General features: G+C 41.0%; 10 protein-coding genes and 2 long non-coding RNA genes across 31 annotated transcripts in view; 4 read left to right on the top strand and 8 right to left on the bottom strand.

Annotated features, from left to right (window-relative positions):
* Positions 1–1726: 1726 nt before the first annotated feature.
* Positions 1727–4628, bottom strand: nkx1.2la (NK1 transcription factor related 2-like,a). The gene is made up of 2 exons (XM_080868899.1): positions 4226–4628; positions 1727–2767 (listed from the first exon to the last, which is right to left on the bottom strand). The coding sequence occupies exons 1-2, from the start codon at positions 4413–4415 to the stop codon at positions 2157–2159; spliced, it is 801 nt and encodes a 266-aa protein (XP_080725025.1). The 5' UTR covers positions 4416–4628; the 3' UTR covers positions 1727–2156.
* Positions 4629–16319: 11691 nt separating this feature from the next.
* On the top strand, positions 16320–19121 carry LOC308388053. 4 transcript variants are annotated; one of them, XR_013970034.1, is made up of 5 exons: positions 16322–16513; positions 16621–16733; positions 18366–18483; positions 18568–18626; positions 18792–19121. It is a non-coding gene; the product is annotated as an uncharacterized lncRNA (long non-coding RNA). The 4 variants fall into 4 exon arrangements; XR_013970033.1 differs by having other exon boundaries at positions 16320–16513; positions 18366–18626; XR_013970035.1 differs by having other exon boundaries at positions 16325–16513; positions 18568–19121.
* LOC308388052 lies at positions 19119–22696 on the bottom strand. 2 transcript variants are annotated; one of them, XR_013970032.1, is made up of 3 exons: positions 22369–22484; positions 21918–22271; positions 19119–19623 (listed from the first exon to the last, which is right to left on the bottom strand). It is a non-coding gene; the product is annotated as an uncharacterized lncRNA (long non-coding RNA). The 2 variants fall into 2 exon arrangements; XR_013970031.1 differs by having other exon boundaries at positions 21918–22696.
* Positions 22697–44587: 21891 nt separating this feature from the next.
* Positions 44588–70257, bottom strand: LOC308387927 (protein FAM53B-like). 2 transcript variants are annotated; one of them, XM_080868323.1, is made up of 6 exons: positions 70098–70237; positions 68825–68955; positions 58972–59230; positions 56212–56266; positions 53325–54157; positions 44588–45796 (listed from the first exon to the last, which is right to left on the bottom strand). In XM_080868323.1, exons 3-6 carry the CDS (start codon positions 59050–59052, stop codon positions 45458–45460), a joined length of 1308 nt encoding a protein of 435 aa, XP_080724449.1. In that variant the 5' UTR covers positions 59053–59230; positions 68825–68955; positions 70098–70237; the 3' UTR covers positions 44588–45457. The 2 variants fall into 2 exon arrangements, with proteins under 2 accessions (XP_080724449.1, XP_080724448.1); XM_080868322.1 differs by lacking the exon at positions 68825–68955 and having other exon boundaries at positions 70098–70257.
* A 2021-nt stretch (positions 70258–72278) lies between these two features.
* Positions 72279–78277, bottom strand: eef1akmt2 (EEF1A lysine methyltransferase 2). The gene is made up of 6 exons (XM_080868744.1): positions 78119–78277; positions 77657–77722; positions 77439–77553; positions 75945–76052; positions 74492–74708; positions 72279–72532 (listed from the first exon to the last, which is right to left on the bottom strand). The coding sequence occupies exons 1-6, from the start codon at positions 78226–78228 to the stop codon at positions 72435–72437; spliced, it is 714 nt and encodes a 237-aa protein (XP_080724870.1). The 5' UTR covers positions 78229–78277; the 3' UTR covers positions 72279–72434.
* abraxas2 (abraxas 2, BRISC complex subunit) lies at positions 78264–86298 on the top strand. Of its 4 annotated transcripts, none has more exons than XM_080868743.1 (9): positions 78264–78408; positions 81243–81333; positions 82428–82464; positions 82882–82948; positions 83259–83449; positions 83732–83851; positions 84446–84530; positions 84664–84781; positions 85086–86298. In XM_080868743.1, the coding sequence occupies exons 1-9, from the start codon at positions 78337–78339 to the stop codon at positions 85649–85651; spliced, it is 1347 nt and encodes a 448-aa protein (XP_080724869.1). In that variant the 5' UTR covers positions 78264–78336; the 3' UTR covers positions 85652–86298. The 4 variants fall into 4 exon arrangements, with proteins under 4 accessions (XP_080724869.1, XP_080724868.1, XP_080724867.1 ...); XM_080868742.1 differs by having other exon boundaries at positions 83729–83851; XM_080868741.1 differs by lacking the exon at positions 78264–78408 and adding an exon at positions 78419–78577.
* A 2836-nt stretch (positions 86299–89134) lies between these two features.
* Positions 89135–116331, top strand: zranb1b (zinc finger, RAN-binding domain containing 1b). 2 transcript variants are annotated; one of them, XM_080868738.1, is made up of 10 exons: positions 89135–89739; positions 90635–91708; positions 99102–99289; positions 103333–103486; positions 104291–104362; positions 105118–105316; positions 106383–106503; positions 106915–107044; positions 110572–110801; positions 111811–116331. In XM_080868738.1, exons 1-10 carry the CDS (start codon positions 89733–89735, stop codon positions 112030–112032), a joined length of 2397 nt encoding a protein of 798 aa, XP_080724864.1. In that variant the 5' UTR covers positions 89135–89732; the 3' UTR covers positions 112033–116331. The 2 variants fall into 2 exon arrangements, with proteins under 2 accessions (XP_080724864.1, XP_080724865.1); XM_080868739.1 differs by having other exon boundaries at positions 89138–89587.
* ctbp2a (C-terminal binding protein 2a) lies at positions 114811–197215 on the bottom strand. 4 transcript variants are annotated; one of them, XM_080868734.1, is made up of 11 exons: positions 156216–156227; positions 155335–155429; positions 152318–154627; positions 129067–129221; positions 124589–124733; positions 123726–123932; positions 122352–122566; positions 119899–120029; positions 119664–119794; positions 119447–119570; positions 114811–116403 (listed from the first exon to the last, which is right to left on the bottom strand). In XM_080868734.1, the coding sequence occupies exons 3-11, from the start codon at positions 154599–154601 to the stop codon at positions 116220–116222; spliced, it is 3576 nt and encodes a 1191-aa protein (XP_080724860.1). In that variant the 5' UTR covers positions 154602–154627; positions 155335–155429; positions 156216–156227; the 3' UTR covers positions 114811–116219. The 4 variants fall into 4 exon arrangements, with proteins under 4 accessions (XP_080724860.1, XP_080724863.1, XP_080724861.1 ...); XM_080868736.1 differs by lacking the exon at positions 156216–156227 and adding an exon at positions 119109–119186 and having other exon boundaries at positions 116267–116403; positions 155335–155653; XM_080868737.1 differs by lacking the exons at positions 152318–154627; positions 155335–155429; positions 156216–156227 and adding exons at positions 172893–173054; positions 196892–197215 and having other exon boundaries at positions 119664–119791.
* An 8191-nt stretch (positions 197216–205406) lies between these two features.
* Positions 205407–207121, bottom strand: tex36 (testis expressed 36). The gene is made up of 4 exons (XM_080869131.1): positions 207013–207121; positions 206784–206924; positions 206567–206641; positions 205407–206465 (listed from the first exon to the last, which is right to left on the bottom strand). Exons 1-4 carry the CDS (start codon positions 207061–207063, stop codon positions 206145–206147), a joined length of 588 nt encoding a protein of 195 aa, XP_080725257.1. The 5' UTR covers positions 207064–207121; the 3' UTR covers positions 205407–206144.
* Positions 207122–210202: 3081 nt separating this feature from the next.
* Positions 210203–225166, top strand: edrf1 (erythroid differentiation regulatory factor 1). Of its 5 annotated transcripts, none has more exons than XM_080869127.1 (25): positions 210203–210310; positions 211754–211853; positions 212690–212898; positions 213715–213781; positions 213868–213993; positions 214453–214577; positions 214686–214830; positions 214945–215046; positions 215176–215297; positions 215986–216097; positions 218043–218190; positions 218275–218386; positions 218798–218909; positions 219653–219934; positions 220058–220129; positions 220593–220740; positions 220838–221029; positions 221158–221358; positions 221513–222075; positions 222212–222370; positions 223083–223232; positions 223495–223648; positions 223790–223905; positions 224191–224363; positions 224803–225166. In XM_080869127.1, the coding sequence occupies exons 2-25, from the start codon at positions 211755–211757 to the stop codon at positions 224966–224968; spliced, it is 3855 nt and encodes a 1284-aa protein (XP_080725253.1). In that variant the 5' UTR covers positions 210203–210310; position 211754; the 3' UTR covers positions 224969–225166. The 5 variants fall into 5 exon arrangements, with proteins under 5 accessions (XP_080725253.1, XP_080725252.1, XP_080725251.1 ...); XM_080869126.1 differs by lacking the exon at positions 210203–210310 and adding an exon at positions 211308–211454; XM_080869128.1 differs by lacking the exon at positions 210203–210310 and having other exon boundaries at positions 211328–211853; positions 220835–221029; positions 221513–221731; positions 221849–222075.
* A 152-nt stretch (positions 225167–225318) lies between these two features.
* On the bottom strand, positions 225319–233326 carry dhx32b (DEAH (Asp-Glu-Ala-His) box polypeptide 32b). The gene is made up of 11 exons (XM_080869130.1): positions 232884–233326; positions 232557–232750; positions 231595–231970; positions 231244–231480; positions 230687–230780; positions 230453–230602; positions 229556–229747; positions 229317–229457; positions 228364–228554; positions 227151–227341; positions 225319–226567 (listed from the first exon to the last, which is right to left on the bottom strand). The coding sequence occupies exons 1-11, from the start codon at positions 233163–233165 to the stop codon at positions 226393–226395; spliced, it is 2223 nt and encodes a 740-aa protein (XP_080725256.1). The 5' UTR covers positions 233166–233326; the 3' UTR covers positions 225319–226392.
* A 15505-nt stretch (positions 233327–248831) lies between these two features.
* Positions 248832–288358, bottom strand: part of adam12b (ADAM metallopeptidase domain 12b) — a 91541-nt gene continuing 52014 nt past the window's right edge. For 2 of the 4 annotated variants that reach the window (XM_080869120.1, XM_080869122.1), the window contains 12 exons: positions 276567–276744; positions 271080–271169; positions 268516–268711; positions 268283–268391; positions 267639–267837; positions 265479–265556; positions 263581–263689; positions 263049–263235; positions 262204–262312; positions 259701–259955; positions 252985–253160; positions 248832–250636 (listed from right to left, as the gene is read on the bottom strand). In XM_080869120.1, coding sequence (XP_080725246.1) covers positions 250585–250636; positions 252985–253160; positions 259701–259955; positions 262204–262312; positions 263049–263235; positions 263581–263689; positions 265479–265556; positions 267639–267837; positions 268283–268391; positions 268516–268711; positions 271080–271169; positions 276567–276744 — 1738 coding nt within the window. In that variant the 3' untranslated portion in view covers positions 248832–250584. The remainder of the gene's footprint in view (positions 250637–252984; positions 253161–259700; positions 259956–262203; positions 262313–263048; positions 263236–263580; positions 263690–265478; positions 265557–267638; positions 267838–268282; positions 268392–268515; positions 268712–271079; positions 271170–276566; positions 276745–288358) is intronic. The other 2 variants (XM_080869121.1, XM_080869123.1) reach the window with 1 other exon arrangement.

Raw genomic sequence — 288358 nt, 5'->3', positions numbered from 1 at the left:
TTTTCTTTACTCATTTCAGGTAGGGGAGACCGGGGATAGTTGTAATGTGGGTCAGTTGTAACACTGCCAATTTCTCCAATCAGGGCTAAGTTTCAAATGATGTGACTCATCCTGTACATGCCCAATTCAGTTCTGCTATCACATGTGAAAAATCAGCACATTTTGTCAAACACAGACAATTTAACATGAAAAAAAGTAATTTGTATGCCAAAAAGTAAGTTTTTCTACTTTATTTCAATTTCTAATAGCATTGTCTGCTTTGCAGTTAAACTCATCAAACTTAAATTATGTTATTTGTATGTCTGTGGGGATATATTCTGTGTAGGTCTTTAGTGCTAATGTTTTAGCCGTTGGCTGTAATGCTAGCTAGTTCATGGCTATAGGAGTCTGGGTCAGTTGTAACAGCAACAGTCTGGGTTAGTTGTAACAATAATGCAGATGTTAAAACTTACCACACTATTACTTTAACTTATATTAAACAAGTTGGGGCAACGACATCAGCAGAGAGAGGTTCACTGGTCACATTTGTATATGTGGTTAATGCCATTGGCAACACAATTCCTCCACTGTTTGTGTTCCCACACATACATTATGCAGACCACTGTGTCAGAGATGGACCAGTAGGAAGTACTGGTAGTGGAAATAAGTCAGGATGGGTGCAAGAAACAGATTTCCTCATCTTTCTGAAGCACTTTGCAAACCACACCAAGGTATGATAAAAAGTAATTCAATTGCGATGCTGGTGAACAACTACATTTTTTCAGCTTCATTGTTATGTTCAAAATTGGTGCAAGAGTTGTAGGTTATAATGCCCACTGATCCAATGAGGCCAAACTCAAGGAAGACCAACCAAAATTAATAAAATATTCAGTTGCAGAAAATTCCAGAATTTGTCTTTTTTGGGGGGTTGGAATATGTTCAAAAGCTAGATTTCTGCATTCTGTCACACACACACACACACACACACACACAGGAAATGGCTCTAAGTGCATTCATGTGTTGAATAAACAAAGATTACATGTTAATATTTTGTTAGTACCCTTATTTCATTGTGTTACATTTCACCCCGGGATATGTTACAACTAACCCAGACTATGGGGTTAATTGTAACATTTCACTCTTTGTGTTTGAGACCATACCATGCAATGGGTAATTGTGCTGCAGAGAAAATAGCTGCACTATTTAATAGCAGAGACATGTAAATACTTTGCATTACATTTTGAATCCACTACCTTAAAAGAGCTCCAATTTACAGACAGAAATGTCAAAAATGTTACAACTATCCCCGGTCTCCCCTATTACCAGCGAAATAGTTGCATGTTTAATCATCTGGGAATTTACCCAGATTTATTTATTTATTTATTTAGACATCTTGATTCCCCCCCCCCCCCCCCCCCCCCCCCACACACACACACACACACACACACACACACACACAATGTTCAGCAAAAAGGCACGTCGATGATCAATAACAATCAATAATATCTGGAGACATTGTTAGTATGTGTATCTTGCCTGATCCTGGTGAGATTCCTAGTGATTTTTTTAACATAGGACAGCCCGTTTTTTAGGTGCATGTAGTTCATATTTAAATCATTAGTCATTTATTAATGAACTCTTAGTACAATCACTGTTTTGACTCATCAGGCGCTTAAAATTGGAAAGGTCTTAGTGAATATTCTGCAAATGTACTCTCATTTTAATGCTGATACAAGATACACACATACACGTTTCATGTTTTTTATTATCATAAGTTACACTGATAATTTTGTATAAATGGCAAGAGAAAAACATGTACATTCACTTGGGAGGTAGAAACAGTTTACCAATATGCCACAGGTTCAGGTGTAACACAATATGCTGATACAGAATATGAGCTGTCAAATCAACTGTTGAAGGGTGTGTCGGCAGATCCAGTCACAAGCTATTAGTGCAGAACTAAGAAACACTTAAATAATTGCTTAAATTATGGTTGAGCTCACAAGTTATGGGTCACTTATTTTGGAAATATGGCCTTTTATAGGGCATTGATAATTTTAAACTCTCATCGTGGTGAGTCAGTTTGACAACGTGAGCATTTATTTTGTCCCAAAGTGTTACAAAAATTCACTTTTCTCTGAGTATAACCAGCTTCAACATATCAGTCTTGGTTTGTTTTATAAATGTGGATTAAAGTAAGACGGCTGGACGAATCCGCTGGACATGAAGGGATGCAGGAGCCCTCCAGTGGTTGAAAGCGGAACACCACCCGCTGCGTGGAAGATCACATTTCCAGAGGTGAAGTTGGAGAAAGTTTGATGGAAGCTGGCAGAGCTCGACCCACACGTGGCTGGGTTCGGACTAACATTAATAAGGGAGTTAGAGCCGGGCTGCAAGGTGCTGTCCGCCCCGGGGTTCTGCTTTTTCCACTTGGTCCTCCGGTTCTGGAACCAGATTTTCACCTGGGTTTCGGTTAGACTTAGTGACAAGGCCAGGTTTAGTCTCTCGCACACAGACAAGTACCGAGTTGCGCGGAACTTGTTTTCCAGGGCCACAAGCTGTTCGTAAGTGAACGCTGTTCTGGCTCGCCGTGGTTTGGCACAGGCCTGGTCCGGGCGCCGGCGCTTGTGCGTTGACTGGTCCTGCAAGGTGACCGCTGACTCCCCGTCTCCACTGTCCTGTTGCCCGGTCAGACAGGGCTCCGTGTCCGCAGGTGGGGAGAGAAGATTGGGGTCTACAACAACTTCGGGGTGCCTGGAGAGTGCAGATTGTTCATCTCTTGCATCTTCTGTGGTAAAAAAAGAAAAAGAAAAGTCAGTTCTCATCCTGAAAGTCGCAGCAGCAAACCCAGTGGAGAATTGCCCAATTTAAATATTATTTATTTTCCTCTAAAATTGAGTTGAGCTGCAGTTGTGAGGTGTTAGTTGACAAAGTATGAGAAGAAACCGGAGTTTTCCTTGCTCGGGCAAAATTAGGTGACAAATTTTTGAGGTGATTCGCAAGACTGAGCTGTGTTTTTAAAGAGGTTCTTTATTTGATTTTAGAGGAAAACGGTGACATTTAAGTGAGTCTGTTATTTAAACAATTGGGACCAAACGCCAAGGAGTGAATTTAACTCCGTGGTGCTGAAGGACAGTTCCTGGCAGGACAGACATCACTTGTAACCTGATTAGGAAATGTGTGTTCCTTGTGGAGTGTTTTTCCTCTTTGTTCCGTGTGAACTGCAGTTTACCAAACATAGAAGGCCTAGGAGTTGACATCTGTAAAGCGTTTGATTAGGATCCTGGGGTCGCTGGAGCGGAACAAAGCATAGATTCTGAGGAGAGGAAGATTTGGTCACTAATCCTTAAATAATTTATAAACCACACAGAGCCTCAAATGTCATGTTGCGGAAAGAAATCCCGTCTAAATCCAGCTTCGCCACCTCAGCCATGACGTGCTAATGGAGTTTCATATTTGCGGGTGGATCGATAAATGTCATCTATTTAAAGGGAAGTTTTAATCGAACGATATTTAGGATCAGACATGGATGGGGTGTGAAGTTTGTACCTGCAAGGTGCTGGAGGGAGATATGCAGGATGCAGTAATGGGATATCGATCAAAGCGCGCAGAGGCATCCTCAATGGGACGATTTAAACAATTATCTAGCCTGCCTGTCCCAATGCCAATCACATACTGGGGCTCTGGGAGCAAGCCTTTGTGGCTTCCTTGAAAGGAAACGCAGCCTTGGAAATTAAGGGAAGGTCATACAGAGATGACAATAAATCTGAGAGATAGCGCCTCACTTTCTGCTATTTGGTCTCGGCTTGGAGAAAATAAAACTTTTCAAGTATTTCAAATATTTAACTTTTTTTATACGTCCTCATGTTACAGTGTTCAGACGTCTCATTTAGGCATTCAGTTATAAATATGCACAAGATATGCCTGTGTGTTTTTAAGGTAATTTACAGATCCAGGCACACAAACAATAATATATAGGGGTGGGATTTAATAAGTTTTCTTCGTCCCACTCCTTTTTCAGGCAAGTTTTGTTTTTTGTTTTGTGTATTTTATGTTCAATATAGGTATTTGTTGTGCCTGAAAATGAATAATAAAATATATATATATATATATATATATATATATATATATATATATATATATATATATATATATATATATATATATATATATATATATAATGAAAAGATTAGAGCCAAGCTATGAGGTGTGTTTTAAAATAATAAAATTGAGGCGTTTTCTCTACCTGCTTCTGTGCGCTCGAGTCTGGAGTCTCCACCTGCAGTGCTGTCCGACTCCAAAGTTGTTCTCTCCGCGTTTGGCGCAGGTAATAACTTCTCCTTGATGATGGAAAGTTCGTTTACCTTCTTACTGTTGAATTTGTTCGGATCCAATATGTCAACTATAGAAAAGGAAATCTTATGACTGGACGTCATTGTCACTTCTTCAGCTGAGGCATCCTTTACGCAGAAAGACTCTTGGAGATAGATGTGCTGATGTGCTCGATTACGCGCCCGGAGAGAAACTTCTCATAGCTTAGTCTGCTCCTTGTTTTCAAACTTCATCAGACCGGGTTCTGTGGCGGTGATCACCTCCTAGTGTTGTGTTCACTCCTCTGCTTCAGTCTGTCAGTCTCGCAGCGTGACCGGAGCGCAGTCTTTAAAGCGTCTATCCCCCCACCCGTCTCCAAACCAGACACGTGACACAAACACTATTAGCGTTTCACACGACCCCCTAATGGGCTCAAAGTATTCGCCGATAATCACCCATATCATTAAATTCCGCAATTCGCGACCTGAAAGTAAATTGTGCACAGATGGCAGTTGATCCATATCAGAGATCGCCCCGTCTCCCCAAATTGGACCCTCTCTCTCTCCCTTTTTTTGTAGACATCACTAGGACGGAGACTTTCGTATATCTTTTAGCAGAAATCAGGGGTTTTCAGAGTCTCCCTGTAAACAGATAGCTGTTTATTTGCTGCCACTGAAATTGTAGGCTTGTAAAGTAACCAGATTATATTTAGATGTTGACTAAATATTTAGGAGTACACTGATAATGATTATTTACAAGTATTGTGACAATATTGTCACTTCTAACACATTAGATTTGGCTTAAAATATTGCAAAAAGAAAAAAGAAAAAAGCATCTCTGATGGCAGTTTAAACCCTTCCCTCCAGAATGTTTGCCTATTTATAATGGCAGCCTTCTGATATAACTCTTTTATCTTATCTATCACGAAATTAGTCTTAATAGCCTTAGTCTCAGTGTTTTTAAGAGCCATGGACTGCAAGAAATGTATACATTTTAAGGATAGAAGATAAAGCCTCAAATGACTAGGTCTGTTCTTTATTGATAATTGAAGATGTAAAATTTACACGCATACTAGAGGAAATTAAACAAAGACATGGGAATTCATGAGGATTCACTAATCTATATGCTACATTCAAAGCTAAATTGCAGGCACGGTATAAATGCAGCTGATTGTTTTCTCACCTCATGCAATCAATTTATATTCACAGTCAATCGGATCCATAGTGCTTGCAATTAGTATTCAATAAAAAGTGACATGAGATTGTTTGGAGCTTCATGCCTGCTGATGGCTAAAATGGTGAAACCAGCACTGGATCAATATTCTCAGCAGGTGTCCAATAGAGATAAAACCTGATGGGTAACAGGCAGTTATTTTGGATACTGGGAAGCTAAACTAGTAAGTGAAACTGCACAGATCGTCTTGCTACAAACTTCTTTTAATCTTAGAATGATCTAAATTATTCTTAATACTTTATTTTGAGTTAATCCCCGCTCTTTTTCATGTTTTACTAGAAATAGACTTAAGAGTCATTGCCAAAATGTACTTGTGTAATAAAATTGTAATGTAAATTTTACTATCTAAGCCTGTGAGGTCCTTATGTTGTGAGTATGAGACAGAAGGCAGACAAGCAATATCTCTGTAATACAGGCTACCAGTGCTGTAATGATTGTTAATGTCTTTGTTCTTTATTCTTTTGCAAAGTACCTCTTAACATTGGTTTTGAAAGGTGCCATATAATTAAAAAAATTACTTACTTTCTTGCTCATGGGGGATCTACACGTGTTTGCACACTGTTAAAGGCCCCCCTACACAGTTTCCTGTGTTACTTACACAGGTCAAGATGATTACTGTGTTACATGGGAGTTTTATTACTTTCCAGTCATAGCCTTCTGGACTGGCACAGTCTGTAGTTACATAGTCAAACATTTGTTGAAGCCACCACTACAGGGTGTCCGCATGTCAGCATTTACATGTGTATGGCACCTTGCACGGCCATTACTGTAGTCCCTCCATATGAATAGAGCCCAGTGCACATTGGAGGTTTACAACTTCCTACGTGAAAGCCCAGTGGCTGGACATCTGTTTGAGTGGGACAAAAGGGACGAGCCTCGAGGACAAAGAGGCCCTCAGGTAGACTTCAGTGAGCGGGAACAGCAGCTGGTTCAGCTCCGAGTCTGTACGGGCCAGAAGGAGACTTCAAAGAGGAGGAGAATTCCTTGTCGAACACAGTGGGGAGCCAAAGAGACACACTTCCAGCCAAGACCCCCCTCCAGGGTCAGTAAAGTCGTCACTTCACAGGGAGGCTGCCCCCAGTCTGCTAAACATCAGATAATTTGTCTTAATGGCAGGAGCAACATTATGAGCTCCAGTTCTACTCACACACTGTAGTGTCTTTTGTTTTCTCAAAAGTCCACAGTCTCCCCAAATCTCCTGTAAAGTGGGACTCAAACAAAGGCTCAGCAAGTGTCTGGTTAACCTTTAAGGGCCCAGTATATCCTCTGTACCAGCTGCCAAAACTTTTCAAGACATATTACTGAAGAATATAGTCATGGGCTTTTATGCTTTAGCACTCATGTTAATGTTGAGGGAGACAGTGGAAAGATGACAGGAAAAGAGTGTGGAAGAGTAAATGAGAACGATCAGAAAAAAAAAAGAAATTAAAAAAAAGAAAGGAAACTAACACATGTGAAATTAAGAACATGAAAATTTGATTTGATATCGCCTCTGTCAGTGCGCCCCAGGGCAGCTGTGGCTACAATGTAGCTTGCCATCGCCACTGTGTGAATGTGTGTGTGAATGGGTGGATGACTGAATGTAGTGTAAAGCGCTTTGGGGTCCTTAAGGACTAGAAAAGCGCTATACAAACGCAGGCCATTTTACCATTTTAAATATAATATTGTTAGGAGTTTTTGTTACCATTCTTATGTTGACATTTAGCAAAATTCTACATTGTGCTTCTAAGTGCAGCTTCAAAAAGCTGTTAGCATAGAAACAGCAAAGAAAAGAGGTTGAATGCTCTTCTTCGTTGCTTCATTCCAGTGTTTCTGACATATAACCTTTCAGTTATATTTGTAACTTACTTTTGATGTTGAGCTTGTTTTTCCCACATCATGTAGGCCTTTTCTGAACTGAAATATTAAAGAGGATTCTTTCAAATCAAAATTAATGGAATTTCACATTTTATGAATGTTAACACAAAGGCTTTTCAGTAACTCTGTTCAACATTTTAGTGTAAAAAAGCACTCACCTTCTCAGGAGCTACTTAGTAAAGTTGAGTGCAATCACCATTTATATAAGATTTTTGAGTAAATCAAGTTTTTATAGTGCGCAGTGTTTCACTGAAATAACAACAATGACTCAGGGGAACTTAAAAAAAAAGTCTAATTTGATCCTTTAAAACCAACATAGTAGAGTGAAGTTTCATTGTTTTGGTTCTAAACTAAACTAAACTGACCAAACTGGCAGTTTTGTCTCTTAAATTAAGCACCCGATGGTCTGACAGTTTTATAAATAACAAAAAGTGTAAGAAGTCAACAGCTCTGAAACATAAAGAAAACCTGCCTGCTGTCAATCAATTTTTGAGTGCATTTAACATGCACATTAGTAGTTTTAATCATTTTTCTGGAGTTATCTCAACGCATTCTCTGTGTTGCAGGTCATTGGCACTGATGTGTGCCAGCGTAGCTCAATACAGTATAATATTCCTAAATGGGCATAAAACTTTTTCACCTTTTTTTGCCAGCTCTTCTGTGTTTACCAAATGCCTGTGGATGCTACAACCAGCCAGGCCTTCTTTCAGTTAGCCCTCTGTGTTTGTGTGACTCTCTGACAACAAGGTCAGTGGCATTGCCCAGTAATTGTCCTAACGGCCTGTATACCTGTTGGGTGGAGGCGAGTAATGAGAGTTTTTCATTACAGGCGGGACGGGTGAGTGCGCCTGGCAGATGCTGACAGGCAGCAGATGTGTAAAGTTGGGGGTGATTTGTAAAGGGGTCAACTGCCTCGCAGAGGAGATGGAGGGCGATGTGGGATGGGGGTAAATTATGCTGAGGGACACTGTCAGTCATACCACACTACTGTCACAACAAGGTAAAGGTCGGTTCATACATTGGTGTTGTCAGCTAGCGTCACAGGATAGTGTAGTCGGGTCAGGAAAGTGTGCAAACTTTGTACCAAATAATGACTGGAGGGTGGAGTTGAAAGGGTAGCCATTTTACCCAAGACTTGTTTTATCCACAGTCATGGAAAAACTGCCCTGAGTTAGATTTATGTGTGTTTTCTATTAGGTAGTTTTTGTGGTTTTTTTGGATGCACAAAGCTAAACGGGCCTGTTTCTGTTTGAATACCCAGTGTCTGAATCATGTACCTACGCTACAAGCATCTGGTGTACTACAATGGTCAGAGACTGAGCATGCAAAGCTGTAGCTTACCTTGAATGGATGGAGACAGATCACCATCGCCAGCCAACAGGGGACTGAGAGACACTGAGAGCATTACGGTCCTCACCATATCTGTGGCCCTTTTGTGTTTTTAGTTTTCCCTTTCCTCCTGTCTTCCATGTTTCTCTGCCTCTTTCTTCAACTTTAGTGTTAGTCCTAATGTTGCAGGTTAGTTATTTGTCTTTTGGTTACTTCTTATTTTACTTTGAAACGTTAGTTTTCACATGTGTCTTGTGATTTTACTTCCTCTGTTTGTTCCTTCTCTTGCTTTTATTCTTTTCTGCCCTACCTCGCTTGTTTCCACTTATGCCTTCTTCCCACCTGTGTCTCACTTACCAGTCAACCGCCTGTGCATATACACATAGTCTTGCATTTCCCTCTGTTTATCATCATATTAACCCTGTGCCTGCTCTCTTTGTTTGCTTTTTTATTTCTGCTGTCACTTTTGCTACAGAATGTGATGAGCAGCCTGTTTTTAAACTGTGTGAGGACACTGGAGCAACCAGAGGAAACCCACAAAGGCACAAAGACATCCACACACAAAGAGCGCGTCCAACCTAGAGATTGCAACCATGGACATTGTAAAACATGTGTTTTCCTGTTTTTTTTTCCTGTCTTATTTGCTCTGTACAGTGTCCTTGGGTGTTTTGAAAAGCACTTTTAATTGAAAATGTATTATTTTTTATTATTATTATAACTCTTAGATCTGCGAAGCCAATGTGGAAGTACCCTGAAGTGGCATTCTCTTTAAATGTCAGCAGGGGGCGGCTTCTCTAGTTGAAGAAAGTCTACCTGTTCTACTGAACTTAAAACACTTTCCTGGTGAGTTCGTGCACTCATGTTGAATAAAACATGAAGTTTTGTAAATTATGGTCATTATTTGAGGATTACAGACACTATGCTCACTTACAGACACCTTGTCAACAGCAAGTCGTTAGCCAGTGAGCATGGGGTGTTCCCAGTTTTGTGTTCAGATTCACTTCTTGCTCATCATGTCAGCTTTCAAACACCAAAATGATGACAGCGGAAATGTTCAGCTGGAGGCTTCATTTCATGACTTCGCCAATGGGTGGCATCACGATGGTTACGTCGATCGAATACTTGGAACTATATTTCCTGTAAAGTAGCAGTGCTGACCACTAGTGTTAGCCTGTTCTCTTCACTGTGGAAGAATTTAATCCCACGTTTGTGTCCAGAGCTTTACAAATTGAAAAGCTTCAGGAAATGCAGAATCTAGCCCACCAATCACAGTGAAAAGCTGCAATCAGCGCATAAAAGTGCACATGCAGTGTTCGATTTGAGACAAAATGAATTTATGAGTATATCTGAATTTATCTGAACTCATCCAAGTATCTGAGGACAGATTGTAGAGAAAGGTTTGTGTCCTTTATAGGTATAAATTTATCAAAATCATGATTGTGGCTCATGAGAAAGATGAGAGCGATTAGAGCTCTTGATCTCATTTCTATTCTTTAACCTCAGTCACACGGTAACTGGATAACAGCATTAAACACTGATGTCATACTGGTAAAAACACTTAGAAATGAAATACAAACAGCAACGACTGCTTGGTGTAAATGTGTTACATAGCAGCGTTTTGTCATTTGTACAAAGCCAGGTTGGCTTAATTTATTGTCCCTGCTGGACTATAGATTATATGGAGTGCAAATTAGTCTACATAGGTATTTTGGCCAGCATCTCTTGTCCACACAAAAAATGCAATTGCAGTCTAGGGAGGTGAATGTCGTGGTGAGCAGAGGAGAGTGTGCACAATTAGAAAGACCAAGAGGATACAGGCAGAAAGAGCTGCAGCTGCCTGTTTTCCACAAGGCTGAGGCCTGCTAGTAATGGCTCTGGCATCTGCACAGAGCGCACTGTCACTCAACACAAGCATTGATTAGCCATTGTTCTGAGAAGGTCACATCATAATTCATTAACAATAATTAGTCCCGCAGTGCCACCTGCACTCCTTCTCTCGATTGCCCTGTTAAATTACGAGCAACCATCACGGTTCACGCGTGGAACAATGAAGATATATCTGCAACGTAAAGGCAAGAGCTATTAGTTACATTATTTAAATGGACCCGTTTAAACCTGGGAAGCTGTCTTTATGAAGGGCAATTAGGCACTAACCATAATTGATAATTCACGCTAATTACAATTAGGAAATATAAATAGTGGGTGTAGGATTAATCATCATTGCAGTTAAGCAGGGAGCAGCCACGGTGCAGGGCGCGTAGGTGTGATGGAAGGCGGTGGATTACACTCCATTCATCTCCATCTAGGGCAGAAACAGATTGTGTTTGTCCCTTTATATTTTTCCATTGACCATTATCTCTGTTTTGTTTCTGTGCCCTTGCTAAATAGTTCATGAGGTCGTGAATTTGTGAGACTGTAGTTAGTGAACTGCAGAATGAGCGCAGTGGCTGTGTAATGGCAGATGTGATTGGAAGGACTGGTGTCGTGCCATGCCCAAAATGAGTTCTCAATTTCAGCCTAGTTTTAGCATTGTGTGTTTACAGAAAATGTAAATTCTCAACAGGCATTTCCCTCAATAACTCAAAAATGGAGTTGGCCATTGCTTGGGTTCCTTTATGAAGCCACTCGTGTTGTATTTGCAACAAACCAGGTCACTTCCTAGATTACATTTTCTTCAAATCCTCTAGTCAAATAAAGCTTTCCCAAGGTCACCTCATCTGACCTTTGAGCTTGATTCCTCAGCTGCAGTGATGAAGATGCAAGTTGTAAGCCACATTAACATAAACAGCTCTTGACCACAAACTCATAACACAGTTAGATCAAATCTATTTCCCCTTGTTAAGAAATTCAGGCTCTTGTCTTATTGATGTGCACTGGTAAGCTTAAACTACACTGCAATCTGTGAGTAGAGAAAACACTGGTTTGAAGATGGCAGCTTGTGTTTTGCAAATTAAACAACACTGATAATGCAGCGTACTCTTTGCCTTTGTCTTTGGTCTGAGAAGGCACAACAGTCTGATTTAAATACAAATACCAAGCTGTCTTAGCTGAGCAAACAAACGAACAGCAACTGGCCTCTCTGGTAGGTATGTAGGCATGTTGACTCAGATGTGCCCCCATTAGACTTTATTGCCTTATTCACAAGGGATTTGAATTAATCATTGGCGTTTGTATGTGTGTGAGAGAGAAAGAGAGAGAGAGGGGGAAAGAAAAGAGGAAGACGCTGCTTTATTCCGTGCAATTATATGCAGAATTTAGCCCGCTTCATGCATATGGACTACACAACGATGGGGGGGTTCTTTTGGTAAGTGATTTATGATAATGAAGAGCAAATTCTACATTGTAATCGTCTGCCATCTTTCATCTGTCCTGAGGTCAGAGATACTTTCCAATCAAGGTGTCTCTGTTATATATTAACAGTCTTTCTGAAGTGTTCTCTGATTTTTTTTTTTTTTTTTTTTTTTTTGACTGAACCGAGTGGAAAAAACTTGCATTTGGCCCTTATTTTTATAAAGAAATGTTCTGTTCAAAATCTTGCACAAAATAAGAATTCTTTTTTTTAGATCCACGGTCTTCAAATGGGGCCCCACATCGTGAGGCCCCCACTGTCGCTAGCAGCCGGTGGTAATTGCTACAGTGAGAGCTGGATCAGTGGAGCCGCTCTAATCAATAAAGTCTTCATCAACCATTTCCCCTGATGATTCTCCCTCATTTCTCCCTTAATTGTTCTTTTTCATCAAACAAGGTCTGTGCCGTGAGCATGTGTGTGCGTCTTTGTACGTTTGTGTGCTCCCAGGAGTTTGTGCTGCGGTCTTCCCTCTCAATGGACTGTGGCTAACAGATTGCTAATGGAAGCTGAGCTGCAAACAGCAAAGGGAACCTTTGCCTCTCATAACTAGACTGTGACCTCCATGGGAGGAGGATTAGTGTTGATCCAGCTTCCCTAGAGCAGCTTCACTGCTGACACTGAGCATGACCAATGACTCATACAAGGCCTTAAAAGTTTTGTGTTATATTTTAGCCATTCACATTAAACTCAAAGGTAGCCCTGATATATCTCGGATTTATTATAAGCCCATAAATGTAGTAATAAACTGCAGTCATAGGGTTTAATTAATGCTCTGGCACATATGAAATAGCAGTTAAGGACTGATTCCTACCTGCTAGAATGGATCTATTTACCCAGTGTGCATTTTACATAACCCTGATAATATACAGGAAAATACTTTACTGTATGCTTTCATTTTCAGTGTAGAATTACGGAGACTTCTAGATTTATTTTTCCACTTTAAGATACAAGCCTCTAATATCTCTGCTGCCAAATAACTGAAACAATCAATACTGCCTTTCCTCATTATTTTTTTTTACATACTATTTCTGTAACCTACAAAGAGTTAAAGATATTATTTTTGTATTTTGTACTGACCCTTTACAGAAGCAGTTTTTTGGCATAAAAACAAACAAACGTGTTTAGAGCCATTCTTGCTCATTGCATAGTTGATGATATTTTCATAGTAGATTGTTTTTTTAAAGGATGTAAAGCAAAAATATTGTCCGCTTTTTCTGTTTAGCTTTTAAGCATCTCCTGAAGATGTTTTCTTGTTGGTTTTCATAGCTGTGCCCTGTTCTAGTGCCCTGCAACCTTCATCCTCAGACGTTTTGGCCCATGGCTGCCAAAGAATCGGAAATGATTGGGGTGTAATTGTTTTCCTTTAGCGCTTATTGCCCTTCTGTGCTAATAAAACGGTTAGGGTCCAGGGGGAGGTTTGATTCCAGTGGGAGGAGTCCCTGGCTTTCATAAAGCGTCCCCCTTGGTTGTCTGGCTCTGCAGGCTCCACTGCCCATGTGGAGCATCCTGTAGTCAAAGGGCCGAGTGCAGAAGGGGGAAATTGTAGGATATTTGTTAAAGTTAAATTGGCACTTGTGTTTTTTTAGGGCCAAAACGGTCCAAAGCAGAGACACCAAACTGCACATTGTTGATTCCCATTCCAGCAAGGTTGATGTAATAAAACCTGTAGGTGTATGAAAACAGATTAAAGAGTTTACAGATTTTCAATGCACATTAAGAACTCTTCACTAAATACTTTAAATTATTTTGTGACTCACCAATAAATCTGGTCAGCTGATCAGAGTATTGTCTGTCAGAGGTGCAGTGGGTCATTAATTGTTCTTAATAAGATATGACTGGACAGTCCATGAAATTAAAACGAGTTGACTTCACTTTAACCCGATTGATTTCAAGAGCCACTTGCCAGATTTCTTTTTAAAGTCTTTGTATAAGCTCAGTATCATTAACTTCACAGTTTTCTATTTCAAACTTGGAGCAAACCACCAAGTGAGAAAGATATACTTAATCATGATTCAATATTTTCTGAAATCCATTTCCTATTTTGCAGAATCAGAATCTGAAACATTTAAAGCATCAAAGTATTTTATTTATGCTTCAAAATTAAGGGAATAATTGTGGCATTGCCCATAAAATATAATTCATTTCAATTTTTAAAAATCGCTGAGCTAGAGTAACTTTCTGCACATTAATGCTTTTTGACATAAAACAGCAAATTTTGCCATTAGAGCTCTTGTACTGATGCAATTAATGCTGCGTTGGCACGCCATCAAAACAGTAAATATGTTCTAGATGAATCTGTCCTATATTAAGATTTATGAAACCTTTAGGGTTGTTGACTTACAAGACTTGAGAAAATTAGGTTTGAGTTGTCTAACAGCCGGGCCACTCATCTCTTCAGTAAACTGCCATATATCGTGCCGCTGTGGGTTTTATCGACATATTCCATTTCTGAAGTCTTTACCTTTTATGACCATTTTCATAAATTTTGCCCGGGACAATCTCAGTTCTCTGTGGGGTGATAGAAAGATCATGTAGTTTGATGCTTCAGCACCCTCTCACATGCACATTTGTACACACACAGAAACACACACACACGTATATATTTATACTATGAGCTGTGTGGCTCACTCTCTTTCCTCTTTCTGTCTCCTGATCAGAGATGGCCCCTCCCCGCTCAGTGATGAAAATGATTCAGACTCTCCCAGACGTCAAGGGAGAGGACGGAGAGTGTTGAATGAGTTTACAGATGATGAGAGTCTTAGATCGGGACAGTCTGTATTTACAGCTCAATCACTTAACAGAGCAGGCCTCTCTATTAGACCCCGATCTATCTGGCTGGGTGACAGTTAGCAGCAAATAGGGGAGTATAAGGGACAAGGAGGGCAACTGATAAGACCTCTGGGACACTGAGAGATCTCTGAGGGAATAGCTTGAATTTCCTACCAGTAATCCATTTATGTTAGTTAAGATATTGGTCAATTACAGGCCATAGTCTATAATTTAAAAGTCTAATTTAAAAGGATGGTTGCAAGTGTATGAGTTAATAAGATTGCATTTCACCATCTGTTTTCTCTTAACTTTTATTTTTGATTCCAGATTGAAAAATCTCCAAATTTTAATCCCAGTACATAACAGAATCACAAATACATCCAGCGGTCCATCTTTGGCCACTTATGGAGGGCAGCAATTATGTGAGGGCAGCAATCTAAGCAAAGACACCCAGACCCCCGTCTCCTCAGCCACGTCCCCCAGTTCATCCAGGAGGACACCAAGGCATTCCCAAACCAGCTGAGAGACATAATCTCTCCAACGCGTCCTGGGTCAGTCCCAGGGCCTTCTCTCAATAGGATATGCCCAAAACCCCTCACCTAGTAGGTGTCCTATATGCCCAAACCAACTGCTTTTTCCCACATCTTATCCAAGCCTCATAAAAATCAGTGCACTGTGGGTAAACGAAATTTAAAACACTTAAAAATAAACACAAGAGGATAATTCAATGCAGGACTGTTAACCAAAATAAACAAAAAAACTAATTTTCTTTTGCCTTTTGTCATGTGTACACAGATAATTTAGTTTTTTAAATATAACACTCAAGATTTTAAACCCAAGTATGCTGGATGTGAATGTTGTTTAGTCATAAAGTGTTTTATCCAGGCAGACCTAATACATAGAGGCAGACAAACATTCCCACTCACACTGACACCTACAGCCAATTTAGAATCACTAATGTACCAAACGTGCATGTTATTGGACTGTGGGAGGAAGCTGGAGTACTTGGAGATGCCCCAGCTGGCCAGTGGATTCAAACCACTTATTGTGACGTGGCCTGTTGGTGCAACACTTACAAACTCAAGGGGAATTTCAAAACTATCTGTTTTAAGGGGCTTTTTAAAGTCTTGTTGATATGGAAGTTAGGTGGAAAGTAGCTCCAAGTTATCTTTTAGTATATTCCAGAAATATATATTCAGTTATAGAAACTGAATATATTGAAGACATTCTAAGGTTTAAGGTTAAAGTTTGGCTCAAATTACTGGTTTAAACTCTGGAACCAGAACATATGACTTCTTACGTTGGATTATTATGGAAGAAATATAGTATCATCAGAATTCAAGTATTTTTAGACATTGAATTTATGACACGGAATTTTTATCCTCCAAATTTCCCTGCAAAAATATTCACCTGCAAAAATTCACCTGCAAAAAATTCACCTGCAAAAATTCACCTGCAAAAAATTCACCTGAAAAAAATTCACCTGCAAAAATTCACCTGAAAAAATTCACCTGAAAAAAATTCACCTGCAAAAATTCAACTGCAAAAGTGATGAACTTTAATGACCCAAGCCAGAGCAATCAGCACCAGATCGAGTCGAGTGGCTCTCAGCCAATTAAATTACGCTGTTTGATCACATGACACCGTTAGCCAGCAGTGTGTCTCCTAAAAGAGAGCTGTTTAAAGGTGAGTGATTAAGTTTTTCTCCTAAATAGAGATCATTACAGAACGCCTAGTCCTACTTAAAATCCCATTTATTATTATTATTTTTTTTATCATCTACTCGAACTAAGGAAAACGTTTGACTAACTCAAAGACAATTTCCACGCCTCCCCTGCCTGACTGCAGAGGCAGTTTTGAATTTAGGAGCGCCAAGATGGCAGCGGCAAACCCTGGCGGCTCTCCGGTGAGTATATATATTTTTTTATCTTCAAGTTTGTCTTTTGAAACCTTAATTTTATTTAAATCCGTTGCTCACGTATAAAGTACACAGACGGGGTCTTTGCTCAACTCGTCTGAGGCGTGTCTCACTAAGCGCTACATGCTAGCATCCTGCTAACCGAGCTACCCTTTACATGCTGTGCTTTAGAAAATAGGATACTCGTTAAAAAAAATACTCCGCAGATATTGATAGATAGACGAACACTGCAAATATAATGTTGGAAACGAGAACGGCCTTTGGTGAAGGGGTAAAATACACCATGAATAAAGCCATAGAGTGAATGGCTGCCATGGTTGCAGAACAGCCTGATTTAATGACAAGAATGGGGAAGAGTGAGGTGAAGTGAACCACAGCCACAAAACACGGTCAGACAAGGCGGCAAAAGGGCAGTGATCTGTCCGTCAGTATGAAGTTGGTGTGTGCTTTGGTGAACAAAAACTCCAGACTGGTAGCAGGAAGATGGGAGACTCGTGTTTCACTGGAATAGTGGTGAATTAAAACATCCTTTGTTGGGGACATTTCGGTGTAAATGCATCCATACAGGCAAGACAGAGGCAGACTAGACAGTGAAGAAAACAAGGCAAACATTAGAAATATAAAAACGGAAATATAGGATGAGTCGGGGATAAGTTCCTGCCCCAAGTGGAGGAGTTCAAGTGTCTTGTTCGCGAGTGATGGGAGAAGGGAGCCGGAGATCGACAGACGGATTGGGGCTGCAGCTGCAGTAATGCGGACGCTGCACCGGTCCGTCGTGGTGAAGAGGGAGCTGAGTGTAAAAGCGAAGCTCTCAATTTACCGGTCGATCTACGTCCCTACCCTCACCTATGGCCACGAGCTGTGGGTAGTGACCGAAAGAACGAGATCGCGGATACAAGCGGCAGAAATGAGCTTCCTCCGAAGGGTGGCTGGCCTCTCCCTTAGAGATAGGGTGAGAAGGTCGGCCATCCGGGAGGGGCTCAGAGTAGAGCAGCTGCTGCTCCACATCGAAAGGAGCCAGCTGAGGTGGTTCGGGCATCTGACAAGGATGCCCCCTGGGCGCCTCCTGGGTGAGGTGTTCCAGGCATGTCCCACCGGGAGGAGGCCCCGGGGCAGACCCAGGACACGCTGGAGAGATTATATCTCTCGGCTGGCCTGGGAACGCCTTGGTATTCCCCCGGATAAGCTGGAGGAGGTGGCTGGGGAGAGGGAGGTCTGGGCCTCTTTGCTTAGGCTGCTGCCCCCGCGACCCGGCCTCGGATAAAGATGGATGGATGGAAATATAGGATTAATATAACATACAATTAGGGAAAATGTAAGGAACACAATGTAAATGATATTGTAAAGTCATTAAAACAGCATACTCTGATTAAAAGAAACACATAATTGGGTAGGATAATAACAATAATAATGTTAAAAAACATGTACAAGATGGGTATGTATACTTGTAGCCAGAATACTATAAAGTTGTAGCATGCCAGACCATCTTGATTGAATGTAACTTCGCTCCACACAAGTTTTATGGTAGACATATTCATATTGGTATCTAATAAATGATTAATTCTTAGATTTTATCGAACGTTAATTTATAAATTGTTTGTCTTTATGTGTTTGTTTCAGATTATGCAAGATGAAATTATTCAGTCAGCAAGACACTTGCTGCAGTTGCTGACATCATCCAACTGAACTGCTGCTGTGATGAATCAGAATACAAGATTTACTTTAGCAAGACTTATGAGTTAATGCTACATTTAACTAAATTGTTATATATTTTTGTGTCCAATATTGTCTCCATATGATTGTTTTTTGCAACATCTTGCAGAGAACAGAGTCAAGGTACCAGCTTGGGCAACCCTAAAAGACCATCTGTTCAATGACCAGGTGAAAAAGTCATAAACTAAACACTCTGCATGAGCATGGAATTTAGGATGCAACTTTATATCTTACCTGCTCTACACTCAGGGCTTGAATTACAACAACAGTCAATCACATAAAAAAATATACTTTTGGTAGTTCTGTGTCTCTGTCTCTCTCCTCCAAACCCAGATGGCTGCTGGTACTGAACCGGGTTCTGGTTCTGCTGGAGGTTTCTTCTTGTTAAAGGGGAGTTTTTCCACTGCACTGTCACTTCATGCTGCTCAGTGTGAGGGATTGTTGAGGTTGAGTCCATATGTCCTGCGAACAACTGCTGGGCAATGACACCATGCAATCTTCTGGGATTCCTTGGATAGAAAACCTGTGAACTGCACTTGTCCTTGGTCTTCACAGCTCACCTTTTTACTGTTTGAATCAAAATGCTCCAGTGACATGGATTCTACATTGTAACTGATGTGATGTTCTATAAAGTGGTTTTAATAAAAAAAAAGGCAAAAATTAGTTTGTTTCTTTATTCAATTTTTGAACAGTGATACTCATTCAGTAAATGCAAATTATTTACATGGCAGTGCACTATAGGCATAAATCTAGACCCCTAGATAAAACATGATGGCATTATAGCAGTGACAACTCCTCCACAGTAGCAGGTGGGATTTCTTTTTTGAGGACGGCTCCTTTTACCTGTCACTACAGATGGTCTGTTTGTTTTGATCAAGAGCCTTTTTTGGGCAGCTGAAGAGGAGAAGTCTATCTTATGGCCAACCTCTGACTGTATCTTGGTCACATTACCCAGCAAAACCCAGTATGCAGGTTCACCTGTAACAGTCCTTGTGCCACAGATCAACACTGTTGCTTCTACATTAAACAGAAGAGCAGTGACGTGGGTGCAGGTCTCCGTGACTCCGGCCTTACAGCTGGAGTGGGCGGCTTCAACCTTCCCTGTGATGCTCACAATGACCCATGGCTGCAATGCTGGTTCATTCAGTCTTTGAGAGTGCAGTACCTGAAACACACACAGTTCTTGTCTTTAAATGAACTATGAGCCAAGGCTGACATAAATGTTTTATCTACTTAATCATTAATGTAACAGTGTTTAGAAAGTTAGCATATACATGTAATTTTTCATTTCTTTATGTGTCCATCTATAGAACGCTGCATGTTATATTCTAAATCTGCCTGTTCTGTCAGAAACCTGCCTGCAGAAAATGAACCTAAAGGATGTAATGCAAGGATGTAATCACTTTCAAGATGGAGAAAGCATAAAGTGACAATTATGAATCACTTAATATGATAAGGAGATTCTGCAGGTCATTAATCAATGTATAAAATTAAAATAAAATGCATTTTTAGTGACACAAGATACAAATATGGAAGCAGGATGTATAATCGCTCAGTTTGGGGAAATTGTGGGTAGCCTGCAAGAGCCTCAACTTCTCCATACCCACAATGTGCAACAAATGGGCACAGCTGATCTTCAACAGTGGAACATCGGCCAGTTACTTCCAACTTTAACGCAGCTTGTAGTCTTGGAGAGCAGCACACCAAAACTGCATGCACAACTACTGCTAACAGTGGAAACGGATTAAGAAATCCATGCAAACAGATTCATAAACCGAAAGAATATTATTTTACAGGATTAATGATCATATCAGCCGCTGGCTGATCACAAACCCTGAGGGTGTATACGAGAAGCAGAAGAAGCAGAGGGAATATCCCGTTTAAGTTTAGATAGTATTTGTAAAGATATTGACCATATCCTTTTCTGAAAGTGTGGATACAATGGATGGGGTAAGGTACTGACATGCTACAACTTTATAGTTGTTAAATTCTGGCTACAAGTATACATACCCATCTTGTACATGTTTTTTTTTTAGTTTTTTTTTATTATTAATTATTATCCTACCCAATTATGTTTCTTTTAATCAGAGTATGCTGTTTTAATGACTTTACAATATCATTTACATTTTCCCTAATTGTATGTTATATTAATCCTATATTTCCATCCATCCATCTTTATCCGAGGCCGGGTCGCGGGGGCAGCAGCCTAAGCAAAGAGGCCCAGACCTCCCTCTCCCCAGCCACCTCCTCCAGCTTATCCGGGGGAATACCAAGGCGTTCCCAGGCCAGCCGAGAGATATAATCTCTCCAGCGTGTCCTGGGTCTGCCCCGGGGCCTCCTCCCGGTGGGACATGCCTGGAACACCTCACCCAGGAGGCGCCCAGGGGGCATCCTTGTCAGATGCCCGAACCACCTCAGCTGGCTCCTTTCGATGTGGAGCAGCAGCTGCTCTACTCTGAGCCCCTCCCGGATGGCCGACCTTCTCACCCTATCTCTAAGGGAGAGGCCAGCCACCCTTCGGAGGAAGCTCATTTCTGCCGCTTGTATCCGCGATCTCGTTCTTTCGGTCACTACCCACAGCTCGTGGCCATAGGTGAGGGTAGGGACGTAGATCGACCGGTAAATTGAGAGCTTCGCTTTTACACTCAGCTCCCTCTTCACCACGACGGACCGGTGCAGCGTCCGCATTACTGCAGCTGCAGCCCCAATCCGTCTGTCGATCTCCGGCTCCCTTCTCCCATCACTCGCGAACAAGACCCCGAGATACTTGAACTCCTCCACTTGGGGCAGGAACTCATCCCCGACTCATCCTATATTTCCGTTTTTATATTTCTAATGTTTGCCTTGTTTTCTTCACTGTCTAGTCTGCCTCTGTCTTGCCTGTATGGATGCATTTACACCGAAATGTCCCCAACAAAGGATGTTTTAATTCACCACTATTCCAGTGAAACACGAGTCTCCCATCTTCCTGCTACCAGTCTGGAGTTTTTGTTCACCAAAGCACACACCAACTTCATACTGACGGACAGATCACTGCCCTTTTGCCGCCTTGTCTGACCGTGTTTTGTGGCTGTGGTTCACTTCACCTCACTCTTCCCCATTCTTGTCATTAAATCAGGCTGTTCTGCAACCATGGCAGCCATTCACTCTATGGCTTTATTCATGGTGTATTTTACCCCTTCACCAAAGGCCGTTCTCGTTTCCAACATTATATTTGCAGTGTTCGTCTATCTATCAATATCTGCGGAGTATTTTTTTTAACGAGTATCCTATTTTCTAAAGCACAGCATGTAAAGGGTAGCTCGGTTAGCAGGATGCTAGCATGTAGCGCTTAGTGAGACACGCCTCAGACGAGTTGAGCAAAGACCCCGTCTGTGTACTTTATACGTGAGCAACGGATTTAAATAAAATTAAGGTTTCAAAAGACAAACTTGACGATAAAAAAATATATATACTCACCGGAGAGCCGCCAGGGTTTGCCGCTGCCATCTTGGCGCTCCTAAATTCAAAACTGCCTCTGCAGTCAGGCAGGGGAGGCGTGGAAATTGTCTTTGAGTTAGTCAAACGTTTTCCTTAGTTCGAGTAGATGATAAAAAAAAATAATAATAATGTTAGCAGAGCTGCTCTGGGCAGCGTTATGGCACGATAATCTTAAGGGAGAATAAAAAGTCGACACACATATCTCATTCCTGACGGAGGACTCTACCACTACACTTCTCCAGTGCATTCACAGAGTCGTTGCATGGTAAGACCTGGATGGGAAGTGGGCGGAGCCTTTTACCGTCATTTTATTACGGCGCAAAGTACAAACACCTGTGGACACACAATCCAACAAATAATAAATGGGATTTTAAGTAGGACTAGGCGTTCTGTAATGATCTCTATTTAGGAGAAAAACTTAATCACTCACCTTTAAACAGCTCTCTTTTAGGAGACACACTGCTGGCTAACGGTGTCATGTGATCAAACAGCGTAATTTAATTGGCTGAGAGCCACTCGACTCGATCTGGTGCTGATTGCTCTGGCTTGGGTCATTAAAGTTCATCACTTTTGCAGTTGAATTTTTGCAGGTGAATTTTTTTCAGGTGAATTTTTGCAGGTGAATTTTTTTTCAGGTGAATTTTTTTCAGGTGAATTTTTGCAGGTGAATTTTTTGCAGGTGAATTTTTTGCAGGTGAATTTTTTTCAGGTGAATTTTTGCAGGTGAATTTTTTGCAGGTGAATTTTTGCAGGTGAATTTTTGCAGGTGAATATTTTTGCAGGGAAATTTGGAGGATAAAAATTCAGTGTCATAAATTCAATGTCTAAAAATACTTGAATTCTGATGATACTATATTTCTTCCATAGATTATGAATCAGGGTAGTATCATGCTGCCTCATTCTGTGTATTATTTAAGCTGAAATCTCAGGTCATTAGTATTACATTATTGCTTATCTCACAAGTATCAACATCAGTTTACTTCATTATAAAATACTCAAACTTAAAAAGGCATTAGAAATAATTTTACATCATTCAGATTTTAAAGATTGTGTTTCCCACCATAAGTCATTCATTTTTTTTTAAAGTACAAACACTTTATATCTTATCCTAAACTTCTGATTGCCCTTCGTAGCATTATTTGCAATATGGTCATTCAGTATGGTCATTATTTTCCTCTCAGAGAGAGGAGTGAGCTGCTGCTTAATATTTTCTCTGTCAGAAGAGGGAGCTGTGACTTTAAAGATCTTACCTCAAACGTTCCCCAGCAGCCTCAGTTTATTCATCTGAACAGGTTATAATCAAACAAATGACACAAAATAACAAACAAAATGTGTTAGCGAGCTTGAAAGTGCAGAGGAGAGGGAAGGGAAAATGTCACATACTGACTTTTGCTAGAAAAACTGGAAATAAATGCAGTGATTTATCAGAACTTATCAGAACTTATCAGAACTTATCCAGTTTCCTCAAGTTGTTTTAAGGACTCTGCACGCTGAGATATGCCAGGCTTTCAACTAATAGCTCTTGGGAAATTTTCTGGAGGAGTATACAATCATTTTAGGTCAATTTTTTGTTAAACTGTAAAACATTTTTCTAATTTAGCTCCAGAAAACATAAAAACCAACTGAGTGAAAAAAGAGCGTATATCCGAAGAAGAACTTTGAAAGACCAGAAGGCTTCTACTTAAACCACCTTTAAAAAAATTCTTTGCTCCTTAGAGCAAAATATAAAGAAATGAGGAGCATCTAGAGACTTTTTCACACTGTTCAAAGATGTCATGACCTGAGAAAAGAAAGACAAACAGAATAACATTAATAACCTTTTATAATTAATTTTTATAATAAAGGCACAGCAAACTTGAAGACAAGTCAGCCCAGACTGGCTGTTCAGTTTCTAATCACCTCCATGCAAACAAGATGATATGCTGCCATCTGCTGGCTCTTCACAGTACTGTAATGAAGTCCTGTTGTCCAAGCTGGATTTCTTTCCTGGAGACTTTAATATTTTTATCACCAGATTTAGTCTTTACATGTTCCATCTACAGTAATAAAGTTCTCCAAGCCACATTATTCCTAAAACATACAGTTTCCTACATGCGTGTGTGCCTGTGCTTGTTTTGCACAGTGAGGCTGCTGGATAGGCTTTATTAAGTATGAGCGTCACCGGCAGCACAGCGTGTTCCTGGGGGAGAGTGAAATATGTTGTGTAACAGTCTGTGAAATGATTAGTGGCCCTAACAAGGACTATTAGAAGATGAGCCGGGTCAAGATGGGGTTATCAAAGGATATAAACACACAAACACACACAAACACACATATATACACCCTGTCACCTGTGTTTGTTAAACATTAGCAGTGTTATTCTGGGTCATCTCAGTTGGCAGTTGAAGGAAGGTTAACTGCTAGATTGTTGCCTAAGCTACACACACACACAGCTGCCATGCTGAAGTATCAGTGTAGCTCTCCACCCGGCATCATCTATCTATTGCCACAAAGACTCTGCTCAGGTTCAAAGACACTGGCTGTCTCTGACTACATATCTCTGACAGCTGCCTCTCTGCCAGGGTGCTGAATAATCATCAGCAGATTTATTGGTGTAGTTATGGCTTCTCGAATTTCCCAACTTTAGGCCAGATAGGCATTTAGTTGTCTTTTTCTCGGTGTGTAAACAACATTTCAGGAAAAGACCTTAGACTATGTGTATGGAGTTTACAGCTAATGTAAAGTTACATTTACTTAAAACTTGAGTATAATTTGTTCACATGTTGATTTTTTTGAAGGTCAGATGCACAAAGTTTGGTTCACTGCATAAATAGTTATCTGCTGCCCAACCCAAACCTGTTTATGTCCTGCTCCATGTTCCAACTCTAACTCTGTGCATGTGTTTATGTGCAGATGTGTGTGTGGGTTAACCTTTGCAGAGGAAGACATTAGTTACCATTATTTTGCCAATTCAAAACCAAGAACCAAAGCTACTTACTAACCAGTAATGGTTTTCTCTAATCCAGTATGCTCTTACTTCATGATTATATTTCTCTTAACTGTATCTATTATGTGGGCATGCACTTATGGCCACTTTATTAGGTACACCTAGCTTTCAGAACTCCTTTAATTTGACATGGGATACATTCAGCAAGATACTGGAAACATTCATCTGGCCTCTGACATTTTGGTCCATATAGACAAGACAACATCATGCAGTTCCTGCAGATTTGACAGCTGCACATCCATAATTTCCTGTTCCACCACATCCCAGAGGTGCCCTGTTGATCTGAGATGTGGTAAGGGTGGGGGCTGTTTGTGTACAGAAAATTCACTGAGATGTTTAAGAAACCATTTTGAGATGGTTTGTGCTTTGTTACATGGCATATTATCCTTCTGCAAGTAGTCTTCATAAGATGGGTACGCTATGGCGATACTCAGGTAGGCTGTGGCAATAAACAATGCTCAATTGGTACAAAGGAGCCCAAAGTGTACCAAGAAAATATCCCCCACACTATTATACCACCAGGACCCTGAATGACTCATAAAGGACAGGATGGAGCCATGTGCAAAATTGCTGCTCACTGGATGCTTTCTCTATTTCAGTTCCCTGTAAACCACAAAGATATTAAAGCAGTTTCTGAAATACTCAGTCCAGCTGATCCGTGCCATGAAAGTCACTGAAATCAGCTTTCTTGGTCTGTACTTCAGCAGGTTATCTTCACCGTGTGCCTAAATGTACTAAGAAATGAGCAGTTGCACAGTTCTACCTAAAAGTGGATAGCCCTGTGGCCACCGAGTGCTAAATGTCATCCTTCTGTATTATCTCATTGCCTTAGATCATTATGTCTCTTTAAAGAACATCAGCAAATTTAGTTCTTTGTCTTTGTTCATAATATCCGTGTTTATGTTTGTTATGAAATGGATTTGCTCACAATATTTCATGTGGATAGTAAGCATGACTCAATAGGAAAAACTAAAAGCAGAGAAATCAGGTTCCCAAACATTTCTACATTTCAGTGTCAGGGGTCACATTAACAGAATCTGTCTATTTTTCCAGACTAAACTTTAAATAATTGCACAAGAAAAACCACATCAACACATTTTTTCTTTATCTCAGGAGGATTTTTTTTTATCTTGCATAAGTTCAGATTTATTGATTCTCCAAAGGGAGTGCTGAACAAGATAGTGCCAGCATTCATCTGGTGCCGACACAACAAGCGAGGTTATGAACAGTCATAAAACTTTGTCACCAACATTTAAAAAAACAATACTCCCTGAATTGCACGACTAACAGGTTATTCCAATGATTAAAGCTCCCATTCATATGATTTATAGCATAATAAATCACTTCCACTAATGACTGCTTAAGTTTTGATTCATCATCTTTCACCATCTCTCTGGAGCTGACCTTGTGGTGCACAGCATAGAGGAGTTCTATTAATTACATCAGATCCATAAAATTAATCCATGGATGGTGTTGAAATCTTGTCCCAGAGTCACACCAGCTCTGTGACTGTGCAATACCAAATAAAATGTCACTGGAACTTTTAATAGTGTGGCAACTGTTTAAAGTCAGTTGTGTTAATATAACGACGTGCTGTTTACATTAAAAACAGTAATGCAATTTTAAACTTGTGCATGTCCTTTTCATTAAGTGCTTTTGCAGCAAGAAAGACGTAAATTTGGCTACTGAGAAATTTGTTATGTTGTATTTGGGGTATTTCAAGCACAGAGTGTCCTTTGATATCAGTGGTATTCTAGACTTTCTCCTTCTTCTTCTTCTACCTTGTTCCTTTAGGAGTCGCCACAGCTGATCCTCTGTCACACCAACCCTCTGCATGTCCTTCACCACATCCATAAATCTTCTCTGTGTTATTCCTCTCTTCATCCTGTCTGACAGGACCATAGTCAACATCTTTTGCCTAACATCTCCACCATCCCTCCCCTGCACATGTTCAAACTTTGTCTCCAAACCACTCAACTTGATCTCATAGTGTCTACTCTCAAATGACATCAGAGTATCTTCAGCTCTGCCTCCTGTCTTTTTATCAGTGTCACAGTCTCCAAACCATGCATCACAGCAGGACTCAAGACCGTCTCGTAAACTCTCTTCTTCACCTCTTTTGTGTACTGTCTATTGCTTTGGTTGGCGACTCCAGATATTTAAACTTGCATCTATTGACTTCTTCTCTCCCGGCTCACTTCCACCTGCCCCCTACTCTCACTGAAGATCACAGTGTCATCTGCAAACATCATAGTCCACAGAGACTCCTGCCTGACCTCATCTGTCAGCCCCTCCGCTACCGTTGCAAACAAGAAGGGGCTCAGAGCAGATCCCTAACATAATCCCCTCTCACCTTGAACCCATTTGTCACTCCGACCCCACACCTCTCCACGTACTCTCAGTCCTCATACACGTCCTGCACCACCCTCACATACTTCTCTGCCACTCCACTTCTGTCCTAGACATTTCAATACCTCCCACAGGTATGCCATCTGGGCCCATACCTCCCACAGGTATGTCAAGTGTACTTTAGACAACACACTCAAATCCATCAGTGTAATGGATGATAAACATCCATTGGGGCAGGGATAGCTCAGTAGGTAAAGTGGTCGCCCCATGATCGGAAGGTCGGCGGTTCGAATCCACTTAACGGCTACCCTGAGGTACCCCTGAGCAAGGTACCGTCCCTACACACTGCTCCCCGGGCGCCTGCTTAGTGGGCTGCCCACTGCTTCACTGAGTGAATGGGTCAAATGCAGAGAAAAACAAGTAATTTCCCCATGGGGATCAATAAAGTATCCATTATTATTATTAAACATCCTCTGGATTCTAAACCTCTACACTCAGGCATGAACTTCATCTTGATTTCCCACATGCTGCCCTCCTCTGTAAATATTGTTTTCATTCCTTTTGATCTATCATTGAAAGAAGAATCCAGCCATGTTTACTGAGAAATGCTTCATAGTTCTCGACTTTTTTTGCCTCCTCAAATCTTCCAGATAAGCACTGGCTTCTTGTATTGTTGTGCCAGTCTTCCAGGCAAGTGGTCACAGTGTCTTGAACACTAAAAAAGTATGAGTGTTTTCTTATTTATTTTTTCTTTCAACATCCTTCTTATCACAAAAGATCATTTTTATGTCTTTCTTGATTTTAATTTTGTCTGAACTGTTTCTTCTGCTTTGTCTGGAGTCGATCCAGCTCCTTCTGCAACTTTCAGATTAGAATCTTTAAGGTAATAAAAAGTTGCGTGCCTATGCATTCTTTCATCAGCTGTTCATTTATGACAGGGCTTTTTTGTGTGTGATAATGACAGCCCTGTGGCTCTAGTAAACATAGACAGACACAAAGAGAGACAGTGGCAGAACTCAATGCTGTGACAGCGTTTCTCGATGGCAGTTACGAGAGTCTGCCAAAAACGGAGCATGTGCACACAACCTGAAAAAATAAGCGCAACACAAACATGCATACATGGAAGCAGGATCTTTTACTGTCACGACATAATCTTTCTCTTGAACAAGCACACATTCACATCTGCAACACCCGAACACAAGAGGTGTACACAGAGTTACTACAGGAATTTACATATCTACTCTGTCAGTATTTGTTTTGTTGTACTAGCAGAGGCCGAGACATCCCTTCAGGGGATTTGTCAGGGCTGCCAAAGCACAAAAAAGACACCGTAGCACACTCCACTTCACTATCGTGAGTCAGTGCCAAGCCTGACCGTCTTCATTCCTTGATGAAACACTCTTATCTTTGGCAGCATTAAAACCAAGGAGGCACCCATTGCACCATGTTTTCCCATCGCGCAACTCATACCTTTGACCCCTCCAACTCCAGCCTATAAACACCTACTTTTCCCTCAGTTCACCCTCTTCCCATAGCAGACCTTGACTCATGCACCCCAGGGGCCACCCAATGTGAAAAGCCAGACACCCACCCCCACAACTACTCGAGCTCATGACCCCCTAAGACCACAACAGGAACCACATTCTTTCCTTTGTGGCCAGTCTTTCATCCTTCTTCACTGCCAGAGCAACAGAAATAACCTGTAAAGGAGTATTGTGTGGCAAAAACGAGGCCTTGTGTTCTGGCTGTGCCATGGCGGGCTGATAAAATAAACACACGGTGCTCTGCTCTCTCACTTTCTTTTTTGATTGAATCTTTTTGCGTTATTATCTTTTTTGCCTACATGAGGGAGTGACAGGTAAGTCTGGCCTAGTGCTTGCTTCATGAATGAAAAGATTTTCATGAAATCGCGATATGATGTGGTTTTGAGTATGAGTATGCTTAAGGAGTGTCAGTTGGTGGATCTTTCTCATATAAGTACAAGCTGTTCCCTTGAAACTGAGATAAGTTGGGGTGTAGCGAACACACCTAGTTTCATTTTTCTTCACGTTTTCTCTTCTTCAACTTTGCCCACACTGATAGCGTTCTCTTCTGAGAGTGCTGCCTCTGACGTCCTCACGCTAAACCTGAAGCCTTGTAGGAGCTTAAGAAGCTATGCGCATGCAGCTGCCGATTCTACCGACCCAGAGGTAGCAGCGATGGCAGCAGCAACAGAAAGTCAGGCAGAGTGAGACAGGATCTGACAGGACAAGACAGTATGAGGTGTGGTGTGTTTATCTTTTAGTTAGGCTTCCTTCATTACACACGCACTTCCTGAATTATAGATAACCCCCCCCGGAATTGAAGTAAACACTTCCCTATTTTTACACTGTATATTCATTTGTAAGGACACAATTACACCCTTTAAATTATATTCAAGTTTATATAAATTCAAGGAAGTTGGACATTTTGAGATTTGCATTGGTGGAGGTATAGATGAGGGTGGTCAGGCTACAGCCAGCAGCAGGTTAGCTTAGTTTAACATACAGACTGGAAACACAGGGGCAAAAGGCCACCAACTGTAGCTCTGTTGGTAGCTACCAGCATCCTCAAAGCTTACCTATTAACCAGTTATATCTCATTGGTTCACGTTAAACCCATTAAGTATGAAAATAACAAGTTGCCCATTTAAAGGACGTCATATGCTGACAGATTCTTGGCTCTGAACAGTAACTTCCTTGAGTCTCATTTGGTTGCCTAGCACATGGTTCCAGCCAGGAAATAGTCTGCTAGATAACTCCCAATAAAACTGTACGCTGCAATTTTGGCACTTTGCTTCTTGTATGGATAAAATAATAAAGTGAGCGTCATGTACTGTTATACAGAACCGTGCCAACAGTCTCCTGCAGCTTTCAGTCTATGTGCAATGCTAAGCTCACCTGCTGCTGGCTATAGTTTCATCCTTTAAAGTCACAATGATAAATCAAGAAGGATTATCATATTGGAAGGAACAGCTTCACTATATAGTAAAACTAAACAACCATTAAGTAACCAATCCATGATATGCTGGATAATATCTAACCTGATGGGTAATTACAAACACAGATGTTTTGTAATCACTATATAGAGAGCACCAGCAAAAACATTCCAACACAAAATGATTCAGTAAAAGTAATGTAAAATTTAAAAAGTAACTAATTTAACCATTAGACAAATCTTACATCTTGACCACCATCACAAGGAAGTAATAATTAAATCAGGTTATTCTAAAATAGTTACAGTTAGCTCCATAATTTTTGGGACAAAAACAACTTTTATGGTGTTTTTTAATCAAACACTCATGATGTGATTGAAGTGCAGACTTGCAGCTGTAATTCAAGAGGTTTTACAAAAATCTTTGCATTAACTGTTTAGAAATTGCAGCAGTTTCAATACTTAGTTCCCACAAGCAGTTTCACAGCCAGACAAAGCTTGGTCCCTTTTTATTTCATGAGAAATGAAACAGGCATAAGATCTAAGGTTGAATTTATATTTTATAGGTTTTCACTGTAATTACAAATAATGGCATCTTTGAAAAAAAAATTCTTTGTACAGATTAAGCGGAGATACACTTGTACCAGTATGATGGGAAGAATGAGATCTGACACATACCACATTATCTGTCCAACATTGTGAAGGCAATGTTATGGCATTGGGTGTTATAACTGCACGTAGGATCAGATCACTAGTGTTTATTGATGATATGACAGCCGACAGAAGTAACAGTATAGATTCGAAAGTGTACAGTGCTATGCTCTATTCTCTAAAATGCTGCAAACCTGATCACACAAATAAATGATGACCCAATGCTTAATAATGACCCAGTCCAGTAGATCATGCTTTTCGGTTATTAAACACAAAAACTGAAAACAGAAAGACCCATTAACCTGTGCCTGTTGATTTTTATCAGCCATGGTGGGGCGCGTTGTGGGGTCTGCAGGCAGACAGATGGAGAGCAGAAACCTTACACCAGTCAGTAGAAGAGGAAGAGACGACTCCTCTGAGAAGTTTACAGTACCACAGCTGTTTGATCAACCTGCATCATCGGCACTGCATTTATCAGAAAAAAAATCCTGTGCCGATGTAGTGTTGAACTGACAGTTTAAAGATAGCACCATGCAGGGAATTCTCCCTTCAGTGTTTCACAAAAGAAGGAAGAGTGGTGTTTGTTTTGCATAAAGCCGCAATTTCCATGTAACCACCGAGTGCTTTTCCTTCACTGACATTTGCTGTTGGACCAACACCTTCAGGGATCCAACAGGCCCAATGCCAATAACGACACGGTGTTCAAGTAATTCCAAGTAAAACACACAGGGCAGTGTTTGCAACAGGTTTACAGGCAAAATAAAAGGGACAGAAAGAGTCATCTACTTGAAAAACCGGCAGTGCCACAAGCTTGGAGTTATTCCAGTCAAAGATAGAAGCAGACAAAGAAAACAGAATAAGCCACAGTGTTTGTTTGTTTATTCGGTTACTTTGTTTATTCTGAAAAATCTTTTTTTTTTTAATGGATTGCATTTATATAGCGCTTTTCTAGGCACCAAAAGCACTTCACAATTACACTATTCATTCACTCTCACATTCACACACTGGTGGAGGCAAGCTACAGTTGTAGCCACAGCTGCCCTGGGGCAGACTGACAGAAGCGAGGCTGCCATATCGCATCATCGGCCTCTCTGGCCAACACCAGTAGGCGGTAGGGTAAAGTGTCTTGCCCAAGGACACAACGACCAGGACAGAGAGAGCAGGGGGATCAAACCGGCAACCTTCCAGTTACAGATGAGCTTCCCAACCCCCGTAAGCCACGGTTTTTAATCAATACATGTATCATCTATGGGCTTAATGAAGTAAATGAAGAACTGAGCGATCATGTGAAAGATCTCAGTTGTTGTGATGAACCCAGAGAAAATTATTCCAACTTCTTTGATGATCTCAACTCGGCAGAGCGTTTAAGTAGACAGAGTGTTCTTTCAGCTGATTTGCTTGTTTCTTGTGCAGTAAGCAGATTTTTGGGGGATAAATCAAAGACTGTATATAAAGATAAGTAACCACTGTGACCAACCTTTGAGCTAATGTTTTGAACTCAATTTCTGGCATTTTGGCAGTTTAGCAGTTTGGCAGTTTGATGTCGTGCTTTTCTGAAGCCAGAAGCGATTGGATGAAATGGTAAGCTACCAGCTGTAACAATCTGTTAGTTTGCTTAGCATGCTGTGCCCGTCAACTCCAACAGTCATAATGAAATTTCTCATTTTCATCTGCAATAATTATAATGCCAACATCTCTCTAGAGATCACACCTACCTCTCCTTCCACATGCTTACATGGAAAGTCACAGGAGAAGAAAGCAGCAGCAGAGGTGGTTGCAAAGTAGCTTGCATGTGTACAGCAAATGGAGACAGAGTAAATAAACTTAAAAAGAACCCCTTATATGAGATGTGCAAACCAAATACATAGAGAGCTATCAGGTAAGGTGTCAGCTGATGTGGGCTGGTGTTGAGATCAACTGGTCTGCAGAGAGTGTGACTAAGCTTGACATCTTCAGTAAAATATAAATTAAGTAATTATATTTGCTCACCAAGAAACTTCTTTAGCTGTCTGTTAATAAAAATAACCACATACCAAGACACATAACTGAATAGATATGTTTGAGTTTTGGTTCAGTGACTCATGTCAGGACACCTTCAGTTATTCTTACTTCCTGTGTGAGGACATCAATGTACAGTATATCAAATCCAGTTCTTATGGGTTACATCCTTAAAAGATTGCTTGCCAAAATGACTGGCTCCGAAATATTATACATGGGTGGATGTTTTTTCCTAATGTCCTGAACCTTAAATTTTCTGAATTAGAGGAAGCTTTTAGCAAATATTTAGATGGCTAAATTACAGGTGTGTAAAGATCCAAAAGAAGCTCAACAGTGTTTATGTGCTAATATGTCTAAACAAAAAAAATGAGATGAACACCCAGTGTGTTCTGTCTTTCTGTCAGTGCGGCCACAGTATTTTAAGTGGTGAGGCCGTGGGGAGAGCAAAGGAGAGACGAAACATATGACACAGATTTTAAAGCACTTTGTGGCTGATTTTGGCAGCTGGAAACACCACTATAACGTCTATGCTATGCACAGGGGGAAGATAAAATGGAGTGAAGAAAATGAAAGAAAAGAAGGAAATTGCCTTAAATGAAACCTCCCTTCTTTCTGCAAGGAGACTTTCCAAGTCTTTGAGTCCACCCAGATCCATGTAGATGGCTCCATATGGGCTTAAACCAGTGAGTATATGTTTACCAGTCTTCCCCTGCAGAGGAAATTAGAGAAGAGGAAAAGATAATCTGATAATTTCGCTTGACAGGGGCTGTGTTTAGTTTAATGCAGAAACAAAATTGTACAGCTTGGAACACTCAAACGTTACATGTGAGAGAGGGAAGAAAACAGAAGGAAAAGGAGACAGGTTAGTGGGGAAGAAAGAAAGGCCCACAGTGACTAATACTGAAAAGAGAAACTGGGGCTAAAATCTCATAAAGCTCCTTCCACCTCCTCTTTTGACACCCAATCAATCAGTCCTTGACATTCAGTTCTCTGCACGGATCCACCCATGAACACATACCTTCATGTTGAACTATTTTGCTCTGCATATGTTACATAACAGTTTGTTGTTAGCTGACAGGAACTTTACCTGTTAACAGTGTACTCATATACAGATTTCACTGCAATTTTTATGTCAGTGTAATGTTGATTTCAAATCATGTGGCTATCCTAAGTTATGAAAACTCCATAATCAAGTATTGCCTGAAGACAGGCTTTAAGAAACATTTACTCTTTTCAGGGGCATTTATCTGTTTGTTTGCTTGTCAGCAGTGCAAGAGCTGACTTACTTGTGCAACTCACTCCAAGATGTATGAAAAAATCAAACCGAGGGGGAGTACAGTCACAGAAGAACCCATTAGATTTTGGAGCAAATCCAGATCATTTCCTTTAAATTTGCTTGAAAGGCCATTGATCTTGTTGGTGGATGATGTGCTCTCTGAACTGGAATGGCATTTACAGATCTCTGCAAGGCCAATGTCATTTTATTTTTAAAGCCAAAAAGCAAACAGTTCTTCCTCTTCTTTTGCACAACCACTTTGTCTAGTGTCATCATGTTTGCCCTTGTGGTTTTGTGTGAAGAGACAGGCAACCTGCACCCAGGCTTCCACTTTGAAAAGCGAAATTCATGAAAAATTGATATTGTCTTGGAAAAGGAGACAGTATACAACGAAATACAAAATATATTTTACAACCATTTAAGCTTGTAAAGTATAAGTGATATAGTGTGCATAAACATGCAAATTGTCTGGGTATCTAGAGTTTAGACAGTGTCAGAGGTTTGTCATGGGCTTCTTGGTAACTTCTCTCTGTGCCAATGTGTCTAGGAGCCAAAGTTTGTTGCCCGCATGTGTTTTTTGTCTCAGTGTCTGGCAGTGGCACCATTAAATGAGCTGGTGACTTATATCTCACGCCTCTTGCCAAGACATGTTTTTCCTCTGGACTGTTTTGTTAGTCTCCTCTGATCCTTTTCTAAATCATTTCTTTTCTTCATGCTGGCCATGTTTTCTTCTTTCATGTCTTTGTTTGTTTACATTCACACGGGATGGAAATCACAGACGCAGGAAGATGCAGCCAGGAACAAAGCTGCTCTCTCCTTCTCTTTGTCCTTCCTTCCCCTTTTCTCCTCACTGAAATGCACGCGGTCTGCATGCTTGGGGTTTCCAAACTAGCGTCTGTGTTGGGGGTCCCTGGAGAGCAACTCCGCCATAATAGCCGGGTGGAGTGGGCTGGCGAGTGCAGGGGAGGGAAAATGAACAGCATGCTATGGGGTTTTCCAAATCCTAGCTTCTTACAAGGTCTTTATAGACTACATTGTAGTGAATTTTACTCGTATTTACCTCAGGTGACAAAATATCCAGTGTTCGATGAGAGACAAAGAATGAAAAATGTTTGTGGCCTGACTGGCTTTCTCACACTTGCAAGCATTGTGAAAAACAACAGTTTGGCTTGTAACACTGTATATTTGTAGAGGACAAGTTTTTAAACTTGGCCGCATGTGTTATTGCTGCATTCTTGGTCCAGTACTTTAAACAACTCTCCCCTTCACAACTCATTATCTCCCCATCATGTTTCTTCTTTTCTCACAGAGAGAAGTGTGCACAGTGTGCACTCGGACTGTACGCCTGTGGTATGCATGCATGTCAGTGCTTATGCATGGGTGTGCACAAATATCTATGTCTGTGCGTGCGTGTGTGTGTGGGGGGGGGGGGGGTGTGTGTGTGCGTGTCACTCTTTGTAGCAGCATGAGGATCCGTGTGTAAAAGAGTGGGCCATGCTACAACTGTAAATCTTAACAGGAAGCTTAAATTGGAGCATCAGTGACAGTTTAACTTCCTCTCTTGGAATGGACTCTGCTCCCTATTCTTGGGAAAGAGCTGCCACGTGCACCATAGAGGAGGGCTCGCACAGCTCCATGATGGAGTGCAGAGATTGAGAATAAAGAGGAAGAGTAGGGGAAAAAAAGGATATGGGAACCCCATATCTCAACTCCTTCCTCCAACACTCCCTCCCGTCCCTTCATCTTACTGATTATGAGTGCATGCAAAAGGAAGGGAGTCAGTAAAAAGAGCCCAAATAAAAGGAAACATCCAAATCTCAGACAAACATAAAGGGCATCAACTGACTCACTCAGTACGATACACAAACAGCGACTTACTCCTACACAGGCAACCGCATTCTTTAATTGCTAAAAGGCATACATAGACTGTGCAGAGAAAAGTACAGAAGCATGGTGCACACTCGGAAAGCACTCACTGTGCAAACATGGGAAGAGACCTTTCTCTTTTGTCACAGTCATGCAAACCTATAGGGAGGCAGAAAAAACAGACACTACACTAACCCTGGAGCTCCATTGTCCTCTGTGTTTCATTTATATCTATCATGGAGCATTTGCCATTACAAATACACCTACAGTTTGCTCTTGATCACCCCGTAGAGCTTTTATGGGCGGCTTGTTTGGTTTACTTTGTGCAACACAGAGACCAAAGATGTAAGGGGAAGTGAAAACATGAGGAGACAGACTCGACAGTCAAGTATAAAGAAAGTCAAAGCTTTCCAACAGAGAGCTGCAGACAGATGAGTGTATACACGCAGCAAAACCTCCCTTTGTCACTCCTTGTGTCGGTTACAGGTGTAACCTTTCCCTCTCTTCAAAGCAGACAGGCAAAAGGAAGAATGTATTCATTCTAACCTTGAAATCTTTGCTCAGATAAAATGAGACGTACAAAGAGTGCAACACACGATGCACTACTTCTAAGATATTGGCAAGCTGCCAGTGCTTTACTAGGGATTTTCTACGCACGCTAATTTTCTCTCTTCCCACCGAGATCAAACAAAACTATCTGTATCTATCCTTGACACAAACTCGCACCAAAGCAGCAACGCTGGTTCGCACAGATTAGAAATCAGTCAGTGCTTGGTGGGAACCCGAAAAGACTGAAAACAGCCACATCTAGAATATCTTCTCCCACACTCACAGAATCCTGTTTGTTCCTCCTCCCCGTAGATTTTGCTTGAAAAGAAATGAAAACATTGATCAAACTCAATCCATTCATCAAACAGGCATAGCTCCTTAATGAGCACTTTGCGAATTGAAATATGGGAATTATTATAATTGCTTTACAGGAAAAGCAAAGAGGTGGTTCAAAGAAAGAACATTGCCAAATAACTCCCTTAACAAACCAGTTTTGCAATATTAACTTCATCATACACTGTGTCCTAAGCAAAGTCAAGCGTGCATGCATATGTCTGACGATGACTTAAGTAGCTGTGACAACAGCGTGTCTTCATTAATTAATTAATGTTTTAAGTTTTTTGTGCAAGCCAAACATGCAGCTGCTATGAGCTGGAAAATACACGAAATCTTCATCCTAATAAAGGGGCTGAAAGTATTTTCAGTCTAAGAAATGTTAACATTTACTTGTCAAAGGATGAGTGGACTAATTGAAGACTTCCTGAGAAACAATCCCAGGGAAACTTCTTTAATGAAAGAATTATTTTCAATTTCAAGAAAGCAGTAATGACTTTGGGTTTGTATAATTGAAAGCATTTTCGTGCCATTTTGACAAGTCTGTTTGGCATTGTTTGACTGTAAAACTCTTAAATTGCGTATTTGATTTTAAGACTAAAAATGACTAAGAAGATCAAGCATATTTTGTTACTACATCCTTTTAATCTACTGACACAATCAAGTGTCAAATAGGTGTGTTTGTTCATCAGGCAGAAACCCACGAATCAGCTTATCCAGGGACTTAATTTGAACCTAATTAGCATTCTTATGTTCATTTGCTGTCTGCCCAGCAGCTAATGTCTCCTGTGATAACATCGGCGACTGCTGCCTACTCGTCTGCCTGTGTTTATAGACGCCAATGCAGGCGCCTTTCCTGGACACACCCACAGCGCCCAGCTGTAGGTTGGTAGAGTAGATCTGATAGACAGCAAACTTATTATTCTCGTATCTACACAACACACTTCTTAAAACACAACATATTTCAAGCCTGGTTTCAATTCATTTTGTTTTAGTCATATTTTGGACTGCATGTTTTTAATTCTTATTGAAGCAAATTTGCAAAGGCTTGACACTTGTTACAAGTGCTACAGTGCTAAAAAAAACAAAAAAAAAACACATTTCAGCATTTCTACTTTTTGCACGCCTGGAATCATTTGAGATATCGTATCTTTGAGGTTTTGGTTGTATTTTTTCAGTTGTGACCACTGGGGCTGATTTCATGTTTTTAGATGTATTGTAGAGATTTGAGAAAGATGAATAACCTCAGCCAGGATAAGGACTGCATGCTTCATAAACTGTTTGCAGTACCATGCACATACCTCATTTCTTTTGCAATTCAAACAGATTTCCATTTAAATAACACCAACAAGAATATGGTAGGTGGGAGTAAGAACTGTAAATTATCTTCTAGTGTTACTTGCTAACTATATAAAAAAAATAATGACAAATGGTAGCAGAAAACTGGTGACAAGCATTGAAGACAACCACGAAGCCATACTGGTTGTTATTCTGCTGATATAAAATGGTCAGTGAATCCTTCATTATTACTTCACTAAATTGGACATACACTTACAAGTCGCTTTAATAGATACACCTTGCCAATTATGGGTTGAACCAGACCAGTTAATGTTTTTCCAATCTTCAGTTATCCAATTAAGGTGAGCCTGTGCAAACTGTAGCTTGAGTTTCCTGTTTCTTAACTGATAGAAGTGGCACCCGGTGTGGTCTTCTGCTGCTTTAGGGTTCAGCATGTCAGCGATGGGTTTCTACTTACATAGTCTAGGTATTCTCCACTGACCTCTGGCATCAACACTGCATTTTCTCCGAGAGAACTGTCGCTTTTCTAATTTTCTAATTTTTACACTACTCTCTGTAAATAATAGAATGCTAGTCATTTGGGGAAATCCCAGTGGAGCAGCAGCTTCTGAAAATACTCACAGCAGCCTGTCTGGCACCAGCAACCACCAATAACTTAAACCACCTTTCTTCCTCATGCTGATACTCAATTTGAACCTCAGCAAATCAACTCGACTCGCTACACGTCTAAGGGCATTGAGTTTCTGTCATGGCTGACTGTCAGATCAAAGATTTGTGTTAACATTTAGCCCAACAGGTGTGCCTAATGAAGTGCCCAGTGTGTGTTTGTCCCTCTCTTGTTGTTCATGTGAAGAAAAAAAGACATACTATTTGTAACTCACTATTTTCCAGCCCCTTATAAAATAAAGTTACCTATCATGAACGTCTGGTCAAACTAAAAACACCTACTGCACATACATTTGACTAATGCAAAGCCATTTAGGTGTTGTACTGCATAATATATGCAGTAGTTTATCCATTTCAAGGTCACCATGCCAGTTGAAGTAACTGATGTACTAGATGTGTGAGAGGATACAGCTTGATAAATAGCTTATAACAGTTGGCTGGATAAATGTGTAGTAAGCCAGTAATTATATATATATATATATAATTATATATAGCCAGTAAGTATATATAATTATATATTATAAAAACAATATCAAACAAACATTTGTGTAATATTGCACAAATGCAGTGACATCTTTTTCTCTCTGTCTCTCTCATATTTTTACTTCCCATTTAAACATTTGCACTATGATATTTTTAATTCAGTTTGGTTCAGTTCAATTATACTTATAAAGTGACACATCATAACAGCAGTCTCCTCAAGGTGCTTTTTATTGTAAGGTAAAGGCCCCACAGTAATACAGAGAAAACCAAAACAATCAGACGATCACCTTTGAGCAAGCAGTTGGCGATAGTGGGAATGAAAAACTCTTAACAGGAAGAAAAGAAAGACAAGCTGTGGAAGAAAGCTACAGATTAATAATAACTAACGATTAAATCTAAAGGGGTGTATAAACACGTAGAGAGTGAGAAAACGTGAGTGAAGAAGAAACACCATCATGGGAATCCCCCAGCAGCTTAGGCCTACTGCAGCTTAACTATGTAAGGACTCAAGGCCACTCATTCCTAACCATACACTTTATTACGCAGGGACTACTATGTACTATAAACTATAATATTGCCTTACAAATGTGTACAGTAAAGATGTTTTCAAACCCAGGGGGTCGTTTTACATCCAATATCACAGCAGGTGGTGGTTACAAAAGTTCAGGCAGTGTGAGCATGACACCTCCGTGCTATCATCCACTGCTATCTACATTTATGCCCATGGTCAAAGGTGAACAGCCAAGCAGCAGCTGTGTTGACTGTCTTCTTGCTCCCGAAGCTGTTTCTCATAGTCACCCCTGAGTAATCGCTGATTTCAGTTTGATTGCAGACCAAGTGGCAAGTCCTGAGTCAACCCTGTCTGCTCTGGTCAGTCATTTTGCCAACTGGAGATGCAAAACAAACATCAGCGAGTCAAACTGACAGGGCAGCGTCCTCTGAGGACCTGAAGCCAGATTATAAATCAAGACTTTCATACAGTAATGACAAATCTGTGTGCAGTGCTTTTGCATGATCTAGGGATTTAACTCTATGCACAGTGTGTTACAGTTTCGTAGAAAATGTTGTTGCCACATATAAACTGAGCTGTTGTGAAAGGGCAAGGACGTATTTATTGCTTGTTGACAGAAAGACCAAAGCACATTTTCTCCAGATATTCACTGACTTAAATTTCCAGCACATGGCTAATATTTTGTCTTGATTCATGAGAGGCAGCCATTCTGGATGTACAGCAGGGGGAAAGTCAATCCAGGCAGCACTCGCTGACCCAGATGTAACCGGTGTGATGGATGGAGGAGGACTAGCCGCTGCAAAAACATGCCTATTTCAGTCTCCCATTGTTTGGTATTCAGTCATCATTGTGTATACAGCAAGTCAACAGCCAGTCTCCTGTGTGTACTACCCTTTTGCAAAAAAAAAAAAAAAAAAAAGGAAAAAAGGAGCATGTGTTTCCTCTCACTCAGCACACGTCTTTCCACTGAGTAAAATGCCCTTCTCCCACTTTCATCTCTCTCATTTTCTCTAAAACACATGCTTGGTTGCATCACATGTAGAACTGGAAATGTTTGGGTGGCATGGCAACACGTTTCCAAAATGGAATAAATGCTTGGCAGTGCACGTGTTGTCAAAGTCTGCTGTCAGTCTGTGGCCCTGTGGCACTTTTTTTTTTCTTATAACAGGGAGAGCTGGCAGCATTGATCATTGCCTTTGAAAAGCACTTGATTTGAATATGGCCTAAAGTGTTTATAGCTGCTTTTTATTGGTTTTTGTGTTAAGAACATAAATGTCTATTGATTAATAGGGCTGCTGGAAAAGGCAAATCAGGCAGCCAATAATCTTTCACTTTATTTTATAAGCACATTAACTTTAATTGTTATTATTTTTGTACTCATGAAGCCTACTGAAAGTCAGCTCATTAATGGATCTGAGATATCTACAGCTTGTGCAGCAGGGATTTTCAGGTGCTCTTGGGGCTGGTGTATAAGAAAACCAGTCATTACAGGATACTATGAAGATGTAAATCACACTGAGAGGGGGAAGGGATGGGACTGTGTTCATGGGAACCATGGTGACGACGTGTTGGGTTGCACTTTATCACCTCTGTGAGGAGAACTAGACAGTCACTGACATATGACACTCCCAGCCACCTGTCTAACTAGGTGTCTGCCAAAGCACTTCCAAGCACACATGTAGATGCAGGTAAAAGCAGGATGATTCATTTGTCCAAATGTAGCGTCAATAAACAGAAGGTGCAGCTGTCAGCATTTTTCTCTCATGGACAACGAGGTGGGAATGCCCGTTTGGGAGCTACCTTTACATAATTATGACTTTGGTTTTAACTGAAGCCTTTCTCTTCTTTTCCCTTACATGTAACACACACTGTGTGCTTATTAACAAAGTTTGATTCAATGTGAAGTAATAAAAGGCCTGGAAGCAATAGTACTGATGTCAATACAACTGCCAGTGCATTTTGTATTCTAAATACAATCATCGTTATTTTAAATGTTTAAACATTTTTATTGATGTTCACTTATTTTGCATTTACTACCTGAATGTTAACCCACAAAAGTTTGTGGGTTTTTGTGGTTTATGGTGTATATAGTAAAACAGTGCAAATGCTAAAACCTGAAATGATGTACACTAGCTGGCCACTTCATTAGGTACACCTGTTGACCCACGTGTTAATGCAATTATCTAATCAGCCAATCACAAGTCAGCAACCCAGCGTTTTTAGGCACGTAGGCATCATCAAGACGCTGATTTAAGCAGCTGTAAATGTGACATAATTGCTTACTAGACTGAATGTTTCCGAAACTGCTGATCTACCGGGAATTTCTTACACAACCTATCTGGAATTGTGTGAAACAGTGAAAATATGCAGTGAGCGCCAGTTCTCAGGGCTAACACATCTGGATTAACAATACATCAAACCCTGAAGTAGATGGGCTACATTAGCAGAAGACCAGTTACCCTGAGACCTGTCCTCAGAATTTGTGGTAAACAACATAAAAGCATGGCCCATTTTGCCATTTTGGCTCGTCCTCCCAATGGTGTAATAGTGTGGAGAATATTTTTTGGCATACTTAGAGCTCCCTAGTACCAACTGAGTCTACCTGAGTATCACCATAGTGTGCCCATCTTCTGATGGCTGCAAGACAATACGTAACGTCACAAAGCTCAAATCATCTCAAAGTGCTTTCCTTCAACATCACACTGTACTCAGATGGTCTCCACAGCCACCAGATCTCAATCTAACAGAATGACAAAGCACCTTTGGGATATTGTGGATTCATATTTTGAACGAGCAGCCAACAAATCTTGAGTAATTTTCTGATGCTATCATGTCAATATGGTTCAAAATCACTGAGGAATGTTTCCAAGACCTTGTTGAAACTGTGCGACAAAGATTTCAGACAGTCATTTACACAGGAATGGCATAATTACAATGGGAGACACAGTGACACTCAAAAAACAAACCACTTCTCTTGCTTGAGTGTATTTTTTTATACATATTAATGCTATTTTTTGCTCAACTCTTACTTCATCTGTTTCCCTGTTGCTATTCTTGACAAAGCCATTAACAAAACAAGCAGCCTCTGCTTCAAGTATACAGCCACAGACGAGCATAACCGAAGGAGACTTTGAGGCATCAAGCAATTCAGTATCCTTTAATGCTGAAGTGCAAGTACGACTCCCACCCATCTGGACGCAAACACTAGATTACACTTGAAAAGGCTGATGAAAATCTGATGTCATTAATCTCCCCTCCTCTGTAGTTCTCAAAGGACAGTTGAAGTCATTTTGCTGACAGTGTTTAAGTGAAGCTTTTTCTGAAAATGCAGCCAATGTCTTCTCACATGTAATGTAGGTCGATCAGTCCAGGGCGCTGTAAATTTGTCTAACGTGGCCTTTCCTGTCTCCCTCTCTCCAAAGTCTACATTTGGCAACCATAACTACAATGCTCCCTATTTATAGTGCTTTTACCTCAGATATTAACTCTCTCCCCCGCTTAGCATGCCACTTCCTGCCAAAGAGGAAATATGTGTGTGTGTTTTCTGCGTATGTGCGTGTGGTTTACTGACCTCTGGGAGCAACGAGTAACCAGACTACTGTTGATAGCAACATGATTTTATGTTTCCAGTCTTTTGTGTCCAGTTCACCATTGAAGTGTGAACTTTCAGACATCGTGTGCTTCTTTTCATGTGCCATGTTCAAAATCTGAGCCATGTGACCTTCTTCTCATCTGCAAATCCTTATTCTTCCAACATCAGATGGACCGATCCACTGGGAACGAAAGAGAAGCAATGGCTAATCCAGTTTTCCAGGCCAGGTGACTGGTTTTCTGTGTATACAAACATAGCACATTCAGTATCTATTTCAGGGCCTTTGAATAAGTGTACATGTTTGGGTGCATGTTTATGTAAGCCAACACCTAAGCGCTGAGATGTCGGAGTTCACCTTCCTTCAAGGCCATCATTGAAGGAAAGGCTGCAAGTGACTCCAACATCCTGTTTTCAGCATAAACAGTTTTGGACTGAGTGCCTTCCTCCCCATGCCGGAAAAACAATCTGTCCTATCACTTAATTTCAGCAATCAGCCTCCCTCGTGGCCAATAACAATGATGATGATGAGACAAGACTCAAATTTAATCTTAATAGATTAAATGGAGGCAAGTCTTATTAAGGTGACGGTGCTGTGAGCTTAGTTCAGAAGCTTGAACAGAAATGATAGGAAATCCCAGAGTGGAAGAACCCTGTCCGGTCTACATGTCTGGCTCCCCACACATTTTCTCCTGACATCACCTCTGTCCAGTGCAGGGTTACTGGACAGGAATATTCCATTGCTAGATATCCTGCCATTTTGTCTGGGAACTGCACACAACCAATATAATTTTCTTTGTTTTGTTTTTAAACCCGACTTGCTGTATTCTTCAATAGCCTAGGTAGCCACTGTACAGAGAAAATTTTTTACAGAGAAACGATTTGGTGCATAATCATGTTATGTACCTGCGGGTATTCAAAACAATACAAGCTGAGTGAGCTTCAATGAAATGGCTCTGAAATGTTATGCAGGAAACGACTGCGTGTGGGTATGGCTTCTAAAGATTATCTGGAAACTTTGCAGCGTGTTCAGACTTTTGATCTGTCTGGGTGAAAGCTATCTTTTACAGAAATCTTGATTACCACTGAGCAATCATTACAAAATTACAAACTCAAATTAAACCAGACAAGTGAGTGCAGGATGTACGTTTATTTCATATTCATTCTTATAGAACAAAGACCTTATATTCTTAATCCTGCACAAACAGCTCATTAAAAAAAAAAAAACCTGTTACTTAGAAAAATATACACTGATGTTAGAACTGACAATTTGAGATTCAGTGTTTAATTCAAAAAATACAATTTGTCTATTTGGGTCAGAAAAGGTGGCTTCGATTGAGGCAAGTTTCTTGAAGAGAACTGAGACAGCAAGCATCCAGAAGAAGGCACTTTACATTTTCTGAACTCCACATAAAGCTTATTGAGCCTACATTCAGCAAAAAAAACAAATCAGATTTTCACGTGTGCACAAAAGATGAAGAGGAAGGCCAAGGGTAAGTCTGTCTTTGCCTCTTTCTGTGTCACCCCATTGTTGATGCCCTCCACTTTCTCTGGAAAAACAAATTTGAGCTAAATATAAGAGAGCCCAGCTACTGCTACAGTACTACAAACTTAAGGTTAGCTGACTTTGGAAAGGTCATCAGGTTAAAAGACAGCGGGGGGCTGAGACACTTATTTAAGACAAACCCTCAATTTCCCACTCCTGAGTTAAGCTGAATATCTGATCCAACCCCCCCCCAAAAAAACAAACAAACAACAAAACAAAAAAACCAACACAAAACAAACTAAGGTTACTGCTTTTTAAACAAACAGTAAGAATGTTCAAGGCAAAGGTGTCATTAAAGAAGCCAGCCATTAGCAACATATGCAATGCTTCATCATATGTATCACCATCCTTGTCTTTTCAAAGCCTTTCCCTTACAAAATTAGCTATTATTTTTCCTCATATTTATCTTAATAGTCATTTCTCTATAACAGTCCAGACACAGTCTTAAAATCGTCGATGCAAAGTTTAGTTTCTTTCGATCTGTTCAAGATCCAGCTCTCCCCCAAGCTGAAAAATGTCCCTCTGTGTCCCACAGTCACCCTTCCAGAGGGTGCGTTTACCATCTTCGATGCCTACAGGAGACCCAGGCCGTGAGTCCACACTACAAGCGGAGTCGCTATCCTCGTAAGATGAATCTGCTTCCTCGTCATCTCCTATCACTTCCTGCCATGACTCTAGTCCCAGCTCAGACACGCCTGTGAAGTCTGAATCCGGTTGGTCGATTAAGTCCAAGGTGGGCGGGGACAAGACTGACTGGCAGTTGTCGCTAGATGAAAATCCAGGGCAGCTTAAGCTTTGTAAAGTCTGAAAAAACAAGAAAGAAAAAGAAAAGACCATGTTAGTCTGGACATTTTTGCACACGTTCACATCATGGCCTCTTTCTGATGAAGAGCTACAGAAGTCAAAGACTATGTCAGGGAGCTCAGAGTTTCCCAGAATGTCAGTTTGAGATTGGGTTTCAGTTGGGCATCTTAAAAGCCGGCTTTCCCTTTCACTGATGGCATGTGAACATGTAAACATGCAAAAACACCAGTACACGCACAAGGCATTGAAGAGTATACACAGAACGCTAACCCTCTGGTTTGTTTGAGCAAAACACTGAAATGAGCACCAAACCACTAAATGTATCTCGTGTCAAACTGTGCTCTAGGCTTATTTATCACTGGAAACCACTTTGAAACACATACCTAACCCAACCCTGTATGGTAAAAGACATTTCTTATGTCAGTCATTGTTGTTCACAGTTGTTATGATGTTTTGTAGCTCACACTAGGGAGTGCCAGGGACAATCTGGATGTGAACAATTGCCTGCGTTTTTGCTCTCAAAACTTGACCTTAAAGAGACTCAATTCACAAAGGCTCCTGGTTTGCTTTCATGCTCTCTTTCCACCCTGAATTCCTCTCTGCAACAAAGAAAGGCAGCCGTGCAGCACAGTGAAGGGGTTAATGATCTCTGGAGTGCCCTCAGCAGCAGATGTTGGAGGCATGGAGGTGAATAGAGATGAGGTTTTCTCTATAAAGCCCAGGCTTTCATGACAGACACCTCTAATGTTCCCTAGCATGTGTTGAGACATTGCCTTTCCTTTTACAATGAGCTTGGAGACACCCTTTCTCAAATCTCATTTTAGCAGGCTTGCCGTTTCCCCGTCCAAGAGAAAACTATAACATAGGGTGAGGCTGGCTAAGTTTAAGGTTAGCTCACTTTTCAGGATTAACTTTACATGCAAGTACCTCAAACACACCATGCTTCAACTGAAAGCGCTTGAGGTGATCATGTGAGGAGTGGGAAGCCTTTGCTGTAGTTACCCCACTGGAGTGGAAAAGGGGATTTCAGAGCTCTTGCTCTCTCAGTTCAACCCCTGGTATTACCCCACTACTAATTATCACAGCAGAGGAGGAGACGAAAGCAAGAGAGAAAGGAGGTGGAGAGGCTGTCTCTATACAATATGCTTTCTATAAAATCTACTGAGCCTGACTGGGATTTGGGTGGGTGTGGTGGTAGGCTGGGGGAGCAGGGTTAAATTTCTGCTGTGTACCCAGCTTTGCCAGATGAAAAACACCCATGTACACACACAAATCACTATTACCACACACATGGGCTCGCTACCCTGGACCTGTCATATCTCATATTACCCACTGCCATTACCAGGAATCTAACCATACACAGACGAAAACCACTTTAAAGTTATTATCCTCAAATGTCCTATTTAGAAACACACTTCATTTAAGGTTGGAGAACCACAATAAAATTTTTAAAAGAATATAAGAGCAGATTTCTACTTTTAGTCAAAAATGATTAATCAAGCACAAACAAAGCTACTGGAAAAAAGTGTAAAATAAAACTACAACAAAAACTGAAGCATGAGTTTGAAAGATTTTAAACTCTACACATCTCGTCCTAATCCACAGAAAATACTATGCAGCAGATTTTAAAGACTATGACTAATAAAGTGAACTTCTGGAGTCTTGGTGATGTGCTCCTTTCAGTTTTCAGTTCTTGCTGATTTGGCAAGTGCATTTAAATAGCATGGGTCTGGGACATCTGTTCTGTAAAATAAAATGCACATTGACCAGAAGCAGAAATACAAAAGAGGAATTATTGGGCCTGTTAATCTTATAGTCAAAAACTTTGGACTGACAGGGTAGGCAATATCATGTTATTTTAGTAAAGAAATTAATAAATAAGGACAAAGAAAACAACAGTGTCATCTAAACAGATAATTTAAAAGGATAATTAGTATTCCCATGATGATATAAATTTCTGTAATACTCAAAAGTAGAAATACCAGTCAATAATGCAGCTCAATCATTGACGTGTATTACTCTGTTTCACTCAAATGACTTCTCTATCACTGATAATTTGACCAAGAGCACCCTACATTCCAGCTCCAGCTACAACATGTGCAGTACTGTGCAAAAGTCTTGGGCCAGCCTTTTTAAAGTTTTTCTTTAGACACTGGCTGCATTTTCACTCATTTCTTGGTACTTCTTAAGCCACTTAACATTGACCTATAAATCACTCAAGCATAAAAAAAAAGGCACCCACTACATAGGATGAACCTATGTTATGCCTACATGTAATAGATAACTTAGGAAACAATCGATTTTACATTGTATTTTTAGACATTCCCCAGAGCCCAGAACAAAACAAAAGACAGTCAAAATCCAAAGAAGAGCTTTGAATGTCCTTCACGATGCCAGGAGACATTTTCCTGAAGTATACTTAAATACATTCCAAGAAAGCTTGCCTAAATGGTAAATGGCCTGTATTTATATAGCGCTTTACTAGTCCCTAAGGACCCCAAAGCGCTTTACATATCCAGTCATCCACATTCACACACACATTCACACACTGGTGATGGCAAGCTACATTGTAGCCACAGCCACCCTGGGGCGCACTGACAGAGGCGAGGCTGCCGGACACTGGCGCCACCGGGCCCTCTGAACACCACCAGTAGGCAACGGGTGAAGTGTCTTGCCCAAGGACACAACGACCGAGACTGTCCAAGCCGGGGCTCGAATCGGCAACCTTCCGATTACAAGGCGAACTCCCAACTCTTGAGCCACGATCGCCCCAAGTGAGTTCAAGCTTTTTTGAAGAATAAAGGTACACTTCTTTGTATGTTTTCACATGTTAAAAAAACCCCCAAGCAAACAAAAAAAGAATTTTTTTTTTACATTTTCTTAAGAAAATATAGAGAAATGAAAGGTGGCTCAAGACTTTTGCACAGCACTGTATACATGCCTCTGCAAAACTCAGCATAGTCCCAAGCAGTACCATGTTTTAACCATACAACTTCATCAATGCTGCCATACACATTAAGGGAAATGAGAGCATGGTTTTCAGTTATATCTGACACATCAGGTCTACCACAGCCACGCATGCCTTCCAGCAAGTCATGTTTGAATGTTGAATAGAAAAAGTGAACAAGACATGAGATCCACTGGATTGGTTTATACCTTTTTTGTTTTTACGTTTAATATTCACCAAAATCCTATAAGAACACATATTTTAGAGCTAAGTGGTGTTTTCATAGAGAGTGTAGATTATTTTATACCGTGATCTACACAACAATGGCTTGGACTGTAAGGATGTTATTTAGAGCATGGGTTCAAAAGGCAGCTGCTGTCGAAGAAGCACAAGCACATGCCAGGAGGTTAGGCAAATACCCTCCTGATGATTTGGGTAAACAACTAAAATCACCGAGCTAAATGCTATGCAAAGGCCCTGTTGTGAACCAAACTACAACCACAATCACACATATAGTACACTACTGGGAGGTGCAGGTACTTTACATTGCATTCACTGTGCAACTTCAGATTATTAGTATACGAGTCGATAGTGTTTCTTTGGTTTAGCTCTGTGCCGAAATTAGGTCACATAAACATTCAGAGACACACTGGTCTGAGGATGACATGCAATCAGACCTCCAGCGACAAACAACTGTGAAGCAAAAGAGAGGACAAGGAGGTGCAAGCAAAGACAGGAGACTATAACAGACATTCACGCACACAGTCTTTGTTTTGGTGTGTGTATTCATCTACTATTTTACTCCTCTGCAGACAGAATGCCTGGCTTATTCATGCAAATGCCCAGAGGTAAAATGATGATAAAAGACTAAAGTGTTGGGCTGTCAGATGTTGAAAAAGTGTAGGCGATAATAATGTGTGACTACAGACTAATGTTCGGCGATGCTCTACAATGCACATTTATGACAAGTCACAACATGTCATTATACCCGGTGAGAGCTGCACCTCAAGACGCCTACCTAGGTGTTCCCACAAGCATGCAGGGCTCAGTTATGATCATCATGTCTGCCATCCAAGGAATGAAGTGTGTGTGATGGAAGAAGGAGGGGAAGACCAGAGCAGCTTGAACTTGGGCCAGGAGAAAGAAAATATTAATAGGGAGGGATACAAGTTTGTGTACACACACACACACACACACACAGGACAAAAATGGACAATAGCCCAGCTGAAGTTAACTGACCAGGCTGGACTTAAGCACACAGCTTCCTCAAATTCACTGTGCAAGAAGTGTCAACAATCATTCAGTGAAGGACATGGAGTTTGCTATGCCCAATAGCCAGTCCATTAAAAAACAACAAACAAAAAAACAATCCCCCAAAAAAGACAATGACAGGCCAAGGTGGAAGGGCAGGCAGAGATAACTTATCTACATGGCTGACTGGGAGGACATTCAAGGAATTTTGGGGGTGGCTGCATGTAAATCCCCACGGTAGTCAAGTTATAGCTTATTAGCATGACATGCATCCCCAGAATTCACACCCGCCTTCATTGACGTGGTCGAGGAATCTAAAGGCCAAATTACACCATGTTCCACTAACTCACACTGAGGGCTTGTTGACCACCATGATCCTTCACTCGGCGAGTCTCTGGCGCACGTTCCATAGAAAATTAATCAAACAACACCTGTCTGTATCCACTGCAGTTCAGACAAATGTCACAGTTTCCTGCCCCATCTACAACATGTTTGCTATTCTTTTAATCAATGTTAGACAGTATTACTCAAAACACACCTACAGTGAAAAAAAAAAAAAAAATCTACTGTTTACGTAGGTATGAAAAGTAATAATGTTGTCATTAGGCTCACCCAGTTCTTGAGAAAGAGTGGGAGGAATTGTGTGTGCGTAACCAGGGAAAAAAAACAAAAAACTGCCACTTCAATGACACAGAGGCCAGTTAAGAAGTCTTGTGATGCTCAAATATATAACATCAGAAGAAAGATCACATTAAATAACTGATTTCCAATCAGAGTTGGTGAAATCTATTATATTCCCAACCCTGGCAGTACTTTGCATGTTCTATCCTCTGTAGATCAGACACAGGTTGTAACCAGCCCTAGTTTTCCACATTAACACTTCCTTTTCCAGACAGTCTGCCAGCTGGGATCTTTTTCTTTCCCTAGGCTCTCACAAAGGTCAACCACTTTTGGTAACAACAATGTCAATCTCCAGCGGTATCTTCTTTGTGCTTTTGGTTTATTAAATTTAGATTGAGATATTACAACGCTGCTTGTTTAAGTTCCTGGCCACACTTGACCTGGTTTAGTTATTGACATCAAGTCTCAATAACAGGAAAAGAAAATGAAGCAAGGGAGCACGTATTAATCATACTATCTTTGTTGTATGCAATGCTTTACTGGTAACTTTCCCGAGGTGTGCATGAGGATGAGAATTTAAACATGGTTACAGTAGATCTGAAATGACCCATCTAACCTGTACGACCGGACTCCTTTCATCAACATGCACTCATGCAACTCGACTCAAACCCCCGAAAAAAGTGAAAACATTTTTTGACCCACTAACCTTTGAGAATAGATCATTTGCTGACAATAATCTGTAACTGGCAGAGTAATGGCAATGACTAATGGCAAGTCGAGTTTAGGGCTGTGCGATATGACCAAAATCTCATATCCCAATATAAGACATCTATCGCCCGATAACGATATAAAATCACAAAAATTTAACATTTTCTTTAAATTCTGTGAATCTCTGGAAGCTCGACTTGCGTGAAGTGATTCCAGCTGGGCGTCGTGTACCTGGAGTCGAGTTTTTAACTGATGCGTGAAAATATATATTTTTAGACATAAGTTGTAACGGCTGCAGTTTTCTTTATGAGTATTTATTACACAGCGTGCTGCAGGGAAAAGCCTGTTCTAACGTTTGAGTCCAATCTATTTTTTAGCACCTGACGGTTCTTTTTTTGCTTCTTACCCGTCAATACTCTGCATACTATTTCACGTGATTCCGTTTATTTTGAAAAGTCTCAACAGGATCTTGAGCTTTATTGTGAAAAATATGTTTATGCGGAAAATAAACAAGCAGACACGCTAACGACAACGCATAAAAACAGGCGCTTGTCCGTCCGTAGTGTGGTTATATTAAATATAAGAGAAAAAGAGAACTTTAGGAAATGAATATAGCCACTACAGTGACCATCAAAACGCTGAAAAAAATATTGCTGTAAACAGTTTATTTTGCGACACCACGAAACAAACTATAGCGTAAAATGAAACGATAGACGTTTTTATATCGTCATCCGATATATATCGTTATATCGAACAGCCCTAGTCGAGTTAATGTAAAACTGGCTCCATGTGTGTGTTTGTGGATTCATTCTTTATATGTTGCATGCCTAATTTTTCCCCTCTTAGAAGCTGGCAATACAAGGGGAAACATGTTTGCTAGGCTCCATTACCCATGCCTTGTTAATCCAACCCTGGCTAGGTCCTAAGTATGACTGGCTGGGAACTAATATTATTTCCAGAAAGGAAAAGGGGGGTATATGGATGAACTGATGATAACTTTCTAGTAAGAGACAGGAAAATTACAATATTTTCCTGAAACAAGGTACTGTGAAGGATGATTTTTGAGTATCAAATGACTTAAGTGATCAGGAAAGGATGGGTAAATAGGACAATGTGTAAAATTCCCAGAGCATTCACATAAATAATGAGCTGAATGTGATACAAGAATCAGATCAAGATCTTTCAGGGCACTAGAAAAAAAGAAGAAACAAAGCTCTGCCAAATATCAAAAGAGTTCATGTCATTAAAATACTTCTCTGGATCTATTTTGGGTTTGGGTTTACTCTCTGGCTGTTGCACTGTTTCCTCTGACCTTACAAAAGAACAAAAACTCTTGACATTGGGAAATCCATCCAGAGCTCTGTGCATCCAAATATACGCATAATTCACTGCCGCTTTTTCTGACAGGTAGAAATATTGGGTAGGAGTTGCAGAGAGGAAGCAAATAAATGGTGAGAAGTCCAACCTTTGGATGGACTTGTTTACCCAACAGAGTTAATGAAATTATAAACCCGAGAGGGCCTTGCTAGAGAGTGGTTCAAGGCAGCGTGACTGAACATGAGGAATGCTTTCTTAGTAAGCACCGCTCCCTAAGCTAGAGGGAGGAAAGCCTGAGATCACTTAGCCTCGAAGCCTCGGACTGACGACGCAGAAAACTTAATACAGTTTAATTTAATACACTCCCTGATCAAACTCTGAGAGAAAGAGACAGACTTAGTTTTGTTTGAAGATGTCTTGAACTTCCCTTTAGTCTAAGAACAAAAAAGCATTTGTCTGTGTTGTAAGTGCATCTGGTTCAGGATTAAAGTGAATGCAACAGAGCGCATTTTCCAGCATTAAAGCAAGATTAGAAATAAGCTGATACTCATTTGTGTGCAATCAGCAAACACATGTAATATTAAACTCTGAAATTAGTCAAATTCCAATTGAATGCATTCAAATCAATGAATATGTAAGTGCTTGTCTGTGCAGGTCAACATATGTTCAACATTTCCAGCTAACCTGAGTCATCTTTGTCAGGTCCAGGGAGGGCCGCTGCTCCTGAGCATCTTCTGGTCTCCTGCGCTTCATGCCGACCTTTTTCTCATTTAGCACACAGGGCTGAGACCTGCTCCGAGACAAACACCCCTTTCCCCTGGCTCTCTGGCTAGCTCGTCTCCCCAGCTCTGGGGTGGAGTCTGAAGAGCTGGTCTCCGATGCCTCTTCCCTCTGGTGTTCTGGCAGGCTGATCTGCTCATGGGAAAGTGAGAGAGGCCTGAGGAAGACGTGATTTTGGGAGTGGTGATGATGTGTGGCAAGAGAGGTAGGGGAGACTGGAGAGGCAGTGAATTGAGGGTGGAGAGGCAGCGGCTGGTTGAAGAATGGCAGGTCCTGGATTCCATCAAAAGTGATGCTGGAGTGTGAGGGCAAACTAAAGCTGGAGCTACGCTGCATGGTGGGAAAATGGCTTCCCCCACCTCTGACACTCCCTCCACTGTGGCACCTTCGTTTCTCAACCGTTGTCCATACTCGGGACCCTTGGGGCCTCCAAGATGAGCGGAAGCCAGTGAATTCTTCAGAGAGTGACAGAGAGCGACACTGACGTTTGCTTGGGGGTGCCGTAGGAGTTTGGCTGGTAGCCGTAGTGGTGTAGTGTGCAGTGGCGGATACGGCGTGAGTGCTGTTGCAGAGACTCAGATCTCTTATCAGGCTGGTGATTGCTGTGGTGCTGCCTGGTTCCTTGGCACAGTGGCTGTTGTGATCAGGCGTCACATCCCATAGAGGAGTACCAGACTGGCATGGAGCTCTCTGCTGGATGGCACAGCTTCGCCCCATATCCAACCATCTATCTGCCTCTGTAATAGGGAAAACATAAAAGCCTCACACTAATTGACCTCAACAGCAGCCCTTCTGACACATCTTTATCTGTGCGGCAAGCAATATTAAGCAAAAACTGCATTTGTTAACTAGAGCATGATGAATTCTAGCAGCAATATCTGGAAGGATAATTTAGTACTTAACAACAAAGACACAAAGAAACACACAAGCAGAAATAAGCTTAAGGCAAAGAGGATTGGTTGGTGTAAGAACAAACTGTTTGGAAGAATAAAGGGAGATTATTGTCTGCTTACTGCAATGGTGAGCTATTAGACTAAGAAGAAAGAAACAGCTAAGTAGAAACAACAACAACAACAACAACAACAACAAAAAAAAGAAATCATGAGCTTTGGAGAATTACAAAAAAGGGGTGGGAGGTTGTTTGTCTTAACATGATTGAGAAGGTTATGCCTAGAGGAAATAAAACTACCAGTTGAACAGTTCAAACCAGTGCTGCTCCTCAGTAACTGTAATGAAAGCTGGACTGAAAATTCCCAATAATGTTGAAAGAAAAAAAAATAGTCAAAAAAGTCATTTTCTGGAAAAAAATAAAATAAAATCTGTGCATTCAAAGATGGAAATGTTTTAAAAGTCTTAAAAAGTTGGCTGCCCACCCCCCAAAAAGTCACAATGCTCAGTATAACACACTACATGCCGAGTAGGTCTCAACAAGATCACTGCCTGTCTGCTTGTTTTTCACATAAACAGCTGCAGGACATGCAGTGAAACCTCAGCTGTGAGTTCTTACTGGCACATTACTGTTTCCGAGCATGAGAAACACATTTCTGCCTCCATTACTTTTAGAGTTAAATATGCAAATAAATAAATAATACTGTGGTTTAAAACACCAACACACACACACACACAAACAAAACAAAAAACACACAAAAAAAACCCAGATTACAATAAATTCTCTTCCTCAGCTTGAACCAGCTCACTCCACTGACTGCTATGTTGGCCATTTTTTTAAGTTTCCAGCAGTAACATTCCTGACTATTTAAAACTTGGACATGCAAGAACGTTGATTCCAAAAACATGAACTGCACATTATGACAAGAATCAGCCAGTGAAACAGTTGGGCAGTCACTCCCATTAGTCAAGTGGTTAGTAGGATATGCGTCAAAGCAGTATGAATTTCCAGCTGTCTCACCATCGGGACAAAAGAGTTTTGTGGAGGATAATACACCTACAGTAAAGTGTGGCTAAGTTCGACTCTATTGAAGCTTTTGTCAAAAAGAGCCCCTTGCTGATCCAAAAACCATCCTTTTGGATGCTTGCCTCCAATTCTGGCACGCTCTCTCCCAGACTACTGGACGGAAATCATTGTTTTGGCTGGACAAACAATGTACGGGGGCTACAGTGACGACCTGACAGGAATGTTAGGAAAACAACTGGACAAAAGGAGAAAGGGATGAACTTCAAAAGGCCACCATTTGAAAGCAAAAGACAAAGTGGTTGAACTAACAAAACACGCTAGCCAATTTTAATGTCAGGATTAACAGTGGAAAAATCTTTACCCAAAAGAAAGAGGGGGGGAAAAAAAGGAAGAAAAAAAAGAGGGCAGTGGGAGATAGCTGGCCTTGTATTGACAGTAGTATTTCTTTTAACACAGAGGATAATTACACAAACACAGCTAAAGGGAAATTGTTGACATAGGCAGCAGAATATTCAATTACAGTTCACTCCCATGAGAGTGCTGTGCAACGTTGTGTGGAGGCAGGTGCACTCTGATCATGAGTGGGGGATGAGTGACAGATGGAAAAGGGAGAAGTGAGTGATCGAGTGTGGCAGGAGATAAACAACAAGACAACTGCAATCGCTGATTTTGATACTTCAACTTATTGGGGAATTAAAGGCGACAATTACTTGTGTTATATCAGTTGTGAAATGTTTTTTAACAAATAATCAGCCACTGCTTTTTTCCAGATGTTAAATGCAGAGCACAGAGGGATGGCGTTTAATAAATGGAAGCAGGAGCAAAGGGGGAAAGACAAACAGAAAGACATAACGAGTGATAATGAAGATAACTCACCTACGGTTCCACGGGAGAGGAGGGTGGTCCCTCTGCTCATGGTGGGGACCTCACACTGTTGAGGGCACAGGCGAACATAAAGCAAAAGTCAAGAACAAAAGCCAAGGAACAAAAGTTCAGCCCTCAAATCAAATGAGAAGACTGATTTGTCTTCATTTTGAGGTCAGGATTATTTACACGCTGCTGCCAAACGACCAGTGTGAAATAGCCAAAGATCTGCGTCAACCAAAGCCAATGCAAATGGTTACTTACTTTAAGCTTACTGTTTACTTTTTATGGTCTGCGAGTTTACCGTTTTGGTTCACAGCAACAACTAGCTCATACTCAGCAACTAGCGGGTGACTAAAGAATTAGATACATTTCTGAAGAGGAGGCGGAGAATAAGCAGTGCACAAAAGAGTGAACATTAGACTCCATGAATAAAGACTCCAAATGAATGCTAATTTGCTCCATTCTTGCTGAATATGTAGGGTGTTTCCCAACAAGCTTACTAAACAAAAAACTGCACTAATTTACGCTTCATAATAATTTACGCTTGTATATAAATTTTAATACATTTTTGTAAGACTTGCGCATTTAAATAGTTTCTAATGTTAAAGCTAGTTAAGTCTCAAGTCCTTTGACATCATAGTAAATTACAGTTACACCTACCCAAGCTAGCTAGCTAGCACAAGCAGCTTAACACACCATCGCTGCTATTGTTGCTACTTAAAACTCAAGGATTCAAGAGTGTAGTCCATTATCCAGTGGGTGAATTACACTCTTTTGGACTGGTTTTACACTTTCACTTTTGTCAGAGCTGGAAACTACTTCCTAAAGATTATCCTTTAACTCACTGCAAGGTGCATGAAATACCTTCAAGGACAGCTGGACAATGATTTTACAATACAAAAGAACGTTTAGCTAAATTTTGTAACGCACCTGTTTTATTTCTTGGGTTTAAGGTACAAAGGCTATTAGGGGAGTATAAAACAGTTTTGCCTACACCCACTTATCTTTTAATCAGACACCCATCCATCCCATAGTTAATTTCTTACAAGAGGGTGTTGGCTATCTGCACACAGAACAAAAAAGAAAATGCCACATTTCACTGCAGTGACTCGCCTTGAGGTTATTATAACAAAACAAAAAAAAAAAAGTTTTCTAAGATACCAAGCCTAGAACTCAAAATAAAGGCTATTGTGCCATAGGAGACGATCAAATGACAGAATTGGTACACTAAACCCCCAGGCCTTTAACGTGAGCAGCTGATGAGTGCAAAGGTAGCAGTGAAAAACCTCTGTCCATAAGCCTTTTTGATTTTTTTTTTTTAATTATGCATGCGATTACATTTACAGCATATTATATAAGACTTACATCAGTCTCTGAGGTTTAACAAAAGAAAAACATTTAAGACTTGTTGGGCCCAAGAAAATAATTCCTGGACGTTTCAGAACAAATCATATTGATGTTAAACGTGTCAAGAAATGTTTGTGATCCTTCACCATCCAAGCGCTTGAAGGAGTGTTGAGATTTTGTAGATTAAAAACTGCATATAAGCAGCATGATAAAAGCGGGAAAGTGAAAACTACTCTCCCGTGCTTGTCTGAATGGAGTAGTGAGATAAAAATAAAATGTAAATAACCCCTATTTTACTTTGAGAAGTGAAACCTAGGTGCTGGTTAAAAAAAACAAAAAGTGAAATAATTCTCAGGGGTGACACACCAAAAATAACATTTTGACTGAAATTTTAAAAAAGCTCTTTTTTGTTCCATACGTTGCTTTTTTTAAAGTTTTAGTCACACAGATCATTCACTAAAGAATAACGTTTATTCTCCTGACTGGCTCGCTGGAGGCCACTGACCTTTGTTGAGTGTAATCAGTCGCAAAGAGTATGCTGTACCAAAAACTTGCTTGCTTGAATATTGCCACAGTCACCTGTAGTTCTGATGTAAAGTGCAAACACTCTACATTTTCACTGCTGCTTGGTGGTGAGTTAAAAAGTGCTGCAGCCTGTAAAATAAAAGTTGAGCCTTACCGCTCAAACTAACAAATTTCAAAAGGCACAGCTTTTATACTGAAAGCAAATATCACCATTTTGCATCACACTTTTCACCATTTCACTACCGCTCAGAGTAGTTGGTGAGTGCTACGGGGGGGGGGGCGGCTGCAACAATCTGGGAGGAGGTTTTCAGTGCAGCATTCTTCTTCGCAACCAATTTCACCAACTGACAGCAAGCAACCTCCTGCAACCACTTGCCAACTGGCTGGAGAATACACATTTTTCCCAAGCAACCAGTGATTAGCAGGGGATTGTTAACCGGTCTCAGGAAGTGAAACTCTTGACATTTAGAATGTCTTTTGCAAGACTGTCTTGGCACAGGCAACATTAAACAACCATTTTTTTCAACTAGTAGGAAAAAGCTCCTGAAGAAACCCTCTTGTTGTGAGCCAATAGCTATAACCACTGATCCACCATGCATTGACATTTTGGAATGATTTTGAACCAGTTCCCTTTATTTTATTAGGGAACTGGTTCCTTCTTGTTCTAGGCTAACACATCCTAGAACTCTTTGTCTTCAAGGGACAATTATAAAGCTCACACTGAACGTCTCATCTGAGTAAGAGAACCTCAAAAGTGAAAATGTATCTATCATATTAATGACAGTTAAAGACATCTAAAATCCTTTAGTGAACAACTTATCGTGGTCTAACATGCTTGTGGGTACACTACCTACAAGCTTGCCTTGTGTTAAAGTCAAAACGTAAAGTTTCTCTCACCAGCCGTCGCTCGATGCTCTTGGACGTTACATCATTGGCAGCCTTCTTCTTTTCCAGTGTTTGTGAGAAAACAATCACCATGGTAGCAAGTAGCTCTGCTCCAGTCTGTTCAGGTGCAGAAAAAGGCCACAGGCAGCCATCTTATACGAGAGCAGAGGGCAGACAGTGCATTTGGGCAAAAAGCAGAGGAAGATTTCCCATTTGAAGAGCAGTACTTGTGAAGGTGGTGGAGGTAGGTCTCTCAAATGTCAGCCAATCTCTGTATTCATGGAAAAAAAGGGAAATAAAAACATTACTAATTTAATTAAAGTGCAAAGGATGTTTCTGGCTACAAGACATGGGCAAGAAGCAGGGCCTAAATAAAGCTCAGGTTTAAGCATAGCCATAACAATCAATAGTGTGCCAAATCTGGCTTCTTAACCCCAATTGTGGCTGCTTTAACTTGTTCTGTGCCATTCTCATTAAGATTTTTCACAAACACAAAAAGCATGGCATGTGCATTTTTGTCTTAAAACGTGTCTTGAGAGAAAGGTTTCTCACAAATACAAACAGGTTGCCTTTTTAATCAATCTGTGAGGTGATAACTGTCATTCACAGATAAATCACTTCAATATCTACATTCCTCACTGCTTTAACTAACATACCCATAACAGTGATTGAAAGGGGCACGGTTGAATGCGATACATGTTTGCTATATGCACACCTTAAGTTTTTCCATTCAGCATTTAAAATCCGAAAACGTACAGCAACTTCAGTCATCGATATAGATCCACACACTACATACACACACCTATCAACCTACTAGCTTTAAAAGAAAATGTGCTGATATATGTTAAACTGCTTCCTCATCCCTGTGGATAACAGAACATTTGGCCTGTCAGCAATATTACCCTGAACACAGGGGAATCTAAACATGTTGTAACAGAAGGCTAGCTTTAGCTAATTCAGGAAAAGACATTACTCACGTCACATGACTACAGATGTGGCTAGAAACCACGAACAGAAAAGAAGCATATATGGAGCTGCGGTTAACTCAAAGACTGCCTGCACCCACACATAGCAAAGCCCAGACAGAAGCTGCTTCGGTAAACACAGCCGTTAAAAGCTTTATATGTATGGCAGATGGTCTATATCTTTTTTTTTTTTGGGACAAACATGCCTTGTCACATCTGCTCAACTCAGCCTTTCTGATGTTTTTCAATGCATGTGAATGACTATGGCGGAGGATGGGCAAGTTCAGTTATGCTTTCTTTAATAAAAGTAGCTGCAGTGACTTTGGACTCCGTCATTTACCAACCACCAAACACACTGACAGTATCCAATTAGAGAGTACCAGCATAGTTCAGATCCCCAATCAACTGCTGGCTAATGACAGCTTTTGACTCCGGAGCAACACATGAGGCTAATGGATCTTCCAGGCCTACTATGCTATCCTGCCCATGAAACGTGGTTTTGTGTTAAGTAAGGGTTGTTGCACTTACACAAGATGCTTTAGGGAGAAGTGTGCACCACTGAAAAAAAACTGACTTCTGTAGAGGAAAAAAAACAAAACAAAAACAACAACAACATGGATCGATAAAAAGTGTTTTGTTTTTTTAAACCAGTCTAGTCATGTCTTCTGACTTAACAATGTCATCTCTGTCCCTTTTCTTGTTTCCAGCCCCATGACTACATAAAGACTAAGTAAATAAATGTTTCATGTAGGCCTGCCTGAAACCAAAAGCCGGCATATGACTCCCATTATCTGCATTCATTTCAGAGAGTCGGTGGAGCACAACCGGGCCTCCACAGGCAAGAGAAGGTGGTACTGTTAGTGGGAGTAAAAAGTAAAGAGTATGTTCTTCATAATCAGTTTTGCAGATTACTCTACTGATTAGAAGTGACTCTGAGTAATGGGTGGGGCAATGTATTGCAGTGTGTGTGTGTGTATGTGTGTGTTAATCAGAATAAGGGTCGAGGAGCGTGACGGCTGTGTGTAAAGGTTGTTATATTGTGCCGTTTGACTGATGCAGGTAGGAAGCGTGACTTGTCCGATCAAGGCTGAAACAGCATCTCCACACTGAGAACAAGAGCTAGCTGTGCATGTGTTTCTGTACATGCATGTCTGCTTATGCTAACCTGCACTTGTGTGTGTAGTGACTGGCAAGCAGGGTCATGGGAGAGGGCAGACCGAGTGTGAATTCAAGCCTGGAGCCATGCTTATTTAATGAACCGACTTCTCATGATGGGGAAACCAGAGCTTAATGGGCTGTGTAGAGCACTTGTGCAGAGCCATTTTCAGATCCGATCAGACTTTTGCTCTTCAAAACAAGAGTCCTTTCTGGCTACATCACACTGTTTGAAAAGCCTTTTTGTTTGACTAGATGTCAGTCCTAACAAAAACCCAGGAAATTATCAGTTCATCTGAGGTTTGATGAGTCCCTGTTACACACCACTGAGAGAAGAATTAAATATCATTTTTACAACTTTGGTCTTCAAAGATTATAAAAACAATCATTACTGTGTTTTTATATATCCAGCACAACATCAACCTTTTTCCTGTCTTGCCTCCCTGAAAACAAAAGCATTGTTCACCAAGCACTGGTGAAATGACAGGTAAGGTTGGATCATCTGAAAAATACCATCTTAAGAGAAGTTGGTTTTATCCTACGGATAATATGTCGTTGTGAAAGCAATCTTAAAGGGCCGCAGACGGACCTGTTTCACTCATGTGCTTGCCTCATGGTGCAAAGATAAAATCTGTGGGGCCATAAATGAACACCTCAAAGGCCTGCCTAGTTGTGACAATACTGCAGGGTAGTGGAACCTGTACTGTGGGCTGAGTGATTTGTGATAGTGAGGGTTGTACCCCACCCCTGAGGAAGGAAATGCACTGTTGAGGAAATCTACTGCTCAGTAAATTTGTGTTTCCACAGTAACTGAACAATTGTTAAATAGCTGTGATTATGATTTATGATCAAACAGCCTGACATTACACTATCAATTTTACTAAGCTTTAAGTTAAATATGTTTCATAAAGCCAGACAAAATCTCACAAACTCAGCTGCATGTCCCACACAGAAAAATGTCGTTTTTGTTATCATAAGTCAGGCTGATCATCAAACAAAGCAAGTGACTTAAATGACGATTTATCTCATCCTTTACAGTTAAGATACCAGGGAAGACATTGTGGATACTAAATGAGGCGTAAAACTGAAACTGGAAGAGCTACTTCTCCCTTCATTAGAGTCTCATATTACGATGAATGTGATGGGACAGGTGCTTTTTTTTAACTTAATACTTTTAGTATACTAATTACTTTTTTTTTATAGCTCAACAGTACAAAACAGTGAACACTACACAAAGCACCGACTGATTTAGTCAAAGACTTCCACTTGCTATAGATCAGGGGTGGGCAACTCCAGGCCTCGAGGGCCAGTGTCCTGCAAGCTTTAGATGTGTCCTTGATCCAACACAGCTGATTCAAATGGCTAAATTACCTCTTCAACATGTCTTATAATTCTCCAGAGGCCTGGTAATGAACTAATCATTTGATTCAGGTTTGTTGACCCAGGGTGATATCTAAAACCTGCAGGACACCGGCCCTCGAGGCCTGGAGTTGCCCACCCCTGCTATAGATCAACTTGCGATACTGCTTTGCCTGTCAAGGATAAAATGACTGAGGTTCATCAATTGTTTTGTCAGATCCCATCTCAGCCCTATTTGATTCAAATAAAGGAAATCTTTCCCAATAAATCTCAAATATATATGATATTTGCTGAGTCGTAACTTATCGAACTAACAAAACTTTGACCATAAGTGGGTTCAAATCCACTGGTACTTCAAGAACTGATTTGTGTATGCTGGGATGCAGAAAGCAGCTCTTGGCTCACAATAGTTAGTGACTCAGGAGGGCACAAGAAAGAGCAGCTAAGATAATGTGGCTCTTTGCCCAGGCTGTGATTTGTACAGGCAGATAAACAGAACCCTATTTGCGCCCCCCCTAAAGTTCTGTAACGGGGTGTTTGGTGTCCATCACTAATTGGCTCTGGTTGCTGCATACTTGTGTGGAGTGCGTCTGGTGTCAGGACTTTGATCAGTTGCTGTACTTTGAGGAAACCAGTTCAATTGGCACTAATGAAATGTTGAAGCCCAAATATTCAAAATATGGCATGGCTGGAAAGCCTCGGCAGATCATATTCTTGTTTTGATAAGATTAAATTAAATTACTGTCACAGTTTTCCTTAATCAAAGTGGCACTAAATGTCAGAAAAGGCTAGACGCTGACACCTGTTTTAAATAGTTCAGATGTCCATGAGAAACTAAATGAAAGCCTTAAAAAGAATAAAGGAGGCTTTCTTTTGTGAAAGCCTAAGATGTCCATTGTTAATTCAGGGTGAACACACAGCGACCCCTCTCTTGGATAATGTGGTCGAGGTTGTAAAAATGGTCTGGGAGGTCAAGACATACCATTGAATCTTTTGGCTATCACCCTAGTACCGTCTACTCCTTCAAAGGTACATAAACACTGAAAAGCTTATTCAGTGAAACTTTATGTATTTTAAGTAGTCAAGTTTTTTGGAGATTACCCTGAATGCTTCTCTCATGACAGTGACCATTAATCTCTGCATGAATACAGCCTTGAAGCTCCAATTTAAGTTGCTGTTACTCTTAACAACAGATCTACAATAGAAATAAGAGCAGTAAACATGAACCCCAAAGCTTTCTTTAGAATTAACTTGCAAGTCCAGTTAATACTGGTCTTCTTATCTCAACTATGTTGGCATGAAGACACTAACATAATTCACATAAGCAAGCACACTTCCCTTTGCACTGCAGGAGTTCTACTTCCCTTGTGGTCACATGACATGCCACTGCTGAATTGGGTGTGGAACATACTGACTTCATTACTAAATACATGAAAGGAGAAAGCCCCAAGTGATATCCACAGAGCATTGTGGCAACGAGTTAACTTCACATACACATATTCTACCATCATTTCACATTAACATTTATTTAATCATAGATTTACAGCCTGAGAGCGGATAGGTTATCTACTATATGTTAGGTAAAATTGTCAAAGTTTTTGTTTTGGGTTTTTTTCCCACAAAAATGAATCTCTGATACTTCCTGGGGTAGTTTCACTCTGACTTTAGACACAAAACAGTTGCTAGGTAGTACACTGTTTCTAGGATTTAATAGGTAGCCATAGCAGCCAAGCACACAACAGAAGACAACAATGACAACTGGTGATGTGAAAAAGGCAGATGTCACCCATCTAGTGAATAATAATGTCTGGACAGCTCATCAGTCTTTATCAGTAAATCTGTTTGTCATAGGAAACTGGACTATTGAGCAAGGCCAGTTTACTAAGGTGAAGCACTGTGACATGTAACCCGCAAACACACCACACTCTTTCTATTTAGGGTAGCCTTAAATTTATTAGGGGTTGACCTCTGTTTCTTAGACTAGGGTTTAGTTAACCGAAAGCTTAAGGAGCTTGACAGGCATAGGATCAGGTGTTTGAGTAGGTACCACACTAATTATACTGTCCTCTCCAACTGACCCAGCAATCCTTGCTTTTCTGCCTGTAGTTTCTTCCATTTTCTGTTCTGTACACACTAGAGCTCTAATCCATTAGGGGTACATTACATACACCAGAGGCTCCAGTTCTGCTAGCAATCCCAAGCAATTGCTTAGCTCAATAGGAGGGGCCATTCCTATGCTGTATAAACAAGTGATGTTATACTTACTGTCAGTACCAATGACCTAATAAGTACCCTATATAGTAGATTTTTAAAGATCAATATAATAACTCTAGTTTGAATGAGAAAAAAAACAACAAATTACTAAATTACTAGACACATACACCCCCCCTTCCAATCCAAACTCCACATTGTCTAATGAAAAGAATACAAATCCAAAAATTCAACACGCTTGAAAATGAACAGTCTTTGACTAGTGCTATTACACGAGATTTTTAACAGTAGTCAAAGCATAAGTCATCAATGACTCAAAGTCAATCTGAAAAACTGTCAGAGAGATGTGGCTACTGTATCATAGTTTAGCAATGCTAACCAAATTCTAACAACCATGCTTATTAGAAAAAGAGAGATCGCATGCTTCTGGCAGAGCAGCAGTCATCTTCAGTCTAACACATAATATTATCATGTATACTGTAATCACTAAAATGATAGAGCTCGTAATTTACAAATACATTTTCTTAAAACCAGTTGATTTCTATATAGTGTCGTCAGCATGTAAGTAGTCCATGAAAGTGTTGTATAGAGCCAGTGGCCCATGGTGCTGCAGCCGATATGAGGTTAAAAGCGCTTCTGTTGTTATGTGAAGCACAATGGTGTCAAATCAAACAAATGAAGATGATTTCGTGACAGCAGTGACTGGAGAAGCAGGAGGAATTGCTTCCTCACTGACATTAAATACGGCACTAGTGGTAAGTTAGAAAAGCTTTGTGGTGAAGTGTGCAGTCCAAATGAGCACAAAAGGCATTTGTGTAAATGCCAAACTGTGTACATCAAGGTTGAAAAATAAACTTTTATAATATTCATATGTAATGGTATGTTAATTAGCCATAAGCTTTCGCATACTCATGCTTATTAACATAAAGATATACAGTAGGTCTGCTGTTATATGCAAGAGGAGTCTAAGCAGAAGGGCTCTACAAAACAACAATTACACTGACTTTGTGTATGAAGCCGCCATGCAAAACAGTGCTGCACATACCATCATGAGAGATGGAGGCCGTTTAGCCATGCGGCCCTGTTGAAGCCAAGTTCCACCGATAGTTTCTAAAATATGTTGGCAGCACTGAGTAATTAATCAATTACTTTCTGCTGCTCTATTACATACATTTTTTGGAGATGTGGGTGAGTTTTTAGTGAGTATCGGTGGGAGAATTTCAGAACAAAAACTATGAGCAGCATTCCATCAGCCCATTCATTCATTCATGAGGGGGCTCAGCTCACCATATGGACCCTCTGACTGCTCAGCATAATGTGTACCAGGAATGTAAAACAGATATTTGAAAATCCCACTGAAGATGTGTCATTTTAAGTTTTTTTTCATTGAAATAACCACATACAGTAAATGTTGGACTCATGAGTCCTATGTTAAGCAGCACTGAATAGGAAGAAGACATATTATCGATTTAAAACACATCTGTTAGTTTCAACAGTGATGACTGGGAATAATTTAAACAAGCCATTTCACATTCAAATTGTGAGCTGCGCTGTTTGAACTCATCTTTGTTGAAAAACGAAAGCAAATCAAATTGGTGCTGGAATAAAGTAAACTGCTACTGTGTAAAGGTCAAGATAATGTCCGTAGACAAAGCTTTTACATTTCCTAGTTGGACCAGGAGCTTTCTTTGCATAGTAATACACAGTAGAATTCCAATCAGTCTCTGACTTAAGACTCTCAATTGTAATACTTCAGTTACATCTCCATTTACAACATCTTAATAATACCGTTTGTTATTTGGCAGTTAATAAGCTCATCTGATTCAAGTAATCTAATATGTTACACAGCAAGCTACTTGTTGAGCTTCTGTGTAATGACATGCAGGTGCATGTAAAACAAGTATGTAAAACAGAGTCCATCCCAAATACTGAGAACCAACATGCTGTACAACTCCGGGGGGGGCGAGAGTATGACTTTAGATTACCAATCAATAATAATGTTAGTGCAAGGCTAGTCATGAGAAGCCAGTGTGACCAGACAACCCTGTTTGTGAAAGGATGTAACACATTAAGTGTCACATTAGTATATATCAAAAAAATGATTGTCATTATTAATTAGAGTCCTAATACTTGAAAGAGGAAGTTAGATGCTTAGATTTTGTCACAACTGTGGAAAACAGGTTCTAAAAATACATCAGATAAGGCTGTCTGTACACTAACAGAAGCTTTCAGTTCTCTCTGTCTGTTTTTTTATTAAATAAATAAAGAACTCATTTGGGAGATTCCTTCATCAGGCTGGATCTACGGTAAAGAACGGCACGAATGAGACTGGAGTTATGCTTTGGCTCATATTGTAAGGAAAAGCCAATCCAAAGCAGTCGAGGAAAATAAACAGAAGAATGCCAACCGCTGCCATTCATAAGTGTGGTGTTATGATGACACAAGGCAACACAAGAGAAAATATTGGCTCACCTGGGATTTGGGGTTTTCCAGAAGAATACAGGTTATGCACATGCACACAACATATGCAAATGACTAAAATAAATAAAGACATACTTATTTGAGAGTCAAACACGGTGTGGGCATCCTTTCTTTCCCTTTTTTAAATAATTCCTCACTATCGCCACATAAAGACTAGAGCAGAGTGTTCATTGGAGCATTTCTATTGCATCCCAGAATGCTTTTCATCTTTAAGTAGAGTCTGGTGCCTGTCTTGGGGGGTTGGGGGAGTGCTTCTCTGGTGTATGTGAGAATGCCTCTTTTCTTTTCTTTTCAGCTGCTGGTCTGTGGCTCTGTGGGCGATTTGACGCCAGACTTACAAATCCATCATGTTAATGAGGAAGGAATAAACAAAACAAGGAATATTGACAATGAAACAAATACATTGACAGAGTCAAATAACCGAGGTATTTGTTTTTAACTTCTTTAAGACTAAATGGGGAGGTGGGGTGAGTTTAAATGTGTCTGAAGCCACAGCAATTATGACTGCAGGTCACAGAGAAGAAAGGGAAGCTTCTGAAATGAATAAAGAGTACTATGGTGGCAGAGACAGCCATGGCTAACAATCCTTTTCTGGTAGGTTTGCATAATGCCTTGGGTCAGGGAACAAGGGAGGGAAAGAGAGCAACAGTGGAGCAGTAGTGGAACAGAAAGACAAATAACAGTCAAAAACAGGAGAAATAGCATGATTAATAAATGCAAAAAAGGCAAAAAGCAAAGGACAGAGAGGGGTGAAAGTGGCAGCATGTGCGTCAGCGTGTGGACTGAGTGAGAGTTGTTCACACAGACGGAGAATGGGCCAGTGGCTTGCTCAGCACACAGGCACACAGCTGCCCACTGACAGAATAGAGTTCTAATAGGGCCTTTTTTCTGCAACACAAAGACCTTGCAAATGTGTGCGTCTTAAGCACACACTGGAGTGCAGAGCAATCCCCTTTAAAAACCCACCGCCCTTAATTGCCTCCATATATTATGTTTCTAGTATGTCCAAAACAAGCCTACAGATGAACAATACCAGAGCTGTTGTTGAGCACAATTGCAGTACACTAAGTACAAAAAGCGATCGCCAGGAACTGTGATGAAAATGTGTAAACTGCTTCCTTCGCAACGCGAGGAGTGTTTTCACTTTTTTGGAAAAAGTCCTATGGATTGACTTGTTTCAATATGCCTGCTTAGCCAGTAGCAACATTTCCAAACGTGTTAGAAGTTAAATAAAACAGCCAAAGTAACATATAGAAGACAACAGATTGCTTTTGTTTTCTGGACCTTTGCGGACCTCTGGCACCAGGACAGATCACTTCCACCCTGCTCCTAGTCAGACATAATAATTCGCAAGAGCAAACAGCACATTTGCAGATTCACAAACTTGTTCACACCAAGCTGAAAGGTTCCAGCAATTGTTTATTTTGGAAATCAAGGCATTTTGTAGTGATCAAAATCTTCCCCAACCTGGAAAAGTAGATAAGAAGTACTCAGAACAGGTTACATCGAAGTCAAACCCGCATTTGTGAAACACCTCTATCAGCATGCCAATAGTCACTAGAGTTGACAGGTGATTAAATCTGCCCAAGCACTCTGCTTCACTTCCAATCTGAACATCAGCTAACCTTTGCAATTGCGAAGACATTTCATTTTCTGCAAATATGCGTCCATTAACGTTTAGTTTACCAACCAACCTAGCCAGTCAAGGATGACCTCTTGCTTCTGTGTCCCTGTGAAAATTCCCAGATATTTCCAATTAATGTACCCTCATACCAAACCAGTTCTTCAGGGTATTGTGTTGATGGTGTCCACAAAGCTCAGCCAGCTGTGGTTAGAATCGGAAAGGGCAAAACATAAGCACCAAAACATAAGCGCCAACACTTCCTAACCCACAAAGGAAACAAAGATGACAAATAAGCAGTTTAGTGCTCTGCTGCCACTGTGCCCTATATTCAGAGTCCTCGTTTACAGTTTGAGCCTAAAACAAAACAGAGGCCTCATAGCTATGCCAGCGGATAACAAACCTAAATTATAATTGTTCTTATCAGCATCTTATCAGTTCTTATCATGTAGGTTTCAGTTTCATATATGCATAACATCATAGTCTTAGTTTATAATGCATTCATCTCTGTCACGTAGTCATAAGAACAGTGTACATTTTGGTTGAACTTCAAGGATTCAGCCTTATATATTAGCTGATAAAACAGAATTGAAATTGAGGAAGAATAAAGTGGCCAATAGTTTCGGGCTCCTCAACCTAAAAAAAGTACCTACTCTGATGCTCAGGGAAAAAAAAAGCACAAGATTTAGTAATTTCAGATTCCTCTCTGAAAAGAGAACAAAAACCTAAATGTGCGGTGGAGATTGGTGCGACTTGTGCAGCCAAGCCTTATGACTCAAAGCACTAAAGCTTCTCTTAACATCATCTCATGGGTTGTGGTGAGGAACTGTGTGTCAATGCTGCAAAGCAACCACACTGCCTCTCCACCTACAGGTACTGTGTAGTTTACAGCAGTCTCAGATTCACTGCATTGCCTGACAGATGAAGGGGGAGTTTGCAGCCTCAAAGAGCTTGCTGCCTGCGTGAAGCCCCTAAACCTCAAAACGGGTTATTATGCGGGGACATTTATAGCAGCACCAGGTCGGTCATGTAGATTATTTTATATACATATATTTATTTAGAAGCTCCATAGGAACTGAGTGCAGAACAATTAAGTTGCAGTCACCCAAAAAGAGTTTAACACGCCACATTGTTATTTTTTATTTTTATATGAACAAAAAAGGTTTATACTCTTTTAAGAAATTCATCCCACAAAAAGCCATTTATGTTTTCTTAAAGTACGTGTCCTTAAAGTAACCTAACAAGTTATATGGGGAAACCCAGCAAGAACAGAGTAAACTTCAGAGCAGTGAAAGAAACAAAGAAAAAGACGTTCAATGCATACAATTTAACTAGCGTGCTACTACCTGGCTAGCAGAGGCTCTTTCGAGGTTAGGTCATCTTCAACAAACGGAAAGCGAAAAAGAAAAAGTTTATCGCAGTTGCAGCCGCCAGTTCAGCGTCCTCAGCGTAGGACCAAGCAAGACTGCAAGCAGCTGAGAGCTGAGCTTCTGCCTTCAGCATTGATTGTAACAATATCCGCGTACACATGCAGTTCAAGTCAGCGGGGGGAGAGACGAGCAACAAGGTAACCGGCTACCAAACTAATGCGGACACGGGGACACCGGGTTGTTGTGCAGTGTTCTCGTAAAGTTATAATTATTATCCAGCAACACTAAAAGTCTTTAATATGTCAACACACAAGGGGCGAAGTTTTATTCACCACTTGCACCCCCACCCTTTTCGAGTTGGTACGTTCCAGTGCCCTCGGGCATTTACAATACTCGTGGTCATTTTTTATTACTATGCAGCCCGTTTCATTGATGTTGAGTAGATAAATGAGTGTTGACGAGTCAAAATAAGCAAAGATAAACAACTCAACTAAAAGTTGCTACCGGACCCATGCGTTTTGCCTAAAACAACGAGACGTGTCGTCACGTAATAACGTGAACCACGAGTAAATAAAGTTTATAATCGTCAATTAATGCCTTATTGCGCCCCAGTGTACCAGTGGTAGTCATTACTCAGTGCGAAAAGGTCTGAAATACTTGTTCGTCCACCTCTCGCCATGGAAAGTTCACCGTTACATGCTGAAGTAATTCAATCAATCCATAAAAATCCTATTAGGAGACCTTCAAACGTGTTTCCAGGGAGATGGAGTGAAAAAACATAAATATTTGAAGTATCACACTTGAGAAGTTGAAATGAAAGCATGGTATTCGTGCTGGTAGTGCAGCCAGCGGGTTATGGCACAGAGTCTAAAACCTTATAGGTTAACATTATGAATGGAATAAAAGTGTAGCTTGAGCCATGTGCCAACCCAAAGGCTGTGAAAGCGCTGATGAGGGTAAATCTGCTGCAGACTACAGCTGAGTTCAAACCAACACGTTTCTTGTCTAATTTTCCTTCATGATTGGGTGGCTGGAAGTAAAATATTTTTAAAGATGAAGGATGAATTAGCCCCCCCTATTCATTTAAACTGGTGTTAAACTTTTCTAACTCATAAGAGCTTCTTAACAACTTAAAAAAAATAGACACAGAAAGATTAAATGTTGATAAAAGTAAAGGACAGCCTATTTAGCTGAAGCTCAATGAAGCACATTTCTCTTCATGGGAAAATCTCTGTGAGAGCTTCAAATGTGGGCATAACATGCACATCCAGGCAGGATATCCAGAGCCTTGTAAATTTCCAGGCAGTAATTCTTGTAAAGCTTGCATGTGTTTACTCAACAGCATGCCTCAACATCGACAGCTCCCATTGGGCCACTGTCTCAGCCTGCAATTAGGATCCAGGGTTTGGCAGTTATTAATGATGCCATTGAGAAAGGAAATGGCAGACAAGCTTTCCTCCCACTGAAGCCGTGGCCTCTTGCTTATTCATTATGCTAGCACCTCTTAATCACAGTACCCAGGACCCCCAAGTGCCACTTGCTTCCAGTTTATCCAATTAGTTAGGGGCTTCTTTGCATGGTATGAAAGATGACTGTAATTAAGAACCTTGTTAGGCTGAACACTTGTTTTCTGAGTGTCAGGACTCATAACGGGGTCACTGCAAAGCAACTTTAAAGGTCAAAAGATGATTTATGGAATAAGGAAAAACACTGAGTACAAGCTACTGCAGAGATGACATAATGCATTTTGCCCATAAGCTTATGATCACTAATCAAATCAAACACTGACTTGTCGTCTGGATGCCTTTCTGCTACAATCAGCTTTGACGAAGCTATATTTCCATTAAATATTTTCCACTGGATTAAATAATGTTGTAACAGATGGAAAGACTTTGGATGGACATGCCATATCAAACTAAATTAGTTAACCAACCGTTTCAATGAAAACCTCTAATATAAACCTAACTGTGTATACATTGTGTGCCAACTTCGTTAACTCATTTAAGCAGTTAACATCATGCAATTCAGCACTTTTTAAAGTACAGACAAACATCAGTATTATTTGTATGTGCATTTCTGATCATAAACTTTTAAAATAAATATTTCTAAATTGGTGTTTAGTTAATATGCATTTAGTAATGAGGCTGATTGGAAATGAAAGGAAGCAAGAAAAAAAAGAGGTTTATTTTAAGAAAAAAAAACACCCCACTCCGTTGATCAACTTTGTTTCATTACACAGTCAAAAAAAAAAAAAAGAGTTTTAAAGTGCAAAGATGTGACGATTTCCTGTGGTGATATCCTGTCTGACGTAAATCAATGCACTCTTTTGAAGATGAGCGCTGCTACACTGTTGCCCGTCTTGCCTCCAAATTGGAAAGTGGGTGTAGACAACTCCTGCACAAACTCAAATCCTGTGAAGCAACACAAAGAAAATGCGCAAGTTATGAAATGTACATTGCAAAAAAACCTAGCAGATGGCCAGAATCTTTTATCATCTTCTGTGGTTTTGTTACTAAAAAAAAGGAGCAGAACTGAGTGAAGATCCATTGACCATCTGTGACGCTTCCTGGGGGGCTAGTGAAGACAGGCTGTCACTGTGAAAGATGAGATCTCAGAAAGTAGTGGGCCCTCCTCAGCCAAAGTGGACATTGCTCAACTATTAGGTGGAAATGACTTAGGACCAACTTAATTGATGACAGCCAATCACATTCAAAACATTAAAGAACACCCTCTTTTAACTCATTCACTGCCATTGACGTCTATAGTCGTCAATTGCAGTGAATGAGTCAATGGGTTTAACTCATTCACTGCCAATGGCTGGCAGTGAATGAGTTAATTGAGGAAAGCCACTTTGTGTTCTGCAGAGACTCCTTATTCAATCGCAAGGCCCTCTGGCCCCCTGCAGGCTCTCCAGAGTGACTACAATGAGGGAACAGATGATAGCTTATCTTACTGAAATTTTGACTTAACAGGCTCTTTTTGCCTGGAGCTTAACAACCTGCCAGGTAGCGATTGTGGAACTGTCTGTCTGTTAAATGAGAATGAGACAAAAAAAAAAAAGAGACGACTAAATTATACTGCCGCACACCCAAATGATCAACATGTTTTGGCAAATGCTTTAACCCATTTACAACTCAGCAAGTGTGCCTGTAGAGTCCCTGAGAACCCTAAAAAACAAACAAACATAAAAACCCCATAGAAAATAGGCTACTAAAGAAAGCTGAACTTATCAATCCTTTAAGTAAAAACAACAACCCCCCCCCCCCCCCCCCAACAAACGAATTTAATGTATTCCCTTTCTCATAAAAAAACAACAACAAAAAAAACCAAACAAAACAGCCAAGAAGATTTTTGTGTGATTTATTGCAGCAAATTCTTGATCTGGGTTAGGTCATCAGCAGGTCAAAGAAACAATTCACTCCCTTATCTTAAACAATGTTAGGACTCGCTCATTAAAAAAAGAACCCCATGACATTACTTGAAGTTAAAAGCTCCACTAAAGCCTTAGTAAAGTGTTTTAAACACATTTAGATATTTAATTAATATTTTTTCAACACAAAATACCAAAAGGTGCATATATAATTTTCCCAATTCTCCAAGACCAGTGCACTGGCCTTTTGCAACACCATATAAAAAATAAATAAATAAAAAAAATCAGGAAGCATTTAAGTAATATCAAGGTAGACTCAAAACTGCCACAGGAATTAATTAACATAATCCTTGGCTGCATAATTAAATGCGTGATCAAAGGTCAGGTTTACTTAAAGTGTCTAATGGGCCTGATGTAACCCATTTGCTTCAAGGTTCAATGTAATTCACTCACAGATGCTCTTCTTCATACCTTAGCAGTAGCAAGTGGTTATTTGAGCTACTGTTGCCTTCTTGTTGGCTTGAAGCAGTCTAGCCATTCTCCTTTGACACCAACAAGCCAATTTTCTCCCAGGAGAACATCCACTCACTGGTTATTTTCTCTTTTTTTGGATTATTCTCATGAAATCCTAGAGATACCTGTGTGGGTAAATCCCAGCAGATCAGCAGTTTCTGAAATACTCACAGCAGCCCATCTAGCATCAACAACCATACCACATTCATAGTCGCCTAAAATCACCTTTCTTCTCCATTCTTTTTCTCCGTTAAATATAAGCAGGTCATCTGGATCATGTTAACATGGGTTGCTGCCATTTGACTGGCATTGATATCAGCATTTAACAACAATATGGCCAGTGAGCATGTACATATTTTTAAGGCGTTCAGGTCTTCATCATCCCGTCTTTGAAATTTCCGCCAACTCAAAACTGATGTGACATTTAATACCAATCCTCAGCCATGATAACTCAGTGCACTCCAAACAGTAATGAATTTTTTCTCACCTTCACTGAATCTGTCAAGTAGCTGCTCTTTTGTCCAATTACAGGAAGTGATGGCAAAGAATCCATTATCCTTCAGAACATCTTTTAGGGCTTGGACATACTGTCTTTTGCCCTCGTTGGTGTTGACTGGGTTTAAGCTTATTGCATCAAATGTTCCTTTGTCGATACAGACGTCAAAACCTTTTAACTCCTTCGGACAACTTAAGAAGTCCATCTCCTAAAATTAAGAAAAAGCGAGAAGGTAAAAATGTAGTGATCAACACTACAGAAATGTGTGCAGTTACCTGCAGAAGAAATCTTTCAGTAGATCCCAAGATGAAGTGTGCTATACTTCAATGGTTTACTTTAAAACTAAATTCCAACTGTTGACATGACAGCACTTAATTTTGCTGAGGGTTCTGGCCCACCATACCACTAGTGAAAGGACTCCTTTATCTGGACAGATGGCTGAACACCAGATCTCTGGGGTGAGCTCTAGAGCTACCTACTCATGACACATATTAGATTTATGGAGGAGGATCAACAGAGATTCCCTGAGGACAGGTACAGCTATATACTGCTACAACTGACTTTAGTGTGAGTCTGTAAAATAGAAAAAAGTGGGAAGACGTTGTAGGAATGCGTGAAGGTGAAAGTGTCAAAAGAGCAGTAGACAGTGACTAATGGAAACTGCAAAGGGGTTCTGACATAGTTCTAAGAATGACCTCTGAGCGACAGGCACGTTCATACAACTTACGTTGGCAGTTGTGCAGAAATGACCCAGATGCCAACATACATATTTCTCTCTCACATACTGAGCCCTCCCCTGCACAGCTAAGGTCAATATTGACTTCAGTGGCAGCCTTTCTGCACAAGCAGAGCACGCAGCATCATAGGTGTGAAATGCATACAACATATATGCAACTGTATTATGCATGAAGGAGTGGAAAAGTCACTCATCACAACCCTTATAGACCAGCCAGCATTCATAACTTGTTTTTCTTGCGTGTATATGATAGAAAATGTGTGTTAAAGCCTGCCAAGTTATTTGGGGTATGAGGTTGGCAGACATCCACCACATTCAAGGCCTTCTTCCTATCCAACTCTCCCACATAGTAAACACAAGAAAGTTTCCTCCAACCTTCCCAGGCTCTAGGTTGGCTCACTGTATGCTGAAAACTATATTGTATTATTGGAACTTAGGAGGGATTCATTTTGTATCAAAGCGTGATTTGTACACTGCAGAAAAAAAAAGATTCACTTAGCCCTCCAAATATTTATGCAGAATCAATTAAAAGGTTTAAATGCTACGCTCATCATTGAGTGGCAGCAACTTAATGCACAAAATCCACACGTTTAAAATTTCAGCTATAAAGTGTGTTTGGCGTTACTGCTGGTCATTTCTGTGAACATGAACACAATGTATCATCTTCCTTACAAATTTAAATGAACTCCAAATCTTGACTGGACACACCTTTACAGTGACATCTGTCAGTTTCTCTGCCTGAAGCACACTTCTGGCCAATTCCACAGACGCATGAGAATAATCTATGCCGGTCAGATTCTTGTATCCATGTTTGGCCTGGTGGGGGGGAAAGCAAACAAATAATAAATAAATTATGAACAGTTACAATAATAACCTTTGTCCTTACTAACATGTCTGTAAAGATATAAACTAAACAATTTATGTGATCTGGCCCTGCGTGTGCTGCTAAAAACAGGACATTGAGTTAGCTGCTTGTAAAAATACTTCAGAGGAAAAGCAACAATGAGAAAAAGATAAGGGATTTTCTATTACAGTGGTACCAGAAGCGCCAAGTGTTAACAGAGGAAGGCATGGAAATGGGAAATATACATTAGCTGTAGATTTTTGGTTTAATAGCTGTGGATAAAATAGTTTGCAAAAGTCTCAGTTTCATTCTGGTAAGAAAAAAAAACAAACTACAACTGGGTTGGATGCATTGTGATTAACCACAATTTTCTTGGAAAGCAGAGTTCAATCCCACTAGCTGCACCTAGTATGATTACTGTCAGACATGCTGAATCAAGAAATTACTGAAACAGAACCTATATGACTAAGTAAAGAAAGCTAAAAGGTCTCAAAACCCAAGGCATCATGCCAAAATCTCTGTTCTTGAGGGGATTTTTTAAAAGAAAAAAGTCAGTGAAAGTCACTGACATGTTTAGGTCTGGAAGGGGTCACAAACCAATTTTTTTAAGGTTTTGAGCAGATAGATGGGAGAGTTTCAAGACAAAAATCACTGCCTAAAAAAAAAGATCACAAGAGCTTGTCTCATGTTAGCCAAAAAAAAAAAATCTTGATGAATATTCTGTGGACTGATGAGAGAAATTGTAAACTTTTTGGAAGGTTTGTATCCCATTCCATCTGTCTAACTAACACAGCAAGTCATAGAGGGACCATCATAGCTACAGTCAAACATGGTGGTGGTAGTGTGATGGTCTGGAGCTGCTTTGCTGCTTCAGGAACAATGAATGGAACAATGAATTCTGCTCTTCTACCTCCTCAGGGAGATTCTCTAGCCAGCCAGCAGTTTGTGTCCTAAAGCTCAAACAAACATGGGTTATGCAGCAGGACAATGACTCGATGATTTGGAGTGGTCTAATCAAAGTCTGGACTTAAAACTGATTGAGATAATTTGGCATGACCTTAAGAAGGCCATTCGTGCTCAAACCCTCCAACTGTGTTCATTTAAAAAAAAAAAAAAAAAAAAAAAAAAGGAAACGAAACGAAACGAAAAGAAGACTGGGATAAAATTCTCTATATTCATAGCAATATGAAACACTCATTGCCAGTTATTGCAAATGCTTGATTACTATTATTGCTGGTAAAGGGGGCACAATCAGTTATTAGGTTTAGGTGGCAATTACCCTTTCACATAGGGCCAGGTAGCATCGTATACATAAAAAAAACAAACATAAAGTGTCATTAATTTTACTCTATCCATACCAGCTCAACTAAAAAAGCTCCATTTCCAGTGCCAATGTCAAGAATGGCAGCATTTTCTGGGATCTTCGCTTTGTCCATCCATCGCAGCACACGGCTCATGCTTTCCTCACCAAACCTTTTAAGAAGCCACAGGTTATTGTGAAGTGAAGCAAGCCATCAGTTTGTCTCAAGAAATTATTATGGCTATGACCACTGTGGCCAATACACTGCATTATTACCATATCTCACCAACATCTCCAATATCGTTGAACGTCTCAAGCTCTTTTTGGTATGCATCATCCCAGCTGCAAACCCCAACCCCCCAGATCATTTGTTAATACTATGGCATACACATGACATGCTGTTAGGTCAAAACAAATTACTCAGGTAGCTCAGTAAATAAACAAGTCAGCAGCATGAAGCTAAAAAGCTCGTATTTAATGCTTACTTAATCTATTCTAATTTAATGGTTTAAGTGTTACACATTTCTACTTATACCATTCGCTCTATCAATGGTTACCTGTAAGCTTGTAACTAAGAATTAAACCTCTTCATGCTCGATTTGATGGCTATAAGTTGTGTTTATCTTATAGCACAGTGGACAAAATGTGTAAAGTGACTCTGAGAGTGGTATCCGCTAGCTAACTGTGTAGCCTGACACAAGACGTCCACCATCATAAATTTACGTTACAAACACTCACAACTCTTTAGTTCCGAGTTTGGACGTCCCAAAGTCATTTTCTGAGCATCGGTCTTCCTCGGAATCCGAGATATTTTCACAGCCACGCGTGCTCTCTCCGGCGTCTTCCATGCTTGTCTAGCCTGTCAAGACGTGTCCTACAGTTCCCACAAGACTTTGCGTCTAAACGGCGTGCTTCCAACCGCAGGGGTCATCGGGATTGATAGGGATGTTTCCATCATGGCGGCATCCATTTCAGGTTATACTTTTAGTTCTGTGTGTTATCACAGCGCCAACAGCAACGCGGATCATGTAAGTGTTTTAAACTGTGCTTACAAACTGTCATGCGATGGTTGCTGAGACGTGTGTAGCTCAATGGTGTGTCTGTTCGTTCACCGGCGACGTTAGTTTGTGTTGTTTTTTTTTCCCAGTGTCATCATCCTGTTGCTGGCTAGCTAGTATTGGTTCCGTCTATTTACCGGCAAGTATATTTAATCAGAGTGTTAAGTTTGGGCAACATGATCACAGGGATAGTAATCTTAAGGTGATGTCATGTGTTACAGTGGCACAGCTGTAACATATACAGCCATAGTTTTGCCTATAAAAGAACACCTGTTATTTCTATGGAGGAAATCATATTGGGAAAGTTTAGATTCCAGGAAATACCCCGTACTACTTAGCATGCTAGCTAAGCTACCAAGTTAAGTGACTTCCGCGTATAGGTACTCCTAAAAGTTAAAGTCATGTTGACCTTTTATTTTAAAGGAATTTGCTATATCCTCAAAACCGAGATAACGCCATAAATCAAAAAACGGAGTTATACAAACAGATTTGTTTCTCTTGTTTCCGCATTGCTAGATTAGCTTGGTAGCCAAATCGCTGATTTTCACTCTTAAGTCACCAGTGTGTCTATTTAAACGGCTGGGATGCGCAGATTTGTTTTTCTTTATTTTCTTTAAGAACATCGAAGAAACGTCGTCGATGAGAAATGATTTTAATAGCATATGTGAAATAAGGAAACCAGGCTGCCGACAGCCTCTGTTCACATCCGTTCTCCTCTTTTAATAGTCGCCCCTGAGCAGGTGGATAGTTGCAGCTTGACTGGGCTGCAAGTCTGACTGCATTCCTGGCATAGGCAGAAAGAGCTGATTGTTTACCAGCAGCTGGCGCGACCGAATGTTCACACAGGAACAAAAAGTGTATTTGTTGTTTAATATTACAGGTTACAAGGAGTCTTTTAATTGCAGTGGACTTATTTCACAGCAGATATTTTGACATGTAGTCTTAAGTAAACACAGGTGTTACTAATAACATTTTGCCTTCAGGTTACTGAGGTTACCATTCTCACAACCTCGGTTAGAGCCCACTTCTCGCATAAAAACTAAAGGCAACTGGGCCTGTGAAACCAGCTCTAAAGACTGTTTTAATTTGTTTTTACTTGTGGTTCGGTCAAACCCGCCATAAATGTTTTCAATTTCTGTTATTATGACTGTTTTGCTGTTGTTAGAATTTAGTTATATTTGTAATAATTTTATTATGTTGCATGATTATGTAAGTCCTATGTTTGCAATTGGGCTTTTGAGACCTGGATTGCAAATGAATGTGCCCATAAAGCCTTTTAGGTCAACTTCTGTTGTATTAAAATGTGCTATAGAAATATGCTGACCTGACTTGATATTAATGACAGTTTATTTTCTAGAATAGAAGGTGATTAGTTACATGTGTTTACCTACTGTGAAATAGGTCTTATGTTGTTGTTTGCTATGAACAGTAGAAATGTATCAGATTCCAATTTTCAGCACATACAAATAAAAATCACATTTTCTTGAATGCAAAATATTGTCTTCATAATAAAACTAAATATGAAAGACTACTCGTCTCCATAATTTTCCTGATGATGCTTTGATTCTTTTATTGCTTATAGTGAGGCTGCTGGCTTGCAGCCAGCTCTGAGCGCTAGATAACTTTATGTTTAGCCACTTTGTTAGCTTCTTTAAAATGACCATGTTCAGCTGGGTGAGCGCGATTTGATTAGGTTTGGTTTGATTAGGTTTGTTGTTGCAAATGTTTTTGCGGCGCTCCTCCAGTGGTTTAATTTGACAGACTTTTTTTACTCATTTTACCACTAATCGCATGTCAACATGTAGCTGACTTCAACAGACCAGCTTGAAGTCAGCCATATGGGAGGCTGAGAATGCTGAAAAATCTGATTCCTGTGTAGTGCCAAAAAGTGATTTCAGGTATTTGCCAAAAGCAAATGACTTGTTGACCTATATTCTGTCAAACACACTTGAAGCATATCTATTATATAGCGCTTTGAGGGCCCCAAAAGCACTATATAAATGAAATCCATTATTATTATTATTGTTGTTGTTGTTATTATTATTTATTTATCCACATAAAAATTCTCATGGTGATTCTGAATGTCTTTTTCTGAGAGAGATCTGGCCAAGAGGGCATCAGAAATTGCAAAAAATGTAATAGTTCTATAAAGATATTTTAAGTTGCCAAAGAGGACCGGATGATTTACTGTTTAGAAGAATAGATACAATAACACGGAGTCATAACGATACTTGTAAAACAGGTCATTTGTTTATTTTATGTATGACTCCTTTGTAAATCCTATTTAGTACAGCCTGTTCACCACTCTTAACAAAGATCTGGGCATCTCTAATGGAAGAGTGTTATTAGCAGAATTGGTAATCTACTGACCTTTATTTCACATCATGTGTTGCATTTATTACTAAATGACTTGTGACTTCATCATTTGATCAGATCATTTTATTTTTATAACACATCTAAAAACAACAGGAGTTGGTCCAAAGGCAAGAATAGGTTAAAAAACATAAGGGGAAAAATGTAGAAGCTGTTTGGTTGATAATCCAAATGACTTTGAGTTATAAAATGGAGTATTAAGTTTAAAAGCCAACCTATGGAGAATTTGAGGAGTAAAGCAGCATTTTTAAAATAATCAGGGAATGTGAACATTTATGTAATTATGGGTTTGTTGTTGTTTTTTTAATGTTTTTGTTTTGTTTTTTTGTTTTTGTCAGGTAGAGACAAGCAAACTTATGCTTAAGCCATTAATTAATTAGGAAATTAATAACACTACTTAACCACTATTCTGTGAAAACATCTTTACACAGGAGGGCTTCCTATTAGGAGATGTAAGGCAAGAAGAGACTGTGAGCATCAGTGACACACAGATCAGCAGCGCTGAACTGCTACAGGTAGTAGGTAAGCCCTGAAACAGACTAAACACTTTTGCGTTGACCGATTAACACAGGACAGAGAAGCTCACACATCACCGTTTTAAACCTCCTTCTCATGGCACACATGACAGCGGGAAATGAGCAGATTAAAATTAAGTACTGGTATTTCAATTGTCATGCTTTGATCTTAGGGTTTTTGTATGTGTTTTCTGACTCTGTCACACTGCCATGGCTTACTGAGAAACTTCCATTTCCTGAGACAGCGCAGGTGTATACAGACAAATGTTAACGTCCCTTTTACTAACTTGTAACTTTTATTGACTCCAAAACTAAGCTTATTTATTAATAATAAATGTAATTTAAAAATATCTACATTTACATCACATCATCCCTGCTAGGACATAGGATGTTTAAGGACTTTGGGGAAAAGGAAAACATTATGAGACTAATATTATTCAGCTGGACAGTCAGGCATTTTAAATTGGGGAAATCCCCTGTAAGGTGTTACTGAAGATTTTTTTTTAAATTTTTATTCTTTGTTGAGTGGAGTTCTTAAGTTTACTGCTTCCTGACTTTCTACTCATACTTCAGTGTTTCTAGAAGTGACAGTCAGTGTTCTTAATGTAGCTTGCTATCGCCAGTGTGTGAATGTGTGTGTGAATGGGTGGATGACTGGATATGTAAAGCGCTTTGGGGTCCTTAGGGACTAGTAAAGCGCTATATAAATACAGGCCATTTACCATTTACCATTCTTATTGTTTACTACATATTCTCATGCTTCTGCTTATTTTATTTTATTTTTGCTTATGATCTCCTCTTAAAGTATTTGGAATAGCAAGCAAGTCTAAAATAATCAGCAAGAGAAGCGTTTCTGCTTTCCAAGGTCATGTTTGCTGTTTGTGGGGCCCTATAGACATTTGTTTTTGTTCTTATAAGTTACACGTGTCTTGTTGAATTTGATAAATACACCAGTGTCAATGACATCTCATTGATGTTGTTTTGTGTTATATATTTAAATTGTGGGTCTACATGTTGCCTTAAATTTGCATCACACTCATAAAGATTTGCATACATGATGATAAGTAACTAAAGAATCTTGTCACTGCTTATTTTCACCAGAAATCCATCACCATGATCCTTGTGCACAGTTGTTTAGGTAAGATATGACCTTTGTTCACTTAAACAGGTTTCATTCAGTGTTCACTGTACAGTACACAGTATATGTACTAGTTTTTTGTTGTAATAGTGTAGTACAGACATTGTTTCATCCAAGCTAACATTGTACATCAGCAATTCGGTCCATTAGGGGTTTAGGAAAACTTGATGTAAAACTTTATTGTAACACACGCTTAACAAGATAAGGTAGGTGGATGAATTCTTACTGTAACTCATTGAAACCACGTGTTATTGTTCAGTCTCATTTTTTCTCTCTCAAAAAAACAGAGTATGTACAGAGTAGCTTATGGTATTGACAGTTGGACAGTAGATGGCCCCATATGACAAGGCTAAAGCAGAGGAGGCGTGGGAACATGATGAATCCATTTAAAACCTGTTTCTTCCTCTCTCTCATCAGCTTTTATGACTACGCAGGTAAAGTCAATGAAGAAAGTCTCAACAGCATTCTTAAAGATAGACGGAAAGTAAGTGAACTTTTTTTGTGAGACGACTGAATTGCTATGAAATGTCTTGTTACATTTATGCTGAAAGTAATCATAACAAATCCTATTTGTGAAATCATCATTGCATTGAGCTTAATGGCATTACACCTCCTTACATGTACATCCTTTGTTAAATGCATAAGTTTCATAATGACCAAAAGTTTCTATTTTTGCAGACATACTATGATGTCTTTTGTTCATTTAGCCTCTGCACATACTTGGTACTTTGTCCTAAACAGGGCATAGAGAGGCTTGAGCACATTTTAAAAGAGTTGTTTCTGTGGCCGTGCAGAATGTCATTGGTTGGTACCGGTTCCGAAGGAATACGCAGCAGCAGATGTCGTTCAGGGAACAGATCATCCACAAACAGCTGACCCAGCTGCTCGGTGTACCCGACCTCGTCTTCCTTCTTTTTAGCTTCATCTCCACCGCCAACAGCTCCACACACGCACTGGAATATGTGCTCTTCAGACCTAATCGAAGGTAATGACAGCTTTTGATAAATTATTTGCCTTATCCACAGTTAATGCATTTCTATGTCAATGGGATTGTATTGTGAATTGGTATCAGAAGATAATCTGAGTTAAGCTATTTAAAAGAAAAAAATGGATTGGTGCTACTTGTTACTTCTGATAACAAGCTGGTGCAGAATGGACTTTTTAAAGATGTGTAAATGGCAAAATATGACGCGCAACATAGTGTTTATGTTTCCTGAAGAAGTTTTTCATGGTTTAAAAGCACTAACTGGTTATATCCACTCAGTAGGTACAACCAGAGGATTACACTCTCAATCCCAAACCTTGGTAACACGAGCCAGCAGGAATACAAAGTCTCTTCAGTTCCCAATACCTCACTTAACTACGCAAAGGTCATTAAAGAGCATGGGTAAGGTCTGAATTACCAGTTTGTTTTGTTTAACTGTTTATCCTATGCCACTGGTAACTACCATTTTGGGGGGTACGGATTGTACAGCCATTTTTCTCCTATGATAAGAATGGGGCTGCAGCATCCACCTGTTTTTCACCTGATGCCATAGTATAGTTTACCCTTAAGGGCATAATTAGCAGCTAAATCCCAATGTGTGTATGTGTTTATGAAAGTTTATGGTTGACACTTTGTGCAAGTAGGATCAGCATATATTTGTTGGTGACTGCAGTGCAAAGCTGGTATGTGAAGGCCTGCACGTGCTTCATCTCTTATTTCTGTTTTTGTATCTAAACTTAGACCCTCTGTTTCTGCTGTGGAAGAGTACCGTGTGTGTTACAGGAAGAGTTTGGTCAGGCCTGTCTCTTCAGCTTATTCAGCTTGTACTTTGAAGAGTCAGTGGTTAGCTACGGTTTAACTTTACTATAGAAGACAGCACCAAAAACCACAATTTATCTGTGGTCTTGATTGATAAAATATGTAGGTTTTTGCTGTGTATCGTTTTGTTTTCTTGAAAGATGTGTTTGAAATCTTTTTTGGTGAATATGTCTGCAGGGCTGAATTTTTTGACAAAGACGGTGTGATGAAGGATATCCGAACAATATTTCAAGTCTACAGTGCACTACAAGATAAACTGCAGGTGGGTTGAATAATTCCTGTTATTTCACCTCAAACATTTTATGAACTTCTTTGGGCAGTAGAATATTTATGTTATTTTGTTCTATTTTGCATGAGATTTAATTTTTCTGATAAATTGTTTGCCCTATTTTTAGGCTGTTTGTGGTGAAGTGGAACAAAGTGAGCGTGTTAAAGAGAAAATTCAAGAGGAAGTGAACAAACTCAAACAACAAATTGCTCTCAGGAAACGCAAGACTGCAGAAGAGGAGAGAAGTACGTAACTGATTTGCATTCAGTATACTGGAATTATGTCATTAATATTTCAAATGCGTGCTGCTTTAAATTTTAGAACCACAAATTTGGGCTTAAACTTGGATGCAGACAGTGAACTAACATCTTGTAGATTATAACATCCTTTTAAGCTAGTAGCTAATAATGCAAAGCTACACATTCAGAGAAATTCAGTTTTAAGTTTTTAAGTTCATGTTAGACCAGTCAACAGTTAATATGCATATAAGTGGCATTTACATTTACCTTACATGTTTTTAATAGCTACATCTTTCTCTTTTCTCTGCAGGGCTCCGTGAAGCCCAAAATGCAGACTCCCATTCCACTCCAGAGGAGAACACAGAACCTTGTGAGGGTTCTCCGCTGTCCGGGATAACTTTCCCCACACCCTCTGCTCCGGAGCGGCCCAGTACCTCACCTAACCCACCATCTTACACTGACCTCATGTCCCAAGATGACTCTCTCCTGCCCTCTTCTTCCCCCCCTACTAGTGCTGCTCTGTTACCTCGACCCCAAGCTGTGGGCTCCCCAGGACACCCTACCCCTGGCCCTACGGTGATGGGCTTGGGTCTTGGCCACGGGCTGGGCCTGGGCCTCAGCGCAAGTTCAAATCCCGTTACCACTCCCAGCACTCCGTACCTTGGCAATGGTGACGGCTCAAGCTCTGACTCGTTAGACAGACAAGCTGCAGGGCAGGAAGACGATGAGGACGAGGAGGACGAGGACAGTAGCGAATATGAGAACTTAGTGAGCGAAGGTGCTCACCTGCCAATGGTCTCTGCCAGCGTTTTAGCTCAAGGTCGACCAGCTGCCCTCAGCCCTGACGGGGATGCTCATGGCTCGCAGGCCACATAAAAAAAAAAAAAAAAGCCACAGGATGTGTAAGGGACACAAATATGTGACACACCTTGAGAGGTGGGCATCGAAAGCAATCAAAGATGGGCAAATACAGACAAAAAAAAAGTGCCAGTCCTGAAAGTGAAAGGCATGTGCAAGTGATGTCCAACTGTGTGTATTCTTGTCTTAGTCTGATCTCCATTTTAAGGGGAAACCTACTAGGCTTTGCAGGCTTAAACAGGTGCATCTCACTGGGTGAAAAGTCGTTTGTCTTTATGTTTTGTTTCAAAGTGGGCCGGTTTTGATATTTAAGTGTGGCGTTGTTGGATTTCAGGGCGAGCAGTGAAGATTTAAACATTATTCAGGCCAACTGGTTGGCTAAGAGATTAGCCCATGCTTTCTGTATGTTAAGTGTATATCTTTTTGTTTCAAATTTGGATCACTGACTTTAAGCACCCACTCTTACATTACCTCTTGCACTATTTTTGTTTTCTTGCTTTCTTCTACACAAACCAACTATGAGAATGAAGGGAAAATATTCTGCGGCCTTCAAACAATTTTCAGTGAAGTAGGCAAATGGTTGTTTACTTTTTAATTTTAAGAAAGAAATATATATGTAACTAGAATTTATTCAATGTGCACATTTTGTCTTTTCGATTTTCAACTTGTTAGTGTCTTTTCCATGTTTCACGGTCTTTAATTAACCGTACCGTTGCCTATTAAAATAATGATTAGATTTCAAACAAAATTTACTCTGCCACTTCTAGGATGGGTGCTTTTATATATATATATATTTTGTCAGATTAACAGTTGATCTTATTTGACTGACAGTGTCAATGTCTCGTTCTTCTAGGATAACACTGAAATTGTATGCGCTTTGCTGCACTTAACAAAATTTTAGATTTCTTTAATAATGTGCTATACCAATGCTGACATGTTGTGCCACTTGAGTAGTCCTCTTTGACCACCCTGAGCCAAAATTAGCTCAGCTTATTTGCATTGTATGGGGTTCACAGGGCAAACAGTGTACTGTAGCTTTACTAACCAGATGCTTATGGTTCCCTTCTGCTGCTGCATCACACACAGAGAGCTGCCACTAAAAAAGAAAAATTGCATCCATCTGTACTTCATATAAAAACCTGGCTGCTGCTTCCACTTTACAGTGCTGGTTTTCTCAATACTACTGACCATGTTTGTGTTCATTTAACCACTTTGAGCTTACTTCTTACTAATATGTTCTTTATTAAAATCATAATGGAATTATGGCTGGCACCCCTGTACAGTGTGAATTGCAACTTTGGGAACAGAGACTGAGCAATCACCTTCACGTTTTTGCATAGTTGAATGCAGACCTCATGTGTTGTGACCTGCCTGATTCAGTGTAAAGTATAAGGACCTGGTTTAATGTGATGAAAACATCATGACCTTGCTTCAGTGCCTTCCACTCAGGGCAGTTTCAGTCTGCACACAAAACACATTCACAGACCTCTCTTTGGGGGGAAAAGTTGTATTTTAAAAAAAAAAATACTGTGTTGTGTTTGCAATAATCAACTTCCACATTTTTTTTTGTTTTTCTTTTTTCATTTTTATTTTAATTGAGCCTTGCAGTTTAAAGCATGCATTTCCATAATGTCATGTTTTGTCTCCCTGAAACTGTCTTTTCTGCTTCCCAAAGATGTTTTTTCCCCCCCCTCTTTTTACCTTTCCTGGTGGCTTCTGAGTGGATGTGTATCCTAATGTTGCAGCTGTGACTGCTTGCTTTATTATTTGAAACTGGAAACATAAATGTAAAGTCAGAACGAATCTGTGTCACGACCTAGCAGCACCCAGGGCAAAGTTGGTGAGGTGACAAACAGCTTTTTAAACCTCTGGCCCGTTTGAGGACAGCCATAGTGAGAGTGGTGGGGGTTTTTTGGGGGGTGGGGGGTGTTCTCTAGACATTATTATATTAAGCATGGAATGGATGTTTGCACTGTTTGTGGAGGTTGTTTGACATAGTGAGGAGGTTGCACTCAATTTGGAAGAGATTTCAGGGTGGAGACACTTTGCCTTGTGAACAAGCTCTGCTTTATTTACACAGCCTGTTTTATGTCTTTTTTTTTTTCTTTTTCTTTTTTTTTTTTTGGCCTTGGAGGCATTTGATTTGCCCTGATGTGTAATGCCAATGCATCACTGGTCAGGAACTGGCACTCAGAAATGTTGCTGAATAATCACCCAGAGTAACACAATCATGCAATGTTAAAAGAAATGATAAAATCGACTTGTTAGGAGTGTTTCCTTTGAGTACTGGAATATAATAAGGAAATAAATAATGAATGTATAGTAAACACGGGGGGGGGGGGTAGCATTTAAACTGAACTTACCGTATGAGCTTGTCTCAGTTGAGTGTTGTGGTATCGAGCAGCAGTTCTCAGTCTTGGTCCTCACTCTTGATCCTGGTCTTCAAGCCCTAGAAAATTTGTTTTGTTTTTTAAAAACAAAAATCCCTTCTGCCATCCTATCATGACCAGATGGTCAGATAGGAAACCAAAAGGACAGAAGACCACTGGTGTAAAGAGTGCGAGACCTAACATTGTTAGGATTGTATACCTTTTAAGCTCCAATACACTCATGTACTTACTGTATAGGATGACCTTTCACTTCCTCCGCCCCCAAGTGGTTCATTGCAACATAAACACCTCCCCAAAGCACAAAGTCCAGAGCGCAGATTAGATCTTCTTGGTTTTTATCTGGATTTGTGTACTTGACAATAGCTGACCAAGGACTTGCTTAGATGAGCACAGAGAATAAGGTTCTTGAACTGGGAGGGTAATAAATGAGACATGCATATGTGATATAATGCCTCTTTGTTTTGTTATTGCGATGAACAGTCTTCATTGAATGCTTTAAAGTTTCCATTTTTTCAAAGACATTAACATGTAAGTGGGTGTAAATCCTCATATGTGCATTTTATTTGGATGCATTGTCTTTATAATGTAAAGAAAACTTTGTGCTTAGAAGAGTTTGGGATTTCCTGGGAAGAAAAAAAAAAGCTAGTCATAGATTTTAATTTTATTATTATTTTTGCATGTGAAAAATGAATTGGGGAATCATTAATTATTGTGGAATATAAAAATCTGCTTTGATGATAGGAGCTTCTCACCAATATCGTCACTAGTTTCACGCTGGGAACTGTTGATCAAGCTGTCATGCATTACTGCAGACTGCTTGCTGCAGTATTTTTTTACGATGACATCATCCTTTCGTCCCTTTTTAGGGGGGAATACCACGTGGTTGATTGCCAGAGATGCAACATATTGCGATGCATAAATTATAAAACAAACACATTTTACTCTGACTAACTAAGCCTAGCGACTAAAAGAACGGGCGCTCTAATGGCTCTTTTCGTTATTTCTGTGATATTCGAGTCTGTTTTGCTTTGACTGAGCCTTTTAACAATTGGAATGAGAGACGTAGAATGTGATTGGTCCGTGTCAAGGGATACACATGTGTCAACCAATCGGCTTGCTCAGCAGATTCGGGTGGTAAATCCTGATCCTGCCTCTGACTGTAACACGGCCCAGAGCTCTCTGCTCTCCCTCGTAGTGTATTTTTAAGCCCTGCCTCGGTTGCTTCCCTTCCCTGTGCCGCCATTAAAGTCCGTCCGCTTGGTGTTTGTGGAAAACGGGAAAATGATTTAAAAACTCAGAAGAGACAGGCCGAGGGACGGGACCTGGGGAGGGGGGAGGGAGGGTTCTTGCTACGCGGTATGTGTGGACTGTCAACTGCCAAGTAAACGGCGCCCCCAAAAGAAGTAAATATGCGGCTAGTTTCGTCCAAGTGAGAGGAGCCTGAGTTCGGAGTGGAGTTGGTTTCTCCGACCGGGGGTGGGGTGGGGGGAGAAACTCCATTGGTTTTGGCTGCACCGGGCGTGGGGAGGGGGGACCGAGGAGTGTAAACACAGCAAAGCAAAAGGTGAGGGTTACAGCGTTAAGACACCTTCTCGTAGAGTTGATAAGGGCCTCTCAGACGGTTACGAGCAAAACATAATCCCGTAACGTTAGCGAGCCGCAGCCAGCTAGCTTGGCCATAAATCCTGGATGGCAACCGAGCGGTTGTTATGGAAGGTAAGTGACAGCTAGCTGGTTTCGTTAAGACACGACACAGCCGTACAGTGTCATTTGTTAGTTTACCACTACTGGCTGTAAATCACACTAGTCAAATGCTTATTTAAATAAATTCAAGTATATTATAGCGGAGTGTCTTGACAGTTTTGCTAGTTGCTTGTGAGTACCAAAGCTACTTGACACAGTTGTTTTCAGAACATGCAGCTCACAAAAAAAATGTTGAATTTCTCACTGTGTGTTGGTAAACTTGGGAGGCGTGGCGTAAACAGTAACGGGACTACAGACCTGCCCTGTCGGAGCCAGCCTTATCTTTTATTTTGGTGTTCATGGTTCAGAATACAGCGTGGGACACATACAGTTGGATCATTTAAGGTCTTAATTAGCTTTACGGCGAATTTTCTTTCTGTGCATAAGTCTCTTAACCAGTCACGCGCCTCCCTGCTGGGCGTCAGGTTTCATCTGTCCTTGTCTCTTATTACCTTGCCTGGTTGTTGTAGGGCGCATGTGCCTGGTGTATATAACTTAACTGTATGTGTTTATAGTCAGTGTTGCACTCTAGGCTGCAGTTTTGCCCTTGCACTTTGTTTTTGTGGGTCTCTAAACAATAGTTTGGTTATTACTACAAATTAATACCAGATCAAGAGTGGGCATATCTGTTTATTAAAATTTTGTTTGCCAGTCAATAATTTGAATACACAGGTGGCTGTAAATAAGTAGGCTTTGTTTGGGACATTTGGCAGTGTATTTTGCTCATTTAAACCGAGAAACAAGCTAATTTTTAATCCCTTTACCTTCTTGAAGTGTTTGCCTTTGATTAATAAGATACTGTGGTTTGTCTTTTTTTATTATTTATTTAACATATCTGTTTGGGTTTTTCCCCCCCTTTAAACCTTAGTGTGCTGCTTGCTGTGTGATCTCCTTGAGAGTGGATCTGCCAAGCTGAGTCCCTCTGAACGGCAGGAAGCCTCCCTTAGCGGCGGTGCGACGATGACCGAGCTGGTTGCCAAGTGGGCCTGTGAATACTGCACATACGAGAACTGGCCGTCAGCCATCAAGTGCACCATGTGCCGCGCTCAGAGGCCCAGCGGGGGTGCCATCATTACTGAGGAGCCCTTCAAGTGCAGCCCTGCCCTGGATGCCAGTGTGCATCAGTGGGGCCCTGCAGACCTCAGCAACAGTCCATCTCAGGGGGGATCTAGCTTACTTATTTGTCCAGACTCCAGCGCCCGACCCCGCATTCGCATTGCTGACGTACCTGAGCCTAGTAGTAAGTGGTCGTGCCACATGTGCACCTATCTGAACTGGCCTCGAGCTATCCGGTGTACTCAGTGCCTGTGCCAGAGGCAGCAGGCTCAACAACAACAACACCAACAACAGCATGGGCAGCATGCAGCCCATCAAGGACATCATACCCAGCAGCCACGCAGCCCCACAGAAACACCCCAGACCTCAGGCTCTGGATGTCGCCCCTCTCCCCCAACCACCACTACAGACACTTGTGAGGAATATAATGACCGTAACAGGCTCAACACTCATACACAGCACTGGACCTGCACTGCCTGCACTTATGAAAATTGGGCCAAGGCTCTCAAGTGTGTTGTGTGCGATCACCCCACACCCAATAGTCTGCTGGCTGAGCCCATCGAACTGGCATCGGAACCTGAGAGTCAACAATCATCCTCAAAACTTGACCAGGACAGGGACAACAGGAGGGCTGTTGTTGGCCACATGGTTAGTCAAGGAGTAGGAGGTGTGGTGGGTGGTGTAGGGAGTTGTAGCAGCAGCCAGAGGAGGTCACCGCCAACGTTAAAGCGGGAGTCAGAGGTGAACATGGACTTTCAGAGGATTGAACTGGCATCAGGCGCTGGGATTGGGAGCAAAGAAGATCTTGAGGTGGATTTCAAAAAACTCAAGCAGATTAAGAACAGGATGAGACGGAGTGATTGGCTGTTCCTCAATGCTTGTGTTGGTGAGTTTTTAAGGATGGATGACTTCACTGAAGTATGTTTGACTTGTATTTTGCTTATGTTATGAGATGGGCAGTGAGTCAAGTGAATAATATAAGGCAAGCTAACACCGTGAAATGACATTTTTCCCAAATTTGTGTGAATGATTCACAGTATGTTGCTTAACAACCTGCAAGGCAACTATTTACTAAGCAGTTTATAGAACTGTATCTAGATTATCTTGAATGTAATCTTAACATTGCAGACACACTATGTATGCTTGGAAGTCCTCTGTATTCAGCTAGTAAAAAATTCACTATAAAGACAGCAAGTGTCCTGCCACCCACACTGTACACTGGCGAATGCAGAGTGGGAGGAAGGATGCGCATTGTAGGAACAACTAGTTTTTTCTTTTTTTCCCTCTCTCACACCACTGTCTTACTCTTTCTCTTGCCTTTTTCATGGATGAGTAGCGTTTGTTCTGTATGCCCACTCAACCTCCCGTCTGTTTTCCTTATCTGTCCCTCTGACAGTTGATTATTCTGTGTTATATATACTGTATTATATATGCACAAATTTGACAGTCATGCCTGCATTTGGTATCGCAATGAAGTCCTTTTAGTGATTAAAAATTGTGCCTTTTTTCCTGCTACATTCCTCAAAACCTGTAAGAGCAATATCACTGCAGATAGTTTGTTTCTGGCTCTGCTCTGGGTCTCTTGCTGCATGTCAGATGTTGAATTCCCTCATGTCTGTGTCGCTTGTTCCCGTGGGACAAAGTCTCATCTGGTCAAAAATTTCTCTTGCAAGTAGGCATGATTTTGTTTAGGCTTATTCAAGTGTTAACATTCCTTATCTGATTGGAAATGTCTCCTAATTCATTCCTCTTCTGTTAAAGGAAAAGAAATCAAAGACATCTCTTTAAATTCACTCCCTATTTGGCAGGTTCACTAGACATACTTCGGAAAGTTTTATATCAATATCTGCCTCATGCCATCTGTTCTGATCTGAGGAATAATATCTGTGTTTATCAGCACAGACATTATTCTGTGTCTTAGAACTGCTGCTCATGTGGAACCACAGACACATATTGTTTGTTTTGTCGTTAAGGTGCTCAAATGCTGCACTACTGTTAATAAGAGAAAGTAAATAACAAAAAGTGTCAATAATCCTCCATTTTAAAAGTATCTGGTATACTTTTAAGTATAAAATGATGCTTTACAAAGCTTTACAAATTAATACAACCTTTGTCACTTCAGTCAGCATTGACACATCAAACCTGCTTTGGATAACCTTGGGCTATGTTCAGCATGAGTTCTACAGATACATGCTATAAAGACGGCTGCAGCTTCTGGGTCTGAAACGTGAAGCCTCTGCAGATGTGCCGATGTGCCTTAAACCTGAGAAGCTTTTCATACCCAGCAGGGCCACTTCTATTTGTTGCCAAAAAAGTTCACTTGTATAGAAGTCTACTGGAAAACTGCCCTCAGCCCACTTTGTGATCTCGAGCATTTTCTTGATGACTTTTTGGTTAAGTCACTAGATTGAAGAAATTTTGAATAAAACATGAAGCTCAGTTTGTAAATTATGGTAGTTATTAGACACAGAAATGAGGATCATCCAGGGTTATCCCTATTGGTTAATGATTTGTTAATCTTAAATTGTTAGCCCATTACTCTACAGTGTCCTCACTGTCAGAACCACTCCTTGCTTGTCAGCTTTAATTAGAAAACATTTGAAAAAAAGATGGCAATGGTGAAAACGCCCAGCTTGAGACTTGAGACATAACAGGTCTTCACTAACAAATGGGAGACGTCACGGTGGTTATGTGGTTCTACATCAGGCCTGGTCACGGGTTCTGATCCTGCATGAAGCCAGACTAAAGCGTGAAATATGAAATAACACGTCATGCAAGAGTAATAGAAATCACATGTTTTTAAGGCTGCATGTTTTGACAAACAACATCTGTTGTGCTGCCAAACATTTTTGTGAGCTGAAGTTCATAGACATACACCGATCAGCATGAAAACAATAAAATCACCTGCATAATAATATGTAGGAATCCCTGGTGCTGTCAAAGTAACTCTGTTTTGAACATGGACACCTCCTTGGGGTGTCTTTTGGCATCTGGTACCAGAATGCTCACAGCACATCCTTTGGGTGAAGTGCATAATAGGGTGTGTCCTGAGCAACACTGGAGTAATTACTTATAATGTTTTGAAAAACCTAAAACCTTTTCTTACTTAATTACTCCCTGCAGAAAGGTAATTTATTACATTACTCGATATGTTCTGCAGTACTGTACAACATGACCTGAGATTTATTGTCATATAATTCGAATGTACAGTCCCACACATTGACTCAAATCCCAGTCCTAAAGAGGATCTTTCTTTTAGTGTTTTATGAAAAACAGCCCAAAGAGCACTTCACAGATGTGCTGTGGCCACGGAGAGTCTACTGTCGCACCAGGTATGGGTACAAGCCCGTCTGCTCATCATAGCTTTTATTATTTGTTCAAGCTTTGGCTAATAGGCTGGGGTCAGCATGCACTCTGGATCCAGGGTTCTTCACTGCTAGCTTCATATGACCATGCCGTCTTTGCTGATGCTTACAAAGAGACACAAAGTTGTATTAGCAGTAGTGGATAGTTGTTTCTGCCACTTTACAGTAACATTCTTGTCCTTTCATGCATTAAAAATGAAAGTAATCTGAGCTCTTCAAAGTCTGTAGACCGTTTTCCTACAGAAGCCAGTTTGAATAGTTTATATAATACAAGTAACAGCATAATTGTTGATTAGGGACTAATGTAATTATTGAAATTAGTACATAAATGCATTATATTATTACAGAAAAATGTAATGTGATTACAGTGATGTCCTCTGTGAATTGGGATGGTTCTGCTGACTCTGCTTGCTGATGCTCAGTCACATAAGGGTGATGAGTTCAAGTCAGTGCTGTGAAGTTTGCCATGGTCCTCAAGCCACACCTGCACATTGTATTTTAAATAGATTGTTAATGTTATTCACTTCAGATTGTCACTGTCAGTAGTTTTAATGTTATGGTAGAATAGTGGATGTGACAAACAGCCTCTCACAAAATCAAACCTGTGATGAAGTGCTGGGGGCAAAGAAGTTAAAATTTCACTCCTATAGTTTTGAAACTGTGGTCACGGTTTCCCAATACCTAAAGTTGTTTACTGAGGAGCCTGATGCACTAAAATTAGCACGATCCATGTAAAATAAGTCAAAAATAGAAAATGCCTGTGGCTGTAGAACTTACCGTCACTCCTACAGTGTGCATGACCCATGATCCTTAAACTGAACACGTGTGGCATTTGTGTTGGTAAATAAACAAAATGCTTAGTATTATGTCATTAAATACCCAGAGGTTTTACTAGAGAACCACACTAATATGGGCAGGATGTGGTTTGGCATCATCTTCCTAAAATAAGCAAGGCCTTTCCTGAGAAAGGTGTAGTCTGGTGTAATTTTGAATTACCGGCACATTTACGGTTGTGCAAAATACTCATGCAGTGTGCGTAGATGCACCGCCATAACATGCTGACATTTAAACTTTTGCTTACTCTCTCTCCTCTTTGACCTGAACTTATTTTCTTGTGTTGCTGGCATCAAATTCAAAATAACCATACATTTTTCAGAATACTGTTCCTCAGATTTACCATTTGATATATTGTTTTTGTTTTGTTTTTTTTAATTATCAGTTAAATAGGATCCAAATGATTTTACAAACCATCACATTCTGTTTTATTTACATTTACACATTTCAAATTTCTTTATTTTAGTAAAAAAGGGGAGTGCTCATACAGCATAAAGACTTGGATCCTCCTACTTTAGGAATGTGAAAGGAAACAGGTGCATAGTCAACGGAAGCCAATGTGAACACAAGGAATGTGCAAACATCAAACAAAATCATGTCCTCCTTTCCCGGTTGAAGGATAAAAGTAATAATGCAGCAATATTTCCACACATTTATACATTGTTGCTATATATATATACTTATATAGTTTATGATATAGTTCAATCAGAACATTAATTTAATTCAGTCTTTACCGAAGTCTCATTGTCAGATATGGACAATATCTATCTACAGTATATGGACAGATTTTCCACAGTAAGGGTCCATCTGTAATGTCTCTATCTAGATGCAGTTGTAATGATGGATTGTTTTTAGTTCCCTTAAGACCATGAATATTAATAATTTTATGGTATTCTCTTATGTAATATTTACTCCAAGCTGGCATTAAATATATGAAAAACAACAGAAGTGTATGCAATGAAACTGTTTCTTAATGCCTGTTTTTCCACAGTAGTGTTGAATTATCAGAATCAGAATACTTTATTAATCCCGAAGGAAATGCTAACATTTGTTACGATGCAGCATATCACAATGTTTATAAATCATATTGTTATATTATAAAATGCTAAAACAATGCCAACTTCATTGTTTTGGTTAGGTGTGACATACTAAGGGATTGTCTTGCTAGCCTTTCAGACAAAAAGCAGATTGGTGTGTCAATACCAGCAGGATGCTCAATATAATGTCAGACTACTACAAACCTCATTCAGGGCCATCATTTTGATATGTGATTGCAGGGAAAAGCCAACATGTTACTATTACACCAACAGTAACAAAACAATACACTAAGAAATGCCACTTAGCCAACCCACACAGTACAGAAGAATTTATTACTATAAAATGTGTTTGTAAATTCAGTTGCGCTTTATTAATTTGTGTTTTTCTTCTACTTTTACGTACTTTTTTCAGCAGTGCTCCTGTTAAATAAAGATGTCTAATATGTCCAATCCAGGTGTCCTTGAACAGGAAGGTATGCTGACAGAATATTTACTTCTTCTGTTTTTCTCTCTGAAGCGGCTGTTTAAACAGGAAACTGTACCAATCACAAATAGACTTTGAATCACCCACATCCATCTGTTGATTCTGCTATGATGGAGGCGCCCGCTATCACCATTATTGAAATGTGCATCCTTTGTAGGAGAAATAGACAAGACAAGAATCACTTAGCCTGATCCATTCTGTCTAATTAGTCTGTCTTTAAGTGTATGTCTGTTTGCATATTGGAGCCTTTTGTGTTCACCAAAGGATCTGTGAGTACAGTACTGACTGCAGGGCTACAGGCACACCCACGCTAATGGAGTGTTTTTTGGAAAGTGGTTTTGTGATCCTTCTATCACGCTGCGCTGCTATTGTGTAGTTTCTCTCCTCATCCCTCACCGCGCTAGCCAGCTCCACATGGCACAGCAAGTCCTTCTACCCACTCCATGTCTCTCTCGCTCTCACTCACATGCAGATTATGCAGCTGAGCATTGTGTGTGGTCCTTTGACGCGAGAACAAAAGCGCAACAGTGTTTTAAGCTATCAAATGTACGAGAGACTACCACATGAGAATTTACTGTATACGCTAGAAATGGGAAGAGGATATTTCTGTGGCTGCTGTCATATTTGAAAGAAATTTACACTTTGATTTTGTTTTCATTACTCATAAAAACACATTTAGCTCAATGTTTTACTCTGCTTAAACTACTAATAGGTTATTTTGTCTCACTGTGGTTGATCACAGAACTAGAGGCTTGCACAAGAGTTATTATAGCTTTGTATTTTCTATCAGTTTTTACCCCTCAGCTGCAAAAGGTTGATGGGGTATTGTCATCACCCTGCAGGGCAAGCGTACAGGTGGCGTGGACACCCAAGTTTGTGAATGCGATAACTCGAGAACGAGACCACGTAGAATTTTGAAATTGATACCATAGGCGCATCTACTAGGAGGCTGAGGGATACCAGTACTTTCTTTGTTTTTTTGTAGGGTTAACTTTTTGTTTTCAGTTCCGTTTCAGTATTGTTTTTTCTTATTTAAATGTAGCATTTATTGTATAAGTGTTTTAATTATGTTTTTATATTAATTGCAATGTCAGGATTAGTTTGATGATTATAATGCTGATAATAATTTGGCAAATTGTAAGATTTACGAAGTTCAGAAGAGTACAATAATAAAATTCAATATTGCAAAAATCAAAATAACAAAGACTAAAGCTGAGCACATTTCCTGTTCCTGATTTTTTTTTTTTTTTTTTATTATTATAGCTATTTTTTTATTTACACAATAATGTTTGAGTTAGTTTTTTTTTTATTTTCTAAAATAAAGCTTCTATATAAATGTTCTTCACAATCTAAGAGGTATTCGGGCAAGAAGCTCATCACACATTGGTTTGTTGCTGATGGTTGGCTGCTAACAGGTGAGCCTAGCTCCGGTTGCCTAGGTAACCCTTTACCATATTTACAGCCCTGTGATTTGTCAGTTAGTATCCTTCGCTCTCATTGGTAGCCACTTCAATCACTCACCTCTAAGTTCTCTCCTCGCCACATCGAGATGGATCGCTTCTCCTTTAATTTGAGCTTTTTCTTTAGTTTAACTTAAACTTCATTAACCTTCCCTAACAAAGGATGTGAAAACCAAATATGTCAATTTATTTATTTCATTCTGAGCAGAACGTGTTCATAAAAGTCTCCGTCAACTTATATTAAAACATAAAGCTGACTATTAACAGTTCATGTCCGCAAATCACGTGTGTGAGTTCATGGACAAAAATTAAAATTATACTATAACTCAATTTGCAAGTAAACATACAATTTTGCAGTGCTTCATTGCATATGCAAAAGTTAATATATTAAAAAAATCTGCTGGTTTTTTTTTTTTTTGTTTTTTTTTTTCACAGAATGACTCTTCCTGCAGTAGTGTCTCATTAGCTGGTAACTATTTGAGTTTGTTCTCTGGAAGTTGGTTGTTTCATTTACACTTTGCACCAGAAAAGAACAGACACACCAACAGCTGCTCAAACATATCCATCAACGCTTATGCTACAACATAAACATGAAGATTAAGGAGGTGAAAAAAAACATCACACTCTGATGATCACACTCTGCCCCCTGATGTCTTTTCCCCTTGACTTCAAAGTCAGCAAAGTCTCAAAGCTGTCACAGCTGCCACAGAGATAAAGCACATTCAGATCTCCAATATTTCATATATTTTAGTGTAGTGTAAACTGACCTCTGCGCAAGGTTGTCTTTTTATGTCTCTGCTGTGTTAAGACTTGGTGTGATTCGACTGCATTGGTCAGCACGTCTGCTCATTTCCTATTTTTTCCACAGCCAAAAGTGGACTGTTAAAGGATTTATTTTTCTCAGCAGAGCCTTTTCATTTTTATATTTTAAATGTCTTCATGAAAATGATTGCCAGTTAAATGCACAAAATTTGTGCTAATGTGGGGCAAAGCAGGAAAAAAAAAAAAAGGTCTTCTCTTCAAAACTGTGTCCACAGTGATCACTTGGTAACATTGTTTATTGATGGGAGCTTTCTCCTTCCCCCTCTTTGTCTGAAAGGTGTTGTAGAAGGTGACCTGGCAGCTGTGGAAGCCTACAAGACATCGGGAGGTGACATCGCAAGACAGCTAACGTCCGACGAGGTGCGCCTATTAAACCGGCCCTCAGCATTCGATGATGGCTTCACGCTGGTTCACCTAGCCATCCGCTTCCAGAGACAGGACATGCTGGCAGTGTTGCTCACAGAGGTCAGTGCAGACTTGGTTCGCTTTCAGAAATCACCTACCCTAAGGTATCAACTTTCTGAATTATGTTTGTAGATTATCAAAGCACTAGACCATATTAAATACGTGACTATATAGGTCATACTGTAGATGATTAATTACAAGACGCTTTGTCGGCTGGGATCTTCATGTTTAGCTTTTAAGTCCTTGTAGCAGAAATTGTGGTGCCCAGTTTGTGTCTGTTTTCATAGGGCTTCAGCTGCACAGAGTAAAGGATTTGGGGATCTTGCCTGAAGTCCTTCAAAACGGCAGGAGCATAGTTGGCTTAAGTTGGCATTTTAATTGTTTTTAACGCTCCGTTTCACTTCACTACAAAGGCATACTTTGTATATTATAACTTCTGTGTTCTTTGTAGGATGTACTCAACTGTAAATGATAGTCTGCAAAGCTTTGCATATAACCAACACACAACCATGGTGGTCTCTTTTGTCTGTACAAGTGTCCTCGAAGTGCTCTGCTTTCCTCTCACAGTCCAAAAATATACCTGTTAGACTCACTGGCGATTTTACAATTAGCTGCAGTTGTGAATGTGAGAGTGTGAATGGTTGTCTGTGTCTGTGTTAGCGCTGCTTACATGTACTGGTGACATGTTCAGGGTAGGGTTGCACAATTATGGCCAAAATGGTTATCACAATTGTTTGGATCAATAATAAGATCACCGTTATCTACTGAATTATTTATTGATTTTAGCGACAAAATGTTTTATTTATAAATGACACTCCCCTACACTGCTCCTTTATTTCCGTTGCATTGTTTTGCTGCTTGATGATGGACAATTCATACTAGCAACCATTTAATTATTTTTCTTGGCCTTCGTGTATTGATTACACTGTAGTTAGTGGTGTGTTTTCAGGTGGTTGAATGGGTTAGTTGTGTTGGTTTGTCGTGCAGACGCAGCTCTACAGGACTCTTTGAATATGGTTCATTCTTGGTTAATACCACTCGCCCTAAATCTGAAATATTTTCAACCAACCAATGATGATCCACTTCTGGGAACAGGTTCTTCACCTTCTGCTGTGCCAGACATTTAATTTTTGTTTTGTAGTTTTGTCATTTTAATAGGGCTGCTCAATTAATCGAATTTTAATCACGATTACGATCTGGGCTTTCAACGATCATTAAAAATGACTGAGCCGATTATTAGCCCCTCCCTCATGCTTTACTCTCGCGCTGCTCCGTGTGGCAAATCAAGCGCACTGCTCTGCATTTCGAATACTTAAGAGGACCCGAAGGAAGCTCGGAAAGCTAAGCAGAAGTTATTTGGAGAGGAGAGTGACTGCCGTTGGTTGAAAAGAGAGGTAAAAAAAAAAACCTTCAGTGGTGTGGAAACATTATGGGTTCGCGGAGTCAGACGTGGATCAAGTAGACACAGTGTGTAAACTTTGCTATGGTGTCGTAGCTGCACCACAGAGCAACACTGCAAAGTTTACATTTTTCATTTATTTCTTATATTGCAAACATTTGCACTGTTATCAGTATTTGCACACTATTTTATATTATTTTTTAAAGTCATTATTCAATACATTGTTATTGTTAACCCTTTAAAGCCGGTCAGAGCAGCATGCTCGTTTTGTGTAACTATTTTTAAATCCCTGTAGAACCTGAACTGCTAAGCTAGCACAATAAATTTTTCTCCATATGAAACCAGAGGAGTTGTACTTACATCTTATGCCATCAGCTTGTCCTAGGTCACGGTTTCCTTCCACATATAGCTTTGCAAAAATTGCATAAAAAGCGCTTGCAGGAACAAAAACATAATATTCCAGAAACACGCTTTGCCGATCCGATCAGCTGTTCATAACACTTCCCACATTGAAAAAGACATCAACGGGAACTATCGCAAGTGACGTCATTTTCGCGGAAAATGTAGTTTTTTACTTGTAGGCCTTAGAACTCGAATTGCACTGCTGGAAATAGTTTATTTTGATGCACATGCACATTCTTTGCAAATTTGCATCATAGGATTGTTTTTTTTGTTTTTCCTGCAGTGTATATAAAAATTGCTGTATCTCCAAAAATAAAACTATGAAGACACTCAAAATAAATTTCCTGTGGTGGGAAACTATTTTTTGGAACTTTTTTGTATTTAAAGTTTTGAGGGATAAACCTCTTAAATTTCTCCAAGTAGAAATATATGTAAACAAAACAAAAACGATTTTCAATTTTTTTGTAGTTTATTGCACTTTTTTGCAATTAATGTAGTTACTATGGACTTAATACATACACATTATTAAAATATAGGCTATAACAGTTGTATTGATGTATAGCAACTTGAAATGCTCCCACAAATGGCACTACAGCATGTAAAAAAAAAAAATAATATAAGCTCTGGCGGACTTGGTTCTATGGTAGATCTTAAAGGGTTAAATAAATATCGTCAAATAATCGTGATCTCAATTTCAGTGAAAATAATCGTGATTATCATTTTTGCCATAATCGAGCAGCCCTACATTTTAATGTAGTGTTACTTGTCCAGGCTACATCCAGGAAACTTCATGCTGCATAATACAGGGAAAACCACTACGACTGGCACAGGCAGGCACGTCATCGAACTGTAATTTAGGGAGCGCTTGATCTGGTTTTTCTTTGTATTGTTGAAGCACACATTTTCAGTGTCGGCTGTTTGTGTTCATTTGTTTTGTGGGTAGCCAAAATCACAATCGTGATTGACATTCGATTTATTGTGCAGACCTAGTCCAGGGTGTACCCAGTCTCTCACTCAGGCTCAGCTGGGACAGACTCATACACCCCATGCCCCTAGCTGGAGATGCGATTAAGAAAATGCATGGATGGAAAGTAAAATTAGGCTCAATCTAAAAAAAAAAACAATTAATTTAATTAGATAACACCTACACATGGATACTTTAAATAAATATTAAATAAGAAAAATACTATTGGTTGAGCTCTTCTACTCAACCTAGTAAATGTAGTTTTATTTCTGAATATGAGTATCTGCATGACCCCAAAATTGGCTTCAAGCTTCTTCTCCTACTCTCATTTAGTGAGATCAGCCAGGAGAAGTCCTAGGACCAGAGTGTTTTTAGGAAAGAGAGGGACTAAATTCAGCTGCACACTCCTGTTCCACAAACTGTATAATAATATGTTCCTCTGTCAGTAATTATTTAATAGCATTGGTATTATATGTTCAGCATCCTGGTGTGTCTGTGCAGTGAGGCTCGCTGAGTTCATGTGTGTCTGCTTGAACTGTGCATGTGCTGATGTTGATTGCACCCCTCTTGCCTTCAGCACTGTGATCCCGGATTATCTGTACACACACCTCTTCACCCACACTCAGCCGCTGCCCCAGTTTCTTTTCCAACAGGGTTAGTGAGTAACCACTGGATCATGTCTCTGAAACGCCCCAAAGCTGACACCTGCGTGAACTTGCTGTGTCCTGGAGGTGATTTAGATTTGATTAGTGAAAGTAAAATTAGCTCAGAACACAGTGAGCTAAGTCTTCTGCCTACAGACCCCAAAATGAATGACTTTCCCAAGTATTCAGACAGCGAATGTGGTAGAATTTGTTTAAATGGCATCTCCAGAAATTTACTAGGTTTATTTAAAAGGAGAGATAAATCGGATGCTTCACACAGTCATAATTTTACCGCTTTGCTCATAATCTCTCTCTTCATAGAAGGTTTTGGTTTTTCAGTCTAGGTAAGAATATAAAAATGAACTGACTTCTTTTCTTGTTCTTGGCCTCTCTAAATTGACATAACGTATCAGACAAAAAGGATTTGTTCAGAATAATCTCTCCAGATCTCTTTATCTTAACTCCATCAGATATTATCAAAGTCAAGTGACTTTCAGGGTGCTGAAGCTGTGACTGTTAAATTTTATTCTTCTTAGGCCTCGGTGGAGCAATGCATTCAGTTGGTTTTGCATTAGTTTGTGGTTTTATGGTTCTTTGTAGTTGCAGGAAATGCTCTTGCTTTTTTCTTATTCTGTGCATCCTGTACGCTTTATGTAGATTTAAATTCTCTCTCTATATGCTCTCCTCTCTGCAGGTATCCCAACAGGCAGCCAAGTGTATTCCAGCCATGGTTTGTCCCGAGCTAACAGAGCAGATCCGTCGTGAGGTAGCCGCCTCTCTTCACCAGCGCAAGGGAGACTTCACCTGCTATTTCCTCACCGATCTAGTGACATTCACCCTGCCTGCAGGTCAGCACCGCATTAGCAGACAAACGAGTAAATGCAGCCAGAAAAAAAACAGTTTACAAAATATCATAACATAAATTCCAGAAGCCGTTCAAAGTGTCTGTAGCTGAATAAACCCAGCCAAGCCATTCCGTCTGGCTTTCCGAGTGTGTATCAGAATGCTTGTTTTGTTTACTTCTGGCGTATAAGATTGCCTGTTGCTCGATCGCTGCGGGGACATAATGCCACGGTTGTCTGTTTCCAGCTGCCACAACATGGAGGCTACATTGTTTGTGTATTGTAATAGCAAACTGAAAATACCACGTACTGCCAACTATGCACCAGCCATGCTTGACTTTCATTCATAGCAAAGCCATATTTAGTGTTTTGCCAGTGTGTTTTGGTAAAATTGCAGGCATTCAGTGCTATTTCTGTTGAATTGTACTGTGTGGAACTGATCTAGTGGTTCAGTCTGAAGCTGGTAGCTAAGCTAAGGATTTTTGTTTTGCAGAGTGTTCAGGACATGCCGACCTTGGCTTCTGGCCACTATAGAAACCCATTCTGTTCAGTTCCACTAAGTCAATGCATTCATTTATTTTAGCTAAAGAATAAGCTACTGTGCTGAGCAGAGCTCAGGGCAGAGAGTGAAAGCCACGGGCTGTTGTGAAGAGAACAAAACATGGTGGCTTGAGTTGAAATGAGTCAGAGAAATTTTTCTGTCATTTTAGTAAAGTTTTACAGGTAGTTAAAACAAAGATGCACACATCTATCAGGGTAAAATGTAAATCAAACCAAGACCTGCTCCTATTCCTCTTCTTTGTGTTTCAGACATTGAGGACTTGCCTCCAGCAGTTCAGGAAAAACTGTTTGATGAGGTGCTGGACCGAGACGTACAAAAAGGTGGAAATATTTACTCTTTTCTGCTTTATGAACACATATCACATGCCGTCCTCAAGTATCCATGCACTTATTTTTAGCATGTGAGAGAGAAACCAGATCCCCTGATGGTCTGACTGCTTGGCACACAAGGGGAGTCCCCTCACAAACTGTATACTATAACAGGGAGGCAGCAGAAGGCTGGCTATGTTGTCTAACTGGTATTTTCTTGCTTGCAAACAGTTTTTTTTCTTCTTCCTGTTTGTCAATCTGCCAAGCGCTCTCACTTCAGGATATGTACCAGTTGCCTTTGTCCTAATCAGCCTAAATGAGTTTTAGGAATTTCTTTGATCATTGCTGAATGATTGTACTTCCTTTCAGGTCACACATAAACGCTTATAAAAGCCGTCACCTTTCTTCCTGAAGGTCCCTGCTCTTTTGTGTAGCCTTCTCTGTGGTTCACCGTCTCAGTGTGTGTCAAACATTGTATTAGGGCATACAGTATCTTTATTTCTGTCTTTATCTCTTTTTAGGTTTCCTGTCATAACCTGAGCCTGAGTAGTCATTTGGTTTTGTGGTTTACAAGCAGACATTTTTATGTCACTACTATTTTCACAGATGTGAGCAGGCATTAGCTAATACTGAAACACCATGACCACTGTACAACCACACTGTTGCACTTCCTTGTACAGCATGTTTCCTTATTATTATCGTTATTGCTTGAATTTTATTTTATTTAATTTTTGAAGAGATATCCTGCCGTCTCCCCTCTTGTTTAGAACTTGAAGAGGAGTCTCCCATCATCAACTGGTCCTTGGAGCTGGGGACTAGGTTAGACAGTCGACTTTATGCCCTGTGGAACCGCACAGCTGGGGACTGCCTCCTTGACTCTGTGCTGCAGGCTACGTGGGGCATCTATGACAAGGACTCAGTACTCCGCAAAACCCTCCATGACAGTCTGCACGACTGTTCTCACTGGTAAGGCGACGCCACGGGGATTAAGTGTGTAGTTCGAGCTGATTTGCACTTGTCTTTTAAATCAATTCAAATTATGTTACATTGAATGACACAGTGCACCAAACATAAAATTTAGACAGGTGTTAACAGAAATTGGAGCTTGTATGTTGCTCTTTTTAATGACTAGTAGTTAGGAGACAACTTAAATAGGCAAAAAAGCTACATTTTTTAAGTACTATAGTCTGAATAAACAGGGATATGTTTACTCTTAACTTATTGCCGACAGACATCCCTGTCTCGTCCAGTGTTTCCTTTTTTTTTGCTTAGCTGACCTTTTTACACAGAAACATTCGTGGATCATGAAATGACTGAGCTCAAGTGCACCACTGAAGGAAAACAAAAGCTTGACTTTCAAAAGTGTCAAGTTACATTTTGTTTTCCTTCAGCGTGTCTATGGAACATGTGGTTTAGAGGCCGGGGTCTACGAATCCTAAGTTTAGATTGGCAGCTTATAAAGAGATCAGAGACTTTGATCTGGAAATAAGAAACAAGGGCTTTTTTATTTTTTATTTTATGTCCTCAAAGATCTGTTATGACTCCTGCATCTTCTTAGTTTAATTGGAAAAACCCCCAAAACATTCTCTTCTTTAAACTTCCACACGAAATTATTTAAGTTGCACCCTGAATCACGAGTGGCTCCAAAATGATTGCGATGTTCCAAAACATGCTCATAGGTGCAAGTGTTCAGGCAGATGAAAATTGAATGCAGGCTTCTGGTGTCAAACTCACATAAATTGTTCTGTACACGAAAGAGACAAGAAAAAAAAAAAGAAAACACATTTTTGAGTGGAGGGGCACGGAGTCTGACTCCAAAGCCCAGCGTGACTCACGTCTATTTGTGAGAAACAGTGGGTTTTTTGGTGAGATAATTGCTGTTTAGATATAATGAGTAATGCCATCCAGCCCAAACCACGACAGACGTGGAGGAATGTAGTCAATTGCAAGCCCATGCCTTGCTGCACAGAGGTCAAATAATGTCACAGGCTAAACAGTTTGTGTGCGTGTGTATCTGTGTGTGTCTGTGCAGGTTTTACACCCGCTGGAAGGAGTGGGAGTCGTGGTATTCCCAAAGCTTTGGTCTGCACTTTTCCCTCCGAGAGGAACAGTGGCAGGAAGACTGGGCTTTCATACTGTCCCTTGCCAGCCAGGTACATGTACATGGAAGTAAACACACTCACACACAAACATGGAGGACAGGAGCTTGATGTGCTTAAAACGTGACACGCTAATAATGCATGAATTATGCAAGAAGTTTTACTGCTCTTGGTGCAGTATACTTAACCTGTAATGCCCTCTGAAAGTGCATCCTGTCTGTCATCAGCACTTCTCTGCTTCTCACTGCTCTTTGTGACCTCACTGACTAAGTATTTGGGTGGGCTGTTATTATATCTGGGTGTGAAAGCTCATTAAATTAGTGTTTTCCATGTTGTCACATTTAGAGTATCCTGGCTGCATTCAAGAACCCTCATTTTATCGCTTCCCTGAGTCCTAGAGCATTGTTTTGTATTTTTCTGACTTTGTGTGTGTGTGGGGTTTTTTTGTTTTTTTTTCTTTTGCAGCCAGGATCCAGCTTGGAACAGACCCACATTTTCGTTCTTGCACACATACTTCGTAGGCCTATCATCGTCTATGGAGTAAAGTACTACAAAAGTTTCCGTGGTGAAACACTCGGGTACACCCGTTTTCAAGGTGAGCAAGAAATAACGTTTCGGTCAAATATTGTTTGCTGTTGTGCTCAGCATCATTCCAGCGGACGTAGAACTAGACTTCCTTTGTGAAATAGTTCCAGCCTACGTGTGTGTGTGTGTGTGTGTGTGTGTATAACTTTCATAGGTGACATAACTGCCCCTCTGATCCGTCAGTAATTATTGTTTACAACAGTTATTAGTCTAGTGTCTTTCATTTAATGGGTAATTTTGCTCCATGTTGCTCAAAATAACAAAAACAACATAAAATGCCAGGATGAGTCACAGGAGCACGGAGAATTCATATTGTGGTTGCAGACATCCAGATACAGCTGAACATATGAAAATCATCAACAGTCAAACAATCCTGAGAGCACCGAGAGCGGGGGCCACCTTTACAACTAGCAGTAAAAACAGTCTGGATTCAATTTGCCTGCTGAGTGATGCTGTACAGGGGATGATGAAAGTGCTATGTAAGGGCCAACTGCTTGTGGTAAAGCCTGCCTGATGGACCAGTGATTTACTGTTGCCAGGAGCCAATGTATACACACACATACACACACACACAGAGGAAGGGGTGCTTATGGGCGCCTATAGAGAGGGGTGGGGTACCTCAATTAAAGTGGTGAACAAGTGAACCCAGTAAAACCACAGCGGTTACTAGGAGAGTAGCAACACACAGGCTCCTCAATAGCGGTGTTGGTTACAGATGTATTCATGAGATGCGAGAGCTGCCTTTGTGTGTTATGGAACTAAAGAAATATGAGACACTCTGTGTTGTCATCCTGCATTGTTTTGTTTTATAATCAGTCTGGTATTTGCAAGTCAGCATTGACTGTTGTGAGACATTTATTCAAGCATTGCTTTCAATCCAGGGTAACTTTGAGTGTTTTCATTTCTGTTGAGCTATTCTTTTACCCTGATGCATGTCAGCACACAGTGTTCTCATAACTATTTCTACATTTGTTTGTGAGGGTTAGTTAGTACCTACTCTAGATTATAATAGCTTGTGTAAAACAAAGTCGTGTATGTGAAAAAGACAGTTTGAGAGTGAGAGTACCTCTATAAAAGCACATGTTCTAGCAGTTTGCTGGTCTGAAGCATTCAGGTATGTGTTCAGACAAATTCCACAATCTTCCCAGAAGTGGTCAGATGATGCACCTCTCTCCTAAAAAGAACAGAGCTTGGGTTCACAGTGTTAGAGCTAAATAAACCACAAGACATCTGGAACAATGTCATTTGAACGGCTGAGACCAAAGTGGAGATGTTTGTCTATAATGCACACAACCACATTTAAACACAAATGCCTCATATCAGCTGTCAAAGGGGTGCGCTGAGAATCTGAATGACCGTACACTAATCACCTCAACAGTGTGACACCAGTGTGTCTGCTGTGTTGAAACTACAATGTGCAGAGGGTAGACGGCAAAACGTGCATCTAAAGTCACTATAACATATCCTTACCGTGTTGTTGTGAAAAATATCAATTCATTACAAAAATCTGGATTTTAAAGACGAGTCAACATCTAGAGCCAGACTTGCTAACAGTCAGCAGCAGTGCAAAGCTTTCTTTCATCATTAAAAAGCTTCTGGATTTACTAAAGAGGCACAGTGTCAGTTTTGTGACTGCCAGTTGTGGATAGTGCTGTTTTTGCAGCTGACCTTCTGGCATATGTGTTTGCAGGAGTTTCCCTTTGAAGAGGAAAATATCTCAGTCACTCGAGCATGATTTGCTAATGTTCATGGCATGCAGTTTTACTGCAAATTCCCCTAAATCAAACACCAAAAACAGCCTGTTCTGGTTGTGATCGCTGCTTCTAGGAGTGTTTATTTATTTAGACTGAGAGGGGGAGATTTTATCAGAAGGAGTGCCTAATTGGAATTTTGGTTCGATGGCTCAAAACTGTGAGTACAATGCCAACACTTTGGCTCTGTCCTAAAACTCTTCACTTGAGCATTTAAAGCTGAGCCCAACTTACTTTAATACTGGGATTTTCATGAAACAAAGCAGAAATTAATTAACTGAGCTGTTTATTTTTCCTCAGCAGTGTGCACACAGTGAACGACTTCTCTCTGCTATTTCTAGAACAAATAAAAGTGTATTCATTAACAGACAGACGGCTCATTAATAATTGTAAATAGTGTTTGTGTACGTACAGATCTCAGCTTTATATGGTGGATTAGTTCATAACAATGCAGCTCTTCTTTGAATAAATCCCGAGCTCCACCTGAGTCTCAGTCCTCAGGACCTCATGCACATTTTAATCCTCCTTCAGCCTCCTCTTATTGACCTAAATGGCATTTTCAGAGGGGAACGTGTAAAACCTGAGCGTGCGCTGTATTTTGATTGGTAGGTTTGCATCAAGCTCTTCCTCAGCTTCCTCATTGGGTCTGCTCGTTTTTGAGACACTAACCTGCACCGCTCACCAAAGAAGGCTGATTATTCCCCTGTAATTGTGGCATCACAATAATCACTTTGTAAATGTGTGAAATTAAATGCATCATGTTTTATGTAGTGATTGATTGTAAATCCTTCCCTCCTGCTTGTTTAGAAGTTCTATGACTGAAGCAAAATATTCTCCATCCATCAATTATCCCAGCTGACTCAAAGTAAAACAGACCTTACTAATGCCCTGGAATTATACAGAATACACTTTGATAAATTAGTTCATAATCTGGATTTAGAGATCAGACATAGAGAGTGCTTGCAAGGCTGGATGAGAAGCAGATTTTCTTCCAGCAGCATGATCTTCAGAGTCTAGCTGTGCATTTAACAGGTTATTGCTGAAAATACAAAACAGATTATGATATGAAATGGAAAATACATGGTCAGATGGTCCATCGCAATGATCCTTTCATAAAAGACAGCCCCAGTGTATCCTATCCTAAAGGAGGTAGTGAAAGTGTTGAAACGCCTTTGGAGAAGTCAAACAGCTCCTATTATGGTACTTCCAGTTTATGTAATTCGGTTAGGAACTTAACTGAGCAAAATGAACTACTGGAAAATGCACAAGCTGTTGCAATGGACTAGTAAAAGACCATGCCAATCTCCAACTGACTACAATGTTGTGGGTGGGATCTTTAGAGAGTTGTGCATGAACGAATGTCCACAAACTTCTATAAAATGAAACGATATCTGAAAGGAACGTGACCTAAAATTCCCCCACAATGATGTGAGAGATGGATAAAGTCGTAGGGGAAAATATTATGTCAAGTTATCGCTGTTACAAACCTTTAAATCATGAGGTGTACTTAGTAGTTGTTTGGATCTTTTTTGTTTTCTATTTAAAGGAAGTACGTCATAATTCATCTTCTCCTTGAATCATAACACCAAAATAATTCAAAATATTCAAATTAAATATTTTAAGTTTGCTCACAAAAGTAGTAAACAGATGTGCATCCTTTTTTGTCAGCGTTTCAGACTCTGCTGCAGTAGTGTAGTAGTCTATTTTTTATATATTTGTACAGTATATATTTATGCAGTACCAAAAGATATAGTATAGTGAATTTGTGTCTTTTACGTCCCTCCAGGTGTGTACCTGCCTCTTTTGTGGGAGCAGAGCTTTTGCTGGAAGAGCCCCATCGCTCTGGGATACACGCGGGGCCACTTCTCAGCGCTGGTGGCCATGGAGAACGATGGCTTTGACAATCGCGGCGCAGGCGCCAACCTCAACACGGACGATGACGTGACAGTGACGTTCCTGCCTCTGGTCGACAGCGAGAGGAAGCTGCTTCACATTCACTTCCTCTCAGCGCAGGAAGTAAGGCACTCAACAGACGTGGTGTTTTTCTACTTTATTAAGTGGCTGCATTATGCTCATTTACAGGTACAGGAAAAGACTGTAAGGACAGATGTCGCCTGTATGCTTTCCATTTTTCTTTTTAGCTTTTCACCTGCTTTTAGAAACTACAAAATAAATTGCTTAGACTGTATTTAAAAGATGGATGTACCCATCATGATGTTACCCAATGATTTCTGGACTCCAGATTTTGGAGCCTCAGTGTGAGTGTTTTGGCCAGCGCTGTTAGTTGAAGGAGCCAGAAATGGCCACAGTTAGACCAAAGGGTGGAGAGTTGTTATCAGCTGGTTAGTGTGGTGCTTCCATAAACTATATGTGTGCAACAAACACACAGAGATTTGCTAATTAGTAACACTGAAGTTAAGTTCAGTTCTTTCTACAGCATAAAAAGTGGTATGAAAACACAGTGACCCACTTCCAGTGTTGTTTACTGGACTGGTGGCAGTGGTTCCTCTGAAATACAGCTTTGACGTAGCTGTGGGCAATGGTTAAATGATCAAAACTAACAGCAGCATAGCCACACAGCGTTTAACATTAAGGATTTAATTACTATTCCAGGGACGGTGCTGCCAATAATAAAGAAATTCACTCAGTCTGCAGTTCCTCTGGTGTCAGACGTGCAGAAAGGAAAAAGTATCTGAGGAGTTAGCAAATGCAGATCTAGCCAGTAAATAACAATGTCAGACTTGGAGCTGCCATTCTTTGTTTGTGGGTATTAAAACTCTCCACTAGAGGCGTTATGCAAATGTGTTACATACAGAAAAGCCGTGGGGGAAGAACCTGTACTACAGACTAGCAGTTTCAGGAAGTTCAGCAGCAGGTAGATGTGGTCTGGACCGTGTCACTTTGTAAGCCTTGCTTCTCTTATTCTGTTCTGAGTTACTGTTCAGAAGGAGTAAGCGGTGTTTGGGCTGTAGTGAGGTGACAGGGCTCCCTCTGATGGTCATGTCTGTCCCCTCCTGTCCTTCAGATGGGTAATGAAGAGCAACAGGAGAAGCTCCTGCGGGAGTGGCTGGACTGCTGCGTGACAGAGGGCGGCGTTTTGGTTGCGCTTCAGAAAAGCTCCCGCCGCCGCAACCACCCGCTCGTCACTCAGATGGTGGAGAAGTGGCTGGACGGCTACCGCCAGATCCGCCCCTGCGCCTCGCTGTCCGACGGCGAGGAGGAGGAAGACGACGACGACGAGGAGTGACGAAGCTGAAGTGGAGGGAGGCTATCTGCTGGGGGGCAGGACTCCTCCCCCATCCTCTCTCTTTTAGTTTTTCTTTGAGTTGGGGATTTTTGTTGTTGTTGTTGTTGTTGTTGTAGTATCCCCCCCCCCCTTTCCTGACACGGACAAACTGTGAAAAATCTTCAGGAGAGGGCAGGGAACCACGAGCCCCCACCAGACCTCCACCTGACAGAAGACACTACTGCTCTTCTGGCAAACACAGGCGCTCGGATATACACAAACACTTTTCTCAGACCAGCCTGAGTCTAACGGAGAGAAAAAAGATTTACGAATGCAAATTTTTGATTTGAGTTTTAAATGTAAAGGAAGAAAAAAAATATCTTTATCCATAGATGTAAATGCATGTGGTTGTAAAAAACAAACAAACAAAAAAAGAGTGTAAGGAAATATACCAGCAGTGATTCAAATACTTTATATCCATTCAATATGGGCACTGGGGAAAAAAAGAAGCGCACATCCAAGTTTTTTCCAGATAAGAGTTGGCTTGTTTGGCTTTTTGTTTTCAAACAGGCATGGACAAAGCCAATAAATCTTATTATCTCCAGAAGATTAATGAAAAAAATGAGAGATTCTGTAATCACAAATGACTTTAATCCTTAATACTAAGCACTGCACATTTATTAAAACATTTCTATATAAATACAGTATCATTGCTTGAATTGAGGTCACATATGAAGCTCTTGAAAAGGGAGATGTTCCCTTCACAAGTCAAATCTACACTCACTAAGTTTTAGCGCACTAACGTTCATGTTGGATCTCTTGGTTTACCTTTTTCAGACTGATTGAAGTCGTGTGTGTGTGTTTTATCTTCTATGAATTTATTCTACATATTTATTGTTTGGAAACTTATTTGAGCTAATAAGAGCTTTCTGTATATTATTTTCTCTCTTTTTTTTTTGTGGTTTTGTTAATGATTCAATCTTGATGAAGACACATTGCACAGAAACACTGTTGCCGCGAGGAAAGAACCAATCATAACCATCAATGAAAAAGTTTACTTGGGTTTCTTGCGTATGGTTTTTAGTACCTCATATGGATGCCTAAAACCTGGTGCTTTTATTTTTTCTGGGCAGGTGAGTGTGGACATAACCCCACCCCCTCTGAGTCACGCTTGTCTAATCGCTGTCTTGTAGTTCCTGTTTGCCCCCACCTTCCTTACAGCCTGTGTTGTGGAGGTCACCCTCATGGTACACGTGACATCGCTGCCTCTGTAAAGCCCGTTTGTTGTCATCATGTGAACCCACTTTTATTTGATTAGTGACAGATTTCACCACGTAAAACCAAAGCTGACAGAAAAAGAAAAAAAAGTTGTTCCTTTCTCTCTCTTTTTGCTGTGAGTGTTTGCATCTTGTTTCCTCTCGCCATCGCACTCTGTAACCTCTTTGTGTTTCATTCAAGTCATACACGTTTTTGAGCATCACCTGTATGTTGCTTTGTATTTATGCAATATTTGCAGTTGTGACTACGATGGTTTGTGGATTTAGGCGTGACTTCGCTAAACAGAGTGTAACACAAAGAAATGGGCAAAAATAAGGAAAAAAAAAATAAAAGAACCTTTTTGAATGTCCAACTAAAACGCTTCCTGTCACTTCATTTATCAGCTAATGATGTCCTCAACATGTCCACGGGTTTAAGTGTGTCACTTTTTTTGTATTTTTTTTTCTTTTTTTTTTTAATTGGACCTACTTTCTGAAGCTTTTGTCATGTGTTCAGGTTACAGCGCCCTCTAGTGGAACTAAAACCAGGTGAATTGAAGGTCCATCTTAAGTTATTGTAGTTTCAAATATAAAGTTTCCATTAATTTACAGAAAACAGTTAAAAGGTCAAACTCTGTGGTCAAATATGAAGGAGCACATAAGGTCTGGTGGATTAGATCAGAGCCTTATGTTTGACACCCCTGTATCAGAGGGTAGTGGCATGTGTAGCATGGGGGGAGGCTAACCTGGGTACCATTACTGGATGCAAGCACTGACTGGGATTTGAACCCCCGCCCAATTATTTCAAAGACCGTAATGACATAACAGGAACTTAAGGAACAACTGGAGCAGATGTGGAAAGTCAAGTTCAACGTGATCCCAGAACCTTAGAAAGGCAGAACCCATTAAAGTCCCAGGACTCGGATCGAGGGCCCAAGCTTCATTATCACAAACATACCACCCCCCAGGGGGTGAGAGGGAGATTTCTTTTTTTAATATACATATAAACGCATATACATTATGGGCTAATTTGAATTTTGCACTTAAGATAAATGGATTGAAGTGAGCCATGGCTAGAACCTAGAACAAAGTGACAAGCTGTGCAGCCAGAGGAGACTGGCAGGGATATTTGGACAATTTTTATAGTACTTGAATGTTTTATCCCTTCACTGTTCACTGTTTGGATGAACAGTCGGTGATTTAGGGAAAAGCAGTTTCAGGCAATACATCTAACGCTGTGATGGAACTGTGACGGCAGTTACCGTGCTTCAGTCATAACAATCAAGAAAACAATTTTGTTGAAATTTGACAAAAACTGTAGCGTGATCACAGTGTGTCCTTTGCTCTCCCCTTCATATCTACCTGATCGTAGCAGTTGGCTGGCAATCCCTGAGAGCGCTGCTGCTGCAGTTTTCTTCCTGTTAATTTTCCTTCCCACCATTGCCAAGTGCTTCCTAATAGAAAGTCATCTGACTGTACAACAGTAAGGTCTTTACCTTACAATATAAAAAGCAAACCAAAAAACCTTCCACGGAGCCAATCGATCAATCAGAACAGTAAGTTTTATTTATTGGTTCCAGCTGCACTGTATGCTATATGTTCACTTTGTACAAGAAACAAATACAAATACTCACACTAAAAACCAAACAATCTGCGAGCAGCCGCCTCTTGCTAACGTCACGGGGCTAAAGGGAATGAACGTGGCTGCCGTTGTTCCAAGAGGGCTCGACGCCGCCGAGGGCGCCACAGCTGGCTTTCATTAGAGCAGAAAAACAAGGAGGAAGAAACTATAAGGAGGAGAGGACGCGGTTGGTCACATCAGACTACGATTATATGAACATTTAACAAGGCAATACAAATCTAACAGGAGTGAAAAGCTTGAACATCAAAAAATGTACATTTGATATATAAAAAATACCACAATGGAGAAAGACGTGGAGACGTGAGGAGCAGTAATCAAGACCTATTTTCTTTTTTTAAACTTTTTTCTATTCCTTTTTGGACAGAATTGAAGGTTATTATATTGTTCCTGAGTCAGTAAGAGATTTGCTGTTTTTGTTTTTCCAAAAGCTGTCATACTTCAGAAGCTTTTTTCTTTTTCTCCAAAGGTCCTTTGGATGCAAACAGATAATATTTGGGACACTGTTCGCCACTTTAACTAAATAAAAGTACCTCAGTTCAGCAGAGTTTGGAAAAGTTACAACAGGAATACATAATTTAAGTGACGCGGTCCATGTACGATATTTAACCATGAAAGCCTGCCATTTTTTATTCTTTATATTTCCTCCTTTTTGGTTTGAAAGGATGATTTTTCCACATCTACTGCCCCGCATCCCATCTCTTCACTCAGGCGGCCTCTAGCCGGCAAAGATGGAGTGCAGTTTGTTTTTCTTTTCTTGTCTGAAAACTGTAAATCTGTTCATTTTCACACACTGAAGAACAGAAACACAGTAATATAGGATAAAAAGAAGAAAGTCTAAGAAAAAAAAAACTAAACACAGGGTATGTTTGTGCTGAAATGGGCGCGACTGAAGGAAACAGAGTCGTCCTGTTGAGCTTGAGGGGAGGGTTTCCATCCTGCACGTGGCTACTGTCAACGTGTCCCATAAGTCAGGAGGAAATCTCCCTAAAATATACTAAAACAAAAAGTATTGTGTAAATCGAGAAGGAATGAAGATAAAAGATATGAAGGGAGGGGAGATTTCAGATCCGTGTGGCAGCTCATTTGTGTATTAACGTCCACTGTCCTCACTTAGTGGTTTCACAAAAAAAAAAAAGAAAGAAGAAAAAGTGTGAAACGTTGCCCGGCAGGCAGTCTGCTGGTAGGTTCGGATGGCTGAAATCAAGCGTACGTATAGTCGGATGGTTGAGTTGTTAGGTCGCTGGGTTTGTTTGTTTTTTTAGTTTACATCAATTTTTAGTTTCCTCCTCTTCTCAGCTACAGCAGCAGTCCTATGGCTCAGTCATGTGCTCTCTCATGGGGTCGCCGTGTTTGGAGGGCTGATTGGGGGAGGTGGCCTGTGACGGATGGGTGCCAGGGGGCAGGGTGTGGGCGATGGGAACTCCCCCGGCAACCAACCCCTCCATAGGTCCGGGAATCCCACCGGGGGCGACGCCCACCACGCCAGGAGGAAATCTGGAGATAGATAAAGCGTGATCAGCAGATATGTTAAGGAGCTAACCTTTTAATAAGTGTTATTTTCCCACATTTTACACTTTTTTTTCCATAAAAAACTAATATTTGTTACTCAGGATCATTTCTGTATGAAACTGCATGTTAAAAAAAAATCATGATTAAAAACGTAATGTGAAATAAGTAATGCACGATGACGCACTGAGGATGCAAATAAACCAACAGAAACTTAACAACTGATATGCAGTGAACTTACTGAGTAACATCAGCTTAAAAATGTCCAATAATGGTACAAGTGGTACAGGAGCATCATCCTGGGATTAATGTCATGGTACTTTGGGGCTATATAAATATATGCATACAAGTGGTGCCAATGGCTCTACTTATTAAAGAAGCTCCAAGCTTTAACTTGACGAGGCCAAAGGCTGTTTATTTGTCGTTGGTGATCGGGATCTGAAAGGATTTGTTTGACATCATTCACTGGATTGATCGGAGCAAATGGAAAGCCCAAGGAACTGAGTGAAGATCTGAGAAAGAGAACTGTAGATTTCTACAGTTAGAGTTGGAATTGTCTAGTGAAGTCATTTCCAAATAACTGCAGATTATTAAGAGCATCAACATTTATGGATCAGAACTTATTCAGTTGTGTCACCACTTTGCTGAGGCCTGGAAGAAGACCCAAATTAGTCAGGATGTTCAGAAAAAGCCCAGGAACCACCAAGGCTGAATCCCACTGGACCCAGAAGACGTTGACCAAGAAAGAAGCTCCTGTGCAAAAAAAATGGCACCTTCAAGCTCGACTTAAATTTGCCGTTGCCCACACAGGATGCAGAATGGCTCCTTAAGAAACGTTTTATGATCAGACGAGACACAGATTGATCTTATTTGGCCACAGTGACGTGAGGTATCTTTTAAGAAGTGAAGGTGAGGCTTTCAACATCACACTCTGAAGCTGTTTTGCTGCCAGTGGTGCTAGAACATCGAACAAACTGGATAGAATAATGACGGAGGAGGACGACCTCCAGCATTACGCTTCTGGACTGGCCTTCTGAAAACCATGTATACTTTTGTGTGTCTTAGAGAAAATCCAAAATCAATTTAAACTGGAACGTTCTTGTTTTGGCTTTTTTTAAGAGTCATTAAAGATGCACAATGATTCCAACCTGGAAAAATAAATCTTTAAAAGCCCCAAATTACCATGACTTTCATGCTCATGATGAGTGCATGTACACTTCTGACCACAACTCTAAATGATAATGTCAGGGGATCTTATCTGAACTAAAAGGGTCATTCGCCCAAACTACAAACAAACAAACAAACAAACAAACAAAAACCCCATGACAACAACAAAACAGGAGAGATAGGCTGCGTTCACACTGCAGAGCCTTAGTATTCAATATGGATGTAATCAGATCCAGCTTCTTTAAAAAAAAAAAAAAAAAAAAAAAAGTGGCTAAACCTTGTCGGGAATTGTCCAGAATGCAAAAACAACCATTTTTGAGGTGAGTGTGTGATCCATTCAGTTAAATTAATCGGTTGTGTGTGTGAGATTAAAGATTAAATTAAAGATTAAATTAGTGCTGTCAGCGTTAATCTCGCGAACATGACGTTAACGCCATAAACGCATTAACGTCCGTTAACGAGCTAACCGCGCTAACGCGTTGACGTCATGCAGCCCCACGCACGGGGCGATCTGCGTTAACTCACTAACAGAGAGTTAATCGCGTTAATGCGGTTATGGCGTTAACGTCATTTTAACGAGATTAACACTGACAGCACTAGAATAAATATAAAACAGAATTTAAACGTAGGCATGTAACATAGAACAACAAAACTACTGTAGCAAACAGGAACACTAAATAGCCTCATATCTCATGCCTGAGATAACAGTAACATTTAAATGTGAGTTTCTCTCTGTAGATGGAAATAGATTTCATGTAATTGCCAACTTGACCTCATTCAATCACAGACTTGATGAGAGCAGGCTGACTACCTCTTATGGCAGGTTTTAGTGTTGGCTGTGCTCACCGCGTAGCAAAACACATATGGAAATGGCCCTAAATTAAACTGGAAAATATCTGATTCTGTGTGTTTGGTGCTGTTCTGAAAAAAAAAGAAAGAATTAGATTTGTGTCCACTTTTACCTGCAGTGTGAACCTTTTTTATTTGATCAGATTTTAGGATTTAAGATTTCAGTGAACTGGTTATAGCTCCTCCCAGAAAAAATAAATACAGCAGTTTGGGTGAATTGATCCTTTATTATAGGGCGGGGAAATGTGGGGGGAAAACGCTCACTGCAAACAAAATCACAAATAAATATTATAAATTAAGATTTCTCCGCCAAATCCCTTTCTAGAACTTTTATTCTCCCCCCAACTTCCTGCTTTCAGTCTTCCCTCGTGAACTGTAAGAGTAATGGCGCCTTTTTCTACTCAGTCCACATACATAACTACAGATGTACCACTTCCTTACAAAAAACAAAACAAAACATCAAACATTAGAGTGACCCTGTGTACTGCTTTCCACTACTTCAGGGAGGGGAGGGCGAGCTGGGGGAATCGATGGGATGCTGGGTAGAGTGGGTACAGTTACAGAACAGGGAGGTTAGAGTGAGAGGCAGAAAAAGGCTACAGGTTTCACAGGGGTTTTATTCATGATGTTATTCATTTGCCCTGGCCTGTTGGCCAGCAGTGATGGTATTCATTTACCTGGTTGGGAATTAGGTATATAATTTGTCCTGCATTCCCCCCGTTGCTATGGCCTGTACCATGGTTTGGTTCACTCGGCTGTGTGAGAGAAGCAGTTCAGTCTGGTTTAGACAATATAGAGACTGAGAACTTAACATGGGATTCATTAATTTGGGCCAAGTTCTATGTATAAATACGCCACAAAAACTAGGACCCAGCCTATTATGCAGAATTGTTACAAACACACATATGAATATTTAAGCTACCCCTCCCCCACGTATTAAACCTCACTACTGCAGGCGCTCAAAATGACAGGTGATCTCTGCGTTATGCTGGGCTCACATAAATCCACCTCCTACCTGTAGGCGGCACCGTTGATCTCTGGGTGAACTTGAGGCTGCTGCTGCTCCATCATTCCCCAAGGCGCCGTGGTAACAAAGAACTCTTTGTTGACGCAGTTTCGGAGGCTCTCGGGAATACGGCCTGTGTCGGGGCGAGATTGAGCTATGGTGAGCAGAGAAATGAGAAATTTGAGAGCGAGCGTGGGAATGTGTGCCATCTAAGACGTGTCGGTACCGGTTATGGCTCTGCGGATTTCTGTGGCAGCGGCCTCTCTCATCTCCAGCGATGCCTGCTCGCTGTACCAGGCAGTGTGGGGTGTGCAGATCAAGTTGGGGGCGTCTTTTAGCGGACCTTGGGAAAAACTGCTGAGCAGCAAATAAAGACAGAAACGGGGAAGTTAAATACAAGAGGAAGAAAACATTATTTCTATTGAACTGAACTTATAAACAAAGGATGATGCTGAAAGCACCTGAAAGGTTCTGACTCATGGACGTCCAAGGCGGCGCCCCGTATCCTTCCTTCTTTCAGGGCCTGAGCCAAAGCCTTCTCATCCACTAGACCCCCACGTGCACAGTTGACCAAGAAAGCACCTTGACGCATCTACACACAGAGCAGCGCAGCATTCAGTGTTCATCTCTCGATAAAAATGTCTCACTTCAACAAATAACAGCATGCGTGCTTTTGTGATGGCACACACAGAGGGCTGCTGTCACTGGCTCAATGCTGCACGGGAAGCAAAAACAAGGCTTCTGTTAATAATAAAACGGGACACGTAAATGACACCGATGCCTTCAAATTCAATTGCTTTTATGTGATGATTTCAGTTATTAAGGTAAAAAATCTACCTGACTCCTATGTGAAAAAATTATTCCTGCAATCGAGTGTTTGTGATAACTGATATTGAGTCTTTCACGTTGTTGTGGAGGAATTTTGGTGCACTCTTCTTTGCAGGATTGCTTTAATTCAGCCACATTGGAGGATTTTTGAACATCAACAGGCTTTTTAAAGTCATTCCAAAACACCTCAATCACATTTAAGTCTGGACTGTGACCCGGCCACTGCAAAACCAGTCGGAGGTTGACTTCCTGATGTGCTTCACATCACTGAACTTCTGCATAACCCAAGTGTGCATGAGCTGCAGGGCTTAAATTGATAGCTGGATATTCCACTTCAGGATTTTCTGGCAGAGGAAGGAATTCATGGTTCCACCTACTACAGCAAGTCACCCAGGTCCTGAAGCAGCAAATCAGCCCCAGACCATCACACTACCACCACCATGTTTGACTGTTGCTATGATGGTTCTTTTATTGAGTGGGACTCAAACCTTTCAAAAAGGGATCATCAGGATGTTTGTTCGCAAGCATTCTTTTTGGTAAGCAGTGGCTTTCTCCTTGAAGTCTCCCATGGATGTCTTTTTTTTTGCCCAGTCTCTTTCTTATTGTTGAATCATGAACTCTGAGGCACACAATGCCTGCAGTTCTTTAGATGTTGTCCTGGGTTCTCTTCAAAATTATTCTTGCAGTAATTTAGGTAGGTTGACCACGCCTGGGAAGTTTCACCACTCTTCCAAATTTTCTCCATTTGTGGATAATGACTCTCTCTGCGGTTCGCTGGAGTTCTAAAGCCCTAGAAATGGCTTTTTAACCCTTTCCAGACTGCAAGATGTGGGAGCGAATGGTGGTGGAACATGATTCTGAGTTTTTATCTTTAGAGTGTGGCCCGAGTGAGAGTTTCTGCAGAGCATGGTGTGATGTGTGGGGTTTTGGGGGAGGTTTTTTTTTTTTTTTTTTTTTAGATTTTTTTGCCTAATTCACTTTGTCAGACAGGTTCTATTTATGTGATTCTTGATTCAGCAGAACTGGCAGGAATCAGATGTGGGTGTGTCTAGTGAAAAGACTGGGGGTTGGGGGTGGAAATCATCACTTAAACACTGCTTTTCTGATTTACTAAGGAGAACTTTGTCTAATATTAAAATCTTTAAATGATCTGAACCATATAAATATGACAAATGTGCAAGTTGGCTGCAATCATGATAATGCTTAAGATCAAACAGCTCAATTTTTGTTTCTGTAAGATAAACACAAGTACTAATATGCGCTTCTGTACGTTTGCAGTACAGGTTAAGTTCTATAGGTGGCAGCAGTGACCAGGAAAAGACTGTAGAGGCGCTTCTTGTATTCTTAGTGCTACAGAGACAAAAACTTGACAAGACATGTGTTATACTGCTAAAAAACAGTTTATTAAATATATAAGAAAGTCAAGTTACTGTGTTCTATTTGGGTCAGAACTATTTAATTTCATTAGCATTTAAAAAATAAAAATATATTTTCTGTCCTATAAATGTACTGTATATGGTTTGTGAAAAACATGCACCAGACCATACTTTGACTGCACATGCTCCTACACCCACATACTCACATATACTCTGGCAGTGTTTGGGAGACACTAGAAAGCTACAAAAGGACAGAAACAACATGGAAGAACAGCCTGATTATGTTAACACCCCCTGCCTACCACTTTACAGATGCAGATGGATCCGCATATTTGATTTGTCACAGATTTTTACGCCCCTTCCTGACACAGTCCTCCCAGAGATTTGTGCCTCCACCACCCACCACTCTAAAGAAAAAAAAACTCAGAATCATGTTCCACCACCATCCACTCCCAAATATATAATCAGAATTCAGAGATTGTCCAAACACCTGTGTTTCTTTGCTTGATCCTAGCACTCATTAAAAGCTCGCTTTAACAGCCTGTTATTTTAAGTTGCCAACAAAGGAGCGCTGGCAGTCTAGATAAACCCAAAGCTGGCTGACTCGGCTGCTGGTCTGAAGCTGTCCTACCAGCCTCAAGGAGAAAGCGCTCCTGCCAAGGCGAGACAATCTCCCTTTACCTCATGTCAGAATTTCCCGGTCCCCCCACCTGTTTGATGGTGAAGTCGTTGATGAGGTGGTGGTTGTGTTCGTTCAGGTTGCAGTGCAGGGAGACGCAGTCGCTCTGGTAGAGCAAGTCCTGGAGAGTATAGACTCGCTGCACGCCCAGCGAGCGCTCCAAGCCGTCCTGGAGGTAGGGGTCGTAGAAGATCACGTTGAAGCCAAACGCCTTGGCCCGCATGGCCACTGCCTGGCCTGAACGACCTGAGGCGGCCACGAGAGGAGAAAGAGCATCAACTAACCTTACTTTTAATAGGTGTTAGTGAAATGTGTCGGCAGCTGCTTAATGTATTGATAGGAATTCAGGTCAGACATTTAAATATTATCATTAGCTTCTGCTATACTTTGTGTTCAGTGCCTATTATATAATATCAGACTCTGAAGGTGTCCTGATGGGTCATGCACAGGAGGAAGCAGATCCTTTAATCTGTGTAAGACGCACATTGTGGTGGGATCTGGGCAAGTCGTTCTATAAAATTATGCAGTGAGGCAGGGTGCACCTGCTAAAAGAAGCTAGTGTCCTTGGGGAATACACTAGCTATGAAGAAGTTTGGTACTGTTAGACAAATAGATAGTATGTGTCAAAGAACATCCACACAAATGCTGGAACTCGAGGTTTCCCAGTCGAACACTGCCCGGAGAATCACACTGACGTCTGTTCTCATCTCGGGTTAAGGTTCATCCAACCAGCCCACCTTTCTTAAAGTTTGGGTGCTCATGTGTCTACTGAATTTGCTTTGGGCAGTGGATAGAGGACGACGTTCTCCAGTTATAGAGGGATATGTGTTTTTTTACTTCTCTTTCAGAGCCAACATGAAAGTTTTTCAGCATTTTTGCAGTTGTAACTAAATAATCATTGTTATTTACTTGACCTACAGAGCTTACCAAATGTATTAGACCAAAACTTAATGCAAGAATTGTTCCAAAGTTGCACTAACAGTACTGGTAATTACCAAAAATTATTTTGTAATGAATCTGTGATGAATAATCTATCAGTATGTCCAAGCTCTTTAATTAAAACGATATTTTTAAACCTAAAATATAATTGTCATTGTTATTTGTGAATATTCAATATGTATTTACATAAAAGTAGAAAAGTAGACTCTTTTTTTTAAAATAAGATGCCAAATAACAAATAACAGGTCTAATGTTATGCAGAGAATTGGATTCTGTTTGTTTTGTGGTTAATAAATAACAATATAATTTTAAGTTTTAAACATGTTTTTGACAGATTTCGAAAATATTTGTGGGTTTTTTTGACAGGTGGTCTGTATCATTGGTTTCAATGCTGTGGCTAATCATTCAATATGCACTTTTCAGCTCTGCACGCTTTCTGCAATAAAACCCAAAACAAGCAACTTACCAAATCCGATCAGGCCCAACGTCTCTCCTCGGATCCTGGCTGCTCCTGACGCCACCTCCCGGATCTGCTCCACGCTCTGGACCCGCGTGCCCTCCCGAAGAGCCTGGTACAGCCAGGTGTTTCGCCGGTACAGGTTAAGGATGTGACAAAGCGTCGAGTCTGCTGTTTCTTCTACGGCCGCTGAGGGAATATTACACACTGCAATGCCTGGACAAGGAGAGATAGCAATTTAGTCGACTACTGCTGTAACAATATTGTTTCACAGATTACTGTCACTGCTTTGGAGAGAGAGAGAGATCCATTTGCTAGTATTTTATTTTACGAAATAAATGGCAGGATATTTCTCCGTCTTTATGACTTACTACAGAATAAAATCCCGCTGTGTATAAAACTGAAATATGAATGATAAGAGGATCGTTCTAATTGCTAATTATGCCCACCAAAAGACTGGCAGCGTACTGAAATATAGGAGCGCAAATGACAATAATTAGGATATCACACAAATCCTGTTCTCATACCAAACATATGCCGACGGGGCCAAATGGGAATCACAGGGAGAGTTTGATATCAGTCGGAGCAGCTGCTCTGCATGTGAAATTAGCTCTGTTACATCTACTGTTTACAGTAAACTCCTGTACATATGTGTCGCGTAAACATCGCGAGCAGAGTTTGATTTGGTCCTCCTCCGCGATGCATATTTTCCACTTGATGAATCATCCTTTATGTTTTCTCTTTGTAGTGAATGAGCTAGCCACACGAGCAGATAGGCTCCTTCATTATTCACGCCGCGTGATTACGCTCCGCGCCTGAGCCGCCCTGCTCGCAACGCTCATCTTTCGTGTGCATCTGTCCCTCAGTCTCACCGAGCTCCCCGGCAGCCTTGATGTCGATGTTGTCGTAGCCGCTGCCGATGCGAATGATGATGCGCAGCGCCTTGAACTTCTCCAAGTCCTCTCTGGTCAGGGTGATGGTGTGGTACATCATGGCCCCTACGGCCTCATTCAGCACCTGGGGGACATCAGAGAGGATAAGGCCTCATCATCATCACTGCTTATGTCCACAGCCATTATTAGTTGAACATTTTCATCTGCATTTATATTGCTACCCCAATGTCATTACTGTTCTTAATCATCCTCAACCCGGCACTGATATTCAGATGGCTCTTCTGTAACAGCCAACATGAATATGCGTGCTCTCGCTACCTCCCATCTTCCCAAAGTTTATGTCCGCTATTCTTCATCTAAATGCAAATGGATGGTTTATATGTGCACTAAAATATGAGTGATTGCCTTTGTGTTTACTGTACAATGAGTGCTTGCCAAAGCTGGTTTTTGTCACAACACATCCATTCAAACTGTATGCAAACAAGGTTAGAATGGATGCAGGCAGAACAATAAAGTAGACTGACAGCTGCTGAGAAACCCACAAAGCATAAACAAGTAGATTCTGCAAGCCAAGGGCTGTTAAGTAACCGGTCTGAATTCACATCCTGCTAACTAAATTAACCCTAGCCGAGCCAGAACAGCGCAGCCGTGAATTTCCACAGAGCATTCACAGTGGAGCTATCTGAAGGAAGGGCTGGGTGCTAAACTCAAGGTTAAAGCTCTCCTCGTGCATCGCTCTCATTACTCGAGTAAAGCGGGCCAGCTGGAGAAGGACAAACAGGGATACAAGCTGAGTGTACATGAAGTGGAAACTGTGAGAAAAATTACGTTTTCTTTCTGTGGTATTCATGGCTGTTTAAAAAAGTGCCGCTCTGAGCTGATACATCACGTGCTCCTTCGCATTTAAACACAGCAAAGGATCGTGATTACTGCAATCCATTTCAATTTGTGTGGAGATTAAACTTGAAATATGTTTGCAGTTGTGTTTGAAAGGTGAGAAGAAGAATATTTCTGTTTTCAGTCTTTACACTAAACTAAGCCCAACATATCTCTCCTTTAGCCAAATGAAAGCGTGTGCCACTTACAGTCATGTGAAAAAGAAACGGCACCCTCTTTCTGATACATAAGGTTTTATATATCAGGATGCACTGACAAATCAGCTGGCCCATATCAGGTCTTAAAATTAGGTAAATATGTCACACATTTCAATCAGGTCATTGCAGAATCTTGATTATTTTCTATTTCAGCCATTTCAGGGATTGTTGTCCTGTTGCATGACCCAGTTTTAACACGATGGCCTCACATAATCTAGAATACTTTTGTATAAGGAGGAGTTCATGGTTGACTCAAAGACTGCAAGGTGACCAGGACCCAAATCATCACCCCTCCACCACCATGCTTCACCGTTTGTACGAGTTATTTGTGCTGAAATTCAGTGTTTTGATTTGTTTTCTTTATAATTGGTACTGTGCATTGTAGTCAAACATCTCCACTGTGAACATTGTTCCAGACGTCTTGTGTTTTTTTTAAGATGAACTTTGCAAACCTAAGCCGTGCTCCTTTAGAGACAAGGGACTTTCTCCTGGCAACCCTTCCAAACAAGTTAGTTTCTGTGTAACACATCACGCACTGTTGCTCACACCAGGTTATATTTACCTAATTGCATGACCTACTCAAAACCAGATGACTTTTCATTCCTGTCCTAATCTGTAAAATCTTAGAACAGAGAGAGGGTGTAGTTCCTTTTTCACATGACCATAGCTTCTGAGGTGCCGGTAGGCTTATTGTTGGCTTTAAACCAACAAGCTAAGCTAAGTTAATCACCTGCAGCTGCTTCTAGCTCCAAAAGCCATTTCACTACAACAATGAAGCAAACTTCAATCAGTTATTTGACCACTTTCCTCTGCACTTTAAGCACCTTGTTATGCAATCACAGGCTTGGGGCTTCAGAGGAAAGTTTTGAATTTTGGACTTGGGTTTGTTGAGTTTTTGTGTCGGAAAGGGAAAAAGGATTGCTGATCGGCAGCTAGTGTGAAGATGGAGTTGATGGAGGGATGAATGTAAAGAACAAATCAATTCACTTCAGTTTTACTTATATAGCTCCCAATCACAGCGGCAGTTGCCTCAAGATGCTTTATATTGTATGGTAAAGACCCTACAACAATACAGAGAACAGAGAAAATCTAAGACACATCAAGTCAAGCACGATCAATTTTTTAAATAATACATTTACTGCTCATATATTTTAAGACTATAGCTGAACATCTTTGTTTAATGCCCTACTTTTCCTAACACTTGTCAACCGAAAGCTTAAAAATACTAAATTAACTAACATTTCTCCAACATAAAATCTTTTTCTCAATTATATCTGCAAAAGTGGTCACTTTTCAATAGAATATCAGCTGCAGTTACTTTTATAATGACGTCAAAGACACTTTTAAAGCGCACCACTTTGTATCTTCAGAAATCCAAAGGATCTTCTTTGTCCTTTCAAGGACGGCACTGTTCCAGGAAATACGCCAGAAGTACTTTCTAATAAATTCCTTTTAACGCGTGCTCGGCAGAAGTCGAGGTGTTTTTGGCAGGCTTGCAGTTGCACATTGAGAGCTCAAGAGCTACAGTTTAGTACGGAGTCTTTAAGTGGAGCATAACTCAAACACTGCATCTGCTCACTTCCAGGCAGTCACAGAAAGAGACGGCAGCATGCTTGTGTTTGCACCCTAAGAGTTTGTTTATGTGCACGTGTGTGAACACTGCTTCAGCTCTTGTAGTGAGGTTGTCGGAGGGTGTGTGTGTGTTTGTGTGTTTAACCTCTGCTGCGCAGTTACAGTCATGGGACCGTTGCCAGCATCTATACTCCCAGGTGGATCCTCTGTGAGAAATGTATTCATAATGTCTTACTGGACGCTTTTGTGTGTCGTGTGTGTGTCTGTAAGGTGAAAATAAGGTGAAATATCAACCGTTTGGTTTCTTTTTAAGCATAAATGTTTTCAACAAATTCAATCAGACCCATTTTTCATTACACATTTACAACAACTGAAATATGGTAGCATTTTCTCTGAAACTGACATGGCATGAATTGGAAGGCTTCCTTTCCTCTTTGTGAGCGTGAAGACACAAACCCTCCAGCTTGGAATGTAAAATTGCTGCTCGCTGGCTCCAGTGCATAGACAGTAAAATAAGACAAATGTTTCACCCACTCTGGCTGAGAACAATTATACTGCATTTCTATTACCAGCCGCCTCCTCCTCCTCCTCCTCGTCCTTATTTAACAAAGCAGCACTTCAGCACCCAGTGGGATTAGAGTCAGTGATGAAACCATTATAGCTGAACTGGGAGAGTGGAACAAGCCAGTGGGCTGAAATATTATTAAAACATTAGAGAGGAGGAGACGGAGAGGGAGGAAAGAGATGATTCTACTGCACTCGACTGAGAGCAAATATTTCAAGAAAAACATTAAAAGTCCACACTGTGTCAGTATCACAGTCAGTGCTCCTGCAGATACTGCCACTGGGGCTTCTACAAGTGTTACAGCGAGGGGCATCACCTTGCAAGAAAACGTCAATAATTGGTCTGACATAAATCTAATATGTAGTGCATCTTAAAACTGTTAAATGTCAAAATATGGAAATTATGAGGAGGAAGAGTCAAATCTCTAAGTAAAGAAATGGAAAATGTTGGGCTTCTTTATTCAGTTAGAACATAATAATATAAAATACATTATAATATAATAATAATAGACACAATGGCCACTTAGGCCAGTGAGCGTGCCTTGCTAATACTGGATTTGATCCACTTTTGCCCTCAGAACTCCATTAATTCAGAATGGCACAGATTCGACAAGGTGTTGGGAAACCAAAGGTTCATGGCTTGTTTGAGCTCTGGTTATTGTCAAGTTCAAAAGGCCAGTTTGAGATGATTTGAAATTTGTGTAATGGGACTAACATGGCCAGCAACAGCAATACTCAGATACTATTGAGTACTGGTCCCAAAGTGTGCCAACACTATTGCATCCTGAAACACTGATACAAGGGAGGATGGCTCAATGCTTTCATCTTGTTTACAGTAAATTCCTACTATCCAAAAAGAAACTGAGACTCATCAGACCACGTGACATTTTTTCCAATCATCTACTGTCCTATTTTGTCGAGTCCGTGTGAACTACAGCCCCTGTTCCTGTTCTTAGCTTGCAGGAGTGGCACACGGTGTGGTCTTCTGCTGCTGCAGCCCATCTGCTTCGAGGCCATTCTCCTCTAACATCTGGAATCAACAAGACTTCGCCCAAAGAACTGCAGTTCACTGGATAGTTTTCGTATCAGAGCATTTTCTGTTAACCCTAGAGCTCGCCGTGTGGAAAAATCCCAGCGGATAACCAGTTTCTGAAATAGTCAGACTGGCACTAACAACTATGCCCCGTTCAAAGTCAATTAAATCCCCTCTGAAATCTGACGGTGTACCTTTTCATGTATCTCCTGCGTGGACTGAGCGTCACAGAAAGCCACGGTGGCCAGATCTTTGAGGATGGGCATCTCCACAGTGCAGTCGCGCCCATCCAGCAGCGCCACCAGAGGGCGCGGGTGCATAGGCCCGTTCATAATCTGGGGCCGAATACCTGCAGGGAGACAGAGAGGAGAAGGAGTTAATTATTTATGTTTGGCACACACCGTCAAATGAGCGAAGGAAGAAGCAGGAAAACGCAGGGAAATCCATGTCGCAGTGGGAAGTGCTGGACCGGTGTGTGTGTGGGCTGTGATATCAGTGGCACACACACACACACACATGTGAGTGAGATCGATACACTTAAACTTGACTTTAAACCACTGTCATCATCTCCCTTACCTGGCAACACTGGTCGATATCACACACTCGCACCCACACACCAGCGATATGACTACCCCCCTGGTCTCTTGCTGTTATCCACACTGTTTCCAGGCAACAGGTCCTTTCACCCTGTGAGGTCATCACCTCCATTATCCTATCACCATACAGAACCCAGCAGGCCTTCACTGTGTGAATATCTGTACCTTCTGGACTCTGACAGCACTCTATCTGCAGTAATTCAATTTAAACTTGATGCTCCTCTTCAGGAGTTTGCAGCTGGTCACTGAGACACTATACAGTGGCCTGTTAGGGTAAAAAAAGTGAGTGTTCTACTTTAAACACTTTCCTGAAAATCAATGCGATGATCTCTTCTTTGGGTGATCATAAAACAGCGCAGCTTCTATTAAGAAAAACAATCTCACAGTGTGGAGCCAAAGTCTGGTTAAAAGAGGGAAAAGGAGGGAAAAGAAAGGAGGAGGGGGGTCCACACACCATCACCACCACCACCACCACTCTCTGGCTCCCTGCTGCCTGTTGTCATGGTGATTAGAGGATTTGGGCAGGATTATGAAATATTTTATTTAGTGGCATCTGCGCTGGTGGTGAGGACGTCCAAGCCTGCTCGCGCTATGTCTGTCTCTCTAACTGCTCCATAGCAAGGACAGTGTTTGTGACCTCCACAACTACACCATGTTAACATATGCACTGCAGGCAGATCAGAAGAGAGTAATGTAAAGCAAAAGAAACAAAAAAAAAAAAAAAAAAAAAAAAAAAGGAAGACGTGCATGCAGCAGTATTTCTGCGCCAGCAGGATTGTTTTTTTGGTTTTTTTTATTCTGGACAGAAGACAGCCTTCTGAAATTGTATTTTCTTTTCTTTTAAGGACCTGGAGATAAATTTTCTCAGTCAGCTCGTTACTATGTTTGACACAAACCCAAACACTTCTGCAAAAGTTTAAATAGCCTTGGCATTTCTGTGCATTTTATTTTTTTTTTTTGGGGGGGGGGGTAACACTTCCTGCACGTGCAAAGAGTTGGGGGAAGCTCTCTATCAATGATATTGCATTTCTCTTGTTTTTTGGAATACATGGCAGCTTGGCAGCATCGCGGCTCATTGGTTAGCACTCTTGGCTCACAGCAAGAGGGTCCTAGTTTCAAAAGCAGGCAGGGCCCTTTTCTCTGGCAGCTCTGGTTTCTCTTGCAGAAATAAAACCAAACATACTTGTTTATTGCCACCGTTGTCAGGCCAGGCTGCTCTTACAAAAGAGATTTTTAATCTCCAGAATTTCAAGAAAAACCAAGAGTCCAATATTTATCTGTCGAGTTGAGTGTTCCCACTTTCATCTATGACTGGTGACCAGAAGAATAAGGCTGCGGATACAAGGGGCAGCAAATGATCTTCCTCCAGAGGGTGGAGACTGATAAGGAGGAGTAGACCAAGATCCTCACCCAAAGGGAACCAGCTGCAGTGGTTCAGGCATTGGATAGGGCTGCCTACTGAACATCTCCTGGGTGAGGGATTTCAGGCAGTTCCCACTAGAAGAAGACTGTGGAGCAGAAGTAGTACACTTGGTAGACATTATGTCTCTCAGTTGGTTTGAGAAGGCCTCAGCATCTCAAGGGAAGAGCTGGAGGAAGCAGCTGGGTAGAGGGTGGGCTGGCGCTTAGTGTCCTGCCCCCAAGACCCAAGCCCGAATGAGTGGCAGAAAATGGACGGACAGATGGATGGATGGAGCTGTGTGTTTTGGCTGCTGCCATCTTGGATTTTTGAAGGGACAGATCTGAAGCATAAACTGTTTAATCATCTATTTGACTCCAACTGGGAAGATAATTACAAAAAATATTGTGAATAATAAGATGTGAAACCAGAGATTGAGACCATAAACTCACCAGGAAAGTGTTTAATGAGGTGATAAATGAAGTGAACATTAGCATCAGTTGCTTGCAAACTTTTATACACTCATATAAAGTCGCCCCCAGCTGGCCGTTAGACATTTCTACAGCGGCATCACTTTTCAGACCGCATGTTGTCAAGGTATGCAGTGCATATGCACACATGCAACAGGAGGAGTAACTCATGGGGAATTCAATGACTGCACACATGAGCTACTTTGAACTGCTCACAACAACATAGCATGTAGCTCAACATGTTTGGTTTGGGTTTTACCTTTCCTGACGCAACCCCGAAGGGATTTGTGACTCTGGCTGGAATCAAACTTGCAACCTTCTGCTTGCCAAGCAAATGTGCACGCAGTCTGTACACATAAAGCTACACAAAAAAACGAATAACAGGCTGTTGTTCTACATCCAACATTGAGAAATGGAAACTCTGGGTTAATTTAAAAAGGAGCTTTGCAGATTGTCGTCACCATCCCAGCTCTGGCTGTGATATTAGCTGACATACAAACACGTGCATGTATTTTTATGGGGTTATTTAATCGAATACTCTGGTTCTATTGCTCTGTTATACTCAGTGAAATGTCAAAATATGGGGCCAGGGAGTAAAACTGCAGTGAGGAAAAACTTGAGACTCTGTATCATCATATCTTTAAAATTTAACAGCTCAAGTGGATTGCCTATTTGTTGGATGGATTTGAAGACAAGACTGATTACTTTTAAAGCTCCGGATGGGCATTTAAAGGAGCAATACGCCAATCTTTCACCTCACAATTGTATGAAATCTTCTGCAACCCCGGAGGGAAACGAAAGTGTGTGACATTATTAACAGAAGGCATGAGTCACAAACTCAAGTAGCGGGGTATAAAAGAAGCGGAGTTCGCAGGGTGGCAGGGTTTAATGAAAGAGGCTGCAGAGTTGCATTATGGGAAAAGTTTCTCCATTGAGGCCTCTGTTGCTTTGATTTTAATAACGCTTTTCAAAATCTGTTTCTTCTGAGCTCTAACTCTATGAAAGCACAGCACACAGGCCTCCCCCGTGGCTCTGTTAGCGAGCTCAAACTAGCAGATTGATTATAATCTGTTAATAGCTGCTTGAAATTCACTTTTATAGACTTGTTTAGATGAAATGATACTCTGTTAGTTATTACTGCCATTGTTTTGCTGGTGATTTTTTTTATGTTATTGCTTTGGTTCTATGTTTTATGTTTTGCTGAATTTATGAGTTTTACAACAGATATATGAGCCACTTTATAACTCAGCTTCATAAAATACTTTGGAGATAAAGAGACAGTTTTTATTATATTCTATTATATGACAGCCATTACTAATATTATTACTGTGCAGCGCTTTGGGGATATTATTGAAGCAATATTATTTGCAAATGTGTGCGGACAGTTGTGACTATTTCAGTCTGTATGTCTGTATCTGATTTGTGAATACAAGCGAAGATCTGTCTTCAGATTAAAACTGCATCACTTGAAATGTGTGCAATCACCAATAATATGTTTTGCTGATGTGTATACAACTTTAGAAAACTGTAAATGCAGTCAAAAAAATAATTAGAAAACTCTAACTAATTAGTATCAAGAGCAAATGATAATTATTAGTTTCCAGCAAAGACACTTATGTCGTCTTTCTATAGCCAGGGTTTTTATTTTACTTCACCTGCATTCTGCTTCCCTTGCGGTGAATCTACAGCCTGTGAAAGTGGTGGAAGTGTCTAGTGATTTAACCATAGTCCTGCTGGGCTGTAAAGGTAGATAGTATATCAAAAGCAAAAAGTCAGGCACCAGTCGCCCAGGGCTAGAGACCAGTTGGTGACTGCCTGGCAACCACTGGTCGCCAGGGAAAAGTGAGTATTCCCCAACTTGCTGCATGTGAAATCAACTGCTAAAACTACAGACAAGTATGCTTTGACACCAGTCAGCGACTGTCCTCCTGGTAAGCACCATTTACTAAGGAAAAATGTGTATTCACAAACTAGTTGGCAGTTGCTTGCTGTCACTAGGTGAAATTGGTGCAAAGGAGTAAACAGTGCTTCGCTGAAAACCTCTTTGTAATCGATTTGTTCACCAGCAGACTGCAGCAGTTTGCAGCAGTTGTTTGCATGGAAGACACCTAGCAAAGCCAGCACAAGGAGATTTTTGGTGCAGCTCCCTCTTCATGACTGATTTTACACAGCGATTACCAGCAGCAACCACTCTGCCAACCAGTTCAGGGAATACATATATTCTTCCCTAGCGACCAGACATTCCCAGATAGATGCCATCTGGTCTGCAGGGTTTTGTGACTGAGGAAATTGGGGAACTGTGTTAGCAAAGGCTGCGATAGACTGTTTTGTCTCTCTTTTCTGCTCTTCTCGTCCTCTGACTCCTCATTGGTCAAGCATGGCAGTCCCTCCCTGGGAGTGGTTCTACTGGAGGTCCCTTCCTGTTCAAAAGGCGTTCTTCCTCCCCAGTGTCACCAAATGCTTGCTAACAGGGGATCATCTGACTTTTAGAGTTCTCTAGTTTACCTTACCTGTCGTAAACTGACAGTAGGTACTCTAAACTGAATAAATATCACATGCTCTTGGCAGGTGAGTCACTAGTTAATTCCTGATGGCCCCTCCATCTAGCTTTGCTGTCATAACTGAGGAGCATAGAAAATGTGAAAAAGTGTCTTTTGTTAGCCTTTGAAGCAAAGCATTCACAATTTTCACTCATAATAAAAAGACACACAAATGTTACACACACATTGAGAGGCTTGTCCACTTAAAATTCTCCGTACACAAAAAATGAATATATCTTTGGAAAGTCTCGCTCGTATTTAATATATATTATGTTTTACACCTCTATTAAGAATTCCTGCTGAAAGCAGTACTTGATACAAAGTCTTCAGAAGGTATAATCTGAAAAAAAGTGGCTTCACTGTGTTTCTTCAGAGTATAAGATGAAAGCTTTTATTATTCTCACTGGATGGACTCATTTTGTATGTGTAGGTGTGTTTGATGTGTGTTAGCGAGGTAGGTCCAGAGAGAGGACTCCAGCTCGCCAAACACACCTGTGGCTCCACAGCTTTCCCTGCGCCTTGCCTCATCACACTCCTGCCGAGTTCATTATCCGACTGCAAAATACTGCTATCATCCAGGAGTCACACACAAGGAAACATATTCGACTTGTGCATATACACACGCGAGAAAAATGCAAACACACACATCCAGAGATAAAAGGAGAAAATCAGTTGCTCATACTTTGTACACAGATAAACAAGTTGCAGCTGGCGGGAAAAATCAGTCACTTACAGGAAGTAGGTCAAAAAGCTGTTGATTAATTATTTCCTGGTGGTTAATCGTCTTTCTCCGGCCTAATAAGGCAGAACGTGGCACCGCGGTTAACACATGATGAATCTGCGGATAATTAACACTTAACAAAGCTGTTAATGTGAGTCTTAATGACTCGGATCCCTGACCAGTGATTTGAAGGAGCTCACTGGTGCTGAACAGAAAGACTGAATCTTCCTTCAGACGCTAAGCTACAGAAAAAATGACAGCGTGTCAATGAGCAACTGTACGTTTCGTGTACTACAATTAAGAGACAGTTCACACAATAAGAGCAGCCAGGACAGATACTGATGTATAACATCAATAATTCTTACAACTTTACCCTCACATTTGCAAATTTTAGACTAGAAGAATCAACCGATTAAAGTAACTGCAACAATTTTTAACTGCAATAACAGTATGAGGAGGAAAAGCTCACCTAGCAGTGGTGCTAACATACACTTTTCCTTTATCATGTTTATTTAAATGAAAAATTTTGTTCATAGCTAATTGTTTTTAATCATTCCTCTCGATCATTCAGTTCCTAACAAAGAATGTCTGGTTCACTTTATGGTTCAGCCACACTAGAATAAAAGTAGAACAACAACCTCCTTGGGACTAGGAAAAATTGGTGGTTGCCAAGTGATTGGAGTGAATTTTTTCCATTTCACAGACTGATTACAACTACTTGCAGCGAACAACTGATGGCCCAGAGATTCTCTAAGCAACCACTTTTGATTGCACGATGACTCTTGAGAGCTAGCCTGTCTCTACATCACAGCAACAACTCTCAGACAGACTGGCGAAAGTTTGCAAATTGAAAATTTTAAGCGCAGACAGATTACCAACGTGCTGACTCAGTTTGCACCAGTGTCAAAATTGGTGACCAATCATTTGGATATTGTGGAGATTTTAGTTGTGTGGAAAGGCAGGATGAGTTTTGGAAGTGATCCAGTCAGAGGTGATCTCTTCCTGCAGTAAGAATTGGGAGGAAGACGAGAATCGACATATGGACACATTTTGCATATGATGTCTAGGAAAATAAAACACTAGTGGAGCAAGTGTAAACAGTGTGGAGCAACTCTAACTGTAAAAACCCCAAAAAATGTTACGCTTTATATTTTAGTCAACTCAGTCAACTTTAGATTTAGTCTACTATAATCTTATGAGATTTACTCCACTAAGACTAAAAGAATTTTAGTCAAGAGACTACAGTGTCGAAGTGAATGCTTGTCTGCACAAATGAACACAACTCATTTGCAGCTGCAACTATTTTTTGGTTACATTGCTATGTCTACGCAAGATTGCAGATTGTCTTGGGCACCATTGTGCAGTAAAACGACATCATCATTTGTGGAATTTCTGTTTCAGATCCATGGTGTTCTGGCTGGAGTTTGAATATAAGCAGTTCATGGGAATTTCTGTCAATGTGAATTACTGTAGATGGCAACAGGTTTGCAACAGACGGCAACATATTTGCGATTTTTGTCAATTTATTACAAGTAATTGTCAATTTATAAACAGAATACATGTCAACTTGACTCCACTGAATCACAAACGGAAGTTGCTTTGCAGATGGCAACTGACTTTGAGGGGTTCCAAACCAGGTACACTATCACTAAAAATTCACAACACAAATCCTGAGGTAACCAGCCAGAAAAATGGTCGAAACACCTTGTTTGCATTGTAAGCCATTAAGGTCTTCATGCCGTAAGCTCATCATCAGTTTTGGAAGTATAGTTGCATTATTGTACGTCTCATTACTACGGGCTTCTGTAAACCACACGTTGATTACCACAGTGTCATTATTGGTCCTTGTGGAATATAACTGGGAATTAATCAGCTTGTAGCTGCACGCGGCTGTAATAACAGTCATCTTTATAAATGCGAGCAGAAAAGTACCTTCTGTTTGCTGATTTTAGATGATTAGCTTAAGAGAATCAGGCACACTTTTTCCCCCTAATAATTACAAGATGACAATTTTGGGTTGTGTTAGGATCATGCATTAGTTATTTTGCGCTGATGAGAAAACAAAGCCGGCTTGTGGAGGTCATAAAATAATTATTCCACAGGAAAACAAACACATGACAAGCTCCGCTGTTTATTCAGATGGTAAAAAGCCCACAGGAGAGCACATAAGTGAGTCTTATCCCAATAATTCATCTCTATTTGTTGGTCTCTTGTAGAAAACCTGATTGCATCTGGTTGCTTTTCTGTCTGTATATATTAGAGTATCTGTTTATGTGCCTCTCTTTGCCTCCCCGGTGGGGTCAACGTCAGCCTGGGGTGTTTATCAGCAGCTTGCCAGCTGTTCCACCCAGCAGCCAAACCCAGAACCTGGACTCAAGGAAACACAAAAGCAAAGCCAGAACTCTCTCCGTGTCCAAACAGAGTCCCACCCAATACCAGACTCGCAGCAAAAATTCACCACGGCCATTATTCAAGTCCTACTTGCTGTTACATAAACTTCTGCAAGCAGCAGAAACAACACGAATGAAGACGGTTTACATTAGGCTGCAAGATATTTTGGCTGGTAGTCTTAGGGATAAAAATGCTAATTGCTTGTGCCAATTTCCTGTTATTGTGCACAAAGTATTTATCAAAGCACAACAGCCAGCATTGTGTATAAGCCAGCAAGTAATAAAGAAACAAAGCCAACAGCTTGACTAACTAAATCTAAACCATGTTCAGTGTGACAGCAGATAGGCTTATCCAGTGGAGGTCATGTGTTGCTACATCCCTCGTGGGATGCTTGAATGGCCTAAAGTTGATATCATCCTAAGCCAACGCTAATCACAAACTGGATGATTTGTCAGGAAGTATGAAAACTTTTGGCAGAGCTGGCAAGCGCGAACTCTCAACCACAAATGGATTACAGATGTTCCAAACTAAAAAGCCTTTTTGGATTGTGACAACAGAAATAGAAGCAAAAGAAAAGGAAGCAGGACTCGTAGAAATATCTCTCCTTAGTGAATACGATCTGGTGTCTAATTCTCTCATTTGGAAGGACTGATCTTGGAAAAGCAGCTCAGACACTGCCAGACGCTGTGAGTCACAGTTTTCAGAGGGAGAAGAATCATTTCCTAAATAGAGCGCAAACAATCAATGAAAGAAAATAAACCTTTGCTCAAATAAACCTCAAACCTGTGTCTCTCCCCCTGGATTTGGAAACTGTTCTTTAAATTGGTTTTTAATAACATCACACTACATCAGTTATCTTTTTCTCCTCTGGCTCTATTTTCTCACAGATTTTGAGCTCTGGTTTTCAACATGACTTGGTTGGTTTACAAAGACCAATTTATTTGGAAGTTAATCCACTCTCTCCCCACCCCCACCCTCCAGATTTACTTGAGGCTTGTTTTTGTGTGTGTCCGTTTTTTTTAGGTTGTCACACACTTTGAAGTGCAAATGGTCCACTCTGGGACTGCAGAGACGTATTAACTTACCTGCACTATTGTGATTTCGTGAATAATTTCACTGTGTAGTCTGCCATCTCAAATCTCTCATAATGGCTTTCTGAGACAAGTTAGCGTCCTCACTAACAGAGGAATGAAACACTTTAGAGACTCTTTTATATCCTGACGTCATTTTAACTGACTCTCAATTACAGGTGACTGCTTTTATTAAACCCTTGCCACCCCAGCCGCTCATTCTTTTCACTTTCCTCTTGCCCTCACTTGCTCCATTTCTCATTTCCTTAAGTGAAAGGTGGTGAGATGCTGCTAAATTAATCGAGCCGGTGTGACACATGCCACGGACGCTCAAACACTGGCCCCCGTATCAACAGAACAATAAGACTGCAAAAACAAAAGGAAGTGAGGAAGATTTTCCATGGCACGATGATGTCAGGGACACAGTGGCGGTCGCTGAGTTCACAGCGAGCTTTCAGAGAAAACTATTCTGCAGTTGATGCAGGACCAAAATGGGCTCAATGGGCTTAGGACCAACAGCTGGTTCTGGTTACCTAGCAACTCCAAAGCTGGGGGGCCTCAGTGATGGGATAGTCCAAGAGTGAGAGGAAGGGGAGGAGGAGGTGGAGGAGGGGGCAAGCTGTGGCAAGTGCAGCAGGTAGACAGGAAAAGCTTGATTAGGGGATATCAAATCTTAACCCTTCGCATGCCACCCATACCTGGCAACCCAGTGAATGAGGTCTGTATAGCAGAAGTGGCACAATCATGTTTATCTGCGGCATTTTTCTTCCAGGGAGACATTGGGAATACAAACACAGCTCAGTCCTGTGCACACGCACACACATCAACACAGAGTTTGGCCGCACTTAAGTTCGCACACACCCACAGATGATAGCCATTAATGACCAGCGTTTATCCCGGGTGTCGCAGATCTTGTTAAATAAAACACCAAAGGGCATTTGCGCCTCTGAATGCGACAGCCCCCATCTACTCTACTTCTTTTTTCATTGCTTTCGTGCACGTCCGTTCACATGCTACTCAAAATCTAAACCACCAATGTCACAGTCTGCAACTGTGCATACATGTTAACAAGAACCCGGCGCCTGTGTTCTTGGGAGTGTCTGCTTTCTTGAGTGTGTTTACGATCCCTTGGCATCTGTAAAAAAAGAGGGGGTGTGTGTAATCTTTTCTTTGGCAGACTTGCTTTCTCAAGGCCCCCACCGGACCAGCTACGCTGCCGCCACCCTAGCCTGTCTCTTGTTCCACTATGTGGACACACAAAGACATTGTTTGTCCTCCCCTCTGCCTGCCTGCACCCCTCCCCACTCACACCCCCCCCCCCCCCCACCTCCAAAGTTATCACCACCAAAAATGCTCTGCCAGATGGGTGAGGGAGTGACGGGGATAGAAGAACAGGACGAAATGAATGTGTGTGTGTGAGAGAGAGAAGCGTACGCTCGCATAAAGATATCACAGGTGCCGTCTGTGGTAAAAACTGACCACAATGCAAAGTGAGGATGAAGACAGGCATCCATCCTCTTTAAATGCTGCCCTTTGTGCGCCGCTAGCGTGGACTACAAACAATCGGCGTTTGGAGGCAAAAGCAGCTGTCAGAGCTGATAAACAGCAGACAGTGCACTCCGGCTTTACTTCACACGCACACATCGAAAAGAGCGCATCCAGGTCAGGAGCGCACGCGCGCACGCACACACACACACGAGGGGTGGGGGGCGGTGGATATAACATCTCAGCTTTGCTATCATTCACAGAAAGCACAGATACAAAATCAATCAGCTATGTCCTTGCAGCATCATAAATGGAACTTGTTTGAATTTTGCAGGATCCCAGTGAAAACTAAAGGTTTCATTTACTACTGTGAAAAGATGCAGCTCTGCTTTTTGTTTACAGTAAACAAATCAAACAAAATACCCTTTTTTGCAATAATTGCAACCAGTTATTAAAATCATAAACGGTTACAGATCAAGTTTATTCCAAAAATGCAATTTCCATGCTAGCACCGATTGCGCCTGTATTCTCAAGTAGAAATAAATTATTAGACTTGGCAATACAAAAAATGTGTTACAGGCCACAATCGCACAGCAGACCATTAACCTTCACGCGCAGCTAATCACACGCTCATTCTCCTGTGACCTTTGACCCCAGAAATGACAACTCATCCAAGCTCGCCGTCCTCTCGCTGCTGTGTAGAGACCTCTGTGGTTTCAAACCAAGGAAGCACTGAACGCACTCACATGGGTGCTTGCCCTCGTGCACGCACACACACTGTTTTCATGACACACTTCATTGCAAAAACATAAGAGGCTCATTAGCCTTAAAGCCAAATCCAGCCTCCCCCCACTCCCAATCCACACACCCACACCCCTCACAGTCACCCACACAAACACACACACACACACTCCACAGCTTTTTATTATTATCCTTGATGAGTGTACGAACGCACACGTATGCATAAGACAATGTGAAACATGCTCCTTGCCTGGGAAATGTCTCCACATTCTTCAAATCAGGTGCTGCACATGGCAGAGGAAACGTACTGATGAGGGGCAGAAAATAAAAAAGAAAAAGAAGAAGAAGAAGAAGTGGGCGTTGGTGTATTCTCACACAGTATGCCCTGGGGTTATCCTCTCCTCTCCTCTCTGCCTCCTACTCCAGCCTCCCTCCTCCCTCTCTGTCTTCCTATGCTGTCTTCTCTTGCTCTCCCCTCTGCTTGTTTCCAAATCTGTCCTCCTTCGTCACCTCACCCCCAGAAGTTCCATTTCAATTTCTCAGACGACTTGTACTCTTAAGGGGAGGAAAAAGAAAACCCAACCAAAACGTATGGTGGCACAGGAGGGCAGTGGGTGAGGGGGAGGACAGGAGAGCGAGAACTACGATCGTCACTCCCCCCACCCGTGCAGTTAAGGCACTGCTTTCAACTCCTTTAATCTCCAGAGAGGAGGAGGGGAAAAAAAAATCGGGATCTCTATTTGTCTTCAGCCAGCAATCAGCACTTCTCTAGCGCTCTCCTCTTTCCGCCTCTTCAGCCAGATCAGTCGTATCTTTCCTCCTCAGCCTCCTCTTCCCTGCTCCGTCTTCCTCTGCTCTCCCTTCACAGCAGGTTTGGGCTATTCATTCAGACGTCAGGCTCACTCCGTCAGCCTTTTGTTGCAAGTCACAGAAAGACGGAGAGAGAGCCAGGGAGAGAGAGAGTAAGAGAGACAGAGAGAGAGAGAGGAAGGCGTGGGGGGAGAAAAATGTGAAAAAAAGAGAGAGAAAAAAAAAAAGAGAAAACAATCCGGTGTCACGGCTATGCAGAAGAATTTCAAAATGAAAGAGGGGGGAAATAAAAGAGTCGAAGGAGAGGGGAGAAAAAAAATCCTTGAAGAGCACCAGTCACGGGGAGAGGTGCAGCGCTCCTGGCACACGTACGACTCCCTCTTTCATTCTCTCCGACCTTCCCCTCCGCTCAACATATTTTCCTTTCGCTCTTTTTCCCCTCCCCTCCCTCCTTTCAGCCTTTCCTCCCTCCCTCCCTTTCTGTTTTATTATTTGTGATCTGGCCTTCATGGTCCTTTAAGAGTGCCAGCTCTCCCCCACCACCACCACCACCAACTAGCCCTCCGCCCAACCCTTTCTCAGTTTCATTCCCCCTTGTTCACAAACTCATCTTCACAATCTCAGCTGCATTTTTCTCTTCCGCCACCCTCTCTTCTCACTGTTTGAAATGGACATGATTAGATATGTTTTTCACTTTATAACCCCTTGGATGAAATTTCAAGGCTTAAACACCAGGATGTTTGTCAGTTGCAAGCTTGCACAAAGATGTAAGATGTAGATTTTGGTTGCATACAAGGACAAAACGTGGTCGGAGCCTTCACATGGGGGTGCTATCATATGCATGCACATTTCTGATTTAATAGAAAATCCAGCAGTTGCGAAATTAATTCCCAATATCTAAAAGTTTGTAGACTCTCTCTCTCTCTCTTTCTCACACACACTGACACTCACCTGCTACTGAGCTCTTTAGAGCTCCTCCAAATGCAAGTACAGCAGATCCCTACAATTAAAGTTTTAAAGTTACGGTAATCCTTCCTGGAGTCTAACGGATCCCGGGATTTGAAGAGTAACAGATTAGGATGTTTACTACGACACCAGTCTGAGAGGATGGCTAAATACCGAGACGCCGTTTCTAAAAAAGGACTCTGATAGTAAAGGTTAACAAGTCTGTCTGAGTTTCTGGGTCATTATTTGTACCACAACACTGCTTTTCAGAACCCGAAATCCAGTTATTAAGATGTCAGCTCATTTCTGATACAAAATATTATTTTTTGCCATACACGAGTCAAAAATTTCAGGTTATTATCTTAAAATTTTGACTTAATAACTAATTTCAAGTTGGTTTTTTTTTCAATTTCTAAAGTTCAGATAATAGCTAAAAATTTAGATTTATAGAATTATTTCTTTTTTCTAAATTGTTCAAAAGTAGTACAGATAATTAAAGATATGAATGATGTGCATTAATGCTTTATAGCTGGGGTGTCATACAGTCAAGCATACAGTCTAGGGGCAAGAACTGAGCAAGGCAAAGGGTCTAATTCAGCCTACTGGTTGGTTTTAAAGAAGAAGATTTGGACTTTTTTTTTTTTACTGTATTTCTGTCAGTTTTACAGCCTTCTAAATTACAAAATCATCAAGGTAAGTAAGTGGCAGATAAAATGACAGAAACAGATGTTTTTATTGTTAGTAATGCATCAAATAACAGAAAAGTCCATGTGTTTCATTATTTACAAAAAGTTGGGTTTTGTTTTTTGCAGTAAAATAAATACATGTATCACGCATTAAAGAACTTAGAGTTCTATGTTTTATACTTATGGGACAAAGTTCTCCTAATGAGTTCATTTTCAGTATTTTTCACATTTATTTCATGAGGTTTAACCCCAAAGAGCCATCTCTATTAGCAAGGATTTATATTTGAAATTACACTTCTCTTTCTTAAGACATGTCAATGATTAGATGTGTAGTTAAACTTCTTTACACTGGCTATGTTCACTGATCCAGTCCACTAAACACCTAATTGGGTCGTGTGTGGCCCATGATGCAAAATGAGACTGACACCCCTGTTTCATAGGTTAAGGTAGATTTAACCTTTAGGTTTCTAAATTCAAGTTTAAAGAAGCTCCTGAGACAAGTTTAACCTCTTAAGCCCCAACGCACCCTGATACGGGGGCAAAAGGCAGGAGATCAGTTAGGCTTGGGGCTTAAGAGGTTAAGGACCTGACATAATAATATCTATTCAGGCTGCTCATATATTTATGATCTCCAAATATGCAACAAGAGTGTTTTATTTTTAATTTGGAAAAATTAACACACACAAATGTGTTTCATATTTGTTGTAAGATGCCAACTAGCTTGTTGTAAAAATGGTGAATTTACAGGATTTCTACTGCTCTCTTTCTTTCCTTATCAACCACTCAAAGTGTTTTACATTCCAACCCACAATCGCCCACTGACACACACGCATACATCGGGGCAGATTTATTTTTTAGGTGGTTTCAGCATCTTGCAGTAGAACATTTTGAAACCTGTACCGGAGAAGCCGGGAGGTCAAAACGATGACCTTCTGATTGGTGGACGACCTGCTACAGCTCCAGAGCCGACCGCCTCCAGCTGCCCAAAACGAATGTCAAATTTTGCATCATTCTGCACACCGAAGGCCAAACATCTAAGATAAGCAACGATAAACAAAATATTTCTTGGAGTTGATGGTGGACTTACAATGTTTTATTTATTATGATCCTATTTCAGCTGTGAAAATGTCTTCCATATACATTTTTGTGTAAATGTCTTGAAGTGAATAAATTCTTACTTTTTTTAAATCTTTAAATATTGGAGCAGGGTTAAAAAAGAAGAAGAAGCTAGTTTTAGTCAATAAACCAAGGACACATGCTGCCATCAATGTAAAGCACACAGTGTGGCTCAGCATGAAAGATGAGAGTGGATGACATGAATGAACTGTGTGAATTTGTTGAAACGGTAAACTGATTATTTCTTTTAGTTAATCAAAGAAAGAAGCCAAAGAAACAACCTTGACAATCTTTTATTGAAACAATGGGAACGCAGCATACTTTTTGGACTGTCACTATATTGCAAAGTTAAAAAAAAGCAAATGTTAGCAAACACTGAACACTTCTGATTAAATAAAGAACAAAGTATACCACGTGTATAGTAACACTGGCGCTCACATTGTGATGTGTTTAGTGTAAGCCCAACCGAAGTGTGGTGAGTTTAAAGGACTTCATTGAGGAGGTTTGGTTACAACATGTAACCAGAGCCCGCAAACCAGGCCTGGAGTAAAAAAGTCTCATTCATGAAAAGAGAGTGCCTGACTAAGAGAGCCTACTGTATAATTTGACCTCTAAAATTCGCCATCCCATCTGCCTCCTGTGATCTGCATGTCGTGCTGCTGCCAAATGACTGAAGCACAAACGGCATTCCGGGGGGACGAGTAAGAAGAGAAAAGGGAGAAAAAGACATGGCACAGCTGCAGGTGGACAACAGATGCTGAATTTCACCACATAAATTCTTGTTCCCATCCACTCTCCTTCTGCGCATCCCTCCAGCTCTCTGACTCGCCATCATCTCTTCATCCACCTTTCTCTTTCTCGGTGACTTGAGCCAACTGGCTTCACTAGAAAGAGGATGAGATGTTAAGAAGATGTGAGAGACTGAGTGCGTCTATGTGTGTGTGTGTGTTTGTGATCACGATGAATGGGGGGAAGGCATCACTTTTTTCAGCCCTCATCCCGGCTGCAAATTTGGACAAGTAGAGTGCAGACAGGAATCACATATCTGATTTCGATGTAAGACGCTGACTCATTTATCAGTACTCTCTCTTTTAAATAATTTTTAAAAACATAATAGAAATTCAGGATTGGAAAATCCAATGACGGCTGTTCATATGCATGAAAACACAGGTACGCACAAACGCAAATCCTCGCGCGAGACTAAAAACACTGTGAAACACAAATCCTATTTACAGCCCCCCTCCCGTGATCCTTAACACGGCTGACATACCTACTGAGAATTGTACAATATTTTCCTTGGGTGCAAATGAAATTCATCTGCACCTCTAAACATATCCAACCCGTTGGCTTCTGGTAAAACACTGCCGAGCAGAGTGTCAAGTTTTGCGCATATTCACGTTCAGCTTATTCGTTGTTCGCCTCAAAACACATGAAGATTTAATTTTCTCAAAATGAATAATTCAGAGTGACTCTCTGGTCACTGAGGAAAAGAAAAGAGAGAAAAAACAAGAAGAAATTAGACAGGAGGTGGTAGGAAAGAAAACGAAGGGAAGGAAGTGAGAGGAGAAAAGGTCTTTTTTTGATGAGGAAAGTAAACATAAGCTTTCAGCTTCTCAATTTATTGCTTTCTTTTTTCTTCTACCTTTGAGCTACAACTGTTTGAGGATTTGACCTCGACTGCCTGTCTTCTCTTTGCTGTCTCTTTCCATTTTCCACATTATTTACAAGTATGACATCAGCTTCTTTGGATCTGGGAACAGAGCTCTGCATGGATTGGCAGTGTCCTCACCCTGCACTCCCTCACTCGCTTGCTTCGTGATGGCACAACAGAGTTTAAAATAATCTACCCATTTGTATTCCTCAACCATTTCTAATCTAATCTATAGCATCCTTCTCTGCGCTGAACTGCGATCTTTGGTCTTTCTTCCTCAATCTGTTCTTCTGTCTTTGCTTGGGTTCAGTCACCTCACATCTTCAGATTACTCATTTCCCACATTTTCTTGCAGCTAGGCTCTACAACCCACAACCACAGTCAAGAATGAATGTGCTGAGCTATTACGTTTGAAACATATTTCTCCCATTACCTCTTTCTCTTTTCCCTAAGAAAGACCAAGAGGCAAGTATGAGACAAGAGGGAACGACAAAGAAACACTGGAAACAATTTAATGTTAATTTAAGACAAAAAGAGGGGAAAACATGAACGGAAAATGACTACTCAATATTCGTATAGATGTAATCCCAACAGAGTCAGTGCCTGATAACGGGAACATCTGGAGGGGAGAGAGAGACTGAGAGACTGAGCACCGTGCCTTAACAGATGCCACCAATACCATCTGCAAATGTCCATTTACACAATCTCTCATAAACACATCTTACATACACTCACAAAGAACTTAACTGGGAACAGCTGTGCAATCCAATGCATTTTTATCAAGCACTTCAGTTTTTAATAACATTGCACACTGTACTATCACTCCCGGTAGTCTTGGCTGCTGTGGCGTAGGGTCCAGTAAGGGGTATAAATAAGAGATAAGATCCAATAAGACAAGATCCAACAGCATAGCAACTGAATTCATCCCAAACTGTCCTACAATTAGTAATTTGATTCTTCTTAACAAAACAATTGAGGATCACAGGTGATGCCTCTACTTACTTTGTATGCAAAGAAGCCTATCAATTTACAGTATCTCTCACACCATTGCATCACCAGCAACAGCCTGAACTCCTGATACAAGGCAGGATGGAACCTTGCTTTCATTTTGTTTAAGCCAAATTCTAACTTTACCGTCCGAATGTTGCAGGAACAATCAAGACTCATCGGATAAGGCAGAATTTTTCCTCTATTGTCAAACTTTCACAAGCCAATATGACCTGTAGCCTCCTTTCCTGTTCTTAGTTGACAGGAGTGATACTCTGTGTGGTACTGCTTCTGTACTCCTTAGCTTCAAGTAGAGCTGGGCGATATATCGAGTTTTTAAAACATATCGATATATTTTTATACGAGATATAAGATGTGACAATATCCTTTATATCGATATAGTCTATGTTACGTTATAATTATAGTTGTGGAGCCGCAAGTTTGCCTCTCTTTCGTCCACTTTTGTCTCTACGCAACGTTACTCCGCCTCGCCTTCACTGAAGACAACTCCCCCTCCTCCCCCATCGCTTCACGTGCAGGCAGCGACAAGACGGACACGGCAAATCTCCGTTAACGAGTTACTGCGCATCGCCCCATGCATGGGGCTGGACGGCGTCAACGTGCTAACGAGCTAAACATGCTAACGAGCTAACAGCGCTAACCCTAAAATCCTTTCATTCTCTCAAAAGTTGACAGCGCGCCTTATGTATGAATTCTGGTTGTGCTTGATGGCCGCGAACCGATTTTATGTGGTACACGGCGCTCAGCAATCTGTCAAAAATGTTTGAGTACGACTTTGGTAAGCTACGGAGCTGCACCGCTTGATAGATTGTCGGCGCATTACGGCTACCGAGGAGCTTCGCGGAGTGATACGTACTGTGCATCAACGTAATATTACCGTATTGTGTGTGTATAAGGACCATAAATGGCACCTGTAAGAGACGTGGTTATGAAGCGGATTTCAAACTCCAGGCTATCAGTCACACATTAAAACTTGGGAACAGAGCAGCTGTGAAATCTGTCTGTCTTTGTTATTACGCTCAGCGTCTTTTAGTTTACATTTTGACTGCACAATTGTGAGCTCTTTGTTTAGCACAAAAACAACCTTGTTTTCTTTTATTTATGGAGCATTATTATTTAATGAATGCTCATAATTTAATTTTGAGTAATTTTTTATGTACATCTGTGCTGTATGTTAATAAAAGTGCCTGTGTGACATCTGGGACACAGCTTTGACTAAGAACTCTCTTTTTGTTCTTACTTTATGGCTTAAAAAAAAAAATCGAGATATATATCTTATATCGCCATCCAGCTAAAAAATATCGAGATATGAATTTTGGGTCATATCGCCCAGCCCTAGCTTCAAGGTTTGATGTGCTGTGTTCAGACATGCTTTTCTGCATATCTTGGTTGTAACGAGTGGTTATTTGAGTTACTGTCGCCTTTCTATGAGATTGAAGTAATGTCACCTTCAATAAGGCATTTTCTCCCAGAGAATTGATGCTCACTGGCTTTTCTGACCATCTTCTGTAAACCCTAGAGATGATTCTGGGGGAAAAATCCCAGTAGATCAGCAGTTTCTGAAATACTCAGCGCAGCCTGTCTAGCACTAACAACCATGCTGCATTCAAAGTCCCTTAAATCAACTTCCTTCCTCACTCTGATGCAAATAAAGTGGTGGTTTAAAGTAGTGAATGATTTAGCCTTACATAATAATGATAATAATGTGGTTCATGTATGCAGATGGCTGTCCCCTCTGAGCCTCATTCTGTTGTACGTTTCTTCCTGTTAAAAGGGAGTTTTTCCTTCTCACTGTCGCCAATTGCTTGCTCATTGGGGGTCTTCTGACTGTTGGAGTTTTCACTGTATCACTGTGGGGTCTTTACCTTAAAACATAATGTGCCTTAAGGTGACTGTTGTTGTGATTTGTTGCCATATAAATACAAGTGAATTAAACTGAATTGTTTAATCCTTTTTTAAAAACGTTCTTAAGCACTTTTTAGAGTCCTATGCTAGACTGGCAACCTCTCCACTATGCATGTATGGATGCATGGCATTTATTTGGTGGGTAAAAAAAAAAAAATTGTGAGCAAGGAACATGGTGGCTAGCCAGAAAAAACCAACCAACCAAACAAAACAACCTTTGACTGCCACCCAGATTTAGGCCAATATGTGACCTTCAAAAGCCAGATGAAAGATTGACAGCCAACCTCATCTCTATGGAGAGTTTAAGGTTGACTGACAGCTGTCAACGCCCCGTTTCCCCACCCCACCGTGCAGCTTGAAGTCATCATCTATCAGAAGCAGAACTATGTCACTTTCTCTCCATCGCTCTCTCTCCCTTTTACTTAATCCCTCAGTCAGTTTAACAACTGTCTGTAGCTTTGACCTGGACCCCGTTAATACATAATCTGCTATCTCCAGAACGAACATGCCACAACCCTCCCCCACCATCGTGCCAGGCCTAAGCAAGCAAGAAAATTGCGGCTAGTGTGTCAGTCATGCATTGCAGAGCAAAGCAAAGCTGACGTGAACTGGCACTGAGTCACCTGGCCAAAGTCCGTGATGAGGGGGTCAACGCCCTCAGCAGGGGTGGAAGTAAAGAAGGTAGAGTCCTAGAGTAGCTTATATTGTGTTTATGCCAGTTTGGGGGTGGGGGTGTCCTAGTTAGCCCTGCTCTAGGGTATTCCATAAAGCATCATATAGTGAGGTTGGTGGGGCCATGCCATCTGCATTTACACATGGGCTATTAATTCAAAGGGAAATTCTTTCTGCTTCTGGATGCAACATATTGCTAATGAATTATTTGAGGTATTCAGAATATCCAATTTACAATCTCATAACTTATTCAACAAAAAATGTTAGAGAAGCATTATTGCTGCCATCTATCCATTTTCTATTACTTGTCCAGATTCAGGTTGTAGGGACAGACCTCTATCTCCCCAGCAACCATTTTCGGCTCTTCAGGGGTGATATCGAGCCACTTGTGAGACCTCATCTCTCTAGTGTGTCCCGAGTCTACCTTCACGAATTCTCTTGGTTGGAAAAACCAGAAACACCTCACCTGCCTGGAGTTAATGCTGCTATTAAGACTAATAGTGTTACCTGATAAAACAACATTACAACATTTTACCTGACAGGCTGAAACATACTATATTGCTAAGTCTGAATTATGTTATCTTTTTTGGAAAAAAGTAACCAAAACCTCCAAATAACTACTTAGCCATCCCAAAATAAGTGGATGATTTTTTTGCATTTTTTTTTTCTAAATGCATTAGCTCAGCCTGCCTTTTTGTATAAGGAAAAAAACGGATGGAGTAAATTTGCAGTGTTTTATGACAATGGAGCGACCCTTTAACCAAAAGCAAATCTGCCTACGATTACCACCAAAACCCATGTTGCCTAGCAACGTACAATTTAGGAACATGCTTTCAGAGCAGCTTTTGCGGACGTGTCCATTAACAGATGAAATTACCAAAGCAACAAATGTCAGCCACATGCAAATGAGGTCTACTCTGCTGACTGTGTGTGTACTAACAATGTGATATATGTGTATGACGCAGACATGAAGAAATCTGTTTCCAAAGCATATTTTGACTATCGAGCAGTGGGGTTCTTTTAATGTCTGCTCTTTTGGGCTTAAAAACAAAAGAAAACAAAGGAACAAAACACACACACACAAGAGGACAACAAAGCTGTCTCCGTTCAATAATGTGTATCCAGCCTGTCCTGTACATTTTAAGTCTATTTCAATCCACTATCTATGTACAGAAGGTCTCACGGAAAGCCAGAAGGCTGGTCTGAGCAAAATGGGACTATCTATGGATTACTGCAGCAAAGGAAGGATTAAGCCTCACTCCCTGTACTCATCAGAACCTGCAAAGAGAGAATGACACAATCACACATCGGCCATCAGCAGTGTAATTCGATTTTATCTGACCAGTGATGCTGCTAGTCAGCCTCGGGTGAGCTGGTGCTGATGGAGAAATCGGCCTTTATTGCCCAGCCTATAAAATCAACTTCTATCAGGCCATGGGATTTAAATATAATTTAGGTAGCCACTCTTGTGCTGATTTAAAGCTTTAATCTGATATCCAAATAAATCTGACCGACTACACAATGAGGATGAATTGACTGAATGCATTTTATTTAATCCGGAATTGAAAAGTGAATTTGGGACACAACCCATTAAATAAACACTAAAAAAACAGAAACAAAGAGGAGTCTCAGAAATAAAATGAATTAGCAGATCTGTTCATGAGGAACAAGGTAAGGCTAATTGCTATTCTACGCAGGTTGGCGGTACACCTTGGCAGGCAGAAGGGCCTGAAGGAATGCTGTGTGGCCCGAGTGGCTATAAAGCTTTTCGAGGCTACCGTGATGCATCCTTATTATCACAATGAGGGAAGATATCTGTGTTTACTGCAACAAGGGCTCAGGGGCCATGGGGAGACGGTGCAAGGCACAGAAAAAGAGGATGTGATCAAAAACAGCTGCAGTTACAATGACACCCCAGCTGAAGAGCTACACAACTAATGCTGCAATCACCATTATGCAACATCTTGAATCCTATACAGTTGTGGCAGAACAAATTCTTTTTTTTTTCTTAAATGGCCTGTTGATTTTGCTTTTGCGCCAAATAGTTACCATTTGATACAGCAGATAAGAGCTAAATTATTTTGAAAAAAGCATATCTGCAGAAGGAGTCGGTGGCAAACTCAATCCCACATACTGCACACAGATGCACACACAAGCTACCTCCTGTTCCCACACAATAATTGCACACAACATCTGACTTCTCTAGTCAAAGAAATCCTAATGTGAACTGTTCACACATGAATGCGGTGACTGACAGACTGTAACATGAAGACCGTGCACAGTTGTTAAATTTTAAAACATATCAGAAAGGCTGCTGACAGCTGTTCCTCCCAAATCCTCTATATTGCGCCTCGTCAATGCCATTCGTGTTGTATTTAATGGGCGATATCTCATTCTGACAAAGGAACTGCATGAGATTAGTGAAATGACAAAAGGTCTTCAGAGAAAGTAACAGGAATTCTGACAAATCAGGCTCTCGCAGAGATAAGCAGACGAGAAAGTGAGATGTAAGTATCGGCTTAGGACGTGGGGTAGATTACAAGAATGCTTAAAGCAAAAAGTTATCCTTTTATGGTAATAATTCAAAATCTGGACAGCAGCTTTATAAAAAATAGACAAGGGCAGCAAGAAAAGACACATCATTTATCTACTGTTGATGTAATTAGTGCCAAGACAGGAGAGGAAACAAATGACAGCACAGACCAGAAAGATAAAACGATTCAAAAAGTCTTCCATTAACATTCAAACTGTGTTTGGATTTTTTTAAGGTCAAGAATCATGCATAGCATACCAGTATCCATGCTGAGCTAAATAGATTTCACATACCCCTAGTCTGAATGCTGGTATAAAGCAAAGTATGCTGGTATAAAGCGAAGGCTTATCTGGTATTCACTTACTCATGATTCATCACGACAAAGGATGAAAATAGATTTACAGTGTCTTCTCCTTTTATTTATTTTTTTAAAGAAACAACTGCTGAATGGCTCTTAGAAATTTCAAAGTAATATTTAAAAGTTGATATGATTTCTAACAAAGCAGCAGCACTGCTTTGTGCTGCTCCTGAAAGCAATGAGAGGAATGGGAACTGGTATCTTACATAAATCACACACAAAATGAAGAGCTCTGTCACAAGTAAACAGCCTTATCTATTGAAAACATGTGAAACAGCCAAGAGCACATCTATCATGAAAACAGACAAATACCAGATAAATCTAAAAGGAGAAAAAAATAGGATTTACTTGTATCTGGAGATGCCATAGTCGACACGATGACTGGTGGACCCGTGCGTCGACTTAGCTTCTGGTTAGCAGCCAGGGCACCTTGGCCTTGAACGGGTGCTCCCACGGGAACGAGAGCATTGTCTGATCCTGGTCCCCCACCCTTTCGGATCAGCTGAGGACTAGGGTGAGGGCTGTGCATGGGTGACAATGGCACTAAGTTCCTGTCCCTCTTCATCAGCTCTATGGGCACTGTGTAGTTGGTAGAGTATGCTTTTGGTACCTGTTGCGGTGGCTGTGGTAAAGCAGGCATGGATATAGGCATCTGCTGTGGCATACCTGGCATCGAGTGAATGGACCCCGCAATGGCAGGCATTGACCCAGTCATCTGGTGAGGCATTATCTGCATACCTGGCATAGGCACCCCTGGCATCCCAGAAGAGTAGGCTGACATGGGTCTTGACTGGACAGACATGAGGGCTCCAGCGTATGGCCCTGGTGAACGAGGGGGTTGGCCTGGGTATCCTCCAGAGGCCTCCAGTAACTGCTGCGAGGGAGCACTGCTGGGCCTTCTACCGATTACTTCTCCCATCCGCGGAGAGATAGTTTGCATGGCCCCAGGTGTTGGTGGGGGCATTAGTTGGGGATCTACTGCTAAAGGTTGTGGGGTATGTGGTGGATGATGATGGTGGTGGTGTGGTTGATAGATGTCTGCGCGATGGCTAAAGCTATTAGAGCGACCTCGCATGGGCGTTTGAGGTTGGGAGGGGGCTGGTGTAGCTTCTATTGGGCGCTTGTAATGGTGGACCAGGCGAGACAGCACACGAGCCTGACCGAGGTTTGGGGCAACTGTGCGGACATCATTCTCCTCCATGACAGCCAGCATGCTAGTGGAGTCAAACCCCTGCTGGATAAGTGAGGAGATGGTGCTCTCTGAGAGGCCCTCGTTTCGCAACAGAGAAAGAAACTCTGGATCGACCGACTTCTTGGGATCCACCGGCAAAGGAGTCTGTGGGGCGGTTGGTGGAGGAGCGGGAAGAGGGGCAGGGAGTGGAGTAGCTGGGGGAGGAGGGGCTGGAGTTGGAACCACTTGCAGAGGTGGAGGTGCAGCAGGGGCAATTGCTGCAGTATGGACTGGAGTAGGTGGAGCAGGAAGTGGTGCAGCCATAGAAAGGTTAGGGTCAGTGACCGGCATGGTAGACGGAGGTGGCAGAGGTTGAGGTTGTTGCTGTTGCAGATGGTGTTGCTGCAACTGTTCTTGCTGAAGATGCTGTTGCTGAATTTGCTGTTGTTGTATTTGTTGCTGTTGTAGTTGTTGCTGCTGTAACTGCTGCTGTTGAAGTTGTTGCTGTTGGAACTGCTGCTGTTGTATTTGTTGATGCTGTTGTAACTGTTGCTGTTGTATTTGTTGCTGCTGTTGTAACTGTTGCTGCTGTATTTGTTGCTGATGCTGTAATTGATGCTGTTGCTGGATGGTTAACGGTGAGGCTGTCTCTTGCCTCATAATCATGCTTTGACTGGCTGGATCTACCACTAGACAGGTGGCAGCCTGCTGCTGCGGATCCAGAGGGCGGCCATTAGCATCAGTATAAACGGACTGACTTGTCAGAGGCGGAGGCTCACTGGCATACCGAGGAGACGGCTGCTCCATTCCATAGTGAGCAGGAGGGGGGTCTCGAGGGGATATCTTAGCAGAAGTTATAGCACCAGGTTCCCTATATGCCCTATTCAATTCATGAGTGCTTGGAGGAGGGGGAGGAGGTAAAGGTGATGGGGGCCCTTGAGATCCAGCCCGCACTACCTGACCTTGATCCCACGCAGTACGAGCCCCAGGTGTCATTCCTAAATGTGAGCCCGACCTGCTGAGAGGATGAGGCAGCGGAGGCTGATGCTCAGATCGGTAAAAGGCCTCCGGTGGCCGAGGAGTCATGGCTGGGTCATGGGAGTAGTAGTCCTGGTGTGGAATGGATCCTCGATGAGCCATGGGCACTCGTTCGTAGTGGTTTAGATCTGGCACAGAGCCCTTCCTAAGCCCCCGTGGGTCGTGTCTCTCGGCGTAAACCTGTCCGTAAAGGGAATCTTGGTAGGAATACGGGTCGCGTTTCAAATCGAGGTCAGGAAGACGCACCCCAGGTGGTGGCTCATACCACCCTCCTCCCTCTCCGTATGACAAAGAGCTCCGCCGGCCTGTTACTCTTGCCTGCTGTTCGTACACGCTGTCAGGTCTTTCCCACTGACCCTCATTCCCCCCTAACGTGTCCCAACTGTGGGAGCGTCCGAGGCTCACTTTGTTAGGGACAAGCATTGGCGAAAAAGAAAAAAGCTGAAAATCTGTTAACAGAGGAAAGAAAAAAACACAGAAATAGAAAAAATAAAGAGCTCCCAACAGGCAGTGTGTGTGAGAGAGAGAAAGTTCTCTTTCAGGTCTTCATGTGCAGCAGCAACAAAAAAATTGAACGGAGTGAGAAAGGATGAAGATGAAGCAAAGTCTAGCGTTTCACCTGATATCTGTTTGTAATATTGTAAGTCCGTACTATCAGGTGACTTCCCCCTTTGCTGGCAGCCCTTGAATAATTAATCTCTGGCCATGCTGGCTTGTTGCGCATGAGGAAAGAGGACACCACACACAAACATATCCACATCACACCAAACCACACAAACACTGCAGAGGTAGAAGACACAGAAACAGAGTGCATGCTTGAGCTAGCCAGCAAACATTCATCCAAAAAAAAAAAAAAAAAGGGGGGGGGGGGGGGGGGGAGAAGTGGATAGGTTGGGTTATAGGTTGGGATGGGCAGGGGCTTGTACTAATCCAATAGGGTTTAGCTGTCCCTTCTCCGGGACATTTTACTTGCTCTGCCGATTGCTATGAGGGATTACACCTAAATAAAGCCTGTTTAATTCCACATCCAACTGTGACGTCATGTGAACCAGATACGAGCGTATCTGGTGATGGTGATGAGTATCGTGATCATGGTAATGCCAGTGATTTTGATTCCATTCCCAAATCCCTTACCCGCTCTTTCAGAGACACCTACCTGAAGCTGCTGCTGATGCGCTGCCGTCAACAGGTCTCAGAACGTAGTTTGGCCGAGTGATGGCGAGGGGAGGGGAGGCCAGGCAAGACGTACAGCTTCATTGAAAACAAATGAAATACAGGTCTCCCAGCTAAGTCCCATGTGCTGTCAGTAAACATCAAATCCACTCTGATTGGACACTAATCCTCCAGGCCCCATGCTTGCAGCAGAGCCACCACGCAACTGCTGCCCAACTCTCTGTGAAATGTCCTTGATGGCTCTGTGGTGCTTACTGACAGTGCCTCACTCTCTTTGATTTGGGATCAGTCAGACCTGCTGTCTGTATGTAAAATGCAGGACAATGAAAATTGTGATTGCAGAATGCATGATGAAATCCACACGCAACATCTGGCCTCAAAATGAATGAGTGAAATACGTCACTTTGTACAGACCCTCAGTATAATTTAATCTGGCCATTTATATTACAGTTCTATCTATATGCATCTTACTGTCAGTAAAATACAGCACCTTCCCCCTCTTTCACAAATCTCCTCTGATCTCCTTCACTTAGGGAGGCTCTGTAATCTGGATTTGCCCCTTTGCAGAGAAAACTAAAACACCGGGGAGGGGGATACGAGTGTGTGCACATATGTGTGTGAAGGGGGAGGGAGGGATCTTTTTGTAACAGCAGTTAATCCCAATGCACCTACAACCTTCGCTGAGCAAGAGCACCAAAACACAATCTCATTTCAATTTGTTCAAACAAGGAGGCGTATGAAAACAAAACAAACTGTGCTATGTATCATCCAAGAGACATTCATTAAGTTGTAATTAACTGGATACATTTATCATTTCAATTAAAAAAGGTGATTTTCATTGCGTGGCTCTAAAGGTGTACTTACCCAGCTTTCTGCAGGTCTTACTTCATGCCGTTGTGGCTGAAACCCGATCCTGATCTGGATCTTGTTTATTAATGCATGAAAACACATGTAAGATGAGGAAGTGTCCATCTGAAATTCCCTCTCAGAGACAGCGAGGGTGTGGTAATATATAAGACCAAAGCCTTGGTTAATATCGGTGTTAATGGAAAACTCCTGAATACTCATTGGCACTAATATTTTGCTTAATCGGAGTTGTGTAATTAAAAGAAGGAAGAGACCAAAGAGGGAGACTTTTTGGCTGTTTTCTGAGAGCTTTTCTGAACTGCTAGCCTGCTTCATGTGAGAAAGGAAATTAAAAGGGAAGGAGAGGAGGCACGAGTGAACCATCACAAAGATCTAAAACAGACTGTAAAGATGAATTATTAAATCAAAGCAGAGGAATGGGGGGGGTCACTTTTGAATCCCATTTTGAATTTATTAACCAATGGGGGGGTGGGGGGGGTTACATTCATTCAATCTACGGGTGTCATTCACCACCTGAAGACGCAGTATTTTCTGTGTTTAATGTTAAACTTGGACAACACAGAAGCAACTTTCCATGCTGTCATAATCCAAAATGATTATTCATTTCCAAAAGTCAGACTTCACACATATCATTCCTAATTGAGACGCTTGCCTACAACCATCATCACAAGGCTGACAGTCTTTATTGAGAACTGAATAATGCTGCTTAGAGCTGGAAAAAGAAATATCGCTAGCTCTCTGTCAGTATATTCATTAATATATCCACATTTGTGTCAAGGGCAGCAGGGTAGTAAAGACCGACTTCCTTCCCTAACCTCATCCGCTCCTCTCATTACTTTTTCTGCCCTGGTTCTCGAGCGACTCAGTACAGCAGAGCAGATCACTCATGCCCATAAAGTCAACTTCAAATAGAGAGACGGGAGCAGAGGTGTGTGCTCAGGGTTTGCGGATCTAATCCTAACAGGAAAGCAAATCACGGCGTTCTGTTTGCTTCAAACTAAACAATGTCTGACTGTCAAATTTTAATGTTCCAACATTTGCCATACTTCCCCGACTGTGCACACAACGCCAGATTTCCCGTAACAGCAGGATTAAGGAATTAAGCCGAGGATTTTTAGAACAAATATAATACCACCCCAGCAGAAGCTTATAGAGACCCTAGACTGAATAAGATTTGACTGGTTAAAAATTCAAAAGCTCTAAAACGTATAGAAGCCTCAAGTAAATGAACCTGGAGTGAAAATGCAGTTATGGCATTAATAGATTACAGAAAATACTTCTCTATGTTTTCTCTGGTTTTACTTTTTAAGAATCAGAAGAGTGCACTTTTCTCAGTATTAAAGAGAAACGCATTAAGAAGCAATTTACATGAATGGTGTGCAATTGCTAGACCTATGGCTAATCCATTGCACAATACGAACGCCATTGTTTAATAAACATGCTTCAACTCTCTGTCACTCAGCCCTCTCAAACATTGCAGCTAAGCCAGCGGGACAACCAGACGTGGGTCACTTTATGTGTCCACATGGTCTTATCATGCAAAATGTTTGCATGCTTTACCAAATGTCAAATCAGAAGGTTTACATGCAACAAGCAGATTTAGAAATCTGAGGTCTCTCCACACGCACACACAGATATTTGGCTTGAGCAATCCCATATCCCCACTCAGCTTTTTGACCCTGCTCTGCTCTTCTTCTGACATGCAGCACAGACAGCAGTGGCCACGGTGCTTCATTAATGCTCCTTTTCATTCACACGCGCAGACTGCTGCTAAAGCCTTGGCCTTGGTCTAGTGTGCATACATGAATAGGAATCACACGCTAACTCAAAGTGAATATAACAGGAATAAAAAACAACTGTCTCCTAGAGTGTGACACGCCACGTACCAAAGGCATGATTCGAATGTTAAACACACATTGACTTATGCATGAGCGCGAGGCAGGAGGCACTAACTGGAAATGGGATTACAATGCCAACACTGCTGCAAAGAATAATGCTGTCAGATGAATTGCAATGCAGCCTTAACAGACATTATGTACATGACTGGCTTATATGTGATTCCAGTGGGATTATTTGTCTCTAAAGGCAACTCCATGGGGAATGAATGGACAGTAAAATGGAGGTAGATGACAATGAAGCTGGTACTTATCTAAATGACAATCATACACAGGGCAAAATTCATAAGTGACACACAATTCTTTCCATTTTTGCTGCTACATATACACACACAGCAGCAGAAGCCCGCAAATTCTCCAGAATTTCCTCTATGTCAGCTATGTTACACTGTGATCCCTCTACACATAATCCATCTCCATTGCGTGCATCCCATCATCCCACCTCTCCAGCCCATCCTTCATCCAGTCCCTAGCCTGATCCAAGGAAGCCACAAGTCATTAAATACTCCTTGTCGTAGCTGAGGAGTGCATTTGATTTCTTCCAGGAGACCATTTCCAACTTTTAACAAAAGTGCTGTATGCCAGCATAAACAAAGCCAAATAGAGGCACTAGACGTAAGAAAACAAACAAGCAAAGTCACATGCTAATGACAATAACAACAAAATCACACATGACAGTGTTTTTCCCTCCAAATATAACACTGTTGTATCTTTGCTTTTCTGCTCCCCTCGCTCAGTTATGCTCTCCATAAAGCCTATAAAGGGGTCGTGGATTTTGGTGAGGAGCCTGGAACAAGCCCGAAGGCAGGGTGGTGGGATGGTGGCGGGGGGAGCTCTGACCCAGACACCACTCCGATGACTTCACACAAGAGCTGGATGCCAGAGTATGGAGAGAGTAGGGTGGATAATGGGGGGCAAGGGAGGGTTAAAAGCAAAAAGGTATATGTAGCAGAGCCCCGAGTGTGCTAAAAAGCTCAGGATACAGAGGCCCCATGCACCTCACCCCCTCCCCCTCTGGGGGGTGTGTGTGTGTGTGTGTGTGTGGGGGGGGGGGGGGGGGGGGGGGATGACATCAGGACAACTCCACCCTTTTTCCCCCCACTACATCCCTGCTTGTCCTCTCTGTTTAATTTGAAGCGTTTGGTTATAATGAAAAAGCGTGCAGGTCCGTTAAATGCGAGGAGATGAATAATTCACGGGCAAAATTTTACAGTGTAGCGGCTTGACTGGCCACATTATTTACTACTCTCTGTTAAAACATTTCTCCCCGTTGTACACATGACAAAACAAGATGCATTATCAGGCATTAACATATTTATTTAACTGCCAGCTAAAGCACTTGGAGTCGCCATGACAAATTCCACTACCCCACCTTGTGGTGTTTGCGTCCAAGCACAGATTCTCAACTTGTAAATCAACATTCAGGAACATGCTGTCGCTGCGACCTAGTTCACATCGCAGCGCCATTCACACCCCGTCTCTGCCTGGATCAGTCAGTTAGCTCTGGCTAAATAGCAATGGCAACAACTTGCATTGCTGCCCAAGCCAATGCATGCTGGGTACACAGATGGAGCAGACAGAAGGAGACAGAGAGAGGAGAGAGTTAGAAAAAGGAGGGGGAATGACAGAGTATGGGAACTGATGCTCACAACAGATGTTTGCCATAGTTCCCTTATTGCGGTTACACTCTTCTTGGCACTTTATCAAACCCACAAAGAGGAGGAACATTTGCACTATATAAATTTTAGAAGCTGATATCAAAACTAAACAAAAGAGAAACAAGCGGAAACATCTCTGTAATCAAATAGGACTCACTTTCATGATGGATTAATAAGTTTAATAAACTCCCTCTATGTCGACACAATTAGCTGATTAGTCAGTAGTTGGTTGGTGCAGTTTTTAAAAGTATTGTCATACATGTGCACCAAATTAATTTGATTCTGTTGTTGTTTAACTCCCAACAACTACAGATTCATTACGTAGTTCATACAAGGGGGGATACAGTACAGTACAAGCTCGGGGGCTGGAACCGGCCCTCACACTATCTCAGTCCAGTCCCCAGTGGCCTAAGTCAATGAAAGCTGTCGCTTCAGCAGGAGGCCTGTGCTACCCATGATTTGTTTTTTAATACATGCATAAATCATACTAAATGTATGTTTCTCATCACTTGAACTGACTCAAAGTGCACCTCATTAAAATGAAGTTTGTGAGGGTACTCCTTCTGCTGCTCTGCAGCATCAGTAGGATAACACTGTAGCAGCACAAGAACCAGTTCTCAACTAGCTGCACGTCCTGGTTGGAGTGACCCTCCAGTTCCCAGAAAAGAGAGCAAATCAAAGAGTACCGTCACCTGCAGTCTGAAACGGGTCGTGAAGTTTGTCGGACTGCAAGATGAGTCTCACAATAATAGCCTGAAGAGCTTCCCAGTAGAGAAATAGGATACAGAAAGTGCTGTGGTTGAACTTTCAAAACAAGAGCACAATCGACTGCAAGAGATTATTGATCACCGCTGTCACAGTTAATATATGGTGCAAAATCACAACAACTGTCACCTTAGGGCGCTTTTGATTGAAAGGCAAAGACCCTACAGTAATACAGAGAAAAGCCCAACAATCAGAAAGCCCCCTGTGAGTAAGCCCCTGGTGACAATGGGAAAGAAAAACTCCGTTTTAACAGGAAGAAACCTCCTGTGGGACCAGGCATCTGCACCAAAGAGCTGGGGTAGGGGGAAGAAGACAGGACAGAAGACACACAAAAGAAGAGAACCAATGAGACAGTCTCATAAAAAATAAAATAAAATAAATAAAGACATCGTAAAATATGCTTGACAAGACTTCCTGAGGAATTGGTGACTTATTTTAATCTGTCATGTCACTAAAAGTCATGAATTTCAGCATTGTTCAATGTGCAGTCTTTTGATTACTGCATCAACACGGGTCTTTTTCTGATTATCCAAATCAGGGTCACGGGTCTGCTGGAGCTTATCCCAGCTATAATAAGGCAACAGCCAGGGCCTATCATAGTGCTAGCACAGAGAGACAACCATTTATGCTCACATTCACACCTAGAGCCAATGCAGAATCACCAATTAACCTAACATGCATGTCGCTGCTGGGGAGAAAGCTGGAGTACCCAGAGGGAATCTAAGTAGGCACAAAAGGCCCCAGCAGACTGGTGTATACAAATCTGCTGTGAGGTGACAGTGCTAACCACCACACCACTGTGCTGCCCCAAACACCTGGTCATTTAAGCTCTAAATCTTAATAAATTGAAGCATTAGGGAAAAGGGCAGTGGTGCTGTTTCATGCATCTAATGAGTGCCTTTTGTCCACTGATACAACTGAACAAATGACAACATTGTTTCCAGTTCTGGGAAGTTTACCAACTTTCCTAAGACAACTTCTTGCGGGAAAGCCCAAACTGATTATTGATTAACCGTCAGAAGTGCTTCATCAGGCAAAAAGCCGAACAGCATCTGTTTTCAAAATCTCAAATCCGAGTATTTGTTCTATACTGCGATGCGAATATCTTTGGACGGTGAATCACATCGGATATCTTCAACAGAAAAACACTCACCGTTCCAGTAAATTCTACATTCCAGCACCGTGACTACCTTTGATGGGAGTAAACAGCCACACTTGATCAGCCGTTTCGAATTCGATTTAGGCCGCAGGCGCAGCTCAGTTAGCCACTCATCACAATGAGTAAAGATGTAATCAATGCGCTCTGCTGTGAAACAAGTATTGGATTGACACAGTTATCCTCAGAAGATAAATGGAGATTACAGAAGCTCCTCTTGCCGTCTCGCCAAGTGCAGCCCACGACAACAACACAATCACAATCACTCCATAACGTTCTTATTTTTGTCAATACACATGATATGAACTTTGATTTAAATTTCACGCCTCAGTCCCACCACTCTGTTTATAGATAATAGTGGGTGGCTTTGACATTATGGTGTAGAACACCCCATGCCTCTGGTTTTAAAATACTCTTTTTATATGGTTCAGTAGATTTAATGCTACCGTGAAAGCAGCGTGATTCACCACCCTCTGATCTTTTAACTTCCCTGATGTGAATCACCCTCTTCTACAGATTTTTTTAAGAGCAGCTGTGATGACTAACTGCAGTAGAAAAAAAAAAGTCCCCCTTCATCTTTGGCAGTGACTTCATTGTTGATAAGTAGTGCAGATATGGACACTGCTGACACTGTGGAACAAACAAGGCAGCTCACACAACACTGTTATATATTGAACAAAGATGGTGCCGGTGTGTGCGGCTCACCGTCTGTCTCTGTCAATTTTGTGTTTGTTTGTTTTGTTTTTTACAATTTGTGCCACCCAAATCAACTCGCGACTGGTATATGAACGCCAAAAACTTTTGGATCTTCAATATTTTCTGACAAATCAGCAAGGACAAACAACAGGGTATCCCCCATCTCTGGCTGATGTTCCTGCTTACCTGCTATGCGGAGCGCTTCCTGCTTCAACGCATCGTCGCAGATGCCGCAGTAAACGAGCCGATCAGCTAGTGAAGCTTAAAGCTTGCCTTACTTTTTCTCTAGCGGCTGCTCCAGTGGATTATAGTCTGTTCCATCGCATCCCAAGGCGTCTCCTGAATCATGTTGCTCCTTGTCTGGTTCCTTGTCTGAGTGGACGTGTGCCTGCTCGCTGGTGTTTTTCACGTCTTGGGCGCCGTGGAATAAACTTTGTGAATTTGTGCCCATTAACTTGAGTGATCAAGATGGCGCCGAGTATGGCAGCCTCGTCGCGAGCTCCCCCAAGCAACGGCTTTCTTCTGTGTTTAATTTTACTTTTCCTTTATTTTTTCACGAGCAGCACTTGTCTCCTTGTGTACGACCGACAAACCTTACTGGACATAAAAGACGGTCTTTCTTATAACTTTCCGGAGTTCAAGTTTTGCAACACGGACGCTCCGTTTGCAGACCCCCCATTCATCTCACCTGAGACGCCTTTGTTCTCTGGCCCTGGAGGCCGCAAACGCCGACGCAGAGGGAGAAGATCTGGCGTTCTGGTTCGACTGAGACGGCGCACTAACAGACCACCGTTACCCAGTTTATTACTGGCTAATGTGCAGTCTCTGGAGAACAAGCTGTGCGAGCTTCGGGCACAGATCTCATTCCAGCGAGAGATGCGGGACTGCTGCGTGATCTGCCTCACAGAAACCTGGCTATCGGACAAAGTACCGGACTCCGCAATACAACTGCCGGGGTTCTCTGTGCACCGCGCGGACAGGTCACAGGATCTTACTGGGAAAAGCAGAGGCGGTGGTGTGTGTTTCATGATCAACAACAGCTGGTGTGATTATGCGAACGTGCACCCGGTCAAATCCTTCTGCTCACCGGACCTGGAGTACCTGATGATTAAGTGCCGGCCATTCTGGCTACCGAGGGAATTTACAGCAGTGATTATTACGGCTGTTTACATTCCCCCACAAGCCGACACTGACCGTGCACTCAGGGAACTGTACAGCGCGATCAGCAGCGAGGAAACCGCACACCCAGAGGCGGCGTTTATCACAGCCGGAGACTTTAATAAGGGAAACCTGAAGAAAGTCTCACCAAAACTCCATCAACACATCCTTTTCAACACACGTGGAAACCAGCAACTCGACCACTGTTACACCTCTTTCCGGGATGCGTACAAAGCCCTCCCCCGCACCCCATTCGGCCAATCAGATCACTGCTCCATCCTGCTCCTGCCCGCCTACAGGCAGAAGCTGAAACAGGAAGCTCCAACCCGGAGGGCGGTGCACTGTTGGACGGACCAATCGGAGTCTGCGCTGCGGGACTGTTTTGATCACGCGGACTGGGAAATGTTTCACGTGGCCGCCAGAGACATTGATGAATACACAGACTCAGTCTGTGGATTTATCAGGAAATGCGTGGAAGATGTCGTCCCATCCAGAACAGTCAAATCCTTCCCAAATCAAAAACCCTGGATTAACGGAGATGTTCGCGCGGCACTGGCGGCACGGAACACCGCCTTTGCCTCCGCGAACACATCGGACTACAAACACGCACATTACCAACTCCGGAAGACGATCAAAGCAGCCAAACGTGAGTACAGGGACAGGGTGGAACAACAGTTTGACAACCCTCGGAGTATGTGGCAGGGACTAAACACGATCACAGACTTTAGAGGGAAAACCAGCACACCGCAGACCACGGCCTCTCTGTGTGAGGATCTAAACGTATTCTACGCTAGATTCGACACAGCGAACACCATGAGACCGGACAGTGTGCGCACCGCGGATGACGTCAGTGCGCACACTGTGTCTGAGGAGGATGTGCGGAAGTGCTTCAGGAAGGTGAACGCACGCAAAGCTACTGGTCCGGACGGGATTCCCGGCCGCGTCCTCAGGTCATGCGCGGCTCAGCTGGCTGGAGTGTTCACGCACATCTTCAACCTTTCCCTCTCTCTGTCTGTAGTCCCAGCCTGCTTCAAAATGGCCACCATCGTCCCTGTACCCAAATCCTCCACCATCTCCTCATTGAACGACTGGCGACCTGTAGCCCTGACCCCCATCGTAAGCAAATGCTTCGAGAAGCTGGTCAGGGACTTCATCTGCTCTGCACTACCCGACTCACTGGACCCTCTACAGTTTGCATACCGCCACAACAGGTCCACTGATGATGCCATAGCCCTGACACTACACACTGCCCTGTCACACCTGGAGAAGAGAGACACGTATGTGAGGATGCTGTTTGTAGATTACAGCTCAGCATTCAATACCATCGTTCCCTCGAAACTGGACAGGAAACTGCAGGATCTAGGACTGAGCAGCTCCCTCTGCAGCTGGATCCTTAGCTTCCTGTCTGACAGACGCCAGGTGGTCAGACTGGGCAGCATCACCTCATCCCCCATCACACTGAACACTGGTGCTCCACAGGGGTGTGTACTGAGCCCTCTCCTGTACTCACTCTACACCTACGACTGCACAGCCACTAACAGCTCCAACATCATTGTGAAGTTTGCGGACGACACTACAGTGGTGGGTCTTATCACCAACGGTGATGAGACGGCTTACAGGGAGGAGGTCAGCGCCCTGACCCACTGGTGTCAAGACAACCATCTCACCCTCAACGTCGCAAAGACAAAGGAGTTGATAGTGGACTTCCGGAGGTGCAGAGAAGTACACACCCCCATCACCATCAACGGCGCTGCTGTGGAGAGAGTGAGCAGCTTCCGGTTCCTTGGCGTACACCTGGCTGAGGATCTTACGTGGTCAGTACACACAAACAAAACAGTGAAGAAGGCCCAGCAGCGCCTCTTCTTTCTCAGGAGACTGAAAAGATTCGGCATGAGCCCCCGCATCCTCAGGACCTTCTATCACTGTGCCATTGAGAGCATCCTCACTGGATGCATCACCACCTGGTATGGCAACAGCACCGCCTACAACTGCAAAGCTCTCCAGCGAGTAGTGCAGTGCTCTGAACGGATAATTGGAGGTGAGCTTCCCTCCCTCCAAGACATCTACAGGAAGCGGTGCCTGAGGAAAGCGGGGAGGATCATCAAGGACTCCAGTCACCCCAGCCATAAACTGTTCAGACTACTTCCATCAGGAAGGAGGTTCTGCAGCATCCGGTCCCGTACCAGCAGACTGAGAGACAGCTTTTTCCATCAGGCCATCAGACTGCTGAACACGTCATAGACACCTCAGCTTCACTACTGGAACTTCAACATTATGCACTCCACACTGTATATAAATGCCACTTGTTTTGCACATATTCAACTCTGTATATTTTATATATTTTATTATTATTATTATTATTATTTTATTTTATTTTTTTACTATTTAATTTGTAAAAATGTGTATACACACACACACACACACACACACACACACACACACACACACACACACACGTAGGAAAATATTTAGTATACACATCCAGAAATGCATACACTATTATATATTGTACATATATTTATTAGTTTCAGGTTGGCCATTCTTGTATTTTGCTCGTTTGTGTTGTTGTGTTTGCACATCTCTGTTGCTTGTGGGGCTCGCACACAAGAATTTCACTCGCATGTGCTGTGCCAGTGTGCCTGCACATGTGATGTGACAATAAAAAGTGATTTGATTTGATTTGATTTGATTTGGGCTTCACAGACAACTTCTGCCCAGACTCCAGCTCCAATGAGGATGGCTTTAATAAATGCCCGGTCCATAGCAAGTAAAACGTTTGTCATAAACGATTTCTTTTCTTCAAATGGATTGGATCTCCTTTTTGTGACTGAGACATGGATGAAAATTGGTGAGTCTAGCTTCATTTCTGAAATATTGCCCTCCGACTGCTCATTTTTAAATGCTCCAAGGATATCAGGTAGAGGAGGAGGAATATTGACAGTTTTTAAAAGTAACTTTAATTGCAAGCAACTCCATGTACCGGTTCCCCCCTCCAGTTTTTAACTTTTGATGTTTGAACTGGGATGTTTTCAACCGATTGTGTGTGCAGTAATCTACCGACCACCAAAGTTTAACAAAGACTTTTTAAATGACTGTGGTGGGGCGTGGTCTGCGGTGCCGTGCGGACGCACCTGCACGGCATCCACAATCACGCCCGCCATGTTAAAACACGGGGATTCAGGGGTTGGGGTTGTGTTGTGGTGAGATGTGAATAAAGATGGCTCTAAATGATACTCCGTGGTCCCATCCATCCATCCATCCATTCGCTTCCGCTTATCCTTTTCAGGGTCGCGGGGGGCGCTGGAGCCTATCCCAGCTGTCATAGGGCGAAAGGCGGGGTACACCCTGGACAGGTCGCCAGTCTGTCGCAGGGCTAACACATAGGGACAGACAACCATTCACACTCACATTCACTCGCACATTCACACCTAGTGGCAATTTGGATTAATCAATTAACCTATCCCCACAAGCTGCATGTCTTTGGACGGTGGGAGGAAGCCGGAGTACCCGGAGAGAACCCACGCAAACACGGGGAGAACATGCAAACTCCACACAGAAAGACCCCGGCCTGATGGTGGAATTGAACTCAGGACCTTCTTGCTGTGCGGCAACAGTGCTAACCACCGTGCCACCGTGCTGCCTACTCCGTGGTCCCGCCGTGCCTTATTCTCGCCACATTGGTGCCGAAACCCAGGAGGCGGCACGACGGGCCCACAACAGAGCCAGGGAAGGGAAGAGCTGTCCCAGATGACGGCTGAGACAGCGGCTATCCAGCGGGAGCAGGCGGCGGAGGTGCGTCGCCAGCAGGAAGAGCTGCGGGACCAGACCGAGCGCCACCTGAAAAGGATTGGGGATCTGGCGGCGCTGCTCTGGGCCTGGGCACCACCCCCCACAGGGGTGTTCCGACGGTGGTGAAGCAGTGGAGGAGCCACGTAAGGCACTTCAGCAACTGGAGGTGGTAGACGAGAAGAGCAGCGGTCCGCTCCGCCGGAGGAGGAAGAGCAGCCGGGTGAAGGGCTGTTCCTGCCGGAATTGGTGGAGGAGCCGCTCCAGTCGGAGGCGGCGGACGAGGCACGCGAGGGTCTACACCTGCCGGAGGTAGAGGAGCTGCTGCGAGAAGTGCTGCTTCAGCCGGGAGCGGCACTCCAACTGGAGGCAGCGGACGAGGCGCGCGATGGTCTGCACCGGCCGGAGGAAGAGGAGCTGCTCCACCCAGAGGTGGACGAGGACCAAAAGGGGCTGTGCCTACTGGAGGCGGAGGCGCAGCACCTGACGTCTGCCCAGCCGCCTGTGAGCAGGAGCTCACGGCCATGCCTGTGGGGCCGTGTCCGCTTGCTACGCGGGCGACCTCCGGACCAGCTTCGCCGTCGCCTGGCCAGGGGCTGGGGGCGCCGATGTTTTGGGCCGAGTCTCGCCCCAGTTCGCAGGGGGGAGTAGGTTCGGTCAAATTGCTCCCCGGCCTCAATCGGGCGATGGGGGTGTGTGGTGGGGCCCCACACACCAGCAGGGGCACACTCTTGACCTGGTGTTATCATGCGGTTTATCTGTTTTTAATTTGGAAATTGGAGATTCCGTGTTTTCTGATCACAAACCTGTTTTATTTGACATTTCTCTTGTGCATGAGTTTAAAGCTCGTGCTCCACCCAGGTGCTGTCGAATATTTAATTCTTCCACTGCTGCTCTCTTCTCCTCAACTTTTATAGAAAAAAATGCTTTTATTGACCCTGAAATTAGTTTAGGACTTAGTCTGGAACCTGTATTGAGACCCTAAACATTATGGCCCCATTAAAAACCAGGCGCCCTGAATGTATTCCCCAGCCCTGGTTAAATGAAGCCACCTGAGCGGTCAGACGTCAATGCAGGAGAGCAGAGCGAAAGTGGAAGAAGGACAAATTGCAGGTTTCTTTTGAAACGTTAAAGGACTGTTGGAAATGCTATCAAAATACAGTGAAAAATGAGAAAAACAGCCATTTTTCTCAGGTGATTGCATCAAATTGTCATAATCCCCACGCACTTTATAAGACCATCAGTTCTATTTTAAATGTGCCCCAGTCTGCCACCCGGAAGGCTCTGCTAATAGATGTAATCAGTTTCTTTCTTTTTTTGTAAACAAGGTTGAGTCCATCAGGTCAGCAATAGTACCTCCTACATATGACCCATCCACGTTTAGTCCCTGTTAAGCTGCCTTATACCAGTTTGAACCCATCTCAATTACACTTCTTAACGAGATGGTTAGTCAAATTAAACCTTCTGGTTCTCCCGTGGATGTGATCCCTGCATGGCTCTTTAAAGAGGTTTTCCCTTCAATTGGAACCTCAGTCCTTGCTATTATAAATAGCAGTATTACTTCCAGTGTGGTTCCTGATGGTTTTAAACATGCAATTGTTAGCCCTTTATTTTAAAAAAATGGCCTTGACCCTTTAGTTTGCTCAAATTTTAGACCTATTTCAAGACTTCCATTCCTTTCAAAGTTATTGGAAAAAATAGTTTTTACCCAACTGAATACGTTTCTTGATGCTAATGGCATCATAGAGATTTTTCAGTCTGGTTTTAAGCATCTACACTCCACTGAAACAGCACTTTTAAGTGTTTTTAACGATCTCTTTTCAGCTACTGATTGTGGAAGTTCCGTGATCCTTGTGCTTTTAGATCTTACTCCAGCGTTTGACACTGTTGACCACAATATTCTTATCTCTCGTTTGGAACACCTGGTTGGCATTAAAGCTGCAGCACTGGATTGGCTTCGCTCATATTTGAGTGGCAGAACGTTGAGTGTTAAAGTTGAAAATTTTGAGTCCACCTCAGCCCCCCTTCCTTGTGGGGTGCCCCAGGGCTCAATCCTTGGCCCTCTTCTTTTTTCATTATACCTGCTCCCTTTGGGGTCTATTTTTATAAAACACGAAATATCCTATCACTGCTACGCAGACGACTGCCAAATTTATTTGCCTTTAGCACCAAATGGCCCAGGCTCCATCCAAATCCTTTTGAACTGCCTTGAAGATATCAAAGCTTGGATGGCTCTGAACTTTTTGAGTTTCAATGAGAGTAAAACGGAGGTGATTGTATTTAGACCTAATAATATTTCATGCAGCCCGCTTGTAAATTGTGGTTGGCTAGGGTCTTATATCAAGCAGCATGTGACAAACTTGGGAGTCATTATGGACTCAGATTTTAAATTGGACAAACATATTAGTTCGGTGTTGCAAAAAAGCTTTTTCCAGCTGAGGCAAATAGCTAAGCTGAAGCCAGTTTTGTCAAGACGTGACATGGAGAAGGTAATACATGCCTTTATTTCAACACAGCTTGGCTACTGTAATGCACTGTTTTTTGGAGTCAGCCAACGATCTCTTGCTCGTCTTCAGCTCATTCAAAATGCTGCTGCCCGCCTCTTAACTGGTACCCACAGCTATGAACATGTAACACCTATCCTGTCTTCTCTTCATTGGCTTCCTGTTCATCACAGAATTAATTTCAAAGTCCTAACACTGGTTTATAAATGCCTTAATGGTCTTGCTCCCCCATACCTTTCCGAGTTACTTCAACCTTATATTCCTTCACGGACCCTCAGATCAGCTGACCAGCTGCTGTTGGTTGTCCCAAAATCAAGGCTTAAATGTAGAGGAGAACGAGCCTTTTCAGTTATGGCCCCAAAACTTTGGAATACGCTGCCTCTAAATATTAGACAGGCATCTTCGTTTCCTGTTTTTAAAATGCTTTTGAAAACACACCTTTTTTCGATAGCGTTCAGACTGGCTTGAGTTGATATGGTTTTTATGTGTTTTATTATGTTTTATGTGAGTGTCAGTGGTTGTATCTTGTGTTTTACCCTGTGTTTCTGTACAGCACTTTGGGCAAACTTTTTGTTTTTAAACGTGCTATATAAATAAACTGGATTTGGATTTGTTTAAGATATTGCCTCCACAGACAGCACACTGTAATTACTCTCCATTAAAAAAAAAAGAGGAGGGGAAATGTGTTTCCATGCAGGGTTGGTGGTTTGGAGAGGTTTGAGATGCCACATGTGGATCTCATTGTGAGGGTGGAAACTGAGAGCATCAAGGATTCATTAAGAAATCTATTAAGTAGTGTTTCCCAATCTTAGTGGGTTTTTTCTTCTTAGAAATAATAAAGTAAGTTTATATGTGATGTGTTGAAGGTGTCCAAGAATACCATAATATCATGCAAATTACTAAAATTACTTCTTTTTTTTTTTTTTTGCATGCAAAAAATATTTGCTTATAGTTTTTGGCAGCTTTAATAAAGACAATTTTCATTGACTGCAAGACTACATTCATTTGATAGACAGTCCAATTCAGACTGTCCAGCTCTTTTTCTCAGATTAATTCCAGCTGAGTTTAGAAAAATCAGGTCTGGACATTGTCAAATTTGCACTTTTTCACATGTAGTACAGAGAGGCAGACGTGTTCTCACTACTGGAAACACTCTTTGATTTAGCCGAGGGTCTGCTCTCTTGTAGGACACATGCAGCCCACTCGCTTACTATGATTTCACCTGTGCTATTTTAACACAGAGCCAGTCATCCCCTGGACTCTGTACTGGGGATGTGCCATATCTTAACATCCACCACTATACAGACATAAAAAACATTTATGGGATAGATAAGTGTCCCATCATGATATCAATGATATAACAACACCATGCATTTACATTCCCAAACATGCACAATGACCCAAGCCCAGAGATGTCTGAGAGCGAGAGAGCAGCGAGTCAGCCTCCATAGATGATTCAGTCCCTAAAAATGAATCTAACCTCCAACAAAGCCAACAAATACTTTGCAAAATTTCCACACAAAAAAAATAATCCTGTTTCAGGATTCAGTCAAAAACACTATATTAGCAGACACTAGCAGGTGATGATGTGCAGGAAGAAGAAGAGAATAACTTGTTAAAAAGATCAACCCAAGGCACAACATCCCAGGCAGAAAATATTTTCCACTTTAAGTTTTATTATGTGACAATATGGTGCAAGCTCTTGAAGAATTACAAGAATTACAAGTAACATTAGTTATTGTTATTGTTAAAGTGTTAAGCAGTTATTTATACTTTTACTGAAAATGTCCAGGGAAAACTGCCAAGGCTACTTTGTCTGCTTACATTTAACTTATGCTATATCACCCTTGTCTATAATGCAGCTGCTCCTAGAACCACAACAGATTTACACTTCAAATGAGGTAGTTTGTCATCAACGACACAAGCTTACTGGAAAAGAAGGATGGAAAATATCCTTCACTTTGTTCACACTAATAAATGCTGCTGCCTGCAAGCTGCAGTCACAGATAAAGTGTTGTTCAGAGATGCCACTATTGCAAATTTCCTTGAAATATCATGGTATAATTTTGAGGCTATATTCCTCACCCTGCATTATACCAGGGAGCTGGCAGGTTAAAGAATGTTATGTTATGTTAATGTTATGCTGGACATTTGCATTCATACTTTAAACGCCACTGGTAAACATCTAGGAATTCTCAGGGGTAATAAATAAACAGCAAGGAGGTGCAGCTAATCATTATTATAAATATCAGTTACTTTGATTAAACAATAAATCGATAAACCTGTAAATTATTCACAAGGCTTGTTTTATCTGACTGTCGAGGTTGTTGAGGTGTAAGATCCCCGCATTTTTTCAAATAAATCATGAATTAATGAGCTTGTAATTTAGCTTTTAAACACACTTTTTTTGTGTGCTAAATTTATCTCGATGGCTTGTAGATCTAAGACAAAGTGCTGAGTATGGCACTAAAGTGTTGGTGCAGCTGATGAGTTTGGACAGATGCCTGTTGATTGTTCGGTAAAAAACAAAAGACAAAATGCAGAAAAGAAAAGTTTCTTGTTTTGTGCTTCTCTCCATCTTAAACACACAAATCAACTCCAACTCCACCAAATCCCAGGGCTCTGAGGAGTGCTTCGCTTTATTACAGTCTCCCTACTTCATTCTTCCAGCAATGTGGAAACATCGAACTCAAGCCTCAGCCATCAACCCAAACACACACACACACACATTTTTTTCTGGGCTAGACATCCTTCAAAGATGAAGTTTGGAGCCTCGGCGGGTCCCAAGGCTCCCTTTTGACACACACAAACACACTTATGCAAACGATCCCGCTGGCTTTTTCACTGAATTTTGTAGCAGCGGGCTAAAAAGCTTAAATACTTGTGGAAACTTCAGAGTGAATTACTCAGACAAACTCAAAAGTTATATGTGCCCACTCAAAGTCACAAGAACGCCTGCAACCTAAAACAAAATAAAAATCAATATTTGAATGTATAGCCAGCATTTCAAATGTAAACACACAGAAACAGAGAATGAAGAAGTTCGCCACACTCACCCTCACAGATTCTGTCCAGCCGCTGGCGTTTCACTTTATGCTTGTCGATTAGAGCCATCTCGTCACAGCTTGGTGGATGAAGTGACTTCTCCTCTCCTGATTTTTGACCCTACCTCTTGTCCTTAAAATCCCAAAGAAGCTAAGAGAGTTGATATTTTACACCTGAAATTCAAGAAAGCAGTGACAAAGATCATTAATGAAAGGATGCCTAGATGGAGGGAGGTTGTTTAGAGTATTTATACTTTTAAATTTTTAGTGAGCTACCACACATATATCAGGGTAAGCGTGATAAGTGATGAGCTATACTTGGAGTTAAGATAATTTGCATCAGCAGTCCCCTTGGGAGGCAGCACCTCGCACACAATACTTAACAATGCAAAGCAGCACAGTGCATGCATATAACTGCCAATAAAATGTAGAGCCAGTGCTTAGAGTTAGGTGCCTTTTAGCCAAATCCTTTATTTGGGATTACCATAGATTTTAAATACAGTCTTAACATCTTCCAATCACGATTTCTGGACTGTCTGAAGTGTCATCAGGCAATTCATTATCGCTTCATTTACTATGTTTATTAATTTACCTTGCAGAGGCTGGTCTTTCCACCAGAGGGAGCCTCGTCCCAGAGAGCACATTTTATTTAAATTAATTAAGAAATGTCACTTGTGCAACCCGTGCTTTCCAAATTGAGTAAAACACAGCAGCAAGCAGAAAAACGGGGAGTGAGTAAATAAATGAGGCATTTTAGCAATCATTATCTTCAGTGACTGATGCTACTCTAAAGAGCATTCTTCTAATTGGCTCCTGCTGAAGCCTGAGGGACACGGCACAGTTTTTTTTAATTTTTTTTTTTTTTTGCCAGGCAGGCAAAGATAGAGAGGATGGTACAGGAAGGCACACAGACACACACACACACACACTGAGGGCACACAGAGGAATGTGGGTCAGTTAGTCAGCAGACAGGAGGAGGTTGTATCAGCAGAATAAAGACATAAAAGGGGGTAGGTGGGAGAGAAAGTACTAGAAAAACATCATCTAACAGGATGAGTACAGCGTGACACTATCCTCCTACATTTTAACTGTATGTCTGTCAGCACTTTTATAACTCTGCGCTCTCCGTTTCTTTCCATTTTTTGCCTCTGGGCCTAATCCTAGAGTGCTACACTTTCAGAATGGCTCTCGCGTTACCATTTACATGATGATATATCGATATTTGCTCTAAATGCAATTATAACCGGTGTGTTTTTGTGGGGCGCGGGGTGGGCTAAACAATGTGGCTGAGTGATGAATTGATGGTGCATTTTAATTTGGCCAGTTGTTGGGAGGGAGCGAGGGGAGGTGTAGTGCACTGCAGTGAAAGGGAATTTAAAAGCAACACCGGAGGAGGTGCCACAGTTTGGCGTCTTTCTTTAAACCCAAGCACAGTTCAGCTCGCCCCACCAGTCAGCTGTGCTTCAGCTTGCCTCCTCCACAAGATATGCCTCCCTGCCAAAGAGCTGGAGACCCACATGTGGGAGTCAGAGGAGAAGTAATTGAGCAAGAGTGAAAGCAGGAAACAGTCACTCAGAGGCGGGGGAGTCACTCTGCCTCGTCTATGAATAGACCGGAGGAGACATGCATGGGCATCTCTGATTCTGTGCTGCAAAAGACGTAACCCTATAGGTCACAAGTGAATCTGGCCATTAATTATAAGCTCTCCTGATACAGACTTCACTTTGCTGATGGCTGCCTTGGTGGACAAACTCTGTAACACAAGAAGATGTCGGTAATGATGCAGCGACCGGTGCAGACAGAACAACTTGGAGTGATGTATAATTACACGGAGTTGCTTAGACAATGTGATGATGGGAAGAAAATGATGCTATCACAATGATGTGACATCTAGTATAACTAGCTTTTTAAAGAGAAGCTTGTGTAGAAACAAGATGAAACAAATGAGCTCTCCGTTTATTTTTAATAACGCATACTGAATATCGCAGGCCGATGCTAATGCAGATATTCAAAGAGCAGTAAAATTATGTATACTGGCTGACATTCATACATATAAATACATACTGTATGCTGGAGTTATTCTGAAAAGGAGAGGCTAACATTTCATTAACTTTTCAGGAATTCATTTCACAAATTACTTTGCAATTCACAGTGAAGACTCTGCATATGTCTGTTAAGCAGAACAGACTGTGCTACAAGAGCTGCAGCACTGCGAGTATTGTATACCGTATACAATACTGTACAATTTTTAAAAGACTCCAAATAAACTTGTGTATTATGCATGATTAAAAAACGTGTGTAGTCGCACTTTATATATGCCTGTACCACTACATGTGCAATAGGTGAATATCAACCACCCAAGGCATCTATCAGACTCTAATTTTTAATTTAAAACTATACTTTGTCGAACTGCATTAGGGTGATAGAATTATAGGGTTCACACTTGTTTTTCTTATATTATGCAATCATAGACAGCACAAAATATGGATGTATTTTTTCTCATACAAGCACATTTTCTATGCTTTATGTAAGCGCTTTCTATCTAACATTCACACTCTGATGGATGCATCGGAGAGCAACATGGGGTTAGTATCTTGGCCAAGGATATTTGGCATACAGACTGGAGCAGATGGGGATCGAACCACCAACTTTAAGTCATACTGACTGAAACATTAAGTTCAGCTGTAAGTTAGTTATTTCTGGACTCAGAAAGGAAATACTCATTGGCTAATGACTTATGAATCACTAAATGTGTGGATTCAGTCAAAGCTACTCAGTTTCAAACAACTAAGATTCAGCACTTTGCTAACCAGTGGATGCTGTCATGGCAGCTATATGCACGTATAACAGTGAGACATTCCACATCAATAGAACTTGCTTTTATATGGTTCTTTTGATGTGATACATAAGGTTATTTACATATGAATACTATATAATTTAGGCCTATATAGAATACTGTGCAGATGTCTTGAACCTCCCCCTGTTTCTTTATTTTTCTTGTTTCAGACATGAGAAATAGCTGCATTGGCATTTTTTAAAATTGTTGCCATGCTGAAAAATGAACCTGTAGCCAATCAGATGCTCTCCAGGTGATATTGTATGTTGGATTCAAATCTGAAGATCTACCATCAATTTTACCAAGATCCCCAACACCACTGGCAGGAATGCAGCTCCAAACCATGACTGCTCTGTATTTTACAGATGGCTGTTGACACCCACTGCATCTCTCTCCTAACCTTCTCCATATATACTGATGACAATTTGAGCCAAACATTTTCAGTTTGGATTCATCCCTGCCTAAGACCAGTTGCCACCGATTTTCAGTCGAGTTCTTCTGTAACGTGGCATACGTCAGTCTTTTCTCCCTATTTCTATCTTTAAGAATGGTTTCCTGACATCCACCCTTCCATTAACAGCATTTCTGATGAGGCAGCTGGATCAGCTGAAAGGCCAGATGCATCTCTGAAGTCCTGTGTCTGGTCTTTGCTAAATGTGCTTTTTTTTCCTTAAAGACATGACTTTCAGCTACTGCTTTTGGCAAACAGTTTTTTAGGAATCACGTTGTTGTTCCCAAAAATTGGATTTTTGTCCTATCAAACTGTTTTATCTTTGACATTTTTCATATATTTAACTAAAAAAAATGGAAATAAATGACGTGATTTTGTGACAATCTGCTAGTAGCAAAGTGACTAAAGGCACAATTCAGACATGAATACTGATTGATCCCTTGAATTAGATGGCTTTTTATGCCTGGATGATCACTTTTAAGTGGCTTAACAAGCAAACAAAAGGCATTCTTTTGGAAATGGTCAGGTGCAAGGATTTGGCTGAAAATGAGTGAAAAAGAAACCAGTGTTTAAAGAAAACTGTTGAAAACCCCACAGAAAGCCTGGAGAACTATTGCTCAAGACCAGTTTAAAAATTACAACAATGCCTGGCTCCTTGGAAGAAAAATATAAACAAATGAGGGATGGGTCAAAACTTTTGGCCATTACTGAATATTAAAACCAATAAACCATTAACCAACCAATGACCAAGTGTACTATTTTCAGTTTATCAATTATACCAAAGACACGCAGCCCCAAACCTCTGCTGCTATCATCTACACCTTAAAAACCATTTCAAATATGACATTTATATTCCCATGCCTCAAATGACAGGATGGCAAACCACACAGGCTTCCAGGAATGGCCTCCTCAGCAGTTTGAGAGCTCCAATTTTTTCATCAAAAAACCCCAAACTGTGGTAAATATGACTTCATTTCCATAAATTAATTCCAGACATTTTGACTCATGTAAGAAACAGATCCACTCCATTTTCAAAAGAAAAAAAAAAAAGAAACATTTCAACTCCACCAAGCGGGTTGAAATGTCAACAACAACTTTAAGCACAGCTCTCAGTCAGAGGAGTGCCAGAGAGGAAGTACAGTTATCCTGCGGCCCTTAGCACCGTCACCGCTAGATTGTTACTTCACTAAGTGCTGTTATGTAACTTAACAATAAGGGGATTGACCTGAGAGAAAATACGTGCTCAGAGTTGGATGAGAGGAAGAGAAAGAGTGGACAAAGTCACACACACACACACACACTCAACACATATGCAAACAACAGAAATACACAACCCTTGAGACTGTCTGGCTCAGCCTACAAGAGGGCTCACTCTGCCCAACACACACACACACACACACACACACACACACACACACACACACACACACACACACACACACACACACACACAGGACTGTTAGCTGTGTTTAGGTACTCATGTTCACAAGTCTGCGACTGTGAGCCAGTTAGAGTGTGACTAAAGTAACTGTTGCTTGATCTGTCGAGTGATGCAAACCTCACAGTATTCTTGGTAACTTCTTAACTGCGCAGGCAGAAAAAACATTTACTACAACTACATATAAACTTCAGCCTTTTATGAGCTACAGTGTGATTTACGACAAAGACACACGACATTTAGTGCGCACAGTTTCTGCAGTATAGCCAGTCCACAAGTGTTACTTTGTAATTGCATCTTGCCTTTATACCTGGATGCATTTCATGCACTGTTGGACTGCATGCCATAATGCTTAGATGAGACCATTTTGAAGGTGTATACTGTTAATCTAGAGCAGGAGTAATAAACATAAGGCCCAGGGGCGAGAATCAGACCCCAAATGGACTTACAGAACTAGACGACTTTGAAAAATGTGAAAGGGGGGATACATTTTGGACATTTAAACATATTTTAATAAGTTTTACAGCTTTTCCTCTGGATAAAGAGCTCTCCCATGGACATTTATACCTTACTATTGTAATTAATTAATTGATTGATAAACAAATAAATGGTCAACTACTGAAATTTCTGTCTTATACAGCTGGTCCACAGTGAAAAAAACAAACAAACAAACAAAAAAAAAAAAAACGGACATTATCTGTGAACTAACAGAAACTCTCTCATTTATAATCATAGGATACTCCCGCAATGAACTACAAGAACCCTTTCTGTTAATTGAAACATTTATTATTTTACAATTGTGTAAATTTGTCAGGCTGACAAGTTTCTTTCATTTCATTTAATACAGTTTCACTTGTCTGGCCGACTTATGTGGACCACAATGTGAAATGAGTTGTTCTGATGATGGCCTTGATCTAGGATAACATACTATAGGTTCATAAGTTTGGCCTCCAATGTGCCGTCCACCACACAGTCCTCAGTATCTGAATTTTGAACAGGTTTTCAGTTTCAACTAAAAGAAATCTACACAGGTTCTGATATAACTCCATCTCCAACATGTCTGCGGAGTGTAACACAGTAAGAGTTGAACCCTCAAAAACACGGACCCCAAAAAATGCACTCAGCTGCAGTTTAAATGCCACTCGCAAGATGGACTTAAAGAATAGTTCTTTTATGCACTTTAACGGTGAATAAATGAGGCGCCAAGCTGAGATTTGCTCAAAGTTAATAGCTTTTTAACGGTTGTGAGAGGTGGCAGATGTGCACCACAGATGTGCTCCCAAGCACAATGCAGAGAGAGTAAAATCTTTATCAAAATGCCACAATAAAATCTTTTGAGTGCTTCGCCAGGAGTTACATTGCTTTGTCGCAGCAGTTGCATCATCAAGAGGTTATGAATTTATACAGCGCCTTTCAATCTGACACTGTGGACATCAAGAAATTTCAGGAGCACAAAAAGCCACTTTATCACTTCACACACAAATCTCTCTCGGTGTTACATCTCTTTTACTCGTGCTCAAACTTTTTCTGTGAATTTCTGTGAAGAGAAGTGCGTAAAATTGCAGCCTAGGAGATCTTGTTTAGGTTGGCAATACCACTAAATACACAGACGGAGAGAAGAGAAAGTGAAATAGTGAAAGTGAAGAGGTCTTTTTCTGACTGAGGCCATTTCTCAGAGGAGCCCTCTTTCCAGATTAAGAAACCTGTGGGTTTGGCTGAAGGTGAAAAGGCACAGAATGAAGCAAAGCTACAAAACACGTGCACGCCTTAAATATCTCAGAAGGAGTTACTACAAGGGAGAGTTCTCATCATGAAAAAAAAAAAAAGAGCTGTATCCTTTTTTTAGCTCATCAACCAAGCTTCCAGCCCTTGACCTCAGTGAACCAGTTTAACTATGTGAATTTGGTGATGAACAGTCTGTACACACAAAAAAAGAACTGAGCTGCACGAGTATGGTTATGCAGTAAAAGACTCACAAAAGCTAAAGAGAGACCTGGTGGCCTTGAGATAAATCTTATAAAGACTTCTCTTCTTTTTTTTTTTTTAACCTTCTAAAGCTTATAAAAAACCATTCAAATTTCTTTCCTCTAGCAATAATCTAAAGATCTGTCAGTTTTCTTTCTTTTTCATCTCCTTTTCTTTAAATCTTTCATATGGAAGCCTTGTGTCTACATCTGCCAGTCAAAGCCTTCATCCTTTTGAGGGTAAAGTGTGACATTTAGGAAATACGCTTCTTCAGTTCATTCAAGGATGAATGTAGTTTAGAAACCAAGAATCCCCAAGATTTCTGGACACTAACTGCCTTAAATCTCATTAATGCAGCACATCAATGGACAGGGAAATCCTACAGTCAACATTTTGAGAAATACTTCTGTGCCAGCTACCAAAAATTACACCTTAAGAGTCTATGATTATTGACCCTGAAAGTGCAAGGTAGCAGAAACAGAGGAGGCAGCGAGGCGAAGGTAGTTAAGGTTTCTCTCCTCTCATTAATCGGATAGTTGGGGCTCTGAGGGGCACGTAAAGCTGTCACTCAGACCACTGATTTACACCTCCCTTCTCCTGGCAGGCTTCTTCTTCCTCCCTGTCTAAATACACCAGTTACTGGCAATTACAGCCTTCCTCTTTCTGCCTCTCCATCATCATCACAATCCCCAATGTCTGTCCGTCCATTTTTGGGCTTCTTCATGTATCCTTTTACCTCCTTTCGCATGTCCTGTCAGCCTCTGGCAGTCAGCGTCCTTTAATTTTCTATTTCTCCTTTACATCGCCTTTTCTCTGAACCATTTTCCCCATCTTCTCCCCTTCGCCGGCTCCCCCTCCTCCCTCTCACATTCTCACCGTCGTTTTCTCCTCGCAGCTCTAAATGAAATGAGACCGCTGCAGTACTAACTGCTGACTTGGGCTAATGCACAATTTTGTAATAATGCCTATTCGTTTAAGTCACCCAGGAAACGCATAACTGTGACATTATTGTGCACAGTAGCCTGTTACCCTAACCCAGCGAGGCTTTCAGCATAGCCTGCATACCACCTTTCTCTAGTTCCTTACAGCTAATGAACATAAACAAAGTCTGGCATGAAATATCCGCTGTCATAATTGGCAATTTATTTATACACAGCATCCCAAAACTACACAGACTACTGAAGACTCAACAAAGAGGGTCCACGTCTAAATTAAATAAAAAAAGACATTGTAAACACGTCTCTAAATATGATTCTGCTGTGGTGCAGTTTCTCTATTGCCTGACAGGCTATATGCGGATTTACTGATCTCAACTCAACGAGCGCTTTTCGTGTAAAAACACACACACACATAAACAATCATGCCTAAATTTCTATTACTTAAGCTGACAGGTAAAGAGCTTTGTCACAATAAACCCCTTTTTAGCAATAGGCTTTTACTGTGATAATAAATCATACTATTCTGCTTTCATTCAACATGATGTCAGTGACCTCGGTCCTATCTCTGCAAGTGACGAAGACCAGTCCTGGGTGCTAAACTCCGCGCGTGCTACTCTTACATGTAGGAGCATTACACTAGAAATTTGGGGCAGATTCTCTTCAAGGTCAGCATAAGAGATCAAATTCCCTGGGGATGAATGCTAGACATGATAATGAAAGGAAATTAAGGAAATGTTACGATGCAGCATGAGCAACCAGGTTGGGAGTTATACTGTCTAATAAGTTGCATGGCACCAAAAAAGAGCCATCATGAGCTAATACCCAACTTTCTCTTCCAATTAAATCAAATAGTTCTATTTTTTTTCTTTCAAAAAGTAAGAGTAAACACACCCTGTTTGTTTCAGTTTTACAAACTGTACTGGATTTGCCCAATTGAGCAGGCTTTTTCCAACATATTGGATTTTTGGCAACCCTAAAGAGGATTTAGCCAGAGCCAAAGGGCCAAAGTAGTGTAATTGCATTTGCCTGATTACAATAGACATCTTTGTTTCTCAAATGGGCCTACATCACAAGAAAGTGCATAAATTTGTGCCAAAAAAAACTAACAAAAACTCCGAAAAGACCCATTCTAAGCCAGAAAAAAACCTGCTTAGGTGTGAACTGATCATCAAAACCATCTAGAAGTTCACTAATTCTTCTTCAGATTGCACAGTAATGTAATTAATATTTGTAGAACTTGAGTGCCAAGTCAAAGCTAAACAAAAATTTAGACCTGTATCAAATAATGTTTGATGTTTAATCATAAATAATGCCAGAATCATGTTTCAAACAATCCTTGCAGTGCACTTACTATAAATAAAAACGAAACACAAATAATTGTTTAATCACTTAATTGAAATACAGAGACAAAAATAAAACAACACCACAAATACCATTTTCCACAACTTCAGTGGTCCCTTCAGAATGATTTTAGTCTAATAAAAAACACTTCTGTGTGGTGATGTTGGCCATTGGTAATATTAATTGTTGAACTTGATGATCTGTCTTTTTCTGCTGAGCACCTGATGAATATGAACCAACTGAAAAATCAATTAAACTGTAGAGATTAGTTCATGACAAGAGTGCAAATGCTCACATTTTTTTAAAAGAACTAAGTAATGAGACAAAAATGTAAATCATTACTTAAGTTTCCTGAACTTTCTTAAAATGCTGTCTTCTTAATTTATTAAGCCCAACATCAAATCCATTGACTAGTGTTTAAATTTTTTTTTACATCTTCAGATTTTGAGTTTGCATAAAAAACCTGAAGTCAATTTATGAAAGCAAACTCTGGCCTTCATATTTCTGGACACTTTTGGAAGTTCTACTCAAGAATGAACACAAATGTTGGTAAATGTTGGGTACAAGTGGTATACCACAAGTAGTTTTTTTCCCTTATGAATTCCTTATTTCCTGAGACGTACAGTATATGCTAGTTTTAAATACTACTGATTTTCTCATTTAGTTATCTTGTGTTTTTTCATTGTGCTCCTCCTGTCTCATCTCTGTATGTCTTTTGTTTCCATTTATTTTATTTCCTGTTTTATTTTGGAAGCTGTTTGTTCTTCTTCTGTTTTGTTTTGCTTTATTTCCCCAGCTTGTTGTCTTGATTGTGTTCAGCTTCCCCACCTGTTTCTTCTTCTGTTTTCTATCTCCTGTGTATATATTGTGTTAGTCTTCCTTTGTCCTGTATTTCTTGTATTTCCTGAATTTGTAGTCCATGCAATTTCTGAATATTTGATGGTTTTTTGGATTTTGGACTTGCTTAGCTAATGCATTGCAGAGCACCAATCCACACTGACATGTGATTCTCTAGATCAGGGGTCTCGAAGTCCAGTCCTCGAGGGTCGGTGTCCTGATACTTTTTATGTGTCCCTGTTGCAAAACACCTGAATAAAATTAGTAGGTCATTAACAATCGTATAGAAGTTGACTGCATGCTGAAGTGGCAACCACTAACCCCACTCAAGTAAATTTAAGTAAATGTAAGTATTTGGAAAAATGTACTTCTAAAAGTACTTTTATTGCACCATGTTCATGCACTCATGAGCTGCTGTAACATGAATCAAATGGCTGAAGTGCCACCTTAGCATGCAGTCAAGTTCTGTAGAGTCTTGCTAAGTTCGAGACCCCTGCTCTAGATTTAAGAGCATTAAAAGCTCAGTTTGTGTTCAACTCCTGGATCCTGTTCTTGGGTCCACAAAACAATAAAAAAGTTTCTCCCCCGTAATTTCTCCTGCCTCCTAAAACTTTGGAACTTTGGTTTAATCTTATCAAACTTTGGATTTTGTTGTAAAACCAAAAAAGTTCAGTCTCATGCTAACATTTGAATACTTGACAGCATTTATGATTTCAGGTTTTGTGGTTCCATGCACAGCCTTACCAACAGTATGTCTGAGTAGAAAAACTGTCACCAGGAGCTTAGCTCAGCTGTCAAAAGTGTAAGCGGTCTCGTACGCATTAAAATAACTAGAACAAAATGAAAGTAAGTTACTAAGCTGTGAGCTGAACGTCTTGGAGCATTTTTTCAAGGTCGAGAGACTTTAATTGGTGTGAGCCATCTGGCCTGCTACAAAGCCAGTGGGCTCTGATTACAAAAGGTCAACTAAAGCAGGTACAGTAGTAATATGCCCAACACTAAACAGCCAAAAACATCTTGTAAGGTTCTTTATAATGGTAAACTACATATGGCAACTGGACTGTAAGTACAGAAAATAGGGAGTAAATGGGGTTACGAAAAGGCCAAGCTTGCCCCAGAGGCCAATTCGCCGTGAGCTGAACGCCACTGACCTAGATTAATACCAACCACAGCAGCACCAGGACTATTAAACACACCCCGGTTTCCTGTATCCTGCCTTTCTGTCTGTGTGTGAAATGATTCCATCTGTCAGTCTCAGCTGGGCTGTGAGAACATCGCTGAACGCTGCTGCACACACACACACACACACACACACACACACACACACACACACACACACACACACACACACACACACACACACACACACACTGTATGTATGCGCATATAGAGACAGACACCAAAAAACACAGACGTGTCGGATGGGAACTGGGGCCAAGGTGGGTGTCTGGCTGCATCGTGCCTCTAGGGAGGGGGTCTGAGAAAGTCTGCCCAGCATGAAAGGCTTGAGGATGGGGAGCCAGACATGAGATAGTGACAATGGTCATGGACATCATTCCAAATAGTCTTCATTTAAGGTTTTAGTCTCTCAATTCTGACTACTACCTGCACAGAACATTTAGTTTCAGGACAAACTGAAAGAACTTCTTTTTAATGACATTTTATCTCTATTCATTTCACCTCTGAGGACAGCCAAGCTTGTGGGAGTTCTTTTCAGCTTCTTTGTGAAATTACTAACTTGACAACATATAATTGCATACATGTGCACGCTTTCCTGCCTTTGTCTGTGTGCAGGCATGTGTGTGTGCACCTGCTTTCATGTATATAAGTGTGTATAAGTCAGGTCATACCAAGATGAAACCCCCATGCAAGGACAGAAGCCAGTATTCATACACCAGAGAGAAGAAACATAAAGAGCCAGCTATGAAAAAACAAAAAATCACCACCTGTGAGTAAAAGCATACAGAGATGAAACTGGAAGGGGGGATAAGACAAGGGCACAGACGGATTAGGAGTCATGACTGATATTCATAGAAAAATAAGGGACAGAGAGCTTAACTGTGAAGAAAAAGAGCAGAGAAGAGAAAGGTCAGGGATGAGGTTTAACCAAGGGAGAGAAGACACTGGCGAGTAAGTAAAAACTGGAACAGAAAAAACTATGTTCTTTGAGTTATTTGAAATATCTCACAAGCTCAAACTTCCCCTGAGGCTGAATTGAGCAGAAAGCATATAACCTTCAAGTTTATCATCATTTCACATTTCTGTACGCATTCAAATGAAAACGCTTTTCTCAGGGCACAAAAAAAGAAAAATGGTGTTAAAACACAGTCTAATGGGTAATATTTAGAATACCAGGACACAATGACTGGTGTCAGGAAATCCTGTATTTCGTTTTGTATGTGAATTTTATGAAAAAAAAAATTTGCTTCCAGCAATGCTGCACTGGCTCCATGTCTAACCTGGATAATGTGACTTCTCACTTTCTTTATATTTGACTATGCTGCCATTTTAAACAGCACATTCAGTAGAGCTGTAGGTATTACACGGAGCTCATGCGTCAGCAAAATCGCTGACAATGGCAATAGCAATGAACTGCACACCCCTCTCTCCTCATGGCACAAAACTTAATTATTGGAAAAATGTTGATCAGCTAAAAAGATGCTTGGAGGTAGATCAGCATGTCAGATATTTAGTTTAAGAATAAAAGTGAAGAATAAAAGTACGTGGAGCTTAGATGTATGTGATGTCAAGAGTTTGTTAAAGCTGCCTTAAAAGCCCAGCAACACCTATTTCCAACCTCACGAAGAGTCCCGAGGGGGGTACTCACAGAGGACTGAGTAGGAGTGACCAAGTCTGTGGATTTTCTCTGGCTCAGTGAAACATTAACCCACAGTAAATCCTTTTTGTTCAGGACCAGGAATCAAACATCTCTACATGGGGGGGAAATCAAACATGTCTTTGTGCGAACAAGCTGACGAGTTGAAAAGCCAACCGTCCCACTGAGCACCTCAGCAGCACAGAATCAAAGCGTTAGCCTCTGGCTCGCCAAACATTGATGATATCCATATTCATACTGACAACAGTTAAGGTGATAAAACTCCATCTATCAGTTCCGCCATTTGTCTCATCAACAATGTGATCAATAAGAAGATAATAGCCCATTTTTCATAACAGAAGCTTTAGCTCTCCATACAGCAACAAGTAGATAACTTATCTTATGTGACAATGTGTAAGCATGTGTGTGTGTGTGTGTGGGGCTGATGCTCCGCAGGAGCTAAACTGCTGATACCCACTGCTCATTTAAATCAAGGAGAAGTGCATCCTCTCACTTAACAGTGTGCTTTAGGAGTCAAATGGTTTCATGGATATCAGCCAGATTTTTTCCGCCTGGAATCCTGCCAGTATTTATGCAAGTAAAGAGGCTGTTCAATGCATGAAAATGTGCCACGCAGAAAGCAATAATCTGGACTGGATAGCTAAAATTATGGCATTAAAAAAAAAGTAAAAATATAAATTTGGAATTTTATTGTTCTGTTGTCTGAAGCACCCACTCAAAGACAAACACAGATAAATATTACAGTGAAAGTGTAAAATTAGAACAACCATCAATTTGTGGATTTAAATCAAGAAAATAGTTCAAGTCACTAGGGCTGTGCAACTGAGCCTTTAATCACTTAAACACCCTGTCTAAGGAGCTTGCCATCTAGTTACCTAGCTTTCCAAATCAAAACCCTTTGTTCCTTCTTAAATGACTCATAACTGAAATTATATAACAGTGCAAACAAAATGCCAAGGATGAGTAGATAGACCCTAGAAAAAAGAATTTTTTTCTCAGTGTCACATTTTACCTCACTAATGTTGCAAAGCACATTAGTCTAAAAACCCTCCAGAGATAACGACAAGTTAGCCATACTCCCTAAAAATAGTGTCTTGGAGGCTGTGCTAAGAAGGTTGGATCATCTGTGATGGTTCAAAAAGGTAGGTAGTAAACTGCTGTTGTTCACAGTCCTTCACATGATCACTGAAAAAAAACAGAACTATTACTTCAGATTCCATTGCAATTTACAGGTAATGAGTATATTATATGCTTATAGGCATATTACCAAAACCATATGCTGGAAATAAAGATGTCTATATTTTTCAGGTCAGTGCAGACATGGCTTAAACCTAGTGTATCATATATAATACATGAGTTTTTGAATTTTCTGGCAATTGTTTCATGGTTTGTGGGTAAAACATAAAGTAACAATAATGACAGGAATATATATATATATACACATCTATAATTTTTAATATTTTTTTTTTTTATTTTGGAGAAAAATGTGGGAAAACTGCCTCAGATTCAACTTCATCTTTTACTGTTTCATGTTGACACAATGCAAAACCTAAAGGGCAGAAAGAACAACTAGATAAAACACTTCAGAAGCCGATGAATCTCCAGTGAGATTCCTGGCACTTCTGGCTGGCTACTGCAAAGAAAACAAGGAGCCGATGCCTCGCAACAGTGCTACCCAACCAGAACCCCAAGGGCCCTTTCTTAAGGACTAAGAGCCTTACTCTGCCACACAGCATCAGTAAGCTTGTAAAATAAGCTGTTACACTTTATATGCATCATAACCATTGCAATAATACATAGCAGATGCCTGATTTTCACAAACAGATTTCCCTAAGGGTTTTTTTTCCTGGGTATAAGCCTGTTCTTTGTCTTTAGATAATGTCCACACTTCCATAAAGACAGAATGGAATCTTTTATTAGAAAAAAACCCCACATTCAGTTAATAAAATAAGCTGTCACACCTTCTACTGCTATTAGAAGTAACACTCAAAAAGTGTGCATGCATGCTGAAAGTATACGTACTGCACTACTCCAGATTAAAATATCCTATTAGCACGCACATTTGCAGAGCCATTAGCATTTAAAAATGCAGGCGCTGCGCTCCTTTCAAAATGCCATTTTTACTCTGCTGCGAGGAGAGTTCTCCAGTTGTCATAAACAACTTTCTTTTTTTTTTTTTTTATTCAAGGACCTTTTCAAATGTCAGGGCCAATCAAACACAACACGACAGGTCTCTGGGTGGAAAAAAAAATACAGCTCAGAGGGCAGAGAAGAAAGCGGACTTATCATGCATATTCATGTCGTAGGAAGGTTCAATGACTGCTGTCTCTGAGAATTGTGAGCAGTGGCAAAAAAGGTTTGTCTGTTAAGAGACAGCTGAAAAAAGTAAGCTTTTAACTCTTTCCACCCCTTCGACCACCAAGTCCAAATGTCAGTGTCAAAGAGCCACAATGGCCAAAGCATTGTGTGCCCCCATGAGTGACTTTCAAAACCCAAACTCCATCTTTTTTTTGTCCCTTTTCTCCTCGTCAGCAAATTTGGACAGAAAAGTTTTCTCTGTGAAGTAGTGCTCAGCAGAATGGCAAACAAACAGAGCCATCTCTCCACTGGCCAGGGCCCACTTCAGCACTTTAGACATCTCTTTCAGTTTACAGCTTGCCTAAATCAGCAGGATGGATCCTCCTGACACAAGTCTATGTCAGCTGCACTGGAATAGGGTCTCTGCAGAGACACAATGGAGCTTGCTTCCTCCCCCCTACTCCTCTTTATGCCACCTCCCTCAAGAGACAGGAGAGAGCGATTAAGAAGGAACGGGGAAGAAAAAAAAAGCGAAGAATTTAAATACAGTACATGTGCCTGCACTTTCAGCCTGTGTGTATATGTGTGTAATCTGCAGGAAACTTCACCAGCTAGGAGTGCGAGAGCTGAACGCCCCACTGGTATTCTCCTCTCTATCTGTTCCTGTCTTTCTCTCTCCTTCACTTCCTGCCTCTCTTCATTAGTCTCTGTCTATTCTCTTTGGCTCCAGCGAGGCACAGTCATCCAGGAGGACATTATTAGCTGTCAGCATTAACAACCAGCGTAGCCACTGCAGAAGCAGAGTCAGTTTCTTAAAAAATGCTCGCAGAAAGCTTCTTCTCTGCCCCAGTGAGCAGAGCAGGCAGTCAGGACAGCCTGCTGTGTGCAGATGGTGCTTTGTGTTTGCTAGTTCCTGCAAAAGTGACACGCAGACACCAATCGCAAAAACGCACAGCGACTTGCACACCTAGCTGGAACCTGGTACTACTATTCATTCCTAATCCTCTGTGGTTTGCATGAAAGTTAATGGCAGGTGTTTAAAGCTCCGGCTATGCCAAGTGAGGGAGGGGAGGTAAATGGGAGAAGATCAACTCTTTTTTTTTTTCTCCGCTGGCACACACACACACACTTTTCCATGTTGAAAAGGTGTATTACAGTCCTGTTAGATCTCCAAAGTATGACCCTTCATCCATTGTTATCCTTCCCCTCCTCATCCTGTCTTACTCTGGCATAATGTCCATGAATGCAGTTGAGAGTAATTAGGACTTCTATGGAGGAAAATAGACAGTCATTAAGAAGGAACAGTGAATCCACAGTGTGATAGTTCGTGCCAGGTGGGAGGCTATTACACAGCCAAGCAAGAGTTAGCAAACTCCCTCGATCATAAATATAAGGAAGAGCAAACATCCACCACTGCTCTTCCACTGCTGCCAAGAGCTTTCCTACAATCATATAATGAGTTAATAATTTAGAGAAATGCTCATCTCTTTCCTCATCACATATTGTGCCACATTCACTATAATATAGGCTTCAGTCACCCCCCTTGAAAAATCTAGAGTGTGCTTATTAAAAGGCTCGAATGATGTTACAGACTCCTAGGCACACATGTTTAATGGAGCCCTAATCAACATGGTGCAGTGGTCAGGCTTTTTCCTTTTTCTTAATATATTATTCTGCACAGGGCAAAACTCATTCAAATTCTAAAACAAATATCCAGACTTTTTCTTTAATCAATCAGACATAGATGCAGAGCATGTACTGCACACTCTTCATTATGGAGAGTGCAGTGTACCTCACTTAAAAAGAAACACAACACTGCTCGAAACGCCTTATATTATTTAATGTTGAATGGGAAATACAACAACCAGATCTGTTGGGGGTTTTTTTCTTTTATTGGGGGAATACAGAGTTCACCGTACACTGTCTTCCTACAAATGCCTGTCTTTCTCCTGTTTTCCTCCACTGCTCTCCAAGTTTTTTCTGTGTCTATCAATCAGCTTTACATTCCCCTCATCTGCCATCTTTTTCTCTTTTCTTCACCTCTGTCTTTTTCTAGAAATGCGAAAAAGCCACATATACTACAGAAAAGACGAAACATAACCCAGTATTCTGTTTTGTAATGTCAGGATTTAAAAAATTAAGGAATTTAGACATATGAGATAGAAACAGCGGCTCTTATTCATTATTTAGAGCCCTGTACTTCATTAGAAAAATGTAAAGGAAGTGATGTTACATCAAAATTAACACAGAGAGCTTTTTTGCTTTTTTTTAGCAATAATTTAAATTTAAGTCGTCCCAGACTTTAAGTTGTCTCTGCATGATTGTCATCCTCTAAGTCTCCGTCATTGTTCTACTCTGTCACAACTTCAAACTTTATAGTAAGTTTAGATTCGATGGCGATCAGTGAGAGCACACTGAGGCGCTGTTGAGTCTTTTACGTTTAGTTACAGCCAAATTCAAAAACATATGAAGGGCTACAAACACGTATGGGAAAAGCTGTTTTGAGATGTTTTAGAGATGTATCCTGTTCATTCTGTACAAAGCATCAGAATTGGGTCATTTCCTTTGCAAAGTTATGATCTAAATCAGACCGGTATAAGCACACGGTGCATCAGCTAGTTTATGAGCATGAATATTCACATCCTCAGCTTCCATGTGCAGTAGAATCCCAAATTTTCACTAATGCTGCCAATCTGTGGTATAAACAGGCACCTCACTTGTCAATATTGAGGTTAAATGTTTCTACCGCCTAAAGATCCATGCCTTTCAGTGTTACTTGTGCTCGGTAGATTCATCTGCAAACACTTTAGGCTTCTTGGTGTGCTGCAGTTCACCTTTATATGACTGGCACACAATGGGAACACTCACTGCATATCTTGTGATCAAGCTGATCTATAAGTGAATTATCCCATGTTCACAAAGAGACGAAAAGCAGTGAGTGGATCCATGTCGGCCTTTTGTCACTTTGAATATGCTTAAAACACGGTCCCAAAACTGCGCCGTGAATTTTAAGACAGCACAGCTTGGGAAAACAGTTCTGCTGCCTCTTGGCATGCATTGCATTTTCCATCCATATCAGAGGATATGTCATTAGGAACATCCATTATTGCACATAATTTCCACAAAGTGCTTTAGATGCATCTGCATGGAAACTACAGCGTGTGAATATAATGTCCACTTTAATGTTGTTAAAAAAAAATCATTTTTAAAATCTAAAAGTACAAAACACATAAAAACTGCAAAGGTCAAAGAAACTTTCTGCATCTTAGCTGCGTCCTTATATACTGTTGACATCCACCAAATTCAGAGATTAAGCTGCACATCGATTAAGGGATTTTTTTTTAAGTGAGACTGCAGCCCATTATACTGGCCCGTCATATTACTTACATATCATATGCCTGGCTTCGACAGTTTTTAGGATCTATGTTTAAACTGCCAAGCATGGCCAGTACGACCTCAGGCAGGCTTTCCCGAGTGACTCCGAATTGGTACAAAGCCAACAAATCTTTCAACTATTTTTCCCCTCCCCACGAATCCAAAATTAATGTAAGCTAGCAAGTATGTGAGAGATCAGAAGTAGAGTCTGAACTGAACTGAAAAATTGCCTGCTGTATTTCTGTGACTATATATGCTTTTTTCTTTTCACCCATTTGCTGAATCAATCCCTCACATACAGTGGATGAAAGATAAGATGTGCTGCCTCTGCCCTTTTTGTCCAAACTTGTTAATATGCTTAGTAAGAAAAGAGTCAAACTTTAAATTGATTTCAGTTAGTTGGAGATCTAAGTGATCAGTCTGGTTTCACCTTAAGTGCTTTGAGGTTACTGTTGTTGTGCTTTGGCACTATTAAAATAAAACCAAACTTGATTAAATTGAATTGAACTTAAAAACATGTCAGTAACTTCATGCTTCAGTGCCACTCTCCACTACTGCATCTCTCCCTCAAGCTTCTGAACTAGCTTGGTGTTCACCTTCCCGGTTCCAGCGGCTAAAGAGCACAAATCAAAGTTAACATGCAAGTGCAATGATCAGATCATTTTTTCACAAACACAAAAACCACTAACAAAGTGTCTTTTTCCCCATTGACGGAGAATATATAATCTTATATAATCTTCTTACACTTTTTCACCATTTAGAAGATGACATGTCAGAAGGTTGTTAGTGAGAGAGCATAATTAACCTCCTAAGCAACAATCACGAGTGGAGGCAGGTTATTTGGATCTCTGATTATGAAAGGCAGTAGGCCCTCAACTGATAAGGAAATTGCGAGCTTGGTTTAAGAGGGAAAACTAATCTGTGAAAGGGGGATTGGCATGGAAAGATTGTATTTTATGAGTAATATTCTGTGTAGGAAAATACAAACATGCTCTTGACTGGTTTCAAAAATAAATAAATTTTTTTTTAAAAACTTACTTTTGGACCCCCAAATGGTCCAAGCCCCTAAACACATACCCAGTTTGCCTTATGGATGATGCAGCTCAGCTTTTTATAGTTAATAGATAAAAAAGCTTTTGACTTTCAGGGCAGTATGAGCATTTACATCATAAGCAGGAAAGTTAATTTCTGTACATACACCATGCATTCATATTCAGAACGCAAACATTTGAGAATCTAATCCATTTCATTCCAGTAGGTATAGGCTCTTCAGTGTTTGGAGGGTATGTTAACAAACAATCTACTAAAACACATGCAGAGTGTGAATCGTGAAATATGCATGCTTCAATAATTGTTTACTGCATGTCATATCTCTATTGTAATATTAAAAATATGTTATGAAATATTGCAGAGTTAAACTCCACCACCAAAGACTCTTTGTAGTCTTTGTGTTTCCATTTGAAAATCTACATAGTAGTCATGCAATCACTAGAATAGCATCCAAATATCAAAAACAGCCGCTATTGACCCTGTTAAGTACTGTAAATGGTAAATGGCCTGTATTTATATAGCGCTTTACTAGTCCCTAAGGACCCCAAAGCGCTTTACATATCCAGTCATCCACCCATTCACACACACATTCACACACTGGTGATGGCAAGCTACATTGTAGCCACAGCCACCCTGGGGCGCACTGACAGAGGCGAGGCTGCCGGACACTGGCGCCACCGGGCCCTCTGACCACCACCAGTAGGCAACGGGTGAAGTGTCTTGCCCAAGCACACCACGACCGAGACTGTCCAAGCCGGGGCTCGAACCGGCAACCTTCCGATTACAAGGTGAACTCCTAACTCTTGAGCCACGATCGCCCCATGTAGTCTTTCTTTACATGCGAAGAAGCAGAATAAGGTCATCTACAAAAACAGGAAAAACTACAAATGGCACAACAAAATCTAGATTTTCTAGTGGAGCTGCTACGGTAGCTCCAGCTTAGTATGGAAGTACTCTGTGTTTGGGATGGACGATCAAGGGGCAATAATTAATTCAAAAAAGGCAAAATGCAATATGCTTTCAGTCCAAGGGAGGAAACAGATCCAATTTAGGAAAGCACTTAAAATAATGACATTTGGATCTTTTTATAGAATTCAAGCTGAGTAAGTTTCAGTCCATATTAACAACATCCAAAGTATTATTTACCATTTTGTTTGAGGCCACTGACACTGCTATTGTGAAATTCAAAATGTTCCATAGGCTTATAGTAACATTAGTAGGCTACTCAGCAACTATCTTAACACTTCAGTCTGTTTCCTATCACTTTACCATATATGCTGAAATGTTCGTGTTTAAGTAGCTACTTTTTTTTTTATGTAGTAGCAAATTGGGTATCCAGAATTGTATTAATCCTTTTTTTTTACCAATATTAGTCCTGTTGGTAGCGATTATTACATTTATGGCATCGTGACATTCCTAATATGATCCCAGACATCCAGAAATTACGCAGCATCTCTCAAAAACAGTACAAGCAACAATGCACCTCAGTGATGGCATCACTTTGGATTTAATGTGTAGCTTTTGGCAACACTATGATTCTGCAGTTTTGCGTTTGATTGTCTCAATTAAAAATCTTAATGCTTTCAAATACAGCAGTGGGCTAGAACTTGCTTATTTCCTGGCTGCTGCATTAGCTAAACTGCAATTCAAATACATTATGTGGAATTGGCTAAGCTTTCAAAGAGGCTTGTAAGACGCCAGTGTTGCAGGACCAAAGTAAAAATAAATAAATAAAGAATACACCCATGAGAGTATGGGGAGGGGGGAAAGGGTTTGGCTGTACATAAGAGCAACCACTGAGGATGTTTTCCTTTCTCCATACTGTGTATATCCTATCAGTGGTGGCAGACAAGAGTGCATGGCACCCACATGTACAAACAGCGAGTCAGAGAGCGCAGCGACTTTTAAGCACACTGAGCAAACAGGTCTTATCAGCGAGGAGAATCAGACACCTGCTGCTGTCTGCTGCAGTCCACATCCACTCTCCCAAAACTATCCTTGACAAGCAGAAGGAAAAAAACGACACACTCAGAGACACAGCACAACAGCACAGGGAGAAAGCAGGTGCAGAAGATTTGCAAAATGCACCAATTAAACTAAACACAGCAGATTTTTAAATGTGTGTTCTTTGAGAAAAAACTATTACCAGGCAGCAGCAGTTGTTAACATAGCACAACAGTTGCTCAAAGAATAATTAAAGTACAACTGTTCCCTCATCATTGTAATGCCTCTCAAGTGCTCAGCCCTCGGTTTGCAAAGTGCACTACATCACAGCGCAATCTTTGTTTTCAGCATCAAAGCCTTAATGCAATCTGAGGATTGAGTTGTAAGATGTCTAAAGATCTGTGTCACATGCACTGAGGTGCAAAAAAACTTTTGTTGTTGTTGTGTATTGTGTTGGGGGGGTTTTTGTTTGTTTTTTTAACATGCAAATTTCAACTTCAAACTGTGACGAAATAAACTGAACTGGATAATTAGCTGTAGTTGATTTTTTTTTTTTCAAACAAAACTCGCATAAAGAAAATCAAAACCTAGACTTATCCGATAAAAGATTAATTGCAGTCATGCTCAAAGAGACCTGTGGTATAGTTGGTACATTTTCAGCCTCTTGCAACTGGCACAGTGCAATTTCACACCCGTTACCCCCTCTCCACAATGCACAGCAAAAAAATCACATGACAGTACAATCCTCTCAAACCAACCTACGGGAAGTTTTAGGGAGCCGTTAGTACTCTGGCTATTATGGGAATTGTCAGAAGAGCTCACAAGAGCTATTCCAGCAGCATCTAAATTACTGTGTTAAATGGAGAATTAGGCTCTGAGAATATGATTAACCAATTGTAATTGCTTTGCTTCTGTGACTTCAAAACAGGCAGTCGATGCATGATTATGATTTTCCTTTTGCTGTTGTTGTGCTTCTAGCTGTTCCTCTTTACAGAGTAATCATATCAACAACGGGACATGGATATAGTTCAAGTAAGTGCTCGCTTTCTTAATAAACAAAACATGCGACCTCTGTCCAAAGAAAAGCAAATGCCAAATAAGCGGGCACATGCCAGTAAGAGCAGCTGTGCTTTCAAAGACTATCATCTTTTCCTGCTCTGGTGCACTTGCTCCCCAGTTTGCATCTCAACTCTCCAGCATGGTATAACACAGCGGAGACACACAAATAAGTCCCTACACAAGCATGTTGCACAGCAAATCAGCCATATACAACGGTGCTCAGTACAAGCACAAATCATGTTCCTAATCACAGTACAGTGACTCCAGCAGTCACCAGGGAATATCTGTTGAGGCAAATGAGACTCCTGTTTTCCAGTACAAACACAGGCGCACAGGCACATCAACACCGAGCGCTACCATGAAGCACAAGCTGTGTCTGTGTGTGTATGTATGTATATATCATAAATATTAAAACGGTGATTTTGCATTTTCTTGGCATTTTCCCCTTCAGCGATGAATCAAAAGGCCTGATAGGAGCTGCCATGTACACTCTGATGCTGCCTGTGATGCATTTGCCTTGAGAGGCCAGCTTTCATATCTCAACACACACAGTCCACAAAGACAACAGGAAAGTAAGTTCAACCACCACCACAACTCCCCCATCAGAGCTGAAGGTTGGCAGATGAGGGGAGAGATAGGGAAAGGCAAACGGGGAGGGTGGTGCTGCAGGTGGGACTGAAGGAGCTGGGAAAAACAAAATCAGAATATCTGAAACTCCACATTATCTGATTCAAAGCAAGCCGAATTAAATGTTCGGCTAAATGTAGCGTTTAAAATGCAAACCCTGGGATCTGGAAGGGTGCAGGTCATGGCCTGCACATCATTAACAAAGGTCTTTTCTCCGCAGGAAGGCTCCACACTAAGTTTCCTTGCCTGTTGTGACAATGCCCAAGGGGGTAGAGCAGATGTCCGTTGCCAGCAGCACATCTGCATACAGCCTCTTATCCCCACCCCTTCACTGGCCAGACAATGGAGCCGCCCTCCTCGTCCTCCTCCTCCACTTGAAGCTTTCTTTCACTAGAGCCTCCAAATGCAGTTTTTTTAAAAAAAAGAAAAGGGAGTGAGAGTTATGAGAATCAGTGCCTACTCTGTGCTTCTCAAAATTAAAAAATAGAAGGACCATCCTCTGTGTGAAAATGTGCAGATGCTCATATAGATATCTGATTGAGTGATTAACTTATTTGGCACTCACTAATTAGTATGCTACAGCTGATTAGAGATGTCCAAACTGATGCCAGGAAGAACTGCAAAATAGGCCTGCACCAGTACTAAACTTTTAATCAAACTCCTTCCGTGCATGTTCTTCCTGGTTTCGGATGAAAAATGAAAAAAAAAAAAAATCTATCAATGCAATTTTTTAAATTTTATTTAAAGCACTCATAGCTGATCTTGATTGGACGTTTAATGAATGTTCACCGTTACCTTTTAATTGCCCAGCCTCATTAGGAACTTAATAAAGCCAATTTCCACATCACTATGAAGTGGAGTATCGGCTAATGTCTACTCCCACCCTCCCTTGTCTCTCCTTGCTGATGGCGCAGGGACACATGGACAGCGATGCGAGTATAGCTTTCAAAACTATACCCCGGTGGAGCACACACCGACATATTTTACACCACCTTTGCAATAATCTTGAATCCTACCTCGACTGGATGTTTACTGAGAGTTCAAACGTCGGCTTTGGGGGCTCCAGAAATAGCATCGCAGGCTACGCATTTCAAATTCGCTTGTTATCTCGGATTTAGATAATGATCCACCTTTAGATGACATAAAAACTTAATCCTGAACGCAACGGGACAATCTCCGGCGCAGGGAAACGGTGCCTGGTGTCGGTTTTTACGGGGGGAAGTAGCCTCGGCTCTCGGTGTGCCTGGTTATCCTGCTGTTTACTTATACGGTTCATAAACACTCCTATTCTTTTCCTCCTGCCAGAATTGAGAGGTGTGTATCAGTTTGCTTTTCCTTTTTTTCCCCTCTCGCTTTTTGAGTGAGGCGGAGCCTTTGCCCACTTCTCCCTCACACACACACTCACACACTCACACACACTCAACACTCTACACGCGGGCCCGCGCGCGCACAGCACAGATGAGAGGCTCTCCTTCCAGTTGATATAGATGGGACAGTAGGAATTTTCGAGAAAGGCGATTCAGACTCGACTATTATTCAGTACATTTTCCTTCGTAATGTTAAGCCTCGGTTACTACAGTTAAATATGTTTGGGGGGGGCTTGTATTCATTGTCTTTTTCTTTGTTGTTTGTATGGTTTGTCTGAAAACTCTTGTCTTCTTACCACCAGCTCCTTTCAAACTTATTTATTGAACGTCTGAATTGAGATGCAGCAATGATTCCTTGTAATATCTTCTCCGACCAGTACAGAGACAATATATACAAATCTATACAGTGTCTCTAATACTAATTTAAGTACAGCTTATTAGTGTGCACAGGGTTTTAGTCTGAGCAGATAGACAGGATAAGCAAGTGTTATGTTCAACTCACATTGCTATTTTGTTACCCTAAAAATAAATAAATAAAATGAACAGACATTAATGCCTCACCTTTACAGCCTACACAAACAAAATGAAGCATAAGCAATCTATCATGACCTGATATATATATATATATATATATATATATATATATATATATATATATATATATATATATATATATATATATATATATATAACACCCAGCACGCCCCTGCGGGCGGTTTATCCTTCAAGCTCGGGTCCTCTACCAGAGGCCTGGGAGCTTGAGGGTCCTGCGCAGTATCTTAGCTGTTCCCAGGACTGCGCTCTTCTGGACAGAGATCTCCGATGTTGTTCCTGGGATCTGCTGGAGCCACTCGCCTAGCTTGGGAGTCACCGCACCTAGTGCTCCGATTACCACGGGGACCACCGTTACCTTCACCCTCCACATCCTCTCGAGCTCTTCTCTGAGCCCTTGGTATTTCTCCAGCTTCTCGTGTTCCTTCTTCCTGATATTGCTGTCATTCGGAACCGCTACATCGATCACTACGGCCATCTTCTTATATATATATATATATATATATATATATATAATGCTCAAAATAACATAATACAACATGCCTGGATAATGCTAACAGTGTTAGTCACATAACAACTAACTGACAAGACTAACAGCCTGTTAGTATATATAATTTTTAAAGTAATAGTATATACTATTAGTATATTCTAAGATGGTCACACACTGCACAGATATTTAATCAAAAACAGAATTATATTCTACAAAAAATATATATAATATGGCCCAAATTTCTAAATTGTTATGCTAGTAATTTGCCAAAATTCAACTAGCAGACCTAACATTAGCTTACCCAGATGGTGCTTTTATATGGTGTAATGTAAAATGTGCTTCATGGCTAGCACTTGAGTACTGCTTAACTGGGGGGTTTTAACTAAGTAAAAAAAGAAAATAATAACATACATATACTATTATTAGCCAAATACCACCAATTAAAGTAATACATGGAATTTTAACTCAGATGCTTATGTGCAGGTTTAAACTGTCACCTGTGTTATACTGCATAAGCCCATGCACTCTAAAATCAGTGTCCTCAGTCATGGTGGTGCAGATACTTTAAGCTACTATTAACTAAATAATTAAAGCACCTTGAGGCGACTTTTGTTGTGATTTGGCGCTATATAAATAAAATTGAATTGAATTGAATTATTGTTGCTGAAACAACTGATTGGTTATATTTTACTTATAGTTGTAAAAGTATGTCAGTAGGATTCAGCTGAGGAAGCACAGTGACCTTTTTGGATGGTTCTGGAACCCCAGGGCATGTCCATAACCCTAATGCTGAGTGTACTTCAATTATGCTAATCATGCTAGCCAAGCTTTCTAATAATAACAGCCTACTTGAATTTAAAAGTATTCTCATATAAAAACAAATTTTAAAAAAGTTAGCAAACCCGAGCTAACACTTGTCAAAATACTATCTGATGCCTAAATTCTAAAACTAACATAATACAACATGTTATGTTATGTCAGTAGTTTGCCAGATAATGTTAACTCCCATAACTAGCATTAGCCATAACCTATGGTGCTTTTCCATGTTATATAAAATATGGCTGACAGCTAAGACTTTGAATTTAATTAATTAATTTGAATTAAATAAAAAGAATATATAAATTAGACCTATTAACATACAATAAGATTAGCCAAATGCCCAAATACCATCCATGAAATTGATAAATGTATTCTAGCTCAACTGCTTAATGCACAGGTCAGAAGTATCACCCGTATTATATTACATAACCCCTTTTACACTATTTAAACACATTTAGCTGTAGGCATTAGCATAATACTGATTGATCACTTGAGATAAGCTTCACCATTCTCTTTGTCCGTGAAGTGCAGTTTAAAACCAATCTTATTTAAACAACATTTTGATTAACTGTCAGGTTAACCACATTTCATATTAAGCTGCCTCCTTTTGTTTTTATCTGAAATCCATAAACATATTAGCTTACACATAGTTGATATCAGCTCTGGGCCAACAATTAAGTAAAGAAACTTGTAATTTAGTGTTATATGATGTGATAGATAGATGAAATGCAAAGATTTTTGTTCTTCGTGCCACAGGTGCAGATAGCAGCAACTGCAGCTGTTCTTTCATGTCAAAACATGCAGCGTATATTCCTTTTTAGTTCCAGTCCCTGCAGTACAATTATTTTAGACCCTCGATTCACTCACACATTAGTGCCAGCCATATAACACGGCACAGATGGCGGAGAGCATGGTTGGATTTCCCAGTCACTTCAGTCTCTGCATAGTTTTCCAGCACGTCCAGTAGAGCTCTCCACAAAGACAAAGAAAACCACCTCAAGCAGCAGACGAATCATTTCCATACTTTCTGTTTGTATCTGCTGTACCATGTATCCTGCATGTGTGGTCCCAGGCCTGGGGGGTTTTGGCCCTGTCCTGAGACCATCCTTCCCTGTGGTCATCTTGTCTCCGGCACAATGTAACTACTGGGCAGAAACCCAAACACTCCAAAGACCATCACTAGCCAACAAGGGACACCAATAGAAGCATATGTTCACAGCGCAAAAAGAGGGGAAGGGAGGATAAAGAAACAGAGAGTATTTGTTAGCCACAAATATATTTAGAAGCTAATGACATATTACATCATTTAATGATATCAAATGACATGCGTAATGAAGTATGTAAGACCCATACATTAATGTGCTTTTATTAGACATATGTGGCAGCATCATCTGTTATCTCTGTGTCATTTTGAAGGCAAAGGGTGATTAAAATCAGCTTTTTTGTGACAAATTAAATCCTGCAAAATGCAATGTTTGCTAATCATGAGCTGATCCTCTTTTGTGTTTACTGCAGTTTACATAGTTAAAGCCCTTGCTGTAAAAACAAATATGCAAAGGCTTTATTTGCCAAAGCACATCTGAAAGTAAAAACAACCATTAGGAACTGTGCAACTGTGTGGTTCGATCCACGGCTCCTCCAGTCTGCATATCAAAGTGTCCTTGGGCAACATACTGAAGCCTCTGATGCATTTGTCTGTATGTGAATGCATTATAGGTAAAAAAGTGTGTAAAGGATATATAAAATGCGTTGTGAATGAGTGGATGCGGCTCATAGAGTACAAATGCACTATTTATATATTGATAATAATTGAATATGTCTAATTGTAGAAAAATTGATCAGTGCTATCTTCCACATTATTGAAATATTCACCACATTTGGTTTGATACAATATTATGATTTGCCTTTGTTTATACAGTAGTTGTTAGAGGATGTCAGTCAACACACACACACACACACACACACACACACACACACACACACACACACACACACACACACACACACACACACACACACACACACACACAGAGTTATAATCTATTCACTGTACAGTGGGTATTGGAGAGGATCAGTGGTGTGCGACTGCATATTTCTGCAGAGAGACATTATTTCTTCCCTCAGTTCCTCCTGGCAGAGATCTGAGTGTTTGACCTTTTTAAAATGCAAAGCGATTCTTCTACTCCAGAGAGTGAACGGGAGGCTCATGATTGTGCTACTAAATTTGAGGGACTTAATGCAGTAACTCAAAGAGAGGGAGAGCTGTTCTGCACCTGCTGAATTCTGACTTGGTTATGGGGATACAATAACACCTCCAAGGGTTATGTTAATCTTTAAAGGCGGGTTATTCTTATGCTGCTTCACTCTTTACCTCATTTGAATGAATATTTCACTGCAACCTTGACTCAGTCTCTCATGCTTAAATCACCTTATTGCATAGCATTTCCTTTTACTGGCTCTTGATGCTGTGTGCGTACTATAATACTTGGCTCTTTTGATTTATATGTCTTCTAATATCAACATAAACTGTGAAGATCTTTATTCATTCAGTCCATGCATCCAATATGTTGCTATTCAAAAATAACCTTGTATAAATCAGTGTGCATAACTCCGCTACTTTTACACTGGCTACATCATTTACATCTTTCGTCCTTCCCGAGGAGGAGAAGTGCATTTAATTTAAGTTCAACTTCACCACTAGAAGACTTTATCCACAGCTAAAATGTGGAGATCATGTTAAATTGAGATTTTAACAACTTGTGACACATTCCACACATTGTAATGAGCGGCTCATGGCAGTGTAATTTACATTTGATAATAATGTCAGATTCATGGGAATATGCCATTGTACATTTAGTAGACACACAGTGAAGCAGTTTGTGCTTTTTAGATGGCACAAAATCTCATGATAATAACAATGGCCACACTCACATCTAATTATATTTCTCTGCATTAAGGCTTCTGTCATATCCGTTAAAGGACATAAGAATGCCTTCATTGCCTCATATTTATGCCTTCAATAGAATGCAAATGAGGCAGATTTACCCGTTTGACTGGAAAATAAGTGTGAAAACGGTTAATTAGACTTGTTGTGAGGTCTGCAGCAGGAAATAGAATGCTGTGATTATGAGATGTTGAAGCAGTTTTCAGGGCTGACTATATAAACAGTTACATACAGTATGCGGCGGGGCTGAAAGCAGGAAGTTACACAGGCTCTCTGTCGGAGCAGAAAATAGAATCTCCGTATTTTAGCTGTGTCACTTTGCTCTTCCTATGAGAAGACTGAGGCAGCCTTCACTTGTTGACATATTTTTGATCAGCTTCCTGTATGAATGACCCCCTTTTGTTCAAGTATGAAACACTGCATAAGCACTCTTGGATGTGTGTGTGTGGCCTATCTCTGGTTCTGTACATTGCATTATGCCTTTTACTAATGAGATTAAAATGTGGTTATGAAGGAGCAGTGTGGTGGAACTAAGAGGTGGAGCTTCTTAAGCAGTGATGAAACACTTGGTAACATTGTGCACATGCAGCAATCGAGTCAAAGCTTTTGGGGCTATAAAAGTGTGTTTCTGAAGAAAACTATCCTCTGTGGTTTGTGCATTGTTTCCCCTTATTTTAAATATATAACAAAAGACAAAAAATCAAGAATGCATAAGGCTTATTTTGCTTGAAAAACAGCTCATTTTTCTTCATGTTGCTATTTAATTACAGATACAACAGCTATGAATGCCTTCATGTAAAGCATGCATTATAAATTCATCCATCCTTGTATAAACTACTTGCTTGTTCTTTCTCTGGTGGGATACTTGAACAGACTGCTGCTTGTAGGTCTTTGTTTACAACCAGGCTAATGTAATTATTCTCACCACCTACGCACAAATTAACATGCAAGCCTTGTCGGAGGTTTGAAAAATGCATGGGGGAATGTGATTTAATGCAAGGATAGGCCTGATCTTTTGAGGCAGCGTCTCGATCGGAGCCTGGCGGACCTCACAGCTGCAGCACAGAAAAGAGCTGCAGCTAACATGCTCCAAAGTACTCTGTTAAGGCACACATGCACAGTGCAAAGACACACACACTCAGGCAAACACAGAGCTTCCCAGCTGGGTTTTAGCAGGGGAACTCTTATCTCAACTGAACAAACTCTTCAAGTGATGGGAATGTTCTCAGGATGTTATCTAGTCCTCTGTGGAAATGAGATAGCCAGCCACCTTTATCACCACCCTCAGACTCAGGAGGGCCCCTGACCGTTACTGCAACAAGGACCACTAAGGCTGCCAGGGGACACCAACCAACTGGCTGCTGAAAAAATAACACTGCCAGGGAATTGGAAGCACTGCAAGAGAAATGACTGACAGGAGATTGGAAGGAGTCTTAAAGTTTGGGTGTAGTTTAACCCAGCCAATTCGAAAGACTTTTGGACTCTATAGTTGCTGTTTAGACTATGTGCTGAGTGTTTGAACAAGATTAAGTGTTAGGCATAAGGAAAAGTCCTACTGTGAGCCTTGACATCGTATCAAAAAAGATATTGAAAGTGGGGTGAAAAATCGAAAGAAGTCAAGATAGCTAGACGTAGTTATAATTGGCAAAAGAATAAACAGAAATAAAAAATCTTTGAGATATGCGATTTAACCGCAGCATCTCCATAGCAACTCTCTTTCAAGTTACATCTTTAATGAATAGGTAATGCACAAAATGAAAAATGCACAACTTCATAATGTCAGAACGGATGCCAAAACTGATGTGGGATTTACAAAAAAAGGAAGGTAGATCTTGTTTGACAAAAACCAATTTTGCTGCACACAACAGAATGTGTCAAAACAGCGCAGCAGCCTTTTTTTTGAAAAGAAAACACACAAGCACACACGCATACACGCACACAATGTACCATGGCAACACAAATCTTCCTTCTGTTGCTGTTATTTTGACTGTCTGGCAAATCCACCTCTTGTTTTCAAAGCATTTTTTTCTCTAACAGGTGCAAAACCTCTCAACTCAACACATCAAAGAGACACATGCACCTGTGAATAAATCACAGCAAATGGTAAGAATCCAGACTAGGGCCTCCACCAACACCAAAGAGGTAGGATTCAAAGTGACTGATTTAATATTCATGAAGTGCAAGGCTTTGGTGGTTGAATGCTTGTTTACTGAGATGTGCCTTTTGTCCTTGGGAGAAGGATTGATTTTCTACCATGCAACTGTATTTACATATACTTGCCGGCTACGTGATGTAACAGGCATGCAGTAACACACTAAACATGGCACATACAGTACGCACGGCCTGACACGACTAATGATTGGCATGTTATTTCAGCGTTCTCACTCTTCTGTCGAGTATTAAAAGCCTTACTGCTCTTCTGACAGAGCTAATGAGACTTTATGATTTTGAAGTGTTGGTGGCTTCTGTGCGGAGGAGTTGTTCAAGTTGTGGCAAGTCCAAAGAAAAGTGCAGTCTGCGAAATGCACCCACAGGGACAGAGGTGCCAGACAACCAGTCGAGACCAGGAACAACCAACCATCAAACCAGAGCACAGGTGTTTTTCCTTAATAAGCGCTTCTTTCTCTCTCATCAGCAACACTGCTGGCCTTCACAAAATATTTGACAATAGTTTAGGCAAAATAGCAAAATGCTCCAGGCTGTTGTCTCAGTGACATGGCAGAAATAGGGTTAAAACAGACCTGGAAACCATCAAAAGTAATCTCCTCATCAGACATCCCCCTCCTAATTGTGCACCTGCATCAGGGGATCGTTTTTTCTGACGGCGATGTGCCAGATAATCTCAAAGTGAAATCGCAAAAGGCCCACAGATTCACACAAACATCTCTCAGCCATCTTGTCTGAGAAAAGACTGAGGTCTGCTTCACCTTTTAAAAGTGAAACAAACGCCTACAAGGTCAGCGTGGTATGTGGATCAGCTAATTACAACAGCTGAAAGAAAGCTTGTGAGAAAAATCCATCTCCCCGGTGAGTATTTAAAGAAAGAAAGCAGCTGGTCAGAGCATGCTCTGGAGAAAACATCAGCTATTGGAGAGAGTGGTCGGGGACACTCTTCACTTAAGTGCTTTTCTCTGAGCAGTGCTCGCTGTCATTGGCTCCCACGCTTCCTCCTCTCTCTTTATGGGCTGCACACACACATATCCATCCTTTTCATCCCCTGGGGTGAAACAAGCCCATGCATTATGACTCAAATCAAACTTAATTTATTTCGCATGCTCTAATTGAATATCTCCATGTTGATATGTATTGAATAAAAATAGCAGGATCATTTTTCTAATTATTCCCCCCCCCCCCCTCCCACATTTTCTCTCACAGAACATGCATATTACACAGGGGTTTTGTGGCTATTACATTTTTCATACAACTTGGCCCTTGAACAATGAACAACTCACTGGCTAGGCAGGCCAAATGGCTCATGTAACCCTGCTGCCCTCTGCTGGCAAAACTGTGAACCACCAACAGTCCTCACGTAGACTAATAGTGGCACTCAAATCAGGCCTGTGCACACTGATGTTCAGATGCATCCATAGCTACGTTAACTCAGCTTATGCTAACTTGAGTTCAAATAACATTGTGCTACATTGCTATATTGCGTTTATGAAATGTTTGTAGCAACTTTGGCACATTTAATAGAGTCAACATTAGCTGATAGTTCATTCTTCTGCCTGAGGCTGACTGAACTCTCAACAGTTGAGATACAAAAAGTACCTGCCATTGATTCTGATCATTTTATCACCAGCCTTACAATATTAGAAATACAGAGATAAAATCACTTAAGTACTAGCAAAAGTATTGAAGTAGTTTTTGCAGGTTCTAAACTTTGAAAGTAATCACTTTGCATAGTTTCTATGCAATAAATGTTACTTAAACTATGTTAATGCTTTTTCCAATCTTGGAACATTTGATATTGAGTATGCTGTGGGATAAATCTTGGTTCACAATTTTTAATGGATTACAGCTCATATGCAAGTGAAGGAAGCTCTGTGCATGCTATGGCCCCCTAATGATGCCATCTGGGCATTAAATGTAAGAATATCTTAAGGCTTGGATGGTGTTGAGCAGTTGGTAGCTGCCAGCACTTGCAGGGTGTCAGACTGGTCAGAATCGTCTCGTCCGAACCACATAAACGTCTCCCCCGCCTGTGCCAAAGCTGCCTCTGCAGACTTCTGCCTGTGGTTGTGAGGGAAGCGCCGGTTTCTGGATGCAGAATCAACAACCTCCTTCACTATGAAGTCACTCTGGTAGGCTGTGGCGTTCCCTCGAGTCTCTTTGGTGCTATTGTCAGTTCCACCATGGCACAGGCAGAAACGGGAGATATGCTGTCTGCGATCATCAAGACACTTCCTTCTTCCCACACTCTGAAGTACATCAACATAGAATAGACACGGTCCCCTTTTAAAGGTATAATGTGGTGAATCTTGTGTTCAGCAAAACCTTGAACCTTTCACTACATACTTACATGAGAGAATACAATGACGTCGTCTTTTAAGGCGTGCTTGTTGTCATGGTCTGAGAAGGGATACTCTCTGGATTTCTGCAAGTTAACCCATAAAACTCATACTGGGAGAGCAACTAAATACAGAACTGTGATAGCAAGTCCAAGAAAAACTATCAAGGCCACTGGCAGTGACTATGATATCAAAAGCAGTAAGGCCATGCCTTATCTACATACACACCTGCTGACTTTTCCATTTAGGATAGCGTTGAAAGTTTAAAGCCTGAGGCAACGATGACTTCACTTGAGTCAGCATGATCCCAGTGCTTGTACAGTTCTCTCCAGTCTTTGTCTCATTTTCTGATAAACCTGGATGAGCAAACTGGGAACAAAATGAAAGAAAACCTAATTACACATCTAGGTTTAGAATGCTATGATTTAATTAAACCAATGAAATGAAGACTTCTTACCCATTTGCAATCAGTGCTCACTGAAAAATGACGCTTTCCGCCTTTTACCATTTTTCCACTACAGCTTGAGGTGTTTAGACCACAATCAGTAAAACCAAACACGCACTCCACAAACTGTGCAACTTAACTACTAATGCCAACACTGGCGACCATGGAAACAGGCAGCAAACAAACTGCAATCAGATCCTAGAGATCAGAAACTGAATTCTGATGATTAAAACAAAACAAAAAACAACCCCAAAACATTTTGAAATATTTCAGATTTGTAATCAAACAGAATGAGAAATACACCACAATGAAATTCTTAGTATTTAATCAGTTAAGGAATACAACATGCAATGTTTAAAATAATAGTCTTTGTTCAGGAGAGGGGATTTAAAAAAAAAAAGTCTCTTTATTTTCTTTTACAGGTGATAAAGAAGACAGTAACACATAATTACATACAAGAGTGTGCAGTAAACTAACACTGAGCTTGATTTTTCAAAATTACTAAATGTTTAATTTGTTGAACAGTAATTAAAATGTTAAAAAAAAAAACAACTGAAAACTATATGAAGTTGTTTCAAAGGTTAACTGATTAAAAGAATAATAATCGTAGAACCGGAAGGGTTTGATGCATTGATCATGAAGATGATGTCCACATATGATCAGCTAAACTTCAGGGTGACTTGTGATGTGAAACTAGGCACTCTAACTATACGTCACAAACAAATTTGCATAGTATAGTGGATCTTTAAATATATTTTTAGATAAATAATAAAAATAGATCCATGTGAGCAATTTGTCCTAACATTTGCAAAGAAAAACCAACTACATTTTCATTATTTATGTCATCATTTCATCTATAAGCACTGGGGAGAAAAAAAGTGTTCTCCCTGCGATCTGAAGGGAATATTAGGCCTGTGGTGGACCTGAGATGTGACACTGGTCTGGGAGTCCACTGTGCATATCTGTTGGATTATTGATCCCTGAGGACAAGATAGGCAGACACAAAACAATTACCACTGATTCTTTTGACCAAACATTGAATTAAAGGTCTTGAGCTGTAGATTAAAGTGGTGGGGGAAAAAAAAGACTTTAATGTATTCGCTATTATTGCAACATTCATACATTTTAGAATTCATTTTAAAATCTTGGTACTGACTTTTAAAGCTTTGAATTGTGATGCCCCTGCCTACATTTCTGATCTGTTAGAACCCCACGCTCCCTCTCGCAGCCTGAGATCATCTAATCAAAGGCTGCTGCTAGTCCCACGAACACGTTTTAAGACCAGAGGAGAGAGATCTTTTAGAGCGGTGGCCTCCAGGTTGTGGAATGCTCTCCCTCCATCATTACATTGCATTGATTGCATTTATTCTTTTACAAAGCAGCTTAAGACTCATTTATTTAGACTGGCTTTTAATTAGATTTGTGCTGAATGTTTGATTGTGCTATTTTTTTTGTTTACCTGTTTTTATTTTACTGTGAAGGACTTTGTAGTTTTTATGCTGTGAAGAGTGCTATATAAATAAATTGAATTGGAAAAAAAATCTTGCTCAAAAATAGCATTATATCAAAGTGGTTGCATATGAATTTCCTATTAAATCCTTAACTACCATTAGGTTTTATTAGTAGCTGGGTCCAAGAGTTCATATTCAGTACTTCATGTACTGTAACTCTTATGAAGTTGCCACTGCTATCTAGTTAGATGGTTAAAAGCAAACAAACAAAAAAATATCATTTTGCACTATTGTCTCATTTTTTCATTAGCACACTTGTCTTTAACCTACGACCTAAAGCTTCTTAATTTAAAGAGCAAAAAGGACGGCCTAAAAGTCAGCCATTTGTTTGCATCTAATGTGTGTTAATATCTATATGCAGATTCTTACTCTGAATGGCTGATGTAGACTGTGCTGCATCACTTGAAGAATTGGTCGGCGTGGGCTCATGCTCTTTCCCCACACCTTTCTGGAGGTGCTTCTTCAGATGTTTGGTCAAATGTTGCCACCTGGTAAAAGGGAGCAATCCCAGACAACTTTTAAGCTTTAAAGTGTGACCATGCTATCATATAAAGTTAACATATTTAAATTTTTGAGCTTTGCAAGTCACACAGAAACTCCTGAACTCATTATCTCACCTTGCCTGAGTGATGTTGTAATTATTCAGCCTGTCCGCTTCCTTTATTTTCTCCTCCATCCATCGCTGTAATAGCCGTTCTTTCTCTCTCAGTGCATCTGCAAGAGCTTCCTTTAGGCACTGCTGATCCACACGCAGGGCTGCTAACTCTTTGGATTGACACTCTATGGTGAACTCATATTCTGAAAGGGCTTCCTTCAGGGTGTTACTCCCTTTAGCCAGAGTAAGTGCCTCTTGATGGAACTGAGACACACTGTAACAGCAAAGTATTATAATGGTGACGAACTGATCCCTTATATTCTGAATACAAAATCCCAACAATCGGCCTAACCTGGAAAATTATACTTCTTTATTTCAGTGGTTCAGTATTCCTACGAATATAAAATAAATTTATTATATGACCAAATTAACTGTTTACTACTCTAGGATTAATTGGCAACATATTGACTAATTATGGGGAAACTCAATTTGAAAAATACCTTTACTAGATCTGAAATATACCGTGAATTAACACTTTCCTCAATCTGGTCCATCATGTGTTGCTTTTACATTGTCTGTGTCACCTAGTGTGTTTTTTTAATCTTGGAATCATAGTCAGTACTAACCAAGGTATTTGAATTACCGTGATTGCCAGTACTGTACTTCATCTTCTTTGAGATGGAGGACGGTGGTAAGGTCGGAGACAGTTTGAGATAACTGGGTAGGCAAAACAAAGGGTGAAGTGACCCAGATCAAAAGCAGACAACAGCACACACCCATTAAAGATGATTATTAAAGTATTTTCTCCACTCCTCTGAACCAGTTGCAATAATGAATGTTTATTTATTTATTCATTTTTTAAAATAAAGGTCAAATGCTCTGAAAGTTGTTTCATATTGTGAGATGTGGTGTTCATGCATATCAGTGCAAATATGCTGCTCTGCATTTTACGTAAACGTCTTCCCTGTAGTAGAAAGTTTGAGCCGCTGGGGCGTTTAATCATTGGATTACTCCTCATTTAACCCACCTTATCTACCAGGTGCTCACTCTCTCTCAGCCGGAGTCGAAGCAGTGTGGCGTTTCCCCCAACCTCAACTCCATGTCTTTCTAAACTGAAAATAAAAACAAGTGAGCAGATTTAAAATACTTTACAAAAAAAAATCAAGCAGAGGACAAACCGATCAGCGCAAACGCCAGATGTAGGGTAAGTTAAATTCTGCATTTCTAACCTCTGAGACTGAACATCAGCCAAAATCTCGTCGCGAAGTTCAAAGCGTTCCTCCAGCTGAGACACTAAAAGAAAACAGGCAGACGTCCTTAGGCTCTGATAGAGAGGACAACATCAAGAGAGGCAGAGAAAAGTTAATCTTACAGCTTGTGAAAACGCCAACAAAGGGGAGCTTTTCTCTGTGGTCTCTATGCTGCAGCCCTTGGCGCACGTGATTCTTCCAACTTCCCATTATAATGGACACTTTAAGGAAAAACCTGTCACGTTTGCGCATCCAGTATAGACTATACTAAAGCAGCTGGATCACAGCGTCTTCTGCCCTCACATGAAGTCTGTGTCATCCACGCAGGAATTAAATGCACTCAGCAAAGTTTCACAGCTCCTCCCTTTTCACTCACCAGCTTGACATTCCACTACTGGCTAGACATTCTTACAAGGATCCCTATTATATTATATTATATTATATTATATTATATTATATTATGGACAGCAGAAACATTAGTACTCGAATATAATAATTACTTAGATGCTTAAATTGTCCCTCCACTGCTAATATTTTCATGACTTATCATCTCATAATTTATAAAAATATCCCTGCACCTAAATGCTTTTGTTTGAGATGCTTTTTTACATATTTAAAAAAGTATCACAACTTTTTACAGGTTTTTAACAGCTAAATACCTGAACAGAATTGCACTGGAATTGTTTGCGTACCTCACACTGAATCAAATTGTTTAAAAAGAGAAAAGTCACACCACATGCAAAGCTCACGTTAAATTAAAAACAATGGTGTGAACAGGGAATTTCAGAATAAAAGGTATCAGAAGAATGTGCTCCACTTTTCCAGAAAGAACTTATGAAAACACTTCCGGTTCATCTATTTTTCACAATAAATCGTTTCAGATAAAATATTTTTCCTTTACTAAAACAAATATCTAAAGTTATAGCTTTAAAATGTAAATGTAAAGATGTTATTATTATTGAAAAGTTTTATTCTTCGAAACAACTGATAAAATTAGTTTTGTAACTCTTTTTGCCTTGAAACAGGAAGTTGTTGTTGGCTTATTGCTAGCGCTTGCGACTGCTCTGTCAATAGACTGGCTGCAGGCTACAGGCTTGTGTAAGTAGTCACGGAGCTAAGAGCTAAACATTAGTCGTTTACAAAGCAAGGAAAACTGTTCGCCTTCGTGTCGTTTAGGTTTAATTAGTCTAGTGAAACTTCCATTTTACAGCTTTACGTGCCAGGGTTTCTTTATCGAGGAGCTAGCTTGTCAAGCTAACTAACTTTGCCAACATGTTGACTTACCTCATTCGTTATTCGACTGATGTATAGACGGTCCACGGCTTGTCGAAGCCATGGACATGTTATTTGTTTATTAAATCGGAGTTGTTTGGTGAATTAGATCTTTGTATGTCCAGTATGAGCGCATCAGCTGGAGACGGAGAGCCTTGCACCCCCTTGGATAATGCAAAGGAAGAAGTCAGTGGTCCTACCTGCACTGGAGACAACAGTAAACATGTAAGTAACTAGTCTGCAAGGATAATCTACCATCTAGTATGTAGTATGTTGTCATGTATAACACTCTTTAATTAGTATTTGAAGTGCTAATGTTGAGTTAGGCTACAGTGGATTTATAGTGCCATCTGTAAACATCCTATAACTTTAGTGAGAGTGGGAAGCAGGTGAAGGAGAGCCTGATGAGGTGGATGAATGCTCTGGAGAGAAGAATGAAGGTCAAGAAAAGCAAGACATAATACATGTGAGTGAATAAGAGCGAGACAGGTGACAGGGGAGCGAGACAGTGTAGATGAAAGGAGTAGAAGTAGTGAAGGTAAAGGATTCCATATGCCTGGGGTCATCATCATCAAGTAACGGACAGTACACAAGAGCATTGAAGAAGTGAGTGCAAACAGGGTGGAGTGGGTGAAGAGGAGTTCCAGGTGTGATTAGTGATAAAAGGACATCAAAAAGGCCTACAAACCTACTGTGATATATGGTTTGGAGACCGCGACACTGACAAAAATGGCATTTGGGCATTTGCAGGAGAGAGATAGTGGATTTACTGGGCAAAAGATGTTAAATATGGAGCTGGAGGAAAAAAGACAACCAATGAGATTTGTGGAAGCAGTAAAGGAGGAAATGCAGAGAGTTGGTTTGACAGAGTATAATGGTACAGATGGGTTGAAAGGAGGCAGACGATCCACTGTGGTGATCCTAAAAGGGTGCAGCTGACAGAAGAACATCAGTGTGCATACTATACTCATGATAATCAACTGCCAGACATATCCTTATTTAAATGTTACTCTGTCAGTGCTGTCCATTCATTCTCACAAGCTTGATATTGTTATTTTTAGGAATCCTCAATATGCTCAGGCAGCAGTGAAATAAAAAGCCGTGCTGTGGTCAAGTACTGCGCAGCCCCACCACCTACCAGCTATGCCCTCCTGCAGGAAAAGACCGACTTGAAGCTACCTCCTGCCAACTGGCTGAGAGAAAACCCCCAGCTGGGCAGCGCTGGGACCACTATATTAGGATCTAGCAGCAAGAGCAAGCCCTTTTCCAGGTATAATTTAGAAAAGGGGGCACGGGTTTAGTTTTTATGGGAAAGATTGAATTTGAATTGGTGTCGAGCTCATGATTGAGGTAGATAGGCACCACTTTTATCATTACACCAAGTATTAAATCTTTTGCTTAAATGTAATTTGCGAAATGGTTAACTATATGGCAAAAATAACTAAAGAGGGCACAGCATGAGTCAGAACCAAATGCAGTTAAAATTATGGATAGGTACACACTGGACAATGCAAATGCCCAATGTATACTTTGGCTTTCACCACCACTGGTGTGGGTGTGTCTGAATGAAATCATAAGAAACAAGAAATTAAGAAAAAAATGTTAGTTATATCTTATTACCTTATTTAAAAAAAATGGTTTACTTCTCAAGATTACATTTATGAGGATATGCAGCTTTAATACATTCAGTTCTATTTCTTCGAGATGTTGCGACTATGTCTGGATGAGAGAAGAAACTAGGTAAAGTTTCTATTAGCAGCAGATATTCTTTTCCTAATTGTGAAAATCTGCTTAGCAGATCACCTGTGTTACTGGTCCTTATGCACTTGTGGAGACCCATGAAGACTGATACTCTATCCGCAATAAACGAGGTGTGGAATGGAGTATAGCATAGTTGCAAAACTATGGTTCAAACTCACAGTGGAGGACTTTTCACTACATAATTCAAAGTACTAAAACCCCCCAAGCTGCTGCACTTTCATTTAGGATGTGAGTGGGTAAATTATGGATACGCTTGAAGACGAAGACTTTAATTATTGCTATGCAGTTAGTTTGTATTGAGTAAACTGTTTTTCTTCTTTTGCAGTTTTGGGATGGCGTACGAGTTCATCGACTGCATTGGAGATGATGTTGATGTGGTTTCAGACTCAGAGGTTTGTGGAGCTGCTGCAGAGCTATTTCTTTGTTAGCTTCAGAGGCATGCAGTTGATGTTAACAGAATTCTTTTTTTTACCTTCAGAACATCAAGAAGCTTTTGAAAATTCCCTACAGCAAGTCCCATCTGAGTATGGCAGTTCATCGTGTGGGGAGGACTTTGCTTTTAGATGAGCTGGACATTCAAGAGCTTTTCATGAGATCCTCTCAGGTACAGCCGAGCGACACTTTTTAAAATCAAGAGGATATTGCCTCCATTATTAATTTTAACTGTGAAGTAAGGGGCATCTATCAATGTTTAACATAAAAGCTTGATGAATAGGGAGTCCCAATGGATATTTTTCCAGTGATTAATTTATTTATTTTTGTGTTATTTATTTCCTGTTCCTGTTTCAGAGAAAATACATTTTTACAGAACTCTAAAACTGATGTTTTAGATTTAGTAAAAACATTGAGAACATTTCACCCTGTGCAAAATTGATGTGACACAACAGATTAGTTTCGCCCACTGAAATGTGTAAATGCAATTTTTATTTTTATTTTTTTGACAATATGCTGAAGTGAATATTGGCTAGTACCAATATTAAAATTATTATTATTGTTATTAATCATGGTAGTAACTGTTAAGTGAATATATTATTTAACTCTCAATGCAACTTATGTGTTGTAGACAGGAGACTGGACATGGCTGAAGGAGTTTTACCAGCGGCTAATAGATCAGAAGTGGCAGAGAAAAAAGAAGAGTAAAGAGCACTGGTATCAAAAAGCAATCCTGTCAAAGTTTCTCTATTATAGGTGAGGAGTTGGCTTTGCTCGAATAAATGCTGGAGTTGAACGAGAGTTATTCTTCAATCTGATAGTAAAACAACTTTTTTGTTTTCGTTATTGTTTTGTTTCTTGCAGTATAAATGGTGATGGGGCTGCTGAGCCTCAATCAGATGGCCTGAATGAAGGAGAGGAGGACAGTGGTGCTGATGAGTTCAGCTCTTCATGGCCTACAGCCTTCACTAGCACGTCTAATGCAGAAGAATCAGAAGCTCCCAAACAGGTAAGTTAAGCTTTTAGTCATCTCTGGAATTAAATTTTGTATTTGTTCCACATTCAAAAGTATTTTGTGTCACATGAGATGAAATAAAAATGAAGTGTGCTGTTAAATGTGCAGGAAAGTGTTACCGTCGACAGCAGTTTTGCTTTGGGCCAGGTGACCTCTGTTCCTAAAGAGCAAAACCTCCCGACAATCTTCAATGAAGGAGAGAACGGCCAGGTAACACAATCTTTTCATCCTTCCTTAATAGTATAATACTACAGCTAAAAGCACATGCCCTGTGTCTACATGTATCTTCTGATTTTTTATTTTTTATTTTTTTACACTTTGATGTCCCTTGCATGACAGGGTTTAAGAAATGACTTTGTACGAAACATCATGTGGACTTTTGAAGACATACACATGTTGGTTGGGTCCAACATGCCTATTTTCGGTGGTGGTCGTTATCCTGCCGTCAGTCTGAGACTCAGGTAGGATTTTAATTCATTGGTTCCTACCCAGGATCTGAAATTAGCACTCGTTAGGAGCTAAATGACAGTGCAGTCATGCATTTTAATTGTATTTCAATTTGATTCTTTTAGCTCCTTCTGGGTATTTGTCTCACCAACATAATGTTAAATTATTCTTATGACATAATGAAACAGTTATGTAATAGGTTGGCATACATTATGTAGGGCAGCGGTCCCCAACCCCCGGGCCTCGGACCGGTACCGGTCCATGACTCGTTTGGTACCGGGCCGCGAGAGTTGAGGCTCAGGTGTGAAATGTGTGGTTTTCAGGGTTTTTATCGGTTTTCAGCATTATTTTGTTACCGTTTTTATCGTTAACTCAGCTTTCCTGGGTCTTTTCATGTGTGTTATGAATAAATCTTCTTTTTTTCGGTACCAGTACTAGTTTTATTTTGTTGTATTTATCCGCGACACCTTAAAGGCCGGTCCGTGAAAATATTGTCGGGCATAAACCGGTCCGTGGCACATAAAAGGTTGGAGACTGCTGATCTAGGGCATCATAGCATGTAAATATTGTTCCTAGAGTCATCTTTTAATTTAGGATAACTGACTTTAAGAGGTGAACCAGCATCATTGGATTCATCCTGCTACATCCTTCCTGCTCAGTCTCAAACATCGAACTCTGTGTTTTGTTTTTGTTTTTTTTCAGGGACAACAATAAACCAATCAACATTCTGACAGGTATCGACTACTGGCTTGATAATCTGATGTGTAACGTCCCAGAACTTGTCATGTGTTTTCACGTTAATGGCATTGTTCAGGTAAGCTAAAATATTTCATACAGTAGCCATGCCTAATAGAAAATCATTAGATAAGATGATGGTACTTGGTACTTACAATTTTAATATTGATTTGTTCATCTGAGTGGTGGCTGCTGGAATAAAGCTATTTGCATAATGTGTTTTTGAGAATTTGGGACTATAAGGCTTCATCCAGAAGGAGGAGACTGTAACTCGCTGCGCAGAGATATTTGAAATTGTTCTATACTGTATGTAAGAATATAATACAACAGCACAAGAGACATTAAGGGTGCAGTGGTAAATAAAATCCTGCTTGTCCTTTTGAGATTTAATTTAAGAAGGCCTCCACAGCTTAACAATCAGCAGGCTTATGGCTTCTTTTAATCAATAACACATGTTCATTAATTAAGTTCATTTTGTGTGTCGGGTCTAAGGTGCAAATGTCATTGGGGAGTAAAACACGAACCACAAGCCTAGGCAGTGCCTGTGCCTGTATGTAATGCACTTGGTCGATGTTTCCACCAAGTTTCACTAAAGAGCAGTGTGTACAGCATATATGATCCAATTAGTTTTTGGAGCAAATCTCTGCATAAATTAGTTTTTTAAATCAGGGGAAAAATTGCCCTTAGACTTAGTCTACAAGTTCAAAATGATTTCACATTAAAAGACAAACATGTTGGAATGAAAAATCTGTTAAATGTGATAAGATGATTGGTTTAATTAAAAGGATATGTGTGAATGTAATATAGTGAGAGGAATACATAGTTCAACTTCATGCTTACGCAAGAGGTTCTCCCATATGCAATTGGTGATCCAATTAAATGGTGGTAATCCTTACTGAAACAATTTGCATATTACCGTATTTCCCGGACTACAAAGCGCACCTAAATATTAGCCGCACAAGCTAAAATCAGGGGAAAATCCTGTTTTGTACATACATTAGCCGCACCTGACCAAAAGCCGCAGGTGTTTCAATGTTGACTTATCATATGTAAGAGAATATGCACAAAGGGAATTGTCAGGAAAGAGATGGCTGTTTGGAGACATCACTTTTATTAATATTTTGAAAAACAAGTTATGGGTACATATTTGCACATGTAGTACATAACAATAACCTACAGCACACCAGAACAATAGATTCGGCCTACCTTTTAGGCTCAGGTGCAGTGACACAGCTTTAACAAGAAGAAAAGTCAGTCATTCACCACCATCTTTCTCTTCTTCCTACGCACTAAAACCACCAAAGTCCTCTTCTCCAGTGTCGGATACAAACAGGCTCATGATGGCTTCGTCATCCACTCTTCTTCTCTCCTTCGTTGTCACTTTCAAAACCAAAGAAATCCTCATTGTCAGTGTCAGAGTCGAACAGCCTCAGAAGGGTCGTGGCGGTGTCCTCCTCTCCATCATGCAGCAGTCCAGCCCTTCAAAATCCGTTGGTGATCGTGGATGTTTTCACACTTTTCCACGCTGTCAGAATCCACCGGTGGAGTTGGGCATAACTTGCTTTTTGGGCATAACTTGCAAGTTTATCGCCGCTCATCATCCACGACTCCCGCTGAACGCGTAGCGCTACTTTGAAGTTTGTTTTTCGCGCTACTTCGTACGGCACTACGTTGCCTGGCGGACGGACATGTGACTAACATACCACTCTTGAACCCCGATCCTTCCGCCAGGCAACGTAGTGCCGTACAACAGCGGAACACACAAAACAAATCGTCTTACGATATGACAAAAATCACGGACAATCCATAGAAAAGCCGCACCTGACTAAAAGCCGCAGGGTTCAAAGCTTGTGCAAAAAGTAGCGGCTTATAGCCCGACATTTACGGTAATTAGGATAAAGTTTTTCTTTGCTTGTGGGAAAAATAAATAAATAAATAAAACAACAAGTATTGTGAGCATAAGCAGTTTGTGCTGTGGTGCTCATGGTGGGAAATTTTCTCATTGTTTTTGATTTTTACTTCAGAAATACGAGATGATAAAAACAGAGGACATCCCTCATCTGGAGAACTCTACTTTCTCCACGAGAGTCGTGAAAGACATCGCCCAAAATGTCCTTTCTTTCCTGAAGTCCAACTGCACTAAGGAGGGTCACACGTACTGGCTTTTCAAAGGTGGGGGGAAAAGTGAGCAGGAATGATCTAAAAGTTGTATTATTTTGAAAAAGTGTTTTCTAAAGTAATTTCTTAAATCCACAGCCAGTGGGAGTGACATTGTGAAGCTTTATGATCTTACAACTCTGTGTGAGGAGGCTGAGGAAGAGAAATATCAGAATCCCTTCACTCTTCCTGTGGCTGTATTATTATACAAGTAAGTATCTAAGACAGACAATACGAGCGGCCTTGTGTTGTAGGAGTCCTGCAGCTGTGAAAAGTGGTTGTAAAGTTTGAAGTGTGGGGGTGGGTGTTTGGATAGCACTGACACCTCACAGCGAGAAGATTCAGGGTGTAAACCAGTTGAATAGATGTGTGGAGTTCGCCTGTTGTCACGTGACTGCAGTTTTTATCCAAGTGCAGTTTAACAGCTGTCATGTTAGTTTGATTTCTTCTAAATTGGCCTGAGATGAGGATGTGAATGACATCTGTCTCTGTGTGATAGCCCTTTGATAAACTGTTGAGCTTTGTAAGGTGTAAATCAAATTAAACCAGTAGTTACCGGGCATGCTAGTACGTCAGTGTGTTTTTGTTGTTTTAACTTTATGTTCATGTGTGTGTGACACAGAGTGGCCAGCAACTTGATGCTAAACGCGCGACAAAACAGAAAGCACTATGGCACAATCAGAACTCTGCTGCTAAACTGTGTCAAACTTCTACATCAAGACAGACATCCTCAGGTAGGTGCAGATTTTCAGACAAATGAGAAAGTCGATACTCTTTCCAAGTTAATAACAGGTTGTTTTACGGTGGCCCTGAAAGGTCAAATGAACTGCAACTTAAGAAAACACCAGCAAAATAGAAAAAATGCTGCAAAAGGTGACAAAGCACAACAGAAGTTGAATAAAACACAAAGGAAGTAGAAAAAACCTGCGACAGACTGGCCACCTGTTCAGGTGTACCCTGCCTCTCGCCCTAAGACAGCTGGGATAGGCTCCATCACCCCCGAGACCCTGAAAAGGATGAGCGGAAGAGAATTGATGGATGGAAGTAGAAAAAACAATGGAAGTGTTTCTGAAGGACTGCACTGAGACACGGTTAAAAGAAGCAGAGGCTTCATGAATGTTGTGAGGGAGAAGAAGTGTGCTTTTGCAGTGTTTTTCTATTCGCTGCTGTTTTCTTAAGTTAAAAATAATATTTAAATTTAATACTAAACACTAACAGTGTGAGCCTCTTAAAATGTGGAGCGATGGACTTGTGGTATAAAGAGGCAAATTTTAGATGACTTTGTCCAACTATTAATGGATCTAAGTCCTTACTATCTTTCTCCTGCTTCTTCTTTGATATTCTTATTTTCGTTTGTATGTTCAGACAGTGGAGAAAATGCAATGTGAAACCACTTGACTAACTCTGAGTATGCCATTACTTAGATTTGATTGAACTTGACTTCAGCCCTGATCTCCTCTGTCTTCTGTCTGCTCAGATCATTGCCTCTGCCCACTATATGCTGTCAGAGCTGTTCCAGCTCGACGAGCCTCTTGAAGAAGATGGAGGGGAGTCGCTGCGGGCCGGTGGTTCAGAGGACAGCTACAGTGACGAAGACAGGGAGGAGGAAGAAGAGGAGGATCTGACGGAGGACAGCGATGATGATGGTTCCTACAGTAACTGCTCCAGCCCGCAGGATGATAGCAAAGCGGTGGCTGTGATCCGCTCTGTAGGGGAGCTCTCAGTCCCGGAGAAGTATAGATCCACTCACCAGATCAGAGTGAGTGAATCTGTAAAAGTTTCCACAGCCTTCTTAGCATCGACTGAATGGTGGAGTACAGAAATAAATATCTTTATATACATACAAACTAATATTTTCTTTTTCTTTTTTAAACTTCTTCAGCCAAGTTGTGCTTTCCCCGTTTCTCAAGACAAGGAAGAGAGATGCAGACTTGTCCTGAGCTATGTGCTTAAGGTGACTTTCTAAATGTTTAATGTGAATGTTTGTTTGCCTGCAGTGCAAAAAAAATGTGACTTTTCAAAAAGTTTGACATTCTCTTCTATATTAAAGGGCAAATACACCTACACACATTTACACATCAAAGTCTTCTTGCAGCTCTTGGTTTATAAACTGTTTTGTTAAACTGCCTGAAGTGATCTCAGTGTCTGTTTGGTTTGTCTGATGTTTAAAAATGGGGGGAAAAAGTGTGGTTTTGAAAAGAAGTGACGTTGTCAGATGTCTGTAGACGGTGTCCCATCTCTGCTACAGACAAGCAGCTTCAGGCTACAATAACTGCTACTGCCTGGATCTGTTATTGGACTGTTGGTGGTCAAGATGCATTATGTATAAAAGTCTAGGTGTCAATTTGGACACGTCGAAACGATATGTTACTAAATTGATTGGATACAGTTTTGTAATGCTGTAACATAATCCACAGGGATTAAAGGCGGTGGATGGCAGCATCAAGAAAGAGAGCGATCTTCCAGCTGCTGACCCCAACACACCCATCCCTCTCAAATATGAAGACAGAAGTGCTACTGGAGCCTGTGCAACTGAGAAAGGCATCTCTCTCCTGCTTGAAAGGGGTAAAAACAACTTATAATACTGCAGAAGAAAACGTGATATAGACAAACATGGTTTTCACTGAGGCTTCCTTTTCCTGTCTTCTTGCTTTTTAAGCAGCAGGTCCCTTGCAAGGGGAGCCGAAGCACACAACACGCTCAGGGATGATCCCCGGCTCCTGGCAGCATCATATGAAGCTGAAACTCTTCTTCAAAGCCTCAAAGGCCTACTACGTCCTCTCTGATGCGGCCACTAACTTGCTGAAGTATGGGCGAGCGTTGCGTTACATCAAGCTATCTCTGCAGTGTTATGGTGAGGTTCTTTAACTGTTTCATAATCAATTAATTGAAACTTAAACTACATTTCTTTGTTGTTTAATTTTAATCTCGACAGTGACAAGTTTCTTCAAAATTGTCTTCTTCCATCCCCTCATCTTCCAGATGCCTATTGTTCAGTGAGCGGTACACTGCACCCACATGTGCTGCTGTTTCACAGCCAGTGCCTGTCTCTGTGTGGGGACATCCAGCTGATGTTGGCTCAAAATGCAAACAACAGAGCAGCTTACCTGGAGGAATACAGCTACCAGACCAAAGAGGACCAGGAGATTCTGCACAGCCTGCACAGAGAGAGCAGCTGCCAGGGTCAGTCTCTAAAGAGAAATTCAGTATATTGATATTCCTGCTGCTATGGTGTGCAGTGTCTTAAATATTTCACTGTCTTCAAAGTCATTCACAATAAATTGTTTAGCAAAATGTCCTAAAAAGTATTCCATTCCTTTTATTCTCTATCTACTAGCCTTCAGCATGGCAACAGACCTAGCGATGGACCCAGAGTACCAGCTGTTTGTTAGCAGCAAGTGCTATGAGGCAGCATATGAACTACTTGTCTCTGAGCCTTTGAAAGATCTTACTTCAGATCAGCTGAGTCAGGTTCTCAAACGACTGGGGAACATACGCAATGAGATGGGAGTCTATTACATGAACCAGGCTGCAGCCATGCAGGCTGAGAAAGAGGGTAAGTTACATTACAGCAAATGCAGTTTGTTTAAAAGAGTACGGCGAGAGTTATTCTTTCTTTTTCTTTTTTTTGTAGTATATCACCAGCCTTTTTATTCTCCTGTTCCCCTTCTAGTGAAGAAGTCTGTGTCTGCAGCAGAGCAGGAGATGTGGAAAAAGAGCTTTGGCTTCTTTGAGAAAGGGATGAAGGACTTTGAAGCCATTGGGGACAGCACTAACACAGCCTTACTGCTGTGTAATACTGGCAGGCTGATGAGAATCTGTGCCCAGGCCCACTGTAACCTCTCTGGCGATGAAGGCAGAGGAGAGTTTTCACCTGAAGAGGCTCTTTACTACAACAAGGTGCCACACTGACGTTTTCTTAAATTCTTGATTAAGTGTTCTTACTAACACTCTGCTTTTTTTGTTTTTTTTCAACCATCTGTCTCACTGCATCTTGACTGTGCCTAATCATACTATCTTTGCAATATTACCTCAGGCTATAGACTACTACCTGCAGGCCATGAAAGCATTGGCAAGCAGAGAGAAGCACTCAGCAGTGTGGGACAGTGTAAACTGGGAATTGTCCACTACGTACTTCACACTGGCCACCCTTCTGCAGGACTACGCCCCAGTATCCAGGAAGGCCCAGGAACAGGTGGGTTTTAACACATTTGGAGCTAGGTAGAATATTAAGGCTTTAACACATTTTACATTATTAAGGATATCAAAATCGTACTTGCATATATTTTTGGCTAGTTTACACGGTACATGCAATTTATATTCACTGCAGTTCTCCCTCTTTTGCTAATGATGCATGTGTGGACACCTTCCCTTTGTTATCAGATCACTTTGGTCTACTTGTCTGACTTGTAGCCTTTTTGTGTCAGGACCAGCTCTGCGCTGATAAAGGGACACACACTGTGCATGAATTGGGTCAGCAAACACCACACACCCCACTTGAATAATCATTATAGTGAATCTTTGGCTGGAAAATGATTTCAGTCCATTAGTCACTCTTGTTGGTAGCACTTCAGTTTACAGCTTTATCCTTGCTATGCTGAATCTCTCACACTTGCAGCTGAGAAAGAATTCCTCATTTCGCCAAAAAAAGCAAGGACAAGATTTTTTTTTTTTTTTTTTTTTTGGGGGGGGGGGGTGTATTTTTGTTTATCTGCTTTGTTTTGTTGTTTGTTTGTTTTTTATGTTTTTATCATATTGTATTATACCTGATATCATCATTTCTCAGCCATGAAAGTAAATAAATATTGTGTTTTAATCATATTTTCATCACATTTACAAGTACATTTTATTTCTTATTTTTCATACACAGTAATTTTTTATTTATCCATTCCTGTTTGTCTTACCAGATTGAGCGAGAGGTGACCGAAGCAATGATGAAGTCTCTCAAGTACTGCGACCTGCAGACTGACTCTGCTCGGCAGCCACTCTACCAGTACAGAGCCGCCACCATCCACCACCGCTTGGCTTCTATGTACCACAGCTGTTTTCGCAATCAGGTGGGAAGTTATGTAAAATTATAGAACAGTAGAAAACCATTCTCCTTTCCAATGTCTTGGATGCTCTTTGTGTTAATAATTGGCATTTATTGGCTCAATGCTTTTTATGCATGCCAAAAATAAAATATGTGACTCTGGGTAAGGAAACGACGTTCACGCTGACTAGAAAAGAACAGAAGTGGGATACGCTGCCTGTCTTTATACTTGTAGCGGTATAATGAGCTGATGGATGTCTGTGTTTCTGGCTGTAATTGTGTGACAGGTGGGGGATGAACACTTGAGAAAGCAGCATCGGAGCTTGGCAGAGCTTCACTACAGCAAGGCTGTCAGTTTATTCCTCAGCCTCAAAGACGCACCCTGCGAGCTGCTCCGCACGTTACTGGAGAGGGTGGCTTTTGCTGAGTTTACGATGGCAGGTGCGCAGCTATTCATTATGATGACTATCACAATGTTGGCTGCAATGTTTTGTTTTATTTTTGTCAGATGAGGGTTGAATTGAAAAACAGTGTTTCTTTTCAAAGCCTCTTTTGATAATTCTTCATGTTGTTTGTCCACAGGTCAGAACAGCAGCACAGCTAAGCTGAAGAGCCTGACTGGGGCAATAGAGATCATGACAGAAACCCGCCATGCTTTCCAGCTGATTCATAAAGAGCTACAGGAGGAGCAGACAGAGGTGAGTTTCACAGTAGCTCATGGAGGATTTTTCCTGGCTCAGGGGTGTGATTTATGCACTTAAGCATACAGCACAGGCAGGGAGTTTCAAATTCCTTATTTAACAAAAATCTAAGTGTTTTCTGACCATTTAATAAATCGAATGAGTGTATATTATGTTAATGAAGCCCCAGTAACCCCATTACAGCTAAATTCTTCTGAGTAGTAAAAATAACTTGGTGGAAATGACTGAATTTGTAAAGCTTTGGTAACATACAGTCTTTTCCTTCTACTTCTTGTTCCATAGTTGAATGAAACAGACTCTGCTGAGTCAGCAGAGTCTTCCGACGTAGCCAATGGCCCAATGGCAGGACTGAACCTCCAGGAAGTGATGAAGTTAATTGGCGTATTTGAGCCCAGTTTCTCCTTCCTGCTCCTGCAGGTGATCAAACTGATGACGACAGCGAAACGTAAACCAAGGTGAGCTCCAGTATGAAAGCTGGTTAGGATATCTACTTAAATTTTACACAGACCTTTATTTTAATATCAGTCTTTAATGTCACTGCCTTATTGCTTACCATCATGAGATGGCAAGAAGCTATTGCTGTAAAACAGCCATAAAATAATAAAAGAAACCCATTGGGACTAGATCAAACTTTTAGGGAAAAGTTCCTGGATTTAATGAAACAAGAAACATTTAAAGGTGATATAATAAAGCTAAAATAGATCATACTCTTTACTGTTTATCACATTGTAATAATTAAGTAGCGGTCCTACCTGACAGTATATGGGTACAGCAACATTTACTATGACTACATGAAATGTATTTAAAAAGGAAAAAACAAGAACAAAAGAGATTAATTGTGAATTTAAGCAACCTTTTCATCTGCCCTTTTGAACTCTTTCATCTTTATTGCAGCAATAAGGACGATGAGCTGCTGAAAACCTATAAGAATGTATACTCCAAGCTGCTTCGTGCTGAGAAAAACGCTCCTCTTGTCAGCCGCGTCGAACTCTACGTTGAGCTCCTGCAGCAGCTGATGCAGCGGACAGGAAGTGACGACACAGGCACACGCAAGCCATAACAAGGAAGACGCTCAAGAATCTGACTCTGCTCTCTGGACCTCGCCGAACTTCCAGGGTACATTTTGGAGAAGACTTGACATCCTCAAAGATGCGATGATATAAAATAATGGCTTGTAGTCACAATAACAGGCAAACACTCAGGCCAACCTGTCTTACTCTGAATTACAGTCTCAAGGCTAACTTCACCTCCAGCGCCTTCATCTTTTTCTAACATTTGCATCACAGGTTTTAAACTGTACATTTTTGTGAAGACTTGTAAATTCAGATGCTATTATTTAATTTTATGATGGCTTAGCTAGTTTTAGGTCACTTCTAAAGCTCTTACGCATTTATGACTGTACCAAACATCTAAAATTATTATTATTTTATTTTTATTTTTTTTCTACAGACACAAAAAATGTGATGACAATTTAAAAGCGGTTATTACCAAATGTAAATGCAACACAAAGGAGCTTAAAAATAACAAGCTTAGCAAAATATTCTTTTCAATTTAATTGGCGTTTTTGATATTCAATAATGCCAGTGAAGCTGTGAATAAAATAAACTGATGTGTGACAGGCTTAAATAAGCTAAAACGTGTTATTTGCTTTTCCAAAAACTAGAATGTGCAATAAATTGGAAGCATACAGTGGAAGCTTTAGAGGTTAGTTCGTCCACAGTGCTGTTGAGGGTTTTTTTTGTTTTGTTTTTTTTTTTTTTTTTAAATCAGCATGGTTTGCTGTGGGATGATAATAATAAAATGTTTTTGAATTTCATACTGTGATATATTGTTTTCTCTTAAATTGTTGCTTGCTAACGATATGCATTTGACACCAGTTTGCAAAAGTACTGTATCTCTGGGAAAAAAAAAAAGTACAGTTTGCTTTGCCATCAAACTAGCCCCTGCAATTTTCAAGGCAGCATGGCACCCTGTGGGTTATGGTCAACCGTCCTTGATGCGCTGTTCAAGCCCACCAAAGAGGTGAAAGATGTTTTCACTGTGGTGTCAGTGAACTGGGTCAGCCCTCTGGTGTCAGCTATATTCACACCAGATGGAGCTGCAGACATGTCCAGACTGCTACTGCAACTCATTAATCAGGCCGGGGACACAGTGCTATCTGTCTGATGGCTGAAGAGAGATGAGGAGGAAGGGAAGTCAGAAAATCTTTAAAGGACTCGATGACAATGTAAAAAATCTTGAACACGTATAAATGCGAATAATATGGGCTTAAAAAGAGCAATATTTTTATTTCATATATTAGTTCATTTTTTATAGCTATTCAAATATAACATACAAAGACTATATTGGGATTGGGGGTTAGGGCACAGTAACTGTGCCACAAAAAAGTAATACAATTATAGGATTCTTTACTTGATGATCCAGTCTCTTTCTGTACTATATTGTGCAAAAAGTCCCAATAACTTGAAACAGTGGCTCCATCAGTCACTGTATAACACAGCGGTCAGAAGTCTGATCCTCATGGGATTCCTTTTGTGTTGCTGGTGGTTTCTCTTCTTGGTACTGAGAAGCCCCGTGGTTCAAAATGTTTTGCAGGATGTCTTTGCTCTCACTCGATGGTAAGTTGTAGAAAAAGTACTGTGGTGCCATCTGAATGAACCTAACGAAGGAGAGAATATTTTAGTGTTCTGTGCACCGAAAAAAACAACTGTAGACCTTCTAATTTGTGATGAATTTAACTAATGCAAACTTAATTTCAATTTGCAAAGCTGTTTTCGATCTCATTTAGTGCTGAGCGGCACACGCCTTTGTTGGAAAGAAGACTTACGGTGTGTCTGCTCCTTATATTCGAGCTACAGTGAACGGATTTGCACATGCTCGGGATGTGAAACGTAAGACAGCATGAGAAAGGCTATAGAGCTTTCTCTCCCTCCATTAAGCTGCAGCTCCACATTCTTAGAGATCTGTGCAATCCATAATCCCTTCTTCAACTAGCAGATACTTAGAAAGCAGGATTATAGGACCTCCCTCCACAACCAGCATGACCAGTCTGAGCTGAACTAGGCCTTTAAATACATACGGTTCAAAGGGGAAGGGGAATGTGTCCATCTGATTACATTTAAGCCTCCCTCAGAAGGGTGGTCTAAAAAAAAACAATTGCATCTAGTCATTTATGCAAATGTTAAAGAAGTCAACAAATGAAAATGTTAAAGGAAGGAAATGGAAACAAGGCTGAGACTTACTCCTGTGGTGTTATGTGGGTTACGGTGCGGAGGCAGTTGTCCTCTGAAAAGGAGTGTTCGTGGAACAACACCCACTCAGGCAGGCCCAGCTTGGGACTCTTGGCTCCGTAGCCAGACAGAGGATGGATCTGCGCTATGTGCTTGTGGGTTATAATAAAGTAGTTCCCAGATCCATCCACATCACGTGCCACCTGGGAAAAAGAGTTGGTGCAGGATGTGATTTCATACTTGTCATTTTTACCTTTAAATAATACAGTTTTTAAAAATAAAAACCATAGTAAATGACACACAAAAAAGCTGAATTCACACTCACAATCTGGCAGTCTATATGCAAATATGGAAATAAGTTGAAAGGGAAGGGGAGGTTAAATAAGCAGTGAGTGAAGTCAAATTTAAAGACGAGGAGTTAAACAAGTGCAAGTTCCGAAAGGAGTAGAAGTGTCGGCTGAGAGGTAGACTCTGAGAGCACAAAATACGTGGTGTTTAAAGAGTCTGATGAGGTGTTAAGATTGACAGAAGCTGAAATGTGAGCTCGAGCCAAAGCGACGTGATGAACGCAACTGAAGTGTGTGGTTAGAATTAAAATATAAATACAGCTAAGTTCAATAACTGAAGTTAGTGTGCAAAGAAGCGAAGATGCAAACCAGTGAAGTCTTTAATTAATCAGTCAAAATCTGTATTCAAAGCTGAAGGCAACATGGTGGTAAAGCTGTTGGGGCTAAATAATATAATGATAATGTTTGTCAGCTTTGATTGTTTAAATTAGTCATAAATTATTCAGCATGTCTTTAATCACCTACATGCTAAATAAATGGAAATGCATTAATATTCGAAATGGGCCCCATTCTTTGACCGTTAATTATGGAGACTAAACTCTGAGTGAAATTACACATGATTGAAACACCCTTCATAATGCTGCCATTAGTTCCACTCAGGAGAGTTTAATGTTTTTAAGAGTCTTTAGAAGGACTGTGGGTGTTTGTTGTAAGCAGAGTATTTAAATTCTCACTGCAGATCGAATACAGTTGCTGTGCTTTCTGGGCTGGAATAAAAAACAACAACAAGAAAACAGGATTTCTAACTTAACAGTTTATTCCAATATGGCCGTGTGCATGGATGGGTGCAGGATTCTCCCTACCTGCCTTGTGACCTTGACTCTGAAAAGCAGTAATGAAAATGGGAGGATGGACGTTAATAAATTACATTTTCTGACCTGCATGAAGAAACCCGCTAAGAGGGCTCTCTTAATGTTGACCGCGTTACTTCGGGAACCAAAGGCGGGCACTGAAATGGGCAGCTCGATCCTCTTCAGGGTGTCGGTGAGCTCACTGCGAATCCCGTCGGCCATCAGCAAAGCATTGTGGTCCAGATAGAAGTCTTGACACCACTTCTCTATATTACAGTCTGACAAAACAGGAAGATGGGTTTGAATTACTGAATCGGTGGCAGTAATTAAACTCTTAAAACTGCCATGTGTTTAGTTTTTCTGCCTACTGTCTAAACCAGGGAAGTCGAGCTCATCTTACACTGTGGTTCAGCCCACTTTGATGTTAAATGGGCCAAACCAGTGAAACACCTCTTTCTGTCAGTGTAAAAAAGTTTAACTACACATTTAATCCCCGCGATATTTTAATATAAGAAAAAGAAGTGCAGTTTCAAAAATAAATCTCACTTTTTCTACTTGATTAAAAAAATGTAATTGTAAGAAATAAATGTGTAATATTACAGAAAAAACATGTCAGCTCATTTTACAGTCTAATAGAAAGCTGTGTTTTACATTTTTATAACTTTTTATAATTTTATATTTTATATTATTCATAACTTTTACTGTGAACCCACTGTAAAAATCCCAAATTTCTATAGTAGATGGTAAAAACACCAGGATCTTTCTGTTATTTATTTGTTTATCTGTTACTTATTTACTTTAGTGTTGTATAAACTGCCATGTAGGAAAAGCTGTAAAACTTATATAAATGCAATAAAAAGTCTAAAATTCATGTCCTTCCTCACATGCTCCAAGAATGTTCAGTGGGCCAGAATGGAATCTTTGGCGAGCTGATTTTGGCCCCTGGACCTTATGTTTGACACCGTTGGTCTAAACTGTAGGAAACTTATCACTGGTATAAACATTATGAGATTGTGCGTGGCGATGCTCTGCTCACTCACATGGATCCTGCTGGCACTGTTTAAAGGCCTTGTAGATATTAATCAGGGTGAAGTGGTCTCCCTCTGGGTGCTGGAACTTCATATAGCACTGGGTCGCCTCTGGTTTCAGCTCCACAGAAGGAACCATGAAGCAAGATGGCGCTAAAAGAATCCAAAAAAAAAAAAGCAAAGCACGGTTTTGTAGATCTACATGACTCTTTATAGCATATTTGTGCTAAACAGCCACACAGTCACATTACCTGATAGCATAGCAGCAATGATGACCACCTCGCTGACGCAGTCAAACTCACAGGAGGCGAGCACGGTCTTTGCCATCTGTGGCTCCAATGAGAACTCAGACATGATGATGCCCATCTCAGACAGGTTGCCGTCATTATCCAGAGCTGCTAGGTAGTCGAGCTCCTCCAAAGCCTGCATGAGGCCTGCAGGATCTGGGTTGGACAGGGTTTTGGATTAAGCACCATAAAAAAAACATATGAGATAATTAATTACATTGAAATACATGTTGAGTAAAAGTGTTGTGTGCCATTTTTTCATGCCGTCCAAATAGTAATCCAAAGCACCAGGACAGCCCCCCACAGTGGACTGGCACCCCAGTGGGAATGCTTGGAGTGAATGGGCAGCAGCAGATTAGGATTTTATAATCCTCACCAACATCTGCCATGTATCACTATGCAAAATAAAGCTGTTTATTTATTTTTTATTTTCTTTTTTAAACAAATGCGTTTTTTCCCCTATAGAAATACAAACACAGACCTCAAGACAAAATGAGAGGAAGGGAAAAATTATGAAACCACAGCTGTCTATTATCTTGTGTTGTCCTTCATACCAACTCCGCCATGTCTGTGCTCTAATCAGCTAATGTGAGGCTCAGTGTCTGTGTGTTTGTGTGTTTGTGGGGGTGAATAAATCCGGGGGAACAAAAGCAAACGAAAGCAGGTCAGCTCTAAAAGGATGCACGCAGAACAGGAGCTGTCAGTTTAGCTGAAGCACGGCTCACTGCCCTCCAATACAAAAAGTTCCTTTGTGCTGGAACAAAAGGCAAAGAACTGAATGAACCGGATTTTTAATTAAGTTAGGGAACAATGGTTCAGACAAAAATCAGTTTTTCTACAGTGATTTTATGCAGATCTCACCTGGTCTGTCTATGAATTCGCAGTGACCCAGTCCGGCGATCTCCATCCTTTTCAAGAACAGCACAGTGGATGTGATGTCAGACTCCACAATATGCGGGCGTATCTGAGTAGGAAGTTGTCTATCCGTTGGATAGAGACGGAAACACTTGCCTACAGGAAGCAAACATCATTTTTTAGATGGGACAGCTGCAGTGAAGTAGCAGCCACAGATTTTGTAGCATTTTAACTTCTCACCTGCCGGACCTGCCAGTTGCCTTCGACTCTCGGTTTGACCGGTGCTGATAGGCTGAATGATGACTGAGTTTGTTCTGATCCTGGGGTTGTAGACCTACAACAGCACAGCGGGCTGTTAACCTTGATTTACGTTAACTAAGCTACATTTTGATGGCAAATATTTTCACCCCAAATAACACAGAAATATCTAGAAAATAATTTGAGAAAGACTGATGATTTAAATTGTTATCTTTACATAACACTGACAAGAGGCTAAAATTAAAACTTGACTTATTGTCTCTATTGTGTTGTGCTATAATATAAGATGTACCTTGTTTTCCAGACCAAAGCTTAAGCTTTAACATTTTTTTGTGAGACTTCAGAATATCGGTTTTTCTCTCATTTTCTTTCTGCATAGGAAGTCCCATACAATGCATTCAAATCTCTGCTTTTTCAACACATGAAACTCTCTAATTAATCAGCAACTGGGTCTCTGCATCAGCGATGTAATTTTTAACCCTGGAAATCAGCCTTCATGTAAGTGCTGATTTAAATAATGCAAATAACAACCAACTTACATATCTTTTCTCAAGCCCGGCATCAATAACAAAGCTTATCGAGCTAACAGGCCAGAAAAAGTCCTCATTTGGGCTTGAACTGAGGAACACTCGGCGGGTCTGGCTGGTTTCCTCTTCCCCCAGGACAGGCAGACTCCCAGGCTGCCCAGGGTGCACAGCTATTGGCAGTAGCTCACCCAGATCGATGGGTAAGCTCTTCCTCTCGTGGGACAGGATGTTGTGGGCCAGATCTATCTCCTGGTAGAGAGTTAACAAAAAGGAAAATCAGAGAAAGACGTGCATTAGTTTCAGGCTTCTGAATCTACTGGTCATGCGGTGATGTTTTTGGGGTTTTTTTGGGTTTTTTTTTACCTGCGTTGTCACCAAAAACACAACCACATCCCCCTTCTCTCTGGAGCGATGGATCTCCAGCACGAGACGGAGAGCAGAGCAGAAATAGCCGTCGCCTGTGCTGCTGTACACCACCTCCCCTGCACCCGGGGTCTCCAGGTGAATCAAACGCGCTGCCGACCCGATAAAGTGGGCCAGGTGCTTGGGGCTGGGTGGGAAAGCTGTAAGGAGGACCACACGGAGCTCTGGCCTCTGCAGGACAATGTCCTTCAGCAGACCCAGGAGAACATCAGTGGCTACAGTCCTCTGGTGGGCCTGATCCACGACCACAACACCGTAGTGTGCGAGCAAAGGGTCTGACATCATCTCCCTCAGAAGCATGTCATCCGTGCAGTATCTTTAAAAGGCCATAAAATGATGCTTGACATTAGGAAAGAGCAAGTAAATGTACGCACAGGCACACTGTATCTATTTTGATATAGCATGAAATTAATCTTTTCTATAATGTAAGCCTGCATGCTTAAACCAGTATGTTAAAAGAAAATCCATTCAGCATCCCTGAAGGTGGCAACTTAATGAAAAACACTTTGTCTACACTTCAGCTTTGCTGCCATTAGTGTAATTTACTCTAATAATTAGTCTGAGAAGGGGGATCCTTGCCGGGTGCCTGTTTATCTTGTCTCCCTCCCCTTAATGTGCTTAGTTTCATTGTTTCCTGGCTAACCTATGAGGGACCCACATGAGGGAGTGTGACATATGGGGAGACGGGGAGACAGGGAGTCGGGCAGCTGTGGACGAACTGCTGAAAAGAGCCTCTCAAGCCTTTTGTTCACCTCCCCTTTGAGAAGAAGAAAAGGCGGGGTGATTTAGCTTTGTGTGTCATGACCGTGCATTACTATAGCCGCCATGCTGAGAGAAAGACTCTGAGAAAGAAACATTGGATGTATAAAGTGGGAAACGTAGGAAGTGCTGCTGTACCACACCTGAGGACTGTGTCAGTAGTGCAGCAACTTTCAAGAGGGATGCTGTACCCAACTTCGTGACCGATGTTGACATCCATCTCGTCAGCCACTCTGAGGGCGAGATCTACAGCCTGTTGTGCATGTATCTGGGTACAAACCACCATGCCGTGCTGGAACTGGACTGACAGGCAGAATTCAGCACACCACTGAGGTATCTGTTTCAGAGTAAGATCAACAAGACAAATTGCTTACATTACAGATGCTTCCAGAAAAATGACTTAAATGTCTTGCTGTAAAAAAAAGAAAAACCATCCAGTGCTGAAGTGTTGAATACCCCACAGTACTCACTTGAGAGCTCCTTCCAGTTTTGGCAGAGCCACTGACAACAACAAACTGTTCTTTGGCCAAAGTGTCCATGAATTCACACTTTGCTTTCCACACTGGCAGTTCCTTCCTTTCTTTCAGCAGTTTGTAAAACCTGGAGGAATAAGGCAGTCCATCAAACTGATTAAGCTCCAAGATGTCATCATATTCTTTGTCTCCTTCGTTCAAAGCTCCTGTGTCTGAACAACAGGGTGATTTCCCCTCTAAATAGTCCGCTCCAGTTAAAGTTGTAACGTCCTGCGCCATCACAACTAGGCTCCGGGTCTGTCAGGTTTACACTTCATTTACAGAGCCACAGAAATTGAGTTTGTAGGTCTCCAGCTCTCAGTAAACTGTTGGACAGCACTCAGCCCGCCTCCGCAAGTGAAGCCAAATGAAAGGCTCACCAGGCGGCCAGCCCAGTGACCACTAATCTCACAGAAGTGCGGACACCAACAGATGACACACACACACACACACACACACACACACACACACACACACACACACACACACACACACACACACACACACACACACACACACACACACACACACACAGAGAGATCTGTGGGCAGAGATTCAGAGTGGTCTGGTGTTTACAATGAAATCTGGCTGCGACACAAAGATCACAACTTGTGCACAGTTTAAAATGCATTTATTTATCAACTGTGGTGTAATTTAGAAATTGATTTCATCAGTGGTCATCCTACTCAAATTAAATGAACAAAAGTGCCATCAAATGAAGAACCGTAAGCAGTCAGCCCTACTTCTGTCAAATCTACTGTCTCATATTGTTAAAACTGCACTAACTGTAAGGAAAAGCACTACAAATTATTAAGATAAAATGTTAAAAAAGATCTTTGAAATATGGGTCTAATGATTTGGATCACTGCTATTTGTCATTTGGCTTTAATCTTTAACTTCTTGAAAGGCAACCAACCAATCAACTGAAAAAAATCTTTAATAAACCACATCTAATTATTTTAGCTACATTTTACATACATGAAATGACATTTCTACAAAGATCAACACTGCAGTCAGCATTTAAATAGGTCCAAACTTTTCAAATTAAAAGAAAACAAATTTATATATCAGACAAAAAAGGAAATTTGAGGAGCTAGACCCCCCCCCAGCAACCTCGGTGCAACCAGGAAATAACCTTGATGTCCAGTGCTTTGTGTGAACTGTTTCGCATTTGGTGACCGATTGCAATTAGTTCCTGTGACCACTGTAGGCAACTACTTTAGAGATTGCAGGGGTTGCCAGTCTCAAAGCAGAATGACTTACAGTCTCTGGCAGGTTGGGAAAGGGTTGTAAATAACTGCCCTCTAATTTATAAAGGCAGAGAGTCAGTTTGGAGCAACGGTCTGCACTGATGTGTCAACTTACCTGAAAAAGATTATTTTTGGAACACGGGACTCAACTGAATTGGTTGTATTATGGTTATATTTCTATATAAATCACTGCCCTGAAGTGAATGCAGAACTATTTGTGCTTAAGTTCTGTTTCTGATTTATGAGGTTCTGGCTGGACCCTGAATGTAAGTAGTTAATATGAATTTATGTCTGTTTGTAGGTGACAAAAGATTCTGTGGCAAACTGACTCAGCCCATATCCACTGAGACATTTAAGGCTTAGTATGAAAATCTGACAGCATGGAGTGGCGATAGAAGTAGATGTCCAGCCTTTCTGGGTCTAGACTCTGATGTTGATTATATGATGATTTAAGGGCAGCTTAGATCTCTGAGGTTTTCCTGTTTTTGTGTGCTTTTCCAGTGCTAGTGGTGTTAACAAGTGCTGGGGGAGCTGACCTTTAATCAACTTCAGCCTGTAGTTCGAGCACATTATGGCAAGATAACGAGCTGAACCCCAGAGAGGGCGGCGCTGCAGTTGTTGTAATGAGCCATGTTTTCCAGCAGGTGGCACTGTTGAACAACTAAGATCAACTGCTGAAGCAGTGCAGGACTTCATGAGGTACCTGAAAGGACCTGCATAAAAGACGTCACTGAGAAAATGAGCCATAGCTCAGTCTCGCTCCTTTAAGTGACACAAAGAAACCCTGCTAACAGATTTCTGCTTAATAGAACGAAAAATAAAAGAAAGGACATTTGATGTCTTTCTTTTCATATTTGCTGCTTTCATCAGAGTAATATATTCAGACACTTTATTGGTTCACCTGGTCAAGGGTTACTGCGGTAAAGTGAGCCGTCATTTGTGAGCCGCGGTCAAGCCAGCCGCCTCCTATCCGCCGCATAAATTTCCTTGCGCTTTTACACCAGTCTTTACGGTAGCGCCTTTTCGCTTTATATCCTGATTGAAAGCCTAGACTCGCGCACACATGCAAGCGCGTGAACAGTCACACGCACGCGCGCACACAAATTACAATGGAACAGCCCAATACAGCCATCGTGACAGTCTGGTTGCATATTCAAAAATTCATTAAAAATCATTCTTAAAAGTTGATGCCAAGCTTTCAACACAATCCTCTTCTCGGACACCTACTTTACCTCTGGGCCAGTTTTTACCCAGATTTACTGTAATATTACTCAGAAATCACAGTAAACTCATATTCAGTGCAATACAGTCAATGCACTACAATTATGTTTATTTCAAAAATTCATTAAAAGTCATCCTGAATAGTTGAGGTCCAACTTTCAACACATCCCCCCTCTGGGACACCTACTGTACCTGTGTGCCAATTTTCATCCAGATTTACTGTAGAATTCCTCAGAAATTAAAGGGTACTTGTATTCAATGCAATACAGTCAATACAATAGAATTATGTCAATTTTCAGAAATTCATTAAAAATCATCCTGAGTAGTTGATGCCCAACTTTCAACACATCCCCCCTCTGGGACACCTACTGTACCTGTGTGCCAAGTTTCATCCAGATTTACTGTAGAATTCCTCAGAAATTAATGGAAACATTTATTCAATCTAATACAGCCAATGCACTACAATTGCGTCAATTTTCAGAAATTCATTAAAAATCATCCTGAGTAGTTGATGTACAACTTTCAACACATCCCCCCTCTGGGACACCTACTGTACCTGTGTGCCAATTTTCATCCAGATTTACTGTAGAATTCCTCAGAAATTAAAGGGTACTTGTATCCAATGCAGTCGGCCAATAAACTACAATTATGTCAATTTTCAAAAATTCATTAAAAATCATCCTGAGTAGTTGATGTCCAACTTTCAACACATCCCTCCTCTGGGACACCTACTGTACCTGTGTGCCAAGTTTCATCCAAATTTACTGTAGAATTCCTCAGAAATTAATGGAAACATTTATTCAATCTAATACAGCCAATACACTACAATTGTGTCAATTTTCAAAAATTCATGAAAAATCATCCTGAGTAGTTGATGTCCAACTTTCAACACATCCCCCCTCTGGGACACCTACTGTACCTGTGTGCCAGGTTTCAGCCCGATTTACTGTAGAATTCCTCAGAAATTAAAGGGTACTTGTATCCAATGCAGTCGGCCAATAAACTACAATTATGTCAATTTTCAAATATTCATTAAAAATCATCCTGAGTAGTTGATGTACAACTTTCAACACATCCCTCCTCTGGGACACCTACTGTACCTGTGTGCCAGGTTTCAGCCCGATTTACTGTAGAATTCCTCAGAAATTAAAGGGTACTTGTATCCAATGCAGTCGGCCAATACAGTAGAATTATGTCAATTTTCAAAAATTCATTAAAAATCATCCTGAGTAGTTGATGTACAACTTTCAACACATCCCCCCTCTGGGACACGTACTGTACCTGTGTGCCAAGTTTCATCCAGATTTACTGTAGAATTCCTCAGAAATTAAAGGGTACTTGTATCCAATGCAGTCGGCCAATACAGTAGAATTATGTCAATTTTCAAAAATTCATTAAAAATCATCCTGAGTAGTTGATGTCCAACTTTCAACACATCCCTCCTCTGGGACACCTACTGTACCTGTGTGCCAAGTTTCATCCAAATTTACTGTAGAATTCCTCAGAAATTAATGGAAACATTTATTCAATCTAATACAGCCAATACACTACAATTGTGTCAATTTTCAAAAATTCATGAAAAATCATCCTGAGTAGTTGATGTACAACTTTCAACACATCCCCCCTCTGGGACACCTACTGTACCTGTGTGCCAAGTTTCATCCAGATTTACTGTAGAATTCCTCAGAAATTAAAGGGTACTTGTATCCAATGCAGTCAGCCAATACAATTTAATTATGTCAATTTTCAAAAATTCATGAAAAATCATCCTGAGTAGTTGATGTACAACTTTCAACACATCCCCCCTCTGGGACACCTACTGTACCTGTGTGCCAGGTTTCAGCCCGATTTACTGTAGAATTCCTCAGAAATTAAAGGGTACTTGTATCCAATGCAGTCGGCCAATACACTACAATTATGGAAATTTCAGAAATTCATTAAAAATCATCCTGAGTAGTTGAGGTCCAACTTTCAACACATCCCTCCTCCGGGAAACCTGCTGTACGTCTGGGCCAAGTTTCAGCCAGATTTACTGTAATATTCTTCAGAAATTGCAGGGAACTTATGTTCAGTGCAAGAAAGGCTGAAAGACGACCACCACTGAACAAGACACACAAGCTGAAACGTCAAGACTGGGCCAAGAAATATCTCAAGACTGATTTTTCTAAGGTTTTATGGACTGATGAAATGAGAGTGAGTCTTGATGGGCCAGATGGATGGGCCCGTGGCTGGATTGGTAAAGGGCAGATAGCTCCAGTCTGACTCAGACGCCAGCAAGGTGGAGGTGGAGTACTGGTTTGGGCTGGTATCATCAAAGATGAGCTTGTGGGGCCTTTTCAGGTTGAGGATGGAGTCAAGCTCAACTCCCAGTCCTACTGCCAGTTTCTGGAAGACACCTTCTTCAAGCAGTGGTACAGGAAGAAGTCTGCATCCTTCAAGAAAAACATGATTCTCATGCAGGACAATGCTCCATCACACGCGTCCAAGTACTCCACAGCGTGGCTGGCAAGAAAGGGTATAAAAGAAGAAAAACTAATGACATGGCCTCCTTGTTCACCTGATCTGAACCCCATTGAGAACCTGTGGTCCATCATCAAATGTGAGATTTACAAGGAGGGAAAACAGTACACCTCTCTAAACAGTGTCTGGGAGGCTGTGGTTGCTGCTGCACGCAATGTTGATGGTGAACAGATCAAAACACTGACAGAATCCATGGATGGCAGGCTTTTGAGTGTCCTTGCAAAGAAAGGTGGCTATATTGGTCGCTGATTTGTTTTTGTTTTGTTTTTGAATGTCGGCGAGGATTCCGCACGGCACTCCCCTCCATTCACCTCGCGAATCTCCGCTCTCTTCCAAACAAAGTCGACGAATTACTGCTCTTAAACCGGACTAACAAGGACTTTGCACGCTCTGCTGCCCTCTGCTTCACTGAAACCTGGCTCAGTGAGCGAGTCCCAGACGCTGTCTTAAATCTGCCGGGCTTCCAACTTCACCGGGCGGACCGCGAAACAGAGCTCTCAGGGAAAACAAAGGGTGGTGGAGTCTGCTTCTACATTAATGAAGGTTGGTGTACTGATGTCACAGTGTTACAGAAACACTGCAGCCCACACTTGGAAAGTTTTCTCATCAACTGTAAACCTTTTTATTCACCGTGGGAGTTTTCTTCCTTCATGCTGGTCGGAGTTTACATCCCTCCACAGGCCAACGCGAACAACGCACTGTGCGAGCTGGCTGACCAGATTACTACCCTGGAGAGGAAATTCCCGGATTCCTTTACAATTATTCTTGGGGATTTTAACAGAGCAAACCTAAACTACGAACTCCCTAAATACAGACAGCATATAGACTGCCCCACCAGGGACAACATCATACTGGATCACTGCTACACCACTCTAAAAGATGCCTATCGCTCTGTGCCCCGGGCAGCTTTGGGACATTCTGATCACTGCATGGTCCATCTTATTCCAGTTTATAGGCAAAAACTCAAACGTGCCAAGCCTGTAGTCAAAACTGTGAAGAAGTGGACTAACGCAGCAAAGCAGGAACTGCAGGACTGTTTTGACTCCACTGATTGGACTGTTTTTGAAGCTGCATCTGAGAACCTAGATGAGCTCACGGACACTGTGACATCATACATCAGTTTCTGTGAAGACGTGTGTGTGCCAACAAAGACCTTTTGCACATACAACAACAATAAACCATGGTTCACTCCTAAACTCCAACATCTTCGCAAGGCCAAGGAGGACGCTTACAGAAGTGGTGACAGGGTCCTGTACAAGCAAGCCAGGAACACACTGACCAAGGAGATCAAAGCAGCTAAAAGGATCTACTCCCAGAAGCTGGAAGAACGGCTCTCAGCCAACAACCCTGCGTCAGTGTGGAGGGGCCTGCAGGAAATCACCAGCTACAGACGCCCCCCACCCACTATTGAAGCAAACAAAGACCTGGCCAACGAGTTAAACACTTTCTATTGCAGGTTTGAGACGGACAGACTCCCATGCCCCACCCTCCCCTCCCCAGGGACATTGCTTCAGACATTGACCCCCAACACACCTTCCACCTCTCCCCCCTTCACCCTGCCCCTCCCCAATCAAGACTCAACGACCACCCCCACCCTCCCCAATCCAGACTCAACGACCACCACCACCCTCTCCAACCCAGACTCAACGACCACCACCACCCTCTCCAACCCAGACTCAACGACCTCCACCACACCTCTCACCCACCTTTCCTCCTCCCTGAAACTAAGAATACACACTCAGGATGTGAGCCGACTATTCCAGAAACAGAAGCCCAGGAAAGCCCCCGGACCAGATGGCGTCTCACCCTCCTGCCTCAAAACCTGTGCTGAACAGCTGGCTCCCATCTTTACTCGCATCTTCAACAGATCCCTGGAGCTGTGTGAAGTTCCCTCCTGCTTCAAACGCTCCACCATCATCCCTGTTCCCAAGAAACCCACCATCACAGGACTGGATGACTACAGACCTGTCGCCTTGACGTCTGTGGTCATGAAATCCTTCGAATGACTGGTGTTAGCCCATCTGAAAGACATTACAGGCCACCAGCTGGACCCTCTGCAGTTTGCCTACCGGGCAAACAGGTCAGTGGATGATGCAGTGAACACGGGGCTGCATTACATCCTGCAACACCTTGACTGCCCGGGAACTTATGCCAGGGTCCTGTTTGTGGACTTTAGTTCGGCTTTTAACACCATTGTGCCTGAACTTCTTTCCTCCAAACTCTCCCAGCTCAGCGTGTCACCAGCTACCTGTCAGTGGATCACCAGCTTCCTGACAGACAGAAAGCAACAAGTGAGGCTGGGGGAGATCACCTCTGAAACTCGGTCCCTCAGTATTGGTGCCCCTCAAAGATGTGTCCTCTCACCACTACTGTTCTCCCTCTACACTAACGACTGCACCTCCAAGAACTCGGCTGTCAAACTCCTAAAGTTTGCAGATGACACCACTGTCATTGGCCTCATTCAAGATGGTGATGAGTCTGCATACCGGCAGGAAGTTGAGCGGCTGGTACTCTGGTGCAGTCAGCACAATCTGGAGCTGAACACTCTTAAGACTGTAGAGATGACAGTGGACTTCAGGAGACATCCCTCAACTCTGCTCCCCCTCACCATATCAGACAGCCCTGTGTCGACTGTGAAGATCTTCAAGTTCCTGGGTACAACCATCTCCCAGGACCTGAAGTGGGAGACCAACATCAACTCCATCCTCAAAAAGACCCAGCAGAGGATGTACTTCCTGAGACAACTGGGGAAGTACAGTCTTCCACAGGAGCTGCTGATCCAGTTCTACACTGCGGTCATTGAGTCTGTCCTGTGCTCCTCCATCACAGTCTGGTATGGAGCAGCCACTAAACAGGACAGGAGCAGACTGCAGCGGACTGTACGGGCAGCAGAAAGGATCATCAGCGCCCCCCCTGCCCTCCATCCAGGATCTGTACCTCTCAAGAACCAGGAAACGGGCAGGGAAAATCATCGCAGACCCCTCACACCCTGCACACAGACTTTTTGATCTGCTGCCCTCTGGCAGACGGTACAGAAGCCTGCAGACCAGGACCACCCGACACAGGAACAGTTTCTTTCCCCTCGCCATCTCCCTTCTTAACAGTTGACCTGTCACACTGCTCCCACTGCCAGACTGCAGCTGCACCTTATGTACATTTTGTAGTATTCATTCCACCTCATTCATTTCTGTATTTTATGTATATAAGGTTAGATTCGTTATTTATAGTTGGTTTACACAGCTTTGTGTATGTATGTGTAATGTGTATATATAGACACTTGTGTGTGTGTGTGTGTGTGTGTGTGTGTGTGTGTGTGTGTGTGTGTGTGTGTGTGTGTGTGTGTGTGTGTGTGTGTGTGTGTGTGTGTGTGAGAGATTTACATTGCTGTGCTTGAGAGCCACCATCTACCGGAACCAAATTCCCTGTATGTGTCTGCACATATACAGTGGGGCAAAAAAGTATTTAGTCAGCCACCGATTGTGCAAGTTCCCCCACTTAAAATGATGACAGAGGTCAGTAATTTGCACCAGAGGTACACTTCAACTGTGAGAGACAGAATGTGAAAAAAAAATCCATGAATCCACATGGTAGGATTTGTAAAGAATTTATTTGTAAATCAGGGTGGAAAATAAGTATTTGGTCATCTCTGGCTCTCACAGACCTGTAACGTCTTCTGTAAGAAGCTTTTCTGTCCCCCACTCGTTACCTGTATGAATGGCACCTGTTTGAACTCATCATCTGTATAAAAGACACCTGTCCACAGCCTCAAACAGTCAGACTCCAAACTCCGCCATGGCCAAGACCAAAGAGCTTTCGAAGGACACCAGGAAAAGTATTGTAGACCTGCACCAGACTGGGAAGAGTGAATCTACAATAGGCAAGCAGCTTGGTGTGAAAAAATCAACTGTGGGAGCAATCATCAGAAAATGGAAGACATACAAGACCACTGATAATCTCCCTCGATCTGGGGCTCCACGCAAGATCTCATCCCGTGGGGTCAAAATGATCATGAGAACGGTGAGCAAAGATCCCAGAACCACACGGGGAGACCTGGTGAATGACCTGCAGAGAGCTGGGACCAAAGTAACAAAGGTCACCATCAGTAACACACTACAACGGCAGGGAATCAAATCCCGCAGTGCCAGACGTGTTCCGCTGCTGAAGCCAGTGCATGTCCAGGCCCGTCTGAAGTTTGCCAGAGAGCACATGGATGATACAGCAGAGGATTGGGAGAATGTCATGTGGTCAGATGAAACCAAAGTAGAACTTTTTGGTATAAACTCAACTCGTCGTGTTTGGAGGAAGAAGAATACTGAGTTGCATCCCAAGAACACCATACCTACTGTGAAGCATGGGGGTGGAAACATCATGCTATGGGGCTGTTTTTCTGCCAAGGGGACAAGACGACTGATCCGTGTTAAGGACAGAATGAATGGGGCCATGTATCGTGAGATTTTGAGCCACAACCTCCTTCCATCAGTGAGAACTTTGAAGATGAAACGAGGCTGGGTCTTCCAACATGACAATGATCCAAAACACACCGCCCGGGCAACAAAGGAGTGGCTCCGTAAGAAGCATTTGAAAGTCCTGGAGTGGCCTAGCCAGTCTCCAGACCTCAACCCCATAGAAAATCTGTGGCGGGAGTTGAAAGTCCGTGTTGCTCGGCGACAGCCCCAAAACATCACTGCTCTCGAGAAGATCTGCATGGAGGAATGGGCCAAAATACCAGCTACTGTGTGTGCAAACCTGGTAAAGACCTATAGTAAACGTTTGACCTCTGTTATTGCCAACAAAGGTTATGTTACAAAGTATTGAGTTGTATTTTTGTTATTGACCAAATACTTATTTTCCACCCTGATTTACCAATAAATTCTTTACAAATCCTACCATGTGGGTTCATGGATATTTTTTTTCACATTCTGTCTCTCACAGTTGAAGTGTACCTCTGGTGCAAATTACTGACCTCTGTCATCATTTTAGGTGGGGGAACTTGCACAATCGGTGGCTGACTAAATACTTTTTTGCCCCACTGTACTTGGCCAATAAACACGATTCTGATTCTGATTCTGATTCTGAGATGTATATTTGTGAATGTGGAGATGTTATATTGGTTTCACTGGTAAAAATAAATAATTGAAATGGGTATATATTTGTTTTTTGTGAAGTTGCCTAATAATTATGCACAGTAATAGTCACCTGCACACACAGATATCCCCCTAAAATAACTAAAAAAAAAAAAAAAAAAAAAACTACTTCCAAAAACATTCAGCTTTGATATTAATGAGTCTTTTGGGTTCATTGAGAACATGGTTGTTGTTCAATAATAAAATTATTCCTCAAAAATACAACTTGCCTAATAATTCTGCACTCCCTGTAGGTCTGTTGACAGAGCTCTGTACAGGTCTGCTCGAGCTGTCCTGAAAAGGGGTCCCACCTGTCCAGCAACAACACATGGCATGGAATAATAGACATCATAAACCACAGAGGCAGAACTGTGAAAACAGAAAACCTGAGTGTGCAGCTAGCAGAGGACATAAACAGCTTCTTTGCCCGCTTTGAAACACCACAACAGCAGCATTCATCTGCCTCAGCCCTGCTCCCATCCTCATCCTCACCTGGTTCCTGCACCGCTCCATTCACTGTAACGGAGCACGATGTCAGATGAGTGTTCCTAGCAGTGAACCCCAGGAAGGCGTCCAGACGGAATACGTGGTAAAGTGCTAAGACCATGTGCCCACCAGCTCACCCTCATCTCCACCAGAATCTTCAACCTCTCACTGGATGAAGCAGCCATCCCATCCTGTCTAAAATCAGCCACAATCATCCCAGTACCAAAGAAGTCTCCCATCACCAGCCTGAACTATTATTGCCCTGTGGCCCTGTTACAGGAAAAATGATTCTATGTTTCTTTACCTTCTTTTAAATGTGCAAGCATGCCCTTTTGTCTATGGTTAGATTAGTTTAGAATTATCTTTTTAGACTTTCTCAGCAAAGACATACTGTTTTGGGACATATTGTTTTAGATTGTTTTATCTCTCACAGCTTTCTCCCAGCTCTCTGCTGACGAGACTAGCGCCACATATGGAGTTGTTTATTTTATCTGTTTTGTATTTTCTTATCCTGTTCTCACTGTCTTTCCTATAAAAAGTGCCCAGCCTCTGTACACGTTGTGAGTTGTTCTGAACAGCTTACCCGTGTGCACGTTAAAGCATAAAAAGTGATCTTGTCTCATTGTGTCTTTATTTCTCCTGGGTCTTTTACAGAGTTTTCCCCCAACAGGCCCTCACACCGGTAATCATGAAACTAGTCCTTCAGCACACCAAGGATTACCTCCCCCCAGAATTCGACCCCCACCAGTTTGCATACCGTGCAAACAGATTCACAGAAGATGCCATCACCCTCCACTCGGTGCTGAGTCACCTAGAACAGCGGCAGAGCTACGCCAGAATGCTCTTTGTGGACTACAGCTCACCCTTCCACCACTCGCCCATTGAGAGCCTACTAACTTACTGCATCACAGTATGGTACAGCAGCTGCACTAAGGCGGATAGAGCCACCCTCCCAGCATGTTTGCAATGAGTAGGAGATGCTCTGTATCTCACTGTACAACTGTATAGTGACAAAGGTATTGGGTTCTTTTCTAAAAATTGCTATAAACAGAGGAACCCAAACTGATGAAAAGTGGCGAATATTTTTTTTCAAATGACTATTTTTAGTGGATTTTTGATATAGAAGCAGAATGACAGAATGTTAAAAGAAGTTACTTTTAGTCATTCTAAGCTGGGCATTGCGTTCTCTGGCTGTTCAAAGCCATGGAACTTTAGACTTTCCAAGCAAATAATGATGGCCATACTGATGTTCTTTTCAGTACATTTTACTTTATGTTCATTTTCATTTTTATGATGTTTCTATTTTTACATAATTCCTCCCACATAGCATAATTGGTATGGCCTGGATCTGTCCCACACAATGTGCTTACACATGGCCTGCGTACCGCAAAGAATGACGGCCCTATGGTGGCCCAGATCTGGTTTACCAGAGGTGGCCCACACATGAGCCAGCACAAGGCCAGTTGCAGACACACTGCTGGCCCTGTGCTGGCCCAGAACAGTTTCAGCTCTGGCCCCAGATGTCAGCCTAATGTGTACCTTAGCCATGTAAGCCATGTAATAACAACATGTGCTGGAACATAATAGTGCAAAAGTAACATGACGAAACTCTGTTCAGACAGTGAATGGACTGATTCTTATACAGCACTTTTTTACTCACCCATATTACTCAAAGTGCTCTATACAACATGTCACATTCACCCAATCAGGCCAAATGTGGCATGCCATCACATAAACAGTGCCATCTTACCATGCCAGAAGTCAGCCAGCAGTGCCGGCTTGACACCAGATCCAGGCAAGACCCGTCTGCTATGTGGGATGACTTGTTCTTTTGGCATTTTAGTTGTGGATTGTGTTTGGACTGTGTCTCTTGCCCTTTCAGTATTGTTTCCTTGTGCTTCTAAGTGTCCCTTTGTTTCTTTTTAGGTTATGTAGTATGGGTTAGAGATATTTTGTATGTTGTTTTTGTTTAATAAATCCGCCTTTTGGATTATTCCCTGATGTGCCTGAGTTCTGTTATTTAGTGTCACTTTGAAAGGACACACATCCAGCATTGACATATAATTGTTCTTTCAATTTTTGATAAAGATTACAGTGAATTGAGATGTAACTTGGCCCAGAGGTACGGTAGGACGCCCAGAGTAAGAAAGTGTTGAAAGTTGGACCTCAACTATTATGGGTGATTTTTAATGAATTTTTGAAATTTCCATAATTGTAGTGTATTGACTGTATTGAATTGAATAAATGTTTCCATTCATTTCTGAGGAATTCTACAGTAAATCGGGCTGAAACCTGGCACACAGGTACAGTAGGTGTCCCAGAGGGGGGATGTGTTGAAAGTTGGACATCAACTACTCAGGATGATTTTTCATGAATTTTTGAAAATTGACACAATTGTAGTGTATTGGCTGTATTAGATTGAATAAATGTTTCCATTAATTTCTGAGGAATTCTACAGTAAATTTGGATGAAACTTGGCACACAGGTACAGTAGGTGTCCCAGAGGAGGGATGTGTTGAAAGTTGTACATCAACTACTCAGGATGATTTTTAATGAATTTTTGAAAATTGACATAATTCTACTGTATTGGCCGACTGCATTGGATACAAGTACCCTTTAATTTCTGAGGAATTCTACAGTAAATCTGGATGAAACTTGGCACACAGGTACAGTAGGTGTCCCAGAGGGGGGATGTGTTGAAAGTTGGACATCAACTACTCAGGATGATTTTTAATGAATTTTTGAAAATTGACATAATTGTAGTTTATTGGCCGACTGCATTGGATACAAGTACCCTTTAATTTCTGAGGAATTCTACAGTAAATCGGGCTGAAACCTGGCACACAGGTACAGTAGGTGTCCCAGAGGAGGGATGTGTTGAAAGTTGTACATCAACTACTCAGGATGATTTTTAATGAATTTTTGAAAATTGACATAATTGTAGTTTATTGGCTGACTGCATTGGATACAAGTACCCTTTAATTTCTGAGGAATTCTACAGTAAATCGGGCTGAAACTTGGCACACAGGTACAGTAGGTGTCCCAGAGGGGGGATGTGTTGAAAGTTGTACATCAACTACTCAGGATGATTTTTCATGAATTTTTGAAAATTGACATAATTCTATTGTATTGACTGTATTGAATTGAATAAAGTACCCTTTAATTTCTGAGGAATTCTACAGTAAATTTGGATGAAACTTGGCACACAGGTACAGTAGGTGTCCCAGAGGAGGGATGTGTTGAAAGTTGGACATCAACTACTCAGGATGATTTTTAATGAATTTTTGAAAATTGACATAATTCTACTGTATTGGCCGACTGCATTGGATACAAGTACCCTTTAATTTCTGAGGAATTCTACAGTAAATCTGGCTGAAACCTGGCACACAGGTACAGTAGGTGTCCCAGAGGGGGGATGTGTTGAAAGTTGTACATCAACTACTCAGGGTGATTTTTAATGAATTTCTGACATTTCCATAATTGTATTGACTGTATCGGGCCGTTACATTGTAATTTGTGCTCGCGCGTGCACGTGTGCGCGGGTATAGGCTTTCAATCGGCACATAAAGCGAAAAGGCGCTACCGTAAAGACTGGTGTAAAAGCGCAAGGAAATTTATGCGGCGGATAGGAGGCGGCTGGCTTGACCGCGGCTCACAAATAACGGCTCACTTTACAGCGGTCAAGGGTTCTCTAATGCAGATATCTAATCAGTGAATCGCATGGCAACAACTCAGTGCATTTAGGTATGCAGATATGGTAAAAATGACCTCCCGAAATTTACACTGAGCATCAGAAAGGTGATGCTTTTTAGTGCCGGCCTGAGTATTCCAGAAATCGATGATTTACTAGGAGTTTCCCACACAATGGTGCGGAAAAGAGAAAATATATTTTGTTTGCGTTGAGGTCCAAATGACAACAAGAGCAACTCAAATAACCGCTTGTTACCTCCAGAGTTTTTTCAATCTTTTTAAAAATCATAATGAATAATAAAAAAAAGTTTAATTTTAGCTTTCAATGTTGAAAATGTTTAGTTTTAGTAGTTTTTAATTAGTATTGTAAGCAGGGCATAATAAATAAAAACAGACCTTTCTGAAAGCAGTTCACTCACAGTCTTGTACACGTTCAGAATCTCAATAAACACATCCATTAAAGGCTCATCGGGCAAGCTGCAATAAAACTGTAAAAATAAAAATTACAATTTTTTTAATATACTAAAAAATAGATACAACTATGGTATCGATTTCAAAATCCTACATCAGTTTTCAGAAAATGTGATCTCTGACATTTTAAAGTAAACGAAATTCAAACTTCCCAGAGGTTTTTAGCAGAAACCATCCATGGTATCAGCTTTAAACTCCTACATCGCTTTGTTCTCAAGTCATTGCATTCACAAACTTGGCTGTTCAAGTTTAGTTTTTATTTTTATTTTATGTAACTAAAATGGTTTTTTCACATCTAGTTTTAGCTTTAAAACTAACTTGGTTACAACCAAGATTTGCAGAAGAACATCTCCTTTTAAAGCAGATAGGCTATAGCAGTAGAACACCGCACCGGTTACCACGCCTGTCAGCTCAGAACAGGAAACTGAGGCTACAGTTTACACAGACTCACCAAAATTGTACAATAGTAGAAAAATGGCAAAATGTTTCCTGTTCTAATGAGTCTTGTAATTTCTACTGTGACATTTGGATGGTAGGAACATAATTTGGCATAAACAGCATGAAAACATGGATCAATCCTGCCTCATATGACCCCTTCAGACTGCTGCTGGTGGAGGTTTAATGTCTTGGCACACTTTGGGTCCTAAATGCCACAGCCTGCCTGAGTATTGCTGTTGACCATGTCCATCCCTTTATGATCTCTGTGTACCCGTCTTCTGATGGCTGCTCCCAGCAGGTTAATGCGCCATGCCGTGTTAAGCTCACATCATCTCAAAGTGGTTTATTGAACCTGACAGTGAGTTCAGTGTACTCAAAAGTTCTCCGCAGGTACCACGGTCTCAATCCAATAGAGCACTTTTAAGTGGTGGAACAGGAGATTAATTTTGTGGATTTTCAGCAGACAAATCTGCAGCAACTGTTCGATGCTATCATGGATCAGAATACCTGAGAAATGTTTCCAGCACCTTGCTGAATCTACGCCATGAAAAGTTAAGGCAGTTCAGTTGCTAGTTGGTCAGTCGGTTTATTGCATCGTCCTTATTGGTCATGGTGGCTTCTTTGTGGATTTTAATGTGGTGTGTTGCATTCTTATAGTCATAAATCAAAGTATGAATGAAATTAAAACACCGTCTTGTAAACAGGGGACATTTAATTGGCTCTGATGTCTTCTCACAGCTTAAATGTAATCCTGACACCTTTGTCATTCTTTTAAAACGTTGGAAATCGTCCAACACCATGTTTTCACCTCCTAATGTAATAGTGGCAACGTCTCAAAGCAGTTCTTTACATTTCTGTGCTTTAAAAAAAGAAGAAGAAAACAACAACAACAACAAAAAAGAAAAACTGACATTTACACTTTACAATGGTTTTTAAACATGTTACACTTAAAATTTAATAAACACAGTACATTTAGGTTTTTACAGATGGCATAAACATTGAACAGCTAATTGACACAGCAATAAGACATATTTTCCAGCAGAGCGGTGACTCTGTTGAACACATCTGAACACATCCAAAACAAGGGAAATAAAGCATCATTTAGATACTACAAAAACACAATGCAGGTATGCAGGGCGTGACTGGCTTCAGTCTTTTGCAAGTACTTTGTACTTTTGCAAGTACAAAATGCCTTATGCAAACACTGACACGTTGCGCTGTGAAGTTAACAATTGAGTCCCTCAAGTCAACAACTAACACTGAGAAAAAAAAAAGAAAAAGAGCCTGACTCATGCTCTGGGGTGCAATGAGCGCCGCTGTGAATGCGTGAGTGAGCTCGGCGTTCGACAACAGTGAAGTCATAGAAACTCCAAAAGGAATGTCGTGAAAGCAACAAAAAGAACAGGACGGATACGGTAAAACATCTCGCTGGAAAGCTTGTGGCGTCATCCGGCTTGGCTCGCCCTCTCAAGGACGAGGCGAGCGCAAACGTTAAACATACAAACGCCAGTATTGATGTTGAATCATTCGGCGGTGGTGTAATTCTCTGGAACACAGTCAGTCTGTCAAGTCTGTTGACACTCCACAGCACTTGCCAGTATCAGGAGAAAACATGTCTAGAGTCCAACGCATGCCCCGAGCAGTATGTCAGAGGCAGGCTGAGGTGTGTGAAAATTACTTTCCTCTTTGTACTTTCCTGCAAAAATGAACTTATAAGGAATAAAAGAGCCTGGTGCACAGACTGTAAAGTGAGCGGATTAATGCCACAATAAAAATGTAGTCTACGTCTTAAAAGGGAATCAAATTCTTTTTATCCAGCGTTTAGATGACTCATGAAGAAAATAGCTGTATTTTCACAAAAATAGGAGATTTTTTTTTTAGCACTGAGGCAACAAGGACATAGAGGACTTATTTGGTGTTCAGTACGTGATAAAAAATGAAAAACTGGAGAAATAACATTGCGCCACTACTTACCGACTCGTCCTCTATCTCCATTTATCATCATCCAAGTCAAAAAACAAAATGTTTTGCACTTTGATCATTCAAGCAACGTGACGAGTTATAAAAAAGACTTTATATTTCAGCATTTTGCTTAGAAGAAAATGTATAAAAACAATCACAGAATGCAAAAACGAAGTGTCCGTAATGACGCCTCGCGTTCGTCTTTTCCTCGAGTTTCCCACGAAGAGAATCATCCCTCATCAGAGTCCTCTTTGCACAAACCGGTAGTATCCTAGTTAAATAGTTAAATAGATAAATAGTTCACTGGTACCTGAGCAAGGATGACAAAGCACCTTTTAGAGGCGTAGCATCAAGGTTTGATGTTAGCCCCCATTTTTGCTGGGAACTCTGTGACACTTCCAATTGTCCCAAAGGTCTAACAGAGTCTCAGAAATTAGTGCAAATTAAGAAAGTCTCCATCTATTAGTCGGAGATCTACATGTCCATGAAGTTGAGAGCTCAACAGTCCTTTTGAATCTTTGGTGGTCTGTATGGCAGTGCCGGTGCAGGTCTGAAGAGTGAACACAACACAAATAGATTACAACATTACAATGGTAATAATAAGTAACTATATAAATATCTCCTTTCAGACAGGTTGGTCTCATTTCTGAAAATGTATATTATCTAAAACATGATGATAATCTGTCCAGTTTGAATGGATCTCTAAATTCAGAGAGAAGTCAAATGGAAAACATCTTTGCTTTAGCTTATCAATAATAGATACATGGAGAGATGAATGACACCATTAGGTTCTCTTTAAGCGTCTCTTTCACTGTGCACTTCAGCTCACCACCAGTTGTGAAATCTGCTTGAGAAAGGGAGCTTGGATTGCTCAGCCCACACTGGAAAAGGATAGCGCTTTTGTTTTGTAGGGTATCGTTTCCAGTAACTAAAGTGGTCGATGCTGGAAACTGGACTGACTGTGAAAATGTAACTTGGCAAAAGAAGAATAATCTCATTGTCGATAATGACATCACTCAGAAAGAGATAATGGCATTATTTTTATTACTAGATTGGAGACAAGAAGTATATTCAGGTCTATAAGTTTTGAATAAAGACACAGTTTTTACAGTTTTTGTAGTTTTGCCTCTGTACAGCACCAAAGATTATTTTAAATCAACTACGCACTCGATACGCACTAGACAGTTGACTTGACAGGCAGTTGTCTGGCCATGTCTTGTTCCCTGGCTGTGTTGTGACAAGTGAAGCAGGCATAATATCTGAAGTCAATTCAAAGTTTTCAATTTATATTTTATACTTTTCCACTGTAATTTTAAATATGAGGCTCAAAGAAACGTCAGTGTAAGTGAAGGAGGCCATCACTAGGTTAAAAAACAAAACAAATCTATCAGTGAGAGAACAAAAGCTTTACAAGTCACCAAATAAACAATCTGGGGTACTCAGAGCTCAGTAACACTAAACCAACACAAACTCAGCATCGCTGTACAATCGAGAGATGCCTTCATGAATAGAAATATAGAGTTTACATCAAGAAGGACAGATTAGAGCCTTTGATCGAAATGAAAAGAAACTAATTCAGCCAAGCTGGATTTGTGACTCGCGTTTATTGATGATGCGACTGCCGATAGAAGTAGCAGGATGAATTCTGAAGTGTTCAAGGCTATACTCTCTGCTCAGATTCAGCCAGATTGGACAGTGCTTCACAGTGCAAATGGATAATGGCCCAAAGCATACTCCAAAAGACTCCCAAGAGTTTTTCAGGGGAAAGGAAATGGGACATTCTTCTTCTTCTATTCAACAGCCAGCTCAGTCACCTGATCCCAACAAAATAGAGTATGCTTTTCAGTTATTAAACTGGAGGAAGAGAAAGCCACAAACAAGAAGCAACTGAAGCCAGCTGCAGTACAGGTCTAGCGATATTAGACTTAAGACAATCATTGACTGCAAAGGCTTTTCATCAGATTATTAAAAACTTTCCTTATATTTAAGATTATGTCAGTTTGTCCAATTAATTTTGAGTCTCTCAAAATGTGGGACTGTGTCTAAAAATGTCAGTAATCCCCTTAAATTAAAGCTTAAAGGCTGAACTTCAATAAAACAGTGTATATTTGATTCAAATTCCAGTGTGGTGGTTTTCAGAGGCAAAACTGCAAGAAATATGACTTTTACTAGTAAACTAACTATAAGTAATCCAGAGGAATTAATAAATCCAAACTAGTTGTGCATTCTGCATGATGGTGACGTACAACTGAAATTTAATGCTGTTGCGTTAAAAGCATGCTTTGTTTGCTTCAGTATATCAAATCCTCCACTTCACTGCTTTTGTGTACAGCGATAATAAAAGTGGTTTAATAAAACAGGAAGCATCACAAATGCGAAAAGTTTATGCAGCGAAAAACAATTTTTTATTTGCCCTCATGCTTTGGGACAGAAGAGGTAATAATCCTTGTATAACCACCGTAATAGCCAGGCTAGCACTCCCAACTATAAGGAGGAAGTTATGAATATCCAACAGCATACTTCACACAGAGCGCGTCAGCAAAGCTGAATTTAATGAGTGTTGTGAGAGTTGAAAATGATGAGGTTGGTGAACAAATTTGTCAAAAGATTCACAAGTAAATGAGCGTCCCTCGCGCTCACAACAATCATTAATTAGCCTTTAATCACAAAATAACTTGAACTCCATTAGTGATGCAGCCTGTGACAGAAAAGATGACATTACTCTTTTCCCGAACTGCTACGGCTTCTTCTTAGGTGCAAAATGTCACACAAGAATTAAGTCTCTTTAAATAAACTACCAAAAACTAAGTGACAAAAAAAGCCATCAATTTAACAGAGAGATGAAGACGTCTGAAAAGGCCTTTTAAGTAGTGTATTTTTTTGCCATGCTCCACAGACCTGCTTGGTAAAGGGATGGAGGGTGGAGGCCTTGGCACAGTGGGGATAGGTATGGGAAGGGCCGCTTTCCCGGGGATGTGCCCCCCTGCTGTTGCGACACTGTTACCCAGTCGAGAGCTCCTCCCAAGTGGGTCTGCAGGTAGGGGCTTCTGGGGTGGACTGGGTTTCTCAAAGTCCTATAAAAAGAACACAAAAAGTACCAATTTAGTTCATGTACTAATTTAAAAAACACCACAAAGCACGTCAGTCTTATCTTGAGTCAGTGCACAGAGCAAGTGACCTTCTAAGCTTTTTTTTCAGTATGGATTAGTTGTGCAGCAGCTACCTGAACACAGACGCAAATGCGTTTCACTAGAGGGCACTGTGTTATCATTATCTCCTCTGAATTCCCACAGCTAACATGAGATGAATCCCAAACCTCCCCCTGCTCGCCTCCACCACCTCTGTGGCAGTGCTGTGAGAGGGTAGAAGGTTATCTGGATGAGGTGTCATCATGTGGTACTAATCTACACAGAGGGAGCGCGCAGTTGATAAACATCTGCTACCAGCTGCCTGGCTGCTATCACACACACACACAAACGGACATGCACAAAACCTTCCCACAACTGCCCACGCCATGGCACACGCACGCAGGTTTACATGAGCAAACTTTAAGTAATCTGCATGTGGAAGAAGAAAAAAATCCCCACATCATGCATGGATAAGACTCAGAAAGCTGGATGGTTTAAAACATTCATGAATGCAGCCAAGATGTGACCGAGTTTGTCACATCTACATGCAAGAGTTATAAACCTGTGTGTTCACTGCTGCGCAACCCAGGCGCCTCAAATGTGACAATCTTTCATGGCAACACTTCGTTTTTTTTTTTTTTTTTTTTTACATAAATTGCAATAAAGAAATTCAAATGCAGTGATACTTTAAACTCACCAGACACAGTTAAAGTTTAAACTGAGCATCAGAATGAGGAAGAAAGGTGATTTGAGTAACTTTGATTTTTGGTTTCAGACAGGGTGGTCTGAATATTTCAGAAACTGCTCATCTGCTGGCATTTTCCCACGCAAACATCTCTAGGGTTTACAGAGATTAGTCCAACCCCCCCAACCCCCACCCCCCCAAAAAAAGAAAAAAAAAAGCAGCTGGGTGATTGTTGATTTCAAAGGTCAGAGGAAAATGACCAGTCTTCTTCAAGCTGACAGGAAGGCAACAATATCTCACAAGTTACAACCAAGGTGTGCAGAAGAGCATATCTGAACAAACAACATCTAGAACCTTGAGCAGATGGGCTAGAGCAGCAGAAGACCAGACTGGGTACCACTCCTGTTAGCCGAGGACAGGAAACTCAGGGTGCAATTTGCACTGCCTCACCAAAACTAGACTGGATTAGAAGACTGGAAAAATCAGGTCTGTCTGGTTTGATGTGTCTCAGTTTATGCTGTGACATTTGCATGGGATTCAGAAATTAGTATAAACAAGATGAAGTGATGCTGCATCTTACCCTGTATCAAAAATTCAGGCTGCCGCTGGTGGTGGTGTGCTGTGGCTGAGCTTTGCTTTAACAGCGCAGCCTACCTGAGTATTGTTGCTGACCATGTTCATCCCTCTATGACAACAGAGTAGCATCATTTGATGGCTGCTTCCAGCAAGTCACAAAGCTCAAACCAGTTTAAACTGGTTTCATGAACCTGACAAATGGCCTTGAATAGAAAAGCTGCTCCAGTAAACTTGCTACCACAAGGGTAGTTGTGAAGGCCAAAGGGGGTTTAACCTGGTACTAGCAAGATCAACCTAATAAAATATCCAGTGAATGTTTATATAATAGAAAAACCCCACAAAATTTATGGCATGATTGAGGGGAACACACGATTCATAAAAATGAGTTGAATAGTTTTGTGTGTGAGAACTGACTAGCTTGTGTATCAGTCCCTGACCTCAACCCCATCCACCTTAAATGGAGATATGAGTCAGACCTTACCTTGTCTAGTGTTGATGATTGAATGGATGTAAATCTATGCAGGCAAGCTCCAAAAATCGTGTGTCTATTCTTACTCACCCTGCACTTTGTCCATGGAGTGTATGTTAGTGTGTTGCTGCAGGTTGAAATAAGCAAGGAGAAACTAATATTACAGCAGCAAATACCAAATGTTTTCATTTTTTGGCAGAATAATCTGCGGTTTAATTTCTGGATAAAACCAGAAATGAAGCTGGTCCATAAAATGTCAGAAAATAAATAAAATCCTCCTAACAATTTTTCTTGCCAGTCTTTTCCAACCAGCAGTCCAAAATAAAAGCTTTACAACAGCTTTGCTGACATCTGCTCGGCCACAACAAGAGTCATGTCTGCAAGAAGCAGTTAGAACAAGAAGAGCTCTTTTCATTTACTGCATGTTGTTAAAGACAGTCATGTGAAAAAGGAAGTCTTCATAGGACATCATGCAGCCCTGTGAAAAACACACCCTTTGGCTCAAAAGCTTATAGAACCACCTTTAGCAAGAATGAAGTGAATGTATCTGTGTGATCACTGTTAAATCACAGTTAGATCACAGTTAAAGTGCTGATCACTGCAGCACTTTAACTTTTTCCTTTTCGGCATTCTGCTGCCGTACTTGGAATTATTTTCCTGTTTTATGACCTGGCCAAGCTTAAGCCGACAGACAGATAGCCTCGTATTTGAGTCCGCGGTACTTTGGTATACAGAAGAATTCATGGTTGACTCAGTGACTGGAAGGTCACATGGCTGAAAAACAAGCCCAAATTAATGCTGTGTTTGGTTTTTGCCTAACGTGGGGCGAGTTATCATGGCCAAACATCGCCTGTTTGGTCTGGTGGTCTATCCAAAGGACATTGTTGCTGCAGTCTTGTTGTTTGTTCAGATGCAAGGCTTTGTCTTGGCAGCCCTTCCAAACAAACTGTACTTGTTCAGTCTTTTACTAATTATACTCTCATGAACTTTAACATCCTAACTGAGGTCTGTAGAGTCTGAGATGCAGCTCTTGTGTTTTTCTGAGCTTTGGACGGTCTGAACTTGGAGTGAATTTGCTGGGATTACCACTTCTGTGCATAATGAAGTGCATTTGAATAGCACCACCTGGCTTCTACTTACCGGCTTAATTCTCGTGGAAGCGGTAATAGTATTCTTAAATTTTCACAGGACTGCATAGAGCTCCTTTGTGGCCAAAGCACTTTGAGCAAGCAGTAGTGCTTGCTCATAGGGGGTCATATGATTGTTGGGTTTTTCTCTGTATGTATTATTGTAGGGTCTACCTTACAATATAAAGTGCCTTTAGGCGACTTTTGTTGTGATTTGGGGCTGTATAAAAAACATTGAATTTAATCGAATTTCCTTAATTATGTAGTGTTTGTGGTAATAACGTGTATACAGTGGGATTTTTATGTGATCCAATTTGAGATATCTGTGTGAATATTGTGTATCACCCACTGTGTCCTTTCCTGTGAGCGTCGTTCCACTACTGCCAAGCTTCTACATGAATTAAGTTTAAGTGAAGACCAACTCTTTAAGGGAAGAAAATCAGGCTGTTTTCCAGGGAAAAGCAGAAAAAACTAAGATGTAAATAGACAGATGCATCCACTGTAATGCAAGATTAATCCAAGACCCATGTGCATTGTAATACCACTCTTGGCAGAAAACCTCAAACTGTAACTGGAAACTTGGTGGTGTTCACATGTCTTAATTCACAATGAAGGATTGCGCCGTCCTCTGTGGCTTGAGAAAGATCTATGAGCCCTGAGCCTACAAGCACCTTTCAAAACCCACCGGAGGAACTGAAAAATGCGCGGTCGTCTTGCCAAAAACAAAACTATTTTTCTAGGTTCCTTAAAAGATGACATTTTGGAAAGGCACGATTTTCACTCCTCGCCAGTGTGACGCTGCAGTATGCTTGTGCAGTGCAACAAAACTGATCTGTTTCATATTTATTGGACTCTACGGGTATCTGATTTGTATTTTTCCTTCAGCAAGACTAGATAAAAAAACAAACGGGTCCCATGCAGTTTTGTTTTCATCGCAACAAACGTGGGATAAAATTTACTGCCCTGGAAACACCTTGATATTAATGGACTGCGCTCGGCACAAAGAGAAACACTGCAAGACAAGGCGCTGTTTAAAATAAGACATACTGGCACAGAGAGCGGAGGTTGGGGTTTGTGTCAAGTCTTACAATAAACTTGTTAAACGCTTTCTTTTTAAGGACTGATGTCCTGTTCGTCCTTGTTGGCCTGCTATTAAATGTCAGCAGAACTCTGTCTTCTGTTTCTGACCCACATGTGCCATCTCTACTTCGCCCATCTGTTTCATTGCAATGAAACGAGCTAACAGATATTAGCAGGTAGCGGGATTTCACTGTTTTGGCAGGCAGTGAGCAGCCAATTTATAGAGCAAACAGTGGCCTTTCAGCTAAAGTACATCTTTAGTTGGCACGCAGTCATTGCAATCAAGGGTAATATGCTGCAAAGCTTAACATGGACACCACAAAACCATCCAGAAGTGGATGCGATGCCAGGTGTTTCTGCTGCTCACTAATGCAAAAGTAGCCAATGCTTTAATATATATTTAAAATACACTTACATTGTATAAAGTAATTTATGTATGTAAAAAAGCAGAAGCATCTCTTGCATGGTCAGGCATTATTATGACTGAAATATAACCGTTAGTACAGAGTCATCAATGTATAAGTGGCAGTAACAGATATTGATGGTTTTAACTACTACACCACATAAAGTTGATCTAATAAAGGTAGCAGCTCCTTTGATTGTATATGATCATCAGGTGATTTATGGCAGAAATTTATGAAAGTTCTGCTACAAAACTTTTCTCTCGTTTTTTTGCTCTTATGTGGGATAATTGTATGTTTTTGGGACAGCAAATACAATACTTGAAATAAAGTGATTTAGGAAGCCTACAGGGGATATGCCTCTATTATAAAAACTGCAGAAGGAGGCATTTGAAAGTGTTTGGCAAATCGCTGCATTTTAAAAACCTGATCCCATTCTTGAGACAATCTATTTGTGTCTACTAATCTCAAAAAAACTTGAGCACATGTGCTCATTTAATTTCCACCATGTTATCCTCGGAGGTATACAAACCGGACCTTTCTCCGTGCTCTGCTTTAACATCTGGGACTATGTTCTAACGCAAACAGAGAAACAGATGCAAAACGAATGTCTTCCTCCTTATTTTTCTATTTTAAACAGACAGACACATCTGCCAATTTCCCTTGCACCCCGCTGTGGCTCACAAAGCGCCGTCATCCAGCACAGCTCTCCTCGCTGTGCTACTCCGGGAACAAATCGGGATTTGGATCCACCACCAGAGCGGACAGATGGATTTACTATCTCCACCGACTCTGATTCTGCCGGCTCAGCAGAAAGCAGCACCTTACTCAGGAGCTGGGTCACCGTGAGGGAGACAGATTGAATTTGTTGTCGATATGTGGGCAGGCGAACCCACTGCAGTGCAGAAATCCAGCAGGTTCTGTTATCCAACATTTAGCTACAGCCTTTAAAAATGACGACACAGGTGGCTGTTCAAGTTTTAGGCCATTAGCTACAATTTGCATATATTTTACATTACTGTGGAGCATTTTTTAAGGGTACATAGCTTTTCATATTAATTCTTACCCTACAATCCATTGGTTTCTGTTACTTTTAGTAGGTTCTGAGACTTAAAATGCACTTTTCATCTGCCACAGCGAGCTCTATTCTGCTTTGTTTATTGTTGAAGTTACATTTCTATAAAACGTATCAAAGAAATCAAAAGAGAAAAAAAGTAAATCATCATGCATAACAAAATCATGCATAACAATTTCATAACACCACTGCTTCTGATTCTGATCTCCAAGCACACACACATTTATCTCAGCACAATATCTGGACCTTTCAGCCGCACCACATGAATCTTCCTCTGCAGATGGAGTCTGCCCTGTAGTCATCGAACTGTGGATATTCAAATTAAGGACCGTAAGGACTTCTGATCGAGTCAGCGACTTTTTTTCCAAGGTAAAGAATTTAGCTTTTACAGATGAGGTGGGCTTAAAGTGCTTAGAAAACGTGAAATTTGAGCATCTGCTATTCCATAAGTGCTAAGCAAACTTCATCTGCTGAGGAAGATTGCTTTTTTTTGCAAACTGACTCAAATCTAAGCTGTCACAGTGTCCTTAAATGCCAGGGATTCATTGCAATTGACTGAGGATGTAACTTTAACAAAAAAAAATACCTGAATGTTCACCGTGACCTATTTCAGGGAGGCTTCAGGTCTTGGCAGGTTACTTTGGCACTTTACTGAAATGTAATAAAATTGATGGCGGCCTAGATATTGTGGAAAATAAGTGTAGAAATGTGTGGCGTGGTTGAGAATAAAGTCTGGAGTAATGTAGAGGAACATATACACAACTTGAATTTAATGGGCTGTTGAGAATGTACAGTCCATTAAAGCTGTGGTCAACAAAAATAAATTGCAATTTTAAACTTTACAGTAACAATTTAAGACGAAGGCAAAGATAAAGCTTGTGAGATCAAAGGAAGTCCATTAAACCTGTTTCACGACAGCAATTATGCCATGAAGTGGCAGGTAAACAGAAGTGTTAGTGATGATATTAAACACACTTCTGTGTGAGTCACGCTGTGCTGTGAAAAAAGGGTCTGTCAGTGTTTAAATAAATAAAAGCATTTATCAACGTTTTGTTTTTTTTTTTCACACTAACCTGGTCCACTCTGTACGACGACTGATGGCGTGGCAGGCTGAGAAAAGGTTGCACCCTAGGTGGCGGGGAGCCGGACGCGTCCGTCGGCAGGACTTTGTAGTGTGCCGGCAGAAGAGGCAGGGTGGGCTGCCCCACACTGAGAGACACCGGCATGGGCTGACTGATGTGGAGGGGCTGGTAGAGGGGCAGTCTGCGCAGGCTGTGAGAGTGGAAGTTGTGCGGTGGGAGAAGAGGCTCTGCACTCAGGAGAGATGGCTGAAAAGAGATCGCACATGTTATTTCCAGTAATACATAAATTGTAGTGAGGTAGCATACATAATAAAATGATCCTGAAACTAAAACTTAGAAATCAAACTGATTTTATACATTATGTTCAGGGACTGCGGCCAAATCTGGAACAAGGCATCTTTTCTCTCATGAGATCACAGTTTTTATATTTAGTCTTTGACAGATAAAGAATGAAACTATAACTAAATTAAACTTTACCTGCTTTTTTAAATATAACATATGCAAATGTGAAAATTCTCATCTGACAGGCTTTTACCTTCCACTCTCTCTTACCAAGATTATTTTCTAAACCCCTGCAATTTAGTCTTGTTGGTGCTAAAATAATTAGAATGTGTGAACCGCAGACAGGCATTTTGATGATTCATTTTCTCTTATTAAGCAAAATGTCACAAATATTTCAGCTGCAGCTTCTGAACTGTGAGGACATTTCCACCCATCCATCGACGTTCTCGGGTCAGCCGAGAAACGTAACCTCATTTCCTCCCACTTCTACGACACGCTGAAATGACCTCACCTAGGAGCCACTTCGGCTGAATCCAGATCCTCGCACCAGCTTAACTGCCTCCTTTTGATAAACATTACATGTTGAAAAGCTCAAGCAGCAACTGAAAGTATTTAGGAATGGTTGCCACATGCTGTATCTGGGTCAGGTTTGTATGTTAATTCTGGATCCACGTGGACTCATTAGCGAGTCTCACTGCACACAGAACATCATCAAAATATATTTCTGAGGTGACACAAAGACTACAAAATGTCTCACACACTTTGGATTAAATCTTACTACCCTCTAGACTATATTAGATGGTGTCCTATGGCCTTTCGGCTCATGCCTCTCTTTAAAAAACAGTTATTGATGTCTGGCCCCGGTTGGTTTCACAGATCCTAAATTAAAGGTCCCATATTACACCCCTTATTAGCCAGTTAATTCAGGTCTCACATGTCCCTAGAAGGTGTCTTTCAAGTTTCAGCTTAAAATACCACACAGGTTGTTCAGTGTGCCACTGCTGCGTACCCATTTGTTTAAAGTCTGCTCCAAAAGGACTGTTTGAAGCACTGATCTGTTGCTGGCCAATAGCTGATGGTTTGACGGTTATTTTCACTATATTCTGAACCTTTCAGACCCTTTCAGACATGAAAATAATCAAACACACAATCTGCACAATGAAGTCATTAGGTGCAGCCTAATTTTGTCTAATGGTTCTAAAAGCTGAAGCCTGTGATATTAGGGTGAAACTGAGGTAACATAAAAGTAAAACCCAACTTTAGTCATAAAGTCTCATTAGCGTCAGAAAGCTGATGTCAGAATCAGCCATAAAACTGGAAAACAAAATCATTAGATGTGATGTTGTGAAATTGTAAAAGTCTGACAACATGTCCTGACCAGCTGTTCACCCTCCGCTCCAGAAAAAACGAAAATAAAAAAACCCCAATAACACCAAAAATGGCCATAAAGGATTTGGCTGCTGGACAGCACACATTCACATAAAGAGAAAATGCAGATGCGTTCAAAGACAGCTGACTGACATCTGGACTTCTGACAACTGGCTGAAGTAATCAGAATAACGAGAACAGACAGACAGATCGACCTCACTCAGTTATTATATTTAATATAACAATTTTTGCAGATACTGGTGAGTGCAAACACAAACCAGATCCACACACCCACGATAAATAAATGCAAGTGCCTTTATTCTGGCACACAAACACAAGTGATAGGCAATCTCCTTCTGTGCTTATCGTTTCCAACAAACAAATCAAAGCCTATTTTCTTCCTCAGCCTGAATCAATCACCTCTGCTTCATTCTCACAGCGAAACAAACAAACAACTATTAAAGAGGCTCAAATAACAACATTACAATCTCTCATAGATAGTGTAATCTTTCAATTAAAGTTTCTCCGCATCCTTTCAACAACGACACTGTAATTAATACTGCTTCGAGTGACAGATAGAGTGAGGCCGAATCGATTAGCCGGCATGCCATCATCTTGTTTTGTCAACGAGCATGGAAGCGTTACGGCTCTACGCCGAGGCCTGACTGCATGTTAGTGAAGTGCTCTAAGAAAATGTCATCATTACAAAAGAAACCAAACGGCCTGTGACAGAAATGAGCGCGCACACGCTCATATAGAGGAATTTCATGGTTGTATGAAGACACGGTGTAGGCCGACACGCATAAAGAAAGCTGTCTGACAGACACATTATGGAGACACTGACCTTAAAAATGTTAGCCCCGGAGGGTTTGGGGGGAGGCTTGCGCTGCGGGGTGGGTCTGTACATGGACTCGCTTCTGATGGGGCTGGTTGGCCTGGTAGCTTCCACGGATCTATGAGCACAGTGTAAGCAGTTTTTTTAATTTAGACATTTATATTTATATTTCACTACATGCCTCCTGCTATGGTATGATATAGGGAAGGTAGAGCACATTAGAAATGAAGCCTTTTCTTGTTTCTCAGTGCAAAAATATTACCCATATCAACAAAAAAGAGCGAAAAATGATAGTTGTCTGCCTATTTATACTTCCACACTCCTGCTACCACTGCTGTATTTGTATCTAACAGTGCGATCACACCCCTGATGAAGCAGATCAACTTAGAAAATCACAGTTTCAAGTTTGTAAATCTGTTACTCATTTGCTTTTAGCTCTGCTGGTGCTTTAAAAACTCCTGAGGGAAATATCAGCCTTGTCAGCAGTGAAATGATTTATAACGTTCACCAGCTTTCACTGACTGTGTTTGTTTGAGGTTTGGTGACAAATATGTGGCACGGTGGGTAAACTGTCCAGAAAAGATCGGTGGCTAAGTTCAAATATATGCACATTAGGTTAATTGGGGATTGCTTATTGGCTGTAGGTGTGACTGTGAGTGTGAATAGATCGGTTTAATCCTGAGATGGAACAGACTCCTTGCCCACATGACCCTGAATTATATAAGCAGTTACGAAAATTGTCAACTATGTATATTTTGTGTACAAGTTTCCCATAAATAAACTTGCAAGAAAACAAAAATGCAAATTTTTATGAAATTTTCTTCTTCTTACGGGTTTTCAGAGGGAAATGTTACCTGAGTTTCTCCAAGGTGCTCTTCTTATTGGTGAAGAGGAAGCGCAGCAGAGTCTTCCTCTTCAGAAAGATGATTACGGTGGCTACCATTAGACTCACCAGGGTGACCAGGATTGCCACAGTAATCAGCACGCTGTCAGCTGATGCCATATATGACAACACGCACATTAATACACACACACGCACATCTACAGCACGGAACAATGACAGGACATAACGTAAAGACCGTTACAGCTCGGCCATGGCCAGCAGTTCACACAGTTCACATTTCTCTGCTCATTTCTGCTTCTCACTCTATTCCTTCTTTTTCTTTTTTTAATAAAAACTGTTTACAGTATAATGTATTACAGGGTGGAAAGGGAGTTGTGTTGCACTAGGAAAGTTACACTTTAGTCCAAACCACACATTAATCCAGAAATGACTCTGCAAGAAAGAGACGTATAAGGAGCTTTGTGTTCCTGCTTATTTCTGAGTTAGTGTTGTTGTTTGTCTGCCTAGATGAGTGACGATAGAACTTAAACTGTCCACACTACCTGCAGCTCTCATTGGCCCGCTGTCAATGCTCCCACCAAAGCCGGCTGTCTCGCAAAACGGCGGTGCCCAGTGTGCTTCACAGTGGCAGTTCTTCTTGTTGTTGCAAACCTGTAAACAAGGTACTTTTAGTGTGTATTAGATGCAATATTGACTATTTCTTTTGTCTCCGGCATCAAATAGTATCAAACGGCCTTAGATCTAACAGCAAAATAACAAGGTGCAAACTAAATTGGTCATAAACCATTAAATAAAGCAATCCAACAGAGCACTGACTGTGCTTGTGTGTGTACACTTATAATAGATAAAGCATGTGGAAGGGAGAGACTGTCCCCTAAAGCCTCGAGTTTCCAGTGCAGAAGTTTGATCCAGGAGGATTCCCTGGTGAAATAACGCAGTCCAGCTGTCAGGTGGATAGAAGAGGAGACAAATAGAGAGCTGAGCAGCTGTAGGGGATTAACATAGCACAGACGTACAGTCCAGAGACTTCCCTGCCTCCAGGCCATGGACACTCCTTTGCATCAACTGATAGGGTTAAGAGGCACTTGGGGGGTTGAGAGGGAGTTATGGATTGAGCGAGATTTATATTTGTGCGAAGGGAAATGTTACCATAATGCGCCATGAATAAAAACTGAAGCAGATGTGTGAAAGATGTGCGAAATCTAAGTAGGCATCAAATTCTTTAAAACTCTGTGGGGCAGCTATAGAGAAATGGATTACATCTCCTATATGCGCACATGTAAAAGCCATTAATTACTTTTAAAAGTCTAAGAACATCTATGTGCTTGAAATGGTAATTAGATGAAACCACAATCAGCTACTCTGGTGCACACAGACACACATTTTGATCCGATTATTTATAGAAAACGTGGCATTGATCTGTGTTTAAAAGGTGCAGAAAAAAAGCCCCCAAAGTGCTTTTTTACCTGCTAAATAAGTAACAAAAAATAGATTCCAGCGTCAATACAGCGCATGCATTGTGAGATAAAGCAAGAGGACTTGCAGGCAAGCTCCTAAGGTAAATTCAGAGCATTACTGCTTTCCCAGTCAGGTCTCGTACTGTGCGAGGTGTTTGACAAAATGGTAGGCAAATTATTCTTGGCAGATATTTCTGCAGGAGGGGAGATGCAGCTCTACTTCACACAGTGGGAAAATAATTTTCTCAAATTCCCCCACAAAGTCATTTTTAATGTGATTATTTTTGAGCCAATCAACACGCGGCTACAATATTTTGTTTGTTGCTGTTATTTTCCATTTACAAGCTAATTTGTTTCACAGACATTTAGCAAATTATAAGAGGATAAAAAAAAATATCTCAGAATCATAGCTTTGATTTCTTGTTGCACAAAATCTCGGCGCTTTACGATGCCGTAATTGAGTTGGTGTCTGTAAATTCATCTCGCCTGCGGTGAATGTTTGATTCACAGAACTAAACAACAAACTAAATAAATCATAAAAGCACCCTTTGCTGAATTATTAATAAGAGAAAAGGGTGATCATTTTAGAGCAGTGCGAGCTGCTTTTATGCTGCAAAAAAAGGACTATTGTGTGCAGGTGGACACCCTGACGTGCTGCACTGGCTCTTCTCCCTTTGTGTAGTAAAAAAGATGATGGACAACAATTTAAGTAGCCCCTAAATGATGCTGTAAAAGTGATTGATTTAACCTCGGTGGAACAATGAAGATTGATTGTACGTAATAGGAGAAGCTGCCATAAGTCCAAGGCTGTATTGTAAATACATTGTTGCTCTGCTGTTGTTTGCAATTACGGGGTATATGTAGCTGTTCCAAATGCAACTGAATAGATAAATACAGAGTTCTCACAGGCTTTTGACACTGTTTCAAAGGCTACAGTGTATAATTTAACACAAAAATTTGAGCTAATAGGTACTTGCACTCACCCCACGTCCACTGCACTTTCCCGAGCACTCATGCACACCAAAGACGCTGACATTCTGGCATTGCCGATTCAGGCACACCTATAAAGAGAAAAGCACCATTAAATATTTCAGGAGGTGCTGAATTCAAGAGTCCATGAAGATGAACAGAAATACTAAGAATAAGAAGAAGGGTTTATACTTCTGCAGAACAGCTGGAAAATATCTTATTTATGGACATCATAAAGGAGCATCATTGATGCCTGCTGCTAACTCAAACAGAAGAGTGCAGCTGCCCTGTGAATTTTTATCAAACGGTCTTGAAGTTGAAATTAACATGATCAATTAAAACTACACATGCTGCATATAAATGTCATGATTAGGCTAACATCTGAAGAGACGTCTGTGGGAGATTTACAGCGAAATAAGCAATTTCCCACTCAGGTGGAAGTGCCGAATGCTGCTCAGGTAGCTGCAATGCGGTGCGGGGCTGAAGAGGCAAAAATCACAATAAGCTTTCTATTCTTTAGATCAAACAAAAACATCAGAATGTAAAAAAGACGGTTGCTTTTATGTAGAAAATAAGGCCCGCATTAGGCAAGCAGCTCTCATCTTATTCACTGCTACACAGCAAAATCTCCAGTGTTAATTTAACACTGGTGATTTTGCTGTGTATTGCTGTGCAGGCTGTGAGCTGCTAACTTAATACCCTGATTGGCATGGAAATACAAATCCTTTTTTTAGAGAACAAAGGCACATGACAAACAGCCACCTCCAGGCCATCAAAGTTTCCAGGGCGCTAAGTCATGACTTGGGAGACTGTAGCCAGGAGACAAACTAACCTGGCTGACGTCCATTTTGCACACACAGCTCAATGGGGAAGGTACAAAGGCACCAAGGTACATCCCCGGAGGCAACCGAAAAAGCACACTTGTAGACCCTATTATTTAGTTCCACTGCTTGTAAGAGAAACACAGCAATTTGAAACACTTTTTATACGTAACCTTATGCAATACAGTAAATGTCTCCTGTGTTAAGAACAACCGTGTGAAACCTGGTTAATTTCTTTTGTGACACAGCCCTCACACGTTTAGCCAAGTTTCAATCACAAATGACTTTCACAAGTCCAAATCCACAGCTCTGGGGGGATTTGGTAAATGCAATCATCTAAAAATGCCTGAGAACTCCCGAGCAGGCATCAAGAATATCTGCAAGGATTTAATGCTCAATGACCTATTCTGACTTGCAGGAGCTTCACCAATCAAGTCAAGTGATAACTCCAACACCTACTATGTCCATAAAAATAATTTCAGATCATGCATACTGGCCTTAAACCCCTCCCAAAACCTGATATGACTCGAGGATCAAAAGGCATGAAAAAGGCATCGTTCTGGGGTCCAATGAAGAGTCCATGTGGTCCCAGCATGTCACTCAAAGCATTTGCTGCCAGCATCTTGGTGCCAGAAACCATGGGCCAAGCCCAGCATTTGTGACCCTGCCCCAATGGGTCAAAGTTGTTTTGGCAATATGGAAACAGATCTACTCAATAATAGGCAGGTGGGTTTAATGTCCTGGCTGATCAGTGTGTGCTCCCTCAACCGATTATCATCAAATCAGCAAATGTTGTAGATTGAAGAGGCAGTTAGGTCGGTAAGTTATCCACTCGAAAGCTATTAGCCTCCTACTTGGCAGGAGTAGGGACTGATGTCAGTGATGTGGTGAGAGAAGTTTGGAGAGGAACAAAAAGACAGAGAAAAGTTGAGAGACACACCTAATAAAACCAAGAGCTCAAAAAAAAGTCTTATTCAGCCCTAAGCAAGATGTGCAAAAATGCTCAGTGGATTCACACAGTTAGCTTTATTGGCCATTTTCTATAGGAAGTGAAAACCTTGCTGTACGGTCGGGTACTCCTCAAGGGAATGCAACTTCAGGTTCATGCACTTGCGAGCCTTTTAGCATCTCTAGAGAATATGAATTAAACTGCATCCTGTTTTTATAGGACAACAAACAACAAGCTAACCAATACTGTAGTTAATGAAAAAAAAGAAAAGAACAATATTATAAAATTCTGCTGTAGATACTGGGGTATAATGGTGAGCAGTACTCAATTCATTACATTAAATCTTGAATATAAATAAAGTTTTAACGGTTGAATTGAAGGCCTTTATATTACTGATCACTCACCATGTTGTCTCCACACTTTGTGCCAGCCAGCACCAGTCCAGGGTCAGGCATGTCATCGCCCAGGTAAACATGTGTTCCTCGACACAGAATACGTCCTCCTTCTTGCAGAGGGATGTTAGTTTCAATGGAAACGGCATTTGTTCCGATCACTGGGCGGTTGGCTCCACCCTGGCACTGGATTTTACCACACTTTGCATCACTGCATGGAGCACATACACATACAGAAACACACACACATAGTACAACTTAAAAAAAAAAGCCATAATGCTGCTCTGTCAATCACAGTGGAAGATCAGTAACTGCAGAGGAGGATGAGAGAGTGCTGAAGGGGCCTGCAGTGATTCAGTCCTCCGGTCATCAAAGCAATTACATCAATTAACAAAAAGCTTGATTACAGAATTTACCAGAAGGGAGAAGATCTTAAGAACAATTAGCTGACAAAAATAGAATAAATTGATTCATGAATACTTTCTTAATTAGCTGCTATCTTTCTGAAATTACATTATTCAGCCATGCAAACTTTAGATTGAAGATCACGTCACAGCATAATGATGATTGCCAATGACACTACGTGAGCTAATTAGCTTTGTTTTCCACAGTAATTTCTCTTTACCTTTACCACATCAGTGCAGCCGCAGCATTACCTTGCATCACATTTGGCAAAGGAGCCTTTGGAGTCCTTCCCGCAGTTCCCGTAAGGATCGCCTGCAGAGTTGACTCTCTCAAAGCAGATCCCAGGGGCGGGCTTTGCTCCTTTGTACAGAGACAAACAAGAAACCACCCCCCACAATGTAATCATGAAAATGAAACAATGTTTTACCTTAGAAAAGCAAAGATTATGCATAAATTTGCAGGTGGCAAGCATCCAATGATTTACCTGCTCCCCACAGAGTGATGCATTGCTGCTCGTGAGTCTGGCAGATGCCATTGTAGCAGTAGCCGTCAACGTTGTGGCAGGCATGTCCATCATGTAGATAAACGTTGGCTGGGCAGTGAGGGCTGGCACCAGTACAGAACTCTGGCAGGTCACATGAGTTACTGGTTTCCCGGCAAAGGGTGCCAGCAGGTTTGAGCTGTGAATATATAGAGTTCTGTACATTAGACCCCCTTTTACAGTAGATAAACACTGCCTCATTGAACAGCAGCTTTATTTAGCTCTTTTTTGCTTTTGGGCTTTGTAAATGTTCCGCATAGCTATGGAAGTGGTGGACAGGAGGGCATTTCAATCTATGAAGCTATGCCAGTCTGCATCAATAAAGGGTTTTAAAGGTGATATTTGCAGGTTAAGGCTTAATTAATGAAAGACGTGACCATAAACCTTGGCTTTTCTCTTGTGGATCTGCCAAACGCAAGATAATCTCTAAAAGGAATTTAAAGAAGATTTGAGGTCGACTCCAGTTTAATTTGTTTTTGCTCTCATCTATTGTGTTGCGAGTTTCTGTTTTGTGCTGTAATCAAAAGTTTTATCAAGTGTTGGAAATATTGGGATGCTGAAATAAAACCAGTAAGATTGTTTAACAGTTTAAAAGTGTCTGGAAGGGCTTAAATCTGAAAATGAAATGAAAAACTACAAGGTCATATACATGCCCAAAAATAGCTTCTAATATAATACTGTGCAAGAGTCTCGATTAGCCCCTTATTTCTCTATATTTTACCAGGAAAATGGGAAATTGGTAAAACAATTTAAACATGGGAAAACATATATGAAAACTTAGGAAAGCTTTCTTGTAATATCTTCAAGTAGTCTTCAGGAATAGTTCTCCAGGTTTCTTGTAGGACATTCAAAGCTTTTCTTTGGATGCTATGTTCTGGGTCAGGATGATCCCACACTCCTCCAATAACGTTGAGGTCTAGGCTCTGGGGAGACCAATCTATGACTGATGGTGTTATTTTCCTTACCCAGGTATGCTTTTACTCCATTGGCCGTGTGTTTGAGATCATTATCATGCTGGCAGGTGAAGCCATTGCCAACCAAACACTTTCAAGATGGTGATGCATGGTGGTTCACAGTCTGACGGTACCTTTCTGTGCTAATTATTGCATCAATTTTAACAAGATCTCCAACACCACAACTAAAATGTGAAATGCAGTCCAAACCCTGACAGAGCCTCTCCTGACCTACTCCGTCCATACTGATGAGGAGTTAAACTAAAAATTTGGATCAAATTTGGATCTCTCAATGACTTTAGTTGCCTCTAATTTTCAGTCCAGTTCTTCTGTAATCTGGTCGACCTCAGCCTTTTCTCCATGTTTCTGTTCCTGAAGAATGGCTTCTTAACAGCCACTCTTTCACTGAGACCATTTCTAATGAGTCTTTTGGTGAACAGTAGATGGATCAACTGAAAGGCCAGAAGCATCTCTTGCGTTCTTGGTCAGGTCATTGACGAATCTGTTCCTATTTCTTAAAGACATGATTTTCAGATACTGTCCATTTGTTGGAGATTGATTTTTTTGGTCGTCACTTCTTTCGTCCTGCATTTGTTTATTTCAGGACATACTGCACACCATACGGAGGTATGCCAAGCTTTCAGGTAATAGCTCTCTGGGAAACACCTTGTTGGTGCAAAAATGCTATTTTATACCTGTCTGAGTTATCTTTGGCATTTGTGATTGATTTAAGTAAAGAAATAGGAGCACATTGGGTTTTTTGTGACAGGCTGCTGGTAACAAAGTGACTAAAGGTATTCGGTTAAGCTGTCTGTTATGTGCAGACACAACACTGATTCACCCTTTGGGTTGGTAAGTTTTTATGCTTGTAATAATTCATAGGTCAGTGTTAAACAACAACAAACAACAACAACCACCACAAACATTCCTCTGAAAGCAATTAGGTTAAAGGACTGAAAATAAGAGAAAAAGCAGCCGAGGTTTGATGAAAAACTTTGAAATACCTTTGGAAAGTAGCTCTAGATTATTTTACAGTACTGTACTTATGCAGCAAAAACAAAACATGAAGCTGTATCTTGTGAATAACACTTTGCAGTACTTATATCTTAAGATATATAATTCTACAAGGCCATCAATGGCTCTCTAAATGCAATCCTTCGAATACATTTTCAACAAGTACTTTTTTTGAAAAGAGAAGACCAAAGATAACATAAAATGATTTCCATGGCAAACAAAAACCATGAATATTTAAGACGAAGCAAATCTTAGGCTATCCAACTTGAACTTGAATTTAATTGAAGCCTTCCTATTGATGTAAGATATACAAATTTGGAATAAAATCACCCGAGATATGAAATTATACAAACAAGCAGACTCACACCAGTAATAACCTTCTGCCGAGAATTAAGAGTTTTAGAAAGTTTTTATAAAAAGTGAAGCTCTGAAAAGCTTTTACAGAATTTATTTGGCTCTTAGGAACGTATGAGTGCATGTAAATTAAAAACAGCTGAAGGACAAAGTGAAAAAGACCAAGAACTGCATGAAATCTCTTACTCTGCAGCCTTCACAGCACTGTCCGTGGGCACACACAGCATCTTCCTTCAGGGTGCATGTGGTGGCATTGCAGCACGGGTTCATGCATTCCTGGAGGAAAAGAAAACAAAATAGTTAACAACATGCGGACCTGATCACTTCCCTGAAGATCCACTGCTGGCTGCTCCCTGTCAGATAAAGACTTCCAGGTCAGGGGAGATGTCCGGAGATTCCTACCCTGACCTGCAGACCCTCGAAGGGACACATATAAACTCAGGCTCATATGTTTTGGATTTGGCAAATTCTTTAGACATTTAGAGTAGTGAAAAAAAGGGAAAAAAAGGGAAAGGAACATGTTTAATGCAATACGCCCCCTCAAAAAAACAGAAGACAAGCAAGAGATAGAAATCAGATGAAGCTCTTAAGAGGGCGTGTGTTAAAACCTCCACTGAGATTTGATGCAGATAACAGAAACGTGTTTTGGAGTTGACTATTAGGGCATCGTGGCCAGAAGCAGAAACGGGATTTGAAGATTGTAGACACTTTACCACAATGACAAGATCAGCTTGCAGAAAATGAGCCGATAGAGCATGTGTCAGGAGGAGCTGGATGGGGAGTAACGCCGTAACAAAAATCCCCAGTGAGGCGTTTATCTGTCGATGTTTATCTTTTATTGAATCCCAAAACACATCAGCTTTGTGCAAGCAGTGCTAGAAAGCACACTATTTCACAAAAACAAACAACATAGCTGTTTAGCCTGTGGGGCCCTAAGGTAATGACAAGATGTGTTGAAGGTGGAGGCAGGCGAGTTGTTGGATGTCTAATTTTCAGTGTATGTGAGGTTTTATGATTATGGCTGTTTACCTCTTGGCTCTGATGTAGGCCAAGGGAAGAGGGAAGAAGAAAGTTGCTTTCATCTCTTGGACTAAGTGGGTCGGCAGATCTAACAAGCACAAGCCCGTGTGCTGACATCATGGAGGTTACAAAGAGGTAAACTGGCAGAGATGGAACTACCGAATGGAAAATTTATGGTTAGTTTGTTGGTGGTCAAACATAACGACTTCACCGAAATACAATCTGCTGCCATCTAAATGATGGAGAACACAGTAATAACAGCACTAATCGAACAAACGCAATGTTGAGTCAGTCGAAGTTCAGCGAGTTGAAAACAGAAAAAAAAAGCAGTAATTTAATTGGAAAAAGCATCAACTCGAAGACTGTCCTGGCGATTACATCGTGTCAACTTCAGTAAAAACTATTTGAACTTTTCTGCTTAACATGTCAGTATTTTAAGCTTATTAGCCTAATGGCTCTATATTTGGATCTCTAGAGTAAACAGAGCTTGCGAAAAACAAGGTATAAAATCCACTAGGCAATAAATGTCATTTAAATCTACCAGATTACAGATTGTTATCAACAATTCATATCTCATTTTATAGCTGCAGTTGGTAAATGTTAATTAAGCTGCCACAAAACTCTACGCTGCTTCTGGCTTTTCAGACAACTAAAGGTCAAAACTAGGGATGGGTATTGATAAGATTTTAACGATTCCGATTCCATTTTCGATTCTGTTTAACGATTCGATTCTTTATCGATTCTCTTATCGATTCTTTTTTTTTTTTTTTAAAAAGGAGAACACTAAGGTCGATTAGCTCAGAGCTTTGTTTTATATCTTCTCTTTGAACAAGATAGAAATTTAGGAGTAACATGGCCTTACAAACCCAACAGTGAGATCTTGAGAGATCCAGCCTACGGCTCTTCAATGGGGTGTCACAGGGTCCCCAGGAAAAAAAATTGTAAATGTAAAATAATAAAATAAATATTCTTGTGAGACATATCACATATTGACGGGGTCGGGTTATGTTAAAAAGTATAAATTGTTATACTTTGTTCATTGGTTCAAAGGTACCCCACACTTCTTTTTTTGTTTGCTTGTTTGTTCTGGTGTATTTTTCATTTGAACTGTTACTCTGCCAGAGTACTCATATTTACAAGATGGCATTGAACGCCCCATTGGTGTATCAGGAAAACTATTTTGTACGTATGTTCCTTGAAGGGGATTGAAGTCGTTCTTTTTTCCACCGCAGCGAAGGGCTAGGAGTAGGAGAGGAGCTGCTGTATGTTTTTGTTATCGAATCGATCTGATTGTGAAATAAAGCATATGCAGTGAGAAAGCAACTCCAGGAGTCATCCCTGCCTTAAAGCTGCAACATTCTTCTGTAGCAATAACAAAGTATAACATAAATTGTTCTGTGGCAATTACACAAGAATATCCAGTAATGTCCCTGCCCACAATTAAACACATTCACTTACCAAAAATCGGGGGCATCTGCTGTGGCAAATGGGTGCAAGCCTTTGACCACAAACTTAGACACTGCTCGGTGACATTAGTCTATCCTGGCCTGAAAGGAGACGCTACCGGTAGACTGCAGCGAGAACTGCCAGCATCTGAGCCAGACTCTGTCTGTCTCTCTCATCATGGTCACCTACATGTACAGTAATGGCAGGTCTTGTAATAAGGCAGATTGCGCTAACATAATATGCACTGTTAGTTGATTATTTACCTGCCGCATTAACGGGAGAGGACGTGCAAACGTTAGCGCTGCTGCTGGGTTGAGAGTCACGAGTCCGGAGCGGAATTAAAAACGCGTGTCATCGCGTGTTTTGTGAGCAAATGCTTTTGCATATTCGTAGTGTTTCCTCCCTTAAATGAAATATCTACTTTGCAAGTTGCCCTGTTGTCATCGGTTCTCATAAAGTATAATCAAACTTTTGAGCATTTGAGCCGCTTAGGCGCCATGTTTCCTGCCAGGTAAATGACGCTCCGCAACGTGGTGACGTCATTCGGGGCGACTGGAATCGATAAGGGAATCGTTTGCAAAAATGGCAAACGATTCCAAGGAATTGAAACAGTGGGAACCGGTTCTCAACAAGAACCGGTTTTCGATACCCATCCCTAGTCAAAACTCACCTGAATGTTTGAATTTAAGCTGAAATTCTAATTATTTGCAAATGTAACGGCAAAACATATAAGCTTATGCATAAGTTCCGTAACAAAAAGAAAAAAACAAAAACAAAACATCTGTATTGACTCGTCAGAAGAATTGGTAGGTCCACCACTGTTGTCCTTTTCACAGATAAGAGCAGGCTTACTATCAGCACCTCCGACAGAGGTGAAAAGGTCTGGAGAAGCCGTGGAGAGCGTTATGCTGCCATCATTTAGCAAGACTGGTTTGGTGGTGGGTCAGTGACTTTCTGGGGAGGCACACCCACGGAGGGATCCACAGATTTCTATAAGCATTTTAATAAAGTTATAAAAGTACATAACGGGCATCAAGGTTGCGGAACAGTTAGCACCACCGCCTCACAACAGGAAGGTTAGCGAGGGGATCATGTCTACGTTGAGTTTGCATGACCTCTCTGTGCCGGTCTTCTCTCCAGTTACTCTGGCATCCTCCCAGAGTCCAAAGTCATGCATGTTAGCTTAATTGGATGTAGATGTGAATGTGACCTGTACATGTACCCTCTCTCTTAAACTAAGTAAGTAATTTTTTTTGTAAAGTGCCTTTCACAGAGAGGCAGTCACAAGGTAAATTAAAGTAGACTAAAATACATAAAAACCACAATAAAATACAGTAGAGTACAGTAAAGTGCCACTGACAGCAAAACAAGAATAAATTAAAGTGCAGAATAAAAGAAAAACAAGTTTGAAACTGCTTTTTAAATTAGTTATTTGTAGTAGGAGACTGTTTTCAAGTCTTGATGTCACAGACTGAAAGGCACCGCCCCCTCAATTTCTGATTTTATGCCAGGAACAGCAAAAAAAATTCTGAGCCTGCGTTCAGCGCTGGGATCAACAGTCTGGAGCCTGTCCAGTTAATGCTCTTTATCCGAGTACAAGAATTTTAAATTTACGGATCCTAAATGCTACTGGGAGTAATGTGAGCTTGCTTATTAGAACATGTTAGCAGTCTGGCAACGGCATTTCGTACAGCTTGAACATGTGAAAGAGATTGTTTATCTAAGCTGGACTAACTCATAAATCATTTTCTCCAGTTAAGCCGAGGAGAGCATCGTCACCATTTATAAGGGAATTCCTTAAGTGAAAGAAACACGAATGAAACGCAGATTTTACACGGAAGTCGAAGCCCAGAGAGGAATCAAATATTACGCTAAGATTTTGCAGCAAAAGGAAGCAAGTGTTTTTTTAGGATATAACTTGGAAGAGGCTATAATCACGGTGTTAGTCTGATTGGAGTTTAAAACAAGCTAATTGTTGGAGAGCCATATTAAAGGCTGGGGTAGACTCCAGCGCTCATGCAATCCTGAATTTGATTAACAGTTCAGAAATGGATGACTGAGAAGTACATCATTAGATATGGGGCAATAATATGTGCAGGATGTAGATACGATAGTTCATTTATAAGGAAAGTGACAAGCATTTAGTGGCTCCAGCTTCTCAAGATGACTTTCTGCACTGTACAAAGATAATTAATGGACTTAGCAAATGCCTCTGAAGGGCATTTGTCACTATTTTCATTGTATATTGAGCAGGAATTTCAAGTGATATATTCCTCACTATATTTCCTGTGATTTCCAAGCAGCTGGGTTGGCTACAACAGAGTGTTACCTGCTTCCCACATGCGATTTTCACTTCCCTTCACAGGGTAGTGTATCCTGCTGTGCACACGAGAAAGAAACAATGTGTGCACGGATGCGTGCATCAGACTTTAGCTGGTACAGCCAAAGAAAATGTGTTTCAGCCTCGACCTGATTTGTTTGTTTCCTTTGTCACACTGTTATACAGTGGTTTGATTAATGGGCCTTCAGCGGGGATATGGCATCAGCCGAGCGGCCTGTCAGAGCCTCGCTCCACACATGTGGGAAATCAAGAGAAGGTGTGATGTAAATAAAACACTTACACGGGAAGCCTTGGGTGGCTTGCTGGTTTTTGGGTTGGTATTTTTTTTTCAGCTTACTAGATTTCTCTGCTTTTAAGTCATAAAAACACATTTCAGGGTCAAGAGAAAGTTTAACTTGGAAGTTTGTTGTGGTTTGTTTTAGGGGTCTGAGTGCGTGGCTGAGACTTTCAGTGGTTCTGGATGATTGCTTATAGGACAGTAACATTGTTTCCATAAAGCACAGTTTGCAAGGGAAATGTCAAGTAAGACAAGTGCACAAAAGTTGTTTTGTTTTTTTTTGCATTATTCATTCACAACCAGTCATTTCTTACATTTGGGAATAAACATATTGATTTGAAGACATGGTTTACTATAAGCAGAGAATATTTTGGGAGGTTTTTGGGCATCTTGGAGAAAGGGATACTCTTTTATTTGTCTGAATTCCGATTCTCCAAACTCACCAAGGGGAAGATTGACTGAAAACATTTGCTTTCTATGCACTTTCACATTTAGCTTTACATGCCCTGTTCAGTGGTAACCACACAGGTGGAGATTGATCCACTCCAATGGTGCAGGTGTGGTTGAATGCCTTTTGTGTTGACCTTACCTCTGGCTCCCCGCAGTCACACTCTTCTCCCTCCTCCACATAGCCATTGCCGCATTTTTGGCCTCCGTAAAGCACCTTGACCTCGGGCATGTTGTACAAACACATTCCCACGCCTTTCTCCAGACTGGCGGCAAGGTCCTTCTTACTGCATGTGCTGAACACGGTTGGAAAGGGATACCTGCAACAAGAATGTAGGAACAAGGCTGAACAAAATGAAAGAATGGAGAGCATTAATACAAATTCCACAAAGATAAAACTCCTTGATGTGTGCCTTTAACAAAAAATATGTCAAGAAAAGTGAACTCAATCACTGCCTTCACTGCAGCCTTTGTTCAATCTGCTCACTCGAGAGGTCTTTTCACACAAATTTAATGGTCTACTGGCATTATATGAACTCCATCTCGATGGATTTTCTATCCTACATGATACATAAATGGTCCTTGAGATGTCCAATATAAACATTTTCTCTGGCAGCTACATTTTCAAGAGTCATATCCTGGTTAGAGAGGGACAATTTAAGCAACTGATTGGATGGAAGAGGTGTGGTGTGCTGGGATGTGGATGATTTGTGTCTGAGCATGTGTGCATGTGAAACCTTTATGAAATACCAAGCCCGAAACCATATCATTTCTACCGCATTAATTTCATTCCCTAGTATCACTTACCTGAAGTGCTGACTAACGTCTAATTTAGCGAGGAAAGAAATGGAATTTCTTATAGAAAGGAAGAAAGTGTTATGACTTTAAAGATGAAACTGCGTGATATGCCAATAACAGCTGTGAAGCCCGGGGAAACGGCCCCTCCTGTTGGAGTGAGTTCCTGCGACTCCACAAACCAAAGAGATAAATAGGGCATTGAAGGAGGTGAGGGACTGACACTGAAAAAAAAGAAAATAAATAAAATGCAGAAAAGTAGGACAGAGGAAAGGATTCGTGCACAGTGTTGCCAGAAACAGACCAAAGGAGAGTGGACAAATAGTGGAAAAAAACTAGAGGGAGATCAGGAATAAATAAATCGTGGACTAGAAGATAAAAATCTTGCTGTTTGGACAGGAGTGGGGACAGAGATTTGGTCACGAGTGGCAAAAAGCCTGCAAAGAGGCAGCAACCAACCATGAAGACGCAAAGAAAGTGACATAAAACATCTAAACAGATCCCAAATGGCTAAAAAGGAAAAAGGCAGGGAATGATTAAAACAGGACAAACCAGTTCAAAATGACCCTCAAGACTTGCAAAACAATAAAAAATAGACATTTTAATCATTTTATATGCCCTGTGTCAAGTTTGGACTCTCAGTTAAGGCTTGAATAGTAAACATGCTAACAGAATAAAACACAACCCAGAGGATATATTGCATTACAACCCAGCATACAATAGCAACATAACCGAGACTCCGGCTACATTCTTCATGCCAGCAAACAAACAGGAACAGCATCACAAAAACACTCAGAGAAAGGCAGGCTTTGGGGTGTAAAATGGATATCTCAGAGCTCACACAGCTCATCGAGGGACACACTCGAGCTTCAATAAAAAAAGAGGACGAGAGGAGGATATGGGGTGGCAGGGAGCGATGGCTAGCGGAGAGGATTGGCAGACGTGGCACGGAGAAAAGGAGCTGGCATTGGATGCTTGAAAAGCTTGACATCAGAAAGAAACATGTCACACACGTACTTATGCAGCGATAGACTGACTGGGGTCTTCAAACGCAACGGGGTGTGGAGGCTGTCTGCAAAGCTTGAGGCTTGACAGGGCAGATTTGTGAAAATTCAACATTACACAGAATATGTTTGTGGAGCCTGGCAGTGGACAGAGGTGGGGGGTAGGGATGTGTGATGCTTTGCCTTTGCCTAAGGGGGATTTGGCTGTTGCAACTGCATGGATATTTCACTGTTGTTAGCTGACTATAGTGAAGCTCCTCCTGAGGGGGCTTGAGATAAGGGTGGTGGCATTCAATGGAAATGGACTCTGCATATATATATATATATATATATATATATGTATATATATATATATATATATATTTCTGAAGAACACAGAAAATCAGTCACTCCTGAGTGAAGATGCTGCTTCCACTACACTTACACTGTTCACCTTTGAATGTCGACTGCTTTCATTTCTGACACACCACAGGCCAATCAGCCTGTCTCTGTCCACCCTTGTCTGCTCACGTAAGCCACTTGTTAGAGTCTTTTTACCACCATAAGGTACTCAGAAAACAAGCTCTGCTGTCCTGTGTGTGGATAACCATGCATGAAATCAAGGACAGACAGGCTATGCAGTTCAAACCACACAGCACAGTGCAGACCAAGCCCCCTGTAAATAGCACAGTCTGCTTCTGATAACAGAACGCAGGCTTGCTTCAGGAAAGGAGACGGAGTGTACATGAGGGGTAAGGAGAGCCTGTTCTCAATAAATTGGCATTAATGGAAAAAGCTGGGACAGTTGTCAGCAGCATTTCTTCATGGAGGAAAATACAGCTTCTCTGGATCAAATTAGACCCACATGGAAAGTATTAGAAAAACCCAGAAGATAAATGTAATGTCAAGAAAATAGGAGTGAGAACCAGCGTGTCTACAGCTATGCTTTGTCTGAGACAAAAGCTTGATCATTGATTATTCTCGTAACTGAAAACACACTTTATTATCCCTGAAGCCTAAAGCTTGTGTCTGCTATCATTACTAAAAACACTGATTAGCCCTCCCACTGGTTAAATAATAAAATAGAATAAAAACTACACAGTGAACGTGAGCTAGAAAGAGAGCCTAATGTAATCTTATTGATGGGGGTTAGAATAAGTAGAATGACATTTAAGCCATTTAAATGCAACTCTGTGCAAGATGCGCTCCGTCATTTATACGCTTGACTATTTAAAGTAAAGGGCACCTCGAGCGGGCATAGTGGGAGCCAAGAAATTGCTCTAAATTATCTGCCTTTAAGTGATGTCTAACGTGGCCAATGATGTGTATCAGCAGGGCTTTGATAATTGAGCTGTGACGCTAATCTGTAGCTGACATTCCTCCAGGTAACAGCTGCCCACTCCATCCTGGCAACAGATGCAGTGTCAACCCGACAGGGTGCCCAAGGATGCTGTGAGAATATCTCTGTCGCCCACGGCCCGATGCGGCTCTTTATGACAATGAACAGAAACAACAAAGTGGCATCCTGTCCAGACGCAGATGAGCACGAATGCACAATCAAAGACAGAATCTGTGGCGACGCCTCTCAAGTGTTTCTGTGCCTCTGGGTGAATGTCTGCGACTTTCAACCAGAGAACGGAAATTAATTTATGTGAACAGGAAAAGAAAACATTAAATTACTGTTCACTGGGTATGTGATGCAGGCAAGAAGCAGAGAAAATGTTTCAGTGCAGTGGCTCGCTCGTGAACTTTATGTAAAACTCTTAAAAATGTGGTTTCAAATATATTATTTCTCTTCAGTGTTAAATAAACTACGCTACATAAGAAAAAATCTAAGATCAAGTTGAGAGGAAAAAAAAACGTCCTTAGTGAAGTTTTTAAGGCTAAAATCTCTGCTGCACTTGCAATAAATTGTTTCTTCCTCTATATATTTTTTGTGCACCCTCACTGCTTCTGCAGCTCTGTGTAAGGAGCACAGTAAAAAAATACTTCAATAATAGGAAATCGAACCGAGTAAGGTCAACAGAAGCATGCAAGTAGTTTTCTGTAAACCTCCTCTGGGAATGGCTCCAATGAGCAGATCTTAGTTTGCAACAGATCCACATCAAACGTATGCAGTATTACAGCTGAGACCACACGGCTGCTCCGCTGTCCAAGAAATTAGCCGAGCAGAGAGTGTAGGTTTCCCTGGACAATACTGGTTTAAAGCCCTGCACCCTCTCCAAGTGTAGTTTGCTGGGGTGGAACTAATTTGGCTGCTCATAAGAGTTATACAAAATCTAATTAGTCACATGCTTTCTGGCTGTCATTACTGTTTGAAAGGCAAATATGTCATTTGCAATGTGAATACCACACACTGTTAAAGATCCTAATCTCATCAGTGTTGTACAGCCTTATGAATCTTTGCTTCTGACTGAGGAAAATACATCTCACTGACGAGCAGTAGCAGTGTCATCATCAGTGAGAGGGATGAAAACATCTAGTATTTTTATTGTGGCAAAGCAGTTACGGTTAATCTAATAAAAATCTAATAACAACATGTATAATTTTCTGTCTCATGCCTCTTTTATTATAAGAGAGGATTTGTTTATTTCTCAACTTATAGCTTTTGATTTCAGAGCAGGTAGAAGGGTTAGAAATATGTCCCCCTGGTAATTTAGTGTCTTTTGTTGTTGCCTGAGCTTAATTGCTGTTTGTTCAGATCTAATCTATGGATAAAGGCATGCCTGGGGTAGCTTTGCAGACACACACCACTCTTGCTAGACCTCATCATGCTCTTCTACCTGACGTTTTGACACATTGGTGGTAGAATATGAGATTAGAAAAAATAGAAATAACACATATCCGTCTATCAGCACTCCAAAGACACTTACAGCAGCATCTTGTCTGTTCACAGCCTCGAGATTTGAATTCTAATTTTATCTTTTGCAATTTATTTAAAGTCCTCTGTTACAAGAGATTACTTTAAGATGAACATGAGGTGCAATCTGGGATCTTCAGGTAGGTCAGAGATGTCAAACTCATTTTCCATCATGGGCCACATACAGTTCACTTTGATCTTAAGTAGGCTGAGAAGTTTAACGTATAAAGACGTTTAACTACACATTAAATCCTAATTCATATAAGAATAAGAAATGCAGTTTCAACAGTGTATCTCAGTTTTTCTACATGCTAAAAATAAATCCACTTAACGTGTGCAGTGACGAGGAGCTGATTGAGGTTTTAATTCTGATGAGAACTTACTAAATGCTGCACCTGATCTGTTCGGTCGCTCTCCATATTGATCAAACTAGCTAAACCATCTAAAACATCAGCAATTACTTTGCTGTATACCAACATTTTTTGAATAGCAAGCTGGATGAATTTTCTTTTAGTAAAAAAATGTATTTCATTACTTTATTCACTCAGGAGATTTTTCCATTTCTCTTCAAAACATTTTCTGAGCCCAGGTCAGAATAATAATTTTATTCACTGCTTTTACTTGATTGTTATCAAGTTCGACTGAATGGCAGCCAGTATATTTGTGCTGACTGTAAAGGTCTTTCAAGCATCCTGTCTTTTCTTTTCTTTTGATCCTCCACAGTCACTGCAAATCAGATATGACAAATTAGCAAGACGGTGCACAGTGCCAGGTAACTGCCATGGTCACACGTGTTACTCTACTCACTTAAAAGACTGGAACTAGCAACGATCATCTTAGTAATCAAGGCCAAGCTAAGTAAAAGCCAGTTTTTGCAATCGGCCTTTTAACTCTTGCTCTTTCAGTGCAGGTAAACAAACTGTATATATAAACAAAGCATTGGAAGATTAGAAGGTAAAAAAAGTAGCAAATTAAGATTTTCCCATTTCTCCAGGTGGTAACAGTTTATCTGCAGGCACTAAATGTGTGAGCATGCTGTACATGAATAAAGCATGAATCTAGTGCAGAACTTCTTTACCCTTCCTTCCTCCACTCATCAGTGTTCAGTCACTCGGTACTTAGAGGACTTAATGATGTACGTGATCCAGTGATCTGCCTTATGCACAACATGAGTGACAGACCCACTTATCAAGTGAAACACTGGATTGACGTAAAGATGCAACACAGTGATTTAGTGTTGCATTTCTAAAAAGCCCGGGGAATAAACTTTCCCCCTTACTGTGTGGTCTAAGCCTGTTTGAAGTGGAGGTTTTCATTCGTGAGAGAAATGTAGCAAAATCTATGGCTGGAAATCCAAAACAGCAACTCTTGATTACACTGGAAGATACGTCCAAGGATGGCTGATTTGCTGACTAAAGACAGCCTGCAGCAAAAGTCAAGACGCAGTCAGAAATTTAGAGCCGAATAATCCCAATGTGAATGCCGCTACGCTCCATGTCTACAAACCATCCAATCAGAACACAGCGTAAAACGACCAATTACAACGACAGACGACATTTTATATAAACCAAACAGATTCAAAACTGGCAGAAAAATCCACGTCTCCACCACTTCCTCATTATCTCTAGCACATGTCATTCACCACCGCACTATCTGGTAGCACAGTCTGACACAGATTTCATGAGACTGATCTTACAGAGTGTCAAACTCAATGAAAGTACAGAGAATTGTCAAAACTAAAGCAGCAAATTGACACGACAAATTGACATGTCACATTTTTTTTAACCCAGTAAGGCTCAAGCTCCAAAATGACTAAAGCCTACTTTCCCAATAATGCAACTTAATAGCACAAAATTGGTGCTTCGAAATTAGCCAGGCCAAAGGATTCCTGGCGACCGCTGCACAGTGCATACCGATTAGATTTCTGTCGGACTTGAGCAATCAGGCTGGCTGATTTATACATGGCTGCAAAAATGATACGATTGCTACTTTACACGAGAATTCCTGAAAAACTGAGTTTACTGATTGCATATAAAGCATTTTAAACGACCCTTTTTTAATTAAAAGATTCCAAAATGGCACACAAGCTGATTAGTCTAAGAAGATTTTAATTGAGATGAGATCTAATACGGTGTGAATGCTTGCCTGGCTTCCAGTAAAACCTGCTGGAAACCTTTAACACAAAAAAATTGCTCACTTAAAAGGTAAGAAAAGGAGCAAAAATTGTAGCTTTTTTTCATTCTGAGTTACAAAATGGGTTAAAGGTAGACCATCTTTAGTACATGAAGGAGCTTTTTTTGGACTGTGGCGAGCGGATGATTCCTGCCTGATCATGTCAGAAGGTTGTGAGGATGAGGAAATGTCAGTCAGGTGCTGGACTTAGGAAGGTCTGTAGACGGAAGAGGCACTGGTTAAATGAAGGCTATGAAGGGCTCTACTGTTTATGGGGCCTTTGACTGACACTGGACTGTCTCTGCTGCTCTCCTAAACTGCATTTCAGACTGACATGCATCTAGCCCAGGCTAAACAGGAGAGACATGTTTGACCTTTTGGGAAATGTTAAGCTGCTACTCCAGACGGAGCCTACTGTGATTAAAAATCCAGAAAACAAACAAAGCACAAGCCACACTTCCTACATTTACCCACTAGCACTCTTACCAGCTTTCTCTCTCTTTCTTCAGATTTTCTGTACTGTCCCACTTCACCCCAGTTTTGGGCTCTTCTACTTATAAGAGAGTGACAAAAGTCACACAAGGTCCTTCATATTATCTTGACAAAGCAGTCACCTCTTGGCCTCAAAATCCAGCCACAGTACCCCTGCTGTGCTTCATCAGTCTACCCAGTAACACATATAGACACAGGAAAGTACTTCTGAGCTTTCTGTCCACGTTCATATGATGCAACTCTTGGCTCAATTTCTAAAGAAGACACCCCTGCTTCAAAACGTCCATGTAAAACTCTCCTCTCCTCAGCACCTCAGTTTCACTTGTTAAGACACAAATCTCCCACGGCCAGTCTCTATGGCTCACAAGCCCGTCACTGGTTTTCATGTTTACCCAAAATAATTCCTTCATTGTCGTCTTTTTAATGTTTGTCTTTTGCTCTCCCCTCTATCTCTTTTTGTGCTTCCCTTCTTGCTTTGCCACTGAGGGAGATAAAAGACAAATGAAACCGCAGCTCTCCTGCTCCGCCCGTCTATCCATGCATAAAGCACCTCTCTGCGGATCTCTCTCTGTGTGCCCTGGCCCTGATTGCAGCTGGCAGCGTCACTGATAATCACGTCATTTAGATGCAGCCTGTCTTCTCCTCCATTAGCAAGTCTAACATGAGACTATCCCAAACACACAGTCAAACAGCCTACACTGCTTTAGAATGATGTGCTTAACATTCTGGAGGCATATGAACCAAGGGTCAAAGGAGGCTGCTAATATTAAAAAACAAAACCAGATCTGTGATGGGGGGAAATGAGATCTAGATTGGTTTGTGAAATTATTGGTTTTGTTAACAGGAAACTGAATTTGGGCTGATAGTTTAGGAAATTCAATTTAGGAGATAGCTGGCTAAGTCATGCTTGAACTTGGGTAACTTCATAATTTTTATATTCGAAGCAGGCTCGCAAACGCTGGCAAAACGTTTCCCATGACAAACTTCAGACTACGAGCAGAGACAGATGCTGCAGAACGGATGCTGTCAGGACAGAAATGCTGTGTAGGCAACAGAGTTAATCACCCTTAATATTACATGCAAATTAATTGGAGTCTATGTAGAAACCTTTTATGAGTTTGAAGCACTTATGCAGTTTTGGCTTTGGAAGGAGCAGAATAATAAGAAACACAATACTGATGATCCTAAACATTTCTAGCCAGCACGTGGAGAGCAACATTTATTTGGAGAAGGTAACAAGGCGACTCAACATGTCCTCTCCTTTTAGCTAAAGTTTGGTCTCCACCAAAAATAGGAGACTCTTGAGCTCTTTAGCTAATAGTTAGTTCTTTACTTTGTTTGGGCAATGAATTCACATTAAATTAGGCAGATAAGGTGAAAGCTGGTTAATTCAGGTTTTTTATAAAATCTTATAAAGAACACAATTTTTAACTTTTTAGAAAAATGTTGTTGTCATTTATTTAAAGATGTGTTTTGGGGTAATTTTTGCTGAACAGGACAGTGATGCAAAAAGGAAAGGAAGGGTAGAGAGCAGGGGAATAACATGCAGAGAACATCTCAGGGCCTCTGCGGTGGCCTTATGGGATTTGGGCTGCCTACTCGACCCGGCAAACTAAAGCGGCACCCTGGGATGTCTTCTTTTAGAAGTCACATTTTAACCAAATCTCATCTTTTTTTGGTGGCTGAATAGATTTAGCCCAGAAAATAAAATAAACTACAAAAAAAATGAAGTGAACACTTATGAGCTTGATCATCAGACATCAGTCTGTCCAGTTGGTAAACACACCCATTTAATCCGTTGCTTTGGTGCAAATGAAAGTACCCCCAGACATACAAAGGAGCAGATATCGGTCCTTCTCTGGGCTCATGATGCAAGGGTCTGTCTCCTGGTGTCTCCTCCTCACGCGTAAGATTAGACTGGGAGACACAGCAAACCTTATTTCAGCATGTATAGGTGCTGGACAACTTGTGCAACCTGAATGGGCTCCAGGTACTATCTTATGCTACGACTACTGACAAGGACACTACCAAAAATGCAAAACTAGAGAAAATCAGTCAGAAGAGATAAGGAGAAAACATGGTCTGCAAAACCATTTTCTTTCTGGGGAACACTTGCTGTCACCTTCACTTACACCAGGGGTCAGCAACCTTTAAGACTCAAAGAGCCATTTGGACCTGGTTTCCACGCATAAGAAAACACTGGGAGCCGCAAAAACTTTTTGACATCAAAAATGAAGATAACACTGTATATATTGTTTTTTACTTTTATGCTTTGTGTGAACAACTAAGGTGTGTTGCTTATGAAATCCATGAAGTGCTACAGAGAAAATTACATTTTATTTATGTAATTAACACATTTTGAACTCTTAAAGAAATATAACAAAAGGAAAGACACCCAGCTGAACTAAAATGATCCATGTAGCAAAGAAAAACTGTTGTGAGCCGCCACCCTTATATCGCCTTTGGGCTTTTGGAGCCTTGACCTGACTTTTAAAAAATACTTAGAAAAAAAGTACTATGCTGCTAAAAAATGAAAAATAGATATTTGCAAAATTCTGCCTAAATATGTATTTTACCAGGTTAATGTGTGTGGCGGGGCGTGGTCTGCAGCACCGCTGCAGGGGAGGAGGACGCACCTGAGCGGCAACCGCAATCACGCCTCCCCGCCTTAACGTCTGTGCTATCTATGCTGTTGTGTTGGTGTGTGTCAGGCTGTGAGCTGCAAAGCTACAGCCGGCTATATGCGTACAGCAACCGTGTGTGAAAAGGGGTCAATAAAGAGATGCTGAAAAGCATGTTCATGGAAATCGTCGGGTCTGCCGTGACATGTTTACAATGGGAATGAACCTCTGCGCACAGCGTCTGCAAATCAGGGCTGTACGAAGTTACTTTCATCTTTACACAGGACTGTAAGCTGTCATCTGTGAGGCATGAGCTGTGTTTGTTTGTAACATAGTTCACAGTGGAGAATAGTTGCTGACATAATGTGGATCCGAAGATCCATAATAGTAATGGTTGAAAGTCTTGATAAATGCACGGCGTTTCGGTGGGTACACTGGCTTCCGCGAGTGTGACGCTTATTTTGAGAGATGAAAAACTAATAGAATATAATTTTATTTTTTTATTTCAATATCACAATAATCTTCCAATTTAGAACTACAAGTTAAAAAAGAACTAACATAAATAAAATACACTTCAGCTAAATACTTCAAATTTATTTTCCCAAACCACGCGGAGCCGCAGTATAAGGACTAAAGAGCCGCATGCGGCTCCAGAGCCGCAGGTTGCCGACCCCTGACTTACACCAAAGCAGATGAAATAGGTCCCTGCAGTTTAACTGGCTTTATGTTATCCTGTGATAAACTGTTCCCTTAATTTTTTTGACACGTGTTCATGGACACAGTGCTTCATAGGGTGCCACTGTTACATTATTATTTTAAAAGCTAAATATTGATACATTGTGTCAGTGTATCAACACAAAATCGGCATGCAAAATGTCAGCGGATCAAGGCGTGTGCATTTATTCCACATGGTTGGCAAACAGAGGAGCGGGTAACAGAGTAAAAGGTCACTGATCATCACTCTCAACTACTAATGTAACAGTGCTGATAAGTGGGGTTTTGCTTAATTAAGTTATTTATTTATTTATTTAGAAAATGCGGTATGGTAATTTTCTGAAATTCTCGGCATGACATCACTAGAAGATGTTGTCAGTATGCTGGGGTCTGACATGCACTGCATTAAAAAGTTTCGCTCTAATAGATGTTCTAGCACGAAACAGCAGGATGAGGCCAGAGGTTGCACGAATGCAATGTTTTTGACAACTTCTCCCTCCTTTCAATTTATATGGTAAGAGGTCATTCAGGTTTTCTGGGAACAGTTCTGGCAAACATTATACAAGTTACATTATTTGTGTGCCTGTTATCAGATTTCATGGATTTTATTGTCTGCAGTTTGTTTCTTCTTGTCTCTGCTTAGTCCTAGAAATTATTTAAAAAAATTTTGGCTTAGTTTTTAATGCCAAAAGGTCAAAACAAGTGTCAGTAAAATTATTTAGACAAAAATTCATCCTAATGTGCTTGTTGCTTCAAACTCAGAGCCCCCGTTTCTCCTGTCATTTCAAATACACGACAAACTGCAAACAACTGTGTTTAATTAATCTTTCTGTTTTGTGTTGTCATCCATTTATCCACGTGCAGTCTTTATTCAATTTCTTGACTTTTCTTGTGTTTATGCTGCCCTTTGCTGCAATTGTTAGCTGTGATTATACCCATATTAAACCATCCCTTCCTAATGCCCTTTCAGTGTGAGGTAATGGGGGAGGGCAGAATATTCCTGTTCTGTGTGCTGTAAAAAAAGCATTTCAAAGTTTATCTGAATCTAATTTTAAGCTTCAACAGCACATGTTTTATAAGGCTTGGCAACCTTTCCTGCAATATTCTCCACGGACAAATCCACAGCCCCATGTGTGTATGATTTAACTCCCCCAGAGATAATGTGTGCAACAGATTGGGTTATTGTCGGCATGTGGGTTTATTTTAGTTTTTTTTCTTTGTTTGTAGTTTGGAAACTCTATAAGAATATTTGAATAATAACAGTTATGATGCATTTCAGGGTTTTGTCTTCTTCACA

The sequence above is a fragment of the Rhamphochromis sp. 'chilingali' genome (genome assembly GCF_963969265.1).
Source record: "Rhamphochromis sp. 'chilingali' genome assembly, chromosome: 20".
Classification (NCBI taxonomy): Eukaryota; Metazoa; Chordata; class Actinopteri; order Cichliformes; family Cichlidae; genus Rhamphochromis; species Rhamphochromis sp. 'chilingali'.
The sequence above is the reverse complement of the archived record's forward strand: the minus strand, read 5'-3'. Positions and strand labels throughout refer to the sequence as shown.

Bases quoted from the DNA above. Each gene is read 5' to 3' on its own strand.
- nkx1.2la (XM_080868899.1), bottom strand. From the start codon at position 4,415: ATGACGTCCAGTCATAAGATTTCCTTTTCTATAGTTGACATATTGGAT. The intron at 2,768-4,225 runs GTAGAGAAAACG...TTTTTACCACAG, and splicing joins ACTCGAGCGCACAGAAGCAG to AAGATGCAAGAGATGAACAA.
- LOC308387927 (XM_080868322.1), bottom strand. From the start codon at position 59,052: ATGGTGATTGTTTTCTCACAAACACTGGAAAAGAAGAAGGCTGCCAAT. The intron at 56,267-58,971 runs GTGAGAGAAACT...TGCCCTCAACAG, and splicing joins AGAGCATCGAGCGACGGCTG to TGTGAGGTCCCCACCATGAG. The intron at 54,158-56,211 runs GTGAGTTATCTT...TCCCTATTACAG, and splicing joins CCTCTCCCGTGGAACCGTAG to AGGCAGATAGATGGTTGGAT.
- eef1akmt2 (XM_080868744.1), bottom strand. From the start codon at position 78,228: ATGGAAGACGCCGGAGAGAGCACGCGTGGCTGTGAAAATATCTCGGAT. The intron at 77,554-77,656 runs GTAATAATGCAG...GCTTCTTAAAAG, and splicing joins GGAGATGTTGGTGAGATATG to GTTTGGTGAGGAAAGCATGA. The intron at 76,053-77,438 runs GTATGGATAGAG...CCCCCCCACCAG, and splicing joins GAGCTTTTTTAGTTGAGCTG to GCCAAACATGGATACAAGAA.
- abraxas2 (XM_080868740.1), top strand. From the start codon at position 78,446: ATGGTTGCTGAGACGTGTGTAGCTCAATGGTGTGTCTGTTCGTTCACC. The intron at 82,465-82,881 runs GTAAGATATGAC...CTCTCTCATCAG, and splicing joins CCTTGTGCACAGTTGTTTAG to CTTTTATGACTACGCAGGTA. The intron at 84,531-84,663 runs GTGGGTTGAATA...CCCTATTTTTAG, and splicing joins CACTACAAGATAAACTGCAG to GCTGTTTGTGGTGAAGTGGA.
- zranb1b (XM_080868738.1), top strand. The intron at 91,709-99,101 runs GTGAGTTTTTAA...TTTGTCTGAAAG, and splicing joins GTTCCTCAATGCTTGTGTTG to GTGTTGTAGAAGGTGACCTG. The intron at 103,487-104,290 runs GTCAGCACCGCA...TTTGTGTTTCAG, and splicing joins GACATTCACCCTGCCTGCAG to ACATTGAGGACTTGCCTCCA.
- ctbp2a (XM_080868734.1), bottom strand. From the start codon at position 154,601: ATGCTTGTCCCTAACAAAGTGAGCCTCGGACGCTCCCACAGTTGGGAC. The intron at 129,222-152,317 runs GTAAATCCTATT...GTCTCCCTGCAG, and splicing joins TATGGCATCTCCAGATACAA to GTATTCGGCCCCAGATTATG. The intron at 122,567-123,725 runs GTAAGTTGCTTG...TGGCCGCCTCAG, and splicing joins GTTGGGCCTGATCGGATTTG to GTCGTTCAGGCCAGGCAGTG.
- tex36 (XM_080869131.1), bottom strand. From the start codon at position 207,063: ATGGTAAAAGGCGGAAAGCGTCATTTTTCAGTGAGCACTGATTGCAAA. The intron at 206,642-206,783 runs GTGTGTATGTAG...GTTAACTTGCAG, and splicing joins CTAAATGGAAAAGTCAGCAG to AAATCCAGAGAGTATCCCTT. The intron at 206,466-206,566 runs GTAAGTATGTAG...GATGTACTTCAG, and splicing joins ACGTCATTGTATTCTCTCAT to AGTGTGGGAAGAAGGAAGTG.
- edrf1 (XM_080869125.1), top strand. From the start codon at position 211,746: ATGTCCAGTATGAGCGCATCAGCTGGAGACGGAGAGCCTTGCACCCCC. The intron at 211,854-212,689 runs GTAAGTAACTAG...TGTTATTTTTAG, and splicing joins CTGGAGACAACAGTAAACAT to GAATCCTCAATATGCTCAGG. The intron at 218,910-219,652 runs GTAGGTGCAGAT...CTGTCTGCTCAG, and splicing joins ATCAAGACAGACATCCTCAG to ATCATTGCCTCTGCCCACTA.
- dhx32b (XM_080869130.1), bottom strand. From the start codon at position 233,165: ATGGCGCAGGACGTTACAACTTTAACTGGAGCGGACTATTTAGAGGGG. The intron at 231,481-231,594 runs GTAAAAAAAAAC...ACTCTCTACCAG, and splicing joins TGTTTTTGGTGACAACGCAG to GAGATAGATCTGGCCCACAA. The intron at 229,458-229,555 runs GTAATGTGACTG...GGATTCTTTTAG, and splicing joins CATTGCTGCTATGCTATCAG to CGCCATCTTGCTTCATGGTT.